Genomic DNA, 250,409 nt, shown 5'->3' on the forward strand with positions numbered 1-250,409 from the left:
AACAATATATTAATTGCCATACTAGTAACGTTGTGTACCTGGTTACTTGTGTGGAGTGCACGGTTCAATATGTGGGGTGTACCACCCGCCCTCTCCGCCAGAGAATTTCTGAGCACTATCATGGTGCAGGGAGATGTCAGAGGAATGCAGCTTATATTTCCCATACTTCGAGTGTTTCTAAGCACTTCTTCCATGTCCATTCAGGCAACATGGCAGGCTTTAGATTTCATGGTATAGAAAAAATATCACACCCACAGAGGGGAGGGGATATCTATGGGAGGCTCCTAAGACGGGAGGCTTTCTGGATCTGGAAATTGGGGACACGATCCCCTACAGGATTAAATTCCAGATTGGATCTAAATACTTTCTATGATTAACAACTATGAATATCATCCAGTGTATGTGCGATATTGCAGTTTATTTCAGACATTGGGTGGATATTTTGGTAGGTTTTTAAGAAGTAATGTCATGCTGTATCTATTGTTTTTAAATGAAGATCTTATATATGCATTATGGTGTCATTAATCACCTTTTAATACTATGTTATGTATACCTTTAAGCACAGGGCTCACACCTCTAGGGGTGTGGCCGACTGCACTATATAACCTGTTAACACACTCATGTTAGTATGCTATGATTAAGGAGCTACTCTATGCTCCGATACGCGTGAGCCTTTTATTGCAATACTGATGATGGATTGAAATATCAATAAAGGATTTTCTATTTTTCACCCGACCAACTGGTGCAGCGGGATTCCTTCCTTCGTCTCATATGGATTTTGGCTACTGATTTCCGTGCTCCCCTTTGGTCATACATGTGAGTGTAGCGGTCTCCTCTTCCTTTTCCTATACCTAGCAGAAATGTTTGCTTGCACACAATACCCACATGCTGCAATCATATGTTTTACATACATTTAACCTATATGTTCATCTGTGTACCTTGAATGGAAGCGTTGCACAGTGAAAGAAAGCATTCCCAGAGGTGAAGTGCAGCTGTTTAGAGCAGTGCAGGAGGATCATATTGCGCTGCAATCACAGTGCTTGCAAAGTTGCTGAACTGAGCCAAAAGTTTCCAATGTATTCACTGTGCACAACTAGGAACAGACAGCCTATAACGAGCAGCACATTTCAGCCAGTATGTGTGCTCTACACATATCTGGCAGTGGCACCCATGTCCCCTCTCTCTCATCTACCTGTCGGCTCCCATCCAACAGAGCGATCCATCTCTGCTCTGCTTCCAGGACCCCACAGCCAGGGAGCGTGTCATTCCTGACCCCGCCCCTTTTGCGATCCAAATCACTTATTTTGATGATTCGACTCACAAAATAGATTCGGATCAAAAATCTGAATCGTTCATGATCCGGACAACACTAATACATAGGCATATGACCATGGTAGAGATAAGAATGTGAGCTCCTCTGAGGGACAGTTAGTGATGAGCCTATATATACACTCTGTAAAGCGCAGTGGAACTAATTATCAGCGTTATATACTAAAAACAATAATAATGAGGAGGGAAGGCTCTTTAGGACCCAGAGCTTTCCCTCTCCTAAGGTAAGCATCTGGCTGATTTTTTAAGGACATTTGCTGCAATAATTCCCTCATGGAAGGCGGGAATTGCAGGAATATGCAGGAGCATGTGGCCCCGACCTGCACGGTGACCTTCTCCTCCCCGTCGACATGACTGTGAATCGATCACGTGACAGACAAAGAGCGGGAAAAGAGAGGCGGCACGAGCAGCGCTGAATCTCCTCACGCAGCACTGAGACTGAGAGGAGTCTAGTAGTCTATTATTCTATATATACGAGTGACCGCCCCTCCATGCGCGAGACATGCTCTAACACCCCGCCCACTCCTCTCAGGGGCGTTCACCAAGTAAGACACAGCGGCCATCTTTTCGGAGACCAGCTACTCGGAGCGCCTGATTCTGTCTCCGGGAAGATGGCGACGCCCCCTGGAGACTGGTGACGTAGTGGTGTGATCCGACATCACACCGGAAACAGTCGTGGTGAGTGTTTCCGCCTTGTTGCCGAGCTTTCCTCGCGCTGCTCCCCGGGCTTCTTTCGTCACGTGACTGATCTTTAGCCAGCCATGGCCGCCGCAGCGAAGCGCACCGAGGCAGAGAAGATGGACGTCCTCGCAGCCGGAGAGGAGGAGGCCGAGAACAACGAGGAGGAGATGGAGGAAGAGGAGGATGAAGAGCTCGAGGAGATCGCCGTGGAGATCGGGGCCACTTACCCCTGCAGGAGGCAGGACGGCTCCTACCGTGAGTATATCTACATCTATTGTAATATAATGTAAATCCTACATAATCAAATCCCTGCATGTGTGTCTGGCCCTGACGGGTTGCTGTCTGTGAGCCTCGTTGCATCGTGGGAAATAACTGCTTTTTCAACTGCCAAGCAAGCAGTACTTCTGTGCATAGACTTCAGACAGTGGTGGGGGACCCACGTGGGCGAGATGCGTTGCATATGGGATGGGGTGAGGGGGGGGGGGGGGTCTTTGGCCTATCGCCCATTTGCCCATTGTTTAATAGGTGGGCCTTATAATCAGTATAATTTAATTGGTCACCGTACCACCAGAGTGGGAGGGGAGAGGTGGTCACCGTGCCACCAGAGTGGGAGGGGAGAGGTGGTCACCGTGCCACCAGAGTGGGAGGGAAGAGGTGGTCACCGTGCCACCAGAGTGGGAGGGGAAAGGTGGTCACCGTGCCACCAGTGTGGGAGGGGAGAGGTGGTCACTGTGCCACCAGGGTGGGAGGGGAGAGGTGGTCACTGTGCCACCAGGGTGGGAGGGGAGAGGTGGTCACTGTGCCACCAGGGTGGGAGGGGAGAGGTGGTCACCGTGCCACCAGGGTGGGAGGGGAGAGGTGGTCACCGTGCCACCAGGGTGGGAGGGGAGAGGTGGTCACCATGCCACCAGAGTGGGAGGGGAGAGGAGGTCACCGTAGGGCTGGTTCAGCATCAGAGTCAGTGGAAAGTTGTAATTGGGCATCTGTAGATGAACTGGTAAGTACACATGAAGTGAAAAACACTTGAAAACAGTTGAAATGTTCTTCAGAAAGCGCCCATGGCTGTGCATGAACACTTTTGGATTGGTTGTGTGCAAGTTCTGAGTAAAAGGAGGATATCGTAGCCACTGCTTTCTTTCACTGGACACGCGTGATTCACTTGTGCATGCTTGGTTCAGCAATGGGGAGGAACCTGGAGCCAGCCAGGGTTTTTAAGGCCAATTTCCAATAGGGGGAAAATGAGTTGAACTTACCCGGGGCTTCTAATGGTCCCCCGCAGACATCCTGTGCCCGCGCAGCCACTCACCGCTGCTCCAGTGCCTGTCTCCAGTTCACTTCCGGAATTTGCAACTTTAAAGTCGGAAAATCACTACGCCTGCGCAGGCGCGCCCTCCCTCCCAGTGACGTCACCAGGAGTGTATTGCGCAGGCCCAGGATGGTCTGTGCCTGCACAGTACACTTCCAGTGACGTCAGTGGGAGCGAGGACACAGCTGCGCAGGCGCAGTGGTTTTCCGACTTTAAAGATGGTAATTCCAGAAGTGAACCGGAGACAGGCACTGGAGCAGCGGCGAGTGGCTGCGCGGGCACAGGATGTCTGCAGGGGCCATTAGAAGCCCTGGATAAGTTCAACTCATTTTCCTCATACCCCCCTACAGTACTCCTTTAAGAAGCCTGTGTAAAAATGACACTTGGGTTTTGTGGTCACCAGTGATCCACTGTCATGGCTGCAAGTCGGCATCTAACAAATTGTCTGCCATGTCTGTAAAGTTATCGCCGTTGCAGGCTAAAATGTGAGTTATTTGTAATTTTCAATAAAGATTTGGCATGCGTAGGTCTTGGCGTAGTGGTTAGCGCTCTCGCCTTGCAGCGCTGGGTCCCTGGTGCGAATCCCAGCCAGAGCAATATCTGCACAGAATTTGTATGTTCTCCCCATGTCTATGCGGGTTTCCTCTGGACACACCAGTTTCCTCCCACATCCCAAAAACATACAGATAAGTCAATTGGCTCCCACTAAATTGGCCCTAGACTACGATACATACACTACATGATATGACTATTAAATGTTAATACATGCTCTTATAATTTATCGTCTGGACTACTGCAACATACTACTTTGTGGACTACCTTCTAACAAACTGCTCCAGTCGGTACTGAACTCAGCTGCTCGTCTCATTCATCTTTCTTCTCGATCTTCCTCTGCTGACCCTCTCTGTCAAGCTCTTCGCTGGCTGCCAATTAACCAGAGGATCCAGTTCAAACTTCTAACCCTAACTTACAAAGCTCTCCACAATCTCTCTCCCCGATACATATCCTAACTAATTTCCAGATACAAACCCAATCGCAATCTCAGATCTGCACATGATCTTCTGTTGTCCTCCTCTAGAATCACCTCCTCACATTCACGCTTACAAGATTTTGCACGCGCTTCACCCCTTCTCTGGAATCCCCTCCCACAACACATCCGTCACTCGCCAACCTTTGTTACTTTTAAACACTCTCTAAAAACTCATTTGTTCCGACAAGCATATGCACTACCTTAACCTTCCTGGCGGTAAGCCCGAGCTGAGCTCGGGCTATGCCGCCGGAAGGCACCGCTCAGGCCCCGCTGGGCCGATTTGCATAATTTTTTTCTTTTTTGCTGCACGCAGCTAGCACCTTGCTAGCTGCGTGCAGTGCCCGATCAGACCCGATCAGTGCCCGATCAGAAAGACAATATACTCTGGTTATCCGTTAGCCGGGTGCATGCGGCAGGTGGCGCTAATTACTATTCCCCCTCCAGGCCGACATGGATAGTAGGGAAAGATGTAACTCTGGTGGAGTTTTGTCGCCACCTAGAGGATGCGCCCGGCTAACGGATAAGTACCATATATACTAATAATAATAATGTTATAATTTGTTCATTTAAAGCAAGGGTCTCAAACTCAATTTACCTGGGGGCCGCAGGCGGCAAAGTCAGGATGAGGCTGGGCCGCATAAGGAATTTCACAATCGCGGCGCATCGCCGCCTCTGCCCGCCCCTCATTCTTCCTATACAGAGAGGGGCGGAGAGAGGCGGCGATCTGTGCGGCGATTGACGTCTGGAGGGGCAGAGCTGAAGCTGAAAGCTCTGCCCCTTCCAGGAAATGCCGGTGGATTGCCCCCCGGGCGATTTGGGTGCTCTGCAGCCCTCGTTTAGTGGCGGGGATGCGGCAGATTACTTGGGAGCACTGAAGCAAACTATAAGGAAGCTTTTGCCGGCAAAGGCCACAAAATATTGTATCGAGGGCCGCAAATGGCCCGCGGGCCGCGAGTTTGAGACCCCTGATTTAAAGTTTAGCCTTCTTTTAGAACAAGCCTTCATTTTAAAACCCTCTGGTTTTTCTAAACTGGTTTAAAGAGAAACTGTAGTGAAAAGGGGGGAAAATGAATACATTGCAAAAGCAGAAGTTAAGAAATAGGAGAGAGATCAAGAAATTATTGATATTCGCCATGTAATTTGTTTTAATCCACAATCAGCCTGCACTTAATCATATTTACTACTGGTAGACATGAAAAAAAAACAGCACCAACTGCCATATTCTATGACCTGTTGGAAGTATCAACAGGATTATTACCGAAACTGCAGTATAGTAAAGAAACCGCAAGAGGTCATTGATGATGATCTCTATGGGCCTGGTTCCACTACATGCAGAGGCCTGGTGCACACCAGAGGAGTTTTTCTGAGCGTTTTGAATTTTTTTTAAATCTGCTGCTAATGTTATCCTATGTGTCTGTGCACACTGGAGCAATGAGGTTTTGTAAAAAAAACCTCAGGTAAAAAACTCCTCTGGTGTGCACCAGGCCAGATTGGATGCAGAAAAACTGACTCCAATGAATGTCTATGGGCCTGTTTCCACTAAACGCAAAATTTCTGATGCAGATTTTCCCATAGGCATTCATTGGAGTCAGTTTTTCTGCATCCAGTCTGCGTGTAGTGGAAACAGGCCCTGTGACATTTCCTGTATACACTCTGTGTTCCTCTTGTAAGGAAGCTGCACTTCCTGACAGTGGTGTATGATTTAATCCCTGCAAGTTTTCTTCAATAAAGAGTTGTAGCTTGTTATGCTGGGTACACACGATGCATTTTTTTTCGGTCGATTTTCCTTTTCGATTCATTTTTCCACTTGATTTCCCGCTTGATTCTCTTATCTGTTTTTATCAGTTTCCATTCATTCCTACGAGAAATTGAGCTGTAAAATGATTGAAAGTAATATTGGACATGACAGGAATGATCAATCGAACGAAAAATGGAATGTGTGTATCTAGCATTATACTGGTTGTCGATCTGTGTGTACAGAACAATCTGCTCCATCATAACCACACCCCCTAATATTGTGATTAGCTAAAAGGTTGCTTTTTGTATAGATTATCTATACATATGCACAGAGGGAGATACTGGTTGCTTGGCAGTTGGAAGCAACTGTTATTTCCCACAATGCAACAAGGCTCACAGACAAACTGTCAGTACCTAGGTGCTCTCAGATCATTGCTGACAGAGAAGATGGAGCCATTGGAAGTGGTTATGTATTAGCTGAGAGCGATTCAGAGGCGCAGAAGGGCAAGAATAAAGGTGGCCATACGCTGGCCCGATTTGCCACCGTTTCGACAGCAGATTCGATCACTGGGATCGAATGTGCTGCTAATCGTTAGCGCTACATGCCGAATTTCGATCCTTTTCGTCCGATCGCTCCGTGCGGAAAATTAGCGTCGATCGCCTGCGGGTAGGGAGCGCGTCGCTAGCGGCGTTCGAGTATCCGACGACCGACGCAATAGAGCCGCATACATTACCTGCTCCGCCGGCACGACTACCCCCGGTCACCGCTGCTCCGTGTCCGCGCTGGTCTCCGGCATGCCTCAGTTCCTCCTGCCCGACAGGAAGTTTAAACAGTAGAGGGCGCTCTACTGTTTAAACTTCCTGCCGGGCAGGAAGAAGTAAAGCATGCCGGGGCCGGAGACTCCGGGGACTGGAGTGGCGCCGGCGGAGCAGGTATTGTATGCGCGGGGGGGGGTATACAGGCGGCAGCACCACCACCACCACAACAGATTGTGATCGGTTTCAGGCTGAAATCGATTTACAATCTGTTTGCAGTAAAGGTAGCCATGCGATCCCTCTCTGATCAGATTCGATCAGATAGGGATCTGTTAGTTGGTCGAATCTGATGGCAAATCGACCAGTGTATGGCTACCTTAAGGTCTAGAACCATTGAAGTCAATTCACAAAACTTCTCATAAATAACTTATTTTCCTCCTGATTAATAAAAAGAACCCTTTAGCACATTTACAAGCAAAATGATCACTAACAGTAAGTTGTTCCTGATGAACTTCATTTCAATATTATTTTTCTTACCTTAAATATTTTATATTTTTGCTCTTTGTGAGCTTAAAAATGTAACATAGATAAGGTGGAAAAGCTTTGTGAGTAATGCCCATTGTTCCTCCTCTCCTGTTGCAGATGACGCTGAGGTCCTGAAAACCAGGATGAACAAGAAGGCCGGGAGAGAGGAGTTCTATGTGCGCTATGTTGGCTGTGAGTAAATATTGTGTCTCTAGTGTTGGGCCTAGAAGCTTGCACTCTATATGGCCACTAGTGCAAGAACAGTCCTTTAAGGTCTTTAAATTGGACCTGAACTCTTGCACAGGACAGAAAAGAAAAACAGAGAAATGCACCTTGTATGTATTTAGAGAGTTTAGCCTGTCTAATCCCACCCCCACTCTGTGACTAATCACAGCTGTAATTTGATCTCTCAGCTGGTTGCCTCAGCAGAGCTGCTAATTTGTAAGCACAGGATGTTAACCCTATGTCTACTTCCATGAAAGCAGGAAGTAGCTATAACAAAGAAATGTTTTTCTGTAAAGGTTATGCTGTTACATAGTTACATAGTTATTTTGGTTGAAAAAAAGACATATACGTCCATCGAGTTCAACCAGAGAACAAAGTACAACTCCAGCCTGCTCCCTCACATATCCCTGTTGATCCAGAGGAAGGCTTATCTTTTCGAGCAGAGAGGAAGTTCAGGTCCGCTTTAAAACATTTCAGTTGTTCTGATTGGAGACTGTGCTATATTGTATGTCTATAGACCTGGTTGAATTGCAGGTGTAAATACAAAACGAACTGATTACATGCAAGTTTCGTGTCTCCCTGCATTATGTGCAAATTGCTATTCCGTTTTCATTTTTGTACTTGTGATGATTGTGACTCTTAACAAGTGTTTTTAGGCATCTTGTGTTGCTGGTTGATTTCTGCTGATCTCTCCTCAGCACAGTTCCTCACTTTTTGCCTTGGTGCTTCAATAGTTTTATATTTGTTTTTAATGTTCCTCTTCAGTTTTTACATTTTTAATAGGAAAAAGAGCCTATATGACCTGTAATTGCATTCTATCACTAATGTTGCTCCTCTGTAGAGCCATGAGCTCCTTCTGGCTGCTTTCTGCTTATGAACTCTCCTCCCCAGCACTCTGCATATTGTGTACAACCAGCTCTGCATTCGCTGCGTGAAACCTTATAATAATTGCATGACTCGTAGGTGTAATGTGATCATTGCTTCGTGCATTCTCTTCTGTTCCTGGGATGCCCCTCTTACTTCCAGGGCACAGACAGGAACAGGAAGTGATGTGGCGAGAACCATGATCAGGCCACAGTACAGATCAGATATGGCAATACAGCTTTCATACAGTAATGAGTAACCATAAACTGATGAGATAAAAATGTGTATTTATAACACCAAAAAGGGCTTTCCTGAAAGTCCATCATTTCATTTTGTATTTAAAGCAAATCGGAAGCAAGCTGTAAAAAAAATAAACGTTAGATTCCGATTTCGAGAAAAGGCTCTGTATCCTACAGGGGTGTTGCTAGCCCCAAATATCAGTGGCACGTGCCCCGGATGTTCCCCAGGCAGTCAGTTGTGGTGCCTCAGAGGCGGGAATGCTGGGAGCTGTGGTGTATCAATGGGGGGAATGCTGAGTGCTGTTGTGCCTCTATGGGGACATTTTGGGTGCTTTGGTGCCTTCATGGGGGTATTCATTCAGCTGTGGTTATTCTATGGGGGCATCCTGGGAGTTGCGGTGCCTCAATGGGAGCTTGGGAGGAGGTCCACTACAAGGTCAGAATGCTGTAGGGGAACTGCCAGAGAACCTAGCAGTAGGGCAGCCTGCCCAGCAGAAAGCCAGACCAGTCAGCACAGAAGCCAGGTAACTCTGCCTGGGTATGTTAAAAGATCATTGTCGCGAAAATCTTAACATTTAAAACATACAAATAAGAAGTACGTGTCTTCCAGAGTAAAATGAGCCATAAATTACGTTTCTCATATGTTGCTGTCACATACAGTAGGTAGTAGAAATCTGACATTCCCAACAGATTTTGGACTAGCCCATCTTCTCATAGGGGGGTTCTCAGGGTTTTCTTTATTTTTAAAAGCACTTAGTGAATGGCAGTTGCTCCGTCCAACTGCCAAAATAGTGTGCAGTGAGCAGGGAGGCTGGCTAGCGTCTATAAAGATTTTTCAGGGAATGTCTTTATAAAGAATAAAGGCCATGCTGAGAATCCCCTATGGAGAGATGGACTAGCCCAAAACCTGTCAGTAATGTCAGATTTCTCCTTCCTACTGTAAGTGACAGCAACATAGGAGAAAAGTAATTTACGGCTCATTTTACTCTGGAAGAAATGTACTTCTTATTTGTATGTGTTTTAAATTTTAAGATTTTCGCGACAGTTTCTCTTTAAGTGAAGCTGCCTATTTGTGATATGCTGGTTTTTTGTGTGTGCGTTAATGGAGGGGGGGGGGGGGGGGGGGCGGGGGCTTCATCCAACATCTTGCTGGGCAGGCCTACATACAAAGCTGTTAAGTTCATGTAAACTTAGCTCTACCCATGACCACACCTACATTTTGTGCATTGCCATACCCATTTTCCGGGCTTGAGTGCCCAAAAGTGCCCCGGATATCTTGGGATCCTAGCAACGCCCCTGGTATTACATGGAGCCCTTCCGCTCCTCCCTCTGTCACCTCGTGTCACTGATATGCCTCATTAAAATATGTGCATTTGGGACTCCTCAGAAGTCTCGTACTTCTGAAGATGAATGCACAGTACGGATCCTCTCATCTTCTGAAGCACTCAGGGATGGGAGTACCTCCAATGCCTGCATGAGGATATCTTCAGCTGGAGGGCATGGGTGGAGCAAGGGCATGGAGAAAGGACCGGGAAGGCTCTGTGGGGTCCAGTGACTGCCTTCTACATAGAGGAGTATCTAGCTTTTTTTATTTTATTACGGCTCTCTTCAGGTTCACTTTTAAGTGTACCTGAGACGGGCAGGAGAGAGAAAATATATACATACCTGAGGCTTCCTCCAGCCCCCTCCAGGCTGATCACCCCCGAGCTGTCCTCGTGAGCAGTCTGAATCTTCGGTGATTACCCCCAGAAAGTCCCCTAGTTGGTGCAGAACGATGGGGGCTGGGCATGCACATTACGCCCCAGAATGGAGGACTTTCCGGGAACAAATTGCCAAAGATCCAGACGGCGCAGGAGGATGGCGAGGGGGCTGGAGGAAGCCCCAGGTATGTATATTTTGTTTCTCTCCTGTCCATCTCAGGTTACTTTTTTTTTTTTTTTTTAAGTGCTGAAATGGAAATGTAAAAAACACATTCATGTATCTGAGACATTCATAACATTAAAGTACATTTAAAGAGTATAAAAAAAAAAAGAAACATACGTGCCAGACACTTCCTGGAAACCTCTTGCAGTCTACTGATCCAGTGTAGGGACCCTCTTTACCACTCAACCCAGGGCAAGTCGGATGGGTTTCTTCTGGCCGTGCTAAAGCACATTCGTTCTACTGGGCATCCATGGTCCGTACTCGCCCAGCAGGGGCATAGCAATAGCCATAGCAACTGCTATGAGGCCTTGAAGAGGGGGTCCAAGTGGTGTTCACTATTAACTAGGCTTTGCTGCTCCACCCTCTGACTTTGTCACAGTGCCCATGGACTATACACAGTGTACTTTGCATGAGAATGGAAATTGACCAATCAACTCATATTCATAGGGTCGGGACAGGTAGCATTGCTCAAGTGTCTAGATATGATGGCCCCATAAAACTTTTGCTAAGGGGCCCTATAATGTTTAGCTAAGCCTCTGTCGCCCTGTATGGATCTGCTAATCCACGTCCGGGTGTATGGGTGGAAAAAATGCATTTGACTTGCATTGAGTTAGGCTAATGGGTCCCTACACTAAATCTTGTGGCTGCAGGATGATCCGGGAACCCTCTGCTCTATTCAGACGCTTCCATGTCTTAGATAAGTATGACTTTAAAAAAAAAAAAAAAATTTCTATTACTTTAGGTGTACATTAGTGTTACTCAGCTCCCATACTGACTGCTGTTGAACTTTTAATCTTATCCTCCCCCCCCCCCCCCCCCCCCCCTTCTCAGCATACCTATTATTCAGCCGCCGGGAGACTTGGGCGCAGGATACAGCTGGTATATAGCTCACCCTGCTCCTGCACAAGCTCCAGCGGCGCTAATTACTATTCCTGTCCCGGCCGCCATGGATAGTGGGGGACAGATGTAATTCGGCTTCCAGCTATTACTGTCGGCCAATTTAAAGTGTTTTTGCAGTAATTTGTGTTCTGTCTTTTGACAGTGCCCAAATTACTCACTGAGCGTTGCTATAGCCGTCATTTCTATTACGGCCTCTGGTGGCGCCAGCTGCGCCCAAATTTCCTGCGCTGCTTTTACAGTGCTCGCTTTTGTGTGTTTCTCAGCCACTTAGAGACAGTAAGGCCCAGTTCACATGGTTGATTACGGGGTGTTTTCCCGCCGGCTGTGGTACTCGTCTGTACCGTAGTTGGCCGTCGTTTGTGGGAATGCCATGTTCCAATCCCATTTTTTTCCCAGTTGTTTTAGCTGAGGGTCACTTACCGCCGCGCCTCCTCCTGCGGGGAGGAAAACCCGCTGAAAGATGTCAAACGCTTTTCTGCACGCTTGCAGAAAATCATTTGGCCGGCAGACGCCTGTGTGAACCTGGCTCTTCAGGACACAGAGCCTTCCCTCTGCTTAGGTAAGTATCTGTTGTTGTTATAAGGGCTGATGCTCCTCTCGTCATGGGAGGTGCTAAATTCTCCACGGACTGACCGTAGCTGTGCCACATTATGGACTTTCCTGGGAATTTGAGTGCGCCCGCTGCAATGCATGCTGGGAGATGTAGTCCATGGATGCAAGAACATTTCGGGAGAGGGGTTGCTAGAGACTAAATGTTAATAATTTGTAATTGCATGTAAATTGTACGCAGCTTTAAACTGGGCCAGTCAGGTGTACCTACTGACAGTTTTATTGGTCCAATTTAATTTTAGAGCTGGCCCTTTCCGCTGATGGTATGTTGCATCTGTGTGAGAGCTCTGCTCCAGTTGGTTAGGGCTGTGTTTCTCAAACCCGTCCCCGTGACTCCCCAACTCTGCATCTCGCCTATGCATAGGTGGGGGAATTGGTGTCTCAGCAAGGTGGATTCCATGCAGCTTAGACAATAATTACCCCACCTGTGCATAGCTGAGGTTGCCTGCAAAACATGCACCGTTGGGGAGCCACAAGGACAGGTTTGAGAAACACTGGGTTAGGGAAAGGGGGATGTGACATCACACATTTGCACAAGCCTGTAAAGGGGGCGTGTCTTAGACATGATTGGAGGACTCGGAAGCCTTACAAAATACAGCAGTCTCTTGATTTGCAGGAACTGTTGTGAGGCATTTTGTGCATATACAGGGAAGAACAAATCTAGGAACCAAAGATTGTCTTGTGCCCCACTTTAGAGTTTTTCTTTGATATAAATGGAGCTGGCTGCTGCTGAAAAAAAATCCTGTTTCCTCATGAATTGGAGAAACTGGTTACTGATTTATATAATTTCTTGTAGATGTTTATAAGTTTACTAAAGTGAAATAGTGTATATTCTCCATAGTTACCTATGCTGTGTATTCGAGTTTGTAAGTAATTGTGAACATTAGTATTAGTCTTCTATAGAAGTCTTCTTGTGGTAAATTTATACTTAGATCCACTTACCCGCACAACTCCGCATATTTTTGTGTTATGAACCCGCCTGTTATGAGCTCACTTTTTCCGCAGTGACCCGCCAGCGACACGAGTGGGTGGACAAACCCCGCTTGGTGCTCACCAAAGCAGAAGAGGAAGAGGAGGAGGATGAGGCCAATGGGGAGGACCCAGAGGCACCTGAGGATGGAAATACACCTCAGAAGCAGGAAGATGAAGATGCTGAGCCTAAGGCGAAGGTAATGCAAGGCTCTCCAGCCAGCTCTGGCATATTAGGATTACCCATTGCCCCACTGGTAGCGCCTCATACTGTCACACTGACTGTGCACTACCAGAGGCCCACCACTAGTTGGCATTATGGTGGATTTTCACTGACAAAAAATGGTGGCTGCTCAGTCTTATTGTAACTAGCCACAGAGGTGCACAATATAAAATACAGCTCCCTCTCTAGCTGGGAAAGAGAACCTGTTATCTAGCCTATAATAAAACAGGTCTTCAATGTATATGTTAGTAAATGGATGCTGCACACAGAGAAGAGAACTGTGTTTTGTGCACTTCTGCAGTAATCATGGAGACCAAACGGCAACGGTTACCACTAGCAGGGATAATGTGTCCAATGGAGACAAAATGGCAGCTAAATAGCTGGGATATCGCTGTCAAGGACAATTTGCATAATGGAGGCAAAATGGCAGCCAGGTTAGCACTAGCAGGCACAAAGTAATAGAGGATATACACAGTAATTCTTCAGCATGTGCCTTGCCACACAGTATAGTTCTATTGCACTGCTTTTCCAAACACATGTGGAACTCCCTCTGACTCAACTGCAGAGTCTGAACAATGGAGATGGACGAATCTGCCCAGTGGCCAGAGCTGCTGCAGTATGGCAGATGGCTTAAGTCCTATCATTTGACATCCATACTCAATTACTACTTTGGTGCTACATCCCATGAAGGGCTGTGGCCTCCTGAACTATTCTTGGCTGCCTTATGCCGCTCACCAGAGCAAATAGGTCGGCAGACTGAACACACACGTATCCAGCAAACTTTTGCTAAATATCAATTGCAGAAGTGATTAGCTGATCAGGCAGCCCAGCCACTTCCTATTGATGCAAATGTTTCCCCTTCTCAATGGACAAAATGTCATCTCCCTTCTGCAAATTCTAAAGTAACAACGCTTCTCTGTGCCTGACAAATACTTCAGATAATTAGGTGGAACCACTGTGTAGAGCGAGTGCGCAGGAATTTGTCAAGCTGCTGTACATAGTGCAGACATTACCAGCACTATAGTAGTATCTATGTAGTATCACTATAGGCAAGGAAATCACCTACTGGAAATAAATGGAAGCATAACATGTCCGTTCTATAACTATGAAGCTGCCTGAACACATTGCAGCCGACCTGATAATATAAACATGAGGTAATAACATGTGGTGACCACCTCCGGCCATAAAGGCGCCCTCAGGAATGGGCTCACTATCTTTTGCTTGGCTAGTTCCTGTCATTCATAGCATTATAGTAATAAACGAGCCAATCAAGAACATTTCTCAGCCACTCATACCAACAATGCCTTGCTTGCTCTGTGTACATGAGGATGCCCAAAAACACAGCAGGCTGATGCTAACATTCATTAGAAGCTCCTTGCTCACATCTACGACTACTTGGCAAAGTTGTTTAAGTTAAACTCCGGGCATACTAAAATCTGCCTGATTGATATCTCTGATTGGACAATCAAAATTGGATGTGTGTACTGGCTCTTAAACGTTCAAGCATGCAAGTGAGTTTCCCTCTAGTCAGGGCCTAGGTGGACTATAGTGTAACCCTCAACATAATTACAGCCATAAAACAAAAAGTCAATAGTTTGTGGCTCTGAGCTGTGTCATTCAGCTGAGATAATAAAAAATTAAACCTACTTTTTTTAACGTTTAGCACAGGGATGTCGAACTCCAGTCCTCAAGGACCGAGGTCCTCGCACATTTTTGGCACAGCTCAAAATAATTGGTGAGTGTGAATCAGGAAAGGTGTTCATCAAATAGAACGTCCTAAACACTGCCAGGGAAATGGTTCTCGAGGACTGGAGTTCGGCTCCTGTGTTTTAAAGGAATACCAAGGAGTAAAACTGGTAGTTCAGTCCCGTATTGACCCCCCCTACCAGAGAAAGTCGGTGACCTTTGAACTGGATCTAGTTGGCTGCGCATGTCACCGCTCTCTCCGCACTCCCGGCCTTATCGCAGTATGATGCCAAGAACACTGAGAGCGAGGTGGCACTCAGCTGATGTGTATGCCCAGCCAACTAGATCCTGTTTCAAAGTTCTCAGACTTTTGGTCGGGTGCTATACCGGACCAAATTACCACTTCACAGAATAAACCGCCAGCGCGATAAGTGATTGCTCAGGTTGTGGGAGCTATTAGTCTTTTTTTTTTTTTGTAGTAAATTGTAATGATTTTTTTTTCTTTCATAAAGGTCATCATGCTGTGGCTAATCTTTTAGATCAGAGAGGAAGTTCTGAGTTTAGTTACACTTTAAGATTGAATACTTAACTTAAGGATGCACTTAACTTAGAGACCCAGATGCACTTAACTTAGAGACCCAGAGACGATTTAACTACCAGTTTTATACATACTTGGGGCTTCCTCCAGCCCCATCAGGCTGGATCGCTCCCTCGCCGCCGTCCTCCGCTGTCTCTGTCCGCTGATACCGGGTCCCGTCTTTATGGCCAGTCGACGCAAGCGCAGTGCACTCTCTCCATACTGTGCATGCGTAAAGAGCCGGAGGGAGCCGCTGCGCATGCGGAAGACTGGTCGCGTCCAGTGGAAGTGACGGGACCCGGTACCGGCGATAGAGGCAGCGCAGGATGGCGGCGTGGCAGCGATCCAGGCTTATGGGACTGGAGGAAGGTATGGATTAAATCTTTTCCTATTATTTTTTTTTTTTTTTTTATAAGCTTCGTCTCTGGTTCCCTTTAAGGACACCCCTAACAACTCCCCCTTGGGGGACATCACTGGGCCGGCATGTCAGCTGTGTAGCGCCACATACGTGATGTCACGCGATGGAGCAGCGTCTTCAGAGAAGATGGCAGTTGCTCGGCCAAGTTGATTCTTCGGGCGGATCACTTGCCAAGCAGCCGTTGCTGATCTTGCAGGTGTACAGAGGCGCCGAGAGGATAAAAAAGGCTAAAACGTTTAAAATGTTTAGGTTGCGGCGGTGGACCGACTAACCACAAACTGACAACAAGGCTGTTGTTTTTTCAAAAATAAATATACATAATTTATTCAATTGCTCCCAATAAAGTCGCAACGCGTTTCATGGGCAAAGGGACCCGCTTCTTCAGGCAATAAAGACAGGAGCAACAACACAGCGTCTGGTCTGGTTGATGCTTGGCACCTCTGTGTTGCTGATCTTGGGCCTCTGTACACATGCCTGACTATTGGCTGAGGCGACGTGTATGGGGCTTTAAGGATTTCAGGAGGTAAATTGCTTAACGTACCCATACGTCTAGCGGCTAGGCGGCCAATCAAGCATTCAATTCAATATTTATTATCAAATCGAATGAAAATCGTTGCTGCCAAGTGCATGCACGATCAACGACAACAAATTTTGGACCATCGCGGTCGGTCAGGTGACGAATAAACTCCTGGATGACCTGGACGAAACCCCCAGCACTGTCACCCGTAATGTTCAAAGTGCCCAGTGCACTATACAGTACCTGTCCGGCTCTGTCCTCTGTCCATACACACGTCCCGCATGGTTGCTGGCGTACACATGGGCGTGTGTGTGATGTCACACCTGGTGGCCACCTTACTCCGGCAACCACGTGGGTGCCTGTATAGATGGAGCCAGCGGCGGACACGGACAGATACTGTATAGTGCACTGGCCACCAGTGGGGCACTTTGAACATTGGGGGAGCAGCATTGGGATGCGCTGTCACAAGGCCAATTCCGAATTGATTTCCGGAGGAAGTTGATCGGGAATCGGCCTGCGGTGTATGGGCAGCCAACAGATCTCTCTCTGACCAGATCGATCTGCTGATACATCATGTGATATATGGGCAGCTTTAGTAAATATTAAAAGATTTCTCACCAAAGTGATAAAAGGAAAAACAGCTCAGAATCCTTATGAAAGACAGGAGGCGAGGTTAGTGAATTGTGGCCAGATACTGCTCCCATCAGAGCCTTCTCATAAACGTAGTTGATCTGCTGTAAAATGGCTCCACTTTCGAAAGTAAAGTAAAAACGATTTCCTTCAGGCCACGCAAAAGGAAAGCATTGTAAAATAATATAACTACTGCAATTGCTCTGCTGCAATTAGCTGGAGCTGAATTAGGCGTGTCTGCACTTGGGGTGTGACATTTGGCATTATCCATTCCCTGTAGCTGTGACTTAGCCTGACGTTCATGAATGAAGTAATCACTGAACACGGAAAGAAGGATGCAAACATTCACAGGCCTCAAATTCCTTTCTTCTAAAGCATATCTCAGAAATTATACCCAGCAGCAGGCTGAAATGGAAGTGCAGTGTTCTCCCCAGAAATTTTTTCCAGCCGGGTGGCATTAAAAAGTAGCCAGGTAGGGCGAGATGAGAGCATACAGGGCTGGTGCTTATCTGCACAATTCTGCTTACAGCAGAGGAGGAAGTAAGCCGATGACAGCCAGGAGCTCACCAAAACTAGCCGGGTGGAGCACCCGGCTGAAAGGGCCTGGGGAGAACACTGAAGAGTCATGTTAAACTAAACCTGAGACAAATGGGAGAAAAGGATTTGTGCCTAACTGGGGCTTCCTTCAGCCTCATGTAGTTCTTCTGCTTCCTCAATGTCCTTTCACTCCCCTTCATTATGTTGCTGTGAAGTGCAGGATCCAGCTGGGTTACAGGCCTTGGTGCATTTGCTGTTTCAGGCCGTGGCCTCCTCCATCGCAAGCATTCTGTGCAAGCACAGTTACTCTTAAAGGGGTTCTGTGAGGGGGGGGGGGGGCTGAGGATAAAAAGACACTTACCTGGGGCTTCTATCAGCCCCCTTTAGCAGTAATGTCCGACGCCGTCCTCCTCCGATTCGCTGTTCCTCGCTGCCGGCACCGGGCAGTTATTAGTCTAACAAGATGAATAATGCGCGCACCCACTCGCGTCATCGGGAGCTTAATGTGCAATACAAAGTAAGCTTCCGATGAGGAGAGAGCGAGCAGGCGCGCAGCCGCAGTTGGATGGCATGCCGCGCTAGACCGGGGCCGGCAGTGGAGAACGGCGGATCTCCCCCCCCACAGAACTCCTTTCATGAAATATACAAAACCCTCCCAGCTACGGGAGCGTGATTGGGTGGTGCGCATGGCCAGGACCGCACATGCACAGTAGTCTGCGGCTGAGCTGGAGACGTTACAGGGCTGATCTGCAAAACAGGGAATTGGTAGAACATCAAGTGAGCAGACAGACTACAGGGGGCAGGAATAAGCCTGGGGTAAGTAAAAATCCTTCTGTTCATTTGTCTACGGTACACTTTATGGGATGTCCGAGATGAGTGTCGGAAATAAAGCTTTATTAACTTGCGGCTTCTTCCAGCCCCTAGAAGTCTGTGTGCTCCCTCGCTGCAGTTATGCAGTGCTCCGCTGTCCAGCTGTTTGTGGCTTCTGCACAAGTGGTGGGAATGTGCAGAAGCCGCCGGGGCGGTGAATGTTACAGAGGACAAAGCCGGACAGTGGAGCATTGCCCCACTGAGGCGAGGGACCACACAAACTTCTAGGGGCTGGAAGAAGCCTTAGGGTACAGTAGTTGCTGCTGTATAAGACGCGTCACAATAAGAAACACCTAGGTTTAGAGGGGATGGGCAGAACACACACACACACACACACACACACACACACACACACACACACACACACACACACACACACACACACACACACACACACACACACACACACACACACACACACACACACACACACACACACACACACACACACACACACACACACACACACACACACACACACACACACACACACACACACACACACACACACACACACACACCCTGGTGTTTCCATGATCCTGGATGGTCTTGTTGATGTGTTCACCTCCCCCCCAATAGGTGTCCCCTTCTGTCCCCAGTGTGTTCCTTTATCCATGTGTAACCTTCCCCCGTTGTCCCCCCCCCCCCCCACACACACACACACAAACACACACCGTCGTATCTCCACTCCCCCATGCAGTTTTCTGCTCCCGGGTCTAAGTGGCAGTGTAGTGGCAGTCTCTCCTAATCCTTGGCTCCCTCAGCGAGTGCAGTCCTGTCCTGCACGTCTCCTTCTTCTAGTGTCTGCTTCTGCTGATTGCGTCATCAGCGTAAGCCGTTACTAGAGGAGGAGTACGGAAGAGAAAAGGTCTGCGATCCCTGCGGGAGACACGGATTACGTGAGAGACTGCTGCTACATTGCTAATTAGAGACAGCGCGGGGGGAGAGGAGACACGGGGTGCCAATGCAGGCCGTCCCCAACGTGGCGGCAGTATGAATCGGCAGGCTTTCCTAAGTTGGGGATTCCCTGCATTCACCATATAAGACGCAGGGACTTTTTCTCAGTTTTTGGGGGAGAAAACAGTCTTATATGCTGGCAAATATGGTAAGTAAAAAGTTCAAATTACAAAATGTTTTAGGTACAAATTAATTATGCGGTATCTTGGTAAATTCAAATATTTATGCTACGATCACTCTGTGCGTGTTGTGTTGCTGTACTGTATGATGCATAATGCTTAGGGCTTATTTCCACTACACGCAGATTGGATGCAGATTGGATGCAGAATAGATGCAGAAAAACTGACTCCAATGAATGCCTACGGGAAAATCTGCATCAGAAAAATCGCGTTTAGTGGAAACAGGCCCATAGACATTCATTGGAGTCAGTTTTCCTGCATCCAATCTGCGTGTAGTGGAAATAGGCCCTTAACCAGGGCTGTGGAGTCGGTACAAAAATCATTCGACTCCGACTCCTCAGTTTACGAAACCACCGACTCCCAACTCCAGGTACCCAACAATTGCTCCGACTCCACAGCCCTGTGCTTAAAGAGAAACTCCGACCAAGAATTAAACTTTATCCCAATCAGTAGCTGATGCCCCCTTTTACATGATAAATCTATTCCTTTTCAGAAACAGACCATCAGGGGGCACTGTATGACTGATATTGTGGTGAAACCCCTCCCACAAGAAACTCTGAAGGACCATGGTACTCCTGGCAGTTTCCTGTCTGTGAACCTTGTTGCATTGTGGGAAAAAAGTTTCCAACTGCCAAAAAATCATGCAGCAGCTACTTCACCTGCCAAAATGTCAGCATGTAATAAATGTCAGAATGTAAATCAGGGATTTAAAAGATTTTACAACGGGCAAACACTGACTAAATCATTTATGTATAATTATTACAAAAATGAAGCACTTTTTTATTACATTATTTTCACTGGAGTTCCTCTTTAACCACATGGGAACGTGCTACAATGATTCCATCATTGACTCATTCCTCCCTAAGAGGAAAATCAATAACAAAAAGAGAGAAGTTCATTTTATATATCTGAGAAAAACGCTGCTAAAGTTGCATAAAGGTACCGTACTCTGTAACTGATTGCCAGAATGGTGATTGACTATAGATTTTAGTTGATAGTTTTGGTAACAGATGCTGTACAGACATGCAGGTAGGCAGCCTACTCTCAAGCGAAGAGGGCAGAGAGGACTTTTGTTATAATTTTCAGAGGTCTAACGTAGTGGGTGGTGGAAGGATGTTGTGGTGGGACACTCGTATTGACATTGTTTTTACCCAGGACTGAAACAAAACATCATTTTGTGGAACAGAAATCTAGTTTTTGTATGTAGCTCCTAGTTTCAGGCTCTTTGGGAGGGGCTGTTCCTTCGATGGCATCCTGCTGTTCAGGCTGCAATGGGTGGGGCTTAGACTGACTCTTTAAAGAGAATCTATACTCTAAAATTCTTACAATAAAAAGCATACCATTCTATTCAGTATGTTCTCCTGGGCCCCGCTGTGCTGTTTCTGCCGCTCCCTGCTGCAATCCTGGCTTGTAATTGCCAGTTTTAGGCAGTGTTTACAAACAAAACATAGCAAGTGATGGGCTGAGATTGGCTCAGTGTGTGAGTCATACAGAGTGTGCAGGGGGCCTGGAGAAGGTGTGTATAGCTTCTATCCAATCACAAGCAGCACAGCACATTCTAGCCTGACTGCCTCAGCCCGACAGAGGAGAGAAGATTAGATCATATAACAGAGATAATACAGACACTGTTCAACTAGGAAAGGCTGCAGTAAGACAGGCCACATTAGAACAGGTATAGGAACTTATAGGTTAGAAGAAATAAGGCTCAACATTTTGTTAGTCTCTTTAAGATTGCAGCCTTCAGCAGCAACAGTCTGTTGTAAAAGAAGTAGCCAGCACCCAGGAGCTTCTACACAGACATGAAATGAGTTTTGCACAGGACTGTTAAAATATTTGTGGCTGGAGTCGAACTTTATGCAATGTGTATTGACTGTTTTCTCGGAAAATAAATCTGGCTTTTTTCAGTTACCTTCAAATGCCTATATTTGTGACATGCCTTATAATAGATTTTGGCACATATACGTTAAGATGGATTATTGGCATACTTTTGTAACTGCCGTCAATTTACACACATGCTCACACTCTCTCTCTCCTACCGATATGCCTAACACTAATTTTTCTCCCGAAAAGCCTAAAACTGGCCATACACTATTCAATCTATTTAATCATCCCTTTTTTTTTTTTTTAAAGGCTACAAAAGATAGGTCTAGAATGTTGGTATTTACTGTATTTTTCAGACTATAAGACACACTTTTTCTCCCCCAAAAGTGGGGAGAAAAAGTTACTGCGTCTTATAGTCCGAATGTTACAATGTACCTGTCCAGGCGATTGTGCCAGCAGCAGGCAGCATGATCTGGCGGTGGTCCTGTGCGTTATAGCAGCTGCCACTGCAATGCTTGAGAGCTCAATTCAATTGTAGTGATTAGTTAGTGGAGCTAGGTTTGGGGGGGGGGGGGGGGGGGGGCAGGGGTTTGTATAGTGTAGCTGGGTGGGGGATATCAGGGGTTAGTGAGGTGTAGTGTAGCTGGAGTGGGGTCATCAGGGGATATTGTAATTGGTGGGGGCAGCAGAGGTTAGTGTAGCTCGGCAGTGCATCTTCGAGACATCTTGGGGGGAGGTTAAAGGTCTATAAGACACTCCTTGACCATGGACGCACCTAGATTTGTTTTTTGTTTTTTTTTCCTGATTTTTGCCCTCTAAACTTAGGTGCGTCTTATAGTCCGAAAAATACGGTAGTCAGATTGTAATATCGATCATCATTTCGATCATATCCATCGAAAACAAAAGAATAGAGTGATAATTAGTGTATGGCCAGCTTTACTCTAACCTTTCTCCAGATACACATGACACTAATCTCTCTACCAATACGCCAAATCCATTGCTTGCCGAGCCCTTACATCGGTTACCCTATCACTCTTTTTTCCGAAGTCCATTTGCCAAACTGCTAACTAGCCAAACCTTTACCAGTGGCCACCACTACTCACTGAAGTCACTGCACCAAAAACTACCTCCCCAGTCACAATTAACATGGAGGTTTATGGGATAGCCAGTAAGTGCCGGTTGCCGTGGTGTCAAAATGAACTGCTGAGATTTCTGGGTCACAGTGGCTGTGACCGTATGTATGAATACTCTTGGCTCTGTTGCTGGTGTTTCAACTTTATCTCCTATATCCCTTCACAATTCATTCTCTCCCTTTAGAAAGCAAAGATTGACATTACAGAAACTCCGACAAGCGACCAACTAGTGGGATCTGGAGATGTTGCTGAGGTCTTGGAAGCACCAGAAAGCAGCAAGTTGGCATCCGGAGATATCACCGAGAGCATTAAAACAGCAACAAGCAAACTGTTAGTGGAATCTGACGATATTGACGAGGACTTGATTTGTCCTTTGTGCAAATCGTTGTTCAAGGGTCCTGTGATGGTCGCATGTGGCCACAACTTCTGCCGTGACTGCCTGGACAAGGCCTGGAAGGATGAGAACACCTTCACCTGTCCTGACTGCAATGAAGTCATGACTAAGAAAGCGTACACCACTAACCGAGCACTAGTCAACCTGGTGAAGAAGACAGCTGGTGCTATCACCATTCTGTCTCCGGAGAAGCCTGTACAGAGAAGAAAGTCCGAAGTCTACCCAATCTGCCCTGAGCACGACGAGAAGATGAAGCTCTTCTGCAAGGATGATGGAGTCCTGAGCTGCATTATCTGTCGGGACTCCCTGAAACACGCCGGTCACAAGTTCCTGCCTGTCTCAGATGCAGTGGAGATGTACAGAGTAAGTCTTCTAGTACTCGTCCAAGGCAGGAAATTATGAAATGAGATTAGTATTCTTGCTGTATGCATCCCTTCATGAAAATGATTAACTACTGGTTTGGGTGATGTTATTTAACTCTTCAATTACTGAATTTTTTAAAAAAATGTGAATCCACATTTTATTTGAATAGATTTAAAGCATTCTGTAAAAAGTACAGCATTTTGCATACTAAAACTACTTTATGTACCAGTCCATAGATACTCTGCAACTGCCTCCTCATAGTCTCTGAAAAACACCCCCATTAGTCACATGGGTTTGTAAAGAGAGAGTGATTGGTCTGTTAGCCGAAGCCACGCCTCCTTGCTGATGGCTACTTATAGAAACCAGGAATCAATACACTCCTTCCTGTAGTGAGATGATGGTCCATACACTAGGAGTAGACAGTTGTGTAACTCATTCCATTTACAATATACTATGTAAAGTGCTGCGGAAGAAGTCGGCGCTATATAAATAACTAGCTGATTGCCCGGCGTTGCCCGGGTATGTATTTGGCTAGTGTCTGCTCCACCCACTTTTTCTAACTCTAACACACAATTACTCAATGACCAAGTTTGTGAGCTTTGTGGTCTTTGGCATCAATGATTTGCATTGAAATGAAAAAATCTGATGGGCTGTTTGTGGCTCCACTCTCTTTTCTGAATTTGAACCCCAGTCACCCAATGACCAACTGTACCAGGTTTGAGGACTGTGCCATTAACAGTGCAAGAATGGTAGCAATTAAATAATCCCTTGAAAAGAAATAGGTGAAGCTTTATTCACTTTTGTAGGCTCCACCCACTTTTCTGAATATGAATCCCATTCACTGAGTGATCAACTGTGCAAAGTTTAATAACCATTCCATTAACAGTGTAAGAATGGCTGCAGTTTACATTTTCCCAATGAAATTTGTATTTGCCTCCACCCACTGATGACCTGGCGTTGCCCGGATATGTATTTGACTGGTTTTGGTTCCGCCCACTTTTTCTAACCCTAACTCTCAAACACTCAATGACCAAGTTTGTTAGCTTTGGGGTCTTTAGCATCAATAATTTGTATATTCCCATAGGAATTAAACAAATCAGATTTGTGGCTGCGCCCCTCTCCAGCATTTGAACCCCGGTCACTCAAAGACCAACTGTAGCAGGTTTGAGGCATCTGCTATTTACAAGTGTAAAAATGGCAGCAATTAAAATATTCCCCTTGAAAATCAACAGGTGAATTTTGATTGGCTATTATAGGCTCCACCCCTTCCCTTAATATTAATCTCAGTCGCCCAGTGACCATCTGGGCAAGGTTTGGGAACCCTGCCATAAACAGTGTAAGGACTGCAGTCTACATTTTCCCAGTGAAATTTGGTTTTGGCTCCGCCCACTTTTTGTAATCTGGACACACAGTCACTCAATGACCAAGTTTGTGAGATTTGGGGTCCTTGGCATCAATACTTTGTATTCTCCCAAAAAAATTAAACTGTTTGTGGCTCTGTCTCCTTTTCTGAATTTGAACCCCAATGACTAACTGTACCAGGTTTGAGGTTTGTGCCATTAACAGTGCAAGAATGGCAGCAATTGTAATATTCCCCTTGAAAATCAACAGGTGATTTTGATTGGCTTTTTTAGGCTCCACCCACTTTTCTGAGTATTAATCCCAGTCACCCAGTAACCAGCTATGCAAAGTTTGAGAACCCTGCCATTAACAGTGAAGAAGGGCTGCAGTTTACAATCTCCCCAGAAAAATCTGTTTTTGACTCCACCCACTTTTTGTACTCTTGACACACTCAATGACCAAGTTTGTGAGCTTTTGTGTTCCTGGCATCAAAATTGTGTGAATGGAAGCAGTTTATCCAGAAAAGTAAATCTGATTGGCTGTTTGTGGCTCCGCCCCTTTAGTGAATTTTAACCACAGTCACTTGATGACCGACTGTAGCAGGTTTGAGGCCTCTGCCATTAACAATGTAAGAATGACAGCAGTTTCAATATTCCCCTTGAAAATCAATAGGTGAATTTTGATTAGCTCTTGTAAGTTCCACCTATTTTTCCGAATAATAATCCTAGTCCCCCAGTGACCAACTGTGTCAAGTTTGAGAACCCTGCCATTAACAGTGTAAAGGTGCCCATACACTCGTCAGATTGGCAGCAGATAGATCATCAGAAGAATAGCTGCAATTTATATTTTCCCATGTAAAAAGTTAGTTGTTTTTGGCTCTGCCCACTATTTCTAACCTTGACATGCAGTCACTCAATGATCAAGTTTATGAGCTGTGCGGTCTTTGGCATCAATAAGTTGCATTTTCCCATTGAAATTAAACAAATCTGATTGGCTGTTTTTGGCCCGCTCTGTTTTCAGAATGTAAACCCCAGTCTCCCAGTGACTGACTGTACCAGATTTGAGGCGTCTGCCATTAAGAATGTATGAATGGCAGCAATGTAAATATTCCCTTTGAAAATCAAAAGGTGAATTTTGATTGGCTGCTGTAGGCTCCACCCACTTTCCTGAATATTAGTCCCAGTGGCCAACTGTGTCAAGTTTGAGAACCCTCCCAATAACAGAATGGCTGAAATCAATCTAAAAAATCTGATTGGCTGTTTTTGGCTCCACCCCCTTTAGTGAATTTGGACCCCAGTCATCCAATAACTGACTGTCTCAGGTTTGAGGCCTCTGCCATTAACAGTGTAAGAATGGTAGCAATGTAAATATTCCCCTTGAAAATCAATAGTTGAATTTTGATTGGCTGTTTTAGGCTCCACCCACATTTCTGAATATTAATCCCAGTCACCCAGTGGCCAATTGTGTCAAGTTTGGGAACCCTGCCATGTAAAAAATTAAGTTGCTGGCGCCGCACACTTTTTTTAACCTTGACATACAGTCACTCAATTATCAAGTTTATCAGCTTTGGGATCCTTGCTTTGCTCGCTCTCTGAATTTGAACCCTAATCACCCAGTGACCAACTGTACCAGGTTTGAGGCATCTGCTATTAACAGTATACGAATGGTAGCAGCTTAAATATTCCCTTTGAAAATCAAAACGTGAATTTTTATTGGCTGTTGTAGGCTCCACCTACCTTCCAAAATCTTAATCTCATTCACCCAGTGACCAACTGTGCAACGTTTGAGAACCCTGCCGTTAACGGTGTAAGAATAGCTACAGTTTATATTTTCCCAGTAAAATTTGTTTTGGCTCCGCCCACTTTTTGTAACCTGGACAAATAGTCACTCAATGACCAAGTTTGTGAGCTTTCAGGTTCCTGGCATTAAAAATGTGTAAATGGAAGCAGTTTATCCACCAAGGAAATCTGATTGGCTGTTGGTGGCCCCACCCCTTTAGTGAATTTGGACCCCAGTCACCCAAAGACAGACTGTAGCAAGTTTGAAGCCTCTGCCATTAACAGTGTAAGAATGGCAGCAGTTTAAATATTCCCCTTAAAAATCAATAGGTTACTTTTGATTGGCTGTTGTAGGCTCCACCCACTTTTCTGAATCTTAATCTAAGTCACCCAGTGACCAAGTGTGCCAAGTTTGAGAACCCTGCGATTAACAGTCTAAGAATGGCTGCAGTTTACATTTTCCCATTTAAAATGAACGGCTGAAATTTGATTGGCTGTTTTATGCCCCGCCCACTTTTCCTGCATTTGTAACCTCGGTCACCAAGTGACCAACTGTGCCAAGTGTGGGGACTCTGGCTTGATTACTGTGAGAATGGCAGCCTTTTCCATTTTTTCCATTGACATGAATGGGTGAAATTTTATTTGCTGTTTGTAGCTCCGCCCAGGTGTGCAGGGGGGCCACGAGACCCCCAGAACATATCATCCCAGGTAGTATTAAAACTCCATCAAAGAGAATACTGCACTCAACACAGCTAACCTTCCCCTGATTATAGACCACACACAAACGTTTCCAGAGAAACCTAGATATGCCTGGTCTTATTACAGGCTATTATGTTAGAGAGAACTGAGCATCATTTTTATATCCCAGACACATTAAAATGCATGCTAAAAATGTCTCACTAAAGGTAATTACGGGCAGTATTCTTCTATTTCCTCCATGGCAATCAGCAGAAAATGGAAGGCCGATAAGGACTTTTCTAATTAGACTTAATTGCCCAGAAGCTGAGATCAAACAAACCCATTCAGCATTAGGGAGGTGGGGGGGGGGGGGACTCTGTGCTTCAAACAGATAAAATAAGTCACACTTTCTGAACTTCCCACCAACCCAGGATAATGGCAGTGAAAAGGGAGGGGATACCTTCTCAATCATGGAAGTCCATTCAGCTGTTTGAAACCACAAGCTGCTAAGATCCCTTTAAAGGTACGTACACACGTCTAACAACTTGTCGTTTGACAAGTTGTCGTTTGACCGACAAGTTGGACGTGTGTACGCGCTGTCGATCGAATAACAGCTGGTTTGCCCGATCTGCTCAGCGGATCGGTTGGGCGATTTGTCGTTCAAACGACTGTCAGGTCCGTACATGTGTACAAATGACTTTTAGTTGTTTGTCCAACTAATATATGTACAAACAACAAGTCGTTCGATCAGTCTTTTAACCACTTCCCTACCACGTTATTTTGTGCTGATTGGTGCTGCGTGGGCTCTCCAGCCCGCAGCACCGATCAGCTAGCAGCCAGGCCGATCAGACTTCCCCCCCCCCCCCCCTTTTTTCCCCACTAGGGGGATGTCCTGCTGGGGGGGTCTGATCGCCGCCGGCTGCTTGCGCTTGCAGGGGGGGGCTCTTCAAAGCCCCCCTCCGCAGCGCTTCCTGGCCTCCTTCCCCTTCCCTCCCTCTCCCTCCCCCTGTGAGCGGCGCAGGACGGATTTCCGTCCTGCACCTGATGGGATAGGCTTTAGCCTATCAGATGCCGGTGATCCCCGGCCAATCAGAGGCCGGGGATCACCGATCTCCTCTACGGCGCTGCTGCGCAGCAGCACCGTATACATGTAAACACCGGGGAAGGTCTTCCCCGTGTGTTTACATTTACCCTGCGAGCCGCCGATCGGCTCGCAGGGTGTTCACGGAGACACCCTCCGTGAGCTGACATGGAACGGCCGCTCATACGAGCGGCCGTTTCCATGGAATACACTTCAGGATTCAGGGGCGTGTATATATGCTCCGAGAATCCGGAAGTGGTTAATCTAGTCCATTGTTCTATCCAGTCCATTGTTCATTATCAAGTTGGTTAAATGACATGTAAATTAGATTAGCATATCGGCCGCTTTAAGGCCCATACACGTCGAATTTTTCCGAACGACGGGTCGTTTGAACATCCCGTCGTTCAGTCGTCCGCACGCCAAATCGGGCGTGTGTACAGACTGTCGTTCGGGTGATAGACTGGTCTTGAGCGATCCGCCCGGCGGCTATAATTGAGTGTGCACGGCAGCCCCCAATCCGCCCGGCGGATCAACTCACCCAACGGATGGACAACTTATTTGAAGATGCCACTCCCCTGCCCACCACGTGAGATCACTCACGCCTCGCTTCCCCCTCCTGGCACTGCAATGTTGCCCAAGGGGATCAGGTCCCAGTCCCCGACGGACAACATAAGTCAAAGGTGTCTACGCAACTTTAGTTTATAGAAGATACCAGGAAAACCTAGCTAGCCCTGGTCTTATCTGAGATCATTGTTTGAATATGTAAACACGGTTATAGACAACTTGGCATGCATCCCCCTGCAGCTATCTGAAGCAGTACCAATACAAGATCTCAATAACAATATGTGCATCCTATATTGAAGAAACCAAGATTTACGTTGCTAGTGTTGTGTTCCCTCCAGACAAAGCTGTCGGCCATAGTGAAGCCACTTGAGGAAGCGCTGAAGGTGACGAAACAGCTGAACAGCACACAGAAGGAGAAGATTGAGCAGCACAAGGTAAGTCATTACCTATAGGCAACCCTCAGTTTTATACACGCACACACACACACTGATTGGAGAGGGAATCTTCCACTGCTGTCCATTTTACTCTTCGCTTATACTTTGTAATCAGTCTGATACTGCTGTAGTGAATTCAGTAGCTGTTCCTTCTTACTGGTATCAGATATCTGACAGTTTAAGGACTGGTAACTTAAAGGGGAACTGAAGTAAGAGGTATACGGAGGCTGACATACTACTTTCCTTTTAATCAATACCAGTTGCCTGGCAGCCCTGCTGATTCTCTGCCTCTAATACTATTAGCCATAGCCCCTGAACAAGCATGCAGCAGATTAGGTGTTTCAGACTTTAAAGTCAGATCTGACAAGACTAGCTGCATGCTTGTTTCTGGTGTTATTCAGATACTACTGCAGAGAAATAGACCAGCAGGGCTGCCAGGCAACTGGTATTGATTAAACGGAAATAAATATGGCAGCCTCCGTATACCTCTTAGTTCAGTTGCCCTTTAATAGAAATCGAGAAAAACCTTAAAGGATTAAACTGCGACATAATATTCAATAAAGACTTGTTTTCCTACTGTATATTTCCCATACACAGTGTTCTCCCCAGAATTTTTTTTCCAGCCGGGTGGCATGAAAAAGAAGCCGGGTGGTGTGCGAGCTGCGAGGGGGGAATGCAGGGCTGATGCAACTCTGCTTACAACCCGCCCAGCCAATCACAGCTCCACTAGGAAGGTGAAGTCACGCAGGCAGAGGAGCGCTCCTGCACTGTACAGCAATGGCTTTTGCTACCGTGCCCCAGCTGAGCTGATTAATAGCAGGCTATGGAGCGCTCCTGCCTGCAGATTACATCAGTGACATTTGCTAGCTACGCAGGTGCATACCAACAGGCGGGCCGGGTTTCAAAACACCCGGGTGGCCCGCCCACCTTATTAAGTCTGGGGAGAACACTGCATATAGTTACCATATTTGCTTTGGTGCACAAGTATTATAGTCAGTTTACAAACTACAAGCTCCCAAAGTACAGTTTATCTGCTCTGAAAGCTGCCGTTGCATTTTACTGCATAGCTGCTGTATTTATATATTATAATGTATTGCCCATTTCCTGTATAAAATAGGTGAAGCAACTGTGGAGAATGCTAAACTCAATGAAGCGTCATTTCTTGTAGGGTCGGTCAGATGGGCTCTTAGCCACATCTATGCCAACAATTTGTATTTGTAATATCTTTAATGAAATAACGAGGAGTCTTAAGGCTCATACACTCATCAGACTATAGTCTTTGGAAAATAAAAGATCACAGACCAATTTTACCCCCTTCCATGTAGTATGAGAGCCATACCTACACAGTCTATTCTATTGAGCTGAACTCCCCATCAGACAGAAATCTTTGCAAGATGCTGCACACAAAGATGCTGCACACACAGATGCTGTAGACATTCAAAAGATCAGCATCTGCAAAAGATCTGTTCCTGCCAAAGATCCGTTCCTGCAAAATGCATTCATAGTCTATGATATCTGCAGATCATCATACACACCTTGTTTAACAGACATTCATCTGCAGATCAGATCCACCAGGATGGATTTTCAGATCTGCAGATGACTGTCTGATCTGCAGATGAATGTCAGTTAAACAAGGTGTGTATGATGATCTGCAGATCTCATAGACTATGAATGCAATTTGCAGATACTGATCTTTTGCAGATACTGATCTTTTGCATGTGTACAGCATCTTTGTGTGCAGCATCTTGCAAAGATTTTTTTCTGATGGGGAGCTCAGCTCCATAGAATAGACTGTGTAGAGTATGGCTCTCATACTACATGGAAGGGGGTAAAATTGGTCTGTGATCTTTCATTTTCAAAAGACTATGGTCTGATGTGTGTATGTGGCCTTAGACCAGACTACTTTTATATAAAAACAAATTCTTGTAATTCTATTCAATAGTTAAAAAGCATTGGTCTTTTGAGTACATAAAGTTCAATGGTAGAGCCATTATGGTATATGATCTTTCTATGTCTTGTGTCCCTTACTGAGCTTTCTGAGCCCACAATTTATACAGATTTTTTTGAATACACGAAATTCATGTGAGTCTCAGGGTCACTGAAAGGCTAGACATGTCTCGCCACGTGATGAGGTTGACCTTGAATCTGAGCCAACTTGGAATACACACACTGCATGTGCACTTCTCTGGATTCTAAAAGTTACTTGCATTCCAAAAAACTGCATTAAAGGTCAACGGTTACTTCAGTTTATACCTAGGAGTCAGGCTGTTATTAACCACATTACGCCCGCCCACAGCCGATGAGCCTAAACGACCGGCTGACCGGCGGGGTGGGGGGGGGGGGGGTGGGTGGTAATGCGGCGATCGCGTCACTGGTGACTCTATCTAGTGCTGCCAATAGGCTCCTCCCACCTGGCACGATAACCCGCTCACAGTCTAGTCCTACCATAGTCAGCCTAATGTCCTACCATTTTATCATTATGTATTTATATAGCACTGAACTCTTCAGCAGCACTGTACAGAGCACATAGTCATGTCACTGACAGTCCTCAGAGGAGCTCACAATCTAAGCCTACCATAGTCATAGCCTAATGTCCTACCATATTATTATGTATTTATACAACACTGACATCTGACGCAGCACATTACAGAGTACATAGTCATGTCACTGATTGTCCTCAGAGAAGCTCACAGTATAATCCTATCAGTCAAAATGTCTTATTATTATTATTACTTTATATTTATATAGCACTGACATCCTCCGCAGCACTTCAGAGTACATAGCTATATAACTGACGGCCCTCAGAGGGGCTCACAATCTAATTCTACCATAGGACATTCGGCAATGACTACCATAATATTATTTACTGTACATAGTACCAATATCTTCTGCAGCACTTTACAGAGTACATAGCCAGGTCACTAAGTGTCCTTAAGAAGAGCTCACATACAATTTGCACACTTTCTAAAAACGTATTCCTCTGTGATTGCTGGGATGTGAGTCCCTTAAAACCTTTAATAAAAACTGGGATGGACGGGCTTCAATTATGTGTTTGGTTTGCAATGATAAAATTATGTATTCAAAGTGCAGTTAAACTCAGCATTTCCTCTTAAAGTTAATTACAGCACAAAGCCTACTACAAAAAGGTAGCAGAACAGCAAGAAGCTACCATGCCCAGCCTTTTTGGTGGAAACCACTCCAAGTTTCCGAACGTAACATTTTTTGGGCCTTCTCCTTAACATTGATCTAGTGAAAAATAATGTATTGCGGTCTTATTGGTCTTCGCACCCAATACATCACATGCCCATGTTCTCTGCTGCCATGTCCAGGTCACGATTTGAGAACATCCTGCGCTTCCTGCACTTCAGTGCCAATACAACCTGTCATCTAAGAGGCTACCCTGCTTATGACCGGTTCCACAAAATTTGGCCCCTCATATACCACCTGTCATCAAAATTTGCAGATGCTTATACCCCTGATCAATCATTCTGAGGCATTTGGTTTCCAGACTACTCCTGGAAACCGCTCTTTCAAAGAGTCAGCACTGTCTTCAATAGATAAACTCTTTTATTAGTATCAAGACATCATAAATTCCAGAAGATCAAGCAGCCAGCGACAGCTCCGCTGTTTCGGGCAGTCTGCCCTTTCTCAAGCTGTTAAAGCATGTCATGCTTTAACAGCTTGAGAAAGGGCAGACTGCCCGAAACAGCGGAGCTGTCGCTGGCTGCTTGATCTTCTGGAATTATGATGTCTTGATACTAATAAAAGAGTTTATCTATTGAAGACGGTGCTGACTCTTCGAAAGAGCGATTTGAGAGGACACCTGGAGTGCACAGGTGACTGGAGTGGAGAGCACGTCTAATTTTCCTCGGTCCACCATAGGTGCTTGCTACATATTGCTTTGAGTACTCCTGGAAACCAAATGGGTGTTTTGGGCCCCTAAAATGCCAGGGCAGTATAGGAACCCCACCAAGTGACCCCATTTTAGAAAGACACCCCAAGGTATTCCGTTAGGAGTATGGTGAGTTCATAGAAGATTTTATTTTTTTGTCACAAGTTAGTGGAAAATGACACTTTGTAAAAAAAAAACAATACAAATCAATTTACGCTAACTTGTGACAAAAAATAAAATCTTCTATGAACTCACCATACTACTAACGGAATACCTTGGGGTGTCTTCTTTCTAAAATGGGGTCACTTCTGGGGTTCCTATACTGCCCTGGCATTTTAGGGGCCCTAAACCGTGAGGAGTAGTCTGGAAACCAAATGCCTCAAAATGACCTGTGAATAGGACGTTGGGCCCCCTTAGCGCACCTAGGCTGCAAAAAAGTGTCACATGTGGTATCGCCGTACGCAGAAGTAGTATAATGTGTTTTGGGGTGTATTTTTACACATACCCATGCTGGGTGGGAGAAATAATTCTGTAAATGACAATTTTTTTCTTTTTTTTACACACAATTGTCCATTTACAGATATTTCTCCCACCCAGCATGGGTATGTGTAAAAATACACCCCAAAACACATTATACTACTTCTCCTGAGTACGGTAATACCACATGTGTGGCACTTTTTTGCAGCTTAACTGCGCTAAGGGGCCCAAAGTCCAATAAGCACCTTTAGGCTTTACAGGGGTGCTTACAATTTAGCACCCCCCAAAATGCCAGGACAGTGAACACACCCCACAAATGACCCCATTTTGGAAAGTAGACACTTCAAGGTATTCAGAGAGGGGCATGGTGAGTCCGTGGCAGTTTTCATTTTTTTTTTTTTTTGGTCACAAGTTAGCATAAATGGAAACTTTTTTTTTGGTCACAGTGTCATTTTCCGCTAACTTGTGCCAAAAAATAAAATCCTCTATGAACTCACCATGCCTCTTAGTGAATACTTTGGGATGTCTTTTTTCCAAAATGGGGTCATTTGGGGGGTATTTATACTAGCCTGGAATTCTAGCACCTCATGAAACATGACAGGTGGTCAGAGAATTCAGAGATGCTTCAAAATGGGAAAATTCACTTTTGGCACCATAGTTTGTAAACGCTATAACTCTTACCCAAACCAATAAATATAACTGAATGGATTTTTTTTTAATGAAAGACATGTAGCACAATAAATTTGGACAAAAATGTATACAGAAATTTTACTTTATTTGACAAATTTTATCACAAAGTTAAAAAAATTTTATTTTTGACAATTCATGTCTTTTTTTTGATGAATATAATAAAAACTAAAAATTGCAGCAGCAATCAAATGGCACCAAAAGAAAGCTGTATTAGTGACAACAAAAGGAGGAAAAATTCATTTAGGTGGTAGGTTGTATGACCGAGCAATAAACCTGTGAAAGCTGCAGTGGTCTAAATGGGGAAAAAAAGGCTCTGGTCCTTAACCCCTTGCCGTTCCAATTCTGACGGCAAGGGGGCGGCGCAGCACTTTTTACATTTTTTTAATTTTTTTTATTTTTTATCATGCAGCGAGCCCAGGGCTTGCTACATGATAGCCGCTGACAAGCGGCAACCCCATACCTACTTCGATCGCCGCCGGCGATCTTTGCAAGCAGGAAATCCCGTTCAGAACGGGATTACCTGCTGGGCGACAGGGCGGGATGACGTCATGGATGTCGGGACATCAGAGGGAATCCCGATCCACCCCTCAGTGCTGCCTGGCACTGATTGGCCAGGCTGCGCAAGGGGTCTGGAGGGGGGGCGACGAATCGGCGGCGATCGGGATATGCACGCAGCTAGCAAAGTGCTAGCTGCGTGCAGTCAAAAAAATTTGTGAAAATCGGCCCAGCGGGGCCGGAGAAATCCTCCTGCACAGGCTACCCCGAGCTAAGCTTTAAGGGGCGAAAAGACTGTGGTCCTTAAGTGGTTAAAGTACACATCTACATCTCTAACTATAATTCTTACAGCTATTTGAGATTACCTACAAAAAAAATGACAACTGCATAATAAAAATAAAATATTTGTGATAGTATCTATTGAGATTTCTCTCCTTTTTTTTTTTTTTTTTTTTTTTTTTTTTTTTTTTTTTTTTTTTACCTTCTGCTAGCCATGCAGGCTGAAACACTGCCAGGAATGTTTACTAATTGTGGGTGATAAAGAAACCTAAACAAGATTATGTAAACACTTGAGTTCTCATATAAGCTTCCAACTTGGATCTAAGCTTCCCACTGAAGAAGAAAGTGCTGTGTTTAACTGTTTGAATGCTGTTCTGCTACCTTTTTTAGTAGGCTTTGTGCTGTAATTAACAGAGGAAATGCTGAGTTTAACTGCACTTTGAATACATAATTTTATCATTGCAAACCAAACACATAATTGAAGCCCCTGTCCATCCCAGTTTTTATTAAAGGTTTTAAGGGACTCACATCCCAGCAATCACAGAGGAATAGGTTTTAGAAAGTGTGCAAATTGTATGTGAGCTCTTCTTAAGGACACTTAGTGACCTGGCTATGTACTCTGTAAAGTGCTGCAGAAGATATTGGTACTATGTACAGTAAATATTATGGTAGTCATTGCCGAATGTCCTATGGTAGAATTAGATTGTGAGCCCCTCTGAGGGCCGTCAGTTATATAGCTATGTACTCTGAAGTGCTGCGGAGGATGTCAGTGCTATATAAATATTAAATAATAATGGTATGACATTTTGACCCTGATAGGATTATACTGTGAGCTTCTCTGAGGACAGTCAGTGACATGACTATGTACTCTGTAATGTGCTGCGTCAGATGTCAGTGTTGTATAAATACATAATAATAATAATAATAATATGGTAGGACATTAGGCTTTGACTATGGTAGGCTTAGATTGTGAGCTCCTCTGAGGACTGTCAGTGACATGACTATGTGCTCTGTACAGTGCTGCTGAAGAGTTCAGTGCTATATAAATACATAATAATATGGTAGGACATTAGGCTATGACTATGGTAGGATTAGATTGTGAGCTCCTCTGAGGACAGTCATTGACACGACTATGTACTCTGTAAAGTGCTGCAGAAGAGGACAGTGCATAATGATGATTTCTTACCTCAGACTACTCTGGAGGGGCGTGAGCATCACACTGTGGAGGAGTTTGAGAAGCTGCACGACTTCCTGCAGGCGCAGGAGGAGAAACAGCTGCAGAACCTGCGGAAACAGGGCAACGATCTGATGGAGGAAATGCAGGCGTCTGCCAGCAAGATGCAGAAGAACAAAGAGTTCCTGACAGAGGCCATTGCAGTGGCCAATGGGAAGATAAATGAGACTGAAGCTTATCCCTTCCTCAATGTAAGGAGCCAGCAGGCTAGATTAGACATTTTCTTTTGTGTGCGACTCGAACCTAATACTATCTACTGTTTGTGTTTCCTCTGCAGGATGTCAAATCCTTCATTGAAAAGTAAGTAATACTGCTCCAGAGCTCTCCATGTGCTCCACTGCTGTGGTTGTGTAACACTATCAGCTGTTCATGAGATGGGAGTGGGAATGTCAGCTGCCTAACGCACATTCTGGCTGATTACAAAAGGGAAAAGATCTGTTTCTCTGTTCAGGATCTGCAGTCAAGCCCTCCACCTCCTGTCCATCTAGTTATCTGAATGCTGTGATTATTATCTGCAGTCCCATGTGCTGCAGCAGATCTGAGGACGGGATGAGAGCTGCAGTGGTGTTTTGCAAGGATATCTTGGCCCATTAATTGGGTATTCTGTCTCAGTGCCTCTAATATAGGTAGCCAGGCGTCCCCTTAGTATTAGTAGCCACATGTAACTTGCGCTCCCCAGTATAGGTAGGCAGATGCCCCCTTAGCAGTCATTTACATACATCACCCCCCTCTGTATAGATGGATGTCCCCCATATAGGTAGCAAAATGCCCCCTTAGAATAGGTAGGTCCATGTAGCCCAGGAGGCTAGTCAGGATGAGGCTGGGCCGCATAAGGAATTTCATAATCGCGGCGCATCGCCACCTCTGCCCGCCCCTCTCACTCTTCCTTCACAGAGAGGGGCGGGGAGAGGCGGCGATCTGTGCGGCAATTGACGTCAGGAGGGGCAGAGCTGAAGCTGAAAGCTCTGCCCTTTCCAGGAAATGCCGGCGGGCGATTTGGGGGCTTTGCAGCCCTTGTTTAGTGGCGGGGATGCGGCGGATTACTTGGGAGCACTGAAGCAAACTATAAGCAAGCTTTTGCTGGCGAGGGCCACAAAATATTGTATCGAGGGCCGCAAATGGCCCGCGAGTTTGAGACCCCTGATGTAGCCCCTTATAACCACCCTTCAGATGTGCCCCCAGGTATGTGGCCGGATGATCCCGGTGTCTAATGGCATTGGGAGGGGGGCCGAGTCTTGCCACCCTCTCTGCACAGCTCAGTTACATTGTGCCCACTGTTTCTCTCCAACAAGCTCTATTTTGTGTTTAATGGTATCGGGAGTTCTTCTCTGAAACGGTAAGTGGGGAGTATTGGGGGTCCAGCTGATTTCTATGGAAACGCTGTCGTTTCCCACACTGAATGGTATGTTGTAGGAATGGTTGTTCTCCTGTCTCCCCCAGGTGTGAGGAGCAGCAGAAAGAGGCCCTGTCCTCCAGAGACACTCTGGTGGATAAGAAGCTTAACCTGAGCACATTCAAAGGACCAATCCAACTCAATGCGTGGAAAGAAATGAGGTCCCTGGTGACCCCAGGTAAGTTGTAAGACCACGTGGAATAATAGACTGGGTGAAGCATATCCGATATTTATTTTCAAGAATAGGCGTACACACCAAATACATTTGTTTTGAAAATAAGAAAAAAAGCAGGATTTAACAGGTCAGACCAGCTTTACTTTGTCCAGCTACTGGGAGGAAATGTCTGGCAATGGATTTATTGCCTGGGTGTTTTGCCTAAGCAAATAGGGTTTTTAACCACTTAACGACCGATAGGCGTCGGCGAGTCGTTAGTGGTATAGCATGGAAACGGCCGCTCGATCGAGCGGCCTTTCCATGCCAGTTCACGGAGACTGTCTCCGTGAACAGTGTGCGAGCCACCGATCGCAGCTCGCACGCATAATGTAAACATCCGGGGAAGCAATCCCCGCTGTTTACATCACACGGCGCTGCTGCGCAGCAGCGCCGTGACGTAGATCGGCGATCCCCGGCCTCTGGCCGGGGATCGCCGGCATCTGATAGGCAGAAGCCTATCCTATCAGGCGCAGGACGGAACTCCGTCCTGCGCCACTCACAGGGTAAGGGGGAGGGAGGGAAAGCCGGGGAGGGCGGAAAGCGCTCCGGAGGGGGGCTTTGAAGAGCCCCCCCCCCCCCCCGGAAAGTGCGGGTAGCCGGCGGCGATCAGACCCCCCAGCAGGACATCCCCCTAGTGGGGAAAAAAGGGGGGGGAAGTCTGATCGCCCTGGCTACTTCCTGATCGGTGCTGCGGGCTGGAGAGTCCACGCAGCACCGATCAGAAGAAAATACCCTGGTCCTTAAGTGGTTAAACCCTCTAACTTTGCTCACCATTCAAAGATGGGAATAAACAAAATTGCTGCAAAACATGTATATAAAACTCAAAGAAATAGTTTATTTAGTCCTACAATCTTGTTACAATATTATCTATCTAAGCCTGCAGAATCATAGTTAGTTTGAGTAATTAGAAGTATGCATCAACACGTTACCAAGCTGTTGTAGACATCACCCAGGGAGAATCGGGGGACCTCAGCGACCTCGAAGGGGAAACAACTGGAACATACACGAACAGCACGTCTGCTGATCATCTGGAAAGATCCCAAAGTCAAAGTGTCTTCCCCCTGCCTTTATCAGACAGAATCGTCATAACCGCGCAAGCGCATAAGCAGCTAATCAGAACATGTTTCTATTCCGCGCAAGCGCAGAAAGAACACATGCTATTGTTGCTGCCTCAGCGTGTGATCCCATGATCTTATTCCGCGCAAGCGCAGAAAGACCACATGTTGCTACTTCAGCGCGTGATCACAACATGCTCTCACTGCGCGCAAGCGCAGAAAGACCATATGTTGCCAATCCAGCGCGTAAACAGAACATGTTTTTCTTCTACCCAAGGGCAAGAAGAACATGTTGCTTTGTGGACAAGGAATGTAAGCAAATGCAAGAAATGTAACTTATTGCACAGCAATTCATTGTTCTTGTTCTTCTGCACAAGGACAGACAAAATACAGCAACGTCTCCAGTTGCTGTGTTGAACCAAATTAAGTCATCCAGCACTAGACAAAGTATAATACACATTTAACATATATACGTGAATAGTAATACATACATTAAAGGATCCATACATAAAGACAGGCAAGTCACTAACGTATCACATTGGGTTACTCTTGCACTAACTCGTAGCATGCTGTTCGTCCCATTGCCGCTGCTCTGAGCCCTTCAGTTTTCTTTTTATTGTATTTTTAAAAATCCAGGACTTCCTTGTTAAAATGGCCGCGACCCCTCTTCTTGTTTCCAGGTCGTTGCTCCAGCCTGGATAATTTATGCTGATGCTATGCCCCTGTCTTGTCCCCCACACCCAATAGCAATCTCTAATTGCACGGCTAAATATTGATTACTATAAATTAGGGAATGTATAATCAGAATTCTACTTAAATATCTAGCATAATTCATTTACAAGAAAGACTCATCCTAATAATGTAGCTGATAGAATTTTTGCAAGCCTTTTCACTCCCCCTGTGTACTTCATACCTTCCTATTGTGTACACAGGAGAGTCCAGCACTGCAAATCCCATATAAATAGTGTACCTAATATTATACATTTTTCCTGCCTTTTCACTCCCCTGTGTACTGCTTACCTTCCTGTTGTGTGAACTGGAGGGTCCAGCGCAGCACATGCCTCAACTTCTTCCTCTCTGCAGCTATGACTCACTTGCTCTGTGGGAGGAGTCTGGCAGGCACGGGGCAAGCATAAGGTTGCAGAATAATTAAGGGAAGAGTGACAGGGGCGGGGAGAGGTGGAGATCGACACACCAAGAGGCAGAGCTGCTGCACACAGCTCCGCCTCTTCCTGCCCCTTCATGGTAGCATAATCTACGACCTGGAAAGTCGTAGAATTTTGACAGTGATTTACAGGGGCAGCTAGTTTTTGAGCAGGAATGCAGTGATTCTGCTTGGCTCATGAAGATAAAGCTGAGCCGAGTGAAGAAAAAAGAGACTTCAGTGTCTCTTTAAAGCAAACTAAAGCATCTTGAAACTTGTGAATTGTATGTTTAGTACGGATAATGAATAGAACATTAGTAGCAAAAATAAGTCTTGTATTTTCTTGTAGTCTTGTATTTTTATTTTGAGTTAAATAGATTTTTTTTTATATATATTTTTTTACTAACACTACATCATTCAGTCTTATTTGTAGTTTACAGACTACACTTTGTATTTTAAACTATAAAACAGAGCAGAAATAAAGACTCCTTGAACTTTCCCCCAGTAAAAATTTATGTCAAGCTGTCTCTCACTTTTTCTTGGTGGTTTTATTGTTTGCTTTAACCCTTCAGCAGCCAATTTATTTAGAGACTTGTAAGTGTTTCCAGGCCAATTTATTTTAGCACATTTTTTGTGCGTTTCTTCTCTTTTACATTTCTTAACTTCTAATTAGTACTGCTGTAATTAAAGAAAGATTGAATTTTTCACCTCATGTGTCCTTTAAAGTGGACCAAATTAAAAATACAAGATTTCAGAAATGAAATCTATTTTCTAAATGATCATAATTAATAGCAGCTTTTTTTCAGCGGCATGATGACAAATATAAAATATTTTACATGTATTGGAGGAACCCCTCCCTTCCTTTCATATTGCCGGGACAGAATCCGGGAGACTGGTGGAGTAGGAGGTGTCCAGCAAAGGAGGAATTGCTAATGGCTGCCCCCAGTACAACCCTAGTTATAAAAAGAGAAGGGTGAAAAGCATGCACTGAAATGCTCATAGGCTTGAAGGAGTGTTTATCTTTGTATGTGTCAGAGTGCTGCAACTAAATATTTTGTAATAAAGAAATGTTTGGGTCCACTTCAAGGTAATCATACACTGGCATATGGGCACTCATTTTACCGACAGATAGATCCCTCTCATATCAAAATCTGATCAGGGATGGGACTATTACTGCCACACACGGCAAATAGATTTCATCTTAAAATCTCTAAAAATCTTTTGAACCACCTCTGCCATAGTAAAGGGTACCCTATGTCCCCCCACATCTAGTGTTCCTCCAGGGAAGCTGCAGAGTATTGGCAGCAGAGCGCACACTCACCAGTCCTCTTCTTCCTGTCTACATTGGAAACTGTTCCCCCATGACCTGGCGGCATCTATGTAGTCTCATAACATACATGTCGCCGGGCAGGGATCGAGACATCGAAATATTACCGTAAGCTTTAACACCTCTATGTACATTTTGGATCAGGAATGGGTCTTGTCTGGCACATAGTGATCTGGACAGCACATGCTATTTTTTTTCTACTTTTATTTCCTCAACCGCCTTGCTATGTACACATTGACTGAGCGTCGGCCATCTTGCTTTACAGGTGTGAAGATTGCTGAACTTGAGCAAGATGATTCCTCTACAGGAGCTGCAGAGACAGGTAAACTGCTCAGCTTATGTGGTGTCTAGCAACAATTAGAGTAGGACTGAAGGAATCATAGGTCTGGGTACCCTATACAACTTCACATATTTCTGGATTTACTTAGCTGAAATGTTCTGACTGACACATCAGTCATTTCATGTTACCAAAAGTTTGCTCATGTTACCAGTCAAAGCACAGGAGCAAGTGTTTGGTAGCGTGACACAGCTGTTGTCAGTCCCTTCTCCCCCACATAACTCCACTTCCTTTCACAAGTCTTCATGTAACACTTGTTTTTGTATACTTGCTTGGATCAACAAAATTAAGCTAGAAACATGGTTGGTGCCCAGCCTGCATCTTCTGTGCCTTATTAATTACCAGTAAGCATTGGGTCTTGGGGTTAGAAATAGGTAGAGGAAGGTCTTAGGGTTAGGCATCATTAGAGGTAGTTTAATGTTAGGCATCGATAGAGGGAGGTCTTAGGGTTAGACATCGGTAGAGGGAGGTCTTAGGGTTAGGCATTGGTAGGGGGAGGTGTTAGGGTTAGGCATCGGTAGAGGGAGGTCTTAAGGTTTGGCCGATGCCAAAGGGTGGTCTTAGGGTTCGGCATCAGTATAGGGTTTTCTTAGGGTTAGGCATCAGTATAGGGTTTTCTTAGGGTTAGGCATCGGTAGAGGGAGGCCTTGGGGTTTGGCATCGATATAGAAAGGTTTTAGGGTTAGGCATTGGTAGAGGAAGGTTTTAGGGTTAGGCATTGGTAGAGGAAGGTTTTAGGGTTAGGCACTGGTAGAGGAAGGTTTTAGGGTTAGGCACTGGTAGAGGAAGGTTTTAGGGTTAGGCATTGGTAGAGGAAGGTTTTAGGGTTAGGCATTGGTAGAGGAAGGTTTTAGGGTTAGGCATTGGTAGAGGAAGGTTTTAGGGTTAGGCACTGGTAGAGGAAGGGTTCTGTGTGAGAGTAGGGTTAGGTTAAGGTCTGGTTCACACGGACGCTTGGTGGGCATTTACTGGAGTTTGCGCGAACACAGCGTTTGGATCCTGATGTTCCCCGTCGTTTGAGGCAATCCTGGACGCTACATGTAGCTTCCAGGGTCGATTACCCCTCCATGTCTAATGTCCCCCTGTTGGGGAAGAAAACCACTGACTGCAATAGCAACTTACCGAAAGCCCGACCACGACGCAGCCTTTTTTAGATGTACACATCTATACTATCTGTGCAGACAAGTTCTTTAAGGGGTATTGTATAGTATTTTAAAAACAAAAACTGACACTTACCTAGGGCTTCTACCGGCCCCCTGCAGCTGTAATGTCCTGCGCCATCCTCTACGATCCTCCGTTCCTTGACACCGGTCGCCATCCAAATATTCATCTAACTAGACAAATGCAACTGCGGCCGCACTCCCACTCATGTCTCCAGGACCTATCTGCGCAGGCCCAGAACAAAGTCTTCACGAACTGCGCCTGCACAAGAAGCTGCCAGAGGCGGGAGCTAGGATGCGCACGGCCGCGCAGGTGTAGTTGCATTCATCTAGCTAGATGAATAATTGGACGGGGACCGGCGGCAGGGGAACGGAGGATCGCAGAGGACGGCGCAGGACATGACAGCTGCAGGGGGCCGGTAGAAGCCTCAGGTAAGTGTCAGTTTTTGTTTTTAATATACCCTACAGGAACCCCTTTAAGGTCACTTGACTTGAAGAGAAAGCTACAAATGTTTCTTTAAGTGACCCTATAATAAAAGATTTATACATACATGAGGCTTCCTCCAGCTCCCTCCGCACGGATCGCTCCCACGCCGTCCTCTGCATTCTCCGTCTCCCATTAGCAGCAACGTCAGTTTGGCCGGTCGAGGCACACTGCACGCCCCATTGTGCTTCCATGGCCAGGACCGAGGGGGAGGTCGGTTCATGGATCGACTGGGCAAACTTTCACTGATCGGTGGGCTAACGGCCAGCAGCGGGGGCGCGCACGGGGGGGGGTGGGGGGGGGGGGCGGGAGCGGGTGCGACCCGTGGGAGTGCGCGCAGTCTAACTGGACGAAAATTTTCGTCCAGTTAGGCTGAAGTGGTTAAGTTCATGAGATACGTGGTGAATGCTAACTATTGCATGAGATTTAAACCACAGTAAATGTATACTTCTAACTATGGTTAGGACTACTAAACACACTAGAAGACATATAAGAATGTAATTATAAATAAAAGTTGAGATTTCTTGATAATAAAGGTGTTTGTGACAGAGATTCTCTTTTGCTAGTTCGGTTCTGATCAAGCAGATATGGTTTTGATTTTTAGATGAGAAGAAGGGGGACCACAAGCAGGAGAATTTGCCTGCGGAAGACTCCGATTCAGGTAAGTAACTGATAATGACTTAAAGTGAAACCGTAACCAAGAATTGAACTTCATCCCAATCAGTATCTGATACCCCTTTTCCCTGAGAAATCTATTCCTTTTCACAAACGGATCATCAGGGGGCTCTGTATGGCTGATATTGTTGTGAAACCCCTCCTACAGTGTGATGTCAGGACCATGGTTCTGACATCACACTGTGGGATCCATGTTGCATTGGGGGAAATAACAGCTGTTGACAGCTGTTTCTAACTGCCAAAAAAGCAAGCAGCATCTCCTTTCACTGACATCACCTACCAGCAGTAAAAGTGTCACCCTTTGCTAAATGTCAGAATGTAAATCGGGAGAGGAAATATTTTACAATGAGCAAACACTGACTAAATCATTTATACATAATTATTGTAAAAATGAAGCACTTTTTTTTACTACCTTTTTTTTTTCCACTGGAGTTCCCCTTTAAAGTGTATCCAGCACCCCTGTAGGACAGTAAAGGTGCCCATACACCACTCGATATTAAGGCCCGATCAACCATACAATTCAATTCTTTTATTGAATTGGTGTTGCACTGTGGCCACCCAATCGATTTTTCAATAGATATCAGGCCAAAATGTGTCTAAAGGATCGATTGGACATGCTGGAACCTTTACAAGATGGCGCCGGACTCGGACGCCGCGGCCACAGGGCTCCGGACTTTTTCACTTTTTAAAAATGTAATCCTGACTCTGCTCTCCTCTCTGAGCTCCTCTTTCACGCTGAGGGAGGACGTGGGCATGCTGGCTCTGCACCAGCCATCGGGTCGCGGTCCGCAAGAACATCAGCTGTTCGGGAACCACTTGCAGGACCCAGAGAGCACCGCAGCAGACATCAGGAAGCAGGATGGAGCTTGCTGATCTACACTGCTGCGGCCAGACCGCCAGCATTGCCACCCGCATAGGTCACACCATGGCCCCGCAGCTCGTCATCTGGGACGGCTCCCTAGAGAGAGGCCCCCCGTCCACCACACATCCCAGCCACAAGGCCTACACAGGACTCCATTGGCCACACTGCCGCCCCTATCAGCTGTTGAGCGGCATGTCACCCTCATTTTGCGGAGCATGCCTGGGTTCAGCTGAAGAGCACGCTCCCCTAGTCAGGGGAGTCCAGACGTGGACCCACTGCTGCCGCTGCCCACGGGATTATTTTGGGAGGCCAGGAGACTTCGGAGTTGGATCGCCGGACAGGTACAGCCTCAGTCACCGTCGAGTGAGCTCTACCGCCGGGTATCTTCCGCCCTCCACCACCGAGTCCCCCGCTCACAGTGCCACTGAGGTGATGCCGCCCTCCTCCACCTGGTCCCCCGTTCTCAGTGCCACTGAGGTGATTGCCACCTGCCAGCGGCTGCGCTCTGAGGCTCCGGCTCCTTTCGCCTCACCGATCAGCCAGGAGACCTGGGGTTGGCCTGTCCACGTGGGCTGCAGCTGTTTCGCCGCCATGTGTCCACTGTCGCTGCCCCGGAATGGCAATTCTACCTGCTGTAGCTAGGCTACCACGCAGCCACAGAGGAGATGATGTTGCCCCCTCTCCCAGCGGAGCTGGATGCTGCATCTGGGCATCTGCTGCCCCCCTCCCAGTGGAGCTGGCTGCTGCATCTGGGCATCAGTGCCCTGCCACCATCCTGCCACCACCAAATGTAAACCCCCCTGGCCTGTCCACCACTGCTGTCCAGCCGGGCCCACATCCACCACCCAAAGGCCCCACAGGGCCCCCACTGTATCTGCACCTTCAGTACCCAGCCGTGCGGACTTGAAATCAGGAGCGCTACTCCTCGGGCAACCTGGTCTGAGTGAACTCTGCTGTCTGCCTCCATCATGATGACCCCCCCCCCCCTCAGCTTTCACAGTTCCTTTCTCTCTACTTTGGCGGACAATCAGTAGCACCTGTCTTGTTGGGAGCGTGTCGCTGTGTAGCGTCCAGTGCCGAAAATGGCAGCGCTCATATCAGCTCGCAGGCTGCTCCTCCAGTCCCACTCTTTTCTGTTCCTGCTATCAGTGTATGCTTTGCTATGCTTGTATTACGTTAACTGTGCGTGTATGCTGTAATGCTCTCTGTTTTTGCTTTTTATTTTTGCTTTTATTGTTTATATGTATGTACCATGCTTAACTGTATGCGATGCTGCACTCTGCGTAATTGTACGCACAAGATGTAATGTCCTATGTATGCTTGTCCCATGTCTATGTATGTGCCATGCTTGACTGTATGCTATTTCTTGTTTTTTTTTCACCAACGACCCTGTATGCGCCAAAACCAATTCCGGGTACAATCCACCATTGTACTTTGTGAATAAATTCTGATTCTGATAATCTGTCGCAAATCATCAACCATGTGCGATGTGGTAATGTTCAGTATCGCAATAACTGATGGACCACCGGCTGTAATCCTTAGGAAATCGGTCTGCAGTGTATGGGCAGGCAACAGATCCCTCTCTGAGCAGTTTCGTTCAGTACGGCATCTGTCTTATGGTCAATCTGCCCGTAAATCTCTCTTCTTAAAGTGAACCTCCAGACTAAAAATCTGCAATACACTCGACTAGGATTTGTAAGATTGGGTATATTGACAACCACACACTGGAACTGAGGCACAGTCCCTAACAGGAGCCCTTCCTAAATGGTATATGTAATACCTAAAATATAGCTTTGAGTAATACTGATTAAAATAACTGGGCCACACCACCACCACCCATATATAACATGAGAATGGGGGGGGGGGGGGTAATGGTTAAGAAATAACAATTCAGATGGGCTATAAGTGGATACTCTGACAAAAATATCAGTGTCATGAGTACATAAATGATAGGGATGTCATAAGTCAGAATAAACATCCACTATCCTCAAAATAAATTGCTTAAAGTCCATATGAAAACGTGCTCATGCTGAAAATCCAATCCAGGCACATGTTTCCAAAATACTGGAGTATGGAGTAGATCAACGTTACAAAGAAAGGAGGCTTCTGCCAAGAGGCACAAAGGTACACTCCCTGCAGATGTCCTGTGCCCACGCCAGGACAAAAACGACCTCCGGTCCCCTGCCACGGCTCACTTTCATTCTCTCTGACTTGCTGTCCTGACAGTTACACAAGTTCTTGTCTGGGAATGTTCCTGAAAAGCATGAAGGGAAACATGAGAACCCCCCACTACCCCCATGAGAAGATATACTAGTCCAAAATCAGCCAGTGATGCGATAGCGCCATATGAAGTGAAAAATGGTTCTTTACTCTGGAAGAAATGTATGTATAAGTTCATATGTATTTTAAATGCCATTTTGTCTTTTAGACACAGATGCCAGTGAATTTGGAGATTTTGCTGCCATCGCCCCAGATGACGGTAAGAAACCGTTTTTTGTTTTGTAACCTTCCAGTAGTAAGCAAGCACAGAAATGCAACACTTAAAATAAGATCCTTCCCGCCTTTTTCCAACTTCCTTTTTCTGTCTCTTGCCTCACTCCCTCCGATGAAATGTAATAAGACTTTTATAAAGCACTATAAGATCTGGGATAACCCATGCAGTCACATGGTACCGGCACCACACCCACTCCTCTGTTGGAGAAGGGGCGGGGGTGTATTATAGCATTTAAAGAGACACTGAAGCAGAAAAAAAAAATTGATTTAATGAATTGGTTGTGTAGTACAGATAATTACTAGAATATTAGTAGCAAAGAAAATATTCTCATATTTTTATTTTCAGTTTTATAGTTTTGTGTGTATGTGTGTATGTACGTACGTACGTACGTACGTACGTACGTACGTACGTACGTACGTACGCACGCACGCACGCACGCACGCACGCACGCACGCACGCACGCACACACACACACACACACACACACACACACACATACACACACACACCTCATTGCATCATTCTGTGCAGTTTATAGTGTGCAGTTTACACACTACTCAGAATTCTACATGATTTTGCAGAACAGCAGTGAACTTTTGAACCCCTTCTCAGCAGAGAAAAAGAATATATAATCACTGACAGTTGAGATAACAAGCTTCTGAACACAGAGCTCTCCGACTCTGAAAGTCTCTGAAAGGCTTTTTTGCATAGATAACTGGCGTTTCTTAGCTCTTCCTGTACTGGAAACATTAGACATTTCTCTGCTCCTAATGTTTTATTTCTTAGTTGTACAACACATACAAATCATATCATAATTTTTTTTTCGCTTCAGTGTCTCTTTAAGCCATAATAAACTGTTAGCGAGGAGGCGTGCAAATGTTCATACATGCAAATGTTCATACAAATGCATTCACAGGAACCAATCATCCAGGAACCACCGCTATCCCTACAGCTAAGGGAAAAGCCGGGGTCTTAGTTCAGAATAATGCATTCCCTTGCATAGTCTCCTACAGAGGTACCCCAGTATACGTAGGTGTCCGAACTCTGGCCCTGTAACATGTATAGGGCAGACATGAAAACATTAATTGCATCAAACCTATCTAAAGATAAGGCACACGTATCCTGACCTCCTCCCCTGGGACAGGTGGTGCATCAGACTAACAATTATCATTATGCACATCGCTTATGCTGGTGTGTGCATGGTGTACTGTCTTTGCTATTGTTCTGGCCACACACCCTTTAGCACCTCCCTAATAACTTATTTAAATGTCCTAACTTGAGGCAGTGTGCCTGGATTTGTGTTGTTTTTCTTATAATTTTGAGTTAGTGACTTTGAACAAGTGCGCAGATCAGTTGCCTGGTGGGATGGTGAACGCCCCTCCTCCCGCTAATTATATATTAATCTCTTGCCGTTTTGTCTTTTAGGTAAGAGCAGGAACCAGCGTTTCACTGCTACAGTCTCCACATCAGGTAAAGAAACTTTGGGTGGCTTGAAATAAAATTAGCTTAAAGTGCACCAGAGACGAGTAAGTATAAAAGATGTATACATACCTGGGGCTTCTTCCAGTCCCTCCGCACTGATCGCCCTCACGCCATCTTCCTCCGCCTTCTTGCTCTCCCGTTTGCAGTCCTGTAAGTTGGGCCGGTCGGCTCATGCGCAGTGTAGCTGCACGCGCCTCCATCTCGCTCCAGCACCTGGAAACTTTCTGCACAGGTGCAGAGCGCTCACGGGAATGGGGCAAGCGGCCGTGGCACCCCAACTCACTGAGCTTGTAGGGCTGCAAGCAGGAGAACGAGAAGGCGGAGGAAGACGGCGTGGGAAGAATCAGTGCGGAGGGGGCTGGAGGACGCCCCATGTATATATAAATCTTTTATACTTACTTGTCTCAGGTACACTTTAAAATAAGAATTGAAATAATTTGGCACTGCAGAAGAGCCACACTGCTCTGTGTAACGGGATTCTGAAGTTATCCCGAGGAATATTATGTAAACCTATAAGAAGAGAAACAAAAAGAAAATGCACAATTAGTTACATACAACAGTAGAGGGAAACCTATGGGGTAGTGCAGAGACTTCCCACATACTCCTCTACTTCACCTCTGCTGGCCGGGACCCACTTCAGTTCCACGATCTCCATGTGCAAGCACAGCTGTACTATGCACGCGTGACTACCATGCAAGAGTACTACAGTGGCGTCCCTCCTGTAACTGGTACTACAGTGGCGTCCCTCCTGTAACTGGTACTACAGTGGCGTCCCTCCTGTAACTGGTACTACAGTGGCGTCCCTTCTGTAACGGGTACTACAGTGGCGTCCCTCCTGTAACGGGTACTACAGTGGCGTCCCTCCTGTAACGGGTACTACAGTGGCGTCCCTCCTGTAACGGGTACTACAGTGGCGTCCCTCCTGTAACGGGTACTACAGTGGCGTCCCTCCTGTAACGGGTACTACAGTGGCGTCCCTCCTGTAACGGGTACTACAGTGGCGTCCCTCCTGTAGCCAGTGTCACCATAGCGTCCCTCCAGTAGCCAGTGCTGCAGTGGTTATAAGAGGGACACCATGGTGGCACTCCTAAAGCCAGTGCCGCCGCGGCGTTCCTCCTGTAGCCAGTGCCGCCGCGGCGTTCCTCCTGTAGCCAGTGCCGCCGCGGCGTTCCTCCTGTAGCCAGTGCCGCCGCGGCGTTCCTCCTGTAGCCAGTGCCGCCGCGGCGTTCCTCCTGTAGCCAGTGCCGCCGCGGCGTTCCTCCTGTAGCCAGTGCCGCCGCGGCGTTCCTCCTGTAGCCAGTGCCGCCGCGGCGTTCCTCCTGTAGCCAGTGCCGCCGCGGCGTTCCTCCTGTAGCCAGTGCCGCCGCGGCGTGCCTCCTGTAGCCAGTGCCGCCGCGGCGTGCCTCCTGTAGCCAGTGCCGCCGCGGCGTGCCTCCTGTAGCCAGTGCCGCCGCGGCGTGCCTCCTGTAGCCAGTGCCGCCGCGGCGTGCCTGATGCAGCCTGAGTGGCTTCTTCCCCGATGCTTAAAGTGTACCTGAGATGAATAAATGAGTTTTATACATGGGGCTTCCTCCAGCCCCCGCAGTCGGGCTACGTGTGTTCCCTTGTTGCGCTGTCCGATTTGTACAATAAAAAATATACCCATTAAGTCACTGATCTCCTGGATACCTATTTGCCGCTCCCCGCCGTGATCCTGGCTCTTAATCGCCAGTTTTAGGCAGTGTTTACAAACAAAAAACATGGCCGCTAGCCAGGAAGTGATGTGTGTGTGTGTGTGTGTGTGTGTGTGTGTGTGTGTGTGTGTGTATATATATATGTATGTATGTGTTTATATACAGTGGTTTGCAAAAGTGTTTGGCCCCCTTGAAGTTTTCAATCAATTTTATTGGAATTCCACATGAAAAACCAATACAAAGTGGTGTGTACACACACGCGCGCCCCCCCCCCCCCCCCCCGGTTTACAAACGCCCGACTTATGAACGACCAGCCGATACGAACTCCGCCCCGTCGCAATTACGTCACGCCGCCGGGGACTACCTCTTCTGCGCCATTTTAACTGCAGAGTAAGCGCAGCAGAAGGTAAATAAGAGGACATCTCGCCTGTCCTCTGGCTGTAGCAGGTCCCATCGTGGTCCCCTGAAGCTGCGCAGCCCGTTGTCTCGCTCCGTCCACTGTTCCCAGCGGCTTCTTATGCGTCACATAATGACGCAATCAGGAAGAGCCCCCTAGTGGCGGCACTTCCTAATTGCGTCATTATGCGACGCATGTGAAGCAGACACCGGGAACAGTGGACCGAGCGAGACGACGGGCTGCGCAGCTTCCGGGGACCACAATGGGACCTTCTACAGCCAGAGGACAGGTGAGATGTCCTCTATTTACCTTCCGCTACACTTACTCTGCATTTAAAACAGGGGCAAAGGTGGCTGTCCCGACTTGAGGACAGATTCAGGTTAAGAACGAGCGGACAGTCCTCATCTCGTTCGTTAACCGAGGACTACCTGTATGTATGTATGTGTGTATATATGTGTATTCTATTGCACAACATACACACACCTCATGTTACAATATACCACAAGTTTTTATTACATAGTGAATTATCTGCATTCCAGTCTGGGATTAGTCACAGTTTACAGGCAACAGCTCCCTCCCCCCTCAGCCTCACAAACTGTCTGTGGAATACATGAAGTACACACACAGAGCGTGCAGGGGGTGTGGATAACTTGCCCCTATCACAGCAGAGGCAGCTCCTTCCTCCCTGGGTCCATAAAGCTTGACAAAGAAAAGATGAGATATATTACAGAGACAGTGCAGCTAGAAAAGGCTGCAGTAATACAGACAACATAAGAACAGGTTTAGGAACTTAGTCTCTTTAAGTTGGCCAGGGTTACTACAAAACCGAGGTGCTGTTATCCGATATTACTGGGCATCTCATATGCCTGAAAAATTGTCTGATTCTGCGTTAATTCTTGACTGTAAAGCGATTACTCTCTATAACCTTGTTTAATTTTCCATCACAGGAAAGAAACAAATATTGCTCCTCGGACATGCTCTCCTATCACAAGCTGAAGAGAATGCCAAGACGGCCTCTTATGGACACGACCTGGGCTTTGGCAAGGACAATTACACTGTTCATTGGGCAGCCAAGAATGGCATGAGCTGGAGAAGCTTGGTACCAGAACTGAAGAGAAAAGTTGATTCTTTGGGCGTTCCAAGCATCCTGGTCATTCACCTAGGAGGGAATGACTTAGGATTTTGGCCCACCCACAGCCTGACCAGTACCATAAGAAAAGTGTTGAAGAATATAGCCTTTAGATATAGAGAAACAAAGGTTTTCTGGTCATCGATAGTCCCCAGAGCTGAATGGCTCTACACAGCAACTGAAAAAGGTCGGAAGAATTGCAACGATCTTGTCGCCTGGGGCGCAGAGGAGGGTGGATACAAAGTCATCTCTCACTTTGAGGTTGAGAAGCTGTTTAAGGAGCGATGTAAGACTCACATCAAAAACCAAAAAGTCCAAGGCCTCTCAGCCATAGAACTGGATACCTTCTGTATGGACATAAGGGATGCCATAAGAAAGGCACTTTCTAAAGCAAAACAGGCTGAAAAGTCCAGTTAGTGTGTTGCCTTTAAGCTGAAGTGTACCGGAGGTGACATGATGAGATAGACAAGTGTATATTCGGTGCCAACCAAACCAGTAACTAGGCTGTGTTCATGTTTGTTTTCTTCTGTCTGAAAAAGTTAAACTTTTAGATATGCAAGTGACTGTTTCTCATCAGTCGGGGGCTAGTCGGACTATATAGGGCAGTGATGTGCAAACGTGGCTCTCCATCTGTTAAGGAACTACAAGTCCCCACAATGCATTGCGGGAGTCTGACAGCCACAGTCATCAGTCATAACGGCAAATGTGTTGTGGGACGTGTAGTTCCTTAACCTCCCTGGCGGTCAATTAAATCCGGCAGGGAGGCAGCACAGCACTATTTTTTAATTTTTAATTTTTTTTTAAATCATGTAGCTAGACTAGCGCTAGAGCTACATGATAGCTGCTGAGCAGCGGCACCCCCCCTCCCCCTCCGGCAATCAGGAAATCCCGTTCTGAACGGCGGTGATGGGTGGTTACACGCAGCTAGCAAAGTGCTAGCTGTGTGAAACAAAAAAAAAAAAATAATGCAAATCAGCCCAGCGGGGCCTGAGCAATCCTTCATGGCGGCTTACCTCGAGCTCAGCTCGGGGTTACCGCTAAGGAGGCTAACAGCTGGATTGCCAAGTTTTGCAGATCACTGATATAGGGTAACCCTCACAGATAATGAATTTCATCCATGAAACACGTAATTGGCAAAGAACATCTTCTAAATGTAGGGGATAGATGAAAAGCGTCAATAGTGCATATATTTAAGCTCCGGAACACTGAAAGACTGTCTCTTTCAGCGGAGACCACTTACTTCATCTTTTTATTAAACTGAAAATATGACTGGAAGGCTAACAGTCATTTTTAGGAGTTGGAGGATAGATACAATTGTTTATCTCATCAGTTTTTCACCTCCGGTTTCTTTTAGTATGTTTTGCTAGTACCTGTGCACATAGTAACTATCATTGATATTGTTCTATTGAGCAGTGCAGATGATTCTGCAGTGTATGCTGCATAAGGTACAAAATATGACCAACTGAGGTAAACTCCACCTCTTCTCCCCCCCCCCCCTCCTTTTTTCATTTCTTTACATTTCTAAACCCAGTCTGTGATGATTGCCATTTACGTGTGTATTTGGGTATTTAACTCAATCCTGCCTGGAGCCTCTGCTGTGGAGATGTTGCCTGAGAGATAGAGGATGAATAGGCCGATACAGAAAGAAAAGGTTGGGTATTTTAGGTGTCATACACTGGCCTGTGCTGTGGATGACTGCCCGCTCTCTACCCAGCATGCTTCCTGGTTTTGTAGGGCAGGTCTCTGCCTCCTACTGTTTGGTGCCTGAGCAGTAGCCATCATTAGGCCCAGGCAAAGTCATGTAGACAGGGTTTCCTATGTAAATACTGTAGCTTTGTGATGTTAGTTTTTCCATAAGCACCTCTGTACCACTAAATAGAAGCAGAATACACAGGTAAATGTCACAGCCAACATTTGGTGGTGAAAGTGGATCCGAGGTGAACTTTTACTCATTGCATAATTGTGTTCCTTTCCTATTGTTTATAGGGCATTCCTCAAGCCAAATACTTTTTTGTTTTTGTTTTAATACTCTCCCTATAAACTAAAAAAAACCACGCCCACAGGTTTTCAGAGAGCCTTGGCAGTAGCAAGGGCTCATGGGAGCTCAGTCTGGGCAGGGGGAGGAGGTGTTACTAGCCATTGATTTCAGAGGCAGAGGGGAGGAGGGAGGATGAGAGGCTCAAGATACAGATAAGCCTGCCTCTGTGTAATGTTTATAAACATGGCTGTTGTCATTGTATCACAGGAATAAATAATCATTTTCTATTAAAGCTGTTTGCAGCTAGATTTGCTGTGTAAACCATCTAAACTTTAGATAAGATATATAGACCAGTTACTTGTTATAGTTAGTTTTTCATCTCGGATCCGCTTTAAGATGTTCTACACTCACTGGCTTGAACCCGGCTGAGGTAAGCTGTACTGTTCCATCTTGGCCCAGAATCTAGCACATGTTCAGGTGTCCCCTGGGTAATCCATGCAGCATATATATCCCATAACAGATCACTTCAGTCCTATATACAACCGTCATTAAACTGATAGCAAGACTGAGAGACCTCGGATGAGGCGTGGCATGATCAGAGCTGGAGAGATCCCAGCCATTTGGTAACCTGGACTCTGTAAAAATTACAACTGCTGTCAAAGTTTTTGAGTTTTTCTGTCAGTGAAGCCGATTGTTAAATAAACAAAAAAATCCTACTGGTCCTGAATTTCATGTCAATTTTGTCCACACTCAGGGTTAAAGAGAATCTGTACTCTAATATTCTTACACTAAAAAGCATACCATTCTATTCCTTATTTTCTCCTGGGCCCCTCTGTGCTGTTTCTGCCACTCCCTGCTGCAAGCCTGGCTTGTAATTAACAGTTTTAGGCAGTGTTTACAAACTAACCAGCTTGTGATAGGCTCACATAAACAGAGTGTGTGAGTCATACAGAGTGTGCAGGTGGCCTGCAGAGGGTGTGTATCACTTCTATCCAATCACAAGCAGCCCTGCACATTCCACACATTCAAGCCTTAGCCCGACAGACGAAAGCAGATAAGATTTATTACAGAGACAGTGCAAGTAGGAAAGGCTGCAGTAAACCAGAGCACATTAGAACAGGCATAGGAACTTATAGGATAGAAGAACTAAGGCTGAAAAATTTGTTAGAGTCTCTTTAAAGGGAACCTTCTGCAACATGAGATAGACGTGTGTATGTACAGTGCCAAGCACACAAATATGCTGTGTTGCTTTTCTTCTGCCTGAAAGAGTTAATATTCAGCTATGCAACTGACAGTTTCTCTCCCATCAGGACCCAGTCAGACTATAGCGATCCTCACTGATAAGGAATTACAGCCATAAAATACTTGGCAGAGAACAGCTTCTGAGAGCAGGAGATTGATTAAAAAAAAGTAAATAGTTAAAGTGGAATATAACCCTGCATTTCAACTTTGCTCTAAAACATTATTTACAGTATATTATATGCAACCAGCATTTTTTTTTTACTAGACCAGCATTAGAAGGGTTACACAGGGCTTTAAAGTTCCTGGAGAGAAATGCAGACGCATCTGAAGCTTACATAGATACATTTAAGTAAACAAAATGTATCTAAGTGTGGAATGTGACTCACTCTCTCTGAGGGCTCGTTTCCACTATCACGAATCTGCATGCGTCCAACGCATGCAGATTCGCACATGTAATGCAAGTGGATGGGCCTGTTTCCACTGTAGCGTTGTTGAGGTGCGTTTTTTTTCAGCGGTGAAAAAACGCACAAAAGAGCCACAGAATTCGCCTGCGAGTGGAATGCATGCGAATCGCCGCTAATATATTTAATAGGGAATTCGCCTGCGGCTATGGTATGCGAATTTTCATGCGAAATCGCATAGGTACCAATGTAACTTCAAACAGGCAGTGACATGGTTAAATTCGCATATACCCTCACCTATGCGAATTCGCGGCAAAAAACGCAAAAATATTCGCATCCGCATGCTATTTCATCAGCGGTGGAATCCAGGCGATTCTGCTCCGCAATAGTGGAAACGAGCCCTGACTGTGCATGAGCTGGAGGACAGCCAAAGAGTGTGTAACATTTCTCACTTGTTACATTCTATTTAGTTAAATGTATCTATCTGAACTTCTGCATATCTCTCCACAACTTTAAACCTCTGTGTGTAACCCTTCCAATGCTGGTCAAGTAAAAAAATAAATGCTGGTTGCATATAATATGCTGTAAATAATGTTTTAGAGCAAAGTTGAAATGCAGGGTTATATTCCGCTTTAATAGATTAGCACTTTGAGACAGTCTTCCATTGAGCTAAATCTACACTTTTACATTTTATTTTTTTAACTGTAACAAAATGGTTGGTTATCATTTTTAGGAGTTGGAGGATGGATAGAATTTTTTCTTCTATTTTCACTTAAGTTTCACTTTAAAGTGGGTGTAAACTCTGACCTTATATTCAATAAAAGTGTTTTCTCCTACTTTTTATTATCCATACAGTTATCAGATTTGCTTTTGTGCACTAGTGTTATTGTTTTACAAATTCCCAAAGTACAGTTTTCTCTGAAAGCTGCCATTGCATTTTTATTGCATAGCTGCTGCATTTATATACTATAATATACCCAGTGAGATTTCTTTGCTTTTTTTTTTTTTTACCTTCTGGTATCCCTGCAAGGTGAAACGCTGCACAATGTTTACCAATAGTGGCTGTATAGAAGCTAAGCGAACAGAAACAAGATGTTGTATTTAATTGTTTGAATTCCATTTTTTTCTGGTAGTAGGTTTAAAGGATACATCCGACGAGTATTACCACTTACCTGGGGCTTCCTCCAGCCCCTGGCAGCCGTCTTGTGCCCTCACCGCAGCTCCGCTCCCCGCCGGTACCGGAGGCCTACATGCGTTCCAACGTGTGTCTCATGTAGTCGTGCTGATGTCATCCGGAATGTACTGCGTAGTAGCTCTGCGCCTGCACATTACAGTCCGGAGGATGTCAGTGCGACTCGGTAAGCCGCATGCTGGAGCGCAGATCGGCTTCTCCACCGGACTGGGAGCCACCGGAGCTGCGACGAGGGCACCGGACGGCTGCCAGGGGCTGGAGGAAGCCCCAGGTAAGTGAATTTTATATTTTAATACACCTCAGACTTTCCCTTTTTTAAAGGGGTTCTGTTGAGTGCTTACCTGGTGCTTCTATCAGCCCCCTGTAGCTGTCATGTCCTGCACCGTCCTCCTCCGATCACCCGTTCCCCTCCGCCGGCACCGGTCAATTATTTGTCTAATTCGAATAGTGCGCACTCGCGGCTCCGGGAGCTTACTGTGCACGCGCAGTACAAGGTTTTCTTGTAGTATGCCTGCGCAATAAGCTCCCGGAGGCGGCAGGGAACTTAGGTAATTAGACCGGCGGTGGGGAACGAGTGATCAGAGGAGGACGGTGCGGGACGTGACGGCTGCAGGGGGCTTCCATCCGCCCCAGGGAAGTGGCAGTTTTTGTTTTTCAGCACTCCACAGAACCCCTTTAAAGAGACTCCGTAACAAAAATTGTATCCTGTTTTTTATCATCCTACAAGTTCCAAAAGCTATTCTAATGTGTTCTGGCTTACTGCAGCACTTTGTACTATCACAGTCTCTGTAATAAATCAACTTATCTCTCTCTTGTCAGACTTGTCAGGCCTGTGTCTGGAAGGCTGCCAAGTTCTTCAGTTTTGTGGTTCTGCTATGAACTCCCCCTTACAGGCCCCTCTATGCACACTGCCTGTGTATTAATTAGATTAGAGCAGCTTCTCTCTTCTCTCTTATCTTTTACAAGCTGGATAAATCCTCCTCTGAGCTGGCTGGGCTTTCACATACAGAGGAATTACATACAGGCAGAGCTGTCTGCACTCTGCAGGAAGAAACAGCCTGACACTTCAGTGGAAGATAGCTGCAGGAGGAAAGAAACACACAAATGATCTCTTGAGATTCAAAAGGAATGCTGTATACAGCCTGCTTGTGTATGGATGTATTTTCTATGTGTGGACATACTGTAAATCAACCTACTTCCTGTTTTGGTGGCCATTTTGTTTGTTTATAAACAAACTTTTTAAAACTGTTTTTAACCACTTTTTAATGCGGCGAGGAGCGGCGAAATTGTGACAGAGGGTAATAGATGTCCCCTAACGCACTGGTATGTTTACTTTTGTGCGATTTTAACAATACAGATTCTCTTTAAGTCTGTAAATAATCTTTAAGGGCCCGTTTCCATAATATGCAGTGCACCGCGGGGGTCCTAATCCCAATGCATGGCAATAGAGCAGTTGTCATACCTGCATTGTGTGCGGAGCAATCGGAGAAGCCGCATCCGCCTGCCGTCTCCTTCATACATTTATGCGTAAGTGACACGGCCAGCAACAGAAGTGATGCGAGGTGGCTAGGTAGCCAAACAAATGGAAAGGGCCCTTGGCGCAAAGAAGAAATACTTTATTTGGCTGTTAAAGTGGTCTGAAAATCAGCAACACTTTATTTGGTTGCAAGGCTGTATTTGTCCTGCTGCTGGCGAAGTGTTCCTCCCCCCCCCCCCCCAGCCTGGCAGGGTATGCAGAGCGGGCGGCAGGGAGCTCCTATAGTTACCTGTCCAGACGGCTGGATCGGCGGCTTCTTCCTCCACCGCGGTGACTATGTAATTCCAACATGTCTTCTCCTGGGTCCTAATCACGTCATATCATGTGATAGGAACCCATAAGACCTGCCAGAAGTTCAGAGCCGCGGCTGGAGGAAGAGATGAAGCTGTCCAGACCCGGTAACTAACTGCTCCCTGCCACCTGCTGGTTTGGTTGCACTAGGCAGCCAGCTTTGCATGAAAAGTTTAGAGGGAACAGTAGTCTTCAAGCAAGAGGGCCATGGAGGCTGTCATATTTATTTCCTTTTAACCTCCTTGCCGGTTATCCCGAGCTCAGCTCGGGGTAACCTGTGCAGGAGGATTTCTCAGGCCCCGCTGGGCCGATCTGCATAATTTTTTTTTTTCCTACACGCAGCTAGCACTTTGCGTGGTACGCGATCGCCGCCGAGCCGCCCCCCCCAGACCCCTGCGCAGCCTGGCCAATCAGTGCCAGGCAGCGCTGAGGGGTGGATCGGGATTCCCTCTGACGTCCATGACGCCATCCCGCCCCATCGCTATGGCGACCGGGGAAGCTGCAGGAAATCCCGTTCTGAACGGGATTTCCTGCTTACTCTGATCGCTGGAGGCGATCGGAGTGGGTGAGGGGATGCCGCCGCTCAGTGGCTATCATGTAGCGAGCCCTGGACTCACTACATGATTTGAAAAAAAAAAAAAAAATGCTGCGCTGCCTCCTTGCCGGCGGGAATTGGACCGGCAAGGAGGTTAAGCAATCCCAGTTGCCTGCCGATCCTCTGCCTCTTCTAGCCATAAACCCTGAACAAGCATGCAGCAGATCAGGTGTTTCTGGCATTATTGTCACATCTGACGGGATTTGCCTCATCTTGTTTCTGGTGTTTTTCAGACACTATTGCAGCCAAATAGATCAGCAGGGCTGCCAGGCAATTGGTATTGTTTAAAAGAAAATATGGCAGCCTCCACATCCCACTCATTACAGTTTTTCTTTAAAGGACATCTGAAGTGAGAGGTATATGGAGGCTGCCATATTTATTTACTTTTAAGCAATACCAGTTGCCTGGCAGCCCTGCTGATCCTCTGCCTCTAATACTTTCAGCCATAGATCCTGAACAAGCATGCAGCAGATCAGGTGTTCCTGACGTTATTGTCAGATCTGACAAGACTAGCTGCATGCTGCAGCAGCCAAATAGATCAGCAGGGCTGCCAGGCAATTGGTATTGTTTAAAAGGAAATAAATATGGCATCCTCCATATACCGCTCACTTCAGTTGTCCTTTAAAGTTTCCACTGAGCATGTGCATTAGGGCAGCTCTAGGGTAGCACGCTCTGACATTGCACTTGCAACAAACGTGTTTTCAGCTCTGGATAAAGTGGGATGATTATACTGTACCAGTCCAGGGTGATCACCCTCAATAAGTCCAGTTAAAGATAATGGGAATTGGGGGGGAAAAAATAAAACATACTTAGAGTATCAGAGATGAGGGACCCTAAAGATTTATACTCACCCGGGGCTTCCTCCAGTCTGCCGTTCAGCGCAGGTAATAGGCTGTCGGGATCAGTCTGGGCTACAGTAGCCAGTTGTCCTACTGATCCTCAGCCTCTAATGCTTTTAGCCATTCGCCCCTGAACAAGCATGCAGCAGATTAGGTGTTTCTGACATTGTCAGATCTGACAATATTACCTGCATGCTTGTTTCTGGTGTTAGGCCCAGTGCACACCAAAAACCTCTAGCAGATCCGCAAAACAATAGAGGTTTTTGAAGCAGATTTTCAGAGCGATTCTGAAACTGCTGGTGTGTACCATCCCATAGAGATACATTAGCCAAGCGTTCTCACAGGCGGCAGCGGTTTTGAAAACGCTACCAATAATGCTTGGAGTGCACCAGGCCTCAGACTGACATTACTGCAGCCAAATAGACCAGCAGGGCTGCCAGGCAACTGGTACTGTTTAAAAAGAATTAAATATGGCATTCTCCATATTCTTCTCACTGCAGTTGTCCTTTAAGAGTTAACTCCATTAGTGGCTGAGAACTGCTTTTAACCAGTTGCCGCCCGTATCACGCCGATGGGCGTGGCCGCGGCGGCAGCCCCAGGACCGCTTGACGCCGATTGGCGTAAAGTCCTGGGGCTCTGTTTTGCAGGAGATCGCGCGCAGGCTGGGCGCGCATCTCTTGCTTGTGGGGGGCGGAGCTCCGCCCCGACTTCAGTCTCCGAGCGGCTATTGGCGCTCGGGAGACTGTTAGACGGCGTCTATTTACATTGTGCAGCGCTGTGATCAGCAGCAACGCTGCACTGGGGACAGCCATGTGACACGGCTGTCCCCCTGGGGGACAAGAGAGCAATCGGCTCTCATAGGCAGAAGCCTATGACAGCCGATTGCAGTAATTGGCTGGCTGTGGGGAGGGAGGGAATGGATTTAAAGAAAAAGTTTTTAAAAAAAACCCCACAAACAATAATATTTATTAAAGAAAAAAATAATCATGGGGGAGCCATCAGACCCCACCAACAGAGAGCTCTGTTGGTGGGGAGAAAAGGGGGGGGGGGGAATCGCTTGTGTGCTGTGTTGTGCGGCCCTGCAGCTTGGCTGCAGTGGCCAATTTCACTAAAAATGCCCTGGTCACTAGGGGGGGTTGAGCCCTGCAGTCCTCGAGGTTAAAACAAACCTTTTATTTGTATTGTCATTAAAAAAAAAAAAAAAAAAAAAAAAAATCGAAAAAATTTGTTTTTGTTTTTTTTAGAACTCTGTGAAAAAAGGTTTTCATACAGGCCTTAAAGAGACACTGAAGCGGAAAAAAATATATGATATAGTGAATTGGTTGTGTACTATGAATAATTACTAGAAGATTAGCAGCAAAGACAATATTCTCATATTTTTATTTTCAGGTATATAGTGTTTTTCTAACATTGCATCACTCTATAATATGTCCAGATTACACAACATTCAGCATTCAAAATGATTCTTTCAGAGCAGTCTGTGAAGTAATGACCTCTCCTCTGGCAGAGGAAAAGTAAATAGTTAAAGAACAGTTGAGATAATAAAAGTCAGAAAACAGACTTTGAAAGTGGTAGAGATTAATGGCTTGTTTGCATAGAGATAACTGGAGTTTCTCAACTCTTCCTGTACTGGAAACAATTAGACTGATGTATCTGATCTTAATGTTTTATTTCTTAGCTGTACTACACATACAAATCATAATATCAGTTTTTTTTTCGCTTCAGTGTCTCTTTAACCACTTGCCGACCGCACACTCATACCGTGCGTCGGCAAAGTGGCAGCTGCAGGACCAGCGACGCAGTACTGCGTCGCCAGCTGCAGCCTAATTAATCAGGAAGCAGCCGCTCGTACGAGCGGCTGCTTCCTGTCAAATCACGGCGGGGGGCTCCGTGAATAGCCTGCGGGCCGCCGATGGCGGCTCGCAGGCTAGATGTAAACACAAGCGGAAATAATCCGCTTTGTTTACATTTGTACGGCGCTGCTGCGCAGCAGCGCCGTAAGGCAGATCGGCTATCCCCGGCCAATCAGCGGCCGGGGATCGCCGCCATGTGACAGACCACATCCTGTCACTGGCTGCACAGGACGGATAGCGTCCTGTGCAGCCCGGAACACCAGGGGGAGGCAGCAGGTAGGAGAGGGAGGGGGAATTTCGCCGCGGAGGGGGGCTTTGAGGTGCCCCCCCCCCGCCACCCACAGCAGGCAGGAGAGATCAGACCCCCCCAGCACATCATCCCCATAGGGGGGAAAAAAGGGGGGCAATCTGATCTCCCTGCCTGCACCCTGATCTGTGCTGGGGGCTGCAGAGCCCACCCAGCACAGATCAATCAAACCAGCGCTGGTCCTTAAGGGGGGGGGGTAAAGGGTGGGTCATCAAGTGGTTAAAGGAAACCTAATCTGACAAGGATATGGATTTTTCCTTTTAAAATAATACCAGTTGCCTGACTCTATTGCATCTCTAATACTTTTAGCCACAGCCCCTGAACAAGCATGCAGATCAGGTGCTCTTACTGAAGTCAGATTGGATTATCTGCTTGCTTGTTCCAAGTGTGTGACTCGGCCACTACTACAGCCAAAGAGATCAGCAGGACTGCCAAGCAACTGGTATTATTTAAAAGGAAACCTCCATATCCCTCTCAGTTTAGGTTCCCTTTAAAGGGAAAAAAAAAAAAAAGTCTGCGGTGGTTACTTACTTTTGGAGGGGGAAGCCTCTGGATCCTAATGAGCTTCCCCTGTCCGCTTCAGCCTCTGGGATCCAGCACTGGCAGCCCCTGAAAAATCCACAGACTAGTAGTGGCTGCAACACGCGGCCATATTTATCATCTGCACTCCTGTGCAGGCGCAGCAGCTGCTTTCCGATGGGCTCCGGCGGTACTTCTGCTGCAGACCATCGGAAAGATGATTAATATTTACGTGTGCCGTTTGGGAGCTGCCAGTGCTGGATCAGCTGGGCTGAGGAGGATGGGGTAAGTCTCATTAAGTTCCAGGGGCTCCCCTCTCCCAAGGTAAGGCCAACCCCTGTGAAGTTTTCTTTAACAAGATACATGAACAGAATAAAAGGGTACATGTTTATGTAAAGGTACACCGATGAGGACGCCTTCCTCCTACTCAGACCCCCCTGCCGGGCTCTGGTTTGCTGTTATTCCTTCCAGACTAGGCCCCGACCCGAGTCATACCTTTGACCCCACAGTATTGCTCCCATAAGCTGTTGCCGGGAGCGTGGTTGCGTCGTCTTATCGGACCATACTGCACAGGCGTGTGATGTAAACAGGCCCCAAATGGCACAGGGAAATGATTTCTCTGGGTGAAAGGTCTGACTGAGGGGTTAGGGCCTAGACGGAGTGAATTACAGCAGTACAGATCCATGCGGGGGAAGGAGGATGCGGTCCTTGTTTGTGTACTATTATATGAACATGTAGGTACCCACCTTGTTTCATTTTGGTTGTTTTACCTCACATATCCTTCTAAGGGTTTTTCTGGAACTTGGAAGACACCTGTATAAGCAGTGCCCAAACTCTGTATTTATGGTGATATACCTGCATGGAAAGCAGACTAATGAGCCTGGTGTGCATTTAGCCAAGCTTTGTATGAGTAGGTGATGGAGAAAAAAAAAAAAGATGGCCCAGCAAAACTCATGGTGAACCAGACCTCCTATGAGTGTGTAAGGGGCTGTAGAGGCCAAAAAGTCTCCTTACTACAATGCTATGCAAAACAGAAGTTATTTGCAATTATTTAGGGTGGAGTGAGCATATGATTTCTCCCATGATATATCACTGCAGATTATGCAAATCATACCTTTGATGTCCCTGAAAGCTAACCACACCTCCAGAACCACTGGAATGCAATGATGTGTCGGCTTGTTAATTGTACAGAGCCACAATGATCCAACATGCATACAGACTGTTTTGGATTGGTTGATCCTCATCAGTACCATGGCATAGATCAATTTGGCTCTATGCAGTAGGGCTTGTAACACCGAGAGGTACAGACTACCCAGCAAGCTCATGGTGAACTAGAACTCATTGGAGTGTGTAAGGAGCTGTAATGGTCCAAAAAAACCCCATTACTAAAATTCTATGGTAAACAAAAGTTTACTTTATTAAAACAGAAGGTATTTGTGATAATTCCAGTAAGAGTGAGTTCTGAGGAAAAAAATACTGAGGGCTGGAACCCACTAGAGCGATTTTATGAGCGTTTAGGGAGCGATTTAAACTGCTAGTGATATCTCTAAACGCTCAGCTAATGTTAATGGATAGGCCAAATTCCACTGGAGCGATTGCGATTACCAAATTGAAAAATGCACGACATGCAGCATTTTTAGCGGTTTTGCAATGTAAAGTATATAAACGCTGCCATAATCGCTCATCAAAACTAACACAGAGCGATTTTGTATCTGTGTGGGTCTTGGGTGCTCCCTTCACAATGGAGAGGGTTAACCTTGACCTATAGGAAAAGTGAGACCGGGAGCCCTTATAGTGCAGTATTGTTAGTATAAATTAAAGGTGTAAATTTGTGAATAAGATATACTCACAAAGGAAGGTTGCAGTCCTGCAACCACCGTAAACGCCTGTGGAAAGATAACCGTCTCCGCTCGGTATCCCGGACCCTCTGGATCTGGGTGGTCGCTCTCCTCCTTTAGTCCTGCTTCCTGGTAGATGATGTCGACCAGGGATAGGGATGACACCTCAAGGAGGTGTGGAGTATACAAGTGAAGCACGTTGGTGGAGGCGCCCAAAAGTATGTTATAGTAACAGCTAGATAATTTTACTCATAAAATTGGATAAAAATAAGTAAATAAAAAAATATATGGTATGAGGAGGAGGTCTCTTTCCTCCAAAGAAGACTCACGTGGGTAGAAAAAGGAGTCTGTAGGTCTACAGTATAACCGTTATTTTAATGAAGACTCCTTTTTCTACCCACGTGAGTCTTCTTTGGAGGTAAGAGACCTCCTCATCATACCATATATATTTTATTTACTTATTTTTATCCAATTTTATGAGTAAAATTATCTAGCTGTTACTATAACATACTTTTGGGCGCCTCCACCAACGTGCTTTACTTTTATACAGAGCAATTTTGCTAGCGTTTTGAAGTTACTGCACACAGTAAAAAAAATTAAAATTGAAAGGACCATTCAGAATGAAAAACGCTAATCGCTACACAACTGCTGGCAAATTGATTACACTTTTTAAAATCTCTCCCTAAAACACTCATGAAATCGCATACAAAACACTAGCGATTGCTATTAGCGATAGCGTTTTGTAGTGGGTTCCAGGACTGATCCGTATTCTGAGCCCATAAGTAATAAAAACACATTGCAACTCTTTGGTGTTAACAGAAAATACATTTTATTAAAATCAACAATGTCACCACAGTCAATTCAGCATTTATACCTAAATTACTAAAAGAAGGGGAAAAAAAAATCACAAAGTATCTCCTTTAAAAAACAAAAACGTATCCTTTCAGAGGAGCCCCACCTATCTCTACCTGAGGGAATGGAGTTGATGTACAGACTGGTATGAGACGTATCTCCCTGGTGCCCTTCTCTGTATCTTCTGCTACAGGATTTCTGTAGACACATCTGATGTCTTGCTGAGGAAGTGTGGTGGCCGGAACTCGGACATGCATGACAGAGTGTGAGATGTTCCAAGGAGGAGATACAGAGAGAGATTTATAGTCACATTATAGCAAACAATTCCACACATGGTGATGGGGGTGGGGCACTTGTCACACACAAAGTAGTTGGACTGCAGGAAGAAAATCAATTGTCTAAGGGGCCAGAGCTAAGCTGAGCGGTTCTTCAAGCGAGTTACTAATAATGAAAATAATGTTCTCTCCTAACAATTATAAATGTTTCTAATGAATGTGGCATCACCAGAGGCAAATCATTCCATACAGTCAGCAGTGTGCAGAAAGGAGGGGCTGTGTGTAAAATGTGAGACCTTCTATCATCTATCTATTCTATAGCTCGCCTTGTGTCTGGGAGGGGCAGGTGGGAGTGTCTAAACAGATAAATGAGGTCAGAGAAGAAGTCTGTGTTCCCAGGACAAGTTAAAGGGAACCTTAACTGAGAGGGATATGGATGTTTCACTTTTAACACCACGCGTGCGTATATCTACGCTCCTTTTAACACCCTTTCCCCACCAGGAGCGTAGATATACGCACTTCTCGAAAAACCGTTCCCGTTCATTGATCTCTGCCCCCCAGCAATGATCGGCTGCTTCTATGAGAAGCAGCGCGATCATTGTGAGAAAAAAAAAAAGTTTCCCAGCCTCATTGCACTTCCTATAAGCGTACTTCCTACTCTTACAGGTCGCATGAACAAAAAAAAAATGACTGCAGCCATCTTGTGGCCAAATAGTAAAACTACATCCAAAACAATAAGATTGAAGGCAAAAGAAGGGGCACCGCTTCTTAAAATTCCTTTATTCCAGTGGGGAAAGTAGCAGGTACACAGCAGTGGGGGTGGAAAGAGCCTGACAGCTGTTTCGCTGGTTTAAACCAGCTTCTTCAGAGGCAGAGTGTAACACAGAGGCAGAGTGGATACAACTAATTCGTGGATGTGCACGCTCCTTGGTTCTATGCCCGGTGTGTCTGCCCTGCTGCATTTTGGTGCCAGGTACTGTGCTTTTTTTCTCTCCGAATCTACATCCAAAACATTTTTTATATACAAATACATACTTTTACACAATAAATTAAACTCATTACCTCCCACACTCCCCAATTTATTTATTTTTTGTAATAAAAAGAAAAAAAATTACAATAAAAAAAAAGTTACCTTAGGGACTGAACTCTTTAACCACTTTACCCCCGCGCGTACGTATTTCTCCGCCCCTTTTTCCATCCTTTAAAAACCAGGGACGGAGAAACACGTACTTTCCGCGTTCCCGACGCTGCCCGCGCTCCCGCTCGTAAACACGCCGCCCGCCGCTAGTAAACACGCCGCCGCCCGCTCGCCCGGAGATCAATGAACGGGAAAATCCATTCCCGTTCGTTGATCTAAGCCCCGCAATGATCAGCTGCTCTCCTATGGGCAGCGCGATCATTGTGAGAAAAAACTCACGTGTCCAGCCTCCTTATTCTTCCTCCAAGCTTCCGGAAGGAAGCTTGGAGGTCGCATTAAAACAAAAAGTTACTGTGGCCATCTTGTGGCCAAATAGTAAACTACACCCTACACATTTTTCACATACAAATAAATGACTTTTACACATAAAATTAACTCATTACCTCCCACACTCCCCATTTTTTTTTTTTTTGTAATTAAAAAAAAATTAAAAAATTTACAATTAAAAAAAATACATAAATAGTTACCTTAGGGACTGAACTTTTTAAATATTTATGTCAAGAGGGTATAACACTGTTACTTTATAAACTATGGGCTTGTAATTAGGGATGGACGCAAAACTGAAAAAAATGCACCTTTATTTCCAAATAAAATATTGGCGCCAAACATTGTGATAGGGACATAATTTAAATGGTTTTATAACCGGGACAAAAGGGCAAATACGTTTCATGGGTTTTAATTACAGTAGCATGCATTATTTAAAAACTATAATGGCCGAAAACTGAAAAATAATTATTTTTTCCCCCACATTTTTCCTATTTTCCCATTAAAACACATTTAGAAAAAAATAATTCTTGGCATAATGTCCCACCTAAAGAAAGCCTAATTGGTGGCGAAAAAAACAAGATATAGTTCATTTCATTGCGATAAGTAATAATAAAGTTATAGACGAATGAATGGAAGGAGCGCTGAAAGGTGAAAATTGCTCTGGTGCTCAGGGGGTAAAACCCCTCAGTGGTGAAGTGGTTAAATATATATGTCAAAAGAGTACAACACTGTTACTTTATAAACTATGGGCTTGTAATTAGAGATGGACGCAAAACTGGAAAAAAAATGCACCTTTATTTCCAAATAAAATATTGGCGCCAAACATTGTGATAGGGACATAATTTAAACGGTGTAATAACCGGGACAAATGGGCAAATAAAATACATGGGTTTTAATTATGGTAGCATGAATTATTTTAAAGCTATAATGGCCGAAGACTGAGAAATAATGATTTTTTTTTTCTATTTTTTCTTAAAAGTCCAGCGGTACACTGTAACGCAACGTGGGCACTGTGAACAGCCCATTAGTTTATTCATTACTGTGAGTTGGGCTGCGTTACAGGCTGCTCTAACGTGCGCCTGTAACGTCCCACTGTGAAAGCAGCCTTAACATTAACTACTTACTGCAGCTTGTGTAGTATATTCACGACCTGGCTAAACTTCACTTGAAGTACCAGGGCCGTGAGTATAAGTCTTCAGCGGCAGGCGGCCGCGGCGCATGCTCCCGTCGTCGCTCATTAGTGGAGAGATTAATGAATGGGACTGCCACCAATTAGGCTTTCTTTGGGTGGTACATTTTGCTAAGAATTATTTTTTTCTAAATGCATTTTAACAGGAATATTAAGAAAAAAAAAATGGAAAAAAATCATTACTTCTCAGTTTTTCGGCCATTATAGCTTTAAAATAATCCATGCTACCATAGTTAAAACCCATGTATTTTATTTGCCCATTTTCCCGGTTATGACACCGTTTAAATTATGTCCCTATCACAATGTATGGTGCCAATATTTTATTTGGAAATAAAGGTGTATTTTTTCAATTTTGCGTCCATCACGATTTACAAGCTTATAATTAAAAAAAATGTTCGTAATCTACCCTCTTCACGTGCATATTAAAAAAGTTCAGACCCTTAGGTAACTATTTAAGTTTTTTTTTTAATTGTAATTTTTTTTTTAATTAAAAATTTTATTTGTGTAATTTTTGGTGTGGGAGGTAAACCGTTAATTTTAAATGTAGTAATGTGTGTTTATTTAATTGAAAAATGTATGTAGATGTAGTTTTACTATTTGGCCACAAGATGGCCACAGTCAAAAAAATTTTTTTAATCCTGGAAGCTAACTCTCTCGCTTCCAGGAAGCATAAGGAGGACGGGAAACTTTTTTCAGAAAGACAGCTGTCGGTCTTTCTACTGGAGACTTAGATCAATGAATGGGAACTATGTTCCCATTCATTGATCTCTGGGCTAACGGGAGACAACGTTCGCACGCGGGAGCGAGCAGTAGCACTACAGCAGCCACCTGGACATGACAATCACGACCAGGTGGCATAAATGGTTAATTACGTTTATGCCACTGGACTGGGCATAACATTTTTCTTCATTGTCTTTCAAAAAATATCAGAAATCAAAATATTAAACCCTCTCTATACTCCATTGGCTGATCCTTTCTCTCCAAGTGAATATGGATATAACAGATTAATTAGAGGGGTTATCTTGACACATAAAGGTATTGGAAAATGGTGCCCAGTAAACCTACTACTAATATCCTCATGGAGGGCAACAGCTGACCAATGGGAGCCGCTTAGTGAAAGAGAAAGTGGTGGGGACAATTTATGAATCAATACTTAAAGGGAACCTAAACTGAGAGGGATATGGATGTTTCCTTTTAAACAATACCAGTTGCCTGGCAGTCCTGCTGATCTATTTGCTGCAGTAGTATCTAGATCTCACACCTGAAACAAGCATGCAGCTAATCCAGTCTGACGTCAGTCAGAGCACCTGATCTGCATGCTTGTTGAGGGGCTGTGGCTAAAAGTATTAGAGACACGGGATCAGCGGGAGAGTCAGGCAACTGGTATTATTTTAAAAGGAAAAAGCCATATCCTTCTCAGTTTAGGTTCCCTTTAAAGGACAACTGAAGTGAGAGGGATATGGAGGCTGCCATATTTATTTCCTTTTAAGCAATACCAGTTTCCTGGCTATCCTGTTGGTTCTCTGTCTCTAATACCTTTAGCCATAAGGTCCGTACACACGCCAGACTGGAGGCAACGACGGGTCCGTCGTCACCTACCGCTGGGTGGGCGTTCCAGCGACAGTCCGGCGTGTGTACAGTCTGTCTGCAGACTGATACGGCTGTTTCTGAGCAATCCGCCCAGCGGATCGCTCAGAAACAGCCGTATCAGTCCGCCGACAGACTGTACACACGCCGGACTGTCGCTGGAACGCCCACCCAGCAGGAGGTGACGACGGACCTGTCGTTGCCTCCAGTCCGGCGTGTGTACGGACCTATAGACCCTGAACAAGCATGTAGTAGATCAGATGTGTCTGCCATTATTGTCAAATCTGACAAGATTAGCTGCATGCTTGTTTCTGGTGTAATTCAGACACTACTGCAGCTAAACAGACCAGCAGGGCAGCCAGGGAACTAGTATGGTTTAAAAGGAAATAAATATGGCAGCCTCCATATTCGCCTCACTTCAGTTGTCCTTTAAAGAGACACTGAAGCGAAAAAAAAATTATGATATTATGATTTGTATGTGTAGTACAGCTAAGAAATAAAACATTAAGATCAGATACATCAGTCTAATTGTTTCCAGTACAGGAAGAGTTAAGAAACTCCAGTTGTTATCTCTATGCAAACAAGCCATTAATCTCTACGACTAAGTTAAGCAGCCCATACACTCAGCCGATTTTCTGGCCGATCGATCGATCGCGGTCGATCGATCGATCGATCGATCGCAAATCGGTTGGCCGATCGACCGATCGACGGCCGATTTCGATCGATTTCGATGGATTTCCATCGAACTAGCAGGGTGGAAAATTTAGGTCGATCTGATGAGATTGCTTATCAGTTTGCATTGGCCTTAATGGAAATCTGATGGCAAAAAAATGCCATCAGATCGAATTTCAACAGATTTCAAACTGAAATCTGTTGGAATTCTATCCTGGTAAAAAATGTTCTAAAAACGCATCAGATAGATCATCAGATGCATTTCTTATCTGTCTGCTGCCAATCTGACGAGTGTATGGGCATCTTTAGTCATGGAGAGGGCTGTTATCTGACTTTTATTATCTCAACTGTAAGTAAACTGTTTTCTTTTTATCTGCTAGAGGAGAAGTCATTACTTCACAGACTGCTCCAGTTGTTATCTCTATGCAAACAAGCCATTAATCTCTACCACTTTCAAAGTCTGTTTTCTGACTTTTATTATCTCAACTGTTCTTTAACTATTTACTTTTTCTCTGCCAGAGGAGAGGTCATTACTTCACAGACTGCTCTAAAAGAATCATTTTGAATGCTGAGTGTTGTGTAATCTGCACATATTAGAGAATGAGGCAATGTTAGAAAAAACACTATATACCTGAAAATAAAAGTATGAGAATATTTTCTTTGCTGCTAATCTTCTAGTAATTATTCATAGTACACAACCAATTCATTATATCATATATTTTTTTCGCTTCAGTGTCTCTTTAAAGCAGACCTGAATATAGGAGACACAGAGAAATCCACCCTGTGTGTGTTTATAGAGAACAGCCTGTCTAATTCTCCCTTCTCAGCAAGTAATGAGCAACCATGCGTAATAAGAGTGGAGGAAACATTTTTAGCCCATCTGGTGTAAGTTCTTGACCTGCAGAGAAGACGGAGGACCACGGCTGTTGTCCCCCGAAATCCAAACAACTGTTTGGTGGAATGTTTACCTGGTGTACAAGGGTTAACTCAAACCCAAGATGCCAACAGGTCAACCACTAAGACTCCATAGCCATCTAAATAATTGGCAATACTTTCAATATGGCAGCATTGAAGTCCATATTGATTATGTCTAGCTCGGCATCCACAGGCCCGTTGGTCCCTGGCCCCAAACCTTGTTGCTTTAGCATTTTCCAACGGTGATACATCATGCCTTCCACGCGGGTGTGGGGAATCACGCGAAACCGGCCTGATGTGCCATTCTGGGTAACAGAATTGTTGACTTTCTGGCTCAGATTTCTAAGTTTTTTGTTGCCCCAATCCCATCTGGGGAGCATCCATGACCAAAAGACTGCGGTGTCACTGTATAGAGAGCTGACCTCACGCAGGGTACTAACGGCTATTCTTTTCAGGTATTCACGACCTCGCCATTCCAATTCATCTTCCCCGATATGGATGATGAGGACATCTGGAGGCTTCATCTGGCGCGCCATGTTCTTCAGGTCTGGAACTAAGTGATGCCACATCATGTCCACCCTGCACTTCCAATGAACAGTGATGTTTTTCTGCTGTAACTCCAAGTGAAGGCCATAAGGCGCCCGATAGGCGCGTTCTTTAGCTTGTGCTAGCAAGGCGTTTCCAAAAAGCCAAACGTGTTTAGCGTCTGTAATGCAGAATAAAACAAGTTTATGATAGGGTGACATAAATCTGAAACGTCAAGTCCATACCACACCTTGAACATTAAAGAGGAACTGTGCTGACATTAACCTGATTGATAAAATTGCTTATTTTTTTACATTTCTTATAAATTATTTAACCCCCCTGGTGGCATGATTATTTCCAGATTTTAGGGTCTAAAAGCGGTGAAATGGTTTTGCCGGCTTTTAGACCATAATACCGGGAAAAAAAATCATGCTGCTAAAGAGCCTGCAGCAGCCCTAGCACTTTCTCATCTCCCTGGGAGCCAGTGCTGCAGTTCTCCCTCCGTCCTCCGGGTGGAGCTGTATCTCTGTAGTGAGGTCGCCATCTGTCATCATGGCGATCTCACCCGAGGGATGCAGAGCCTCTGAGGACAGGAAGGAGAATGGCTGCCGGTGTCTGGATCCCAGGGGAGGTGAGTTAAAACGCCTGCTGCCCATAGCACTCTGCACAGACCTCCCAGCGGCTACCACGAGTCAGGCTTGGGATAATCGCTCCTGGCTTGTTTTTTCCACCCCGAACCTGACTCAGGATAACCGCCAAGGAGATTAAAAATGAAAGGAGGACAAGGCCCACAGAAAGTTGGAGCTCTCTAACTGCTGTGTCTTTAGTTTTACCCTCTTTCCCCGAAATTAAGACATCCCCTGAAAGTAAGCCCTAGTAGGAATTTTGAGCATACTCAAAATATAAGCCCTACCCTGAAAGTAAGTCCTAGCGGCACTAAGGGGGAACAATATGGAAACTTGTGTTATTACTGGAGCCCATAGTCTTGCGGGCAAGTAGAGACGGGACACAGGAGGACAGGGGATAGAGGAGGACACAGGTTTAGAGAGGGACACCAGGGGACACTAAAGGTACAAAGGGGAAAAAAGTGGCACATCAAGAGGTGGATCCCGCAGAGGAAAAGGTGTCAGTGTCACAGTGGGGATGTCAGGAGGACACACAGCACAGGAACTTGTGTTCACAGAAATATAAGACATCCCCTGAAAATAAGCCCCAGCACATCTTTTGGTGCAAAAATTAATATAAGACACTGTCTTATTTTCGGGGAAAGTAGTCCAGTTAACTTTAGTTTTAACTTCAGAAATTGTGGGGGGAGCAATATTTTTCCATGACGTAGCAATACAGAGTCTAGAGGCTGTCAAAATGTGAGTGATAAGGCCCATTTTATGTGAGGGAACACCAGATATGGTTTTGCCTAGCAACATAGCTAAAGGATAGAATGGCATCTCATAAATCAGCAATCCGTAATCGTGATATGACACAGGCTGTGTCTTCTCATTTTTCAACAGCACGACATAGTATAGCGCAGATGAAGGTGCAGGTTATTGACAATGTACCTAACGGCTGGCGGGGCAGACTAAATAGGAAGGCTGAGTTGGCACGTAGGGAAGCATGGTGGGTTCGAAAGCTTAATGTTATGGGGCGAGGTGGGTTAAACCGAGAATATGACCTCAGTTTCTGTATGAGTTGTCTCTGTGATGGTTTGTTTCTGTTCGCTGTTCTCTTACTGGTTGGCCTATGTGAGGATTTTGGGACGGCTGTGTTCCTTTGATATTTTTCTAATTGTCTTTAACTTTTATTTTCTTCTTTTTTTCCTTAGGAAAACTCCCAGGTGCCATGCTGAATGCACAGCGATGTGTCGTATTTTGTCACTTTTGCATTTTGTGGTCGTAAGTATAGGCGGTCATTGACTGCACTGAGGACACCTTTTTTTGCTATAGCACTATGTCACCCATGGTTGGAGTGACTTTTTTGAATCTTGTGATGACCTCTTAGGTGGTCCTCAGGTGTTTTGCCGCTGTTATACTTCTAAATCTCACCCACAGCTACTTTTGCGGCTGTATTTCCGCATGTGAGTGTGATTTTCCGCGTTAGATGCGTACGGTTTTACGTATACGGATTATTCTATGCGCATGCATTATTTCGACGCCGGTATGATTTTCCGCATATAATGCGTACTTTTTTCCGCATCCGGACGGCCGTATACGCATGCGCTGGGCGGAAGCAAGGCTGGGAGGTGCATTTTTGGTGATGTCACTTTTTTGGGCGGAAAAAACAAGATATAGACCAATTCATTGTGATGAGTAGTGATAAAGTTATTGGAAAATGAATGGGAGGTAAAAGTTGCTCAGATGCAAAAAATAAACAACCCTTCGGGCTTAAGTGGTTAATTCTGATTGGTCCTTTCAAGTTATTATAATTTATTTTACAGTTTGCAGTAATTTAAAATCGCACACAAATCGCTATGTGCAGCGATTCATGAGCGATCACGCCAGCGTTTATATACTTTACATTGCAGAAACGCTAACGCCGCCAAAATGCTGCATGTCCTGCGATAGTGATTTTGGTAATCGCAATCGCTCTAGTGGAATTTGGCCCATGCGTTAAAGAGACTCCGTAACAAAAATTGCATCCTGTTTTTTATCATCCTACATGTTCCAAAAGCTATTCTAATGTGTTCTGGCTAACTGCAGCACTTTCTACTATGACAGTCTCTGTAATAAATCAATGTATCTTTCCCCTGTCAGACTTGTCGGCCTGTGTCTGGAAGGCTGCCAAGTTCCTCAGTGTTGTGGTTCTGCTATGAACTCCCCTTCCAGGCCCCTCTATGCACACTGCCTGTGTATTATTTAGATTAGAGCAGCTTCTCTCTTCTCTCATCTTTTACAAGCTGGATAAATAGTCCTCTGAGCTGGCTGGGCTTTCACATACTGAAGAATTACAAACAAGGGCAAAGCTGTTTGCAGGAAGAAAAGAGCAGCCTGAAACTTCAGCGCATGGGGGAAAGAAACACACAAATGATCTCTTGAGATTCAAAAGGAATGCTGTATACAGCCTGCTTGTGTATGGATGTATTTTCTATGTGTGGACATACTGTACATCAACCTACTTCCTGTTTTGGTGGCCATTTTGTTTGTTTACAAACAAACTTTTTAAAACTGTTTTTAACCACTTTTAATGCGGCGAGGAGCGGCGAAATTGTGACAGAGGGTAATAGGAGATGTCCCCTAACGCACTGGTATGTTTACTTTTGAGCAATTTTAACAATACAGATTCTCTTTAACATTAGCTAAACGTTTAGAGAAATATCTAGCGTTTTGAATCGCTCCCTAAACGCTCAAAAACTAGCTCTAGTTGGTTTCAGCCCTTACTTCCCTTTTTCACCCGCTTCTTTCATATGTAATAACCTCTCTTTTATATCCAGGTGCCCCTTGGTCTGCAGCCGCCCAAAGCCCAGAAAACCATATGAGAACGTGCGCTTCTGCACTGAAGCTGCGCAGTGGCATGGACCAGCTCAGGCTTTGGTGGAAGAAGCCAACCCAGACCGGGACTGTGCTGCTGTGCATGAGCGAGCCGTCAGCCAGGGCTTGTCGAGGATTTTTGCAGGGCTGTGGAGTCGGAGTTGGAGTCAAGGAGTCGGAGTCTGAGCAATTATGGGTACCCTGAGTCGGAGTCTGTGATTTTATAAACTGAGGAGTCGGAAGTCGGATGATTTTTGTACAAAATCCACTGCCCTGGTAAGTATTAGACTAAGGAGTGGAGGAGTCTGAGCCATTTTGGGTACTCGGAGGTTTCATAACCTGAGGAGTCGGAGTTGGAGTCTTAAGATTTTGTACCGACTCCACAGCTTTGGTTTTCAGGAGGACACAGCGCTGAAAAGGCCCAGTGCAGGACGATGGGGGAAGCCTCTGGACTATCCAGAGGCTTCCTGCTACTGAGGGGACTACACACTTGGGGCACTTATTTCTCTACAGGTACACTTTAAGAGCTCTCCATTAGTGGATGAGAACTGCTTATAAAACAAAGTTATTAGCATTTCCATCATTAAAAAAATGTTTTTAGCACCCTAAGTAAAAAAAAAACTAGGTTTTCATACATGACCTTTAAAGCACACACATGCAGACCGCCTCCACACTGTAGTGCTCTGTTCTGCTGTTATTCATTCCGGACTAGGCCCCAGCCCCCTGACCTAGAAATACTATTCGAGTGATTGTTTTGTGCACAAAGGAGGCCGTCTGGAGCACGGTCACAGCGTCTTATCAGACCATATTGCGCATACATGTGACATAAACAGGCCCCAACTACGCATGCGCTGGCAATACTCTTTATGAGTCAAAGGTCCAACCCATTCCATGACCATGTACATTTTTTCTCTACAAACTTTTTCGCTGATACTTTTCGGTTGCGCCAGTACTTGGTGTCTAGAGATATCTTTTCTATATATTTTATGCACGGTGAGATTAAGATTGCATGTCAAAAACCCAAATTTGCGCCATTACATGAACACGTACCCTGTTCCATTCCGTTTTTTTTTTTAATCTCCTGTATGATTACCAGAGACGTTAAGTTCTAAAGATTTGATAATTACCCGGGGCTTCCTTCAGCCCCATAAGCCTCCCGCGGTCTGCCGTTCAGCCGCGATCAGCCCCTGTAATATGCTCGGTCGAGTCCTGTCTGGGTCTTCTGTGCATGCGCGGACCTCCCACGCATGTGCAGTAGACCGGGACTGACGCGACTAAGCCTATTTCCACGGCTAAACGGCAGACGCCGAGGGACAAGCTTATGGGGCTGGAGGAAGCCCCGGGTAACTATCAAATCTTTAGAACTTAACGTCTCTGGGTTCCTTTAAGGGTTTTTCTGGGACCTGGAAGATACCTGTATAAGCAGCACCCAAACTCTGTATTTATGATGATAAACCTGCATGGAAAGCAGACTAATCAGCCAATTGGGCATTTAGCCAGGCCTTGTATGAGTTATAGGTGATGGGAAAAAATACTGGTTCATATTCTGAGCCATAAGTAACAAAAACACATTGCAACCCTTTGGTGTTAAAAGAAAATACATTTTATTAAAATCAACAATGTCGCCACAGTCAATTCAGCGTTTATACCTAAAATACTAAAAGAATCACAAAAGTAGGGGGGAAAAAATCACAGAAAGTATCTTTATAAAAAAAATAAAAAAAAATAAAAAATCAGTATCCTTTCAGAGGAGCCCCACCCATCTCTATCTGAGGGAACGGAGTTGATGTTCAGACAGGCATGAGACGTACCTCCCTGGTGCCCTTCTCTGTATCTTCTATGTGTTTTCTGTACACATCTGATGTCTTGCTGAGGAAGTGCGGTGGCCGGAACTCAGACATGCATCACACAATGTGTGGGATGTTCCAAAGAGATACAGAGAAGGATTTATAGTGACATTACTACACACAATTCCACACATGGTGATGGGTGGGGCACAAAGAACACAATGTCACATAGAAGCTGGACTGTGGAACGACGATTGTATGTGATGAGAGTAATGTCCTCTCCTAACAATTATAAATGTTTCTAATGAATGTGGCATCACCAGAGGCAAATCATTCCATACAGTCAGCAGAGTGCAGAGAGGAGGGGCTGTGTGTAAAATGTGGGAACTTCTACAGTATGTCCTATAGCTGGGCTTGTGTCAGGGAGGGGCAGGTGGGGGCATCTGAACAGATAAATGAGGTCAGAGAAGAAGACAGTGTTCCCGGGACAAGTTAAGAAGAAGCTGTCTGGTAGGAGATTCTACAGCCTTTCACTGGTTTCACCTTCACATGGTCTACTGGTAGCTGCAGGCAGCACTACAGGAATCCCCTCTCTCATTATTTGTTCTGTGTCCAGTGTCACTTTATAAGAGTTCCTGTTTCTTCCGACCCCCCAAATTCAGCCATGCAAACTTCAGTCTCTTCCCTTTCCCTAATCCCAACCTCCACTAACCTCCACTGCCTACCTCTAGACTTCGCATCCAGAACTTGTTTCCCCTCATGGACTAGAGTAGTTTTGACATTTTAGACATGTCCCTATTTAATCAACAATAACTTTATCCCTACTTATGACAACAAATCCAAAGAGAGCTGTCCATGCTCGGAAACCATCAAACCTGAATGAACTAGAGATGTTTTGTAAAGAGGAATGGTCTAAAACACCTTCAACCAGAATCGACTCTCATTGGAACCTACAGGAAGCGTTTAGAGGCTGTAATTTCTGCAAAAGGAGGATCTACTAAATATTGATTTCATTTCTTTTTTGTGGTGCCTAAATGTATGCACCTGCCTAATTTTGTTTAAACAATTACTGCACACTTTCTGTAAATCCAATAAACTTAATTTCACTTCTCAAATATCACTGTGCGTGTCTCCTATGTAATATATTTAACTGACATTTTTTATCGTAACGACCAACGATTTATACAGGAAAATCATAACAATTAACAAGGTTGCCCAAACTTTTGCATCCCACTGTATCATGTAGGACCACAGCTGTTGTCTCCAGAAATACAACCAACTGCACCCACTGGCCCATCCCACATCCCCTCCATATTATGCACGATAAGTATTATCTTGAATGTCATAATTTTTACACAAGATTAACTTTTTTTGACAAAGAATTGAATGCAAGTGCATCAGCAATAAACCAACAATAGTAGTGCCGAGCTTTTCACTGTGTCTTCTTGTTGCTGCAATATACTGCCTTAGCTCAGAGCATGCCGACAGACTGCACACCGAGTCGCTCTCTCCACATGTGTTTGTTTCCATGTCCCAACCCACTACTCTTGTTGTTACAACCGTTGGGTGGAATATTTACCTGGTGTACAAGGGTTAACTCAAGCCCACCATGCCAATAGGTCAACCACTGGTGCTGGGCATACACAGACAGTTTTTCCTTATCAATCGAGCCGCTGATGGCTCGATTGATAATTTCCGACAGGTCCGATCAACACTCGGATCGATTCGCCGCTCGATCCCTGCGGGCGGACAATGGACAGAATCAAGCGGAAGATAAAGAAGTGCCCGCGGGGATGAGTGGAAATCGATCCGGGCGAATGCGGGGACGCGCTGACATCGAGCCAGAGGCTCGATCCCGCGCGGAATTGCATCCGTGTATGCCCAGCATAAGACTCCACAGCCTTCTAAATTATTGCCAATACTCTCATTATGGCAGCTTTGAAGTCCATATTGATCATGTCCAGCTCGGCGTCCACAGGCTTCATATCGTCTCGGGAAAAAACTTGTTGGTTGAGGATTTTCCAACGTTGCTGCAACTCGCCTACCACATGGTGGTGCGGAATTATGTCAAACTGGCTCCCAAACTGTTTAAAAACCTTGTTGGCTTTATTGCTCACATTTCTAATTTTTCTCATGTCCCAATACCATCTGGTCAGCATCCATGACCACAGAACCACTGTGTCACTGTACAGAGAGTTGATCTTATTGCCTGTGATTCTCAGGGACTGACGGCTTTCGAATGCCAGTTCATCTTCCCCGAGATGGATGATAAGGACATCTGGAGGCTTCATATGGAGCTCCATCTTCTGCAGTTCTGGAAGCAACTGATCCCACATCTTGTCCTCCCAGCTCTTCCAATGAACAGTGATGTTTTTCTCCTGTAACCCAAAGTGAAGGCCATAAGGCGCCCGATAGGCACGTTCTTTAGCTTCCGCTAGCAAGGCGCTTCCAAAAAGCCAAACATGTTTAGCGTCTGTAATGCAGAATAAAACAAGTTTATGACAGGGAGACATAAATCTGAAATGTTAAGTCCATACCACACCTTGAACATGAACTGCTTGCCGACTGCTCCACGCCAATTGGCGTGAGCATCGCGGCAGCCTCAGGACCGCTCCACGCCCGCATCTCCTGCTTGGGGTTGGAGCTCCGCCCCCCTTTCAGTCTCCATGCGGCGATCGTGAAATCGCCGTTTATTAGGGCAGTACAGCGTTGCGATTAAGGCAGCACTGTACTGGGGACAGCCATGTGACACGGCTGTCCCCTCCAGAGTGTCAGCGGTGATCCGCTGTCATAGGCTGAAGCCTACTACAGCCGATCACAGTGATTGGCCAGCGGGGGTAGGGTGGGCAGGGTATTCAAAAAGAAAAAAATATATATATACACATTTTTATTTAAAAAAAATAATAAATATTTATTAAAAAAAAACAAAAAAAAAAAACACTGGAGGGGATGATCAGACCCCACCAACAAGAAGCTCTGTTGGTGGGGGGAAAAGGGGGGGGGGGGGGGGGTCACTTGTATGCTGTGCGGCCCTGCAGCTTGGCCTCAGAGCTGCAGTGGCCTTATTGACAAAAAATGTCATGGTCACTAGGGGGGTTTAACACTGCGGTCCTCAAGAGGTCAAAGAGGAACTGTACTGAATATAAAAAAATTGATAAAATTGCTTATTTTTCACATTACTTATAAATTATTTAAAAAAGTAAAAGGAGGACATGGCCCTCAGAAAGCTGGAGTTCCTGCTGGACTTTGGGCCCCAGCTGGCCGAGCTATTGCCGGTCTACCAAAGGCTATATCGTAATCTGATAATTATTCAGTGTATGCCCAATGTAAAATCGTTCCTCATCCTGTTTTACATTCTGAAAATGTATCACGGGAGGCGACATCTTTAGTGGTGTCAGGTGCAACTGTGCTAAATGTATGTATATATATATATATATATATATATATATATATATATATATATATATACATACACATACATACATACATATACACATACATAGTGTTCCAAAGCCATTCGAAAAATACCTGGTCTCCCAGAATGCTGTGGGAGGAGAATTCCACATAGCTAAACAGCCTAGACTGTGAGATCACTGGGAGGGCGGAGCTACATACCAATATACAGAAATATATAGATATAGGAAGAGTCTCTTATGCTGACACCAGGATATTTAATGTAAATGTGGGTATCCTGAATTTTTTCGTTTAGGTAACACTATTTTTTATTAAAGATAAAGAGAAAGCGTACAAAACAGTCAAGATACCGCGTAACATCGTGAATGCAGTGGGTAAGGTACAGTAGAAACAGTAATACCTTAAAAGAAAAGTGGAGAAACAATCTTCAGCCAGTCTTCTTTTTTGGCTTGTACATCAATTCACTCTATTCAGGGGTTGAGACCAGGAGAGTACTGACCATAGGAAGACTTTAGTAGAAGTCCATGTAAGTGAGGTGAGCAGAGGAAAGAGAAGAATATGAAGGAAAATCGTATAGAAGAAAAAAGAAAAAAAAAAGGAAGAGAAGAAGTAGAGAAGTAGAGAGTAGGAGGATCAGTCTTAATATGAACTGAACTACAACAGGAGTGAGTCATGATGGCCTAAAACCTTGTAGAGCAATTTTTTGTTGAGACTATGAGATAGTAGGGAAAAGGGCCTGAATGAGGGAGGTGAAGGATTAATATGAGAGTTATAGGAAGGGAGCGAAGGGGAATAGGGAGGGTAGAGATGTAAAAGAGAAGTATCTATGTTCCCCTGGATCACCATAAGCAGTCATATAAGCCTTAGGAGTACAGTTAATCTATTGAGGGATCATATAGTCAAAGGAGGTCGAAGGCCAAGAGTCCCAAATCTTGTGGAATCTAGTTTCAGTGTCCCTCAGAGAGGCTGTCATCTGCTCCATAGTTTTACCCTCTTTCCCCGAAATTAAGACATCCCCTGAAAGTAAGCCCTAGCAGGAATTTTGAGCATACTCAAAATATAAGCCCTACCCTGAAAGTAAGTCCTAGCGGCACTAAGGGGGAACAATATGGAAACTTGTGTTATTACTGGAGCCCATAGTCTTGCGGGCAAGTAGACACGGGACATAGGTGGACGGGATAGAGGAGGACACAGTTTCAGAGAGGGGCACCAGGGGATACTAAAGGTACAAAGGGGAAAAAGTGGCACACAAGAGGTGGATCCAGCAGAGAAAAAGGTGTCAGTGTCACAGTGGGGATGTCAGGAGGACACACAGCACAGGAACTTGTGTTCACAGAAATATAAGACATACCCTGAAAATAAGCCCCAGCACATCTTTTGGTGCAAAAATTAATATAAGACACTGTCTTATTTTCGGGGAAAGTAGTCCAGTTAACTTTAGTTTTAACTTCAGAAATTGTGGGGGGAGCAATATTTTTCCATGACGTAGCAATACAGAGTCTAGAGGCTGTGAAAATGTGAGTGATAAGGCCCATTTTATGTGAGGGAACACCTGATATGGTTTTGCCTAGCAACATAATTAAAAGATCCAGGGGAATTGGGGCACCAGTGACGGATGTTATTAGAGATTGGGTTTCTTGCCAGAAGAGATATCAAAGGACAGTGCCTGAAAATGTGTTGAGGTGCCCTTTTCGTTACAACCCCTCCAACAAAGATCTGAAGCACCTGGATAAATTCTAGATAGTCTTTCAGGAGTCATATACCAATGGGGTATCCAGAATAATTTACTGCATTCTACTATACATCACTACAGGGTCTCTTGAATTAATACATTTCTTTTTCACAATATTCATTTATAAATCAGTAAACATGTTTGTCCATTGTAAAACTTTACTTCACTTTAATTTACAAGTTAAACTAATCCGAGAGACACCAGCATCTTTACTGGTTTCTCCTGGGTGATATTTTTAAACTTGTCGATAAAATGCATTTTAAAGTGAACCAGAGACGAAGCACCCTCATGCATTTTACCATATATATCAATTGGAACATTAGAGAAAACACCTACCCTGCTCTCTGTTTCATTATTTACTGTTCAGATTGCTTCTCATCAGCCCTGATAAAATCCCCGACTGAGTATTCAGTCTGGCTTTGTTCAGGAATCTTAATAGCTGGGTCTGTCTTCTGTGCTGTTTTTTTCAAGCCCAAGCCTGCCCCCTTGTGGCTCTGCTCAGGAATCATTATAGCTGAGTCATTCTAATGAAGCCAGACAATGCTCAGTCGGGGATTTTATCAGGGCTGCTAAGAAGCAATCTGAACAGTAAATAATGAAACATAGAGCAGGGTAGGTGTTTTCTCTAATGTTCCCACTGATATATATGGTAAAATACATAAGGATGCTTCGTCTCTGGTTCACTTTAAGCCACAAGAAAGCAAGAAAATGTTCAAAATAATTTTGATAGTACTTTTTCATTTACTTTTTGGTACTTTTTAGTTGAAAAGTGTTTTAAAAGTTATTTTAAATAGAAGATTAAAAATTATCTCCTAGGTGAAAACTCAGGTGAAAAAGTGAATTGCAAATGGGCCAGAATGCTCTGGGGGACAAGGATGTATGACATCATAGCTTAAACATCACTGGGAGGGCGGGGTCACATGCCAATATACAGATATATGAAGCCTTTCTGTCACTGAAACCAGGATAATAATAAAATCCTGACCAATTTATTACATGCTGCTAGGAGTCTTGATGGGTCCTCTTTAAAGTGTACCTGTGAGAGGCTGGATTTATACTTTTTGTGCTCCTAGGCCCAGTATGCTGTGGCTTCCCTTTTTTGTGCAGCAGCTCCTCTCCCATACCATGTGCAGCCCCCTCTTTCATGTGTATTTTCCATGTACAGCACCCCTCCCATACCATGTGCAGCCCCCTCCTCCATGTGTATCATCCATGTACAGCAGCCCCCCTCCCATTCCCTGTGCAGCCCCCTCTTCCATGTGTATCATCCATGTACAGCACCCCTCCCATTCCCTGTGCAGCCCCCTCTTCCATGTGTATCATCCATGTACTGTAGCCCCTCCCATTCCCTGTGCAGCCCCCTCTTCCATGTGTATCATCCATGTACTGTAGCCCCTCCCATTCCATGTACAGCCCCCTCTTCCATGTGTATCATCCATGTACAGCAACCCCTCCCATTCCCTGTGCAGCCCCCTCTTCCATGTGTATCATCCATGTACTGTAGCCTCTCCCATTCCATGTGCAGCCCCCTCTTCCATGTGTATTATCCATGTACAGCATCCCCTCCCATTCCCTGTGCAGCCCCCCTCTTCCATGTGTATCATCCATGTACTGTAGCCCCTCCCATTCCATGTGCAGCCCCCTCTTCCATGTGTATCATCCATGTACAGCACCCCTCCCATTCCCTGTGCAGCCTCCTCTTCCATGTGTATCATCCATGTACAGCAACCCCTCCCATTCCCTGTGCAGCCTCCTCTTCCATGTGTATCATCCATGTACAGCACCCCCCCCCCCCCCCCCATTCCCTGTGCAGCTTCCTCTTCCATGTGTATCATCCATGTACAGCACCCCTCCCATACCATGTGCAGCACCCTCTTCCATGTGTATTATCCATGTACAGCAACCCCTCCTATTCCCTGTGCAGCCCCCTCTTCCATGTGTATCATCCATGTACTGCAGCCCCTCCCATTCCATGTGCAGCCCCCTCTTTCATGTGTATCATCCATGTAAAGCCCCCTCTTCCATGTGTAGCATCCATGTACAGCAGCCCCTCCCATTCCATTAGCATTCTCGTCCAGTTGGGCTACGCGCACCGCCACCGGCAGTTAGCCCAGCGATCAATGAAAGGGATTATAGATCCCTTTCATTGATCAAAGCCCCCCGCAGAATAGCTGACAGCGTCTTATCAGACGCTGCAGTTTTTCTGAGTTTCAAAAAGTTCCCCGTCTTTATTCTTTTTCCTGGAAGCGTACGATCACGCTTCCAGGACTTTTTTTTACTGTGGCCATCTTGGGGCCAAATAGTAAAACTACACCCACATTTATTTTTTAATAAATAAATTTTTCTACATTTATAATTAGCCGTTTACCTCCCACACCAAAAATGACCCACATACAATTTTTTACTAAAAAAATTACAATAAAAAAAAAACAAAAGAAACAAATAGTTAAGGGTCTGAACTTTTTAAATATGCACATCAAAGGAGTATATTAATATATATTTTTTTTAATTATGGGCTTGTAAATAGTGATGGAAGCAAATTGAAAAAATGCTCCTTTATTTCCAAATAAAATATTGGCGCCATACATTGTGATAGGGACATTATTTAAATGGTGTAATAAGCGGGACAAATGGGCAAATAAAATACATGGGTTTTAATTACGGTAGCATATATTAATTTCAAACTATAAATGGCAAAAAACTTTCTTAATATTCCTGTTAAAATGGATTTAGAATAAAATAATTCTTAGCAAAATGTATCACCCAAAGAAAGCTTTAAGGGAAGATCCAGTTGCTGCTAAAAAAAAAAAAAAAAAAAACCTGCACTCACCTGGGGCTTCTTCCAGCTCCTGGCAGTCGATCGGTGCCCTCGGCGCAGCTCCTTTCCCTGCGGGCGTCCAGCGCTGAAGAAGCCGACCTCGCCAGGTCGGCTTCCGGGTCAGAGTCATGTGCGTTCCACGGCACGGGTCACTTGATGTACTTGACGTCATCGGGTCTCTACTGCGCAGGCCCGATGACGTCTCTACACCACGTGACCCCCCGCCGTGGAGTGCACGGAAGCGACTTGGCGAGGACGGCTTCTTCACCGCTGGACGCCCGCAGGGAGAGGAGCTGCGCCGAGGGCACCTATCGACTGCCAGGAGCTGGAAGAAGCCCCAGGTGAGTCCGTTTTTTTTTTTTTTTAGAACCGTGAACCTTCCCTTTAATTGGTGGCGGAAAAAACAAGATATAGACCAATTCATTGTGATGAGTAGTGATAAAGTTATTGGAAAATGAATGGGAGGTGAAACTTGCTCAGATGCAAAAAATAAAGAACCCTTAAGGCTTAAAGGGGAACTTCAGCCTAAACAAACATACTGTCACTAAGTTATATTAGTTATGTTAATTAAAATAAATAGGTAATATAATCTCTTACCCACCCTGTTTTATAAGAACAAGCAAATGTTTGTGATTCATGGGGGCAGCCATCTTTTTGGTTGAAAGGAGGTGACAAGGAGCACGGGACACAGTTCCAACTGTCCTGTGTCCTGATTATCCCTCCCAGCTGCACACGCAAATTCAAAATGTAAAACAAAACAAAAAATTCACAAAAACAGCAGAACGAGAACAACATCGTCAGAAATCCCATCATGCTTTGCACAGCATCAGGGGAAAAAAGCCCGGGAAGTTTTCTTCTGTGCAGCTAAAAATGAGGCTTGTATAAGAGAAACAAATTTCTGATGCTGTGAAACTGTTAAAGAAACACCAAACCTTTTCAGTGCTGCTGAGTCGATTTTTAGTCCGGAGGTTCACTTTAAGTGGTTAATTCTGGTTGGTTCTTTCAATATATTATAATTTATTTTACAGTTTGCAGTAATTTAAAGTCGCACACAAATCGCTATGTGCAGCAATTCATGAGCGATCACGCCAGCGTTTATATACTTTACATTGCAAAAACGCTAACGCCGCCAAAATGCTGCATGTCCTGCGATAGCGATTTTGGTAATCGCAAACGCTCCAGTGGAATTTGGCCCATGCGTTAACATTATCTAAACGTTTAGAGAAATATCTAGCGTTTTGAATCGCTCAAAAACTAGCTCTAGTTGGTTTCAGCCCTTCCTTCCCTCTTTCACCAGCTTCTTTCATATGTAATAACCTCTCTTTCATATCCAGGTGCCCCTTGGTCTGCAGCCGCCCAAAGCCCAGAAAACCATATGAGAACGTGCGCTTCTGCACTGAAGCTGCGCAGTGGCATGGACCAGCTCAGGCTTTGGTGGAAAAAGCCAACCCAGACCTGGACTGTGCTGCTGTGCATGAGCGAGCCGTCAGCCAGGGCTTGTCGAGGGTTTTGCAGGGCTGTGGAGTCGGAGTTGGAGTCTGAGCAATTATGGGTACCCGGAGTCTGTGATTTTATAAACTGAGGAGTCAGAGTCGGTAGTCGGATGATTTTTGTACAAAATCCACTGCCCTGGTAAGTATTAGACTAAGGAGTGGAGGAGTCTGAGCCATTTTGGGTACCTGGAGTCAGAGGTTTCATAACCTGAGGAGTCGAAGTCGGAGTCTGAAGATTTTTGTACCGACTCCACAGCCCTGGTTTTCAGGAGGACACAGCGCTGGAAAGGCCTGGTGCAGGACGATGGGGGAAGCCTCTGGACTATCCAGAGTCCTGCTACTGAGGGGACTACACACTTGGGGCACTTATTTCTCTACAGGTACACGTTAAGAGCTCTCCATTTAGATTGTAAGCTTGCAAGGGCAGGACTCTCACCCTTTTGTGTCATGGAATGTTATTAATTTAATTGCTTGCACTCTGTTAGACATTTATACATTTTAGTCATCATGATAAATCAAATTGTAATCAGCAGTGCTGTATCTTGTATCAGTGCTCATATTTGATGTATATCATTGTCTGTATAATTATGTATCCCTTGTTTGTTTTCTTACATTGTACAGCGCCATGGAATATGTTGGCGCTTTATAAATAAATAATAATAATTATTAGTGGATGAGAACTGCTTATAAAACAAACAGTTATTAGCATTTCCATCATTAAAAAAAATGTTTTTAGCACCCTACGTAAAAAAACTAGGTTTTCATACATGACCTTTAAAGCACACACATGCAGACCGCCTCCACCCCGTAGTGCTCCGTTCTGCTGTTATTCATTCCGGACTAGGCCCCAGCCCCTGGGGTCGGACTTTTGACCTAGAAATACTATTCAAGTGATTGTTTTGTGCACAAAGGAGGTCGTCCGGAGCAAGGTCACAGCGTCTTATCAGGCCATATTGCGCATACATGTGACATAAACAGGCCCCAACTGCGCATGTGCTGGCAATATTCTTTATGAGTCAAAGGTCCAACCCATTCCATGACCATGTACATTTTTTTTTCTTCAAACTTTTTCGCTGATACTTTTTGGTTGTGCCAGTACTTGGTGTCTAGAGATATCTTGTATATAATATATTTTAGGCACGGAGATTAGGAATGCATGTCAAAAACCCAAATTTGCGCCATTACATGAACACGTACCCTGTTCCATTCCGGTATTTTTTACCTCCTGTATGCTTACCAGAGACGTTAAGCTCTAAAGATTTGATACTTACCCGGGGCTTTCTTCAGCCCCATAAGCCTACCGCAGTCAACTGTTCAGCCGTGATTAGCCTCTTTAATATGCTCGGTCGAGTCCCGTCTGGGTCTTATGTGCATGCACGGACCTCCCACGCATGTGCAGTAGACCCAGACTGACGCGACTAAGCCTATTACCGCTGTTTTTTATAGATTCAGGTGTCAATAACGTTCTCCAACGTTTTGATAATGGCTAATCTTCGGATAATTTCATGGAATGTCAGAGGCTTTAACGATGCTATCAAACGTAGACTGGTTTTTGCCCATCTGAAAAAATTGAATCCCCATATTATCTGTCTGCAAGAGACTCACCTTACTGGTGGGAGGGTGCCGTCTCTCAATAAACCCTGGGTGTCCAGCTACCACATATCTCATTTTTCATCCTTCTCTAGAGGTACGGCGGTGTTGATTGCTAAATCATTTTCGGGTACGGTGCAGGGTGTTCAGGTGGATGCAAATGGCCGCTTCACAATTGTGACTATTAATATTGAGGGTAGGACACTTACGATTGTTTCATTGTATGTCCCTTCTCCCTTCAATGTTTCAGTACTGGAAGCCCTTGCTATCATACTTCACAGCTGCCTGGACAACCCTGTCCTTATCACTGGGGACTTTAATGCGGTCATTGACCCAATCAAAGACAAACTAAGCAAAAGTACTCGGTCATTTCCTTATCTAATAGAATGGCTGGACAGATTTGAACTTATAGACATTTGGCAATGGCACTTTCCTGACAGCAGAGACTACTCCTGTTTCTCGGACCAATTTAAATCAAAGTCACGCATAGACATGTGCCTGGGGACTCATGACTTACTCCCTTTGATTGAGGAAATTAAATACTTACCCCATGGTATACCCGACCATTCCCCCATGTTTTGTGAAATTCGTTGGCTCAATTAACAACAAAACGGTTGCTGGAGAATGGGTCCGTGGTGGCTGAAGGATCAAACCGTTCTAAACCCTTCTATAGAGGCTATGGATCACTTCTGGATAGAAAATATAGGCTCCACAGATTTTGGGATATGCTGGGATGCAGGCAAAGCCGTACTACGTGGGGCCTTCAGGGCCTCATTATCAATCCTTAGACAGAATGATCAGGCCTCACATAATATTACTTAATCTAAACTTCTGGAGGCTAAACAGCGCCTGGTGATGAATCATATAATGAATGGGCTACAGCACGTAGAACACATGAACTGGCACTTTTGAGGAGGGCGAGGCGCAGGGATAGAACTTTTTAAATTTGAAAATGTTCAATTTTGGCTTAAATATGGAATTAAATATATTAATCAAATTTTTGAGGCAGGGGACCTTAAAACTTTTGCACGTCTCAGAAGTGAATATAGTCTTCCACGTCATTCAGTCTTCCAATATTTTCAACTTCGTGACGCGATAAGGGTCCAGATTGGAACCTCGGGTGTTAGGGTCGAACCCTCGGAACTTGAGCTCCTTATGCTGAACAAAGATACATCTAAGCAGATATCCAGATATTACTCCATTCTTTGCACAAAAGGTGGTTACCAGAGATATGAGAGTACTAAACTCAAATGGCAATCATATATATATATAGTTTTACTGAAACTGATTGGGTGGAATTTGAAATGCACTATATGTCGTCTGTCATTAGCGCGCAAGACAAGCAAATTCAAATTAAATGGTTTTGCCAGGCATATTATACACCGGTCAGGTTAGCTAGGATAGGCCCACATATCAGTTCAAGGTATTTTAAATGTGGACGCCTGGATGCTAATTTTATTCATTGTATTTGGGAATGTACGGATGTAGTAGCTAACCTTTTAACAACGGTCCTGGGTCGCCCTGTTGAGATCTCTTACAAAGCTATGCTACTTGGCATTATTGACAATGCTACTTGCAACAAATACAAGAGGTTGTTCCTGCTCACTGTGTTCTTTTATGCCAGAAAATGTATACTGCTTAAATGGAAACAAAAATTTCTTCCATTGGTGTTTTTAAAAACTTAGTTAACTTAAACCTGCCACTATATAATCTGACGTATCAGGTGAGGGGACACCCTGGGAAATTTGCTAAGGTGTGGGGTACATGGGTAGAGAACTCAGAGACGGTAATACCAGACTTGGACATTAATGTTAGTGTCTCAGATATATACCTGTGAATTCTGGTAAATGGATAAAGCTACAATATGTATATGTCTCAGTGTTTGATATATTTGATTATATATATATATGGATCACACTGTATTGGAATACAATATGTTGAAACATACGTTAACAATGCATAAAATGTACTTTGTCATTGTATATTTGAGCCCTCCAGGGTTGGGGTTTTTGAGGGTTGGGGGTGGGGTTAATAATTGTTTGTTTGTATGTATGCATAAAATCCAATAAAAAATCTCTATTACCGCGGCTAAACGGCAGACTGCGGACGCCAAGGGACAAGCTTATGGGGCTGGAGGAAGCCCCGGGTAACTATCAAATCTTTAGAACTTAACATCTCTGGGTTCCTTTAAGGGTTTTTCTGGGACCTGGAAGATACCTGTATAAGCAGCACCCAAACTCTGTATTTATGATGATAAACCTGCATGGAAAGCAGACTAATCAGCCAATTGGGCATTTAGCCAGGCCTTGTATGAGTTATGGGTGGTGGGAAAAAATACTGGTTCATATTCTGAGCCATAAGTAACAAAAACACATTGCAACTCTTTGGTGTTAAAAGAAAATACAACATTTTATTAAAATCAACAATGTCGCCACAGTCAATTCAACGTTTATACCTAAAATACTAAAAGAATCACAAAAGTAGGGGGGAAAAAAATCACAGAAAGTATCTTTAAAAAAAAAAAAAATCAGTATCCTTTCAGAGGAGCCCCACCCATCTCTATCTGAGGGAACGGAGTTGCTGTTCAGACATGTTTACTACACACAATTCCACACATGGTGATGGGTGTGGCACAAAGAACACAATGTCACATAGAAGCTGGACTGTGGAACGACGATTGTATGTGATGAGAGTAATGTCCTCTCCTAACAATTATAAATGTTTCTAATGAATGTGGCATCACCAGAGGCAAATCATTCCATACAGTCAGCAGAGTGCAGAGAGGAGGGGCTGTGTGTAAAATGTGGGAACTTCTACAGTATGTCCTATAGCTGGGCTTGTGTCAGGGAGGGGCAGGTGGGGGCATCTGAACAGATAAATGAGGTCAGAGAAGAAGACAGTGTTCCCGGGACAAGTTAAGAAGAAGCTGTCTGGTAGGAGATTCTACAGCCTTTCACTGGTTTCACCTTCACATGGTCTACTGGTAGCTGCAGGCAGCACTACAGGAATCACCTCTCTCATTATTTGTTCTGTGTCCAGGGTCACTTTAAGAGTTCCTGTTTCTTCCGACTCCCCAAATTCAGCCATGCAAACTTCAGTCTCTTCCCTTTCCCTAATCCAAACCTCCCCTAACCTCCACTGCCTACCTCTAGACTACGCATCCAGAACTTGTTTCCCCTTATGAACTAGATCAGTTTTGACATTTTAGGCATGTCCCTATTTAATCAACAATAACTTTATCCCTACTTATGACAACTAATCCAAAGAGAGCTGTCCATGCTCGGAAACCATCAAACCTGAATGAACTAGAGATGTTTGGTAAAGAGGAATGGTGTAAAATACCTTCAACCAGAATCCAGACTCTCATTGGAACCTACAGGAAGCGTTAAGAGGCTGCAATTTCTGCAAAAGGAGGATCTACTAAATCTTGATTTCATTTCTTTTTTGTGGTGCCCAAATTTATGCACCTGGCTAATTTTGTTTAAACAATTATTGCAGACTTTCTGTAAATCCAGTAAACTTCATTTCACTTCTCAAATATAATGTGTGCGTCTCCTATATGATATATTTAACTGACATTTTTTATTGTAACAACCAACGATTTATACAGGAAAATCATAACAATTAACAAGGTTGCCCAAACTTTCGCATCCCACTGTATCATGTAGGACCACAGCTGTTGTCTCCAGAAATACAACCAACTGCACCCACTGGCCCATCCCACATCCCCTTCATATTATGCACAATAAGTATTATCTTGAATGTCATAATTTTTACACAAGATTAACTTTTTTTGACAAAGAATTGAATGCAAGTGCATCAGCAATAAACCAACAATAGTAGTGCCGAGCTTTTCACTGTGTCTTCTTGTTGCTGCAATATACTGCCTTAGCTCAGAGCACGCCGACAGACTGCACGCCGAGTCGCTCTCTCCACGTGTGTTTGTTTCCATGTCCCAACCCACTACTCTTGTTGTTACAACCGTTGGGTGGAATATTTACTTGGTGTACAAGGGTTAACGCAAGCCCACCATGCCAATAGGTCAACCACTGGTGCTGGGCATACATGGACAGTTTTGTCCTTATCAATAGAGCCGCTGATGGCGCGATTGATAATTTCCGACAGGTCCGATCAACGCGCGGATCGATTCGCTGCTCGATCCCTGCGGGCGGACAATGGACAGAATCGAGCGGAAGATAAGGCAGTGCCCGCGGGGACGAGTGGGAATCGATCCGGACGCACGCGGGGACATCGAGCCAGTGGCTCGATTCCGCGCGGAATTGCATCCGTGTATGCCCAGCATAAGACTCCACTGCCTTCTAAATTATTGCTAATACTCTCATAATGGCAGCTTTGAAGTTCATATTGATCATGTCCAGCTCGGCGTCCACAAGCTTCATATCGTCTGGGGAAAAAAATTGTTGCTTGAGGATTTTCCAACGATGCTGCAACGCGTTTACCACATGATTGTGCGTAATTATGTTAAACCTGAGCCCAAATCGTTTAAAAGTCCTGCTGACTTTATTGCTCACATTTCTAATTTTTCTCATGTCCCAATACCATCTGGTGAGCATCCATGACCACAGAACCACTGTGTCACTGTACAGAGAGTTGATCTTATTGCCTGTGATTATCAGGGACTGACGGCCTTCGGATGCCAGTTCATCTTCCCCGAGATGGATGATAAGGACATCTGGAGGCTTCATATGGAGCTCCAACCTCTTCAGTTCTGGAAGCAACTGATCCCACATCATGTCCTCCCAGCTCTTCCAATGAACAGTGATGTTTTTCTCCTGTAACCCAAAGTGAAGGCCATAAGGCGCCCGATAGGCACGTTCTTTAGCTTCCGCTAGCAAGGCGCTTCCAAAAAGCCAAACGTGTTTAGCGTCTGTAATGCAGAATAAAACAAGTTTATGACAGGGAGACATAAATCTGAAATGTTAAGTCCATACCACACCTTGAACATTAACTACTTGCTGACTGCTCCACGCCAATTGGCGTGAGCATCGCGGCAGCCCCAGGACCGCTCCACGCCCATTGGCCTGAACGGTCTTCTATGGGGCTAGCAGGAGATGGTGCACGCGCACGCTGAGCGCGCATCTCCTGCTCAGGGTCGGAGCTACGCCCCCCTTTCAGTCTCCATGCGGTGATCGCAAAACGGCCATCTATTAGGGCAGTACAGCGCTGCGATCTAAGGCAGCGCTGTACTGGGGACAGCCATGTGACACGGCTGTCCCCTCCAGAGTGGCAGCGGTGATTCGCTGTCATAGGCTGAAGCCTATTACAGCCGATCACAATGATTGGCCAGCAGGGGGGGGAGGGGGGAAGGTTGGATAGGGTATTCAAAAAGAAAAAAAATATATACACATTTTTATTTAAAAAATAATATTTATAAGAAAAAAAATAAACACTGGAGGGGATGATCAGACTCCACCAACAGGAAGCTCTGTTGGTGGGGGAAAAGGGGGGGTGGGGGGTGGATCACTTGTGTGCTGTGCGGCTCTGCAGCTTGGCCTCAGAGCTGCAGTGGCCTTATTAACAAAAAATGGCCTAGTCACTAGGGGGGTTTAACACTGCGGTCCGCAAGAGGTTAAAGAGGAACTGTACTGAATATAACAAAATTGATAAAATTGCTTATTTTTCACATCACTTATAAATTATTTAAAAAGTAAAAGGTGGACATGGCCCTCAGAAAGCTGGAGTTCCTGCTGGACTTTGGACCCCAGCTGGCTGAGCTATTGCCGGTCTACCAAAGGCAGAGATATATCGTAATCTGATTATAAATTATTTAGTCAGTTTTTGCCTATTGTAAAATCGTTCCTCAACCTGTTTTACAATCTGTAAAAAAAACATCTTTAGTGCTGTCAGGTGCAACTGTGCTAAATGTATGTATATACAGTGGGATGCGAAAGTTTGGGCAACCTTGTTAATCGTCATGAATTTGTTGTATAAATTGTTGGTTGTTACGATAAAAAAATGTCAGTTAAATATATCATATAGTTGACACACACAGTGATATTTGAGAAGTGAAATGAAGTTTATTGGATTTACAGAAAGTGCGCAATAACTGTTTAAATAAAATTAGGCAGGTGCATAAATGTGGGCACTGTTGTCATTTTATTGATTCCAAAACCTTTAGAACTAATTATTGCAACTTAAATTGGCTTGGTAAGGGCCGGTTTCCACTACAAAGTGATGTGAATGTGGCTACCTAGCAGCATCGCATCGCGAAAGTGTATTGGAGGAGATGGGACGCGGCTGCGGGCGGATACGGCCGTGTGAGAATCTGTAGCATGCTGCAGATTCTCGGATCGCTCCGCACAACATGCACGCAGTGGAAACTCTTCCATTGCTGTCCATGTGTGTCAGGACACCTGCGGTGCGATGCGGCTATGTAGCCGCATCGCACCGCTCCTAGTGGAAACGGGCCCTAAGCTCAGTGACCCCTGACCTACATTCACAGGTGAATCCAATTATGAGAAAGAGTATTTAAGGGGGTCAATTTTAAGTGTCTCTCCTCTTAACTCTTCTCTGAAGAGTATCAACATGGTTTAGAGGAAAGATACAGAAAGCTGTTTCAGAGATTTCAGCTGTCTGTTTCCACAGGAACATATTGAAGAAATGAAAGACCACCAGCTCAGTTCAAGTTAGGGCTTGAAGTGGCAGACAAAGAAAAATCTCGGATAGACAGAAGCGACGAATGGTGAGAAGTCAGAGTCAACCCACAGACCAGCACCAAAGACCTACAAAATCATTTTGCTGCAGATGGAGTCACTGTGCATCGTTCAACCATTCAGCACACTTTACACAAGGAGATGCTGTATGCGAGAGTGATGCAGAGGAAGCCTTTTCTCCGCCCACAGCACAAATAGAGCCGCTTGAGGTATGCTAAAGCACATTTGAACAAGCCAGCTTCATTTTGGAATAAGGTGCTGTGGACTGATGAAACTAAAATTGAGTTATTTGCGCATAACATGGGGTGTTATGCATGGAGGAAAAACAACACGGCATTCCAAGAAAAACACCTGCTACCTTCAGTAAAATATGGTGGTGGTTCCATCATGCTGTGTGTCCAGTGCAGGGACTGGGAATCTTGTCAAAGTTGAGGGACACATGGATTCTACTCAGTATCAGCAGATTCTGGGAACCAATGTCCAGGAATCAGTGGCAAAGCTGAAGCTGCGCCGGGGATAGATCTTTCAACAAGACAACGACCCTAAACACTGCTCAAAAAAGGCATTCATGCAGAGGAACAAGTACAACGTTCTGGAATGGCCATCTCAGTCTCCAGACCTGAATATTTTTTTTCCATTGACGTGAATGGATGAAATCTGATTGGCTGTTTGTGGTTCTGCCCAGGTGTGCAGGGGGGAACACAAGACCCCCAGAACATATCATCCCAGGTAGTAAGGAATCTGTATACCAAGTTTCAAAGAAATCGGTCAATGCTTTTTTGAGTGATGGCAGCAGATACTGGTACAATGCTCAAAGAAATACAGGAAACACTTATGGCTTGTTCACACAAGAGCTTTTTTTCTCCCCTGAGCGCTTTGTGATTTTAAAAGCTCTTGCTAATGTTATTCTACTTGTGTGTTCACACTGGATGGATGTGATTTTGAAAAAATCCCCCATATCATTGCATTAGCAAGAGCTTTTCGAAATCACTTGCGCTCAAAAAGCTCTTGTAGTGTGACCAAACACAACACAATGTAACTCCAAGTCTATCACACTTCTGTGAAATCAAACTACCACTTAGGTAACAACACTGATTGACAATCAATTTCACATGCGGCTATGCAAATGGAATAGACAATAGTTTGAAATAATAGGCATTTAGCAAGACATCCCCAATAAAGGAGTGGCTCTGCAGGTGATGACCACAGACCACTTCTCAGTTCCTATGCTTTTGAATGCTGGTGGTGCTTTCACTCTAGTGGTAGCATGAGACGGAGTCTACAACCCACACAAGTGGCTCAGATGGTGCAGCTCATCCAGGATGGCACATCAATGTGAGCAGTGGCAAGAAGGTTTGTTGTGTCTGTCAGCGTAGTGTCCACAGCATGGAGGCGCTACCAGGAGACAGACCAGTATATCAGGAGATGTGGAAGAGGCTGTAGGAGGGCAACAACCCAGCAGCAGGACTGCTACCTCTGCTTTTGTGCAAGGAGGAACAGGAGGAGCACTGCCAGAGCCCTTCAAAATGACCTCCAGTGGTCCACAAACATGCATGTGTCTGCTCAAACGGTCAGAAACACACCCCATGAGCGTGGAGTGAGGGCCCGACATCCACAGGTGGGGGTTGTGCTTACAGCCCAAAACCGTGCAGGACATTTGCCAGAGAACACCAAGATTGGCAAATTCTCCACTGGCATCCTGAGCTCTTTGCAGATGAAAGCAGGTTCACACTGAGCACGTGACAGGGGTGACAGAGCTTCGAGATGCCGTGGAGAACGTTCTGCTGCCTAAAACATACTCCAGCATGACTGGTTTGCCAGTGGGTCAGTAATGGTGTGGGGTTGCATTTCTTTGGGGGGGCCGCACAGTCCTCCATTTGCTCCTACTAGGTTCCGAGATGAGATCCTCAGACCCCTTGTGAGACCATATGCTGGTGTGAGTTGCCCTGGGTTCCTCCTAATGCAAGACAATGCTAGACCTCATGTGGCTGGAGTGGGTCAGCAGTTCCCGCAAGACAAAGGCATTGATGCTATGGACTGGCCCACTCGTTCCCCAGACCTGAATCCAATTGAGCACGTCTGGGACATCATGTCTCACTCCATCCACCAACGTTGCACCACAGACTGTCCAGGAGTTGGTGGATGCTCTAGTCCAGGTCTGGGAGGAGATTCCTCAGGAGAGTATCTGCAATCTCATCAGGAGCATGACCAAGCATTGTAGGGAGGTCATACAGGCATGTGGAGGCCACACACACTACTGAGCCTCATTTTGTCTTGTATTAAGTACATTACAACAAAGATCAGCCTGTAGTGTTTTTTTTCCATTTTAATTTTAAGTTTGACTCCAAATCCAGACCTCCTTGGATTGATACATTTGATTTCCATTGATAATTTTTGTGCGATTTTGTTGTGAGCATATTCAACTATGTAAAGAACGAAGTATTCAGTAAGAAAATTTCATTCATTCAGATCTAGGATGTCTTAATTTTTGTGTTCCCTTTATTTTTTTGATCAGTGTAAAGGTGGCCACACACCATACAATTTTTTTTAAAGAGGAGCTGTTAGGTACAGGGTCTCAGAGAAAAACACACATATATCAGTAGCTAAATATTGGCTGTACTTACATTACATATGCATTTCACTGTCCACGTTTGGATTTCACAGAATTTTTATATAGTTTTTGCAGAAAATGATGCTCCTGACAGCTCATGGCAGGTTCCATGTTTGTCTGTCTTCTAGGAAGCCAATTGTGATGTCATATCCTCCCTTACCCTGCTTCCTGATGATTCCACTCACAAAAAAGATCAAGATCAAAGAGCCTAATGGTTCAACTGTGCAGTGAATATTAATTAGCCATGTGGCTAGGAACAATAGCGGACTCCTGCAGTATACTCTAACGGAACATATGCCCTGTGAACAGCACATAGATTTTTCAGTGTTGTGAGCTTGGCTGCAAATTACAAGTTGCTGTAACATGAGCCTGTAACTTCTCACTGTGAAAGCAGCCTTAGGGCGGGATAGGGAAGGACCAAGGGAATGCAGTGGGGAGAAGAAGCAGCCCCAGAATGCTTTGCAGTATCTGTTATGCATCCTGCCAGCCTCCTTAGGAGCTTGGGAATAACGAGCCTTGCTGTTCAGCAAGCATCAAAGTAAGAGAGATTTTTAACTTCAGTATTGCCTTTTTGGCTTCCTTCTAAACTGTTTAACACAGGAGAATAGAGGTTTCAATTAGCTTTTGCAGCCTGACAGTTACTCTTTAAATATCTGTTCAATTTAAGAATTGCAATACATTTTTCTGACTGATTGTAACATTTCAAAAATATAACCAATGTACCACATACCTACATTCAATTTTTCCCCAATTATGATAAAAATGATTGGAAACTGACAAAATTGCTAGGGTGTGTATATTAATAAATTGACAATCTAACACACACCATACAATCTTTAGAAAGATTGAAGAAAAATAGCACAGGCCCCCCGACTGCTATCTTCAACTGCCCTGGTGCCCGATCCTCATTCCTCCATAGCAACAGAACACATCGCTAGCCTCAAGGCTAGGCACATGTCCGTACAGCATCAATCCCTAATGGGTGACGTAAAATGTAAAACGCAAGTGTCTGCATATGTATAAAAAGTACAATATAAGCCTGGAGTAAGATGCACTATAGATAACTAATTTCCTATGTTTCTGTCACTTACAATAGGATGTAAAGACAGGTCTGACAGGTTGTGGAATAATGCAAATCGGGAATGTAGACAGTTCCCTGTTGGTGCGATCTGGCAATCCTCCTTAGGCAGCTGTCAGTATCCACTAGAGAAAGTAAAAACATGCAAAAGAGAGAGCGCTCTGAGTGACAAATAAATAGGAGCATCCACCCTGCCAAGGACAGGTCTAACCTGTTCAGAAATGGCTGCTCGTAGGACACAGCCTCTGATAGCGTTTGTCCCTTTAGGGGCCAGGGACCAGGCTCACGATCCAGCTCCAGGCGGAGGATCCAGAGGGCCACCAGGGAGTCCAGTTCTCACTTAGGACACTTCCAGGGAGGCTGTAGGCAGGCCAAACGTTAGATCCTGGCGCACGCTCACCTTGCGGGACCGAACGAGAGTGAGCGGCGTCTATGCGATGTCAGTAGCGTACTGAGTAGTATTGTGCGGCTAGCAGATATAATCGCTGTGACTTGCCGCAAATAAAATAGAGAGTGGTGAGGTAGTAAGGTATAAAAAGGGGCTTATTTATTAGTAAACAACGCGTTTCTCAGAGAAAACATTCTCTGTTTCATCAGGTTGTGGAATAGTCATTCTCCTCATCGGGATGCTAAGGGTGTTGGACTAGTCAATCTTCGCAATGGGGATGCTTATGGTTTTCTTCATTTTCAAAAGCAATTCCTGGGGAACGGTTGCTCAGTCCAGCTGTCACAATAGTGTACAAGCAAGTAGGCCGGCCTGCAACTTTGTATAAACACTTTCCATGGAATACTTTTAAAAAGAATACACTGCATTCCAAATTATTATGCAAATTGTATTTAAAGCGGGCCCAAACCAAACTTTTTTTTTTTAAATTCAAAATATTTAGTTGCACCACTCTGACACATACAAAGATAAATAAACACTCCTTCAAGCCTATGAGCATTTCAGTGCATGCTTTTCACCCTTCTCTTTCCTCAAAGTGAACCTCCAGACTAAAAATCGACTCAGCAGCACTGAAAAGGCTTGCTGCTTCTTTAACAGTTTCACAGCATGAGAACTTTGTTTCTCTTATACAAGCCTCATTTTTAGCTGCACAGAAGAAAACTGCCCGGGCAGTTTTCCCCTTATGCTGTGCAAAGCATGATGGGATTTCTGATCTTGTTCTTGTTCTGCTGTTTTGGTGCATTTTTTTTTTTTACATTTTGAATTTGACATTTGAAGCCTAGTGTGTGCAGCTGGGAGGGGTTATCAGGACACAGGATAGTTGGAACTGTGTCTCATGCTCCCTGTCGCCTCCTTTCAACCAAAAAGATGGCTGCCCCCATGACAAAGATGGCAACCCCCATGAATCACAAACATTTGCCTGTTCTTTTAAAACAAGGTGGGTAAGAGATTATATTACCTATCTATTCTAATTAACATAACTAATGTAACTTAATAACAGTATGTTTGTTTAGGCTGAAGTTCCCCTTTAACTAGGGTTATACAGGTGGCATCCATTAGCAATTCCTCCTTTGCTGGACACCTTCTACTCCACCAGTCTGCCGGATTCTGTCCCGGCAATATGAAAGGAAGTGAGGGGTTCCTCCAATAAATGTAAAATATTTTATATTTGTCATCATGCAGCTCAAAAAAAAGGCTGCCATTTTATTATTATAATTTAGAAAATAGATTTTATTTCTAAAATCTTGTATTTTTAATTTGGGTCCACTTTAAGTGTCAAAGATTAAATTATTTATTTTTCAATTAAAATCATGGATGGTGTTGCGTCTCAGGGCTCTTTTGATCACTGAAATTAATCTCTAAAACCTGTTTAAAGTAGTTTCCAAGGTGAGCCCAATAAAGGAAAAAGAATAAAGAAAAAGAATAAAGGAAAAACTACTAAAGAAGGATGTTCCACAGTATTAAACAGACCCCATTTTCAAGAAATATGAGAAAGACAAAAGGGTCTCTCTGCTGCCGAAAAGCATGAAATAGGTGAATGCCTCGGACAAGGTATGAAAACCTTAAGATATTTCACAAAAACTTAAGTGGGATCATCGTACTGGTAAAAGATTTTTGGCTGACACACGGGTCTGCGCAGATAAAAGCAAAATGAGGCAGGTCTCTTCCACACAATACATCAGATTAAGAGAGCAGGATGATTGCAGTTATGCATAAACCTTCTATTCAGCCTCCCCTAACTAATGCTCACAAGAAGAAATGGCTGCAGTGGGCCCAGAACAACAACAATAATTTTCAAACAGTCTTGTTTACTGATGAGTGCCGTGCAACCCTGGATGGTCAAAAGGAATGGAGTGGTGGATGCCCACCATGTCCCAACGAGCCTGTGACTTCAGCAAGGAGATGGGGGAGTCATTGTTTGGGTTGGAATCATGGGGGGGGGGGGGGGAGAGCTGGTCGGCCCCTGAAGGTGTGAAAAGTATGTGGACCGCTTTCTTCCATGGAATTTAGAGAAGAACCATGCTTTCTATGAGAAATATCATCTTCATGCATGACAATGCACAGACTCATACTGCAAGGAATACCTCTGCATCACAGGCTGCTATCAGCATAAAAGGAGAGAAACTCATAGTGTGGCCCCCATCCTCCTCTGACCTCAATCATAGTGAAAAACTTGGAGCATCCTGATGCAAAAGATATATGAGGGTGGGAGGCAGTTTACATCCAAACAGCAGCTCTGAGAGGCTATTCTGACACCCTGAAAAGAGATTCAAGCAAAAACTCAAAAAACTCACAAGATCAATGGATGCAAGAATTCTGAAGCTGCTATCAAATATGGGTCCTATGTTAATAAATAACTTGGTTTGTTAAGGTGTTTTTGATGGAAATATATTTTGATTATAGTAAATATGGCCTCCTAATGCTGCAACTTCAACAAATGACCATTTTCAGATCTTTACAGCATAAAAAGTGTTTCAAAATTCTGTTGTGCGTAGTCATTTGGAATAGAGCATTTTAACTGCCTAACGACTGCTCCATGCCGATTGGTGTGAGCAGCCCCAGGGACCGCTCCACACCAGTTGTCGTGAACGGCTGGGTTTGGGCTTTGCATGAGATCGTGCCGATTGCTGTGATAGGCTGACTGGGGGAGGGAGAGAAAATTAATAAAAAAAAAATAAGTACATTTATTTAAAAAATAAAACTATTTTGAAAAAAAAAAAAAAAACATTGGGGGAGCCATCAGACCCCACTAAGAGAGAGCTCTGTTGGTGGGGAGAAAAGGGGTGGGGATCACTTGTGTGCTGAGTTGTGCGGCCCTGCAGCGAGGCCTTAAAGTTGCAGTGGCCCAATTAGGGAAAAATGGCCTGGTCACTAAGGGTTTAACACCGTGGTTAAGTATATTTTTTAAAAAACATCCTGTTATCATGCAGAGGTTTGTATAGTAACATTTGAATTATGCGCTAATGGTTGATGACTAAAAGATGATGCTGACTGCCACTTGCATCCACTCTTTAAGAAAATCAGAGGGAAATATAATTTGCCTAATAATTTGGAATGGTTTTAATGTAAAAATAAATAAATAAATAAACCATCATTTGGAATGTGGTGTAAAGGAAATACTGCGAGTCCCCCATGAGAAGATAGACTAGCCCAAAAACTGTCAGATTTTTACAGCCTACTGCGAGCGACAGCAACATAGGAGAAAAGTAGTTCATTTTACTCTGCAAGAAATGTACTTTGAATAAATGTGAATTTTAAATTTTACAGGTTTTTTTTGTGATAGTGGTCCTTTAACCATTTATGCCGACTAGACGTGATCCTCACGTCCAGGCGGCTACTGTGCTGCTGATGCCTACTTCGGCGCGCTCCCGCGCCACCCCCGGTAGCCCGGAGATCAATGAATGGGAACATGGTTCCCGTTCATTGATCTAAGATCCCAGCAGAAAAACCAAAGACCTCTTAACAGAGGCCACGGTCTTTGTGAAAAACAAACAAACGAGCTTTCTGTCCTCTTCTCGCTTCCTGGAAGCGAGAAGGACAAAAAAAAGATAAATCTCAATGTGGCCATCTTGTGGTCAAATAGTTAAACTACATCTACATGCTGTACATTTTTCAATACAATAAACACACATTATCATATTTAAAATTAACTATTTCTGACACCAAAAATTACCCAAATAAAATTTTTAATAAAAAACTAAAAATTACAATAAAAAAAAAACGTAAACAGTTACCTCAGGGCTAAACGGTTTAAATATGCATATTACAAACATTTTTTAAATTGTAAGCTTGTAAATAGTGATGACGCAAAACTGAAAAAATGCACCTTTATTTCCAAATAAAATATTGGCGCCATACATTGTGATAGGGACAAAATTTAAATGGTGTACTAACCGGGACAAATGGGGAAATAAATTACATAGGTTTTAATTATGGTAGCATGTATTATTTTAAAGCTATAATGGCTGAAAACTGAGAAATAATGATTTTTTTCAATTTTTTTCTTAATATTCCTGTTAAAATGCATAGAAAAAAATAATTCTTAGCAAAATGTACCACCCAAAGAAAGCCCAATTGGTGGCGGAAAACATTGTGATAATTAGTGATAAAGTTATTAGCGAATGAATGGGAGGTGAAAATTGCTCTGTTGCATAAGGTGAAAAATTCTCGCGGGCTGAAATGGTTAAGCTGGCCATACAATACTCAATGTGGCCAACAGATAGATCCCTCTCCGACCATCATATATCGAATCCCTCCACACACTACACACACACACACTTTCAGCAGATTTTAGCAAGAAATGTATTGAAAGTCTATGCGCACCTGCCGGGTCTCCCATTCTGGACTATGACTAGGTTAGCGTGGTTTGACTGTTAGCTTATCTAAGGGGCAGCTAGTGGCATAAACTGTTTAATGTACTAAGTATAGAATAATAGTATCTGTGGGAATTCAGTACTTTTATTTACCGAGTCCTCCTTTAGGACAAATAAGAGTGGAGAAAACATTTTAGCTCATCTGGTGGATGTTCCTGACCTGCAGATATGATGTAGGACCACGCCAAGCCCACCAAGCCAGCAGGTTAACCACCAAAACGCCACAACCGTCTAAGTTATTGCTAATGCTCTCATTATGGAGGCCTTGAAGTTCATATTGATCATGTCAAGCTCGGCATCCACAGGCCCGTTGGTCTCTGGCACCAAACCTTGTTCATTTAAGGTTTTCCAACGGTGGTGCATCATGACATCTACCTGGCCATGGTAAATCACGTAAAACTGGCCAGCTTTGGACTTCTTTGTAACACCCTTGTTGACTTTCTTGCACTGATTTCTAAGATTTTTGGGACCCCATTCCCATCTGGAGAGCATTCGTGACCACATAACCACTGTGTCACTGTACAGAGAGCGGACCTCAAGCATGTTATTTAGGACAGTTTCTCTCAGGGATTCATAGACTCCCCGTTCCAGTTCGTTTTCCCCGAGATGGATGATGATGACATCCGGAGACTTCATGTGGCGCTTCATCTTCTTCAGGTCTGGAAGCAAGTGATGCCACATCATGTCCACACTGCACGTCCAATGAACAGTGATCTTTTTCTCCTGTAACCCCAAGTCAAGGCCATAAGGCGCCCGATAGGCACGTCCTTTAGCTTCCACTATCACAGCGTTTCCAAAAAGCCAAACGTGTTTAGCTTCTGTAATGCAGAATAAAACAAGTTTACGATTTATGATTGACGGTTTACCAAAGGCAGAGGTATACCGTAAATTGATCATAGATTATTTAGTCAGTGTATGCCCATTGTAAAATCTTTCCTCACCCTGTTTTACAGTCTAAAATTTTATCACAGGTGGTGGCATCTTTAGCGCTGTGAGGTGCAACTTTGCCAAATGTTTGTATAGGCAATGTTCTGAAGCCATTCGAAAAATACCTGGTCTCCCAGAATGCTTTGGGAGGAGAATTCCACATACCTTATTTTTCACCATATAAGACGCACCCAGATTTAGAGGGCAAAAATCAGGATAAAAATAAAAAACTAAACCTAGGTGAGTCTACGATGCAGGGGCGTCTTAAGGACTTTTCACCCCCACCAGTTCCACTACATACTTTTACACTGACCACATAAGGGGACAGTGTAATGATTGGCTGTTGTCTCACTATGTTCCCCTATGTGGTCAGTGAAGTGATTGGCTGTTCCTGTGTCTGCTGTTTCCTCCTGTGCCAGCCATGTCCCCCTGTGCATGTCCCCCTGTCCCGGCAGCATGAAGAGTATATACAGTACACACCATATAATTTTTTTTTAAATATCTGTTCAATTTAAGAATTGCAATACATTTTTCTGACTGATTGTAACATTTCAAAAATATAACCAATGTACCACATACCTACATTCAATTTTTCCCCAATTATGATAAAACTGATTGGAAACTGACAAAATTGCTAGGGTGTGTATATTAATAAATTGACAATCTAACACACACCATACAATCTTTAGAAAGATTGAACAAAAATAGCACAGGCCCCCCCCCCCCCCGACTGCTATCTTCAACTGCCCTGGTGCCCGATCCTCATCCCTCCATAGCAACATAACACATCGCTAGCCTCAAGGCTAGGCACATGTCCGTACAGCATCAATCCCTAATGGGTGACGTAAAATGTAAAACGCAAGTGTCTGCATATGTATAAAAAGTACATTATAAGCCTGGAGCAAGATGCACTATAGATAACTTATTTCCTATGTTTCTGTCACTTACAATAGGATGTAAAGACAGGTCTGACAGGTTGTGGAATAGTCAATCTCCTCATCGGGGATGCTAAGGGTGTTGGACTAGTCAATCTTCACAATGGGGATGCTAAGGGTTTTCTTCATTTTCAAAAGCAAATCCTGGGGACCAGTTGCTCAGTCCAGCTGTCACAATAGTGTACAAGCAAGTAGGCCGGCCTGCAACTTTGTATAAATACTTTCCAGGGAATAATTTTAAAAAGAATACACTGCATTCCAAATTATTATGCAAATTGTATTTAAAGCGGACCCAAACCAAACATTTTTTTTTTTTTTAATTCAAAATATTTAGTTGCACCACTCTGACATACAAAGATAAATAAATACTCCTTCAAGCCTATGAGCATTTCAGTGCAGTTTTCACCCTCCTCTTTTCATTACTCGGGTTATACAGGTGGCAGCCATTAGCAATTCCTCCTTTGCCGGACACTACCTACTCCAGCAGACTGCCGGATTCTGTCCCGGCAATATGAAAGGAAGGGAGGGATTCCTCCAATAAATGTAAAATATTTTATATTTGTCATCATGCAGCTGAAAAAAGGCTGCTATTTTATTATTATAATTTAGAAAATAGATTTCATTTCTGAAATCTTGTATTTTTAATTTGGGTCCACTGTCAAAGATTAAATTATTTATTTTTTAATTAAAATCATGGATGGTGTTGCGTCTCAGGGCTCTTTTGATCACTGAAATTAATCTCTAAAACCTGTTTAAAGTAGTTTCCAAGGTGAGCCCAATAAAGGAAAAACTACTAAAGAAGGATGTTCCACATTATTAAAACAGACCCCATTTTCAAGAAATATGAGAAAGACAAAAGGATCTCTCTGCTGCCGAAAAGCATGAAATAGGTGAAATGATATTTCACAAAAACTTAAGTGGGATCATCGTACTGGTAAAAGATTTTTGGCTGACACGCGGGTCTGTGCAGATATGAGTAAGGTCTCTTCCAGACAATACATCAGATTAAAGAGGAACTCCAGCCTAAACAAACATACTGTCATCAAGTGACATTAGTTATGTTAATTAGAATAGATAGATATAATCTCTTACCCACCTTGTTTTAAAAGAACAGGCAAATGTTTGTGATTCATGGGGGCTGCCATCTTTGTCATGGGGGCAGCCATCTTTTTAGTTGAAAGGAGGCGACAGGGAGCATAAGACACAGTTCCAACTGCCCTGTGTCCTGATCACCCCTCCCAGCTGCACACGCTAGGCTTCAAATGTCAAATTCAAAATGTAAAAAAAAATAAAAATAAACAGCAGAAAGAACAACAACATCAGAAATCCCATCATGCTTTGCACAGCATCAGGGGAAAAAAGCCCGGGCAGTTTTCTTCTGTGCAGCTAAAAATGAGGCTTCTATAAGAGAAACAAAGTTCTGATGCTGTGAAACTGTTAAAGAAACACCAAGCCTTTTTAGTGCTGCTGAGTCGATTTTTAGTCCGGAGGTTTACTTTAAGAGAGCAGCTGCTAAAATGCCATAACAAAGCAGCAAACGGGTATTTGAAGCAGATGGTGCCCCTGGAGTTCTGTGAACATCAAGGTGCAGGAGGATTGCAGTTATGCATAAACCTTCTATTCAGCCGTCCCTAACCAATGCTCACAAGAAGAAGTGGCTGCAGTGGGCCCAGAACTACAACAATCATTTTCAAACAGTCTTGTTTACTGATGAGTGCCGTGCAACCCTGGATGGTCAAAAGGAATGGAGTGATGGATGCCCACCATGTCCCAACAAGCCTGTGACTTCAGCAAGGAGATGGGGGAGTTATCGTTTGTGTCGGAATCATGGGGGGGAGGGGGGGGGAGCTGGTCAGCCCCTGAAGGTGTAAAAAGTTCTGAAAAGTATGTGGCGTTTCTGACTGACCGATTTCTTCCATGGTATTTAGAGAAGAACCGTGCTTTCTATGACAAAATCATCTTCATGCATGACAATGCACAGACTCATACTGCAAGGAATACCTCTGCATCACAGGCTGCTATCAGCATAAAAGGAGAGAGACTCATAGTGTGGCCCCATCCTCCCCTGACCTCGATCATAGTGAGAAACTTGCAGCATCCTGAAGCAAAAGATATATGAGGGTGGGAGGCAGTTTACATCCAAACAGCAGCTCTGAGAGGCTATTCTGACATCCTGCAAAGAAATTCAAGCAAAAACTCAAAAACCCACAAGTTCAATGGATGCAAAAATTCGGAAGCAGCTATCAAATATGGGTCCTATGTTAAAAAATAACTTGATCTGTTAAGGTTTTTTTGATCGAAATAGATTTTGATTATAGTAAATATGGCCTCCTAATGCTGCAATTTCAACAAATGACCGTTCTCAGATCTTTACAGCATAAAAAGGGTTTTAAAACTCTTGTGTGTAGTAATTTGGAATAGAGCATTTTAACTGCCTAACGACTGCTCCACGCCGATTGGTGTGAGCAGCCCCAGGGACCGCTCCACGCCAGTTGTGAACGGCTGTGAATGGGCTTTGCAGGAGATCATGCGCATCTCCGCATGGATGACGGAGCTCCGCCCCACCATCAGTCACACAGCGGCGATCGCCGCTCGGAGACTGTTAGCCAACGAAAGTGCCGTCTAATAACTCAGTACAGTGCTGCGATCTAAGGCAGCGATGTACTAGGGACAGCCGTGTGACACGGCTGTCCCCCGGGGAAGACATAGGAGTGATCCCCTGTGATAGGCTGAAGCCTATTGCAGCTGATTGCTGTGATAAGCTGACTGGGGGAGGGAGAGAAAATTAATAAAAAAAAAATAAGTACATTTATTTAAAAAATTGTAAATATTTTGAAAAAACAAAATAAACATTGGGGGAGCCATCAGACCCCACTAAGAGAGAGCTCTGTTGGTGGGGAGAGAAGGGGTGGGGATCACTTGTGTGCTGAGTTTTACGGCCCTGCAGCGAACCCTTAAAGCTGCAGTGGCCCAATTAGGGAAAAATGGCCTGGTCACTAAGCGGGGTTTAACACGGTTAAGTTTATTTTAAAAAAAAACAAAAAACCATCCAGTTATGTGGAGGCTCTAATGGTTGATAACTAAAAGATGATGCTGACCGCCACTTGCATCCACTATTTAACCTTCCTGGCGGTAAGCCCGAGCTGAGCTTGGGCTATGCCGTGCAGGAGTATTTCTCAGGCCCTGCTGGGCTGATTTGCGTAATTTTTTTTTATTACATGCAGCTAGCACTTTGCTAGTTGCATGTATACCGCGATCGCCGCCGCGTTAAAGGCCCCCCCCAGACCTCGTGCGCAGTCTGGCCAATCAGTGCCAAGCAGCGCTGAGGGGTGGATCGAACGGGATTTCCTTATGGGCAAGCGCGCCGGCGATCGGAGGGGTAGGAGGGACGCCGCAGCGAGGGGGGCATCATGTAGCTAGCGCTAGGCTAGCTACATGATAGAAATTTTTGTTTGCAAAAAACAAAACAAAAACCTTCCCGTAGCCACAGGGCCGCGGGAATCAGACTGCCAGGGAGGTTAAGAAAATCAGAGGGAAATATAATTTGCATAATAATTTGGAATGGTTTTAATGTAAAAATAAATAAATCATCATTTGGAATGTGGTGTAAAGGAAATACTGAGAGTCCCCCATTAGAAGATGGACTAGCCCAAAAACTTTCCGATTTTTACAGCCTACTGCGAGCGACCGCAACATAGGAGAAAAGTAGTTCATTTTACTCTGGAAGAAATGTACTTTGAATAAATGTGAATTTTAAATCTTACAATTTTTTTGTGATAGTGGTCCTTTAACCATTTATGTAGGCGGCTACTGTGCTGCTGATGCCTACTTCGGTGCGCTCCCGCGCCACCCCCGGTAGCCCGGAGATCAATGAATGGGAACATGGTTCCCGTTCATTGATCTAAGATCCCAGCAGAAAAACCAACGACCTCTTAACAGAGGCCACGGTCTTTGTGGAAAAAAAAAAAAGCTTCCCGTCCTCTTCTCGCTTCCTGGAAGCGAGAATAAAAAAAAAAATCTCAATGTGGCTATCTTGTGGCCAAATAGTTAAACTACATCTACATACTGTACATTTTTCAATACAATAAACACACATTATCACATTTAAAATTAACTGTTTATTTCTGACACCAAAAATTACCCAAATAAAATTTTTAATAAAAAAAATTACAATGATAAAAAAAACCGTAAACAGTTACCTCAAGGCTAAACGTTTTAAATGTGCATATTACGAACATTTTTTAAATTGTAAGCTTGTAAATAGTGATGGACGCAAAACTGAAAAAATGCACCTTTATTTCCAAATAAAATATTGGTGCCATACATTGTGATAGGGACAAAATTTAAATGGTGTACTAACCGGGACAAATGGGCAAATAAATTACATAGGTTTTAATTATAGTAGCATGTATTATCTTAAAGCTTTAATGCCCAAAAACTGAGAAATAATTATTTTTTTCCATTTCTTTCTTAATATTCCTGTTAAAATGCATTTAGAAAAAAATAATTCTTAGTAAAATTTACCACCCAAAGAAAGCCCAATTGGTGGCGGAAAACATTGTGATAATTAGAGATAAAGTTATTAGCGAATGAATGGGAGGTGAAAATTGCTCTGTTGCATAAGGTGAAAAATTCCCGCGGGCTGAAATGGTTAAGCTGGCCATGCAATACTCAATGTGGCCAACAGATAGATCCCTCTCAGACCATCATCTATCGAAACCCTCCACACACTACACACACACACACACACTTTCAGCAGATTTTAGCAAGAAATGTATTGAAAGTCTATGCGCACCTACCGGGTATCCCATTCTAGACTAGGACTAGGTTAGCATGGTTTGACCGTTAGCTTATCTAAGGGGCAGCTAGTGGCATAAACTGTTGAATGTACTAATTATAGAATAATAGTACCGGTGGGAATTCAGAACTTTTATTTACTGAGTCCTCCTTTAGGACAAATAAGAGTGGAGAAAACATTTTAGCTCATCTGGTGGATGTTCCTGACCTGCAGATATGATGTTGGACCACGCCAAGCCCACCAAGCCAGCAGGTTAACCGCCAAAAAGCCACAGCCGTCTAAGTTATTGCTAATGCTCTCATTACGGAGGCCTTGAAGTTCATATTGATCATGTCAAGCTCGGCATCCACAGGCCCGTTGGTCTCTGGCACCAAACCTTGTTCATTTAAGGTTTTCCAACGGTGGTGCATCTTGCCATCTACCTGGCCATGGTAAATCACGTGAAACTGGCCCGCTGTGGACCTCTTTGCAACACCCTGGTTGACTCTTTTGCACTGATTTCTAAGATTTTTTGGACCCCATTCCCATCTGGAGAGCATTCGTGACCACATAACCACTGTGTCACTGTACAGAGAGCGGACCTCAAGCATGTTATTTGCGACAGTTTCTTTTAGGGATTCATAGACTCCCCGTTCCAGTTCGTTTTCCCCGAGATGGATGATGATGACATCCGGAGACTTCATGTGGCGCTTCATCTTCTTCAGGTCTGGAAGTAAGTGATGCCACATCATGCCCACCCTGCACGTCCAATGAACAGTGATGTTTTTCTCCTGTAACCCCAAGTCAAGGCCATAAGGCGCCCGATAGGCGCGTCCTTTTGCTTCCACTATCACGGCGTTTCCAAAAAGCCAAACGTGTTTAGCTTCTGTAATGCAGAATAAAACAAGTTTATGATTTATGATTGACGGTTTACCAAAGGCAGAGGTATACCGTAAATTGATCATAGATTATTTAGTCAGTGTTTGCCCATTGTAAAATCTTTCCTCACCCTGTTTTACAGTCTAAAATTTTATCACAGGTGGTGGCATCTTTAGCGCTGTGAGGTGCAACTCTGCCAAATGTTTGTATAGGCAATGTTCTGAAGCCATTCGAAAAATACCTGTTCTCCCAGAATGCTTTGGGAGGAGAATTCCACGTACCGTATTTTTCACCATATAAGACGCACCCAGATTTAGAGGGCAAAAATCAGGATAAAAATAAAAAACTAAACCTAGGTGAGTCTACGATGCAGGGGCGTCTTAAGGACTTTTCACCCCCACCCAGTTCCACTACATACTATTACACTGACCACATAAGGGGACAGTGTAATGATTGGCTGTTGTCTCACTATGTTCCCCTATGTGGTCAGTGTAGTGATTGGCTTTTCCTGTGTCCCCCTGTGCCTGCTGTTTCCTCCTGTGCCAGCCATGTCCCCCTGTGCGTGTCCCCCTGTCCCGGCAGCATGACGAGTATATACAGTACATTACCTGCTCCTGCCGCCGGAATGCTGGCTCCAGTCCTACTTTGCGCGATCCTCTTCTCCCATCCACCACTGCTGCTGCAGAACATCTCTAGCCAGTCCTAATTAGCTGCGCAGGGATACGCTAGCAACACACGTGCGCCAGGGTCATGCATGCACATACGAATACGTGTCCCCGGCGCACGTGTGCTGATTGCGTAATCCCTGCGCGGCTAATTAGGACCGGCAAGCGATGTTCGTGGCTGCAGCAGCGGGCATCGGTGGATGGGAGAAATGGATCGGGAAGCAGGACTGGAGCCAGGAGCGCGGTGGCTGTAGCAGCAGGCATCGGTGGATGGGAGAAATGGATCGGGAAGCAGGACTGGAGCCAGGAGCGCGGCGGCTGTAGCAGCAGGCATCGGTGGATGGGAGAAATGGATCGGGAAGCAGGACTGGAGCCAGGAGCGCGGGGGCAGGAGCAGGTAATGTATATACCGCTTCCCTGTGCACCTCTGCATCCCGAAATCCATACCTTCGCTGCATAAGACGCGCCCACTTTTTCCCCAAAATGTTGTGGAACAAAAAGTGCGTCTTATAGGGCATAAAATACGGTAGTTCAACAGCTTAGGCTGTGACATCACCAGGAGGGCAGGGCTGCATACCACTATACAGAAATATATAGATATAGGAAGAGTCTGTTATGCTGACAACAGGATATTGAAAAGGAACCAAAACTGAGAAGGATATGGATTTTTCCTTTAAAAATAATACCAGTTGCCTGACTCTCCTGCTGATCCTGTGTCTCTAATACTTTTAGCCACAGCCCCTCAACAAGCATGCAGATCAGGTGCTCTGACTGAAGTCAGACTGGATTAGCTGCATGCTTGTTTCAGGTCTGTGATTCAGCCACTACTGCAGCCGAAGAGATCAGCAGGACTGCCAGGCAACTAGTATTGTTTAAAAGGAAACATCCATATCCCTCTCAGTTTAGGTTCCCTTTAATGTAGATGTGGGTATCCAGGGTGCTCGATTAGTGCATCTCTTGTGGAAACGCAATATAAAGTTTTTCTCAGGTGGTACTTAACACCAGACCGCTTTGCGAATGTCCATGCAAGTTGCTTCAGGGGTTGTCGCCAACCGGGTACTTACATGTTTGGTGGCAGTGCCCAAAAGGTACGCAGATTTTGGATAAGAATATACCAGGTAATCTACACCAGATTTTTTTTAAAAAAAGTTCCCAAATTACCACAGATAGCCCTGCTCGGCATGAAGCCCCAAGACCTGTCCATTCATTCCTCAATATAAACTTCTTCAACATGTGCTCTTGGCGGCGAAGAGGGTAATAGCCCGCTCATGGAGATCCCCAACTTTAGCTTTTGACATTTTTAAGTCAAATTTGAGTTCCGCGCTATGCTTCGACAGGATGAAGGCCATTCTGGACGACGCTCTCCCTAAGTTTGAGACAATCTGGAAACCCTACTTCCTCAATTATTCCCAATGGATTCCACAATATATCACTGAGGTCTAATTCAGAGGCTCCTAACGACTTTCCCCCTTTTACACCGACGGCAAGCCGGCCGTGACCTTTCTCTCTTACCTTCTTTCTTTTTCTCTCCTTTTCCTTCTACCTTTTACTTCCTACTCTTTCCCCTTCTACTTCACCTCATTCTCCATTTTCACTTGCTCCTTCTCTATCTTAACCCCTCCCCCCATCCTGATCTTACTTCAGGCAATTTGTAGTCCTTGAGCTATTGACCCATCAGCTCTTAAAGAGACTCTGTAACATTCAAAAGATCCCCTGGGGGGTACTCACCTCGGGTGGGGGAAGCCTCCGGATCCTAATGAGGCTTCCCACGCCGTCCTCTGTCCCACGGGGGTCTCGCCGCAGCCCTCCGAACAGCCGGCGACTGTGCTGACTGTCATTTCAATATTTACCTTTGCTGGCTCCAGCGGGGGCGCTGTGGCGGCTTTCCATTCCGAAGTACACGGAAATACCCGATCTCATTCGGGTCCGCTCTACTGCGCAGGCGCAGGAAACTTGCGCCTGCGCAGTAGAGCGGACCCGACGGCGATCGGGTATTTCCGTATAGTTCGGAGCCGACAGCCGTCAGAGCGCCTGCGCAGGAGCCAGGAAGGTAAATATTGACGTCACCGCTGCCCGGACTCCACGGAGGGCTGCAGCGAGACCCCTGACGGATGGAGGACGGCGTGGGAAGCCTCATTAGGATCCGGAGGCTTCCTCCACCCGAGGTGAGTACCCCCCAGGGGATCTTTTCATGTTACAGTTCCTCTTTAAGATGGTTCCCCGCAAAATGTGCCCTTTGCAATAAGTTTGGACAATGTAGGGTGCTGGTACATGTTGCCTCGTTGCTGCCAGCATCCGTTTGAATTTTATGTGTGAATTAGCCGCTCCGGTGGCCATTATCAATGCCGGTTGTACCTTTCCCAATGTTATCCCCAGGAGATCCAGTTGAGTATGTACAAAATCTTATAACACGTGTTGTTAACAGATATTCAGACATGATGCAAACCTCCTGTACCCTGGTTTTGTCTTTTATTGAAAAAAAATTTGAAAGCAAAAAAAAAAAAAAAAAAGGGCTCTAGGTAGTTATATTTCGCCACTGCCTCCAGTCAGTGCGCACGCACAAGGCCGCTCTGCTCCCTGGCCCGGCCCAACGGTTGACAATAAAAACACGGACAGGGAAAGTGGATGACGCAGGGACAGTTAGGTTTTATTGTATAGGATAAAAGTGTATTTTTTTCTGTTTTGCTTCCGTTACAAATTTCAAGCCCATATTTGCAAAAATATCAGTAATATACCATCATGACATATATACAATATATCAAAAAAAGTTGAGTTCCTAAGGTAACCATGTATTTTTATTTTATAGGTCACTTTTTTATACGTTTTTTATTTTGGTAATATGGGAGGGGAGGTAAGAGCTTAATTAATGGGTATGTTTTATGTATGTAGGTGTAATTTTACTATTTAGCCACTAGATGTCCCCCCACTTTTATTTCACCTGTGTACTGGGCATCAGTGGGGTAGTTAGGCATCAGTGGGGGGGGGGGGGGGGGGGATTATATTAGTGGGGGTAGCTTGGTATAAGGCATCAGTAGGGGGTGGTTAGGCGTGGACATCAGTGGGGGCAGACTATTATTAGGCATCAGTAGGTGGGAACTTAGGCTTCGGCATCAGTGGTGGTAGGTTAGTATTAGGCATAAGCAGGGGGTCGTTAGGGTTAGGCATCGGTTGAGGAGGGGGTCAGTTAAGGTTTGGTATCTGTGTCTGAGGAGGAACACAGTCGGTTAAGTATCGGGGGTTGTTTAGGCTTAGGCAGTGCTAGAGGGAGGGCTCGTGTGAGGACAGGGGGTTAGTTTACTATTGGAATTACCACTGCCCAATAGTATAATATCTGTAATTTTACCAATATGCACACAATGGCCTCAATTCTGAGAGAGATGTTCGGTAAACATTTATTGTGCAAGAAAATACCGCATGCTGTATTTTAACCACTCTGCGACCACCTAACACAGTATGGCGGGCGCAGAGTGGCTTCCTTATTCCTCCACCACGCATGGGTACGTAATCTTACGATGCGCGAGATTTGCAGGGAGTTCACTCTAGCGCGAGCGTCCGTAAATAAACAGTGCTGGGATCAGTGATCAGCCTGCCAGCCCGCGATCGTGACTGCCAGGCTGTTAGAGACAAAAAACAGCCCATTTGCACAGCAGTGCGATCTAGCCCAGGTCAGTACTGGGGACAGCCCTGTCACTTGGCTGTGCGTTGGAGTGACTCAGAACGCAAACCCTCTCATAGGCTAATGCCTATGAGAGGTGATCTTTGTGCTGGATCTCAGAGGGAGGGAGGGATGGAGATGTTAAAAAAAAGGAGGCAAGATTCATTTGTGTGCTAAGTTGAATGGCTGTGCAGCAAACTGTTAAGGCTGCAGAGTGCTAAACTGCAAAAAATGGCCTGGTCACTAAGGGGTTGTAAGCCTGTGATCCGCAAGAGGTTAAAAAAACGTTTTGTATTCTAATAGATTTTATCACATGCGGGTTGTTTCTCTGATTCTCTGTGTATTATTTATTTCTCTGCACCTCTAAAGGTTGCCATACAGCTAGCGATGATGGGCAGATTCGACCAAGAGAAATCCTCTCTCTAATCGAATCTGAGTAGAGAGAGCTGTCCCCTGCCCATACACCGCAGCCCGATTCCCGATCAATCGCTCAGGAGTCGGCACTGTGGTGCAGCTTCCACAACCTCCCTGCCCTCCCCCCAGTGCTTTATACATTACCTGTCTTCTGTTTGCCACTGCCTGCTGGCGAACTCCATACACATGTCCCACGTGGCTGCCTGCGTACACATGGGTATGTGGCATCACACGTGCCCCCGTTACTCTGGCAGTGGCGAACAGGTAATGTGTAGTGCACTGGGCACAGCATCTGGGTTATCATCGCTTGTGCCGATACCGCTGCGCACAACATCAAGCAATTTGGCCCTACATCTTACAGCATTGTCCATTCGACCAATTTCAGCCTGCACTTGGCGGCACCGATTTTCATTCAATTATTATAATCGAATTGGATGGTCGATCGGCCACCATGTCCCCTGATGTATGGGCCACCTTAAAGGGATACAGGGAAGTGTCTGAGGGAAAAAAAAAAAGGAGTTTGGAATTGCTGCTAGTAGAATATCACTAAAATTGCTACTAGAATATCGCTAAAATTAGCGATATTCTACTTCTGGATTCCGATAGTAAAATATCAGCAATGTTTAACCTAACTCTACGCTCACATAACCTTCCCTCTACCGGTGCCTAACCGTAAGACCTCTCCCCCTGGTGATGCCTAACCCCAAGGCCCCCCCCCAGTGGTGCCTTAAACCTAAGACCCCCCCCCCCCCCCCAATTAACGTCAAGCAGGGTAAATTTCGGCACCCGCAGGGACTTCTTGCGGCAAAGTAGGTGCATTCTGGAGCCTGCAAGCGCTTGATAGTAGCCACCACCGTGCACCTAAATATCCCGTTTGCTGCTAATCGCGGGTTTTATAATAGGGGCCTATGGCGGTGCTGTTTTTCCCAGAAGGACTCCTGCGCCATTTTTACCTGATTTGTACAAGAAAACCTCTCTCAATGTAGTCTTTCCCTGCATCTGTAATTTGCTACATGTGAAGTCCCACTGGGCAGTGTATCATGTATACACAAAAGGAGAAAAGAAATCCCTGGTCTAAAGATTGCTGTACCATTAATCATACAAAAGATTTTATTGAATGCTTGAAACATTAAAGCCAGTGTTACCAGACCTATAAAAACAAAAAAGTCAGATACTCACCTAAGGAGAGGGAAGGCTCTAAGTCCTAATGAGCCTTCCCTCTCCTCTCCCAGTGCCCTCAGGATCCTTCGTGCAAATCCTCCACCGCGGGGTACTTCGGAAGTCTTTCTGGAGCCAAGCCCTCCCGAAGACAGACGGCTCCATACTGCGCATGCGTGAGTGCGTCATAGAGGGCGTTCGCACATGTGCAGTATGGAGACGCCCATTTTCGGGAGCCCGAGTGCTCCCGAACACTTCCGAAACCTTCCGTCGGCGGTGGAAGTGGCAGTATTTGACCGAACTGGTCGAATACTGCTACGGGGCATCCTGCGCGGGACCGGGCACCGGGAGAAAAGAGGGTAGTCTCATTAGGACTCAGAGCCTTCCCTCTCCTCAGGCGAGTATCTGACTTTTGTTTTTTTAGGAGGGGTAACATTGACTTTAAAAACCAAAGAATCCACAACACAATCATGTGGGAATCATGCATATGAAAAAGTCTCAAGTGCCTCACCTCCAAAATTAGATAATGAGCCCTAAATGCTGCTATAAACGCCCATCTTGGTTCGTGTGAACCCAGAGGTGACTAGTGGGACCCGGATCCTGGTATTATCATGGAATAGCTGCCCATAAATGAATAAAGTACTAATAGTTCCATCAAGTGCCAAGAAATAAGAATAGGTATGTGCTATCAAAGACAATCTGCTCATGAGCAGGTCTGCCAAATATAAAGTGCATAAGATATGGACAAGCTACTATAAACCAGGCAATGTCAGTGTGGTTATATATACACGAACCTGGACAGGGTCTCCTAATAGCGAAGTCAGGCAGCCAGAGTGATGAGGGTGGAGGGAGGCACTGCTAACACCGGGCAGTGTATCGGCACCAGTGGAGTGAGTAGCAGGACGTTGGAGGCTCTTCTTATTGGCTGTCTTCTACTGTCTGTCATTTTCAACACAATCGAAGGAGTTCTTGTTTATTGTGAGTTTCCTGGGCGACCAGTTTCTCCACATGTTTGATGCAAGTTACTGACAGCTCAGAGCGGGTCTTAACCACCCTGGCGTTCTATTAAGATCGCCAGGGCAGCTACGGGAGGGTTTTTTTTTAATAAAAAAAAACCGATTTCATGCAGCCAACTGAAAGTTGGCTGCATGAAAGCCCACTAGAGGGCGCTCCTGAATGCAATGAGCAGCCTTCCTTGTTTGGCTTTCTTCGTCGCCATGGAGTGTCGTCATGGACGTCAGCCGACGTCCTGACGTCAGCCGCCTCCGATCCAGCCCTTAGTGCCGGCCGGAACTATTTGTTCCGGCTGCGCAGGGCTCGGGCGGCTGGGGGGACCCTCTTTTGCCGCTGCACGCGGCGGATCGCAGCAGAGCGGCGGCGATCAGGTAGCACACGCGGCTGGCAAAGTGCCGGTTGCGTGCGCTCCTCTTTATTTCATCAAAATCGTCCCAGCAGGGCCTGAGCGGCAGCCATTGGCGGTGATGGACAAGCTGAGCTCGTCCATACCGCTAAGATGGTTAAAGAGAAACTCCGACCAAAAATGTAACTTTATCCCAATCAGTAGCCGATACCACCTTTTACATAAGAAATCTATTCCTTTTCACAAACAGAGCATCAGGGGGCGCTGTATGACTGATATTGTGGTGAAACCCCTCCCACAAGAAACAAGAAAAGTACGTACTCTTGCCAGTTTCCTGTCTGTGAACCTTGCGGCATTGTGGGAAATAGCTGTTTACAACTGCCAAAAACCATGCATCAGCTTCATCACCTACCAGCAGTAAAAATGTTCACTGGAGTTCCTCTTTAAAAACTGACCATTTTTACCGTTTTATCACTGCTGTAGTATTTGAGAATTGACATTTAGCCTTTGTTCACATAATAAAACTTCAGCGCTATCGCAAGCACTGAGCGATTTATTGAGCTTGTTAAAAGAGCTTTTCCCTGCACTTTGGGCTTTAAAAAAAAACGCTTTTATCGAGCGATTCGTTTTTTCACTTCCTGATGTCAGTCAGGAAGTGAACGGTTTGACCAGGGAATTAATAAATACAATGCATTTATTCATAAAATCTCTCAGGAAATTTCAATACAAAATGCTTTTTCCAACTGCTTTGCGATTTCCCTATACCTTCTACTGAGCCAAAACGCTAAAAAAAAAATGGTACATGCAGCGTGTTTGCAATTTAAAAGAAATCAAAACGCTCACATGTGAACACTCATAGGAAAACATTGTATGAGCGCTTTTAGGGCGATTTCTAAAATCGCCAGCACTTAAAAAAAAATGGAAACGCTTATAGTGTGCAAAGTAAAAAAATCTCCCGGTGTTTGCGGCGCGATCGCGTTTCAGTAAAAAACAAATCACGCAGGACCATACTGGGCCTGCGCAGTATGCGCCTGCTGACATCAGTGGGAGCGAGGACACGGCAATGCAGCCGCAGTGGTTTTCAGACTTTAAAGTCGGAAATTCCAGAAGGGAACTGGAGGCGGGGCCGGAGCATCGGTGAGTGGCTGCGCGGGCACAGGATGTCTGCGAGGGACCATTAGAAGCCCCGGGTAAGTTCAACTCATTTTCTCCCGACCCCCTACAGTATTCCTTTAAAGAAGAACCATGGTTTCTGTGACAAAATCATCTTCATGCATGACAATGCTGCAAGGAATACCTCTGCATCACAGGCTGCTATCAGTATAAAAAAAAAAACAGGAACTCCTACTGTAGCCCCTATCCTCCCCTGACCTCTATCATACCGAGAAACAAGATATATGAGGGTGAGAGGCAGTTTACATCCAAACAGCAGCTCTGAGAGGCTAGTCTGACACCCTGCAAAGAAATTAAAGCAGAAACTCTCAAACTCACGCTCAATGGATGCAAGAATTCTGAAGCTGCTATCAAATAAAGGGTCCCATGTTAACACAGGACTTGTTAAGATGTTTTTGATTGAAATAGATTTTGATTACAGCATTATGACCTCCAAATGCTGCAAATTCAACATATGACCATTTTCAGATCTTTACAGCCTATAAAATGTTTTAACCACTTGAGAACCACAGGTTGATACCCCCTAGTGACCAGGCCATTTATTTCAATTCAGCACTTCGCCATTTTAATGGTTAATTGCTTGATCATACAATTTGGCACCTAAATTAATTTTTACCTCCTTTTCTTGCCACTAATAGAGCATTTGTTTGGTGGTCTCTGATTACTGCTGCAATTTTTGCTTTTATTAATTTAAAAAAAAATTTTTAATAAAAAAAAAAAATCCTATTTTTTTCCCCCTCCCTTTCTCCCTCGTAAATTTAACCTGACTGCGATCCATACACTACATGATGCATACACAGGCATCAGCCTATGTATGGGATAAGATTGTGAGCCACTCCAGGGGACAGTTAAGTAACAGGGCTTTCCTCTGTACAGCGTTGCGCTAGACCACAGCGCTGTACACATGTAAATTGCTTTACTTTTTTTTCGAACAGCCTGCCAGCTCTGATCACGGCTGGCAGGCCGATGACGGATCCCCGCTCTGTGTCTTGCCAGGGAACGCGAGCAGGCGTGCTTTAACTGCTAATCCCCTCCTCCGGGACTTGATGCCAATCGGCATTAGGCGGCGCCACTCTCCCACCGCTGATCGGTGGTCGGGAAGTGGTTAAAAAAACTTTGTTGTGCATAATAATTTGGAACAGTGCAATTTAATTTTTTTTTTTTTTTTTTTTTTAAACATTCCGTTATCATGAAGTGGTTTGTTCAGTAACATTTAAATTATGCTCTAATGGTTGATGACTAAAAGATGATGCTGACTGCCACTTACATCCACTATTTAGGAAAATTAGAGGGAAATATTGTTTGCATAATCATCTGGAATGGTTTTAATGTAAAAAAAAAAAAAAAAAAAAAAGAAGAATTTGGAATGTAGTGTAAAGGAAATACTGAAAGTCCCCAATGAGAAGATGGACTAGTCCAAAACCTGTCAGATTTTTACAGCCTACTGTGAGCGACAGCAACATAGGAGAAAAGTATATACTGTATATCTTCGGCTATAAGTCGAGAAATTTAGGGCTGACTCAAAGTTTAAAAGTGGGGGGGTGGACTTATACGCCAGTAGTCCTAAATTTCCCAACTTATAGCCAATATGTCAGTGTGCCCCCTCCCACCCACCATCACCCAATGAGAGGAGTCTGCATCAATGTCCTACTTGCACTTCGTAATCCTGTGACAAAGTGATTCCCGCGGCAGAAGGCACCACCCCCCCATCAGCGTGCGCTGCTTTCTCTCTTTTCCCTTCGCTCGCGCTGACCTCCGTGCTTTAGCGTAGCCCCGCCTCCTGATGTCAGAAGGCGGAGCTACGCTAAAGCACGGAGGTCAGCGCGGGTGAAGGGAGAAGAGAAAGCAGTGCACGCTGATGAGGGGTGATGCCTTCTGCCGCGGTAATCACTTTGCCACAGGATTACAAAGCGCAAGTAGGACATTTATACAGAGGCTCCCATTGGGTGATGGTGGGTGGCAGAGGGTAATTATAAGCATCAAATGCTTGGGTGACGGTGGGAAGGAGGGGTGCAATGGAGACAGGGTCAGGGGCCCCCTATGGGTGATGGTGGGAGGGAGGGGTGATTTAGAGGCAGCAAGCATTTGGGTGATGGTGGGTGGGTGGGAGGGACGGTAGGTGGTAATTAAAGGCATCAAGTGTTTGGGTGATGGTGGGAGGAAGGGGGGGAATTACAGGCAGCATGGGTAGGGGGAAGATGCAGGCTGCATGCATTTGGATGGTGGTGGGAGGGAGTTACAGGCAGAGGGTTAATGGTTTAACGTGTGTCCTAGAGGAGTTATTGGCTGTACTTGGGGGCCAGGAGGGGTTAAGGACTACAATATTTTATGCAATGCATCCAGTTACTCCTCCTGATCCCCAAGTGCAGCCATTAACTTTGCTGGGTAGACTTATACATGGGTGATTGAAAAATTACAGCTTATGAGGGTCAAATATTGGGGTCCACTTATACACGGGGTCTACCTGTATCCGAGTATATACAGTATATAGTAATTAATGCGAGCAGACCTGTAACTGTAGCGCTACTCCTAGGAGGAGTGCCCACCCGGGGTAGTAGTACTGTGGAAAAAATGTGAAACCGAGTGGGGCACTACATGCGCTTATACAAAACTTTATTGATACTAAACCAGGCCCGTTCAGCAGCTGGTTCACACCATCTATCTATAAGTTTGTGGCAACACCACACAGAGGGCTATCAAGGCCACACAAGTCAGTGCAAGGACTTTTTTTGCTGTGGACATGATTGCACCAGACATAAGTCCATTACAGATGATAGTGCTTCAGAACATGGACATTTGAGGTTTTTTTGATTGATTCATCACAAGTGTCTGCAGTTAATATTTGTGGTGGGCCCACATACAATCTTACCATATCGGTGGCAGACACGGTTGGCATAGGCTACGGCTGGGAGACCGTTGTCTGCAATAACCCAATGGTGATTGGTGGAAACATAATGTGAAGGAGCGCTCCCTCCAGTTCTATTGTGGTTTTCAAATTTTTTATAAGAGGTTACCCAGCTGCTGAACGGGCCTGGTTTTGTATCAATAAAGTTTTGTATAAGCGCATGTAGTGCCACTCTGTTTCACATTTTTTCCATAGGAGAAAAGTAGTTTATAGTTCATTTTATTCTGGAAGAAATGTGCTTTTTATAAACGTGAATCTTAAATTTTACATTTTTTTGTGATAGTGGTCCTTTAACCACTTGAGGACCGTGGGCTTTACCCCCCCTTAAGGACCAGGCACTTTTTTTCCATTCAGACCACTGCAGCTTTCACGGTTTATTGCTCGCTCATACAACCTACCACCTAAATGAATTTTACCTCCTTTTCTTGTCACTAATAAAGCTTTCTTTTGGTGCTATTTGATTGCTGCTGCGATTTTTACTTTTTATTATATTCATCAAAAAAGACATGAATTTTGTCAAAAAAATGATTTTTTTTAACTTTCTGTGCTGACATTTTTCAAATAAAGTAAAATTTCTGTATACATGCAGCGCGAAAAATGTGGACAAACATGTTTTGGATAAAAAAAAAAACCATTCAGCCTATATTGATTGGTTTGGGTAAAAGTTATAGCGTTTACAAACTATGGTGCAAAAAGTGAATTTTCCCATTTTCAAGCATCTCTGCCTTTTCTGACCACCTGACATGATTCATGAGGGGCTAGAATTCCAGGATAGTATAAATACCCCCCAAATGACCCCATTTTGGAAAGAAGACATCCCAAAGTATTCACTGAGAGGCATAGTGAGTTCATAGAAGATATTATTTTTTTTGTTAAAAGTAAGCGGAAAATGACACTTTGTGACCAAAAAAAAAAAAAAAAAAAAAAAAAGGTTCCATTTCTTCTAACTTGCGACAAAAAAAAAAAAATGAAATCTGCCACGGACTCACCATGCCCCTCTCTGAATACCTTGAAGTGTCTACTTTCCAAAATGGGGTCATTTGTGGGGTTTGTTTACTGTCCTGACATTTTGGGGGGTGCTACATTGTAAGCACCCCTGTAAAGACTAAAGGTGCTCATTGGACTTTGGGCCCCTTAGCGCAGTTAGGCTGCAAAAAAGTGCCACACATGTGGTATTGCCGTACTCAGGAGAATTAGTATAATGTGTTTTGGGGTGTATTTTTACACATACCCATGTTGGGTGGAAGAAATATCTCTATAAATGACAATTGTTTGATTTTTTTTTTTTACACACAATTGTCCATTTACAGAGAGATTTCTCCCACTCAGCATGGGTATGTGTAAAAATACACCCCAAAACACATTATACTACTTCTCCTGAGGACGGCGATACCACGTGTGGCACTTTTTTGCACCCAAACTGCGCTAAGGGGCCCAAAGTCCAATGAGTACCATTAGGATTTCACAGGTCATTTTCGTTTCAAGACTACTCCTCACGGTTTAGGGCCCCTAAAATGCCAGGGCAGTATAGGAACCCCTCTAATGACCCCATTTTAGAAAGAAGACACCCCAAGGTATTCCTTTAGGAGTATGATGAGTTCATAGAAGACTTTATTTTTTTGTCACAAGTTAGCGGAAATTGATTTTAATTGTTTTTTTTTTCACAAAGTGCCATTTTCTACTAACTTGTGACAAAAAATAAAATCTTCTATGAACTCACCATATTCCTAACGGAATACCTTGGGGTGTCTTCTTTCTAAAATAGGGTCATTAGTGGGGTTCCTATACTGCCCTGGCATTTTAGGGGCCCTAAACCGTGAGGAGTAATCTTGAAACGAAAATGACCTGTGAAATCCTAAAGGTACTCATTGGACTTTGGGCCCCTTAGCGTACTTAGGGTGTAAAAAAGTGCCACACATGTGGTACCGCCGTACTCAGGAGAAGTAGTATAATGTGTTTTGGGGTGTATTTTTACACATACCCATGCTGGGTGGGAGAAATATCTCTGTAAATGACAATGGTTTGATTTTTTTTTACACACAATTGTCCATTTACAGAGAGATTTCTCCCACCCAGCATGGGTATGTGTAAAAATACACCCCAAAACACATTATACTACTTTTCCTGAGTACGGCGGTACCACATGTGTGACACTTTTTTTGCAGCCTAGGTGCGCTAAGGGGCCCAACGGCCTATTCACAGGTCATTTTGAGGCATTTGTTTTCTAGACTACTCCTCACGGTTTAGGGCCCCTAAAATGCCAGGGCAGTATAGGAACCCCACAAGTGACCCCATTTTAGAAAGAAGACACCCCAAGGTATTCCGTTAGGTGTATGGCGAGTTCATAGAAGATTTTATTTTTTGTCACAAGTTAGTGAAAAATTACACTTTGTAAAAAAACAATAAAAATCAATTTCCGCTAACTTTTGACAAAAAATAAAATCTTCTATGAACTCGTCATATACCTAACAGAATACATTGGGGTGTCTTTTTTCTAAAATGGGGTCACTTTGTGGGGTTCCTATACCGCCCTGGCATTTTACAGGCCCAAAACCGTTAGTAGTCTGGAAACCAAATGTCTCAAAATGACTGTTCAGGGGTATAAGCATCTGCAAATTTTGATGACAGGTAGTCTATGAGGGGGCGAATTTTGTGGAACCAGTCATAAGCAGGGTGGCCTTTTAGATGACAGGTTGTATTGGGCCTGATCTGATGGATAGGAGTGCTAGGGGGGTGACAGGAGGTGATTTATGGGTGTCTCAGGGGGTGGTTAGAGGGGAAAATAGATGCAATCAATGCACTGGGGAGGTGATCGGAAGGGGGTTTAAGGGGGATCTGAGGGTTTGGCCGAGTGATCAGGAGCCCACACGGGGCAAATTAGGGCCTGATCTGATGGGTAGGTGTGCTAGGGGGTGACAGGAGGTGATTGATGGGTGTCTCAAGGTGTAATTAGAGGGGGGAATAGATGCAAGCAATGCACTGGCTATGTGATCAGGGCTGGGGTCTGAGGGCGTTCTGAGGGTGTGGGCGGGTGAATGAGTGCCCTAGGGGCAGATAGGGGTCTAATCTGATAGGTAGCAGTGACGGGGTGATTGATGGGTAATTAGTGGGTGTTTAGGGTAGAGAACAGATGTAAACACTGCACTTGGGAGGTGATCTGACGTCGGATCTGCGGGCGATCTATTGATGTGGTTGGGTGATCAGATTGCCCGCAAGGGGCAGGTTAGGGGCTGATTGATGGGTGGCGGTGACAGGGGGTGATTGATGGGTGATTGACAGGTGATCAGGGGGATAGATGCATACAGTACACAGGGGGGGGGGGGGGGGGGTCTGGGGAGAATCTGAGGGGTGGGGGGGTGATCAGGAGGGGGCAGGGGGGGGGATAAAAAAAAATAGCGTTGACAGTGACAGGGAGTGATTGATGGGTGATTAGGGGGGTGATTGGGTGCAAACAGGGGTCTGGGGGTGGTCTGAGGGGGGCTGTGGGCGATCTGGGGCAGGGGAAATCAGTGTGCTTGGGTGCGACATAGGGTGGCTGCAGCCTGCCCTGGTGGTCCCTCGGACACTGGGACCACCAGGGCAGGAGGTAGCCTGTATAATACACTTTGTAAACATTGCAAAGTGTATTATACAGTTTGTATGCGGCGATCCGGGTGCTAGTAACCCGCCGGCGCTTCCGAACGGCCGGCGGGTTACAGCGTGAGGTGGGCGGAGCCAGTCCGCGGCGGCCGTTCGCCTCACGAATGACGCGATCGGGCTGCCCATGCCCCTACAAGGACCGCCGCCATTTGTCAATACGGCGGTCCTTGCGGGGTCCACTTCCCGGCCGCCAATTGTCTATACGGCGGTCGGGAAGTGGTTAAAGTGAACCTCCAGACTAAAAATCTACTCCGCAGCACTGAAAAGGCTTGGTGTTTACAGATTCACAGCATCAGAACTTTGTTTTTCTTACCCAAGCTCATTTTTAGCTGCACAGAAGCTAAGCTCTGCCCCATCAAAGAAATCTGCCTGGGCATTTTTCCCCTAATGCTGTGCAAAGCATGATGGGATTTCTGATGATGTTCTCATTGCCTAGTGCACGCAGCTGGAATCAGGACACAGGACAGTTGGAACTGTGCCTCATGCTCCTCTTCCAATATGGCGGAAGCGCTATTTTGCACTACTGGCGCATCAACGTGTGTGCGCACAAAACTTTAAAGGAAACCTGAGATGAACAGGTACCTTTAAAATAAACATACCCCCCGAAAGTGTATGCCAAATACAGGTTATTCCTGTAATTTTTGTTGCTCTCCTGTGCTCATTTCATTCTCAATTTTTCATTTTTATCCTATCTAAAATCCAAGATGACCGCCATCTGCTTCCGGATCAGTGTCACTGTGTGTAAAGTTCTCCATCAAATAATCTATGCAGAGACATATATATTAGGGGGAAAAAACCTGCAGACATACTGTAACACACGCAGGCACAATTACTTTACTTATTCCTGGAAAACCAAAGACAAGCACAGCTGCTGCTGCCAGTGATCTGTACAGTCATCAGAGCAGTAGAGCCGTGTCCCTGTATGTTCCTGGCTCAGATGGGGAGAGAGAAGTGTGTAAATCAAGCCGGAACACTAATTAGCTGGGTAGATAAATAAATCTGTGCTTACTGCGCTGCTTCTCCCATCACAGGCACTGCTCTCTGTGATGCCGTTCTGTGTACAGATATGGAGAACACAGGCAGAGAGGGGGGGAGGGCTTGAGCAAAACACAGGCAGAGAGGGGAGCCGGCTTGAGCAGAACACAGGCAGAGAGGGGGGTGGGCTTGAGCAGAACACAGGCAGAGAGGGGGGTGGGCTTGAGCAGACTGCTCTCACAGATAGGGAGAACAAAGAGAGAGAGAGGAGGCGGAGTTGAGCAAGCTGCTCTCACACATAGGGAGAACACAGGTAGAGAAAGGGCGGGCTTGAGCAGACTGCTCTCACAGCTAGGGAGAACCCAGGCAGAGAGGGGGCGGGCTTGAACAGACTGCTCTCACACATACGGAGAACACAGGCAGAGAGGGGGGCGGGCTTGAGCAGACTGCTCTCACACATAGGGAGAACACAGGCAGAGAGGGGGGCGGGCTTGAGCAGACTGCTCTCACTGCTATAGAGCTTCCTGATAAAGCAGCCGACTAAGAGCGCAGCGTGTGGTTTTTACAGAAGGAATTACATGCTCACAGGGCAGATCAGAATAAAACAAGACAGCAGGGTAAGTGTCTGTTCTCATGTCCCTACCAGTATTAATTAAAGCAGGTAGCTTAGTCTCTGCTACACTTTAAGCCACTTAGTTACCGAGACAGTAGCCACTTAGTTACCGTGACGAGAGAGTGTATGCGCGCACTCTGTTCTAACTTCCTTTACCGGCCATGACGACTTCCCCTCCTTGTGCACGCCCATTTCAAACTTGTTAGACATATCAGCGTATAGACACTCTTGCAGGCAAGTTTCATTCTCCTATTCTTCCCTCTATAAACGGCTTTTTATTTAATGGTGACTATAATTGTGAATTAAAATAACTCTCAAAGCATTAAGAGAACAGCTTATTTTTTATAATCCTAACCAAATGAATGTTTAGCATTGAGTGCAACTGATTGGAATCTCTGACTGTATATGTATTTGTTTGAGTATAGCTAAAGGTGGCATTAGCTTTCATGGACTGTGGGTTTTAAAGTTTTAAGGTATAGATACGATAGGATATTATTATTATTGAGATGCTTATATGGATGTCTTTGTGAATATTTCTGTGAATGCTATGCTAAGTATTACCTATATGGATGTTTATATGAACACTTATTGCTACGTTTTTGGAACGAAGGGGCATCCCAATATTAAATGAGAATGAGGCTGAGATGTTTGATGAAAGCAGGATTTTTAATCCTGCAAGGTATATATTTTTAGTAAAATAAATTCCTTTTTATGTTTTTTATTCTAGCTGCTCCTGCTTGTATTTTTGCCTGAGGAAGCGAGTGTCAGACCCACGAAACACGTTGCAGATAGGAGTAAGAAATAAATTTATTTTGGTGTGATACATTTTACGTGTCTGTTGTTGGGAGGTGGGTCCACCAGTACCCCCCATTTTTAAACTGTTCTCAATTATTTTATGCTTTACTGGCTCCTCTAACTCCAAAGTGATTTGAATATCCACCCGGTGGATGGGTGTAACTACCCTCTTTTTTTAATCTACGGAGAGCGACATCTTAGCCCGGGTGGAGACAGAGGAAATTCCCCATTTGTGCACATAGTGGTTGCCTGGAGCGGCAACCCATAATATGTGAGTATATTATTTTTCCTTACTTCCTCCACTTAAGTACCTATGACAACACTATTCGGGCTCCCAAATCTTCTATTGTCTCTAAACTATGGCTAGGCTAGGGTCATTTAATCGTTAGCTTCAGTGGCATAACCTGTTCAATGTAATCTGAAAAGTGCTGTAGGAAATGTCAGTGTTATGCAAGTATAGAATAATAATATCTCCAGTCCCTCCTCCTAAACTCTGCTGCCCGTCACATCCACCTCTCTTCCAGATCCTCTGAGGCAGCCCCTCTCTGCCAATCCCTCCGTTGGTTTCCAGTTTAACCTTCGAGGACCGCAGTGTTAAAACCCCCTAAAGAAGATGCCATTTTTCATAAACTGGCCACTGCAGCTTTAAGGCCTCGCTGGAGGGCCGCACAACTCAGCACACAAGTGGTGATTCCCCCCCCGTTCTCCCCACCAACAGAGCTTTCTGTTGGTGGTGTCTGATTGCTCGATCACAGCAGCCTATCACAGCGGATCACTTTTGTGCCTCTGGAGGGGACAGCTGAGTGACACAGCTGTCCCCTGTACAGCGCTGCCTTAGATCGACGCTATGTACCTAGTAAATAGACGGTCTCCTAGCTGTGAGATTGAAGCCATCCAAGCAAGGATGCGCGTGCATCGGCGCGCGCAATCTCCTGCAAACCACGCCCCAAGGACCTTCCACCCATCGGCGTGACACGGTCGGCAAGTGGTTAAACTTCTCATGCTTGCATACAAAGCTCTGCACAAGCTATCACCTCCATACATTAATCTCCAGATACCTCCCGGCCCGCATGGATCCTCCGTTCCTCACAGGAGACCCTTTTGTCCTCTAGCCTGGTCACCTCCTCTCACTCTCCCATCCAGGACTTCTCATGGGCTGTCCCTTTCCTTTGGAACTCTCTCCCTCAGCCGGTTCATCATGCTACGAGTCTGGAAACCTTCAAACGTACCCTGAAAACACACCTGTTCAGACAAGCCTATAATTTGCTGTAGGCAGCACTGACGGTTCTCTGCCTCACCCAAACCCCTGTGCTTCCCTCCCTATTGTTTCCTCTCCACTACCCTCTAGATTGTAAGCTCGCAAGGGCAGGGACCTCCTCCTAGTGTTTCTCATAATGCTGTAAAACATGCACATGTACCAACTACACATCAACTATGTATGTATTTCTATTTTGACTATTCAATAACGACTGTACAGTGTCTTGTATTTCTTATGTATGTTTGTTCCCCATTATTTGTTTTCCACTATGTACAGCGTTACGGAAGATGTTGGCGCTATATAAATAAAAAGTAATATCTGCAGGAATACAATACTTTTTATTTACTGCATCCTTGAGTTCTCCTTTAAAGAGGGATTGTCAGCCACAAAATCAAATTCAATTTACCCACCGCTCTGTGTTTAATATGAGCCAGCAGCCTTACCCTGCATTGCAAGCATTCCAATCTGTTCAGAAATGTTTCTGCTGCAATAAATCTCATCTCAGTCAGCCTGGCTCTATTTTTGCCATTGCCAATGACAAGGAAGCTTGTTATCACCACTCCCACATTCATGCTCATCACTGATTGGCTGAGGGCAGTTCAGGACTGAGGGATTAGCCAAGAACAGAAAAAAGTAATGGAGGAAATGACATCCGGATTGGCTTCAGTGAGAGGGAATCAAGATGGCAAATGGCAGGAACAGAATTTCCTTTATTTACTATATAAAATCCAATGAAATCAAAACAAATCCACTGAAACAATACATTTGTTATGCAAGTAGAACAAGTAGTTATGTACTTATGTGGTTTTTTTCCCCCAGGGATAGCATGGTTGACCCTGCTGCTTTAACCACTTGAGGACCCACCCTTTACCCCCCCCTTAAGGACCAGCGCTGTTTGTTGGGATCTGTGCTGGGTGGGCTCTGCAGCCCCCAGCACAGATCAGCGGGCACGCAGAGCGATCAGATCGCCCCCCTTTTTTCCCCCCTATGGGGATGATGTGCAGGGGGGGTCTGATCGCTCTGGTGGGCAGGCTTGTTGCGGGGGGGCACCTCAAAGCCCCCCTCCGCGGCGAAATTCCCCCCTCCCTCTGCTACCTGCTCATCCCCGGTGATCGGGGCTGCACAGGACACTATCCGTCCTGTGCAGCCAGTGACAGGACGTCCCCTGTCACATGACGGCGATCCCCGGCCGCTGATTGGCCGGGGATCGCCGATCTGCCTTACGGCGCTGCTGCAGCAGCGCCGTACTATGTAAACAAAGCGGATTATTTCCGCTTGTGTTTACATTTAGCCTGCGAGCCGCCATCGGCGGCCCGCAGGCTATTCACGGAGCCCCCCGCCGTGAATTGACAGGAAGCAGCCGCTCGCGCGAGCGGCTGCTTACTGATTAATCAGCCTGCAGCCGGCTGCAGCTGCCACTTTGCCGACGCACGGTATAAGCGTGCGGTCGGCAAGTGGTTAAAGGGAAGGTCCAAGCAAACAAAAAAAAAAGTTTCACTTACCGGTGGCTTCTACCAGCCCCATGCAGCCATCCTGCGCCCTTGTAGTCACTCACTGCTGCTCCAGTCCCCCGCTGGCAGCTTGCCGACCTCGGAGGTCGGCGGGATGCATTGCGTACATTTTTACGCATTCCCGCTAGTGCAGGAACATTAACACATACATTTTAACACGTTAGTGGTGCAACGTAATAATGTACGCAATGCGGCACCGCCGACCACCGAGGTCGGCAAGCTGCCAGCGGTGGACTGGAGCAGCAGTGAGTGACTACGAGGGCACAGGATGGCTGCAGGGGGCTGGTAGAAGCCTTAGGGAAGTGAAACTTTTTTTTTTTTTTTTACTTGGAACTTCCCTTTAAGACAAAATAGGGTAAACATTTTTAGGGCAAACATTTTTAGGGCAAACATTTTTAGGGCAAACATTTTTAGGGCAAACATTTTTAGCCCATCTGGAGAAAGTTCTTGACCTGCAGAGATGATGTAGGACCACGGCTGTTCTCCCTTGAAATCCAACGTTGGGTGGAACATTTTCCTGGTGTACAAGGGTTAACTTAAACCCACCATGCCAACAGGTCAACCACTAAGACTCCATAGCCGTCTAAGTTTTTTTTAGTACTCTCATTATGGCAGCTTGGAAGTCAAAATTTAACATGTCCAGCTCGGCATCCACAGGCCTGGTGGTCTGTGGCACCAAACCTTGCTGCTCTAGAGTTTCCCAACGCTGCTCGATCCTTTCTTCCACAGAGTCGTGAGGAATCACGTACAAATGGCCTCTTGTGGCTTGCTCGGCAATAGCACGGTTGAATTTCTTAATCTTAAATACATGTAGTTTTTTGCCCCATTCCCATCTGGAGAGTATCCGTGACCACATAAGCACGGTGCCCCTATACTGACAGCCGACCTCACGCAGGATATTTATGATTTCTTTTTGCAGGGCTTGATGGATTCCCCATTGAAGTTCATTTTCCCCGAGATGGATAATGATGGCATCCGGACGCTTCATATGGAGCTCCATCTTCTTCAATTCTGGAAGCAAGTGCTGCCACTTCATGTTCTCACTGCACACCCAATGGACAGTGACGTTTTTATGCCGTAACCCCAAGTGAAGGCCATAACGCGTCCGACATGCCCGTTCTTTAGCTTGCTCTATCACACCGTTTCCAAAAAACCAAACGTGTTTAGCTTCTGTAATGCAGAATAAAACAAGTTTACGATTTATCATTGCCGGTTTACCAAAGGCAGATGTATACCATCATTTGATTATAAATCATTTAGTCAGTGTATGCCCGTTGTAAAATCTTTCCTTACCCCGTTGTATAATTCTGAAATGTATCTCGGGTGGCGACCTCTTTAGTGCTGTCAGGTGCAACTGTGCCAAAATGTTTGTATATATAGTGTTCCAAAGCCATTCGAAAAATACTTTGTCTCCCAGAATGCTCTAGGAGGAGAATTCCACATAGCTAAACAGCCTAGGCTGTGACATCACTGGAAGGGCGGTGCTACATTTGGTATACAGAAAGTGCCGGCTGCTTACCTGGTAGCAGTGTTCCGGCGAGTCCTTCTGGATGGCCCCTCCTGAGAGAGATTGTGTCTGCCCCCTTCCCAAATCGGAAACGCCTACAAAAATAATTCAATTAACCCTTTCCACACGCATGTCCCACATAGCGGGACATTGTTGTTTTCCCATTCCGGTCGTATGTCCCGCAGAGCGGGACAATATGGCGGCGATTCGCATTCTCATCTGTCCCCCTGCAATGCCAGATTCTGTTGCACAGCTATTCCCCGGCATCTAGACTCCCTGCCCACACGGGAAGTACCCGTCCAGCCTGAACCGGAAATGCGTGATCGACCATAGCAGGAAGTGTGTTACACGCAAAGAGAAGCAATGTTATGCAATGCAGCAGGGAGGAAAACCATTTCGGCATCAAATGTGGCAAAGCTGCTTATGGAGGAGCAGCACTGGATCGGACAACCCTGGATTCTGCAGACGAAAGTGATTTTATTGATGTGGATGATGATGATGCATGTAGCAGTGAGTACATTGATATTGATGAAGCTGCGGAAAGTAGGAAGCTTTGTCAAAATAGAGAGGTTGCTCAAAGTTTGGAGGTTGCTCTTTGTTAAAGTGATAACAAAAAATGGGCAAGTTATTCTCCTTCCAGTGACCGAGAGAGATAATCTTGTTCATAGCACTACTGTAAAAAAATAAACAACAGAGCAGAAACTACTTCCTTTAGGAAAAGGCTCCGAGTGGAAATGGTTAAAGATAGTATAAGTCCCATCTACTCACTACCTTTTCTAGTTTCATTAAGAAGTTACCACAACCCCAGTCCCTCTTACATAACGACGACACAGAAAAGGGTAGGGAACTAAGGCGGCCGTCCTGGAGGACTCGCCGGAACACTGCTACCAGGTAATCAGCCGACACTTCCTCCCTACGTCCTCCAGGACGGCCCCTCCTGAGATTTAGCGAGAAATTACCTTAGGTTGGGATGACTGCTTGAGGAACCTCTCTACTTAAAACGGACAGCACCTAGGTGTTCCGTGGTGAATCTGGGAAACAAACAAAAAACTAGGGAAGGTAGTGAGCAGGTGTCTTGAATTGAATTATTCTCTCATTGTTAAACTTTACCTCACCTTGATTTACAAGTTTAATGAATCAGAGACAACAGCATCTTTACTGCTGGCAAAGTGAATCATTGTGGAATGATTTTGTTTTCTCCGTGAACAGGGACATGACATCTTCTCACAAGAGTGTTCTGGGGCACAAGGATGTATGACATCATAGCTTAACCCTTTGGGGATCGGCTGCCTACCCCCCCCCCCCCCCCCTTAGGACCAGGCCATTTTACATGCGGGGGGTGCATGGGGGGGGGTGAGGTCAGACAGCCGGATCCCTGGTAGGGATAGCAGTGCATGGTGTCCCCAGTGTGGCCCCCGTATTGCCTGCAGCCTTTACTCACCTCCCAGGTTCCAGAGATGAGCAGCTCTAGCCCCCTCCGGCATCCTCCCACACACTGCTGTTAAGTTCCGGGTCGTGGCTTGATGAGGTCATCAAGCTGGCACCCGACACATCAGAGCGAGCAGGGATGCCAGACAGAGCAGAGGGGAGCGATGATCGCCGGAGGAATGTCAGGAAGGTGAGTGGATCCTACTTCCCCTCAGACCACCGCTGCTCTGTTAGTGATCACTACAATCCGCCGGCGATCGTATTGATCACATGATCAGGAGCCAATTGCGACAGCTTCTGATCACTGAGGGGAAATGTCAGCTGTCATATGACAGCTTAATCTCCCCTCTCGGATGCGCACGATTGCGTCGGGAGTGAAAATGGCTTAGACAACCACAAGTGTGGCGTAGGATTTACGCTCAGTGGTCCCCAAAAGGTTAAACATCACTGGGAGGGCGGGCTTACATGCCAATATACAGATATAAGAAACAAACTTTTGAGATAGAATATAAGAGGGGTGTAAACTAAATGAGCAAAAACGTATTCGATATAGAAAAATACAAAACTTTATTTAGCACTTACAGCAAAATCTATATTAAAAAAAACATGCCAGCAATCCCCCCCACTCCCACCTCCCTCCAAACCCACAAATACCCTACTGGAAACCCACTAAACCCTCAAGATCATGTGCACATAGATCTTGCGCAGCCAAAAAGTGGAGGACAGTCTAGACTATTATATGGCAGAAAAAATCAGTCAAAAAGACTCTGAATCGTAGAGAGGTTGATGTGGGAAAGTCGGGTGCTCTGTAACCTCAGCTCTCAGCCAAACAGTAACTCCTTGATATCTTAATAGGGGAATAAAGCAACCGCCATAGAGTTCCAGTATTGGCGACTGCAACATATAGGCCTGATATAGTTGAATGGTGATACTTGACAAAAATCTTGCGAATTAACAAATCACCGCCTTATAGGTATACTCAGCAATCTTCAAGTATTGGTTCATGGCACCATAAATCAACATCCAGCAAACATCATATGACCAGTGACTTGTATGTGCAGTAATCAGTCCTTATTCCATGAAGCACAGTTAGTAGCACTAGGTAGACAGCAGCTTTTATATTCAATAAGCAGACTTCACCCCATGAAGCAGAGTTAGCAGCATGAATAAGAATGCAGCATAGTCCATATGGCATTAGCTTGCACAGCAGAGAATATTAGCAAAACCGGTTCTATGTATGCAGCAAAGAAGCAAAGCTTTACAGTATGATGACCGGCATGGCAAACAAGTGTATGCCGTCACAAAATGTCCAGATGATCTGGTGATTTACTGTATCGAAGTAGCTGGGAGGAGGATGGGGGATCCAGGGATTCAAGAGAGGCAGAGCGAGGGAACAGACGTCGCCATGGAGGAGGACAGGCGTCCTTGATCGATTTCGCCGGCTCTTCCGGCTTCTTCAGGAGGAGTGCCTAAGCATACATGACACGCCGCCTAAGTGCCAACCGCCGCCCAATCAGGTCACGCAGAGAGGCCACTCCCGCCCCCACCCACGGGCAAATGTGGGCAGGGGGGCAGGTAGACACGACGGGCACGCCAATCAATACCACGCCCGGTGTGTTCGCCAAACACCCCCCCACCCCCCGCATGCAGGCCTGAGGGAAGGGGCAGGAGAGGCCAATCAAAACGCCGAGAGGCTGGGTCGGGCAGCGGAGACACCAAGCAGCCACGCCAGGCATCTCAAGCATGATAAAACAATGCAAATGTTGTGTATATATATCACACAAGTAATCTGCCTAAAAGACATATACAGGTCCTTTTCAAAAAATTAGCATATTGTGATAAAGTTCATTATTTTCTGTAATGTACTAATAAACAGACTTTTTATATATTTTGGATTCAATACACACAACTGAAGTAGTTCAAGCCTTTTATTGTTTTAATATTGATGATTTTGGCATACAGCTCATGAAAACCCAAAATTCCTATCTCAAAAAATTAGCATATTTCATCTGACCAATAAAAGAAAAGTGTTTTTAAAACAAAAAAGTCAACCTTCAAATAATTATGGTTAGTTATGCACTCAATACTTGGTCAGGAATCCTTTTGCAGAAATGACTGCATCAACGCGGCGTGGCATGGAGGCAATCAGCCTGTGGCACTGCTCAGGTGTTATGGAGGCCCAGGATGCTTCGGCCTTAAAGAGACTCCGTAACAAAAATTGCATCCTGTTTTTTATCATCCTACAAGTTCCAAAAGCTATTCTAATGTGTTCTGGCTTACTGCAGCACGTTCTACTATCACCATCTCTGTAATAAATCAACTTATCTCTCTCTTGTCAGACTTGTCAGCCTGTGTCTGGAAGGCTGCCAAGTTCTTCAGTGTTGTGGTTCTGTGATGCATTTCCCCCCTCCAGGCTCCTCTCTGCACACTGCCTGTGTATTATTTAGATTAGGGCAGCTTCTCTCTTATCTTTTACAAGCTGGATAAATCCTCCTCCGAGCTGGCTGGTCTTTCACATACTGAGGAATTACATACAGGCAGAGCTGTCTGCACTCTGCAGGAAGAAACAGCCTGACACTTCAGTGGAAGATAGCTGCAGGGGGAAAGAAACACACAAATGATCTCTTGAGATTAAAAAGGAAGGCTGTATACAGCCTGCTTGTGTATGGATGTATTTTCTATGTGTGGACATACTGTACATCAACCTACTTCCTGTTTTGGTGGCCATTTTGTTTGTTTGTAAACAAACTTTTTAAAACTGTTTTTAACCACTTTCAATGCGGCGAGGAGCGGCGAAATTGTGACAGAGGGTAATAGGAGATGTCCCCTAACGCACTGGTATGTTTACTTTTGTGCGATTTTAACAATACAGATTCTCTTTAAGCTCATCCAGAGTGTTGGGTCTTGCGTTTCTCAACGTTCTTTTCACAATATCTCACAGATTCTCTATGGGGTTCAGGTCAGGAGAGTTGGCAGGCCAATTGAGCACAGTAATACCATGGTAAGTAAACCATTTACCAGTGGTTTTAGGACGTATTGTGCCAAAAAATTCCGGGCATGACCCAGTCATGCTTGGCGAAATAAAGTTTTTCTGATTTCTTCTTTCTACTACCCCTTCTTTCCGAGCTCATCTAGCTCCCAGCCTCAGGCTTAACCTGAACCTACCATATAGGCACAGCAATTGACCCGAGGAAGCAGCTTACGCCGTGAAACGCGCTGTCTCAAAAGTGCTCAATAAAGTTAAACTTTTTTCCGAACTACCATACACGTGAGATGTCCTCATTTAAAGGACAACTGAAGTGAGAGGGATATGGAGGTTGCCATATTTATTTCCTTTTAAGCAATACCAGTTGCCTGGCTGTCCTGCTGATCCTCTGCCTGTTAAATTACCCAGAAGTCTGTAGGATAGTGTGCGCTCCATTCCGCATCATAGCCGAACTGTGAGCCGCGTTCCACGACTCATTACAGAGCTTCCTCTTTCCGGCCTGAAGGAGGACGCGCGGTAGGGAGTCATGCAAAGCGGCTCACTGTTCTATGATCCGGAGTAGAGCGCACATTATCCTACAGACTTGTGGGTAATTTTAACCCATCACCTGCAGTCACACCCGTTTAACCCTTTGGGGACTGGCTACCTAACCCCCCTTAAGGACCAGACCATTTATTATGCGGGGGGAGGCGAATTTGCAGGGGTCAGGCAGCCGGATTGCCAGTATAGCTAGCTAGGCATGGTGTCCCCCCGTATTCCAGGCAGCCTTTACTAACCTCCCAGGCTCCAATGATGAGCAGCTGTAGCCCACTCTGCACTGGCCGGCATCCACACTCGCACAGCCGCTAAGTTCTGGGTCGTGGCTTGATGGCGTCACGAAGCCGGGACCCGACACTTAACGCAGAGCGAGCGGAGATGCCAGCCAGAGTGGAGGAGAGCAACAACGCCTGGGGAACGTCAGGAAGGTGAGTTCCCGTCCTCTTCTTCCCCTCAGACCGCTGCTGCCAATAGTGATCACTACGAACCGCTGGCGATCGTAGTGATCACATGATCAGGAGCCAATCGCGATGGCTCCTGATCACTGAGGGGAGCTTGCTACTCGGAATTACTCGAAAGCCCATCCCTGCCTGTTTACACTATACCCCCAAACAGCAATAATGCACCAGATCGGGCTCCTGGCGTCCCTGTGCTCCTTTTCTGCTAGCCCTTATCAGCTAGCTTCCAGGCAGAAATGGTTTAGGATGTAACGGGCCCCTAGGCAAGGTGGGAGATTTTGGGCCCTCTCCTTGTGGTCCTTTTGGTAGGCTGAAGTGGAGAGAGATCAGAGAAGGTAGCAGGTGGGCTCCTTGACACCCACTAGGCCCCAAGCACCTGCCTAGGTTGCCTGCCGGATGATCCTGCTCTGCTCCCAGGACTCCTTGTACACTGTGTCTATAATTGGCTGATCAGTCTCAAATTATGCTGGGAATACACAATGAGATTTTTCAGCAGATTTACTGTCTGATCGATTTACCAATCGTATTTCTAATCGATTTTCATTCACTTCTATCAGGAATCTATCTGAAAAACAATTGAAAATAAGATCGGACCTGTCGGAAATTGTCTATCGAACCAACTATCTGCCACAAAATCTCATGGTGTATTCCCAGCATTAAAGGGTCACTATGGTGAAACATTGTAAATTTTAAAATATGTGCAAACAAACAAATAAGTACGCTTTTTCCAGAGTAAAATGAGCCATAAATTACTTTTCTCCTATAATGCAATCAATCACTTACAGTAGGTAGTAGAAATCTGACAGAAGCGACAGGTTTTGGACTAGTCCATTTCTTCATGGGGAATTCTCGGGGATTTATTTTCAAAGGCACTTAGGCCTAGTGCACACCAAAAACCGCTAGCAGATCCGCAAAATGCGTTTCAGCTAGCATTTTGCGGTTTTGTGAAGCATTTTTGGTGTAGTAGATTTCATGTATTGTTACAGTAAAGCTGTTACTGAACAGCTACTGTAACAAAAACGCCTGGCAAACCGCTCGGAAGTGCCGTTTTTCAGAGCGGTTTGCGTTTTTCCTATACTTTACATTGGAGGTAGAAACGCCTCCGCAATCCAAAATCTGCAGCAGCCCGGGAGTATGCGTTTCTGCAAAACGCCTCCCGCTCTGGTGTGCACCAGCCCATTGAAATACATTACCCAAGCGTATCCGCAGCCACAAGCGGATCGCCAAACGCAGCAGAACCGCTCTGGTGTGCACTAGGCCAATGTGAATGGCAGTTGCTCTGTCCAACTGCCAAAAAACTGTGTAGCGAGCAGGGAAGCAGCAGCATCATTGTTTAAATCCTTTTTAGGGAATATCTTTATAAAGAATGAAAGCCTTGCTGAGAATCCCTTATGAAGAGATGGACTAGCCCAAAACCTGTCACTTCTGTCAGATTTTTACTACCTACTGTGACAGCAACATAGGAGAAAAGTAATTTATGGCTCATTTTACTCTGGAAAAAAATGTATTTCTTATTTGTCTATGTTTGCACATATTTTAAAATTTTACATTTTTTTTGCCATAGTTCCCCTTTAAGCACGCACAGCCTGGTTTCACAGCACTTCCATTTCAGGGCTTGTTTCCACTGTTGCGACGCGATTTCGGCCGCATTCCGACGCTTGTAAAAACGCATGCGGATGCGTTTCCACATGCGTTTTTACCCGCGATTTCGCATGCGATTTCGCATGGCAGGGTGCCATGCGAAATTAACCATGACACTGCCAGGGCTAAATAAAATTGAAAAAGGTGCGAAATCGCACGCGAAATCGCGGGTAAAAACGCATGTAACAAACGCATGCGTTTTTACTATTAAATACATTAGCGGCGATTCGCACGGATTCCCGACGCAGGCGAAATCGTTGGCTCTTTTGTGCGTTTTTTTCACGCTGAAAAAAACGCACCTCAACAACGCTACAGTGGAAACAGGCCCATCCACTTGTATTACATGTGCGGCTCTGCATGCGTTGGACGCATGCAGATTCGCGATAGTGGAAACGAGCCCTCACTCTTCACGCAATGATGTCTGTAAAATGTATGGCTGATAAATGGAACCTATATGGCCCACAAGTCATGAAATCAGATCACAACTCTTTGGTGTTAAAAGTAACTACCACATTTTATTGAAATCAACATTGTTATCACAGTCAAACAGCACTGTAACACAGGAATCACCAGTCTAATCATGCCAAGACTTACTACAATAACTAATAGAATCACAAAAGGAGAAAAGTAACTGCTTACAAGTGAGCTTTGCCCATACCTAAATAATAGCATGACTGTGTGCAGACAGATATGAGAGCCACCTGCCCTGAGACCTTCTCTGTAGCTTCTCTTATGGAATTTTTATAGACACACCTCCTGTCTTGGCAAGGAACAGCGGAGCTCAACAGCCCAGACATGCATGGCTTTAAAAGGAAATACTGGATACTATTCTGGAAAATAGTGACATCACTGCACACACCTATACGCATGGCAATGGGTGGAGTTCATTTTTAAATCAACACAGAATACACTGTCACAAAGTAGCTGGACTGCAGGACAACAATTACAGTTTTGTTTGCGGTGAAAAGAATATCTATTCTCACCAGTTATACATATTTATAATAGCTGTGATATCACCAGAGGTAAATCATTCCCTACAGCCAGCTGAGTGCAGAGAGTAGAGCTGTGCATGTCCAGGGAGGCCTAAGTGGCAAGGTCTTCATTTCACGTACTGGTTGCATTCAGAGTGTTGCCTATTGCAGACACTACATAACCTGTTATTTAGCTTTATCATTCAAGTAGCTTAACCCAGTGACCAGTGGTGTAACTATAAAATCTGCCACCATTGTTCAAACCCTTTCCCTTGCCAACCCCTTGAGACCTGCAAAGCCTGGGGCCCATCTCACAAGGGTCGTAAAACAAGTGTGGACATCGCGCTACCCCAAAACGAACAGCTGCTCCAATTGTGCCACTCTGGGCCCCGTCAGGTCCAGTGACTTTGTAGAACGAGATCTCTGCGCTTTGATTGGCCCAATAGGCTACCTGTCACTTAACAGGCAGCCTATTGGGCCAAAGTGCGGGGATCTCGTCCTACAAATTGAATCAACCCTCAAGTCAGCTAGCTAATTGTACAAGCTGTTAGTATCTCTCCTGTCTGGCTCGGTGGGAAATTAATGTTGCAGAAACCCAAGAGAAGCTGAAGACGTGTCTGACACTTCCACTGCCCGGCGGATCAAATGTATACACATCACCATGGCGACAGGGACGTGAGCCCTACTGTCCCAGTTTGAAACATTGTATGGCTCTCACGGAATTACATTTTAAAATATGTAGCGTTTATGGCTGTCTCAGACAAAGGTTCCTGGCTTCTGGTGTAAAATGTTTAGGCTTTTGGGGTGGGGGGGGGGGGGGGGGGTGGAGTGGCAGCCCAAGGACATGTGACATCACAGCCACAACTTTGAGCTGCAGTGCTGCAGCACGGGGAAAGAAAAGCTTGCGGAGCACATATGGACCATTTATGAACATTCCTTAGGGGGAGGTTCGTTTGGTATATTTGTTAAATACTGATGGCCACATCCCTTTAAAGCATACCGTGGTTAGGAGCGCTCTGCGCATTCATCAAGACTCATGACCGCATATGAACACTTCCGGCCACAGAAGCGCAATTAAGGAGGTGCGCCACCAGCTCAGCGCATGATTCAGCTGAGTTGCGCACTTTACCAGGCAGCACAGCACATCAATGAAGGGGACTGGGAGGACAGCGAGGGACCTACAAGACTACAGGGACTGGAAGATGCTCCAGCTAAGTGCAAGCAAACTGTCAGTTTACAGCTCAGGTACTGTATCCTTTAAACACACACACACACACACACACACACACACACACACACACACACACACACACACACACACACACACACACACACACCTGAAAGTGGTGCTCAGTAAACCTGATACCTGTTATATCACATGACTATGGAGGGTGGCAGCTGGCCAATAAGGGAAGATCAGTGGAGGAAGGGACAGGGACAATTTATGACACAGCGACAGGCTGAACTCTCTCTCTATACACTTATAAAGGGCAGTTTGGAGACAAAGTAAAAAATAACTGAAGCCAGACACAGAGCAATCATAACAGCAGCATTTTGCTTAAATCTCTTACTAAACGCTACCTCTCCCTATAGCTCTATCCCTAAAACTGGGCAAAAGCCCAACTGTGGCCCTGAACTTCCCCTAGGCCCGAAGCACCAACGTTTAACCTCAGATCTAACTGTACCATCTAACAGCCTGGTATTCAGAGGGTTGAAAATGTTACCTTTTTTCTATGAAATGAGGCTTCTGCACCCCAAAATACCTGACTGACACAGCTGACCAAGTGGCCAGAATCAGCAAATTTGAGACAGTAGCAGGCTGTGTATGTAAAGAGGGGGGTGTTGTTGCCTTGATTGCATTATCCTGCTCCAATAGCAAAATACCAGTAGATTTACCAAGATTCTACTCTTGACGACAGTAAAATATTGTTAACCGATAGCGAAATTTTACTTCCTCTAACCCTAACTATTCTCACACTGAACCCTCCCCTCTCTCCATCAATGTCTAACCCAAACCACTATCCCCCCATGCCTAAGACATCATGAAGGTGTATGGGGAGGGGAGCCATTAGACACTAGGGAACTGTATAAAGGAGGGAGGTGGTCACTAGACATTGAGTGTGGTCCCCAGCTTGGTCCCAGTTTTCGATTTCGGACCACTGTGTTTTTGAGGTTGACACCCCTGGCCTAAAGAAAGCTCTGTCTGATCACTTCTCCACAGTTCTAGAAGTATATGTAGTTTACAGAATTTAATGTTTTATTGATTAGTTGTCCTTTAGAAATTTAGAGGGTAGAAGAAACTTTTTCAGCTCATTTGGTAGAACCATTTGCAGATGTGATGTAGATGTGGGGTTGTTCCATGAAATCCAACCAACTGTTGGGTGCGCAAGAGCTTATTTACGCCCACCATGCCGACAGGTCAACCACTAAAACGCCACAGCTGTTTAAACCCTGGTTATTGCTTTCCATATGGCACTCTTAAAATCCTTATTAAGAATGTCCATTTCAACGTCGCAAGGCCTGGAGTCGTGTGGCGGTGTCCCATTTCTGTACAGCATCTTCCAACGTTTTTGCATCTCGAACTCCAGAAGAGGGTGGGCGATGACCGTGTACCGGCCCACGGTGGCAGAGTCCGCAAGAGCCTTGTTCAATTTCTGACGCTGCAAATCTTTTTTTTCAGTGATAGAGGGGAGAATAGATGACCACATGACCGCCGTGTTGCTATATCGGGTGCTGATCGCAGTCAGGTCAGATTGAAAAACTTTAATCAGATTTTCGTGTACGAATTTTGTTCGATTCACATTATATGCCAAATGGATGAGAAGGACGTCCGGAGGCTTCATATGGAGATCCATTTTCTTCAGTTTTGGCAGCAGGTCAAGCCACTGCATCCCTGCATCGCTAAACCAATGAATGGTAACGTTTTCCTGCTGTAGCCCCAGGTTAGGGCCATAAGGCATCTGAAGGGCACGTTTTTTAGCTTCATCTATCAAACCATGTCCAATGAGCCAAACGTGTTTGGCTGCTGCAATGTAGAAATAAAATGAGTTTACGATGGGACACCTAAAAACGCAGTGGACATAAATCTAAAATTAGAAGTCTTTAATGTTTTGAGGTACTTCTATAAAACAATCTAACCCTATATGTAGGCATACACTGTAAAAAAATAGGGAACACCACAAAGTCCAGGCTCATCGCACCCCTGATGACGGCTGGTTGCCGAAACCGGTCGGGCTGAGAGCAGGCATATACGAACTAGGACCATTTGATTTATGCTTTAGTACCACAAGGGTGGAAAGTGATCTTTGCCAGTGGGTCCCAAGTGGTTTAGGACCCATAGAAGCAAGTATTTTACTGCTGTTTTTATCTGAAAACATTTGATTTAAGTCTTTATACTTTTTACTTCACACTGAGGGAGCCCCTGTGTATCTTTTGTCTCCTACATGCTCTGTGGATCTTGGATCCGGATATCTTGTATACAAGAGACAAAAGAGGACGTCCTGAGGACACCGGGTGGATATTGGTAGCCACAGTAGCACAACAGAGTGTTTTGGGGTCAACTTATATTCGGTACGTAGTTTTCTACCTCACTGAGCATCACAAAGTCAGCAACTGTAGTGCTATGACCAATAGTAGGCAAGCGTGCTTCTGAATATTGTCTGATATTGTAGTGGTGTTAGGTGGTAGACCAGTAATCTCCCTAGAGAATACATGTCAAACTCCGGCCCATGGGCCAAATCTGGCCCTCAGAGCCATTCAATTTTGCCCTCTAGTGATTTCCCCACTTTGCATTACAGTATGTTTGGCCCACTCTAGACCACCAGGGAAGCTATATTTTAGGTGAAGCCCTAGAATAGCAGGAAAACCATATAGGGAGGTAGGGGGAATGCACTAAACACTAAGGAACTGTATAGGGGTGGGTGGGGGCCTCTAGACACCAGGGAACTGTATAGGGGTTGGAGGGGGGCCATTTAGACATTTAGTAACTTTATAATGGAGGATGGTGGCCACTAGACATTGAGGTTGGCCTGCGACTTGGTCCCAGTGCACAATTTCGGTCCACTTTGTATTTGAGTTTGACACCCCTGCCCTAGAGCCTATCAGGGGGGCGCTCTGCCCGGCTATCATCACTAGCCTTGCCCACAAATCTTTTCTCTGCAAATTATTCGGTATAATCTGCAGTGGCTGTGTCATTGCAGTTGGCCCACTGTCGACCAGAAGCACCAGCTCCGCCCTACTCCTCAGCTCCTTCCAATCAGAGTGCAGGGGTGGGGAAAGTTGGTAACAGAGAGCATAGAGATGAGCCTGACCGCGAGAGTTGGAGGCCGGGTCGTTCACAGATGGAGCAGAAAGTATGTGTGGCTGTGGGCCAGGTTTATCAAGAGTGTCAAACAAAATATTGGTACATTTTTAGAAATTCATGCAGAACTGTCTCAGGCATCTTAAGAAATCATTAGATAGTGCAGATTACTTCTAAAACTGTTGTAAAATAGGAGGAGCTAGAAAGGTCTCAGGCAGTGCAGTGTGTGAGGGGAATTGCTGTTGCTGAGGTAACCAACACCTGCTGTATTGAGAGCAGCAGGCTCTGAGGAGGAATTCAGCAGGCGGGAGGAGCACATCACAAATCATGTCTAGCCTGCACTCTGCATTTATGTCCAGCCTGCAGTTTTACATCTGTAGAACTGCCATCAAGCACTTAATCTGCAGCAGTTTAGGGATGGATTTGCACTTTTCTTAACTTCAGTGCAGCTCTAGAAATTCATGCTAAATTGCCACTATTACCTAGGATTTAAAGAGAGTCTGAAGCGAGAATAAATCTCGCTTCAGACCTCCTAAATAGCAGGGGCATTTGTGCCCCTGCTAAAACGCCGCTATCCCGCGGCTGCACGAGGGTCCCTGTCCCCCCAAATCCCCTCCGTAATGTGGGGGAGCGCTTCCGCATTGGGGCAGGGCTAACCGCCGCAGCCCTGACCCACATGCGTCTGTCAGCGCGTATCTCCGCCTCTCCCCCGCCCCTCTCAGTCTTCCTTCACTGAGAGGGGCGGGGGAGAAGCGGCGATGCGCCGCTGACAGACGCGACTGGAGGCAGGGCTGCAGCCGTTAGCCCTGCCTCCAGGAGCGAGCAAATGCATGACCAAGTCATGCTGGGGTGGGTTTGGGGGTGAAGGGACCCCCTTTGTGCGGCACGATAGCGGCGTTTTAGCAGAGTCTCTTTAAGAAGGTTCTCATCATGCAGAACTGTTCTCCCTGCTGGTTAGAACCGATTAAGAAGAAAAAAACTGTTGGTAATGCGTTGATAAATCTCCCCGTGTTCCTTCTGAGTCACCCGATCTCCCCAGCTACTGCAGAGGATGGATGCTCTCCTACTCCTCTCGCTTTAATGGATCAAAAGGTTTATTCCAAAGGTTTACTTCAAAGCACTTAAAACACTTTATTCCCCATGAGAAAACTTCAAGAGATGTGACAAGCAGTTTACAGCCTGCTGTAACATGAACCTTTGTGTAGCATTCACTCTGCCTCCTGCCTCACTACATACACACTTGCTATGTAATCTAATGGTGGCCAAACAACATACAGTACATACCATTTTCTAAATATCTTTGCAATCCAAGAATTGCAATCAAGTTTTCTGACTGATTGTAACATTTCAAAAATCAGCCCAATGTACCACACACGTGTGTTAAATTTCTCCCCAATTATGAAAAAAATGAATGAAAGCTTCAAAATGATCTTTTATTAAATAAAAATGGGAAATTCAATCAGATTTCTCGAACAAATGGAAAAAAAAAGCTTTTGATTTTTCGTGACAACCTATCGTTTTAATCGAATTGCTGAAAAAATTGGATAATTTTATTGTACGGTGTGTGGCCACCTTTAGGTTGCTCTCCCTGCACTCAATCACAAACTGCCAAATGTCTTTCGCTAGTTCAAAGAGGAACTCCAGTGAAAAAACTTAGTAAAAGAAGTGCTTCATTTTTACAATAATTTATTTAGTCAGTGTTTTCCCATTGTAAAATATTTTCTCTCCCTGATTTACATTCTGACATTTATCACATGGTGACATTTTTACTGCTGGCAGGTGATGTCAGTGGAAGGAGATGCTGCTTGCTTTTTTGGCAGTTGGAAAAAGCTGTTATTTCCCACAATGCAACAAGGCTCCGACAGTCCTGACATCACTCTGTGGGAAGGGTTTCACCATAATATTAGCCATACAGAGCCCCCTGATGATCTGTTTGAGAAAAGGAAAAAATTTCTCATGGGAAAGGGGGCATCAGCTACTGATTGGGATGAAGTTCAATTTTTGGTTACGGTTTCTCTTTAACCACTTAAGGACCGGGCTATGTTTTGGAGATATGTGCTGCGTTGGCTCTCCAGCCCACAGCGCAGATCGTGTGCAAGGCAGGGCGATCAGACTTCCCCTCTTTATCCCCAAGTAGGGGGATGACCTGCTGGGGGGGGTGATCACTGCCACTCCCTGTGGCCGAGCGTGGGGGGGGGTTGAGTGTTCAAGATGCAGATAAGCTTGCCTGTGTGTAATGTTTACAAACAACATGGCTGCTGTCATTGTATCACAGTAAGAAATAATCATTCTATTGAAGCTGTTTGCAGCTAGATGGGCTGTGTACACTATCTAAACTTTAGATAAGATATACAAACAAGTTACTTGTTTTAGTTAGTTTTTCATCTCGGATCCGCTTTAAGGTGGCCATACATCGGGGGACTTGGCGCCCAATCTATCATCCAATTTTTGGTTACAGTTTGTCTTTAAATGAATCCCCGTTCTTTCGGTTAAGTCTGTGCAAGCTAGTCGACACTGTTCTCCTGCTCCTAGTGTATATCAAGCAGAAGTCACATACATTGCATGCAGGGAGTGGTGAATGAGGTCTGGTCATATGTGATAATGGGGCTATGGCACTAAGGCCCCATTCACTCTGGGGTGCTTTTCAGGCACAAGGTCTCACCCATCCCCATACAAGTAGCATGGAGCCAGGAGTAGGGATCCAAATCTCTCAACCCCCCCATGTGGCTGGTAAAACACACACACACAGTGTGCAGTAGAGTAGTGTACTATTTTCCTGCTCCAGCGATGTATTGTGTCTCTTCTGTTCTTCCTGGAAATCACACATCCTAAGCTGCATACCCCCCTTTCCCGATCATGTGACATGCCTTAGGAGCCAGAGGTATGCAGCATAGCACATGTGGCTGTCAGGAGGAGACCCAAAGCAATGCTGGAGCAGGCAAGTACTACACTGTTCCACTTTGCAGAAGGGGAGGAGCGGCCCCCTATGGTCGCTATAGTTACGCCACTTCGTTTGAGGCTGTTCAATACTGAATCCTGCCGGGAAAAAAAATTGGCCCGCGACCTAGACTTAGATTTTTGCCCTCTTACATAATTGAGTGCCACCCCGGCTGTAGAGGATGAAAATAATCACTATCAGGAAGACGAGGACTGTTTACCTGATCTGCCAGAAACTGTATAGCCTATAACTAGTAAGTCTATCTAGGTTGGAGTACAGGACATGACTTGTTTTAAAGAGAATCTGAAGTGAAAATAAACTTATGAGATAAAGATCTGTATGTGTAGTAGAGCTAAGAAATAGAGCATTAGTAGCAAAGAAGAGTCTCGTATTGTTTCCAGTACAGGAAGAGTTAAGACACCTAACTTATCTATGCAAAAGAGCTTCTCTGAGCTCTCAGACCCAAGTTTGGTTGGCTACAGTGCTGTTTTTTGAAGCACTTATACATCGAAGAAACAATGAAGGGCAACGTTGGATAAGGTTTTACTGCAGAAAGTTCAGCGGGTCATTAGTTCTGCTCTGTTTCATAGTTTAACCACTTCCCCTCCCCCGGGACGAGTAAATACGTCCGTGCAAAATGACATAGCTATGTGCAGGTAAATGTGAAGAGGAGGCACACCTTCCTGTAGATCAATAGGATGTGCCTAGGCCGTCCGGGTACCACTCGGATAAGACTGTAGAAGAAGATAGGCCGGCACCATCCAGAGTGTATTATAGCGCTTTATTAAAGTTTCATCAGAATAGCCAGTCACAAAGATGCGACATTTCGAAAAGCATTTCTTTATCAAGCATGTGACAGACTCAATAGATACACACAGTACACCGGTTTATATACCCCACCTATACATACACCACTCCCATATTGACAATCACCAACCAATCATAGGTCCCCTATGCTTAGGCGGACCTGATGGGAAACTTTGCTGGTTTGAATGGACCAATGGTCATATGCGAGCTCACCTGAACTGGTCTCTCCAGCCCCCTCAGCCCCCTCTCCAGCCCCCTCCAGCATGGAGGACAGGCGCCGCCAGAGGCCTGACCATGCCCAACGTGAGCGGACGCGGCCACCATGAGGCAACTGCCCTGCAGGCCCACAGAGATCAATCAGAGACTTTCACCGGCTTATGCAAATCCCCTGCAGCTTTGTTTGTTGACACTGAGTCATCAGAAGGCGCCTGTGAGGCCTGACAGCAGCTGAGGGACTGGAGAAACTAACTTGTTGTAAGGCAATTGGAAACACTGGGCTAGCTGATAAAAGTGCAATTAGAAGGCAACATGATGCAGAGCTGTGCATGGAGGGTCCGTTGGCAAAAATCTGTCTGGTCTTTCTTCATTGTTATAATGACTGGATGTGCCGATAAGGGGTTAAACAAGTTGAAAAGTTTTTGACAGTCCCTAGACTCCAGGAAGGCTGCTTTCTGACTTGTGTGAGAGACTGGCAGGGACAGGAGTCCTATTACAGGCAAGTAGCCTCTGTGTGATGTGGGACTGCAATACAGATTAGCTCTCTGCTCCATCTCAGGCCATTCTCAATTTCTCCCTATACCTCTTCTTTCTGGACTAGTGCACGCCAAAATCACAATAGCAATCACTAGCAATTTGTGAGTGCGATTTTGTGAAGCGATTTTCAGAGCAATTTTTGAATGAATCGCTCCAAAAAAAAGCTACATGCAGTATGTTTGCGTGTTTGAAAAAAATCACAACGCTACTGTGAGAACACTGTCATAGGGTAACATCAGCCAAGCGCTTTTCAAATCACTGTTGATTTGAAAAACGCTCAGAAACCCTCTTGGTGGGCACCAGCCCTCCCTCATTCACCTTTATTTCCCTCTTCCCCTAGTGCTGGCTGGCTGTGTCTTGTCATACAGGAAAGTTAAATAAAAGTGCAATCCTGGTGAGGCAAATTAATATTTATTATTTAGTACTAGCGGTCCTAAGCCCATTTAAAAACTGTCTCTAGGTCTGTTTTTCGCGGCACGCGCGCCCGCCACCCACCGCTCACCTGGCCGCCCGCTACACATCCGGCCGTCCGCTCACACGCCGCCCGCTCGGCTCCCTGGACCCGTGTGTGTGAGGCTGGGTCCGTGCTGCGCACATGCGCTGTACGCAGGGACAGTTGCGTATTATATAGGATTTATATAGCGCCATCTTTCGAAGTGCTGTACAGAGCATATTGTCTCGTCACTTAACTATCTTCTTCCTTCTCTTTCAGCTTTTATCTCCTCACCATTTCCCCCCTTCTCTGCATAAGGTCTCAGACACGCTATAAGCGCTTTTCTGAGCGATCGCGATTTTAATGTATGTCAATGGGAGCCCTTTTTAAAAAGCTCTCAGAAAGTTCTGATGGCTAAAAAGTGCTCATAAAAGCGCTTATATTGCTTCACAGTGTGAAAAGGACTGAACAAGTTTTTCCCAGGAAAAATATGAATACATATATATATACTTTACTGTTAATGCTTCACTCTATATAAAACTAAACAAATGTCCACTAAAAACATATCCTCTTTACACTGTAAAGCGTCAAACCTCTATTAGTGTGTATGTGAACTGATAACGAGAGGGGGGAGATTTTTTTTTTTGCCAAAAAGCAACCCACAAAGTTTTTCCTTAACCACTTTACCCCCGCGCGTACGTATTTCTCCGCCCCTTTTTCCATCCTTTAAAAACCAGGGACGGAGAAACACGTACTTTCCGCGTTCCTGACGCTGTCCGCGCTCCCACTCGTAAACACGCCGCCCGCCGCTAGTAAACACGCCGCCGCCCGCTCGCCCGGAGATCAATGAACGGGAAAATCCATTCCCGTTCGTTGATCTAAGCCCCACAATGACCCGCTGCTCTCCTATGGGCAGCGCGATCATTGTGAGAAGAAACTCACGTATCCAGCCTCCTTATTCTTCCTCCAAGCTTCCGGAAGGAGGCTTGGAGGTCGCAATAAAGCAAAAAGTTACTGTGGCCATCTTGTGGCCAAATAGTAAACTACACCCTACACATTTTTCACATACAAATAAATGACTTTTACACAAAAAATTAACTCATTACCTCCCACACTCCCCTTTTTTTTTTTTTTTTTTTTTTTTTGTAATTAAAAAAAAATTCAAAAATTTACAATTAAAAAAAATACATAATTAGTTACCTTAGGGACTGAACTTTTTAAATATTTAAGTCAAGAGGGTATAACACTGTTACTTTATAAACTATGGGCTTGTAATTAGGGATGGACGCAAAACTGAAAAAAATGCACCTTTATTTCCAAATGAAATATTGGCGCCAAACATTGTGATAGGGACATAATTTAAACGGTTTTATAACCGGGACAAAAGGGCACATAAAATTCATGGGTTTTAATTACAGTAGCATGCATTATTTAAAAACTATAATGGCCGAAAACTGAAAAATAATTTTTTTTTTCCCCACATTTTTCCTATTTTCCCATTAAAACACATTTAGAAAAAAATAATTCTTGGCATAATGTCCCACCTAAAGAAAGCCTAATTGGTGGCGGAAAAAACAAGATATAGTTCATTTCATTGCGATAAGTAATGATAAAGTTATAGACGAATGAATGGAAGGAGCGCTGAAAGGTGAAAATTGCTCTGGTGGTCAGGGGGTAAAACCCCTCAGTGGTGAAGTGGTTAAATTAGCAAGAGTCAAGTAATATCAGTGAAGCATATGCGTGCTGTCATGTTTTTTTAGTGGACATTTGGTCAGTTTTATAAAGAGTGAAGCATATATATTTATGATTTTTGGAAAAAACCTGTTCAGTCTTTTTTTACACTGTGACGTGCCAAACCTCTCTTAAAGCCCGTTCAGACTATGTGCGTTCCTAGCCGTTGTTACAGAACGCATACAGAAAGATTTTACGCATAGAAACGGCTACTAATGTTTTCTAATGGCCTCGCTCACATGTATGCGTATGAGACGCATACGTTTCTCATCCGCATTGCTGCCCGCAGTTCTGTGCGTCACGCACAGAAACGGACGCAATAAAAGTCTATGGCCGTGTATCAAAAACACCTACTATTGCGTTTTAGCGTACGTTTCCCTCTGCGACTCCGATAATTCTTTTCTGTTTCCCAGGTCACGTGTGTGTGTGCAAAACGCAATAGAAAACGCATTCAAAACCAAGAAAACGCATGCGTTTTTCAACTTGCGTTTCTTTGAACTTATACACGTTCTACAAACGCTGACAGTCTGAACAGTGCCTTAGTGTGTATGTGAATTGATAACGAGAGGAGGCGATTGTGTATCTAAAAGGGTTTTTTTGGGGCAAAAAATTGTTTTTCCTGAAATTAGCAAGAGTGAAGTAATATCAGTGAAGCATATGCGTGCGTGTCATGTTTTTTTTAGTGGACATTTGGTCAGTTTTATAAAGAGTGAAGCATATATATATCATTTTTTGGGGGAAAAAACCTGTTCACTCTTTTTTACACTGTGAAGCGCCTAACCTCTCTTACTTAGTGTGTATGAGAGCTGGGATGATCACTGACCTGAATCACGAGTAATAACGAGTGATTCAAATGAGGCTTACATGCCCTATGTACTGGTAGGAGAAGGGGGGCTTGCAGGGGGTGGTGACATAAGAGGGGATTCCCTCTGTCAAGCTACCTACAGGGGAGGACAAGGGCGGCCGGATGATGAAGGGGATTCCCCCTGCGTGACATCTACGAGAAAGAGAAGGCAGGGGTTCCCTCTGCAGTGTTACCCCCCTACCTCTGCCGGACAGGATACGAAAGGGGAGAGCTGCATGACTACAGGACATGATACGGGATCTGGCACAACACGAATGGGGAGAGCTGCAAGACTACAGGATGACAGCACAAGATCTCATACGGCAGGAGGCATAGTTAGAGAAAAAATAATACTTTATCAAGGCGTGTGCCAGTACAGTGCAGGCGTGTGCCAGTACAGCAGAAGCCACAGCTGTCAGTTTCCTGTAACAGGGCGACTGATGATGACCTCATGACACTGGGCTGCAAATCTCATTCTGTGGGCGTGAATGGGTATGTCTAACGCCAACTGTAACACCGCCCACAGAATCAGACTCTGCACCTCCCATGGAGTGAGAGCTGCAAGATGGGATGGACGGAGAAAGCTGCAAGATGGAGCCTGCCATTCTCCTTTATTCATAGTTGTATTGCACAAATATATCTACTTTTATATTGCCCTTCACAAGTGTTTTGTGTCTAATCATTCATTTCAAAGGGATAAGGAGGCTCGATTTAGTGACTTTTTTTGGTTAAGTTCCCCTTTAAGCACGTACAGCCTGGTTTCAGAGCGCTTCCATTTTACTCTTCACGCAATGATGTCTGTAAAATGTATGGCTGATAAATGGAACCTATATGGCCCACAAGTCATGAAATCAGATCACAACTCTTTGGTGTTAAAAGTAACTACCACATTTTATTTAAATCAACATTGTTATCACAGTCAAACAGCACTGTAACACAGGAATCACCAGTCTAATCATGCCAAGACTTACTACAATAACTAATAGAATCACAAAAGGAGAAAAGTAACTGCTTACAAGTGAGCTTTGCCCATCCCTAAATAATGGCATGACTGTGTGCAGACAGATATGAGAGCCACCTGCCCTGAGACCTTCTCTGTAGCTTCTCTTATGGAATTTTTATAGACACACCTGTCTTGGCAAGGAACAGCGGGGCTCAACAGCCCAGACATGCATGACTTTAAAAGGAAATACAGAGGAGGATTCTGGGAAATATTAGTGACATCACTGCACACACCTACACGCATGGCAACGGGTGGAATTCATTTTTAAATCAACAAAGAATACACTGTCACAAAGTAGCTGGACTGCAGGAAAAAAATTACAGTTTTGTTTGCGGTGAAATGAATATCTATTCTCACCAGTTATACATATTTATAATGGCTGTGATATCACCAGAGGTAAATCATTCCCTACAGCCAGCTGAGTGCAGAGAGTAGAGCTGTGCATGTACAGGGAGGCCTGAGTGGCAAGGTCTTCATTTCACGTACTGGTTGCATTCAGAGTGTTGTCTATTGCAGACACTACATAACCTGTTATTTAGCCTTACCATTTAAGTAACTTAACCCAGTGACCAGTGGTGTAACTATAAATTCTGCCACCATTGTTCACACCCTTTCCCTTGCCAACCCCTTGTAACCTTCAAAGCCTGGGACACATCTCACAAGGGTCATAAGACAAGTGTGGACATTGTAATCTTCAAACCCATACCAAGTGTAGCCACAAAAACACCTGATCTGAAGGATTGACCCCTGTATCGGAGGCAGTGAAATAGTAGCTGGGGCCCCCCTTACAGCTCTGGGTCCCCTGCAGTCACAGGGGCTGCTCCTGTGTAGCTGCTAGTGACAGACGGTGGACATCCACATGAAACTTCACATGTCCCTTCTGGACGGCAACTCAGGTGTAAATGAACATCCAGGCATCTGGCGATCTGGGCACAGGACATCAGGTTTAGAAGATGGGAACCACTTCCCTGAAACTTCCTGTTACTTCTGACTAGTGACTACCCTCCACTTCAGCAATGCCAGTGCCAGCCCCATCCTAACCTTTCCTTCTCTACCCTCCACTGCCAAACTCTAACCTAAAGTTAACCGAGCACCCGGTTGCTCTTAGGTTATCAAAATACATCAAAACGAACCTCCCCCCCCCCAAAGAGAGGTTCATAAACGGTAGTTTGGGCATGGGGGGGGGGGGGCATTTACTTATCATAGGGGTGCTGGCATGCATTATGGCAGCCCAAGGACATGTGACATCACAGCCACAACTTTGAGCTGCAGCACGGGGAAAGGAAAGCTTGCAGAGCACATATGGACGGGGGAATTGGGACAAACCCCCCCCCCCTCCAATGGTAAGTAAATGCTCACTGCCAAAGCCCACACCATTTATGAACATTCCTTAGGGGGAGGTTCGTTTGATATATTTGTTAAATACTGGTGGTCGCATCCCTTTAAAGTTTACTATGGTTAGGAGCATTTTGCGCATTCATCAAGACTCATGACTGCATGTGCGAAGAACACTTCCGGCCACAGAAGCGCAGTCAAGGAGGTGCGCCACCAGCTCAGCGCATGATTCAGCTGAGTTGCGCACTTTACCAGGCAGCACAGCACATCAACGAAGGGGACTGGGAGGACAGCGAGGGACCTACAAGACTACAGGGACTGGAAGATGCTCCAGGTAAGTAAAAGCTGTCAGTTTACAGCTCGGGTACTGTATCCTTTAACACACAACAAGAACAAAATAGCACGAACAACTGAAAGTGGTGCCCAGTAAACCAGATACCTGTTATGTCAGCACTAAGCTCTGCCTCTTTCAGGAAGAGCTGCCTGAATTTTCCCCTGGAGATTTGGGGGGTAATAAAACCTTGTTCTGCCGCAGCAATGCAGCATTTCAGCTCTACCTATACTGCTTAAGCCAATTAGAAGGTAAAAAGAAGATTTGATTTTGGCTTCAGACTTTTTAAAGTGAACCTCCAGACTAAAAATCTACTCAGCAGCACTGAAAAGGCTTGGTGTTAAACAGTTTCACAGCATCAGAACTTTGTTTTTCTTACCCAAGCCTAATTTTTAGCTGCACAAAAACTAAGCTCCGCCCCATCAAACAAATCTGCCCGGGCATTTTTCCCGATGCTGTGCAAAGCATGATGGGGTTTCTGATGTTGTTCTCATTACCTAGCGTACGCAGCTGGGAGGAGTGATCAGGACACAGGAGAGATGGAACGGTGTCTCATACGCCCAATCATCTCCTTTCAACCAAAAAGATGGCTGCCCAGATGAAATCAAACATTTGCCTGTTCTTTTTAAGCGGGGTGAGCAAGAGATTATATTACCTATCTATTTTAATTAACATAACTAATGTAACTTTTAATGACAGTATGTTTGTTTAGGCTGAAGTTCCTCTTTAACCTCTACCCTTTGGATGGCTAACCTTAACCACTATACCCCACGCCTAAGATATCACGAAACTGTATAGGGGAGGGGAGCTATTAGACACTAGGGAACTGTATAAAGGAAAGAGGTGGTCACTAGACATTGAGTGTGGTCCCCAGCTTGGTCCCAGTTTTCAATGTCGGACCACTGTGTTTTTGAGGTTGACACCCCTAGCCTAAAGAAAGCTCTGTCTGATCACTTCTCAATAGTTCTAGAAGTATATGTAGTTTACAGAATTTTATATTTTATTGATTAGTTGTCCTTTAGAAAATTAGAGGGTAGAAGAAACATTTTTTTTTCAGCTCATTTGGTAGAACATTTGCAGATGTGATGTAGATGTGGGGTTGTTCCATGAAATCCAACCAACTGTTGGGTGCGCAAGAGATTTACACCCACCATGCCGACAGGTCAACCACTAAAACGCCACAGCTGTTTAAACTCTGGTTATTGCTTTCCGTATGGCATTCTTAAAATCCTTATTAAGAATGTCCATTTCAGTGTCGCAAGGCCTGGAGTCATGTGGCGGTGTCGCATTTCTGTATAGCATCTTCCAACGTTTTTGCATCTCGAACTCCAGCAGAGGGTGGGATATCACGGTGTACCGGCCCACGGTGGCAGAGTCCGCAAGAGCCTTGTTCAATTTCTGACGCTGCAAATCCTTTTTTTCAGTGATGGAGGGGAGCATAGATGACCACATGACCGCCGTGTTGCTATATCGGGTGCTGATCGCAGTCAGATCAGATTGAAAAACTTTAATCAGGGTTTCGTGTACGAATTTTGTACGTTTCACATTATATCCCAATTGGATGAGAAGGACGTCTGGAGGCTTCATATGGAGATCCATTTTCTTCAGCTCTGGCAGTAGGTCAAGCCACTGCATCCCTGGATCGCCAAACCAATGAACGGTAACGTTTTCCTGCTGTAGCCCCAGGTTAGGGCCATAAGGCATCTGATGAGCACGTTTTTTAGCTTCATCTATCAAACCATGTCCAATGAGCCAAACGTGTTTGGCTGCTGCAATGTAGAAATAAAATGAGTTTACGATGGGACACCTAAAACGCAGTGGACATAAATCTAAACAACTCCAAACTCCACCTTGCAATTAGAAGTCTTTAATGTTTTGAGGTACTTCTATAAAACAATCTAACCCTATATGTACGCATACACTGTAAAACATAGGGAACACCACAAAAGTCCAGGCTCATCGCACCCCTGAGGACGGCAGGTTGCCGAAACCGGTCGGGCTGAGAGCAGGCATAAACTAATGAGGACCATTTGATTGATGCTTTAGTACCACAAGGGTGGAAAGTGATCTTTGCCAGTGGGTCCCAAGTGGTTTAGGACCCATAGAAGCGAGTATTTTACTGCTGTTTTTATCTGAAAACATTTGATTTAAGTCTTTATACTATTTACTTCCCACTGAGGGAGTCCCTGGGTATCTTTTGTCTCCTACATACTCTGTGGATATTGGAGCCGGCTATCTTGTATACAAGAGACAAAAGAGGACGTCCTGAGGACACCGGGTGGATATTGGTAGCCACAGTAGCGCAACAGAGTGTTTTGGATGGTCAATTTTCAGGGTCGACTTATACATTGGGTTGACTTATATTCGGTACGTAGTTTTCTACCGCACTGAGCGTCACAAAGCCAGTAACTGTAGTGCTATGACCAATAGCAGGCAAGTTTGAGAAAAGGAAAAGATTTCTCATGGGAAAGGGGGTATCAGCTGCTGATTGGGATGAAGTTCAATTCTTGGTTACAGTTTCTCATTAACCACTTTGAATCCCTTGCTACGCTTATCTACTCCCCACAAAACTTCATCTGAAGCTCAGGGGGGTAGATAGGCGTACTTGTGGTAAACAGTGTGCTGTATGCCCAATAAGCTATCTGATTATGTATATAGGGTATCATTTTAACCGTGACAAGTGAGAGAATAGATTTTGTGTTGTTTGACAACTGAGGGATAAGTCATGTGATTTTTTTTTTACCAGAAAACTGAATGAAAAGCAATAAAACTGTTATTTTCATGTACTCTATACCCCTAAATAAATACTTGTAAAAAAAACAAAACAAAAGTGACAGCATTGAGAATACATAAATAGTTACCCTAGGGACTTAGCTTTTAAAATATGTATGCCATGAGAGTGTATTACTGTTAATCATGAAGATAAGGGCTTTTAATTACTGATAGAGTACAATGAGAAAACAAAAAACACAAACCAGAAATTAATATATTATCACCATACATTGTACTAGGAACATTATTTAAATGTTGAGATAACCAGGACAAATTAGCAAATACAATGTGTGGGTTTTACCTATGGTAACATTGTTTATTTGAAACCTATAGTGGAAGGAAATGGAGAAATAGTGTTTTTTCTTTTTTTTTCTCATTTTTCCCTTTAAAATGCACAGATAACAACATAATTACTAAAAGCAAATATCACCCTTACAAAAGCATAATTTGTGGCAAAAAAACAAGATATAGATCATTTACATCTGATGAGTAGCAATAAAGTTATTGGTGAATGAATGGGAGGAGCGCTGAAATGTGAAAATTGCTCTGGTTTTTAAGCAAAAAACCCTGTGGTGCTGAAGTGGTTAAATGAATCCCCGATTGTTCAGTTAAGTCTGTGCAAGCTAGTCGACACTCTTCTCCTGCACCTTGTGTATATCAAGCAGAAGTCACAAACAGCGGGATGCAAACGTTTGGACAACCTTGTTAACCGTCATGATTTTCCTGTATAACTGGTTGGTTGTTACGTTAAAAAATGTCAGTTAAATATATCATATAGGAGAGACACAGTGATGTATGAAGATAATTGGATTTACAGAAAGTGTACAATAAAGGTGTACACAAAATTAGGCAGGTGTATAAAAAAAAGAAATTAAATCAATATTTAGTAGATCCTCCTTTTGCAGAAATTACAGCCTCTAAACACTTCCTGTAGGTTCCAATGAGAGTCTGGATTTTGGTTGAAGGTATTTTGGACCATTCATCTTTACAAAACATCTCTAGTTCATTCATGTTTGATGGCTTCCGAGCATGGACAGCTCTCTTACTCACACCACAGATTTTCAATTATATTCAGGTCTGGGGACTTAAATGGCCATTCCAGAACGTTGTACTTGTTCCTTTGCATGAATGCCTTAGTGGATTTTGAGCAGTGTCTATGGTTGCTGTCTTGTTGAAAGATCCAGCCCCGGCGCAGCTTCAGTTTTGATACGGATTCCTGGACATTGGTCTCCAGAATCAGCTGATACTGAGTGGAATCCATGGGTCTCTAAACTTTGACAAGACAGTGACTCCATCTGCAGCAAGATGATGTAGGTCTTTGGTGCTGGTCTGTGCGTTGACTGACTGTTCTCACCATTGGTTCCTTCTGTCAGGTGCAGGTGCATAAATTTGGGCACTGTTGTCATTTTATTGATTCCAAAATCTTTATAACTAATTATTGGAACTCACATTGGCTTGGTAAGCTCAGTGACCCCTCACCTACATACACAGGAGAATCCAATTTTGAAAAGAGTATTTAAGGTGGTCAATTGTAAGTTTCCCTCTTAATTTTCTCTGACGAGCAGCAAAATGGGGGTCTCAAGACAACTCTCGAATGACCTGAAGACAAAGATTGTTCACCATCATGGTTTAAAGGAAAGATACAGAAAGCTGTCTCAGAGATTTCAGCTGTCTGTTTCCACAATTAGGAACATATTGATGAAATGGAAGACCACAGGCTCAGTTCAAGGTAAGGCTCGAAGTGGCAGACCAAGAAAAATCTCGGATAGACAGAAGCGACGAATGGTGAGAACAGTCAGAGTCAACCCACAGACCAGCACCAAAGACCTATAACATCATCTTGCTGCAGACGGAGTCAATGTGCATCGTTCAACTATTCGGCGCATTTTACACAAGGAGATGCTGTATGCAGAGGAAGCCTTTTCTCCGCCCACAGCACAAAGGTATGCTAAAGCACATTTGGATAAGCCAGTTTCATTTTGGAATAAGGTGCTGTGTGGACTGATGAAACTAAAATAGAGTCATTTGGTCATAACAAGAGGCGTTATGCATGGAGGAAAAACAACACACCATTCCAAGAAAACCACCTGCTACCTACAGTAAAATATGGTGGTGGTTCCATGCTGTGGGGCTGTGTGGCCAGTGCAGGAAATGGGAATCTTGCCAATGTTGAGGGACGCATGGATTCCACTCATTATCAGCAGATTCCAAAGACCAATGTCCAGGAATCAGTGAAAAAGCTAAAGCTGTGCCGGGGCTGGATCTTTCAACAAGACAATGACCCTAAACACTGCTGAAAACCCACTAAGGCATTCCTGCAGAGGAACAAGTACAATGTTCTGGAATGGCCATCTCAGTCGCCAGACCTGAATAGAATTGAAAATATGTGGTGTGCTTTAAAGAGAGCTGTCCATGCTCGGAAGCCATCAAACCTAAATAAATTAGAGATGTTTTGTAAAGAGGAATGGTCCAAAATACCTTCAACCAGAATCCAGACTCTCATTGGAACCTACAGGAAGCGTTAGAGGCTGTAATTTCTGCAAAAGGAGGATCTACTAAATATTGATTTCATTTCTTTTTTGTGGTGTCCAAATTTATGCACCTGCCTAATGTTTAACCATTTCAGCCACACGGACGTGAGCTTCACGTCCGCTGCGGCAGGTGCTAGAGCCGCAGAGACGCGCTAGTCACGTCCCTGCAGTTTGGGGTGTCTGCAAGCGATCCTGCGCTGCTGCTGCTAGCAGGGGGGGGGGGGGATTGGCAGCAGGGGACAAAAGCCCCTGTGCCAATCCAGGCATGTCCGCCGAGAAAAAACACTGTTTTTGTTCAAAGACAGTGTTTATTCTGTAAATGGAGCTCATTTCCGCCGTCATTTCCGCCGCCCGATCGTTACATTTATTTTCCATTCATAATCTCCCCGCCGCCGCTGTGATCGGAGGCTTCCAACGGAAGCCTACGTCGCTTCCCCTTGTTTCAATGTAACAACACATTGTATCCTATGTAGCGTAATTGTACGCTACATAGAATTTTGCTCAGCGGGGACAACTTGTGGCCAAATAGTAAAATACACCTACTGACTATAGGGGAAAAAAAATGTCTATGTCAAGAGGGCATCTTATTAAATAACGGGGTCACAATTAGTGATGGATGGAAAACTGAAAAAATGCACCTTTATTTCTAGATAAAATATTGTCACCATACATTATACTAGGGACATAATTTTAACGTTGCAATAACCGGGACAAATGGGCAAATAAAATGTGTGAATGTTAATTACGGTACATGTATTTTTAAACTATAATGGTCGAAAACTGAGAAATAATGATTTTTTTTCACTGTTTTTGTATTCCTGTCAAAATGCATTTGCAATAAAATAATTTTTAACATAATGTACCACCCAAAGAAAGCCTAAATGGTGGCGTAAAAAACAAGGTATAGATCATTTATTTGTGAGAAGTAGTGATAAAGTTATTGGGGAATGAAAGGGAGGAGCGCTGAAAGGGGAAAATTACTCTCGTCCATAAGATTAAAAATACCCGCAGGCTGAAATGGTTAAACAATTATTGCACACTTTCTGTAAATTCAATAAACTTCATTTCAATTCTTAAATATCACTGTGTGTGCCGCCTATATGATATACTTAACTTACATTTTTCATTGTAACATCCAACGATTTATTCAGGAAAATCATGACGATTAACAAGGTTGCCCAAACTTTTGCATCCCACTGTACATTGCATGCAAGGAGTGGTGAATGAGGTCTGGTCATATGTGATGATGGGGCTATTGCACTAAGGCCCCATTCACTCTGGGATGCTTTTCAGGCACAAGACCCCCCACCCACCCCCCAAATACAAGTAGCATGGAGACAGTTCTGGGGGTCCAAATCTCTCAACCCTCCATGTGGCTGGTAAAACACACACACACACACACACACACACCTTCCCCCAACACCATCTCCCCACACAGCAGAGTAGTGCAGTAGAGTAGTTTACTATTTCCCTGCTCCAGCGACGCGCTGTGTCTCTTCTGTTCTTCCTAGAAGTCACATATCCCAAGCTGCATACCTCCCTTTCCCGATCATGTGACATGTCTTAGGAGCCAGAGGTATGCAGCATAGCACGTGTGGATGTCAGGAAGAGACCCAAAGCAATGCTGGAGCAGGTAAGTACTACACTGCTCCACTTTGCAGAAGGGGAGGAGCTATAGTTATGCCACTTCGTTTGAGGCTGTTTAATATTAAAGAGACTCTAACAAAATGTTGAGCCTTATTTCTTCTATCCTATAAGTTCCTATAGCTGTTCTAATGTGGTCTGTCTTACTGCAGCCTTTCCTATTTGCACAGGGTCTGTATTATCTCTATTATATGATCTAATCTTCTCTCCTCTGTCGGGCTGAGGCAGTCAGGCTAGAATGTGCTGTGCTGCTTGTGATTGGATAGAAGCTATACACACCCTTCTCCAGGCCCCCTGCACACTCTATGACTCGCACACTGAGCTACTCTCAGCCTATCACTTGCTATGTCTTTTGTTTGTAAACACTGCATAAAACTGGCAATTACAAGCCAGGATTGCAGCAGGGAGTGGCAGAAACAGCACAGAGGGGCCCAGGAGAACATAATGAATAAAATGGTATGCTTTTTATTGTAAGAATTTTACAGTACAGATTCTCTTTAAATCCTGAAGGAAATAAAAAATTGGCCCACGACCTAGACTTAGATTTTTGCCCTCTTACATAATTGAGTGCCACCCCTGCTGTAGACGATGAAAATAATCACTATCAGGAAGACAAGGACTGCTTACCTGATCTGCCAGAAACTGTATAGCCTATAACTAGTAAGTCTATCTAGGTTGGAGTACACGACATGACTTGTTTTAAAGAGAATCTGAAGTGAAAATAAACTTTTGAGATAAAGATCTGTAGGTGTAGTAGAGCTAAGAAATAGAGCATTAGTAGCAAAGAGGGGTCTCATTTTGTTTCCAGTACAGGAAGAGTTAAGACACTTAACTATTATCTATGCAAAAGAGCTTCTCTGAGCTCTTCACAAGGCTGTGGAGTCGGTACAAAAATCCACCGACTCCGACTCCTCAGTTTAGGATTCCACCGACTCCTCGACTCCGACTCCTCTAATTTGCATATTACAATCTTGTTGATTGAAAGTATGTAACATCAAATTCATCTCTTAACTGCCAACACTTAGAAATTTTAAAAGACAACTGAAGTGAGAAGGATATATATGTAGACACACATATGCCATATTTATTCCCTTTAGTCATAGACTAAAACTAGTACTTGGTAAGAGTACTAGTAAAAGGTACAAACCGGAACAAAGAACATCTATCAGGCCCTAGGCAATGTAAGTGTGGGTACATGTAAGAGTGATGTGCAGGTACTCTGCAGGGGGATGAGGAGATTCTTCCTCTATTACACATTCTTCATGCACAATCTGAACCAGGGTTATGGGTGACAGACAACACCTCTGTGTTCAATGTGCACAGCATTCTCAGTGGATTCCCTGCAGCTCTGTAGGGCGAGCATATGTAGAGTATAGTACTACTGTGTAAAAGAGTAAACCTGAGACAGATGAAATTAAAGTTTTATACATACCTGGGGCTTCCTCCAGCCGCCTTCAGGATAATCAGTCCTTCGCTGTCCTCCTCCGCCACCTGGATCTTCTGCTATGAGTCCAGGTACTTGAGCCAGTCTTGCTTAGTTTGCATGCACACACTCCGCCGCCGGGAGCATACTACACCTGCGCAGCACTATTGCAAAGGTGCAGAATGCTCCTGGCTGTAGGAACGGCACGTGGCTTGACAGCATTGACTGGCTGAATTACCGGGACTCATAGCAGAAGATCCAGGTGGCGTAGGAGGACAGCGAGGGACTGATTGGCCTGAGGGGGGCTGGAGGAAGCTCCAGGTATGCATAACACTTTTATTTTAATCTGTCTCAGGTACCCTTTAATTTGTAGTCACCAAACCAAATTTTAACATATCAAATTATTTGATTTTATGAGCAAAGAGTGTGCATTCATTTGCATAAATCAGCATCAATGCAGAATTATTTCCATCTCATTGCCCATCTCTATTAGTGACACGGCTACACATCAGGCTTTATACTTACAGCATGCACCTCCTTCAACACCTTCAAGAAGGCCCTCAAAACTCACCTTTTCACTCTGGCCTACCACCCCTCACAATTGCTCTAAACCCGCAGCTGAACTCTGGTCCCCTACCTCCCGTGTCCCTACCTCTCCCTCTAGAGTGTAAGCCTTTGGGCAGAGTCCTCCTCCTTTTGTGTCCTACCTGATCATGCACCTCCATTACTGTGCACCCATGCTATGCATCTGAGTGAACCTAACTTGCCTAATCTCCATGCTCCATCCAGTGACTGACTAAGCATTACCTTGTACTCATACTGTGCTGCATGATCTGGTCTTTCTTGTATTCCTGTATTGTCATATTGCTGAATGTCACCCCTAAATATTGTCTGTAACCTAAATTAATATCCAGCGCTGCGTAATATGTTGGCGCTTTATAAATACAATAAATAATAATAAATGTTATTTAGTATATATAAGATATTCCTGTGTAGACATATATACAGTACTGTACAGTCACAATCAGATGTGTATATCTGACTTTAAAAATATGGGGACTGCTTTATTGAAGCCGCACAAGTAATTCATTTTGATTAGTTTATTTCATGTTTGTGGACTAAGCACAGCTATTACTGTATATATAAATTATTTATGATGACTATTATCTGAGAAATAAAACATTTTATCATATTTTCTATTTTAATTACAGTTTAAATTCATTAGGAGTCGGTGCATTTTTTCCCCGACTCCAGGCACCCAAAATTGCTCAGACTCCACAGCCCTGGTCTTCGACCCAAGTTTGGTTGGCTACAGTGCTGTTTTCTGAAGCACTTATAAATCAAAGAAACAGTGAAGGACAACTTCAGATAAGGTTTTACTGCAGGAAAGTTCAAAGGGTCATTAGTTCTGCTCTGTTTCATAGATTAACCACCTACCCTCCCCCAGGACTAGTAAATACGTCACTGCAAAATGCCATAGCCATGTGAAGGGACGTTGCTACTACGTCCCTCCCTGCTGCGCATTCCCACTCGCCCACCCACGCTCGTTACTGTTAGCCGCTAGATCATGGTCTAAGTCCCCGTGTGAATAACTGCAGCCATCTATGAGACGGCGCCGCCATTTACAAAGACCGTCCGCGCAGTGCCTCCTGTTTGTGTAGTAATACTACACATATGGAAGTCAGCTGCAAGGACATCTTGTGGCCAAATAGTAAAATTACATCTACATTTTTTTTCAATTAAGGACCTATTTTTACATTTTAAAATTAACCCCTGACCTCCCTCACTCCCCAATAGTTAAAGGGATACTGTAGAGGGGTCGGGGGAAAAGGAGTTAACTTGCATGGGGCTTCTAATGGTCCCCCGCAGACATCCTGCGCCCGCGCAGCCACTCACCGATGCTCCGGCCCCGCCTCCGGTTCACTTCTGGAATTTCAGACTTTTAAGTCTGAAAACCACTGCGACTGCGTTGCCGTGTTCTCGCTCCTGCTGAGGTCACCAGGAGCGCACGGCGGAGGCACAGACCATACTGGGCCTGCGCAGTACGCTCCTGATGACCTCAGCAGGAGCGAGGGCATGGCAATGCAGGCGCAGTGGTTTTCCGACTTTAAAGTCTGAAATTCCAGAAGTGAACCGGAGGCGGGGCCGGAGCATCGGTGAGTGGCTGCGCGGGCGCAGGATGTCTGCGGGGGACCATTAGAAGCCCTGGGTAAGTTCAACTCATTTTCCCCCGACCCCCCTACAGTATTCCTTTAACTTTTTTTTTTTCTTTAAATTTACAAATAAAAACAAAACAAAACATAAAATAGTTACCTTAGGGACTGAACTTTTTTAATAAGTATGTAAAGAGGTATTCTATATAATAATCCCTAAGTGTCCCTGCGTCACCCTGTCCCTGTGTCCGTGCGTTTGCAATACTGCACATGGGCAGCACGGACAGCCGTTGGGATAGGAGGACGGACGTGTTCGTGGGTGGGCGCGCGCGCATGCGCACTGACATGCAGCAGTGTGACAGAGACCTAGAGCCCGTTTTTTAAACAGGCTTAGGTCTACTAGTGTTTCTATCTATATACATAACATCGGATGTAGCATGTGCCGTGATCACGCAAAAACGCCTTGACAGATTTGAACGAAACTTGGTATACAGATCCCTTACTACCTGGGATGATATGTTCTGGGGGTCTCGCGTCCCCCCTGCACACCTGGGCGGAGCTACAAACAGCCAATCAGATTTCACCCATTCATGTCAATGGGAAAAATATAAAAGGCTGCCATTCTCACAGTAATCAAGCCAGAGTCCCCACACTTGGCACAGTTTGTCACTTGGTGACCGAGGTAACAAATCCAGGAAAAGTGGGCGGAGCATAAAACAGCCAATTAAATTTCAGCCATTCATTTTGAATGGGAAATGTAAACTGCAGCCATTCTTACACTGCTAATAGCAGGGCTCTCAAACTTGCCACACTTGGTCACTGGGTGAATGGGCTTAATATTCAGGAAAGTGGGTGGAGACTACAACAGCCAATCCATATTCACCTCTTGATTTTCAAGGGGAATATTTACATTGCTGAGATTCTTACACTGTTAATGGCAGAGGCTTCAAACTTGCTAGTCGGTCATTGGGTGACTGGGGTCCAAAGTTACTAAAGGGGCGGGACCACTAACAGCCAATCGGATTTCCTTGGTGGGTAAACTGCTTCCATTCACACATTTTTGATGCCGGGAACCTGAAAGCTCACACACTTGGTCATTGAGTGATTGTGTGTCAAGGTTACAAAAAGTGGGTGGAGCCAAAAACAAATATAATAGGGTCAAATATAAACTGCAGACATTTTTACACGGTTAATGGCAGGGTTCTCAAACGTTGCCCAGTTGGTCACTGGGTGACTGGGATTAATATTCAGGAAAATGGGTGGAGCCTACAACAGCCAATCAAAATTCACCTGTTGATTTTCAAGGGGAATATTCAAACTGCTGCCATTCTTACACTGTTAAGAGCTGAGGCCTCAAACCTGGTACAGTTAGTCACTGGGTGACTGGGGTTCAAATTCAGAAAGGGGCGGAGCCACAAAAAGCCAATCAGATTTGTTTAATTTCAATGAGAATATGCAGTACAAATTATTGATACCAAGGACGCCAAAGCTCATAAACTTGGTAATTGAGTGACTGTATGTCAAAGTTAGAAAAAGCGAGCAGTGCCAACAACTACATTTTTTACATGGCAGGGTTCCCAAACTTGGCACAGTTGGTCACTGGGTGACTAAACTTAATATTCAGAAATGTGGGTGGAGCCAACAGCCAATCAAAATTCCCCTATTGATTTTCAAGGGGAATATTTACATTGCTAGCATTCTTACACTGTTAATGGCAGAGGCCTCAAGCCTGACACAGTCAGACATTGGGTGACTTGCGTCCAAATTCACTGAAGGGGCTGGAGCCACAAGCAGCCAATCAGATTTGTTAGATTGATTTTAGCCATAATGTTATTGACAGGGTTTTCAAACTTGACACAGTTGGTCAGTGGATGACAAGGAATAATATTCAGGAAAGTAGGTGGAGCCTAAAGCAGCCAATCAAACTTGGTAATTGAGTGACTGTCAAGGTTAGATTGGTGGGCGGTGCCAACAACTAAATTTTTTTACATGGCAGGGTTCCCAAACTTGACACAGTTGGCCACTGGGTGACGAATTAATATTCAGAAATGTAGTTGGAGCCTAGAACAGCAAATCAAAATTAACCTATTGATTTTCAAGGGGAATATTGAAACTTCTGCCATTCTTATGCTACGTACACACATGCGACAACGATCGTTCGTTGTCAACGACGAACGTTCTTTTAATTGACGAAAGAACGACCGAAGTAAAGTTAGTTGTAAAAAGTGTGTAACGATCACATCGTTAGAACGAACGTTACACCACGTAAAAGCACTTAATGCGCCTGCGCATAAAATTGTAAAGTTCCTTGGAGAAAAAGTGAAATGCGCATGTCCAGCCTGGTACGAACGATCGTTTCCAACGATGTACCACTTTTGCGAACGATCGTCGGTGGTAAAAATCCGCCAAGACAGAACTTTGTTTTGTAGCGATTTGCCTCGTTCGTAGTTTGCCTTAATAGTCGGTGGTTCGTTTTTTGTAACGATCGTCGTTGGTAAAGATCGGGGAACGATCGTTACAAACGACTATAGTCGCATGTGTGTACGCACCTTTACACTGTTAATGGCAGAGGCCTCAAATCTACTACAGTCAGTCATTGAGTGACTAGGGTTCAAATTCACTAAATTGCTTTTAAATTGCTGCCATTCTTACACTGTTAATAGCAGATGCCTCAAACCTGGTACAGTTGGTCACTGGGTGACTGGATTGATATTCAGAAGTATGGGTGGAGCTTACAACAACCAATCAAAATTCACCTATTGATTTTCAAGGAGAATATTTACATTGCTACTATTCTTACACTGTTAATGACAGAGGCCTCAAACCTGACACAGTCAGTCATTAGGTGACTGGGGTCCAAATTCACTAAAGGGGGTGGAGCCACAGACCACCAATCAGATTTGTTAGATTGATTTCAGCCATTCTTTGATTGGCAGGTTTCTCAAACTTGACACATTTGGTCACTGGATGACTAGAATCATTATTCAGGAAAGTGGGTGGAGCCTACCATAGCCAAGCAAAATTAACCTATTGATTTTCAAGGGGAATATTTACATTGCTGCCATTCTTACACTCTTAATGGCAGAGGCCTCAAATCTGGTAAGTCAGTCACTGGGAAACTGGGGTACATTCTGAAAAGGGGGCAGGCCACAAACAGCCAATCAGATTTGTTTAAATTCAAAGGGAAAATGCAACTTATAGATGCCAAGGACCCCAAAGCTCATAAACTTAGTCATTGAGTGACTGCATGTCAAGGTTAGAAAAAGTGGGCAGAGCCAAAACAACTTTTTACATCGGAAAATATAAACTGCAGCCATTCTTACACGGTTAATGGCATGGTTGTCAATTTGACACAGTTGGTCACTGGGTGATCGGGATTAATATCCAGAAAAGACGGTGGAGCCTACAACAGCCAATCAAAATTCACCTATTGATTTTCAAAGAGAATATTGAAACTGCTGCCATTCTTACACTGTTAATGGCAGAGGCCTCAAACCTGCTACAGTAGCTCATTAAAGGGAAGGTTCAGGGAAACCTGTAAAAAAATAAAAATCCCTATCCACCTCCCTGGGGCTTCCTCCAGCCCGTGGCAGGCAGGAGGTGCCCTCGCCGCCGCTCCAGAGGCTTCCGGTCGTCTTCGGTGGCCGACCCGACCTGGCCAGGCCGGGCTCTTCTGCGCTCCAAGGACGGGCTCTTCTGCGTCCCACGCAGGCGCGCTGACGTCATCGGACATCCTCCGGGCTGTACTGCGCAGGCGCAGTAGTTCTGCGTATGCGCAGTACAGCCCGGAGGACGTCCGATGACGTCAGCGCGCCCGCGTGGGACGCAGAAGAGCCCGACCTGGCAGCCGGCCTGGCCAGGTCGGGTCGGCCACCGAAGACGACCGGAAGCCTCTGGAGCGGCGGCGAGGGCACCTCCTGCCTGCCACGGGCTGGAGGAAGCCCCAGGTAAGTGGATAGGGATTTTTATTTTTTTACAGGTTTCCCTGAACCTTTCCTTTAAGTGAATGGGGTTCAAATTCACTAAAGGGGTGGAGCCTCAAACAGCCAATCAGATTTCTTTGCTGGATAAACTGCTTCCATTCACATAATTCTGGTGCCAGGAACCCGAAAGCTCACAAACTTGGCCATTGAGTGACTGTGTGTCAAGGTTACAAAACTGGGTGGAGTGAAAAACAGATTTCTTGGGAAAATGTAAACTGCAGCCCTTCTTAACTGTTAATGGCAGGGTTCTCAAACTTTGCACAGATGGTCACTGGGTGACTGAGAATAATATTCAGGGAAGTGGGTGGACCCTATAATAGCCAATCAAAATTCATCGGTTGATTTTCAAGGGGAATATTTAAATTGCTGCCATTTTTACACTGTTAATAGCAGATGCCTCAAACCTGCTACAGTTGGTCATTGGGTGACTGGGGTTCAAATGCTAGAGAGGGGCATAGCCCCACATAGCTAATCTGATTTGTTTAATTTCTATGGGAATATACAAATTATTGATGCCAAAGACCCCAATGCTTACAAACTTGGTCATTGAGTGTTTGTGTGTTAGAAAAAGTGGGCAGTCAGCACCAGCCAAATACATACCCGGGCAACGCCAGATCATCAGCTAGTTACTTCATAAATTATGGGCTTGTAATGGACGCATAACTGAAAAAAATGCACATTTCCAAATAAAATATTGGTGCCATAGGATGAAATAACGCTTGGATCTCCTCTGAGACGTGAGAAATAGATGCATCAGGGCGAATTTACACCCCAGGTATAAAAAAGTGAGGGGACCAAGCAAGCCGATTCCTTTTTAATCATTGTAGAATTATATATATAGTGTAACGTAATGGGCGATTATGGAATTAGGTGTTTTTGTAATAATTTTGTATGGGAAACAATTTTTGGGGAAAAAAAAAAAAAGGATTATAAAAAAAAAAATATTGGTGCCATACACTGTATTAGGGAAATTTTTTAAACGTTTCAATAACGGGACAAATGGGCAAATAAAATGTGTGGGTTTTAATTACATATTTTACATTACATTTTAATTAGCATGTATTATTTTAAATCTATAATGCCCGAAAACTGAGAAATAACTATTTTTTTCCGTATTCTTCCTGTTAAAACACTTATAGAAAAAAAAATTCATAGCAAAAAGTACCCCTCAAAGAAAACAACAAGATATAGATTGTTTTGTTGTGATAAGTAATAATAAAGTTACAGGCGAATGAATGGGAGGAGCGCTGACAGGTGAAAATTGTTCTGTTTTTTTTTTAGGGGGAAAAACCCTTGGTGGTGAAAGTTAAAGCTATGTGTAAAGGTTTAGCTATTTAACTAACAATGTTATATAGTGAATACTATATGTAATGTTCTACTTTATTTGTATTTTTCATCGAATGTTTCAGGTTAAGGAAATTATACCGGTACACTATAACGCATATGTTGTAATGGTCTTCTGACAAGTACCAATAAAAAGTTACATTTGAAAAAATACATAGTTTAAATTGTAAACTACAAATATTAGACAATGATGCAATGTTATTAAAAAAAAACACACAAAAAACTATATAACTGAAAAATAAAAATATGATATTCTTTTCTTTGCTACTAATGTTCTATTCATTATCCCTACTACACATACAATCCATTAGATCATACGTTTTTTTTCCGCTTCCATGTCACATTAAAGCAGGCCTGTAGTGGGCCAAATCTATCAGTTGAAAGAGGAACTTTATTGAAATATAGTAGCAGAGGGAAAAATAACTCAATATATTGCCAAGTGGGAATTAAAAAAAAAAAAAAAGAAGAGATCAAGAAATGATTGATATTCAGCATGTAATTTGTTCATGTTGTCTGCTCCACAATGAGCCTGCACGTCATCTTTACTAGTGGCAGACATGAAAAACACTAGACAGCACCAACTGCCATCATCTATAACTGAACCCTCTAACAATGCGATAGGCTACAAAATTGTGTTTTTTTTTCTTTCAAAGATATACATATGCACAGAGGGAGATACTGGTTGGGTGGCAGCTGGAAATGGGTGTTATTTCCCACAATGCAACAAGGTTTACAGGAAGGAAACTCATGACGACTCCACGCAACTCCATACTTCCTCCTTCCAAAGCCAGAAGGAGGAAGCATTAGTCCTTGTTCACATTGGTTGACTCAAACATATTTAAGCACATGATATGAAACTCGCATCAACGCATGCGTTTTTTTAACGCGTTTCAGTGCACTTTTTAAGCGAACCTATGCGTTTTACACATGATTAACCGCGTTCAGCATGTTTTGCTTATTTGATGAAGCAGTTGTCAAAGATTTGTTTTCATTTGAATTTTGTTTTTAATTAGGGGTAAAAAAAAAACCCAGCAGCTCCAAACCGCATTGCTATGTGCTTCTATGCGCTACAAAATTGCACCCATTCACTTGCATTGCTGTGCGCTTCACAGCACAACGCACAGAAATGCCTGCAACACTACGTTTCTCAAACAGACAGTAACAAAGCGTGTGCGTGTGTACTTGGTACATAAACGATGGAAAAATGTGTACCAATGCAAGCGCACAGCACTATGAAAAGAAAACAGCAACATCCCTAGTGTGAACAAGACCTTAGAATCCCATTAACAGTGAAGTAGTGACCTCCCTCTGACCCCATCTGCTCGTTTGGTGCTGATCTGCGGCGTTCGGCAGTATTCAGATGAACACAAACACTACTTGACATTACACTATGACTATGGCTTGGTTCACACTTGCATTGAGTGGCAAATAGATATGTGAAAACAGATCTGATTACTGGTCAAGTGGGTCCGTTTTCACTCCTCTTCCGTTCCCCTGTATCCGACCCCCCCCGACGCCTATCAGCAAAGTGAATTTTGCTGGATAGAATGGTCTGTTTCTTCACTAGTGTGATAAAAAAAACGTTAATTTTCCTCAAAGCCCCCAATGCAGCGCTTCAGCTTCCATTTCCGTTCCGTTGGTCTCAGTGGTCCGGAAAAATTGCTGCAGCAGGAAACTTGCGCTCCGTTTAGCGGATTGTGCGGATCGGATCCATAGGTGAACATTGGATCCATCTGCATCCATTCCCTTCTGATCCGGGATTGGACCATTTTTTTGCGCTAGTTTGAACCAGACCTTAGGGACTTTAGATGAGAATCTTGCAGAGGGACAAAGGGCTCTATTCACAAAACTTCTTATAAACGACTTATTTATCACCTACTTGATAAAAATACCCCTTCAGCACATTTACAAGCAAAATAATCACTCACAGTAAGTTGCTCCTGATTAACTCCATTTCAGTATTGCTTTTCTTGCCTTAATTATATTTTTGCTCTTATGGAGCTCAAAAAAGTAACAAAGATAAGGTGAAAAACAGGCAATCAGGTAAAAACGCTTTGTGACTCATACCCAATAAGTCACTCGAATTCTTCATTGTAACTGATAAAGTGCTGTGGACAGTATATATGGGTGCTAAATACATGTGCAATAACATACTGTATACAATGGTGTAGCAATACGGGTTGCAGTGGTTGCGACAGCATCGGGCCCTCCCTCAACCACAGTATTGGTTCTTTATTGGTCCTGTGCTTGTAATCATCACTTCTATAAATGCTTTGAAAGATAATCATTAACTGCTTGGGCGTGGCCGCGGCAGCAGCCCCAGGAACGCTTAACGCTGATCGGTGTAAAGTCCTGGGGCTTGCATTTGCAGGAGATCATGCGTAGGCTACGTGCTGATCGCCGCTCGGAGACTGTTAAGACTGCGAAACCGCCATCTAATTAGCATGCACAGCGCTGCGATCGACAGCAGCGAAGTACTGGGGACAGCCGTGTGACACTGCTGTATCCCTGGGGGACACAGGAGCGATCTGCTGTGATAGGCTGAAGCCTATCACAGCCGATCACTAGGATTGGCTGACTGGTAGAGTGAGGGAGGGACTAATAAAAAAAGAAACAAAAATAGAAAATGTATTATAAAAAGAAACAAATATTGACAAAAAAATTAAACATTGGGGGAGCGATCAGACCCCACCAACAGAGAGCTTGGGAGAAGAGGGGGGGGGGGGGGGGGAAATCACAAGTGTGCAGTGTTGTGCGGTCCTGCAGCTAGGCCTTAAAGCTGCAGTGGCCTATGTTACAAAAAATGGTGTGGTCTTTAGGGGAAGGTGGGGGGTAAAGCCTGTGGTCCTGAAGTGGTTTACAAGCTGTTCCCCGTCCCCTTCTTACACTGTTGTCCTTGGCAGGTTTTGGTGCGCCGTCTCAATTGTGATGTATAGAGTGCTTGGGGGGCCCCATGTCAAATTCGCACCGGTGGCCCACAGCTCCTTAGCTACGCCACTGACTGTATATACACTTGTAAGCGCATCTTGCCTTTAAACCACCCCATGACTGCTTACCTGAGCTGGGAACTGCGGCCGGGAGACCTTGGAACGCCTGCCCGCTTTTCTGCACACCTGTAAAATAAAATGATAAAAAATAGATTGCGTTTTGCACAGAATAAAGGCTTCTTTGTGTAACTTGGCCTTTCAGAATGGTTTGTATAATGAAGTTTGGGTTGTATTCCTGTACAATACATGTGGTGGCCGCAATTCTATGTATATGCACATCCCCGTTCCTCCTGTGTGACCTGCATCTCGGCTGGTACATAGATTGTGGTCTTGGATGCAGTGTGTGAGGTCATAAAGGACGGCAGAAATATTGTGACAGTGTCCCTACCGCAGTACAGGTAGCTGATGATACTTACCTCAGGAGGGGGAAGCCTCTGGATCCTAATGATGCTTCCCCGTCCTCCTGGGCCTTCGTGTTCCAACGCTGGCATCCGCTAACTGTTCAATAACGGTGGCCTGCCAGCACTGGAGGCTTTCCCATGTGATGGAAATAGCGGAGTCCAATTGGGCCGCTCAACTGTGCAGGGGGGGGGGGGGGGGGGGGCGCACGTGCGCAGTGGCTCAGACCCCAACTGGTCCAGCTATTTCCATGAGAACAGGGTGCAAGAGAACTTTCATGGGAGCCAGTGCTGGATACCCTATGCCAGTGATGGTTAACCTTGGCACTCCAGCTGTGACAAAACTACAAATCCCATCATGCCTCTATCTCCCCGAGTTATGTTTCGAGCTGTCAGAGTATTGCAAGGCCTCATGGGACTTGTAGTTCCACCACAGCAGTCTTTGGCGCACAACCTCAGCTCGTCCTGTCCGCAGCACCTTTATTTGACCTGAGGAAGCGGTTTGAGCTGCGAAACGCGTTGTCTGAAGTGCTTATGCTATCTGAAGTGCCTATGCTAATAAAACTACCCAATTCTTCAACAAAGTGAAATCTCCTTATATAAGGGTACTTGTGAATATACTACAAAGGCGCCTCCTATCCTTTTCGGACCACTACCACAGCTGGAGTGCCAAGGCTAACCACCACTGCCCTATGCTGAACGGAGCGGTTGGAGAGGACAGCAAGCACCTCATGGGGCTGGAGGAAGCCCCAAGTAAGTACAGTATATATACACCCAATTATCCCATCTCTGGTACACTTTAAAGTGAACCTGAAGTGAGAGGAACATGGAGGCTGCCATTTATTTCCTTCGTAAGCAATACCACTTGCCTGGCCGTCCCCCTGATCCTCTGCCTCTAATACTTCTAGCTATAGCCCATGAACAAGCATGCAGCAGATCAGATGTTTCTGACATTATTGTCGGATCTGACAAGATTAGCTGCATGCTTGTTTCTGGTGTGATTCACACACTTCTGCAGCCAAATAGATCAGCAGGGCTGCCAGACAACCGGTATTGTTTAGAAGGAAATAAATATGGCAGCCTCCGTATACCTCTCTTACTTCAGATTCCCTTTAAAGGACAACTATCATGAGAAGAATATGAAGGCTGTCATACAGCGCATTGGAGGAGGACGGCGCGGGACATTACCAACTGCAGGGGGCTGATAGAAGCCCCAGTTAAATCTCAGCTCATTTGAATTTTTCAATACCACAGAACACACACACACAGAACACACACACACACACACACACCACTGCTACACACACACACACACACACACACACCACTGCTACACACACACACACACACACACACACCACTGCTACACACACACACACACACACACACCACTGCTACACACACACACACACACACCACTGCTACACACACACACACACACCACTGCTACACACACACACACACACACACACCACTGCTACACACACACACACACGCCACTGCTATACACACACACACACACACACACACACACGCCTATGCTACACACACACACACACACCACTGCTACACACACACACACACACCACTGCTACACACACACACACACACCACTGCTACACACACACACACACACACAGAACACACACAGAACACACACCACTGCTACACACACACACACACACACACACCACTGCTACACACACACACCACTGCTACACACACACACACACACACACCACTGCTACACACACACACACAGAACACACACCACTGCTACACACACACCACTGCTACACACACACACACACACACACACACACACACACACACACACACACACACACACACACACACCACTGCTACACACACACACACAGAACACACACACAGACAGAACACACACAGACAGAACACACACAGACAGAACACACACCACTGCTACACACACACACACACACACACACACACAGAGAACACACACACAGAACACACACCACTGCTACACACACACACACACACACAGAACACACACAGAACACACACACACACACAGAACACACACCACTGCTACACACACACACACACACACACACAGACAGAACACACACCACTGCTACACACACACACACACACACACACACACACACACACACACACACACAGAACACACACACAGAACACACACCACTGCTACACACACCACTGCTACACACACACACACACACACACAGAACACACACACAGACAGAACACACACAGACAGAACACACACAGACAGAACACACACCACTGCTACACACACACACACACACACACACACAGAGAACACACACACAGAACACACACCACTGCTACACACACACACACACACACACACATAACACACACAGAACACACACACACACACACACAGAACACACACCACTGCTACACACACACACACACACACAGAACACACACACAGACAGAACACACACCACTGCTACACACACACACACACACACAGAACACACACACAGAACACACACCACTGCTACACACACACACACACACACACAGAACACACACACACACACACACAGAACACACACCACTGCTACACACACACACACACACACACACACACACACACACACACACAGACAGAACACACACCACTGCTACACACACACACACACACACACACACACACCACTGCTACACACACACACCACTGCTACACACACACACCACTGCTACACACACACACACACACACACCACTGCTACACACACAAACACACACACACACACCACTGCTACACACACACACACACACACACCACTGCTACACACACACACACACACACACCACTGCTACACACACACACACACACACACACACACACAGAGAACACACACACAGAACACACACACACACAGTAGGATTATTCAAGATGGCGGAATATCATTTTTCCCAATTAATTGAACTATGTATGATCAAATAAAAATAAACCCCAATATTTTCCTTCCTTTAGGTACACAAGACAAGAACTTGTTGATGTATGATTTAATATTATGATTATAGTAGTGTAATTTAGGTATAAATTATAGGTATTTGATTACATTTTATAGTAAAAGTGTGATGATTCATGCAGTCCACTTCACAAGCTACAAACACACAGCTTGTTAGCTGTGTTGTGCTCAATAGCTAATCTAATTCACCTTGTCTTACAAACAATTGCCAAACAAGGGGAGTCTGAGTAAAGGCCCATACACACGTCTGATTTTTGTGAACAACGAGTCGTTTGAACGTTCCGTCGTTCAGTCGTCCGCACGCCAAATGAGGCGTGTATACAGACTGTCGTTCGCGTGATAAGACTGAGTTTGAGCGACCCCATTCAGTGGGTATATTTTTCTTTAGATAAACACAATCAATAGTTCTATGATCGCTGGCTGTGAATTCCATAACTTGTTTTGTATAAAAGCTAAAGCTGCCTCCTATAAGCCTTTATATTTAGGTATTTTGCCGTAGCATGTGCAGACCACGCCTAGCAAAGTTTAGGATGACTCAATAGATATTTCATTCAAAAATGTTATATATATATATATATATATATATATATATATATATATATATATATATATATATATATATATATATATATATATATATATATATATATATATATATATATAGTCACTTCGGGTTCTGGCCGGCCAATGTGCAAAGTGGCTGCTGCACTGCGGCCAATGTGAGGAATGGAATGAATCATGTAACATTCATGTATCTTCTGACCGCAGCGCAGCGGCCAAACGTATCGCAACTTAGTTATTTTAATGAAATTACGCCGGCGGCAATGAAACAGATGAAGCCGCCGGCTTTTTCTCTGCCTCTCTCTCCTCCCCCCCGCCTCTCTCTCTATCTCTTATTATGGGCAGCACTCGTGTCCCCCTCCAGAGTCGTTCGTCCAACCAATTCTGTACCGCCTCAGTAAGTAGACACAGAATTGGTTGATTTAATGAACAATGAAATAAATGTATACACTCCATAATGCAGTGCATTTCGCAGGATCAAACTCACTTCATCAGGCAATAACGGGAGTAATAACTAGTACTGGTCAGTATGGCAGCCAAGCGTCTGGTGTATTCTAGTAAAGCTCAGTGTAAAATAAATCAATGCTAATAAAATGTACAGTAAAATGTAAACGTGCGTCTAGCCATTAAACCACCCAATGGTTCCTCACCTGGTTTGGAGACTGTTGTAGCCGAGAAACCTTGGGAGTTTTGCCCAGTCTTCTGAATAGCTAAAAATAAAATAAAAAATTAACATATGTTCAACTCATCATTACATTTGCAACCAACATGGGGTGTAGAGTTTCCTCTCACATGCCAAGAAGGTCTAAATTCTCTATGTGAAACATTTTATTTGCACTAATAGTAATTTCTTGAAGGACCATTACCACATTTTTCAGACTATAGGATGCACTTTTTCTCCCCCCCAAAATTTTGGGAGAAAAGTCATGCTCTAAAGCAGAGAGGTAAGGAACCTTTTTGGCTGAGAGAGCCATAAACAACACATTTTAAAATGCAATTCCGTGAGAGCCATACAATATGTTTTCAACTGGGACAGTAGGGCTCATGTCCCTGTTTCCATGGTGATGTGTATACAGTTGATCCTCCGGGCAACAGAAGTGTCAGACATGTCTTCAGCTTCTCTTGGTATTCAGCAACATCTGCAATTTCCCCAAGAGCCAGACAGGAGAAATACCGACTAACAGTTTGTACAATTATCTAGCTGACTTGGGGGTTGATTAACTTTGTTGGACGAGATCCCCACACTTTAGCCCATTAGGCTGCCTGTCAAGGGACAGGCAGCCTATTGGGCCAATCAAAGTGTGGGGATCTCGTCCTACATTACTGGACCTGACAGGGCCAGGAGTGGGACAATTGTAGTAGCCTTCAGTTTTGGGGGGATTGTAAGTTATTAGTGCATGCTACAGCAGTAGTGTGCCTACTTTGACAATTTTACTTGCGCTGCCACACTAAGGGCCTGAACCCACTAACGTAATTGTGCACAGTTGTGTCTGCTTTTCAGCAACACATCAATGTTACAGATGCTGAAAAGCGGACACAACCGCGCACAACTGCATTAGTGGGCTCAGGCCCTAAGCTGCACTGCTTGAGCAGTGTAGCTTAGTGAATCAAACCCTACTGATTTGTCTGTGAGCCATCTGGCTCCCGAGCCATAGGTTCCCTACCCCTGCTCTAAAGATACAGAAAATGAATGCAGAGAGCGCAGAGAAGCTACCGCTATAATTTACCTGTTCCTGCTGCCACAATCTTCTCCCCCTGGCTCCGTCAGTGATCTTCTTCATCGTCCTCTGTGCTGGCTCACGGCAGCACGCTCTTCAGTGGCAGCGGTGGACAGGGACACTGGCCGCCTACCGTTATGCTGAACAGCCGGGTCCTCCATACCGCTGCCAGCATCCGTGCCGTCTCTGTACACTAGCGGCACATTGTGTGCCAGGGGTCACGTATGACATCATGTATGACCTCCCTCACATGTGCACAGCATAGCGGTAAGCATCCAATGTCCCTGTCTACTCCTGCCACTGAAGAACAGCGCGCTGCCGGGAGAGGAGGAAAGGATGATGAAGAAGAGGATTGCTGATGGAGCCAGCGGGAGAGGATTGCAGGGCTAACGGCTGGGCTAACGGCTGCAGCCCTACCTCACAGCGCGTCTATCAGCGGCGCATCGCCGCCTCTCCCCCGCCCCTCTCAGTGAAGGAAGACTGTGGCGGGGAAAGGCGGAGATACGCGCTGACAGACGCGCGTGGGGCAGGGCTGCGGCGGTTAGTCCTGCCTCAATCTGCAACACATCACCCGCTGCTCGGAGGGGATTGGGGGGGGGGGGTCAGGGACCCTCGTTTAGCCGCGGTTTAGCAGGGGCACACATGCTCATGCTAACTATGAGCTCTGAAGCGAGATTTATTCTCACTTCAGAGTCTCTTTAAAGAGGAACTGTAACGGCAAAACGTCCCCTGGGGGGTACTCACCTCGGGTGGGGGAAGCCTCAGGATCCTAATGAGGCTTCCCCCGCCGTCCTCCGTACCTCAGGGGTCTCACGGCAGCCCTCCGTACAGCCGTGACGTAATATTTACCTTCCTGGCTCCTGCGCAGGCGCTCTGACGGCTGTCGGCTCCGAAGTAGGCGGAAATACTTGATCGCCGTCGGGTCCGCTGTACTGCGCAGGCGCAAGTCTCCGGCGCCTGCGCAGTAGAGCGGACCCGACGGAGATCGGGTATTTCCGTCTATTTCCGAGTCGAAAGCAGCCACAGCGCCCCCGCTGGAGCCAGCAAAGGTAAATATTGAAATTACAGTCGGGCCTGTCGCCGGCTGTTCAGAGGGCTGCAGCGAGACCCTTCCCCCACCCGAGGTGAGTACCCCCCAGGGGATCTTTTTGAAGTTGCAGAGTCTCTTTAAAGCAAAACTGAAGCTAGAAAAAAAAAAAAAAAAAAAAAAAGCTGAATACTAACCTATGGAGATGGAAGGATCTGGATCCTACTGAGCCTTCCCTTCCCGTTTGATTATGTCAAGGTCTCTACAGCCATACATCTAGCGATGATGGGCAGATTTGACCAAGAGATCAATAAGATTCTGGGGAGAACACTGCTCTCTAATAATCTGATTAGAGAGATCTGTCGGCTGCCCATACACTGTAGGCCGATTCCCAACAAATTTCATGCTGAAATAGATCTGGAATCTGCCTTGTGACGCCACATCGACGCTGTTCCCCAACTATACATCACCGGTCCGTAGCTGCCGCTTATCCTCCGCTGGCTCCGGGCGCAGTGCTTTGTCCATACACACGCCCCACGTGGTTGCTGGCATACGTGTGGAGGTGTCTGATGTCACACAGGCGCCCTCGTTACTCTGGCAACCACGTGGCCCATATGTATGGATGGAGGACGGCGCCCGGTGCCTGCGGAGGATAAGCGGCAGACATGCACAGGTAATGTAAAGTGCACCAGGCACCACATTACACATTAATCCCTTCAGATTGTAAACTCACAAAGGCAGGGCCATCCTCCTAATGTTTACTGTTTTTGTTGCAATACTTGTGCTGCTTGAGACTCTTTGTAACGGTTGCTTTGTAAACGCTTTATTTGTAAAGCGCTATGGAATATGCTGGCGCAGTATAGTTAAAAAATAATCCTCTATAACCGGGGTGTCAAAATCAAATACAAAGTGGGCCGAGATTGAACACTGGGACCTAGTCACAGGCCAACCTCAATGTCTACTGGCCACTCTTCCTCCGTTATAAAGTTCCCTGGTGTCTAGTGGCTCCTCTCCAACCCCTATACAGGTCCTCGGTGTCTAGTGGTCCTCCTCCCTCCACTATACAGTTCCCTGGTGTCTAGTGGCCCCCACCCTCCCCTATTTAGTTCCCTGGTGTCTAGTGGCCCCCACCCTCCCCTATACAGTTTCCTAGTGTTAGTGCTTTTCCCCTACCTCCCCAACATGGCTTCTCTGGACTTCTAGGGCTTCACCTACAGTATAACGTCACTGGGCCAAACATAATGCAAAGTGGGGAAACCACTTGGGGGCCAAATTTAATGGCTCTGAGGGCCAGATTTGGCCCGCGGGCCGGAGATGACATGTATGCTCTATAATAAAAGCCCTGTGTCCCTGCGCCCTCACCCATCCCTGTGTCCGTGCGTTTGCATTACTGCGCATGTGTGGCACGCGGGCGGACGTTGGAGAGCAGGACGACCGGTGCAGGGGGAGAGCAGCCGTACGCGCACGGCTTGTATGCCGGGCAAGGTGGTGGTGAGAGGGATTGCAGTTGAGCCCTAGCGCCAGTTTTAAACAGGCGGGCTTAATGCCTAGTAATATTAATTAGGGGAGACAGCGTTGAGGGTTTGGTCTCGTTGGTTGCTCGTCCAGATACCACTCGCCGTTACCACTGCGCACCTGATTGAGTAAGTCGACTCTACATCTTGCGGCATGTCCAACCGATTATTGCAACCAATTTCTGCCCGGAATTGGTTGCATAGTCGATCGAGCATGCTCTTGTCGGCACTGATTTTCATTCGATTCAGATTATAATAATCAAATTAGATGGTAGATTGGCCCGCCAAGTCTCCTGATGTATGGCCACCTTAAAGGGACACTATCGATTAACGTTTTTTTTAACTGGAGTTTGAGAGAGTTCCTGAAGTGCTGGTAAATAATGGATGTATACATTTCATTTGCTTATCTCTCGTTTACTGTAACAAATTATTTTCACTCTGAACTGACAGCAGTCTGCTCATTTTGTGACAGCGAACTATGAGGGGAGGGGGATTTCCCTCACTGTTATCTCCAGGGCTGTGGAGTCGGAGTCGAGGAGTCAGAGTTGGGGTAATTTTGGGCACCCGGAGTCGGAGTCGTTGATTTCATAAACTGAGGAGTTGGAGTCGGATGCTTTTTGTACAAAATCCACAGCCCTGTTAAGTATTAGACTAAGGAGTCGGAGAGTCGGAGCCATTTTGGGTACCCTGAGTCGGAGTTTCATAAACTGAGGAGTTGGAGTCGGAAGATTTTTGTACCGACTCCGCAGCTCTGGTTATCTGTGTGTAACTCTGTATGTGAGAGAGCTCGCAGAAGCTGCCTGTGTTTCTGAGCTGTCTGCAGAGAGCAGAGGAAATGTAACTTGTTTTAAAGGAGTTATCAGGCAAATTGTGTACAATACAAATGGCCTACCTGCCGCTGTTCAGTAGGTCAATCTCTAATGGGTCGCATGTTTTTTTTTTCCCCCCTCCGGGCTTCACCGGCTCCGCAATTCGGGCTGTTTGTATTTCGTGCCCCGGAAGTATATTGTGAAGATTATTGTTAAACTTATGTGCTCCTGTCCTTGGAACGCAGGGGGAAGTTGCTTTGAATTGCGTGCAGCCGTACAGTTCGGTACGGCTGCGCACGCGTAGTAGAGCGCAGGAGGAGGGTTTGAGCTTGTCTTCGTCACTCGCAAGCCAAACCCTCCGCTGCTGCCACCGCCCGTCAGGCCCGCTCACGCCTCCCAGCCCACTCCGACAGCTGCCGCCTTGCCTGTATGCACGCTCCCTGCACAGACCATTCGTGCATGAGAGGCGCAGGCAAGCGGAGGCTGGCTGATATTTGGCAGAAAATTATACTTAATATAAAATAGAGAATAAAATTTGCTCCGGACAAAACTCTCAGCCAGCCTCCGCTTGCCTGTGCCTCTCATGCACGGATGGTCTGTGCAGGGAGCGCACATAGAGGCAAGGCGGCGGCTGTCGGAGTGGGCTGGGAGGAGGAGTGGGCTGGGAGGAGTGGGTGGGCCTGACGGGCAGTGGCAGAAGCGGAGGGTTTGGCTTGTGAGTGACGTAGCAAGCTCAAACCCTCCTCCAGCAGTTCCAGTGCGCGTGCGCAGCCGTAAGGGAACGTACGGCTGCACGCTTTACAAGTCAATGTGCCAGCGTCCAGCAGCATATTGCGCCTGCATTCCCACAGTAGTTCCGGGTCGCTGGGGAGCCCGTCCCCGACCGGGGCTTACCGAAGGAAACTGCTACATTTGTACGGGGAATGGAGGGCGCGATCCGGCCACAAAAAAGTTTAGTTACATGCAGGTATGCGTGTTTTTAATTTGTGAGATTGCTTGATGACTCCTTTAAACATTTATTGTCAATGACAACAGCATTTCATACTTTTTTTGCTTTCAGGGAAAAATACTATGTCTGATATGCAAAAAAACACCACTGGCTGTGCATTGAAGCAGACACCCCTTTGCAAATGATTTGTCCCAATAGAGCTAAATCCTATACACAATGAATTACAGCTTTTGCCTCTGATATTCAACCTTCTGATCCTCTGCCTCTAATACTATTAGCCATAGCCCCTGAACAAGCATGCAGCAGATCAGGTGTTTCAGACTTTAAAGTCAGATCTGACAAGACTAGCTGCATGCTTGTTTCTGGTTTTATTCAGATACTACTGCAGAGAAATAGACCAGCAGGGCTGCCAGGCAACTGGTATTGATTAAAAGGAAATAAACATGACAGTCTCCATATACCTCTCTCTTCAGTTCCCCTTTAAGTCACCAGAAATAGTTCTACTCTGTGGATTGATGACTTTCTTCAACGACATCAGTGGACACCTGTAGTGGGGCTATTGCCTGAGAAAGTCAACTCGAACGATAAAACTGTCGACGGACAAACAGCAGGGCCCATAAACGGCCTAAGAAGCTGATCTCCACCACTGAGTAATGCCGGCGATTGTTTGCTGGTTTTATTACAAATTATAGGTTTTCCTCAGAATTCTCTACACAACACTCCATAGAGAAAAAGTTCATCTATAAATAGCTTCGGCCAACCACTAACCATGAGTGAAAGAAAAGTATTTTTTTTACAGGATTTTTTTTGTTTTTCAGTGATGCTTAGCCTAGGCTGTTTAGCTACGCTTTCAGAAAAGAAGTTTATGGAGAAAAAAAACGAATGAGGCTTCCAAGTGACACCAACCTTTCTGTGATAGTTGATAAGATGTGGAGGGTGTTGAATTCGCAGGACGTCCAAGTGCACCAGCAACTGAAGAAAACATGGAAAGGATTAGGGGAGTCATGCAAAAAGGACAAACGGATGAGTGTAAGAAACATAGCTGAAATCATTCACATTAATAAAAACAGCGCTCATCAGTAAATGAACACTCCTACAAAGACAATTAAAGAAAGCATGTGACATAAATGAAAGTGGATCCGAGATGAACTTTTACTCATTGCATAATTGTGTTCCTTTCCTATAGTTTATAGGGCATTCCTCAAGCCAAATACTTTTTTTGTTTTAATACTCTAATTCTCTATAAACTTAACAAGCCTCGCCCACAGCTTTTTCAAAGAGCCTTGGCACTGTAGCATGGGCTTGTGGGAGTTCAGTCTGGGCAGGAGAAAGAGGAGGAGGTTACTAGCCAGAGATTTCAGAAACAGGAGGGAGGAGGGAAGAGGAGAGCAGAGTGAATTTGTCACAGACAGAGAGCCGGAGATGCTATCAGCTTTGCTTGTGTGTAATGTTTACAAACAACATGGCTGCTGTCATTGTATCACAGGTAGAAATAATCATATTCTATTGAAGCGGTTTGCAGCTAGATTTGCTGTGTAAACTAAACTTTAGATAAGATATATAGACAAGTTACTTGTTACAGTTAGTTTTTTTTTTTATCTCAGATCCGCTTGAAGTAAAAAAACAGATACTTAAAGGGTACCAGAGTAGAAATAAATAAAACGTTCTATACATACCTGGGGCTTCCCTCAGCCTCATCCGCTCAGATCGCTCCCACGCCGCCGTCCTCCGCTGTCTGCAGCTTCGGGAACCGGGTCCCGTCACTTCAGCCAGTCGGGGCCAGTCTACACAGAAGAAGTGCGCCCTCTATGTATCTCTCCAGCAGCTGCTGGTGAGATTTGCAAACAGCGCACTACTCTTATGTCAGACTGGCTCCGACTGACGGAAGTGACGGAACCCGGGACCAAAGCTGCAGGAAGGTGGAGGACGGCGGCGTGGGAGCGATCTGAGCGGATGAGGCTGAGGGAAGCCCCAGGTATGTATAAAGCTATTTATTTCAGCTCTGAGTCACTTTAAGTAGTGGAAGCCCCCATATGCTCCAGGGGCTCCCCAGATTATCCTGGACCCCACTGCTCCTGCCCGGGACCCTCTTCCTGTTTGTGGCCAGGCTCCCATCTGTGTGCAGGCGCCACCATACTGTACAAGTACGGTCTAAGCATGTACAGTGGCAGGAAGCTGCTCGTGTATTGAAAAAGCCAGGCAAGGAGGAGATTGGATGTTCTGCCTGAGTTTGTGTGGGTTTCCTCTGGAAACTCTGGTTCCCTCCCCAATCTACAAAACATACTGGTAAGTTACATGGCTTCCCTGCACACACAAAAAAAAAAAAAAAAAGGTCTTTAGACTCTGTTAGGGTCAGTTCAGATGGATGGTGGCTGGCATCCATGAACTTCGTTTACTGCCGGGATCCCCCCCATCCTATATTGAGATGAATGGGAGCGTTCATCTAAATTAGTTCGCCGTTGATTACACACACGCTGCGGTCAATTACATTTTCGTAGATTATGCATGGAGCTCCTATCATCTGCTGTGTTTGCAGTTTTGTATCCCCCTAGGCAGGGCTGTGGAGTCGGTAAAAAAATTATCCGACTCAAGACTCCTCACTTTATGAAGCCAACTCCAGGTACAAAAAATTGCTCCCGACTCCTCGACTGCTACTCCACAGCCCTGGCATGGCTATGGAGTGGGTACAAAAATCATCCAACTCAGACTCCTCAGTTTATGAAGCCACCGACTCCAACAGGTATATAAAATAGATTTAATCTTTAGTATTAAGGAGATCCAGGTAACTGGTATTGTTTCAAAGGTAATAAATATGGCAGCCTCCATATCACTCTCAGCTTGGTTTCCCTTTGAAGGGGCACTACAGCGAAAAACTGTAAAATTTAAAATATGTGCAAACATATACAAATAAGAAGTACATTTTTTCCAGAGTAAAATGAGCCATAAATTACTTTTCTCCTATGTTGCTGTCACTTACAGTAGGTAGTAGAAATCTGACAGAAGCGACAGGTTTTGGACTAGTCTATCTATAGGGGATTCTCAGGGATATATTTGTTTTCAATAGCACTTAGTGAATGGCAGTTGCTCTGTCCAACTGCCAAAAACCTGTGTAGTGAGCAGGGAAGCTGGCCAGCATCATGGTTTAAATCCTTTTTAGGGAATATCTTTATAAAGAATAAAAGCCTTGCTGAGAATTCCCTATGAAGAGATGGGCTAGTCCAAAACCTGTCGCTTCTGTCAGATTTCTACTACCTACTGTAAGTGACAACAACGTAGGAGAAAAGTAATTTATGGCTCATTTTACTCTGGAAGAAATGTACTTCTTATTTGTATATGTTTGCACATATTTTAAATTTTACAGTTTTTCGCTGTAGTGCCCCTTTAAGAACTCATTTGACCAATCTGAGGAGAACTGACGCTCCACGGAGTTAAATATTCTCTATAGTTGGTTGACCCATTTTATACAGGAGCTGAAAGGTATCCAAAAATTGCTCAAATTCCTCGACTCCAACTCCACAGCAGTGCCCATAGGTGCTCAAAATACGATGAGGAGCTGCCAAGACAGTGTCAAATGTTTAGTACAGAAAAGCCGTGCGTATGAAGCGGCCTTAAGGCTCATCAGATCATCATCACTGCTGAGGGGCGATCAGTGATAATAGCTGGACAAAGCACTGTGGGACTGTGTCAGCGCTATATACTGTAAATACAAAGTAATATTCAGCAGGAAGGCAGCAGCTCATTCACCCCTCATGTCCTTTCAAATTGCCCTAGAAATGGTTCAGGGTACTTTCTCATATATGCACTTGCCAAAGTGTATGAATTTGCCCACATAGTACAAAACTTTGGATTTTTTTTCCCTCCTGGATGTGGAGGTGGGCTCCAAGTTTTCTCATCTGGAGAGACTTTCATCATACATTTTATATGGCCATGCTCCCTTTTAACTTTAAAGCAGTATTACTTTAAAGTTAAACCAGAGCATGGCCATTTAAAATGTATATGGCCATGCACCGGCCATATAGCGGAGCATGGCCATATACATGTCCAGTCCACCGGCAGGACTGGACTCCTGAAAAAGTGAGCCTTGTTCACGAAACGCATAGTAAATTAACAGTGAATATTCAGTGTCGCTGATGGAGAGGTCTTTATATAAATAACTAACTAGACCCACACTATGCATCATTGCCTGCAGTATTTCATTGTGGACCTGATCATTCTAAGTATTCCAGAGACAGGCATTGGCCAGCTGACTGGAAATGATGGCAGTAGACAAAGACTAGGTGCTAGTGGAGATGATAGATGTAGAAGTAACAAGTGATGGCCAACATCAGGAAGGAGGAGTATGAGAAGCAGGAGGAGCACCAGGACCTGAAGGAGGAGTTAGCGAGGAGGTGGGACATGAGGGCCAAAGTGGCTCCAGCAGTGGTCGGAGCACAGGGGGCGGATGCCTAAATTACAGGACCTTTAACTTAGTAGCACCAGAACAAGAATGAGGAGTTAGTGAGGAGGTGGGACATGAAGGCCAAAGTGGCTCCAGCAGTGGTTGGAACAAAGGGTGGCAGAAGCCTAAGTTAGAGGATTGGCCCCAAAACATCCCAGGAACATCATCAGAGAAATCTTTCCAGAAGGTTAAAGCGCTGGGAGAAGCTAAGTTACTGTACAGAACCCCTCCAGCTCCTACATCTCTGGCAGAGGACCCCGGGATGAGCAGGACAATCACCCATAGAGGGCGAGATAACATTCCGCTAGGTCAGTTGCTTCCTTTTTTGAGAGCTGACCTTAGGTTTTGAGAGCCCCTAAGTGGAGGGGAGGGGTTATCATAGACCCCAATTTATAGATATACAGAAAACGGCCAGCACCATTTGCGTCAAATTAATAGGAGATCACACAGTAATATTTTGCCATTAAACCACATAATTGTTTCTCACCTGTTTTTGGAGCTGTGCCGGGGGTAACAGGTTTGGTCTGTTGGTTAGCCTGTGCTCCTAAAACACAAAATGGCAACAGTTTAATTCATCAATTTATGATGAGCAAGGAAAGGGCTCAGCTGATACTACTCCTAAAATAAATCTGCAGTGTTTCTACATCCAGATTCATTGAAGAAGACATATTGTTAACATAATGTGCTTTCAAGTGATCTTATCTGGCTTATCCGCCGTGGCAGTCATGTGACACAGGGGAGAGATCAAATTACAGCTTGTGATTAGACACAAATGAGGGGGAATTAAACAGGCTTAACTCTCTAAACGCCCATTCATACTAGGGTGATTAGAGTTTTCTTAAAGCACAATGTTAAACCTCTGCCGCAGTTGCCTCCGATTGCGGGTGATTCGCGATTAGCGGCAATCGCTAAAATCCGTCGCCTGCAGCATTTTACAGTGCTTAAAGTGCGGATCGTAAAAATCACCCAAGCAAGGTTTTGCTTTTTTAAATGTGAATGGACCCTCAATACACACAGGTACATTTCTCTATGTTTTCCTTCTATCCTGTGCAAGAGTTTAGAGAGTTTTAGGGTTGAGGCCCATGTCTTGTGCAGTCTTTTTAGTCACAAACTGAATCAAAAGCAATTACATTCAGGGCTGTGGAGTCGGTACAAAAATCTTCCGACTCCTCAGTTTATGAAACCACGACTCCAACTCAGACTCCGGGTACCTAAAATGGCTCCAACTCCTCACTCTAATACTTAACAGGGCTGTGGATTTTGTACAAAAATCCTCCGACTCCAACTCCCCAAAATTGCCCTAACTCAGTGTTCTCCCCAGGATCAATCAGCCGGGCGGAGCGCCCGGGTAAGTTTCATTACCGCCCGGCTGATGAGACTGCATGTCCCGTTGTCTCTGAGCCCAAGTAAAATAAGTTACTGCCCGGCTGATAAATCTGCGCGTCCCTGTCATCGCGAGTCGCAAGTGTCCGGCTGTCAGAGATGCGGAGATGCGCTGCTTCCCCTCTACACTCGAGATCTCGCGCTTCCCGGCGAGCTCGTGCTTTGATAGGCGTAGCAAACCGGCATGACGTTAGAGCTAGCCGCCTTCTGCAGAGCCGTGTGCCGCGTGCAATCCGTGCATGTCTGTGAGCTGTGCAGGGACGTTTGTGGAGAGAGAGGCATGTGCGCAGCTCACTGACAGATGAATATCCATCTTGCTCCATATGCAGGCTATGAGATTATATATATATACCCGGCCCGCAGTGGTTGGCAGCGCGGCGCTGGCTGGCAGAGGTGGATGGTGTGCTCCGGGTGATCAGCAGGGCTGTGCCCTGTCTCGCAGCACGGAGCAGGTACTGAAGCTCGGGGAGACCTTTGGGGAACAGCCGAGGATGAATGTGAGGAGTGATCTGCTGCCATGGTATCTAAGAGGGGGGGCCTACCTACCCACCCCACTAGTCTGACCTACCTACCCACCCCACTAGCCACTAGTCTGACCTACCTACCCACCCCACTAGCCACTAGTCTGACCTACCTACCCACCCCACTAGCCACTAGTCTGACCTAACTACCCACCCCACTAGTCTGACCTACCTACCCACCCCACTAGTCTGACCTACCTACCCACCCCACTAGTCTGACCTACCTACCCACCCCACTAGCCACCAGCCTGAACTACTTACCCACCCACTAGCCACCAGCCTGAACTACTTACCCACCCACCTCACTAGCCACCAGCCTGAACTACTTACCCACCCACTAGCCACCAGCCTGAACTACTTACCCACCCACCCCACTAGCCACCAGCCTGAACTACTTACCCACCCACTCACCCCACTAGCCTGAACTACTTACCCACCCACTTACCCCACTAGCCACTAGCCTGACCTGCTTACCCACCCACCCACCCCACTACTAGCCTGACCTACCTACCCACCCACCCCACTAGCCTCCAGCCTGACCTAATAACCCTCCCACCCCACTAGCCACCAGCCTGACCTACACCCCACTAGCCTGACCTACTTACCCACCCACCTCACTAGCCACAGCTTGACCTACTTACCCACGACACCGTTACATTACAGTTGGCTACGCCCATGTAATGGTTCCACCCATTTTCCAGCACACGTCATGGCCACGCCCATTTTACCCCACCCGGCTACTTTTTCATGCCACCCGGCTGAAAAAAATTTCTGGGGAGAACACTGCTAACTCTAAAACTAAAAAACTTGTAAAATGAAAAAGTGACAGAATATAAAAAGGAAAAAACATATTGTTACCTTAGGAACCGTGTTTTTTTTTTATATGGATGCCATGAGGGTGTATTACTATTTTTGCAAATAAGGTCTTCTAATCATCGATGGTGTACAATGAGGAAGTAAAACAAGCAAATGAGGAAAAAGTGAAGTGTGGTCCGGTGTTAGTCGAGGAGCAGAAATGCAGACCTCAAACCAACAAACGTAGATTCCGGTGTTACCTTTTACGACTAACTGTACATGGTGTATTGCAAGCTTTCAAAACGTTGAAGAGACACTAACTAGGAAAACTTCCCCTGGGGGTTACTCACCTCGGGAGGGGGAAGCCTCGGGATCATAATGAGGCTTCCCCGTCCTCTGTCCCACGGGGGTCTCGCTGTGGCCCTTCAAAGCCGGCGCGACAGATCCGATGGCCTGTACAATATTTACCTTTCCAGGCTCCAGCGGGGGCGCCATTTCGGTTTTCGAAGTAGACAGAAATACCCGATCACAGCCGGGTCCGTTCTACTGCGCAGGCGCCGGAGACTTGCGCCTGCGCAGTAGAGCAGACCCGACTGAGGTCGGGTATTTCCACCTATTTCGGAGCCGAGAGCCGCCACAGCGCCTGTGCAGGAGCCGGGAAGGTAAATATTTATATTTACATCACCGACGTTCAGAGGGGTACAGCGAGACCCCTGTGGGACACAGGACGAGGGAAGCCTCGATGGGATTCGGAGGCTTCCCCCTCCTGTGGTAAGTACCTCCCAGGGGCCGTTTTTCAGATTTTTTTTAAGTTTCTTCTTCAGGCATTATACAGAACTGGATCAGAACTGTACACACACGTTTGTAAGGTTCTGGTACAATCCTGCATCAGTGCCATAAGAGCCATATTTAACCACTTCTGGACGAGCAATTTTCACCAGTCAGCGCTCCTTCCATTCATTTGCCTGTAAATGTATTACTACTTTTCACAAAACAATCTATATCTTGGGGTTTTTTCTAGGCTTTCTTTGGGGGGTACTTTTTGCTAAGAATTATTTTATTCTAACTGCATTTTAAAAGGAAAATAAAAAAAAAAAAGTGAAAAAATTCATTATTGCTCAGTTTTCGGCCATTATAGTTTTAAAATAATACATGCTATCGTAATTAAAACCCACACATTTTATTTGCTCATTTGTCCTGGTTATTGCAAGGTTTAAAGAAAACCTGTTACAAAAAAGTTCTCCTGGGGGGTACTCACCTCGGTAGGGGGAAGCCTCCGGATCCTATCGAAGCTTCCCCCTTCCTCCTGTGTCCCGTGTCAGTCTCGCTCTGGCCCTCCAAACAGCGGGGGATGTAAATATTTACCTTCCCTGGCTGCAGCGCAATATCGGCTCTTAGCACGGAGATAGGCGGAAATAGCCGATCGCTGTCGGCCTGCTCTACTGCGCAGGCGCAAGTGTACTGCGCCTGCGTAGTAGAGCGGACCAGACGGAAATTGGCTATTTTCGCCTATCTCAGTGCTGAGAGCCGCAACAGCGCCCCCGCTGGAGCCAGGGAAGGTAAATATAGCAAGCCTTGTCAGGCTTGTTGAGCGTGGATTGCAGGAGACTTCGGGGGAGCCAGAGGTGGATTGACTGCAGCTACAGCGGAGGGGGAAGCCTCATTGGGACCCTGGGGCTTCCTCCTACCGAGGTGAATACCCCCAGGGGAACTTTTTTTTTGTTACAGAGTCTCTTTAAAACATTTCCCTAGTACAATGTATGTCACCAATATTTTTGGGAAAATAGAGGTGCATTTTTTCAGTTTTGCGTTAGTCACTATTTACAAGCCCATAGTTTCAAAATGAACAGTAATATACCCTCTTGACATACATATTAAAAAGTTCAGTCCCTAAGGTAACTATTTATGTAATTTTTTTTAATCTTCTTTTAAAACAAATTTTTTTTTTTAAATGGGGCAATTATGGGATAGTGTGGGAGGTAATGAACTGCGTTCCCATTGATTCATCTAACGATCAGTGGCGATAACAAGCGCGGTAGAACATGGGGGAGCGAGCAGGAGTGTCCAGTGGCAAGAGATGTAGTAGCTACGTCCCTGCGAGGTAAAGTGGGAAATTGCAGGGATGTAGTTACTCGTCCCGGGGGCAGGGGAAGAGGTTCATATGTTTTGCACTGTACATACATATGTTTATCTAATCATGTCACATATCGCCTCGGTACTCTTAAAACAATTATAAACAGACTTCATGTGGGTGGCCTGAGAGCCCGACACCTCTAGTGTGCCCTGTGCTCCCCTCCTGGTACCATGGAGCTCAAAATGGCATTTGCCAGAGCAAACCAAAATCGGCTGGTCCACCACTAGCATCCTGTGCTTTTCCCAGATGAGAGCAGATTCACCCCGAGAACATGTGACAGACCTGGAAGAGTATGGAGAAGCCATTATCCTTGTTAGGCTGCCTGTAACATTGTTTATCATGATTGGTTTGGTGGTGGGTCAGTGATGGCCTGGGCAGCAAGTCCATGGAAGGACACAAAGACCTCTACAGTCTCTAGACAAGGGCACTTTGAGTGCCATTAGGCATTGGACACATTTTCAGATCCTACACTGGTACACTTGGGTGTAAGACAATTGAGGGTGAAGGCAATGAGAGCATTGACTGGTCCCCAATGCTCACCTGGCCTCAATTCAATAGAATACCTCTCAGGCATTATGTTTTGGTCTATCTTATGGCACCCAGAAGGCCGTAAGCAACGCAAGCTTCAGACTCAGAACCAGACATCACATTGTGATAAATAGAGGTCTCCTTTAAATAGGCATAAACACAAACCTTAGTTGGCACAAATGACTGCTCTCATTTGGCCATCAGTCTAATGTCTGAAAAGGCCCCCTCGATTTCCATGCCTGCCAAAAATCCCAACAACCAATCGGACGTAGTGAAGTTTTCTAGCAAGTCGCTTTATCCATGAATGCTGTATGAAGCCTCCATCTCCTCCCACTTTCCTACCCATAGGACAATACATGACTTCACTGAGCCCAGCCTGCCTGCCAGCAGAGTGTCAGACAAAACTTTCTTTATGGTCGGCTAAAATTTGTACTGGGCTTTGCACCCCCTTGTGATTGGGTTGTCCTACCTGTCTCTGGTTTCTCCGGTGCCTGGGCAGCAAGATTGTCTTGGTCACCGGACTCTGTATCTGAAAGACAAATTTGTAAGCAGGTCACCGGACTCTGTATCTGAAAGACAAATTTATAAGCAGGACAGCAGAGCGAGCAGGCTGCAGTGTCATAATATAGGCACAAACAACTTAAAAGGCAGGAGCGCAATTAATGCAGAAGTTGAAATCTACGCCCTGGCAGGAATGAGCGTCCACAAACAGGGTGTAGATTTAAACTACAGCTGTCTGGAATGGGTTAAAGCAATTTGGGAGGAACGTTTTAACGTCTGTTCTGAGGGTATGATGTACCAAATGAAGACACATTATGCGGCAAATCGGTTATTACAAATAAGAAATTAGAAGAGATTCTGGCGAAGCTGGTTCCTGCTAAATAAAATCTTCTGTTTATAACAAAAATAAATAAAAAATGAGAAGACTGCAAAATTCATAAAAAAAAAAAAAACCACAACTTAACCACCCTGGCGTTCTATTAAGATCGCCAGGGCGGCTGCGGGAGGGTTTTTTTTAAATTAAAAAAACAAAACTATTCCATGCAGCCAAATGAAAGTTGGCTGCATGAAAGCCCACTAGAGGGCGCTCCCGATCCGTAATTCTGATCGCCTCCGGCGGTCAAAATTAACAAGGAAGGCCGCAATGAGCGGCCTTCCTTGTTTCGCTTACCTCGTCGCCATAGCGACGAGCGGAGTGACGTCATGGACGTCAGCTGACGTCCTGACGTCAGCCGCCTCCGATCCAGCCCTTAGCGCTGGCCGGAACTGTTTGTGCTGCTTTTTATTTCATTAAAATCGGCCCAGCAGGGCCTGAGCGTCACCCTCTGGCGGTAATGGACGATCTGAGCTCGTCCATACCCCTAAGGTGGTTAATGAAACTTGTTTCTTGAATTTGAGCACTTAAAGGGATACTGTAGGGGGGGTCGGGGGAAAATGAGTTGAACTTACCCGGGGCTTCTAACGGTCTTTTTTGAGCACTTAAAGGTTCAACTCATTTTTCCCTGACCCCCCTACAGTATCCCTTTAAATTTTATTAGCCTATTTCAGCAGGCCTGCGGTCCAGGCCGCCCGCAAAAATTTCAGGCAGCTAATTGTTTTATTGTACTCATCAGCAAGAAGTAAACAATACCTTTTCATCAACAGAGGGGGTGGGTAATTAGGTCAATTTCTTCAAAGGGCTTATTTAGAGGGAATGTGTAACTATAGCATCTGTGACTTCTGTAAATAAAGCTTAGAAGGGGTGGGGGGGGGGGGGGGAACTTGGCAGCTTCTATAGCTATTACAAGCCAGGAGAAATTCCAGTTAAAGAAAGGGTCCTTATTCCCCTTTTTAAAGAGAACCTAAACATAGGGATATGGAAGTTTTCTTTTAAACAATACCAGTTGCCTGACTCTCCTGCTGACCAATTTGCTGCAGTAGTATCTGAAGCTCACACCTGAAACAGGCTTGCAGCTAATCCAGTCTGACTTCAATCAGAGTCCTCATCTGCATACTTGTTGAGGGGCTGTGGCTAAATGTATTAGAGACACAGGCTCAGCAGGAAAGTCAGGTAACCGGTATTATTTTAATAGGAAAACCCCATATCCTCAGTTTAGGTTCACTTTAAAGGATAAACAATAGGCATAGCCAGGTTTTTTTTTTATCACATACAGCATAACAGCCACCAAAGTACCTCCATCAGGAACAGGTTTCCGGGGAATCAAAAATCCCCCACGGGTTCTGGCAGCTGTAGAGGATGGTGATTCATGTGGCACTCCAATCGTTGAGAATAAACCTAAAAAAAAATTAAAAAAAAGAGAGGAGACCTAACATCAAGAATGAAATACGTGAGAATAATTCCCCAGATGATTTGGGGGAAGGAGGAGCAGGAGGAGCAGTGAGAGATTTTCAATCTCAAGCTCTTACATCTGTCATCCTTTGTCCCTCCCTTCCTCGAAGATTTGGCAACCCTCCTACACGTTCTACCTGTAACTGTATTTTTAAGCACTCGCATTCATGACCAAAAGTTCTACAGGCACTTGTAAACAAACAAACAAACACAGAACACTTATATCGTGCTTTTCTCCTGGCGGACTCAAAGCCACTAGGACGCGCTCTATAGGCAGTAGCAGTGTTAGGGAGACTTGCCTAAGGTCTCCTACTGAATAGGTGCTGGCTTAGACAACTGTGTGCTGGCTTGTATTGACCTGAGGAAGCGGGCTAGGACCCGTGAAACGCGTCGTCTACCATTTACATTACTTACAGTGGGTTCAAAAGTATTCGGCCCCTTGAAGTTTTCCACATTTTGTCATATTACTGCCACAAACATGAATCAATTTTATTGGAATTCCACATGAAAGACCAACACAAAGTGGTGTACACATGAGAAGTGGAACGAAAATCATACAGGATTCCAAACATTTTTTACAAATAAATAACTGCAAAGTGGTGTGTTCATAATTATTCGGCCCCCCTTTGATCGGAGTGCAGTCAGTTGCCTATAGACATTGCCTGATGAGTGCTAATGACTAAATAGAGTGCACCTGTGTGTAATCTAATGTTAGTACAAATACAGCTGCTCTGTGAGGGCCTCAGAGGTTGTCTAAGAGAATATTGGGAGCAACAACACCGTGAAGTCCAAAGAACACACAAGACAGGTCCAAGACAGGTCAGGGATCAAGTTATTGAGAAATTTAAAGCAGGCTTAAGCTACAAAAAGATTTCCAAAGCCTTGAACATCCCACGGAGCACTGTTCAAGCGATCATTCAGAAATGGGAGTATGGCACAACTGTAAACCTACCAAGACAAGACCATCCACCTAAACTCACAGGCCGAACAAGGAGAGCGCTGATCAGAAATGCAGTCAAGAGGCCCATGGTGACTCTGGACGAGCTGCAGAGATCTACACCTCAGGTAGGGGAATCTGTCCATAGGACAACTATTAGTCATGCACTGTACAAAGTTGGCCTTTATGGAAGAGTGGCAAGAAGAAAGGCATTGTTAACAGAATGCATACGAAGTCCCGTTTGCAGTTTGCCACGAGCCATGTGGGGGACACAGCAACCATGTGGAAGAAGGTGCTCTGGTCAGATGAGACCAAAATTGAACTCTGGGGGTGCGTCTCTTCAGCAGGGACAGGGAAGCTGGTCAGAGTTGATGGGAAGATGGATGGAGCCAAATACAGGGCAAACTTGGAAGAAAACCTCTTGGAGACTGCAAAAGACTTGAGACTGGGGCGGAGGTTCACCTTCCAGCAGGACAACGACCCTAAACATAAAGCCAGGGCAACAATGGAATGGTTTAAAACAAAACATATATATGTGTTAGAATGGCCCAGTCAAAGTCCAGATCTAAATCCAATCGAGAATCTGTGGCAAGATCTGAAAACTGCTGTTCACAAACGCTGTCCATCTAACCTGACTGAGCTGGAGCTGTTTTGCAAAGAAGAATGGGCAAGGATTTCAGTCTCTAGATGTGCAAAGCTGGTAGAGACATACCCTAAAAGACTGGCAGCTGTAATTGCAGCAAAAGGTGGTTCTACAAAGTATTGACTCAGGGGGCCGAATAATTATGCACACCCCACTTTGCAGTTATTGATTTGTAAAAAATGTTTGGAATCATGTATGATTTTCAATCCACTTCTCACGTGTACACCACTTTGTATTGGTCTTTCACGTGGAATGCCAATAAAATTGATGCATGTTTGTGGCAGTAAGGTGACAAAACGTGGAAAACTTCAAGGGGGCCGAATACTTTTGCAACCCACTGTATGTTGTCTACCATCAACATCACTTTTTCCATTAGAGAATGGTTTGTCCTGAGAAGATAAGAAATTACGCTTCTCATATTTTCAACATCTAGTAGTTTCATATCATCAAGGGTGGCTCCACCAGTGTTTTTTTTAGTATACTCCTACACCTTTCGGCCATCTGCCAAAAAACTGAATGTCGGGGGAAGGCAGATGTTTGATTCCCAAATCCTCCAACCTGGAAATGTAACTATTGTTGTGTTTTCTGGAGCAATACATCCTACACCTGAAATCCCTTTGTTGAGTTTCTGGATGCTTGCTTGGCTTAACAAGGGCGAAAAGGGATAATTTGCATATTTAGTGGTAGTGCATTGTGGGTAACCACAAATGTTCATTTATAACTGAATTATTGCAAATTTCCTTCTGTTTTAAGAAGGAAAATTACACCAAGCTTTGCTTTTTTAGTAGGAGGGCTTTTTGGTCCCTTTTATCCCTCTATACATTCCTAGTAGTTTGGGTCACCCTGAGCTGCTTGGTTACTCTGTTGAGTTATCTACCAAGTGTAAAATTGGAGCAATCTCCCCCTGGTGGTGGTGGTGGGTGGGGTTAACCTACTCAAAAATCTTGGGCGATTATATAATTTTAAGTTATGCATTGTTCTCTCCAAGCCCCATCTCAGCTGCTGTGACTAGTCTAGCTGCTCCCGGGCCCATCTGCAGATTCCCCATTCCTCGTATAGCACGTGGCGCATATGTGGTGATGTCACACACACGTGCCTTGCGGAAGCAAATGAGACCACATAGACGATCATTGCAGCTGGAGCAGGTGAGGGGCATTTAGAGGGACAGTGGCATGGGGTTCTTGCTCTTCATAAGTTGTCGCGATATCGCACGCAGTTACTATGCACCCCCCATGAATTTTACACATACAACAATCCAATCAACGGAAGTTTCAATGGGCGCAATATCTGTAGAAATTACATAAACATATTTCGTAAAGATACTTTTACTTTCTTTGCTGCTGTCAGCCCCAGTAAAGTCTGCAGCCCGGCTAAGTCGAAACTATAGCACATGTGCGTCCCTGCGCTCGCGCCTCCTCTATCACATTCCTGTTGCCGGAAGCATTTTGCGCCTGCGCAGTTACAACGCTTAACTTAAAGAGCAGTCTTACCTCTGAGGGACCCTCCTGGCTCAGCTTCACTGACGTCCCCATCTAAATGACAAAATGGCAGCGCTCAGTTAGTTGCACAATAAGACATGGCCCTCACCATGTCTGTCGCCAACCCTGGATGACCAAAACCACTAAACAGTTAAAAAGATGCTCTAGAGCAGCTGAACGGCGCTGGAGGAAAAGTAACACAAGTGAGGACTTCATCTTATATAAAATTGCCTTGAACAACTTCAGAAACACACTCTCTGTGGCAAAAAAGTCCTATTTTTCTTCCCTAATATCCGCCCATTTACACAATCCAAAACGCTTGTTCAGCACCTTCAACTCCATTCTCCATCCCCCTCCTCCTCCTCCCTCATCTTGCTTATCAGCTGAAGAATTTGCAACATACTTCACTGATAAAATTGACAAAATCAGAAGTGAATTCTCCATGCGGCCCTCAAATCCCACCTCCACACCTCTCATTGACTGTTCTCTAACTGCCTTCTCTCCACTCTCTGAACACTCTCTTTCCTCTAAAATTGCCAAAGCTAATCTAACCACCTGTTCTTTGGATCCTATTCCCTCCCATTTCATTCCGCAGCTATCCTCATCTCTCTTGCCTGCACTAACAACGCTATCTAACCTCTCCCTCTCTACTGGCATCTTTCCGTCCCCACTCAAAAAAGCTGTTGTGACACCACTACTTAAAAAACCCTCTCTAGATCCTACCACACTTGCCAACTACCGCCCAGTGTCACTTCTCCCATTTGCATCCAAACTACTTGAACGCCATATACATGCAGAATTAAGCCATTATTTATCTGCTAACTCCCTACTTGATCAGTTCCAGTCTGGCTTTCGCTCTAACCACTCCACGGAAACAGCCCTTACCAAAGTGGCCAATGACCTTCTTACAGCCAAATCCAAAGGTCAATTTTCCATACTCATCCTTCTTGACCTGTCATCAGCATTTGATACTGTCGACCACACCTTACTCCTACACATACTTTCAAATGTCGGAATAAAGGGCCTTGCTCTCACATGGTTATCTTCCTACCTCTCTGGAAGGTCCTTCACAGTCTCCTACTCAGATCAGATCTCTTCTCCTCATGCTTTGTCTGTCGGGGTTCCCCAAGGCTCTGTCCTTGGTCCCCTCCTCTTTTCCATCTACATGCATGGTCTTGGTGATTTAATCAACTCATTCGGGTTTCAATACCACCTCTATGCAGACGATACACAACTGTACCTCTCTGCCCCAGACCTTAACTCCCTCCTTAAACGTGTTCCTGACTGCTTGTCTGCTATATCCTCCTTCATGTCCTCTCGCTTCCTAAAACTTAACATGAGTAAAACGGAACTAATAATTTTTCCACCGTCTCTGTCCACCTCCCTGCCTGAAGTAACAATAAATGTTAATAACACTCCCATAACTTCAGTTCCCAAAGCTCGGTGCTTGGGGGTGATATTCGATTCATCTCTCTCTTTTATTCCTCATGTTCACTCCATAACCAGCTCCTGCCATCTCCAACTCAAAAACATATCTCGCATCCGTCCCTTTCTCACTCAAGACACAACTAAAATGTTAATACATGCTCTCATAATTTCTCGTCTGGACTACTGCAACGTACTACTTTGTGGACTACCGTCTAACAAACTGGCCCCGCTCCAGTCAGTACTGAACTCAGCTGCTCGTCTCATTCATCTCTCTTCTCGATCTTCCTCTGCCGACCCTCTTTGTCAAGCTCTTCACTGGCTGCCAATTAAACCAGAGGATTCAGTTCAAACTCCTAACCCTAACCTACAAAGCTCTCCACGATCTCTCCCCCCGGTACATATCCTCATTAATCTCCAGATACAAACCCAATCGCAATCTCAGATCGGCACATGATCTTCTGTTGTCCTCCTCTAGAATCAACTCCTCACATTCACAAGACTTCGCACGCGCTTCACCCCTCCTCTGGAATGCCCTCCCACAACACATCCGTCACTCGCCAACCTTTGCTACCTTTAAACGCTCTCTAAAAACACACTTGTTCCGACAAGCATATGCTCTACCTTAGGCCACTTCCCTTTGTACTAAGACCAAATTGCACTCCTACTAGGTATCCTAAAACACAAAGCCTCTATATATTTGCTGCATACTACCCCTCCTCTTGTTTCCCCCCATTCCCTTTAGATTGTAAGCTCGCAAGGGCAGGGCTCTCTCCCCCTTTTGTGTCTTGGTAACCATTATACATTTTATTCATCATGTTAATTTTATCACTGTCATTACCAATTCTATAATTTGTATTTTGTATCATTCTTTGTATTTTGTCACTAATTATGTATCTTGTATATTGGTGTACACCATTGTCTGTATTATTATGTACCCCATGTTTGTTTCTTACTTTGTACAGCGCCACGGAATATGTTGGCGCTTTATAAATCAATAATATTAATAATAATAAGAGGGGTAACCCATAAGTGTGTATATCCAGCCCAGAAAAAGGTGTATGAAGTATTACCATGCTCCAGCCACAAGAACTGCACCCAGTCTGCCATGGTGGCTCCAAGCTTGCCAAATCGTTCCTGCAAGTACCGCCCCCCTATATTTCAGTTTACTGCCACAGGTGGCGCCCACCACCTTACACAAGCACCAGCCCAGTCTGTCATATCCTTCCACTACCTTCTCCACAGGTATAGACCCTCGCCAACAATAGTGATGGGAATTCCGGCTCTTTTAAGAGAATTGGCTCTTTTGGCTCGGCTCCCATTAAAGAGCCGGCTCGTATGGCTCTCAAACGGCTCCTCATCTAATATCATTAGAAGCCACTGATACGGAAGAAAAGCCCCACCCTGTCTCCATGACAACTCCAGGCTGCTTCTCTGAGTGGGGCAATCCCTCCTGCTGCTGCTCCGCCCCATACACCCCTACAAGCTACAGGAGGAGGACTACATCTCCCGGCATGCCTCAGCGCCCTTTATTACAGAGCAGAGCGCACTGGTGAGTGACTCACAGGCATCGGCTCTTTTTAAACTGAGCACCGGCTCTTGTCGTTCGCAGCAAAGAGCCTAGAGCCGGCTCGTTCGCGAACGACCCATCACTAGCCAACAACATACCCCCCAACAGAGATGGTCAGTGTGATGCTAACAATTCTGACTTGCATGCAGATTTAATGCAGTTGTATGTAGCTTGAGACTGGGTTAGTCAAATGCAATTCTTTAAGAAAATTGAGCTTCAGTGAGGCCTGAACCCCACTAGAAACCGCAAACCGCGATCGCAATCGCTAGCAATTTAGGATGGTGTTTTTCAAGCGATTTTGGGAGTGTTTTCTCTGCTCCTAAACAATGCATTAGAATCAGAACGCTCCCAAAATGCTGCATGTCCTGCATTTGTGATTTGCTTCATCGCAATCGCTCTAGTGGAATCTGACCCATCCATTTACATTGGCAGAGCATTTAGGGAAATCGCTAGCGATTGAAATCGCTCCCGCAACGCTAACCCCCCCCCCAAAAAAAAAATTCACTTAAATGGGAACCTGAAGCATGAGAGATATGAAGCCCAACATATCTACCGCATTTCCTTACAATACCAGTTGCCTGGCTGTCCTGCTGATTTCAATGTCACACGCCTGAAACAAGCATGCAGCTCATCCAGGCAGACTTTAATCCGAGCACCTGATCTGCATATGCTTGTTCAGGGTCTGCAGCTCAGAGTATTGGAGACAAAGGATCTGTAGGACTGTAGCCAGGCAATCTGCATTGTTTAAAAGGAAACAAATATGGCAGCCTTCATAGCCCTCTAACTTCAGGTGTCTTTAACTTTATTCAGGGTATGTATGGTCACCTGACTCCGATCAGAGGACTTTTACCTTTCAGAGCACTTCCTGTCTCTATACAAGTGATGCGACTTACCCTTGGAGACCAGTGACCTCATTTCCTTCCACACAGAGTACATGATTGGTCCCTTATAGGTGTTCTCGTTCAGCTGCTTGTCCACAAGAATGGTGCTGGAGGACTGAGCCTGCTGATCCTGACATCTGGAGGAACAGGAGGAGAATAAATCAGCACTGACCCCATCCACCTAATCCCATTACTCAAAGGAGTAAAGCGATGTATGGGCAGATCTACCAAGAGACAGAACTCTCTCTGATCGAATCTAACCAGGGAGAGATGTAGTGGCTGCTCACACGCCACAGGCGATTCCTGATCGATTTCAGGAATACAGAACAGCAGTCCGTCATGGCGGATGGCTACAGGGAGCGCACTCGTACAGAAAGTTGTGGATCAAAATTCCAAGACTGTGATGAAAGTTTCTAATATTACAGTGAAAATCAAATCCATACCTTAATAGAAGGAAGCCTCAGGATCCTACTGAGGCGTCCTTCCCTGATCTAAAGCCCCCCATTGCTGAGCACGGCCCCACTTCACGTCGGGCCGCACCTGTTCTTCCTGATGCAGGCCACGCAGTAGCCGCGCGAGCACGCCTGTGCAGTACTGGCTTACTGCGCATGCGCGGGCAGGCTGGGTCGGCTATTGCATGGCCACGCATCAAGGAGAAAAGGGGCAGAGAGGCCCTCATGACCCACTCAGTGACGGGGGACAACACAGCAGGGAGGGAAGACTCAATAGGATCCTGAGGCTTCCCTCTCTTTAGGCAAGTATGTAATGTTGTGTACCAGAGCTATTTATGCTATGCCATTTATGTAAATTTTGAAAACCCAATACCTTTTTAATGTATCTATTTATTTGAATGCTGATTATAAGCGTTATATAATTTTTGTATATTCTATGTATAAATATTACAAGAATATATTTTTACATAAAAAGATTCTGGTCTAAGTGTTCTATTCATTTACAAATCTATATTGCGGCTAACAGTGATCTTGTAATCTGCACAACTGACTGTGGGAGAAATAACACTTTGAGTTAAGCTCCATAATAAGTTAGGTATCCTGAATATAAAGTTACATGATTGGGTGTTGACTTGGGTCAGAGCTCCGGAGCTGCATACTTGTTTAGGGTCTGTGGCGTCAAGTATCAGAGGCAGGGGATCAGCAAGACAGCCAGGAAATGTGAATTGTTTACAAGGTAATAATTACCGTATTTTTCGGACTATAAGATGCACTTTTTCTCCCCCCAAAAAGGGGAGAAAAAAATGGGTGCGTCTTATAGTCCAAATGTGCCTTCCCTTACAAATCCGGCACTTGTATCCTGTGCTGTAATTAATGCAAATGACATCCGCGCTGGGGAGGCAGCAGCAGTAACATTATGCAAAGTGTCTCTGAGGTTCATCATGAGAGGATGCCAGTAAACAATGAAGTACGGAAGCCTCTGAGGACTCTGCCACTATAGCGGCTGAAGATTTACCATACTTCTCAGCGCGATCACGCTTCTGCACAGCGAGGATCCAGGAACAGCATTCGCTGTCATTACAGCGGCTGCTGTTATGCCGCTTTGAAAACAAATAGGATCGCGCTGAATCAGCTGCCTCCCCGCCGCAAACAGGATCCCAGCCAGGACGAGTATCCATTCATTAAGCAGCTGCTGCTTTGAGCCTCAGAGACCCTTTGCATAATGTTACTGCTGCTGCCTCCCCAGCGCGGATGTCATTTGCATTAATGACAGCCTGGAAACCCACAACAGACCTGGGTACTTTATGAAGAAGAAGCTGCTGGTAATTTTTTCAATGTATTTGTAGTTGTTAGTGTAGCTATGGTGGGGGCGAAGCAGTGGTTTGCGTAAAATAGTGCAGTGTAGCTGGAGGGGGGCATCATGGGTTAGTGAAGTGTAGTATAGTTGGTGGGAACAGCATGTTTTATTGTAGCTGGGCAGTGTAACTTAGAGACATCTTGGGGGGGGGGGGGGGGGGGAGGTCTAGAAGACACTCTTGGACAGTGAATGCACCTAGGTTTAGTTCCCCCCCCCCCCCCCTGGTATTTGCCCTATAAACCTTGGTGCATCTTATAGTCCAAAAATACGGTATGTCTCCATTTTCCTCTTACTTCAGGTGTGCTTTAAAGTGGGATTGTCGCCATAAAAATCAAATTTCAAGAGCAACTGGTCTGAGTGTATTAAGTGATAAAGATGCTAATCCTGCATTCAAAACTTTTTTCTGCTGTTATGATTTGGAGTTATCACATACTTAAGGAGCACTGGCCCTTTAGTAGTCAGTGCCAAACAGTTGCATGCTGGGGGTTATATTTATCTATAACATATTCCTCTTCTTCCATTTATTTCCTTGCCTAGCTGCTTATTTGAAACACGATCCCCTGCTCACTTGTGTTTCCAAGCAAGGCGGAGGTGACTCAGCGATTGGAGAAGAAAAGAAAAAAAAAGTAAAGGGCAAAAATTACATCAGGATTTAGCCTAAACTGTGGGCAAAACACATGGTTCCCACCAGGAAAAGATTTCTCTTCATTTACTATATAAAATTTACAAAAATCAAAATGTGGACAGTATAATACATCTGTTAAGTAAGTAGAGCGAGTATTTATCTACTTATATATGCATTTTTTTCCCTGGCATGGTATGGCTGATCCTACTACTTTAAAGTGGACCTGAACTCTAGCACAGCTCACAATGAAAAGTCTTTACTCCGCTTACAATTGCTGAAGAAATTCACTGCTGTTTTTTGTTTAGCCAGATCCAAGTATCTAATTAGTAATTTATCAGGAACTGTGAATAGACTGCCGCTCTCCCCATAGTAAATACTAAGGCTTAACCCTTTCAGTGCTCCCTGCAAAAGTGAAACCACATTTAAACTTCAGGCTTTATTTCTAGGATTTACATAAATTGTGATTAGGACTTTTTTCCATAAAGGTTATTAAAGCTGTAACTGTTTTAGAGCAAAGAGGAAGATCTGAGTTTAGTTGAACTTTAAGTGCCAGGTTGCTCCCAGTCTCCACAGCCACTTGACTGGGCTTCAGAAGATTATGAAAAATGAGCTGATAAACCATTACAGGTTCTGTTTTTGTGAACTGGGAACTTGATGGCACGGCTAATTTATTGGTGCAAAGGGGAACGTCTCACTGTTATTTTGCTTTAGAATGGAACCAGAAAATTCAAATTACTTTTACAGACAACTTCAGTTAAAAAACAGTTAAATAAAAATCACTTACTTATCAATGATTGACTTTGTGTCCTGCAGAGAAACAATAAAGATGTCGGTAAGTAAGGTGATGGCCAAGTCTAGGTAGAACATAAGACCCTCTTTCAGGCCTGGCGCTACCACTTACAGTCAGGAAAGACGTAGCTTCGGTTTCACTCATCTTCTCATCGGCTAGAGAAATGGCCTGCTCAAGGTTCTTCTCATTCTCCTGAACCTTGGTGAGGTTGTTCTCCATTTGTGTCACCACATCCTTGCCCTGTTCCTGCAGCTTTTTCAGCAGCGTCTCCTTCTGTTGATGTATGAAGTCCTTAAGCTTCTTGAACTCCGTCCCAACATGTTGCTCACACTCCTCCATGTTAGTCTGGTGGGGGAAGGAAATAAGAAAATCGGTAAAGAGAAGCCAACATAAGCAAGCAATACATCACAAAATGTCCACTGGTTGTGTCACATGATTATGCCTACCGGAGGCTGCTTGATGGATGCAACAGTCAGCAGCTTCCTGTAGGCACAATCATGTGACCAAATACCAAAGAAAATGAAATTAGGGTTATTGTACACAGACCGTTGACTTCAGGCTGTGTTCAGTTTTGTCCTAAAGTGAAAGTGGAACCAGAACTGGGAGAGTCGCACAAAACTAGGCAGGTGGTTGTAATGTTTTGGTTTATCAGTGCATTGATGTTCTCTTACTTTGGCTTGCTGGATCTTCTCCCTCTGCTTGCTGGTCAGCTGCCTGGTCGCCTTCAGAGCTTCTTGTAGAGGTGCCGTCACTGCCGATAGCTGAGTCTAAAGAAAGCACACCACTAATTACATTAACACAAGATACCCCCAGCATAATCTCCCGACCTGCAGTAATGTTACATAACTTACTCTGTACATCTCTACTGCATCCATGATGGGCAGGAAGTTGTGGCCGGAATGTTTTAGGGAGTCCCGACAGATAAGACAGGTCAGGGCCCCATCTTCCTTGCAGAAGAGCTTTAGCCTCTCATCGTGCTCAGCGCAATTTGCGGGGATCATGGTCGTTTCTATTGACTTGGGTGTCACCGAAGTCTTGACAGTTGCGGTACTAATCGACTTCTTCACCAGGTTATCTAGAGCCCGGTTAGCGATGTACATCTTCTCAGTCATGACGGTTTCACAATCGGGACAGACGAATGACTCCTGACCGCTCCAGGCCTCCTCTATGCAGCTGCGGCAGAAGTTGTGGCTACAGCTGATAATAACAGGGTCTTTGTAGTGACTCTTGCACAACGGACATGTCAATTCCTTTGCAAGGTCCTCAGGCTCCGAATCAAGGCTGTCCTCCAAATCTTCAGCAGCCTCAACTTTTGCTCTCTGTAGAGAAAGAGAGAAATGTGTGAGAAAAGGTAGGCGACAAGCATTATCTTGACACAAGAGACTATCATTCCTGTCAAAAGGCTCTGGCAATGCCTTCAACAAACATAGCCTGGACTACCAGAGTCCCTCTCCAATAATGAAATACTATTGGAGGATGGGCACACCCCAAGTGGTCAAGCCACTAGCAGCTGCTTACATAAGAAGGAAGCCTCTGATGGGATGATCAATTCTATGCTAATTTATTATGAGTTGATGCAAATTTATGCAAATCTTAATGCAAATATATGAAGTTTGAAAATGGACCAATCAATTTAAACCCAGGTTTAAATTGATTGGTCTATTTTTAAGCTGCATAATTTTGCATAAAAAAAGTTCAGAGCAGGGGTGTCAAACTCAACCCCGTAAGGGGTCAAAATCTAAAACAGAGTAAGTTGCTGGCCAAATTGTTTATGATCTAACATTTCTTGAACAGTCTCAAAAAGTGGGGTAACGATAGCCAACACAGGGGGCTAGTTCCTCCCCCTTCTGCAGAGTAGCGCAGTGGAGCAGTTTAAAGAGAATCTGTAATAAAAAACAACCTTTGGGGGATGCTTACCTCGGGAGGGGGAAGCCTCTGGATCCTAACGAGGCTTCCACCCACATCGAGTGTCCCAGGAATCCAGCGTTGCAGCCTCCCGAAGTGCGACGAGGTTGATATTTACCTACTGCGATCCTGTGCAGGTGCACTAGTGGCGGAAATAGCCAAACCCAATCATATCCTCTCTACTGCGCTGGCGCAGGACCTTTGCGCCTGCACAGTAGAGCGGATACGATCGGGATGGGCCATTTCCGCCTAGCCCGAACAAAGAGCTGCTAATGCTCTTGTGCAGGATCGCAGAGAGGTAAATATATCAAGCTTATCGGGGAGGATTCGGGGGAGCCAGCGCTGGATTCCCTGCAGCTACAGGGGAGGGGGAAGCCTCATTGGGACCCTGAGGCTTCCCCCTCTCGAGGTAAGTATACCCCAGATTTTTTTTTTTTTTTTTTTTTTTTTTTAATTACAGATCCTCTTTAATATTTAGTTGCCCTAGTGCTGCCCTGACAGAAAAGCATCAATATGAAAATGTGGCCCAAGGCCTGATGCTAGTTTTCCCTTCCCCATAGTCTTTTTGGTAAGCGGAGGTGTCCGGGGGAAGGGGGGTACCAGCTACACAAGGGGGTTTGGATGCCAAGTGGAGGTCCTATGGTAACTTTGCTGAGGGGTCCCGTGGATTGTTGCTGCACCCCACCTCAAACTGACAGTGTTTCAACCAGACGCACCATCACAGGTGTGCCCTTCTGGTTGAGAAGGCAGTGTGCTGTCGCATAGATGAAAAAAAAGGCGCCTGGAAAACAGAGCACAGGGATTGCCGCTAGTGACATATAGCTAAAATGAACGATATTCTACTACTGAGCCACATAAAATGGCAAGGAGGGCCGCATTCGGCCCACGGGCCTTGTATGGGAGACCTGTGTTCGAGAGACTTTCCAGAAGTCCACCGCTGATGCCCAGAGCCCTCCTCTTCTTTGTGGTGGCCATCTCGTCCGTTTACAAGCCCATCTTGAAGTAAGCATGTGCAAGTAAGATCCACACATGCCCAGGAGAGGGAAGCAGCTCATGCACAAAGGAAAAAGCAGTGCATGAGTGCCCACAAAAAAAGATGTTCTAAAAGTTGGAATGAGCCTGTGTTCCCTTTCATATAGAAGGTAGAGGGTTAAGCCGCCAGGGAACTTTGACTGCATAACTATCACTTATCCAAAGTAGGTGAAGTGAGGAGCACCTTAGCATAAGGAGGTGTGCCCCGATCCCGTGCTCAATTCAATAAAAGAGCTTTGATTATACCTTGGTGGTGCCGATCCATCTACCCTTTTAACTATCACTTATAACTAATTAGAGGTCATAAAATGACTGTGAGGCTAACAAAAACACTTGACTGCAAGGAGCTGATTAGTTCAAAAGCTCAAGATTTGTCTAATGCTAGGTACACGCAATGTAAATTTCTGACAGATTTACTGTCAGATCGATTATTTCCAATATGTCGATCTGATTTCCGATCAATTTTCCATTCACCTGGAAAATCGATTGAAAATCCAGTGGCATACCTAGGGAATTTGACACCCAGTGCTGATTATTTGCAGACAAACCATCCCCCAAAAAAACAACCAATTTTTTTGATGGGTTGCTGCAAATTTTGGGCGACTTTTGGAGAAAAGGTCATCAGGATGTGGACAGAGCTAACCATTATGAAACACTGTACTCTATACAGTGCTACAGAAGAGGTCAGCGCTATATAAATACACAATAATAATATGGGAGGACATTAGACTTTGGTACAATTAGATTGTGAGCTCCTCTGTGGACAGTCATAAAAGGGGGACATACAAAAGAGGTGGATGCATAGGGGGGGTTAAGAGGTAGAGGCACAAGACAGGGAGCCTGGGGGGAGAGGAGAAATGGCAGGAAGACCTCTCACCAGGACTGCAGACATCACTAGTGCTGTTTGGCAGGGACAAACTGGTAAAAGAAGCTACTGAAATCTGAAAAGAGGAAAGGGTCATGGGGGAAGACCAGAAAAAAAACAGGGTGGGAGGGGGAGCTGGGAAATGAGATAAGATTACCTGCAATCAAGGTAATCTAAATTGCCTGGAGTTTGCTTCGCTGTTCACTGCAGAAGTCCGCTGTCAGCACCAGTATCACTGGCTTCTGCAACAGCAGACTGCCCTGTGTTGTTTACTGTGGTTAGGGTAAATAATAGTCCAGTGCACTCTGGTATTACAGCAGGCTACTTATGACAGGCCACCTCTGAAGCACTGAACACATCCTGCAGCCTCTCCGCGCTAATGTCCCAGCTGCAGCACAGCAATTGTTCTCTCTACTCACCCTGCTGCTCTGCACCTTAACTCACTGCAGGCTGTGTGTAGAAAGCAAGGAGACATTGCCCGCGGGACAGGAAGTGGGACTGGGGTTCTATCTAGTACAGGAAGTAGTAAAGTCCCCTGCACTGCCTGCTGCTATTTTCCCGAAAGTTGCCAAAACTATGAAAAAAGGTCCCAGGTGGAAAAACACAGTCGGTGAACACCACAGCGGCACCCCTAGCCATGGCTACTCCCGGTGCTGTGAGAACCTGCAGCCTTGTGGTAGGTACGCCACTGCGGAAATCAGAACGAACATGTTGGAGATAATTAACCTGACAGTAAATCTGTCAGAAAATTGTGTAACTAGCATCAGTGGGAGCTGAAAAAACAAAAAACAAAAATTGTACCAGAGACAATCAAAAGTTTAAACCTAGATTTATTAACCTTTAAAATACAAACAAAAAAGTCCATGACATTCCAGGAAAATCATTTTCAGGATTCAAGCTATAAAACACAATTGTTCATCTCATCAGCTTACTTTCACTTAAAGAGAATCTGTATTGTTAAAATCGCACAAAAGAAAACATACCCGTGCGTTAGGGGACATCTCCTATTCTTAAACAGAAAGACACGCACACCAAGCCAATTCAAATGCTTAGGAAGCAATTCCGAAACGCCGATGTCTGGGTAAATTAGTTGAGGGTGCCAGCACCTCATCTTACACTGTTTGTTAAACTGACTTGTGCTCACTATCGAATTGGGACTCTGTTCCTGGACTTTTCATCATAGGGGGATCTTGTTCTCCTAGAGACCCATTCTGGTTAAGATGCAATATTGGCTTATCTACAAGTAGCCCTTATTTCTTGGACTGTGTCCTTACGAGCTGATGTTACTATTCAACCATCTTTCCAGTTAATTGTGGGCATTTTAATGCATTGTAGTTTATGTACTGTATTGTAATTTTGTATGTCATTTTTGTATGCTATCTTTTACTGGTACTGAGAGCTCAGACCAGCATATGTCATTACTATTGTAAATACACTTTTCTAAGCATTTGAATTGGCTTGGTGTGCGCGTCTTTCTGTTTAAGAATTGGTGATTATTTTTTGACACAGCACCCGGATTGTATTGCGATATATATGCATGTTTTGTGACTAGAGGTGTGCAATACCTAATCTATTTTATATGGACATCTCCTATTCCCCTCTGTCACAATTTATAAACAAACAAAATGGCCACCAAAACAGGAAGTAGGTTGATGTACAGTATGTCCACACATAGAAAATACATCCATACACAAGCAGGCTGTATACAGCCTTCATTTTGAATCTCAAGAGATCATTTGTGTGTTTACCTTCTGTCCCCTGCAGCTCTCATGCACTGAATAGTGACAGCCAGGCTGATCGTTTCTTCCTGCAGACAGCTCTGCCCTGTCTGTAATTCCTCAGTATGTGTCAGCCCAGCTCCTTTCACAGCCTAACAGAGGAGGATTTTTATCCTGCTCTCTTCTCTCACTGATAGAGAGCAGAGACGCTGCTGGCTTCTGTAACTAACACACACTGGAGTGTGCATAAAGGGGGCCTGGAGGGGGGAGTGCATAACAGATCAGCACGGAAGAGTTGGCAGCCTTCCAGACACAGGGCAACAAGTCCGACAGGGCAAAAGATACATTGATTTATTACAGAGACGGTGATAGTAGAAAGTGCTGCAGTAAACCAGAGCACATTAGAATAGGTTTAGGAACTTGTAGGATGGCAGAAAAAAGGATGACATTTTTGTTACAGAGTCTCTTTAAGGCAGGGGTGCCCAATGCGTTGCGAAGGACTCCTGGGTAGATCGCGGCCGGGTGTTTCAGTAGTGCGCCGGACACTGCCGCCGCACCAGCGTACTATCTAATTGTGCTGCTCTGCTACGCAGAGCAGCACGTGGCCAGTCAGAGGAGGAGAGGAAAAGCCAGTGAGAGTCAGCGTCTGTGGCCCCTCCCCTCCAGGACGCACAGAGGAAACAGCGGGGAAGAGTGAATGCAGGAGACAGCCTGTTTCACGGATCTCCAGGAGGGGATGAAGGGAGACTGACAGCGGGGAAGAGTGAATGCAGGAGACAGCCTGTTTCACGGAGCTCCAGGAGGGGATGAAGGGAGACTGGGAAGGCTGTCAAAAGAAGCTTAGAGCTTCCTGCAGAGAAGGGTGAGTCCTCATGCAAATATCTCACCCTGGCTGACAGGGGTCTGCAGCTGCTGGCTGATCACACTGTAATTAGTCTTTAACACCAGCCAGCAGCACACTGAGATGGGAGCTCAAATGTGGTGTTTGTAGGACTGCTTTGAGGTCTCACTGGGTAAATGAGTAGTTAATGGATCCTCATTGATAAGGATCTCTGATAACACTGTAAAAAGTTCAAAGGATTCCAAATACTGCATACCAGCCAGCTTGTAGATTGAACCCCTGTCTATACTGGACATACAAGGACAGTTTCAATCCTGTTTACACTTACTGACTTGCTTTTTAGAAATCAGGATGGGGGATTCTGCACTTGCCCACTTAAGCTGCAATTTTTTTTTGGGGGGGGGGGGGGGGAAGGTCTGTGTGGAAGTTGGTAGATCTCTCAGGCTCGATAATTTTCAAAGTAGCTCACGAGCCGAAAAAGTGTGGGTACCCCTGCTTTAAGGCATAATATCGTAAGCCCTACAGGCCTAGTCTGAGACCTGAGACCCACTGCCATTCTGCAATCGATTTTGCAGCAATTCCCTGAGCAATTTGCAGAGAGTTTAGTGAGCGTTTGGTAGCGCTGTAGAATAAACTATACATTGCACATGTATCAGGGATCGCCTGACACATGTGCTTGACTGTTGCTTGAGCCAAAAAAGCATAAACCTCCTTCTCCCCCCCAGCATAAAATCAGGGCTGTGCAGTGTTCTCCCCAGAGCCTTTCAGCTGGGCAGAGAACCCGGCCGCCATTTGCCTCATCCCCCCCCCCCCCATTTGTCCTGGTCTGCGGTGCGGCAAAATCACTTTCCTCTCGATTTATTAGAGTGAGCAGCGGCTGTGTCTGTGCAGCCGCCCACTTTCATGCAGGGACGGTCTGTGCAGCCGCCCACTTTCATGCAGGGACGGTCTGTGCAGCCGCCCACTTTCATGCAGGGACGGTCTGTGCAGCCGCCCACTTTCATGCAGGGACGGTCTGTGCAGCCGCCCACTTTCATGCAGGGACGCTATCTCCGTCCTCATCCCTAGCTCCTGTCAGTAGTGTGGAGGGGTGGGGAATGTTCATTACAAGCAGGGGAGGTGGGGAGATGAAGTTTGGAGAACGGAGAGAAAACGCACTGCTGTGTTCAGAAGAATGTCTGTCTGCTCTCCCCGTGAAGAAGTAGGTGTGAAGCGTTATAGCCACTTCGCCAGCACGGGGCAAGGAGCTGAAGTTTGCTTTGCTCTGTTCATCCAGGCATGTCTGCCTCTCCTCCCCCGCCATCAAGTGCCTGTAACTTAGAACAATTAACTCGCCCTGCTGCCTGGCTGCTGTGTATCTATCTTAAAGGAACACTGTCAATGCCCAGGTGTTCTAAAATGACAACGTACAAATAAAGTAGCTGTGTAAACATTTTCCTACTATTCATGTTAAATATCAGAGGCAAAAGCTGTAATTCATTGTGTGTAGATTTTAGCTACATTTGGAATGTCTCATTTGCAAAGGTGAACCTCTGCAGTCTGACATGCTGAGAACAGTGTAATATTGAAGCAGATTATTTAAAAACAGGTATCAGGTTTCACACACTACAGTATTACAAATGTTTATGTTGCACATAAGATACATTTCCTCTGCTCTCTGTGATAGAAAGCTTTGCCTGTCTCTGAGCTCTCTGCACACACAGAGTTAACGATGCACTGTGAAAGGAATCCCCCTCCCCTCATTGCTGAGTCTGCCGTCAGAATTTTAGCAGACTGCTGTCAGAAAAATGTGAAAGGAATTAGATAACAGTAATCAAATAGATAAGCAGTAAAATGTATACACCAGTACTTAGCAGCACTTCCGAAACATCTATCTCAATTGGAAAAAAAACATGTTAATCGATAGTGTCCCTTTAACTCATGTCCCTCTAGATGGGTGGAGCTGTTAGCCTCTGATGTCTCCTGCTTAATTAAGAATAGCTCCGAGGTCAGGTACAACTAGAGCCGGATGTCCCACAAGGCTACAGAGGCAGTTGCTTGCTCCCACTTTTTCTCCTCTTAGAAGTCCCTCTGCTAAATTAGGTGTCTAATAGCAGCTGCAGAAGCGTTCAGCTTCCATGCCTGTGAGCTGTACTCTGCACTATCAACACTGTGTAGTACAGGGATCAGGAAGCGGTGATGAAGAAAATGCAGCTGCTACAAAGTAAGTTTGCTCATAGATGCAATGCTGTTGGAGAGGGACATTCTCAGAGTGCTGCTAGTGGATAGGAGCAAAGAGGTCTTCAAATCCACCAGCAGCACCCTGACTGAGAATTCCCCTCCCCAACAGCATCACTGTGTGAGCCCCCCCCCCCCCTGCTCTATTGGTAGCAGCCAGTGTTAACCCCTTTTCTTGTACCCAGCGTGATTTCCCCCCAGCAGTACCCAGCGTGATCAACACACACACACACACACACACACACACACACACACACACACACACACACACACACACACACACACACACACACACACACACACACACACACACACTATGACCCTTTTAGCACCCAGTGTGACCTCCTACTGAGTAGCACCCAGCGTGACCTTCCCCACCCGGATACTTTTTCATGCTACCCAACTTGAAAAAAATTCTGGGGAGAACACTGCTGTGGAATCGGTACAAAAATCATCCCACTCTGACTCCTCAGTTTATGAAACCTCCGACTCCAGGTACCCAAAACTGCTGACTCCTTAGTCTAATTTTTACAAAGGTTATGGATTTGGTTCAAAAATCATTCAACTCCGTCGTTTACTGAACCCACCGACTCCAGGTACCCAAAATTGCTCCGACTCCACAGTCCTGCATAAAATACTCACCAAGTGTCCAGCGCTGTCCTAAAACCTTCCTGTGGCTCGTAGCAGCTTTCTGGTGTCCTCCAAGTATGGCTCCCAGCATGTCACCTGACACACCGGGAGCCGTGTATGGATGCTGAAAAGCCACTAGGAGCTACAGGACAGCTTGACACTTGGTGAGCAGTTTTTGTCCTTCAAAATACACAAATTATGGTTCCCATAATCCTCTCTGGCATGCTGAAGTCAAGACTTCCAGTTGCCCGCGTTCCGGCTAATGGGGACTTTGCGATAGACAGACACACACTGCTCAAAAAAAATAAAGGGAACACAAAAATAAGACATCCTACATTGTAATGAATGAAATGTTCTCATTAAATACTTTGTTCTTTACATAGTTGAATGTGCCAACAACAAAATCCCACAAATAATAATAACTGGAAATCAAATGCATGAACCTGTGGAGGTCTGGATTTGGAGTCGCTCTACAGGCTGATCCCACATTGATGAAATGTCCTTAAAGAGGCACTTAAGTGAGGAAAAAAAATTGAGTTTTACTCACCTGGGGCTTACCTCAGCCCCCTGCAGCTGTCCGATGCCCACGACGAGTCGCTCTGATGCTCCGGGTCCCGCTGGCGGCCACTTCCGGTTTCGCCATCAGGACCCGTCAGGCTGGGGCACGCGGCTGATTCTACGTGTTCCCAGCCTAAATAGCACCCCTATGCGGCCATATGTCCGCATAGGCACCCCTATGCGGACATATGGCCGCATAGGGGTGCTATTTAGGCTGGGAACACGTAGAATCAGCCGCGTGCCCCAGCCTGACGGGTCCTGACGGCGAAACCGGAAGTGGCCGCCAGCGGGACCCGGAGCATCAGAGCGACTCGTCGTGGGCATCGGACAGCTGCAGGGGGCTGAGGTAAGCCCCAGGTGAGTAAAACTCAATTTTTTTTTCTCACTTAAGGTTCACTTTAAAGGGAACCTAAACTGAGGATATGGATTTTTCCTTGTAAAATAATACCAGTTGCCTGAATCGCCTGCTGATCCTGTGTCTCTAATACTTTTAGCCACAGCCCCTGAACAAGCATGCAGATCAGGTGCTCTGACTGAAGTCAGACTGGATTAGCTGCATGCTTGTTCAGGGGTTGTGGCGAAAAGTATTAGAGACACAGGATCAGCAGGAGAGTCAGGCAACTGGTATTTAACCTCCCTGGCGGTTAAATTTTTTTTTCAAATGATGAAAAAAAACTTTTTTTTTAAAAAAAAATTTTTGTTTCATGTAAAGCTACCAGAGTGGTAGCTACATGAAACACCACTAGAGGGCGCATGTGGCCCTCTAGTCCGATCGCCGCCGGCAACAATAGCAAACAGGGGAACGCGTATATAACGCGTTCGTTTGGCTTCTCCTGTCGCCATGGCGACGATCGGCATGACGTCGGCCGACGTCCTAACGTCAGGCGCACTCGATCCAGCCCATAGCGCTGCCCAGAACTCATTGGTCCGGGCAGCGCAGGGCTCTGGCGGGGGGGGGGGCCTCTTCTGCCGCTGCGTGCGGGCGCTCGCCGCAGAGCGGCGGCGATCAAGCTGTGCGCGCAGCTAGCAAAGTGCTAGCTGCGCGCACAGCACTTTACATGATGAAAATCGCCCCACCAGGGGCTGAGATATCTCCCTGTGCGGCATAGCCCGAGCTCAGCTCGGGCTTACCGCCAGGGAGGTTAAAAAAAGGAAAAATCCATATCCCTCTCAGTTTAGGTTCATTTTAAAACAAGACAAAATGAAGCTCAGTAGTGTGTGTGTGTCCTCCATGTGCCTGTATGACCTCCCTACAAACACCTGGCCATGCTCCTGATGAGGTTGCAGATGGTCTCCTGAGGGATCTCCTCCCAGACCTGAACTAAAGCATCCACCAACTCCTGTACAGTCTGTTGGTGGATGGAGCGAGACATTAGGCCTGAAAGATAAATCGAATTTAAACCAAAATCGTGATCACCAAGATCACAATTTCGGAATCGTCAAAGCGGCGATTATCGTGATTACGTCATTTCCACATGGGGAAGTTTGAAGAAGCGGCTTCAAACTTACCCAAAGTCCCGGTGCTTGCGGCCCGCAGCATTGGACATACCTTCCGCTCGAGTCCAATGCTGTCCGTCCTCCAGCTCTTGTGCTTGTCAAAGCTGTAGGTCACATGACATACAGGAAGTATTCCGTGCATTAGAGCCTGCAGGAGGCGAAGTGGTTAGACGGGCATCGCTGGACTCGTGTTGGAAGAGAGACGGGGACAGAGGAGCAACAAACAGGCACAAAGCTTGATTTAAAATCGTGAATCTAATCGAAATTTCAGACAGAAATCGCTCAATTCATTTTTTTCCTAAAATCGTTCAGGCCTACGAGACATGATGTCCCAGATCTGCTAAATTAGATTCAGGTTTGGGGAACAGGCAGACCAGCCTATAGTATCAATGCCTTCATCTTGCAGGAACTGCTGACACACTCCAGCCACGTCATGAGGTCTAAAATTGTCTTGCATTAGGAGAAACCCAGTGCCAACTGCACCAGCATATGATCTCACAAAGGGTCTGAAGATCTCATCTACATAATGGCAGTTAGAATACCTCTGGCGAGCACATGCATGGCTCTGCAGCCCCCCAAAGAAATGCCAACACACACCATTAATGACGTTGGGCCCTCATACCACCCTCATGGACCGCTTGGACAGACAGATGCACATGTGTGGCCCACTGGAGCTCATTTTGCAGGGCTCTGGCAGAGCTACTCCTGTTCCTGCTTGCACAGAGGCGGACCAAAACATCAGCCAGAAAGCACAGAAAATGAGAAGTGGTCTGAGATCACCACCTACAAAACCACTCCTTTAACCTCCTTGCCGGTCTAAAAAATCCGGCAAGGAGGCAGCGCCACACTTTTTTTTTAAAATCATGTAGCTACATGATAGCCGCTGAGCGGCGGCATCCCCCCACCCACTCCGATCGCATTTGGCGATCAGAGTATGCAGGAAATCCCGTTGAGAACGGGATTTCCTGCAGGGCTTCCCCGGTCGCCATGGCGACCAGGCGGGATGACGTCACCGACGTCATGACGTCAGAGGGAATCCCGATCCGCCCCTTAGCGCTACCTGGCACGGATTGGCCAGGCTGCGCAGGGGTCTGGGGCGGCTCGGCCCGGGGGGTAGCGGCGAATCGGCGGCGATCGCGTACTACACGCAGCTAGCAAAGTGCTAGCTGCGTGTAGGGAAAAAAATTATGCAAATCGGCCCAGCGGGGCCTGAGAAATTCTCCTGCGCAGGTTACCCCGAACTGAGTTCGGGATAACCGGCAAGGAGGTTAATGGGGAAGTCTTGCAAATTGCTTATCCACCTGTTGTCTGTTCCATTTGCACAATAGCATGTGGAATGGACTGGCAATCAGTGTTGCTACCTAAGCGGACAGTTTGATTTCACAGAAGTGTGATAGACTTGGAGTTACATTTCATTGTATAAGTGTTATATATATTCATTCCAAGGTACAGTGATGTCGCTATCAGTGGATGAACGGCAATGTCCCAGCATGCAGAGAGTGCAGGAGGGATGGTTGAGTTACCTTCATTTCAGGCTCGCCACCCTCATCCTCTGGTGTCTGATCAGTCGTCCCATTTTCAGGCATATCTTGGTCCTCTGTGTCCTCTTCCATTACTGGTGTGGACAGAACAAGGCGGGACTTGTCCACCCACTCGTTTTTCTGGTTGGCCACTGTGGAAAAAGCAATCTTGTTGAAGACAGCTTCATAGCAACAAAAGTCTGGGAGAGCACCTGGGGCAAGTGTCAGATATCACTGAAGCCTGGCGAACACGTATGAGGACCGTCAGCTGACATGGATCGGGAATCAATCGATATCGCTAGGCCTAGGCTGCACAGACATGTTGCTAGTGTCCAGGCTAGCAACACATTTTGTAGCTACGTTGGCGCAGGGGCCAATGGAAAGGCTCACGAAAAGCCTCACAGAGCAGATGAGACAAGTAAAGAGAGCAATACCCTCGGCCAGCTCTTGGTCAAGTCAATCCACTGAGCTGTTAATGTGCTGTAAAGGGGGTTGTAACATAACATCCAAAAATAAAAGATTGCCAAACAATAGTTAGCAGTGCCCCCAAAATATATGCGCACCCGGTTTCTTATCCACTTATAAAAAACTGACAGTATATCTACGCCCCACGGGAGCACTGCTCCCATTCCAGGGGTGAAGATATACGTCTACCGCCACGATCATCGCCAGTATCTGCACTCCTGTCGCCGCCCGTTAGACACATCAGTGAATGGGAAAGCAGTTTGGCGAACTGCGCAGGCGCTGTATTTCTGCACCTGCGCAGTTCACCGCAGCCCACATGGCTGTGATTGACAGCGGCGGTTCGCGCAGCCGCTGTAAGGCCGACCTGAATAACGAGCGGTGAGACCGGGACAGCAGCGGGGAGCAGAGCGGTCGGCGTGGGACAGTCGGCTGCAGGAGGCTGGAGGAAGCCACAGGTGAGTAAAGCCCATTTGGGCTAGTTTGCCTGATAACTCCTTTATCCTTTAAGGAGAAAAAAAACCCTTAGAGGTGACCTGATTAAATAGGTCCCAATATGTCTCCCAATTTTTTCTTCTTACTTGGTCTGGGTGCGGTTGCCTAACTGCAGGAACTGTGAAGTTCCAGTGGGATTGTGGGAAGTGCTTTTTTTCCCCACTTATCTGGGGCTTCTGCCAGCCCCCTGCAGCCGACCTGTGCCCGCGCTGTCCTGGAACGATCCTCCGCTGTGGCTAAGTTTCGTTATCATATACAATACACATGCAATATAACGGGGTTTTAAATGAACAATCAACGTTTATTCTTCAGTGTTCAAATTTCTTCTAGATTACGGACAGGTACCACAAGAACCACATACAGGACTCCACATCAAACCAAAGGACTGCCTGACACGTGTTTCACGGCCAAAGACCGCTTCCTCCGGAGGCACTCAGTACATAAACATATCAATTGTTGATTCATAGGTGAAGTCAAAACGCAATCTGTAAGGAACAGTAAATCTGTTCTCCTAAACGTGACCCTGGACGCTGAAGCGCATCCATGGAAGATAGGAAGATAGGCCCTGGCCACAAGTCCCTGTTTGCACTAACGTTGCTGGGAGCGGCCTGCCCAGGCGCATTACAAGAAAACCTTGTAATGTGCAGATCACTCCTAGCGACTGGAGCAAGAACGAGAATGCGCACAGCCAGGGCTGCGCAGGTGCAGTTGCCGTCCACTTAGCCGCCACAGGGGGCCCGGAGGATCATACCAGGACAGCGCGGGCACAGGGCGGATGCAGGGGGCAGGCAGAAGCCTCAGGTCAGTGTTTTTATGTAACTTCGTTTCCTTTAAAGGGAACCTTAACTGTAAAAAAAAAAAGTTTAACTTACCCGAGGCATCTACCAGCCCCCTGCAGCCATCCTGTGCCGTCGCAGTCACTCATGGCTCCTCTGGTCCCCTGCTGCCACCTAGTTTCGTTTTTGCCGACTGGGAGTCGGCCGGCCACCATGCGTATGTTTTTACACATCCCTGCTGGTGCAAGAAGCTATTGCAGACATCAACAAGTACATTTTTACGTGTTACGGGTGTAATGCGTAAAATTGGCTGTGTGCTTGCTCATTCGCGCTCCAGTCGCCAGGAGTGACCTGCACGGTACGAGGTTTTCTTGTAATGCGCCTGGGCAGGCCGCTCCCAGCAACGGAGCTAAACGTTAAGAACGAGCCTACAGTCCCTAGCTCGTTCGTTAACCGGGGACTACCTGTATTCTTAAAAGCGCTGGGGAAATCGCTATACCAAGCAATTTTTCAAGTGCTTAGCGATTTCTCTATACCTTCCATTAAGCAAAAATGTTCAGAAAATGGTACAGGCAACGCTTTGCTGAGCGGATCGGAAACGAACCACTCAGATGTGATCTCTCTCATAGGGAATCAGTGCACAAGCGCTTTCAGGGCAATTTTGAAAATCGCCAGTGCTTAAACATTCATTAACACCCGCCACAGCCAAGTTTAGCCCAGCGTGTATACGAGGCTTTAGAACAGTGCTGGTAAAACGACGGCCCGGTGCCGTATCCGGCCATTGTGCACTGTAACTACAGATTCCTCTCCTCCCCCCTGCAGAGTCACGAGCGGGCGATAACGAGGTTAAAACTCACCTGATCGCCGGCAGCATGTAATAGGCTGGCACATCCTGATGGCGTGTCATGTGACGCCCTGTTGCCATGGAGACGCGATGCTGGAATCGACAATCAGGTGAGTTTTAACCTAGTTATTGCCCACAGTTTTGCCAGCCCTGCTTTAGAATCATCAGCTCTGCTGCTAAAGGCCTGGTGCACACCAGAGGGGTTTTTCTGAGCGGTTTGAGTTTTTAAATCTGCTGCTAATGTTATCCTATGTGTCTGTGCACACTGGAGCAATGAGGTTTTGTAAAAAACCCATAGCATTACATTGGGAAGAGCTTTTAGAGGTTTCAAAAGCTCTTCCCAATGTAATGCTATGGGTTTTTTTTACAAAACCTCATTGCTCCAGTGTGCACAGACACATAGGATAACATTAGCAGCAGATTTAAAACTCAAAACGCTCAGAAAAACTCCTCTGGTGTGCACCAGGCCAAAGTCAACATTCTAAATGTGCAAAAAGCAAGATGGTGCCCACCATGAGGGAAAGAGCGAACCGATTCTGCACCTGTGGCCGCACAGTGATATGACAGTGACAGCAGTTTCAAGTATGGAGAACATGGCAGACAGGAAATGAAGTGGATAAAAATTTAGTGCAAGATCGTTTTAACAGTGCCCAAACATGGTACAATTTTTTTTTTCGACTTGATAATTTAGTTTGATTATTCCGTTAGATCGAATATAAAGATTTTTCCAAAATGTCTGATCAGATTTTTATAGAAAAAAATAGGATAATCATTCCTTTTTCTTATTAAAAAAAAAAGTATTTTTCAACTTTTATTCGTTTGTTTTGGTGGGAAAAAAAAAAATGGGAAAAATCGAACGTTTTTTATTGTACCGTGTATGGGTACCATAAGAGAAACAACATTTACTTACAGTCAGTATAGCGCACAAGGAACTCCTCTTTCCCCGCCCGCTTGTTCATCCTGCTTTCTATAACTTCAGCATCGTCTGGAATAAGAGGACAGAAACACGACCATTATTGCAAAATGCATAAAAAAAAAAAAAGAAAGTATAAGAGAAAAAAGTAGTAGGAATAAAGTAAGTATTTACCCATACACTTGCGCGCCTTTCCATCAGTATACAGCAGATCACTGTAATTAAATCTGCTGTAAAATCATTAACGCAAATGTTGACCGATCGACCGATTTCCAAAGACTGGCGTGCTCATGCATGTGCACTACAGAGCGGCCCTTCTTTGGAAGCACTTAAGGTGGCCATACACTGGCCCGATTCGCGGCCGTTTCGACAGCAGATTCGAGCCTGGGATCGAATCTGCTGCCAATCGTTCGCGCTAAACGCACCCACTGATCCGATTTCCTCCCGAAATCGGATCTGTCTGTCGATAGCGCCGTGCGGGAAATTACCCTTGATCGCCCACGGGTAGGGTGCGCGTCGCTAGCGGCGGCCGATCAGGTATACATTACCTGACGCTGGCTCCCGGGCGTCTTCTCCGCGCTGCACCGCTCTGTTCTGGCTCCATCCCGGCGCTTCCTGTGTCACTGCAGTGACCAGGAAGTTCAAATAGAGGGCGCTCTATTGGTCACGGAGTGACACAGGAAGCGCCGGGATGGAGCAAGAACAGAGCGGTGCGGTGCAGCGCGGAGAAGACGCCCGGGAGCCAGCTTCAGGTAATGTATATGGGGGGGGGGGGGGGGGGCACAGGCGGCAGGAGCAGCTCAACAGATTGTGATCGGTTTCATGCTGAAATCGATTCACAATCTGTTTGCAGTAAAGGCAGCCATACGATCCCTCTCTGATCAGATTCGATCAGATAGGGATCTGTCAGCTGGTCGATCTAATGGCAAATCGACCAGTGTATGGCTAACTTTAGGGACGCGAGTGCTTCTGAGGACCCCTGGAGGAGATTTCAATCAGTTGGTTGAAAACAAACAATGGGGGACAGCGCAGGAACAAACACCTGACACATTAAAAGCTCCGGTTTTCAGCTACAGAATAATGCCTGGTACACAATACACCCAGGGGACTAGTAGGGAAGAGACCATAGGGGCACCAGGAGCCCCATCTAGAGTATTATAGCTAGCTTGTTTGGTAATGTATAAACAGGTAGATGGGTATACTAACAAAGCTGTGATGCAAAGGAAGCAACCACTTATATGAGCAGATGAGGAAGTGCCGCCCCAACTCGGCCTTGTGATCGTAGTTCATTGGTCAGAGCTCAAAAAAAAAAAAATCCTCCTCCTCTTAGAGTGGGTTCCCCTATCTAGAAGCGACCGGATCAGGGTAAAGCCAAGGTAGGAGGTGCCCAGAAAAAGTATATATATTAAGCTTACAAATGGATAGGTAGAAAATGGAGGTCCTACCTTAAAGAGAACCCGAGGTGGGTTTGAAGACTATTATCTGCATACAGAGGCTGGATCTGCCTATACAGCCCAGCCTCTGTTGCTATCCCAAACCCCCCTAAGGTCCTCCTGCACTCTGCAATCCCTCATAAATCACAGCCACGCTGCTGACAAACAGCTTGTCAGAGCTGGCTGTGTTTATCTCTATAGTGTCAGTCTGCTGCTCTCCCCGCCTCCTGCAAAAGCCTTCAGTCCCCGCCTGCATCCCTTCCCTCCCTGCTGATTGGAGGGAAGGGACGAGGGCAGGGACCGGAGCTATGCAGGAGGTGGGGGAGCAGCTGAGACTGACACTACAGATGTAAACACAGCCTCACAGCACGGCTGTGATTTATGAGGGATTGCAAAGTGCAGGAGGGCCTTAGTGGGGTTTGGGATAGCAACAGAGGCTGGGCTGTATAGGCAGATCCAGCCTCTGTATGCAGATAACATTATTTAAACACACCTCGGGTTCTCTTTAAATGAGAACCTCTCACGTGTATGGTAGTACAAAAATGTCTCACTTTATTGAACACTAAGACTGCGCATTTCACAGCATAAGCCGCTTCCTCAGGTGGATTTTTTGTGCTGCGCTTTACAGTATATCCTTCCAGTGCGACGCACTAAGTCCAATAGGCCCCATTGCCTTGCATTGCCATTGCGTTACCAGTGGTAAAAAAGGGTAACACAATGCAGGTTTACAAGGCAAGTGTAGTCTCTGCCTGGTACACACCATGCAATTTCACTTCAGGTGGCCAGGTCTATTTGATTATTTCCATGAGGCCCAATATGATTTCCCAATCTTTTTCTGATCGACTGTGTGATCACTTCTATACAGAACCGATCAGAAAAAAAAGATTGAAAATTGGATCGGACCTGACGGAAATAATCAATTCAACCCATCCGATGAGAAATTAAAAAGCGTGTACCAAGCAGAGGCTCAGGCACCTTATTACACTTGCCTTGCATTACCCTGTTTTACTGCAAGGAGGGTGGCTGGATAGTGTACTGGTTAAGGGCTCTGCCTTTGACATGGGAGACCAGGGTTCGAATCCTGGCTAGGTCAAGTACCTATTCAGTAAGGAGTTCAAGGCAAGACTCCCTTACACTGCAGGGTGGCCTCTTGAGCGCGTCCCAGTGGCTGCAGCTCTTGAGCGCTTTGAGTCCAATAGGAGAAAAGCGCTATACAAATGTTCGGATTATTATTATAAATGCAAAGGCAATGCAAGGAAATGGGGCCTAGCAGACTTACCACGTCAGAAGTGCCCAATCCGCCGCAAGGTCCACAGCTTACCACTGTCGAACTTCTGTGGCCGCGGAAGTAATGCAAGCCAAATGGCAGCGTAAGAAATTTAAACATGTTGGCGTTACAGCGCGCACGCTCGAATGACGGAAATAAGGCGGGGAAACCCGGGGATCCCAGTGACGTACTTTCTGTTCAGCTGGAAATATGTCACTGGGCGAGGGGCATATGACCCTGTTGGCGCACTCTGCCGCGGGGTCATATGATTGACATTTCATGCGTTGCGGTGAGACAGGGGCAGGGCACTATACTGTAAGGTGCAAAACCAGCCTGAGGCCTCTTGCACACTACATACGATTCAGATTTGCAATTTTTAATCTATTTTTACATGCGATTCCGATTTCCGAGTTTTAATCGGTACTGCATGCTGTGTTTTTCTTTTGATAGCATCAGCGGAAAATTGGAATTAAAAATCGGATTTGCAGTAAGCAGGGGGCTCCAAACAGGAGGCTTTAGGCTGCTTTCACAGTGGGACGTTGCAGGCGCATGTTAGAGCAGCCTGTAACGCACGCCACCGCACAGTAATGAAAAGTCAATGGGCTGTTTACAGTGCCCACGTTGCGTTACATTGTAACGCAGCACGTCACGTTAAAATGCTGCACGTTATAAGCGGCTAAGCCGCGTTAAGACTGTTTGCACATGCTCAGTAGTGTTGGAGAAGGAGGTCTCCACTCCTCCTCCTCCGCCAGCCACATGGCTAATTAATATTCACTGCACGGTGTGACGTGCAGTGTTTACTTCCTGGAGCGGCCGCTCTGTGCGGCGATTGGCCGGGAGGGACCACGTGATGCCGCATGCGTCCAAGAGTACGCATCATGGACGCCAGAGTGAGCTGCACAATGTGTCTCGCTCTGACGTCCACATCCAACACCACCAGGCGTTGTGTCAGGGGCAAGTTATGCGACCATAACGTCCACCAAAACGCAACGTCCTGGTGGGAAAGTAGCCTTAAAGAGTAACTGTCAGGCTGCAGAAGCTAATTTAAACCTCTATTCTCCTGTGTTAAACAGTTTAGAAGGAAGCTCAAAAGCCATTAGTGAAGATAAAAATCTCAGTTACCTTTGATGTGTGCTTATCAGCAAGTCTGTTATAGACCCATAAAGACGCAAGCCGCATACTAAACTGCAAAGCATTCTGGGGCCCTCCCCTCGGCTGCTAATGAGACGTTACAGAAGCTTGTAATCAGTCCAGCGTGTAGCACTGATAAATCTCGGGGCAGAGTACTCTGCAGGAGTCAGCTATTGTTCCTAGCCACATGGCTCATTAATATTCACTGCACACTGTGTTGTTCAAGTAGGAGCTTATCTGTGATCAGGAAGCAGGCAGGACATGACAACACATTTGACAGAAAAACATGGAGCCTGCCATGAGCTGTCAGGAGCATCTATCTCTGCATATACTATATACAAATTCTGTGAAATCCAAACGTGGACAGTGAAATGCATATGTAATGTAAGTACAGCCAATCTTTAGCTACTTTAATTACCACACTATAGCCGCGCCAGTATTCTGTAACAGAATACTGGCGCGGCTATAGTGTGGTAATTAACGTGACTGGGACTTGTTTCCGTGTATAGTCAGCAGCCCAATAGGGAAGTGAGGACTGAGCGCAACATCACGGTGAAAATAATCTTTAGCTACTGATATATGTGTCTGAGACCTTATACCTAACAGCTCCTCTTTAAAGGAGTCATCAAAATTTCAAATTCGAGTAGCTGCATACTCGAAAGCCCATCCCTGTTCGGGAGCACTTCAGCTCCCGAAGCCTCCTTCGGTGGCAGAAAGTAGTATTTGAACGATCGATGGAAGAATGCTACCAGGGGGAGCCAGCGCTGGAACGAAGGGACCGTGGAGAGGCCAACCCTGTCCTCAAGGCTCACCAACAGTGCATGTTTTGGGGAAATCCATAGAGGAGGATAATCAGCTCTGCTGAGACACTAATTACCCCACCTGTGCATGTTTGTGGTTTTCTGCAAACCATGTACTGTTGGTGGGCCTTGAGGACAGGGTTGGGGAACTCTGCGAATAGGACCCCAGAGCCTCTCCTTAGGTGAGTATCTTCGTTCATTGTATTTTTTCAATTCCCATTGACTTTCATGCGTCCACATTGCAGGAAGTGAATCAGCCAACAAAAGGATGAAGGTAGGCAGCAGAGACAGGAGCTAGAGACAGGTCTGCCGGACAGCAGCATAACAAACCAAGCCATTACAGTATAAGGTACAGATACATTCATTGCACGCATTATCATTCTATTGTCCTCCTCGGTGTACACGTCTGTCGCGCCTCATCGGCCCGCGCTGTGCAGAGGCCACGCCCACAGAATATAGCGCTACTCACAGTAGATGCCGTCCGGCCCGCGGCAGGGATACGTCTCCCCGACCGTCACCTCCTCCATATCCGCACTCTGCTCTGCCGACACCGGCAGAAGATCCTCAGCGACCTGTTCAGCCATGCTGGGGGAGGGGAACACACAGACAGCGCCCCCTACTGCTCACCCGGAAGCCGTACATGGAAGCCACACCTCACGTCACCCGCTCCATAACGAGGCATAACCTTGTCCCCAGCGCAGGGAGCCGCCATCTTCCCAGAGATTCGGCCGCTGTGGCCATAGCCCATAGCCTCGGGAGGATATATGTGTGAGCAGCAGGGGGCGCTGTGTGTTCTCCTCCAGCACGGCTGCGCAGAGCGCTAAGGAGCTTCCCAGGCGGCGGGAGAGCAGAGAGAGAGGAGCTGTATTCATTCTGTGTGAGCAGCAGAGGGCGCTGTGTGTTCTCCTCCAGCACGGCTGCGCAGAGCGCGAAGGAGCTTCCCCGGCGGCGGGAAAGCAGAGTGAGGAGGAGCTGGATTTATTCTGTGCGAGGCTGAGGAAGAGGATGTGGCGCTATATAAATCAATACTATACTACTGCATGCATGTATTTATGACTATGGTTATAATTGTAAGCCTAATCACATTTCTTCCATGGAAACAGCCTAATTAACACTTCACCACTCAGGCTAGGTTCACATATTACAGCGTTTTTTTTCTGCCATTTTCCGCAGGTGTGTTTGCGTTAGGGCCCTTTTCCACTTGCAGTCGCTAGCGTTCATGCTGAACGCTAGCGATTGCGGAATCGCAATTACCGGCGATTCCCCAACGTTCGCGGCCGCGATTTTGCTATGCTATGCACTGCATAGCAAAATCGCGGCAAATATCGCTCCGCCGCGCGTTCCCGTAAAAAGCGAATCACAGTGGAAATGACCTACCGCGATTCCTATGTTAAAAAGCAAACCGTAGCGATTGTAAAATCGCTAGCGGTTTGCGATTCAGCTGGTGGAAAAGGGCCCTTAGGGTAATCTTTTTGGTGTGTTTGCGTTTTTTTGTCAGATGCATTTTTTCATGCATTTGTACACGTTTACAGTTCGCTAATAGAAAACGCCTATGTGTTTTCTATGCTTTTTTTAATTAAATATATGCAAATGATTAGAAAGACAACAGGAAGCAGAAACACATCAGTAGAGATGGCCCGAACGGTTCGAATGCGAACAACACGAGTTTGCGTTAACCTTGAAATGCGAACATTTAGCCAGCTTGACCTGCCCTCTATACTACATCATTGGGCTAAACTTTGACCCTCTACATCATGGTCAGCCAATCAGGCTGCACTCCCTTCTAGACCCCCCCCCCCCTTATAAAAGGTAGCAGAGTTGGCCATTTTCTCACCCTGCATTAGTGAGGAGAGACATTGGAGAGATAGGGAAAGCGATAGTTAGGAGGTCTGTTAGCTTGCTCCTTGCTGATATTTGTTACTGAAAAGCACCACGAAAAAGCTCTTTTGAGAGCTAATGTTCTTGAGATGTTTTTTTTTCTACATGGCCCACTGACACTGCATACACAGCCTTGTCTGTCGCACCTGACCCTTGCCAATTGCTATACTGTACCAGGCCCAGCACATTCAGTGCATACCTTTTCTTGACTGCATATTGTATTATAATACCAGTCCTTGCATATCTTTCACTGCATCTGTGTGACAGCACGCTGTTTTATATACCAGTCAGTGCATACCTTTTCACTGCACCTGTGTGAATGCACATTGTATAATATCACCAGTCACTGCATACCTTTCACTGCATCTGTGTGACCGCACATTGTATTATACCAGCAGTCAGTGTATACCTTTCACTGCATCTGTGTGATTGCACATTGTATTATACCAGCAGTCAGTGTATACCTTTCACTGCATCTGTGTGATTGCACATTGTATTATACCAGCAGTCAGTGTACAGGGAGTGCAGAATTATTAGGCAAGTGGTATTTTTGAGGAATAATTTTATTATTGAACAACAACCATGTTCTCAATTAACCCAAAAAACCCATTAGTATCAAAGCTGAATATTTTTGAATGTAGTCTTTAGTTTTAGCTATTTTAGGGGGATATCTGTGTGTGCAGGTGACGATTACTGTGCATAATTATTAGGAAACTTAACAAAAAACAAATATATACACATTTCAATCATTTATTTTTACCAGTGAAACCAATATAACATCTCAACATTCACAAATATACATTTCTGACATTCAAAAACAAAAACAAATCAGTGACCAATATAGCCACCTTTCTTTGCAAGGACACTCAAAAGCCTGCCATCCATGGATTCTCTCAGTGTTTTGATCTGTTCACCATCAACATTGCATGCAGCAGCAACCACAGCCTTCCAGACACTGTTCAGAGAGGTGTACTGTTTTCCCTCCTTGTAAATCTCACATTTTATGATGGACCACAGGTTCTCAATGGGGTTCAGATCAGGTGAACAAGGAGGCCATGTCATTAGTTTTTCTTCTTTTATATCATTTCTTGCCAGCCACGCTGTGGAGTACTTGGACGCGTGTGATGGAGCATTGTCCTGTATGAAAATCATGTTTTTCTTGAAGGATGCAGACTTCTTCCTGTACCACTGCTTGAAGAAGGTGTCTTCCAGAAACTGGCAGTAGGACTGGGAGTTGAGCTTGACTCCATCCTAAACCCGAAAAGGCCCCACAAGCTCATCTTTGATGATAACAGCCCAAACCAGTACTCCACCTCCACCTTGCTGGCGTCTGAGTCGGACTGGAGCTCTCTGCCCTTTTCCAATCCAGCCACGGGCCCATCCATCTGGCCCATCAAGACTCACTCTCATTTCATCAGTCCATAAAACCTTAGAAAAAACAGTCTTGAAATATTTCTTGGCCCAGTCTTGACGTTTCAGCATGTGTGTCTTGTTCAGTGGCGGTCGTCTTTCAGCCTTTCTTACCTTGGCCATGTCTCTGAGTATTGCACACCTTGTGCTTTTGGGCACTCCAGTGATGTTGCAGCTCTGAAATATGGCCAAACTGGTGGCAAGTGGCATCTTGGCAGCTGCACGCTTAACTTTTCTCAGTTCATGGGCAGTTATTTTGCGTCTTGGTTTTTCCACACGCTTCTTGCAACCCTGTTGACTATTTTGAATGAAATGCTTGATTGTTCGATGATCACGCTTCAGAAGCTTTGCAATTTTAAGAGTGCTGCATCCCTCTGCAAGATATCTCACTATTTTTGACTTTTCTGAGCCTGTCAAGTCCTTCTTTTGAGCCATTTTGCCAAAGGAAAGGAAGTTGCCTAATAATTATAACTACAATCAGAGAAAGAACATGTGTGCATCAACCAAGTGAACCTGACAAATCTGGCTTTGCAAATTTGGCCTATTGGCTAATCACGAGACATTGCTCATGCAAATAAGCATTTGCTTTCGCATGCCTAAATATGCAGGGTCAAAACCAAAAACCGCAAAACAATCGCCCTGCGGGAATTAGTTCATGCTATACAGCACTATCCAGGGGCGCCACGAGGAGGCTTCCCATTGCCCCCATACAACCGGGGGGCTGCGGGGGTCCCAGGCACTCTCACCGCCTGGAACCCACACAGCGGCACCCCGGAGGCGGAGGCTGGGGGGTGCAGGCGATCTCCCCAGCGTGGCCAGCGCCGGGAAGAGCCGCCCGCACACACCTCCCAAGATTAAAAACAGGCACTTACCTCAACGTCCATTGCGTTCTGCTGTATGCGCATAACCTGGGCGCGACACATAAGGGGCGGACAGGCGCAAATAGCCTGCTCCAGGGCTCTCACCTCCTAAAACAAGCCACTCACTACCTGCCCTCAGAAAAAAGAAATGCAATGCTAACTACAATCAGAGAAAGAACATGTGTGCATCAACCAAGTGAACCTGACAAATCTGGCTTTGCAAATTTGGCCTATTGGCTAATCACGAGACATTGCTCATGCAAATAAGCATTTGCTTTCGCATGCCTAAATATGCAGGGTCAAAACCAAAAACCGCAAAACAATCGCCCTGCGGGAATTAGTTCATGCTATACAGCACTATCCAGGGGCGCCACGAGGAGGCTTCCCATTGCCCCCATACAACCGGGGGGCTGCGGGGGTCCCAGGCACTCTCACCGCCTGGAACCCACACAGCGGCACCCCGGAGGCGGAGGCTGGGGGGTGCAGGCGATCTCCCCAGCGTGGCCAGCGCCGGGAAGAGCCGCCCGCACACACCTCCCAAGATTAAAAACAGGCACTTACCTCAACGTCCATTGCGTTCTGCTGTATGCGCATAACCTGGGCGCGACACATAAGGGGCGGACAGGCGCAAATAGCCTGCTCCAGGGCTCTCACCTCCTAAAACAAGCCACTCACTACCTGCCCTCAGAAAAAAGAAATGCAATGCTAACTACAATCAGAGAAAGAACATGTGTGCATCAACCAAGTGAACCTGACAAATCTGGCTTTGCAAATTTGGCCTATTGGCTAATCACGAGACATTGCTCATGCAAATAAGCATTTGCTTTCGCATGCCTAAATATGCAGGGTCAAAACCAAAAACCGCAAAACAATCGCCCTGCGGGAATTAGTTCATGCTATACAGCACTATCCAGGGGCGCCACGAGGAGGCTTCCCATTGCCCCCATACAACCGGGGGGCTGCGGGGGTCCCAGGCACTCTCACCGCCTGGAACCCACACAGCGGCACCCCGGAGGCGGAGGCTGGGGGGTGCAGGCGATCTCCCCAGCGTGGCCAGCGCCGGGAAGAGCCGCCCGCACACACCTCCCAAGATTAAAAACAGGCACTTACCTCAACGTCCATTGCGTTCTGCTGTATGCGCATAACCTGGGCGCGACACATAAGGGGCGGACAGGCGCAAATAGCCTGCTCCAGGGCTCTCACCTCCTAAAACAAGCCACTCACTACCTGCCCTCAGAAAAAAGAAATGCAATGCTAACTACAATCAGAGAAAGAACATGTGTGCATCAACCAAGTGAACCTGACAAATCTGGCTTTGCAAATTTGGCCTATTGGCTAATCACGAGACATTGCTCATGCAAATAAGCATTTGCTTTCGCATGCCTAAATATGCAGGGTCAAAACCAAAAACCGCAAAACAATCGCCCTGCGGGAATTAGTTCATGCTATACAGCACTATCCAGGGGCGCCACGAGGAGGCTTCCCATTGCCCCCATACAACCGGGGGGCTGCGGGGGTCCCAGGCACTCTCACCGCCTGGAACCCACACAGCGGCACCCCGGAGGCGGAGGCTGGGGGGTGCAGGCGATCTCCCCAGCGTGGCCAGCGCCGGGAAGAGCCGCCCGCACACACCTCCCAAGATTAAAAACAGGCACTTACCTCAACGTCCATTGCGTTCTGCTGTATGCGCATAACCTGGGCGCGACACATAAGGGGCGGACAGGCGCAAATAGCCTGCTCCAGGGCTCTCACCTCCTAAAACAAGCCACTCACTACCTGCCCTCAGAAAAAAGAAATGCAATGCTAACTACAATCAGAGAAAGAACATGTGTGCATCAACCAAGTGAACCTGACAAATCTGGCTTTGCAAATTTGGCCTATTGGCTAATCACGAGACATTGCTCATGCAAATAAGCATTTGCTTTCGCATGCCTAAATATGCAGGGTCAAAACCAAAAACCGCAAAACAATCGCCCTGCGGGAATTAGTTCATGCTATACAGCACTATCCAGGGGCGCCACGAGGAGGCTTCCCATTGCCCCCATACAACCGGGGGGCTGCGGGGGTCCCAGGCACTCTCACCGCCTGGAACCCACACAGCGGCACCCCGGAGGCGGAGGCTGGGGGGTGCAGGCGATCTCCCCAGCGTGGCCAGCGCCGGGAAGAGCCGCCCGCACACACCTCCCAAGATTAAAAACAGGCACTTACCTCAACGTCCATTGCGTTCTGCTGTATGCGCATAACCTGGGCGCGACACATAAGGGGCGGACAGGCGCAAATAGCCTGCTCCAGGGCTCTCACCTCCTAAAACAAGCCACTCACTACCTGCCCTCAGAAAAAAGAAATGCAATGCTAACTACAATCAGAGAAAGAACATGTGTGCATCAACCAAGTGAACCTGACAAATCTGGCTTTGCAAATTTGGCCTATTGGCTAATCACGAGACATTGCTCATGCAAATAAGCATTTGCTTTCGCATGCCTAAATATGCAGGGTCAAAACCAAAAACCGCAAAACAATCGCCCTGCGGGAATTAGTTCATGCTATACAGCACTATCCAGGGGCGCCACGAGGAGGCTTCCCATTGCCCCCATACAACCGGGGGGCTGCGGGGGTCCCAGGCACTCTCACCGCCTGGAACCCACACAGCGGCACCCCGGAGGCGGAGGCTGGGGGGTGCAGGCGATCTCCCCAGCGTGGCCAGCGCCGGGAAGAGCCGCCCGCACACACCTCCCAAGATTAAAAACAGGCACTTACCTCAACGTCCATTGCGTTCTGCTGTATGCGCATAACCTGGGCGCGACACATAAGGGGCGGACAGGCGCAAATAGCCTGCTCCAGGGCTCTCACCTCCTAAAACAAGCCACTCACTACCTGCCCTCAGAAAAAAGAAATGCAATGCTAACTACAATCAGAGAAAGAACATGTGTGCATCAACCAAGTGAACCTGACAAATCTGGCTTTGCAAATTTGGCCTATTGGCTAATCACGAGACATTGCTCATGCAAATAAGCATTTGCTTTCGCATGCCTAAATATGCAGGGTCAAAACCAAAAACCGCAAAACAATCGCCCTGCGGGAATTAGTTCATGCTATACAGCACTATCCAGGGGCGCCACGAGGAGGCTTCCCATTGCCCCCATACAACCGGGGGGCTGCGGGGGTCCCAGGCACTCTCACCGCCTGGAACCCACACAGCGGCACCCCGGAGGCGGAGGCTGGGGGGTGCAGGCGATCTCCCCAGCGTGGCCAGCGCCGGGAAGAGCCGCCCGCACACACCTCCCAAGATTAAAAACAGGCACTTACCTCAACGTCCATTGCGTTCTGCTGTATGCGCATAACCTGGGCGCGACACATAAGGGGCGGACAGGCGCAAATAGCCTGCTCCAGGGCTCTCACCTCCTAAAACAAGCCACTCACTACCTGCCCTCAGAAAAAAGAAATGCAATGCTAACTACAATCAGAGAAAGAACATGTGTGCATCAACCAAGTGAACCTGACAAATCTGGCTTTGCAAATTTGGCCTATTGGCTAATCACGAGACATTGCTCATGCAAATAAGCATTTGCTTTCGCATGCCTAAATATGCAGGGTCAAAACCAAAAACCGCAAAACAATCGCCCTGCGGGAATTAGTTCATGCTATACAGCACTATCCAGGGGCGCCACGAGGAGGCTTCCCATTGCCCCCATACAACCGGGGGGCTGCGGGGGTCCCAGGCACTCTCACCGCCTGGAACCCACACAGCGGCACCCCGGAGGCGGAGGCTGGGGGGTGCAGGCGATCTCCCCAGCGTGGCCAGCGCCGGGAAGAGCCGCCCGCACACACCTCCCAAGATTAAAAACAGGCACTTACCTCAACGTCCATTGCGTTCTGCTGTATGCGCATAACCTGGGCGCGACACATAAGGGGCGGACAGGCGCAAATAGCCTGCTCCAGGGCTCTCACCTCCTAAAACAAGCCACTCACTACCTGCCCTCAGAAAAAAGAAATGCAATGCTAACTACAATCAGAGAAAGAACATGTGTGCATCAACCAAGTGAACCTGACAAATCTGGCTTTGCAAATTTGGCCTATTGGCTAATCACGAGACATTGCTCATGCAAATAAGCATTTGCTTTCGCATGCCTAAATATGCAGGGTCAAAACCAAAAACCGCAAAACAATCGCCCTGCGGGAATTAGTTCATGCTATACAGCACTATCCAGGGGCGCCACGAGGAGGCTTCCCATTGCCCCCATACAACCGGGGGGCTGCGGGGGTCCCAGGCACTCTCACCGCCTGGAACCCACACAGCGGCACCCCGGAGGCGGAGGCTGGGGGGTGCAGGCGATCTCCCCAGCGTGGCCAGCGCCGGGAAGAGCCGCCCGCACACACCTCCCAAGATTAAAAACAGGCACTTACCTCAACGTCCATTGCGTTCTGCTGTATGCGCATAACCTGGGCGCGACACATAAGGGGCGGACAGGCGCAAATAGCCTGCTCCAGGGCTCTCACCTCCTAAAACAAGCCACTCACTACCTGCCCTCAGAAAAAAGAAATGCAATGCTAACTACAATCAGAGAAAGAACATGTGTGCATCAACCAAGTGAACCTGACAAATCTGGCTTTGCAAATTTGGCCTATTGGCTAATCACGAGACATTGCTCATGCAAATAAGCATTTGCTTTCGCATGCCTAAATATGCAGGGTCAAAACCAAAAACCGCAAAACAATCGCCCTGCGGGAATTAGTTCATGCTATACAGCACTATCCAGGGGCGCCACGAGGAGGCTTCCCATTGCCCCCATACAACCGGGGGGCTGCGGGGGTCCCAGGCACTCTCACCGCCTGGAACCCACACAGCGGCACCCCGGAGGCGGAGGCTGGGGGGTGCAGGCGATCTCCCCAGCGTGGCCAGCGCCGGGAAGAGCCGCCCGCACACACCTCCCAAGATTAAAAACAGGCACTTACCTCAACGTCCATTGCGTTCTGCTGTATGCGCATAACCTGGGCGCGACACATAAGGGGCGGACAGGCGCAAATAGCCTGCTCCAGGGCTCTCACCTCCTAAAACAAGCCACTCACTACCTGCCCTCAGAAAAAAGAAATGCAATGCTAACTACAATCAGAGAAAGAACATGTGTGCATCAACCAAGTGAACCTGACAAATCTGGCTTTGCAAATTTGGCCTATTGGCTAATCACGAGACATTGCTCATGCAAATAAGCATTTGCTTTCGCATGCCTAAATATGCAGGGTCAAAACCAAAAACCGCAAAACAATCGCCCTGCGGGAATTAGTTCATGCTATACAGCACTATCCAGGGGCGCCACGAGGAGGCTTCCCATTGCCCCCATACAACCGGGGGGCTGCGGGGGTCCCAGGCACTCTCACCGCCTGGAACCCACACAGCGGCACCCCGGAGGCGGAGGCTGGGGGGTGCAGGCGATCTCCCCAGCGTGGCCAGCGCCGGGAAGAGCCGCCCGCACACACCTCCCAAGATTAAAAACAGGCACTTACCTCAACGTCCATTGCGTTCTGCTGTATGCGCATAACCTGGGCGCGACACATAAGGGGCGGACAGGCGCAAATAGCCTGCTCCAGGGCTCTCACCTCCTAAAACAAGCCACTCACTACCTGCCCTCAGAAAAAAGAAATGCAATGCTAACTACAATCAGAGAAAGAACATGTGTGCATCAACCAAGTGAACCTGACAAATCTGGCTTTGCAAATTTGGCCTATTGGCTAATCACGAGACATTGCTCATGCAAATAAGCATTTGCTTTCGCATGCCTAAATATGCAGGGTCAAAACCAAAAACCGCAAAACAATCGCCCTGCGGGAATTAGTTCATGCTATACAGCACTATCCAGGGGCGCCACGAGGAGGCTTCCCATTGCCCCCATACAACCGGGGGGCTGCGGGGGTCCCAGGCACTCTCACCGCCTGGAACCCACACAGCGGCACCCCGGAGGCGGAGGCTGGGGGGTGCAGGCGATCTCCCCAGCGTGGCCAGCGCCGGGAAGAGCCGCCCGCACACACCTCCCAAGATTAAAAACAGGCACTTACCTCAACGTCCATTGCGTTCTGCTGTATGCGCATAACCTGGGCGCGACACATAAGGGGCGGACAGGCGCAAATAGCCTGCTCCAGGGCTCTCACCTCCTAAAACAAGCCACTCACTACCTGCCCTCAGAAAAAAGAAATGCAATGCTAACTACAATCAGAGAAAGAACATGTGTGCATCAACCAAGTGAACCTGACAAATCTGGCTTTGCAAATTTGGCCTATTGGCTAATCACGAGACATTGCTCATGCAAATAAGCATTTGCTTTCGCATGCCTAAATATGCAGGGTCAAAACCAAAAACCGCAAAACAATCGCCCTGCGGGAATTAGTTCATGCTATACAGCACTATCCAGGGGCGCCACGAGGAGGCTTCCCATTGCCCCCATACAACCGGGGGGCTGCGGGGGTCCCAGGCACTCTCACCGCCTGGAACCCACACAGCGGCACCCCGGAGGCGGAGGCTGGGGGGTGCAGGCGATCTCCCCAGCGTGGCCAGCGCCGGGAAGAGCCGCCCGCACACACCTCCCAAGATTAAAAACAGGCACTTACCTCAACGTCCATTGCGTTCTGCTGTATGCGCATAACCTGGGCGCGACACATAAGGGGCGGACAGGCGCAAATAGCCTGCTCCAGGGCTCTCACCTCCTAAAACAAGCCACTCACTACCTGCCCTCAGAAAAAAGAAATGCAATGCTAACTACAATCAGAGAAAGAACATGTGTGCATCAACCAAGTGAACCTGACAAATCTGGCTTTGCAAATTTGGCCTATTGGCTAATCACGAGACATTGCTCATGCAAATAAGCATTTGCTTTCGCATGCCTAAATATGCAGGGTCAAAACCAAAAACCGCAAAACAATCGCCCTGCGGGAATTAGTTCATGCTATACAGCACTATCCAGGGGCGCCACGAGGAGGCTTCCCATTGCCCCCATACAACCGGGGGGCTGCGGGGGTCCCAGGCACTCTCACCGCCTGGAACCCACACAGCGGCACCCCGGAGGCGGAGGCTGGGGGGTGCAGGCGATCTCCCCAGCGTGGCCAGCGCCGGGAAGAGCCGCCCGCACACACCTCCCAAGATTAAAAACAGGCACTTACCTCAACGTCCATTGCGTTCTGCTGTATGCGCATAACCTGGGCGCGACACATAAGGGGCGGACAGGCGCAAATAGCCTGCTCCAGGGCTCTCACCTCCTAAAACAAGCCACTCACTACCTGCCCTCAGAAAAAAGAAATGCAATGCTAACTACAATCAGAGAAAGAACATGTGTGCATCAACCAAGTGAACCTGACAAATCTGGCTTTGCAAATTTGGCCTATTGGCTAATCACGAGACATTGCTCATGCAAATAAGCATTTGCTTTCGCATGCCTAAATATGCAGGGTCAAAACCAAAAACCGCAAAACAATCGCCCTGCGGGAATTAGTTCATGCTATACAGCACTATCCAGGGGCGCCACGAGGAGGCTTCCCATTGCCCCCATACAACCGGGGGGCTGCGGGGGTCCCAGGCACTCTCACCGCCTGGAACCCACACAGCCCGCAGGGCAACCGCTTCGCGGTATTGGTTTTTGACCCTGCAAAGTTTGGCATGCGAAAGCAGATGCATTTCTGCATGAGCATGTCTCATGATAAGCCATTTTAGCCAGATTTGCACAGCTAGACTTGAAAGGGTTTAGCTTGGCGTAGAGCACGCATACATTTTCTTGTGATTGAGCATATTTGCATTCTGTCCTTTGGAGGCAGGTGGTGGATGGCTTGCTCTATAAGTGGGCTGTCTGTGCCTGTCCTCCCCCCCCTTCTGGAGTGATGTGTGTGAGCCAGCCCTGAGCCCCACAGCTCGGGGTGACCCATGCGTCACTCCTTTCCCATGCAGTGCCCCGAGTCGATGCGCAGCAGCAGAACGCAATGGACGTTCAGGTAAGTGCCTGTTTTTAAATTTTTGGGAGATGGGTGCGGATGGCCCCCCCCGGCGCCGGCCACGCTTTGGGGGGGTCGTCTGCGCTACCCAGCCTCCACCTCCGGGGTGTTGCTGTGGTCCCTAGGCAGTGAGAGAGCCTGGGGCCCCACAGCCCCCCCCGGTTGTATGGGGGCAATGGGAAGCCTCCCCGAGGCGCTCCTGGATAGTGCTGTATAGCATGAACTAATTCCCGCAGGGCAACCGCTTCGCGGTATTGGTTTTTGACCCTGCAAAGTTTGGCATGCGAAAGCAGATGCATTTCTGCATGAGCATGTCTCATGATAAGCCATTTTAGCCAGATTTGCACAGCTAGACTTGAAAGGGTTAAGCTTGGCGTAGAGCACGCATACATTTTCTTGTGATTGAGCCTAATAATTATGCACACCTGATATAGGGTGTTGATGTCATTAGACCACACCCCTTCTCATTACAGAGATGCACATCAGCTAATATGCTTAATTGGTAGTAGGCTTTCGAGCCTATACAGCTTGGAGTAAGACAACATGCATAAAGAGGATGATGTGGTCAAAATACTCATTTGCCTAATAATTCTGCACTCCCTGTATACCTTTCACTGCATCTGTGTGACTGCATATTGTATTAGTCAAGTCAGTGCATACCTTTCACTTCATCCCCCCCAATATGGACAAAACAACAGGCAGAGGCAGGCCACCCAGCAGGTCTGTTCGAGGTCGTGCTGACGTGATTTCGTGTGGCCCTGGACCAAAATACAGGGTTCAGAAGGCACGTGCCATCAACTTCCAAAAATTGTCAGGACGTAGTTGACTATTTAACACAGAACACCTCATCTTCTGCACGGAACCGTGACATATCTTCCTCCTCCTGCTCTGATTCTGGCACCCCACTTAACACTCAGTCGGCAGCCACCAGGGCTACTACTAGCAACACATTCGCTCCATTTGACAGTTCACAGGAGTTATTTGGTGGGGAATTAACTGATTCACAGCCATTATTGTTACAACTATAAGCATGTTACACCACCTCATATGTCTGAGTTAGGCGTCAGTATGGGCTGCAGGTGTAAGGATGATGAAGTACCTGTTGTTGGTGCAGTTTTGGAGGTGTCTGATACAAGCGAAGCTGTGGAGGATGGTTATGATGATGATACTGCCATGGCTGTCACGTGGGTTCCCAATAGACCAGATGAACAGGGGGACAGTTCGGAGGGGGAGTCAGAGAGGAGTAGGAGGAGACGAGTTGCTGAAAGAAGCAGGGGGAGCTCGTCGTCAGAAACAGCTTGTGGCAGTGTCCGGCGGCATGTATCGCCACCTATGGACAGCCAGCCAACATGCCCTTCAAGGTCAGCTTCCGCCAACCACCACAATGCCATCATCCCAAGGTTCAGCGGTGTGGACATTTTTTTGTGTGTCTGCCTCAGATGAGAGCAATGCCATCTGTACTCTCCGCCACCAAAAATTGAGCCATGGAAAGACCAAGACCCGCGTAGGGACAACTGCCATACGAAGGCACATGATGAAAAAGCACAAACTGTAATGGGATGACCACCTGAGGAAAAGCAGCACCCAAACGCAAAGCCACCCTCCTTCTCCTCTTCCTCCTTCAGGTGCAGCATCTTCAGCCACTTTCTCCCTTGCACCTTCACAGCCACCCCCCTCCACTCCGCCTCTCACTTTGAGCGGTTCCTCCTCCTCTGCCCACAGCAGCCAGGCGTCCGTTAATAAAATCTTTGAGCGGAAGAAGCCAATGTCTGCCAGTCACCCCCTTGCCCAGCGTCTGACAGCTGGCTTGGCGGAACTGTTAGCTCACCAGCTGTTACCATACCAGCTGGTGGACCCTGAGGCCTTCCGAAAATGGTCCCTGGTGTAAAAGGAGTTTTCTCTTGGATAATGCTAGAGCAGGTACTCCTAGCCTAACCTCATCAGATATTGGGGAGTGATATACCGGGCTCTCAGCATTTATTTGCTTAAATATGTGGATCTAGCTAGTGAATGTGTATCTGTATTAATTTTCAATTGCCATGATTGATTTCTATACAATATAAGTGACATGTATGTTTCAGTACATTCCGTCTTGTGGTTTCCTGACTCCCCACCTGCGTGTGCCGGAGGGTCAGGCAGTTCTGTTAAGGTTTGTTAACTTTGTTTAATTGAAAATCTAAATAAAAAGAATTTTCAAAAAAAGAAAGGCAAGTTGTGTCATCTCTGGCACACAGCGTTGGGTCAAGGGTCCATCTGACCACGGATGCCTGGTCTGCAAAACACAGTCAGGGCAGGTACATTACTTATACAGCCCATTGGGTCAACCTAGTGACTGTGGCTGTGCAGCGGACCTAGTTGTGACACCTCTACGGCTTGCAGGCAGGCCTGCTGTCACCTCCTCTCCTCCTGCTACATCCTCTTCGCTGTCGTCCTCCTCCTCGGCTGAATGGCAGTGCCACTCTACTGGTGCTGCAATCTCCTCTCCAACTACACACCCCCAGCTCACCAGGGCCTATGCTGCATGCCAGGTACGATGGTGTCATTCCATCTTGGACATGTCTTGCCTCAAAGCGGAGAGTTACACTAGAGCAGCTCTCCTGGCTGCTCTGAGCAATCTCATTTTGGCTTTGAGTTTGGGAAAGTTGACACGTGCCCTGCATGGCACGTGCTGAATCTAATAATCCAAAGATTTGTGTGTAAATTCCCAGGCTTACAGGAGGTCCTGAAGCAGTCCAGGAAGGTGTGTGGGCATTTCAGGCATTCCTACACGGCCATGGCATGCTTGGCCGATATTCAGCAGAGAAACAACTTGCCGGTGAGGTGCTTGATTTGCGATAGCCCAACTCGCTAGAATTCAATGCTCCTCATGTTTGACCGCCTGCTACAACAGGAGAAAGTAGTAAATGAGTATCTATACAACTATGGTGAAAGGTCAGGCTCTGGGAATTTTCTTGCCGAGGTACTGGACACTCATGCGTAATGCCTGCAGGTTCATGCGGCTGTTTGAGGAGATGACAAACATGGTGAGTCGCAGTGAAGGCGCCATCAGTGACTTGATCCCATATGCTTTCTCCCTGGAGCGTGCCGTGCATAGAGTGGTGGATCAAGCTGTAGCGCAGCGTGAACAGGAAAAGTGGAACCATCATCAGCAGAACCAGATGTTTCGTCAACACCTGCGGCAGCACAGAGGAGGGGGGGGGGGAGCAGGAGGAGGAGTCATCTGGGGAAGAGGAGTCAGATGAGGAAAGTGTTTTTTTTTTTTTTTTTTTTAGGAGGAGGCGGTAGAACAACCGCAGCAGGCTTCGCAGGGGGCTTGTGCTGCTCACCTTTCACGTGGTATTGTTCATGGCTGGGAGGAGGAGGAGAACTTACTTGACATCACTGAGGAAGTGCAAGAGGAGATGGCTAGTAGGTCAGCATCCAACTTTGTGCAGATGGGGTCTTTCATGCTGTCCAGCCTGTTGAGGGACCACCATATAAAAAAAAACCTCAATGGGAATGACCTGTACTGGCTGGCAACACTACTAGACCCTCGGTATAGGCACTAAGTGGCGGAGATGTTACCAAATCAACAGAAGGCAGAAAGGATGCAGCACTTGCACAACTAGCTGGCAAGTATGCTTTACAGTGCATTTAAGGGTGATGTCACAGCACAACGGAATAAAGGTGCCACTGCCAGTAATTTAGATTGTAAGCCTCTGGCAGGGCTCTCCTCCCTAATGTATCCATCTTGATTATGCAATCTTACTCACAACCACCCTTCTTGTAGACTCGAACAGTCTCTATCTTGACCTATGACACTGTATTGTTATCAAATCATTTGCATGATCTTGTTTTGTTGAGTTTCCGTATGTTCTACCTGTATGTTAACCCATTTATCTATTGTGCAGCGCTGCGTAATATGTTGGCGCTTTATAAATACAATAAATAATAATAATAATAATCCTCCTCCTCCTTTTCCCATGTCCATGCAGGCAAGGACAGGACGCTCTAGCGATCTCATGGACATTCTTCAGTCCAACGCCTCGCCTTAGCCCTTCCGGATCAACTCTCCACCGATGCCTCGACCAGCAGGTAGCAGACTACCTGGCCTTAATTGTGGATATAGACACTCTGAGCACTACTGGGTGCACAGGCTTGACCTGTGGCCAGAGCTGTAACAATTTGCCATCCAACTTCTGGCTTGCCCTGCCTCAAGCATCCTGCCTAGGTCAAAAAAGTGTACAGTACCTTACCTTTATCAAAATAAATGAGGCATAGATCCCGGAGGGCTACTGCCTGCCCGAAGACTAAGTCAGTCCCCACACACAGCATCTCTGCCTGCACACGGTGTGACTGCCTGCCCCAAGACTAAGTCGGTCTCCACACAGCATCTCTGCCTGCAGGCGCTTGACTGCCTTCTCCGCCACCACCAACAGGATCCAGGATTCCAGGTGGATTGCTGAATTTTTAAGGCCTAGCAGCGGCCGCTAACAAAATTTTTCTGGCTGCACTACGGCTGCAAAAACAAAAGGCAGAGGCGCTTAACTTGAATCCTTGTGCAGATTGTTTGATACTCCTCCCTATATTGCCTGATGAAGTGGGGTTGAACCTGCGAAACGCTTTGCATTTCTTTTTGGAGTTCCTAATACATGTGTTTGACTGTCTGAATCGCAGTTGTTGTCGTGTCTGCTTGAGGGAGGTAAGACCACCACTTCCTCCTTCAATTTTGCCATTTAAGTTGTTTTTTAAGCTCATTTAGTCTAATTTTATAGTTTTGGCGCCTCTGTTTTAAAGGGGGCTTAGATGCTTTCCTTGCATTGAAAGACATCCATGGCTACAATTACTAGTTAACCACTTCAGCCTACAGCTTCGAAAATCTTGTGCATCCGAGCAATGTTCACCTCCCATTCATTCGCTAATAACTTTATCGCTACTTATCAAAATTAATTGATCTATATCTCGTTTTTTCCGCCACTAATTAGGCTTTCTTTAGGTAGTACATTTTGCTAAGAGCCACTTTACTGTAAATACATTTTAACAGGAAGATTAAGATAGAAATGGAAAAAAAACATTATTTCTCAGTTTTTGGCCATTATAGTTTAAAATTAATACATGCTACAGTAATTAAAACCCATGCATTTTATGTGCCCATTTGTCCCACTTATTACACCATTTAAATTACATCCCTATCACAATTTATGGCGCCGATATTTTATTTAGAAATAAAGGTGCATTTTTTCAATTTGCGTCCATCACTATTTACAAGCTTATAATTTTAAAAAATTTAATAAGATACTCTCTTGACATGTATATTTAAAAAGTTCAGACCCTTAGGTAACTATTTATGTAGTTTTTTTTTTTTTAATTGTAATTTTTTTTTATTTTTTTTTTTAATAGAAAAATGTATTTGGGTAATTTTAGTTTGGGAGGTAAATAGCCAATTTTAGATGTAATATAATGTTTTTTTTTTATTCAATACAGGTATGTGGGTGCAGTTTACTATTTGGCCACAAGATGGCCACATTCAAAAAATTCCTAGATGCGAACGATGTCGCATCTAGGAACTAAAATGAAGAGAAGAAGTTTCCTGGGGGCAGAAATACCACGCTCTCTGATGAGAAAGCGTCGGTATTTCTGCCGGGGACTTAGATCGGTGAATGGGAATTATATTCCCATTCACTGATCGGGGGGGCAGCGGGAGCGCGCGCGGGTGCGCGCCCGATCGCGCGCACCACACGGCTGCAGCACCACTGCCTATCTGGACGGATATATGCGTCCAGATATGGCGAAGTGGTTAATGCCTAATGATGTTGATCCAGGGATTTTATCTGATTGCCATCTGGAGTCGGGAAGGAATTTTTCCCTTTTGGGGCTAATTGGACCATGCCTTGTAAGGGTTTTTTCGCCTTCCTCTGGATCAACAGGGATATGTGAGGGAGCAGGCAGGAGTTTGTACTGGTTGAACTCGATGGACGTATGTCTTTTTTCAACCAAAATAACTGTAACTATGTTCATTGTATACAAAACAAAAGACAGGTACATGTGTCAATTCCCCTTCGTGATCGTTACCTTGCCACGGTGAAGGGGCTTACATATCGCAATGAAGCAATGACCGGTTATATGAGTGTGTTGGGGGGCACACCTGACCCAAGATAATAAGGTAGTTGCTTCATTGCGGACAGACCAAATTCGATCAGCTGGACAGTCACTGTTCAGTCATTTAGCTACCTCAGCCCGACCATATGGGCTTGAAAACCGCTATCACCTGCACTCTCACCATCGTGCGCACCAGTCCAGCATGGCCGTCACTACACAAACAGCTGTTTGCGGTGCGTTACACAGTGATTTTGGTCTGTCAGTTTGAAGCAGTACACTACTTACACTACCTGATCAATGTATACACACACGCAAGATGTTTTCAAGCACTTTATGCCTCCAATTATGGAATGCAATGTGATTTCTGCCCCTTAGGGATTATAACCCTGATGTGCGTCAAATCTGTAATTCTCCCAGTGACTTTTTGCATGTATCCCACTCCGCCATGCCACCCTCCAGGTGTTAGACCCCTTGAAACATATTTTCAATCACTTTTGTGGCCAGAAACAGTGTTTGTATTTTTTTAAAGTTCGCCTGCTCATTGAAGTCTTTTTGTGGTAGTTTGCGTTTGAGGTTCGCAAACCAAAAATCAGAGGTTTGAGCCATCTCTACACATCAGAGATTTTTACTTTTTAATTAAAAACACAGCTTAAAACACATGGAAAACAGACTTTCATTATGTGCGTTTTGGCAGCCAGCCTGCATATTATGTAACACTGCAAGCGTCTGCAGAACGCTTACTGTAAATTGCAGGTGAAACGCTGGCCCTTTTTGCGCCCCATAGACTAACATTGCTGCATAAAATGCAGCATTTCCCGCTCAGCAAGCGTTTCTGCAATGTGTGCACTTGGCCTCAAAGGTTGTTATGCTGTTGCGCGTGTTTTAGAGCAGAGAGAAAGTTCAGAGTTCAGGTTTGCTTTAAATCACTACACAAACTACCCAAATTACCCAGATCAAAAGTTTGCATACCCTGGTGATTAGGCCTGATAACATGCATACGACTTGACACAAACAGATTTTAATGGCTATTAAAGATTACCATCTTCACCTGTGATCTGTTTTCTTGTAATTAGTGGGAGTGTATTGGGGGGTCAGTGAGTTTCTGGACTCCTGGCAGACCCTTGCATTTTTCATCCAGCAAATCTAAGTCATGGGTAAACCAAAAGACATGTCAAAGGATCTCTGGGAAAAGGTAGTTGAACTCTAGAACACAGGAAAGGGATATAAAAAAAAATATATCCAAAGGAATTAAGAATGCCAATCAGCAGTGTCCAAACTCCTATTATGAGTTCTGCTGAAACCAAACCACGGTCAGGTAGACCAACTAGGGTTTCAGCCTCAACTGTTTGAAATATTCTCCGGGATGCAAGACAGAACCCACAATTAACTTCAGATGAATACAGACCTAGCTGAAAAAAATGTGATGTGGCAATTGTAAAGTGAGCCTAAAGCCCCCCCTCCCCCCCAAGTCTTATTTACCTGGGACTTCTAGCAGCCCCCAGGGATGGGAGCGTGATGGAGGACGCACACTGCCAGGGCCGCGCAGGCGAAGTGGCCATCAACTGGCCCAGTCGCTGAAATCGAAAGTCAGCCGCTGCAGGGGACTGGAGGATCGGTTTGTCCCGGCGCGGGCACAGGGGGCCGGTAGAAGCCCCCAGTAAGTTAAACCAACTGAAAGAGATCAGGGACAGCACTCAGGCTGCATTCACACTAGGACGTTGCGGAGCTGCGTTATGTTTTATAACGCAGCTTACCGCACTGCAATGCTGAGCCTTTGGGCTCTATTCATACAGCATTCCCGCATGCAATAATGCTCAAAACAGCTGACTTTACCGAACACTTAGCAAAATGTCAATTCATAAAAGCTGTTACCGCATGAAAAGCTACAATTACCGAGCAGTGAGGTGTAAATTACCGCCTTGTGCAGTGATTATCTCAACACATGTCACTAAATGTCAATTCATAAAGATTAGAGCAGGCGGTATTGGGACGGAGAATACCATCTGTTTAGAAAAGATGATACCGTAAGAGAGCGATAAACAGCAAAGTTAATGGGGACAGATCTCCCAGGCAGCAGCGGAGAGGACAGAACAAAAAAGGCTTCCCGGAATACCCAGGCTGTGTTTTTTTAACCTCTTGGGTACCTGTTTTCAGATATATTTCACATCAGAAAGCCTGCATGTGTAACATTTCTTGAAGTTCTTCTAAGCTGTGGCAATTAAATAGATTGTTTAGAAAGACTAATAGACAAATTCAGAGCAAGGAGAGGCAGTTAAAAAAAAATGCACATCTAAAGGGAAGTTGGGATGCCTCTTTTATTGTAACGCTGTCTCTGCACTCAGGCGGCTACTCGTGTTGCCGCCAGCCTAGTTCAGAAAATCCCCGAACTATCGCAACTGTAAACATTTTTATGAATTAGCACACAAAAGTCTAAAATACCGATGCAGTATTTTCCCTCCCAAGATTTTTTTTTACCGCAAAGCCTTTTATGAATAGAGTCCTTTGTGTCGTTCACAGTGTGACGTTGACGTTGCATGGTAACGCGTAGCGTTATGGTAACACACTGCTGCAGTGCGTTACCTCTAAATGCACACGTTACCAGGTACAGGAAAGCATACTTTTCATTGCCTGTATGCGTTACTATATCTACTGTATACAACGGTAACACAGTGTTCATGTGCGTTACCACCTTTTTTTGCATTGCGTTGTAACTTTAACATCGTAGTACAATGCAACGTCCCACTGTGAATAAGCCCTCAAAGCGATGCAGGGTACTGAAGCTTGCAACGGATTCACCCGGGTACCAGCCAATTCAACTTCTCCAAAAGAATCCAGCACAGTTTATTTTTACAAATCTGCTTTATTTAGACCTTCATAGGTACAAAAATGAAAGCTGCATTGTGGCTACTGTGATGTCCACCGTTTTAAACCTCTACGGTTCTTGCTCACGCCACACAGCCAATAAGACCAATGCAAGCACAGAGCTTATATAACCCCCACACTTACCTATTGCAACCAAACAGAATCAACATGCAAATAAGCAGACCTGATGGGAGACTGCAAGAGCTGGCCACAATGAGCCACTCCCCCTCACCTGATAGGTCGACTCAAAAATGATGTCACAACACCACTGTTAACAGTATAAAACCTTAAAGGGAACCTGAAGCGAGTAAAATTATTTAAAATAAAAACATGATGTAGCTGCAAATGAATATTACATACTAAACTCACCGTCAGTTCTTCTCAGAGGCTCACTATTTTCTTCTTACAGTGACCCCTTCCAGTTTGACAATATTTTGTCAGAACTGAAAGATACCAGTTGCTGTCAGTTAGATATCAGTAGTTGTCAGTTACAACTGAATGTGCAAGGTAATGTACATGTTTCCCTATGGCTCAAGTGGGTGATGCTACAGTTTAACATGTGCTGACCAGGAAGCTGTTATGGGGTAATGGACATTTTTAAAATGAAGGACGGAGAATTCCATTGATCATAGTGTACAAACTGAACACAGGAGAGGAGAAAGAGATTGAGGAGTAGACTACAAGGGAGGTAAGTATGACCTGTGTATTTTTTTGACTTTTTATTTTCAGTTCAGGTTCTCTTTAAATAAGTCGCATCTGAGTGGACCAAGTCTTACCTAAAAGTTCCAGGGGAGAAGGTGCTGCCACCCTCAATCTGAATTGAAGTTCAAAAAGCATCCATTTATATTCTGATCTGCGCTACCTCAAAGCAGCACTACTTCATACACAGTTGCCCGCCGTCGCCAAGGCGATGGAGCCTGGAACCACTTGTGACTGCCGCGGACCAAGGCCAAAAGACAGAATGACGTGTCCGCAATCCAGGCTAGATGCTCCGTCGCCATAGCGACACGTAAACAAAAACCGCAACACATGTAAATTAATAAAAAAAAAAACTAACTCGTATAACTAGACACACTCCATCAGACCAGGCAGGTGACAGGGTCATTCTCCCTAAAGCAAACCCCTGGTTCTTAAAGAGAATCTGTATTGTTAAAAATCGCACAAAAGTAAACATACCAGTGTGTTAGGGGACATCTCCTATTCCCCTCTGTCACAATTTTGCCGCTCCCCGCCGCATTAAAAATAGTCAAAAACAGTTTTCAAAAGTTTGTTTATAAACAAACAAAATGGCCACCAAAACAGGAAGTAGTACAGTATGTCCACACATATAAGATACATCCATACACAAGCAGGCTGTATACAGCCTTCATTTTGAATCTCAAGAGATCACTTGTGTGTTTACCTTTTGTCCCCCTGCAGCTCTCATCCACTGAATACTAGTGACCGGCTGTTTCTTCCTGCAGACAGCTCTGCCCTGTCTGTAATTCCTCAGTATGTGTCAGCCAGCTCCTTTCACAGCCAGAGGAGGATTTTTATCCAGCTTTCTTTTACTGATGCTGCTGGCTTATGTAAATAACACACACACTGGAGTGTGCATAGAGGGGCCTGGAGGGGGGCGTGCATAACAGATCAGCACGGAAGAGTTGGCAGCTTTCCAGACACAGGGCGACAAGTCCGACAGGGGAAAGATACATTGATTTATTACAGAGACAGTGATAGTAGAAAGTGCTGCAGTAAGCCAGAGCACATTAGAATAGCTTTAGGAACTTGTAGGATGGTACAAAAAAGAATGACATTTTTGTTACAGAGTCTCTTTAACAGCAATATAAACATTGCTAGGAAACAAGATAAACAGGTATCAAAGAGGACTCCTCTCAGAAACAGAACATATTTACTAGATGAAATGAAGATCATATTCCCTATTTAACCTCCCCCATTACCAATTGTACCCAATTCCTGAATCCAGTGAACTC

At 45.7% G+C, this 250,409-nt stretch overlaps 2 protein-coding genes across 10 annotated transcripts; one reads left to right on the forward strand and one right to left on the reverse strand.

The window, feature by feature from the left end:
- Positions 1 to 1,749: 1,749 nt before the first annotated feature.
- Positions 1,750 to 54,866, forward strand: LOC137524252 (nuclear factor 7, ovary-like). 3 transcript variants are annotated; one of them, XM_068243896.1, is made up of 13 exons: positions 1,750 to 2,265; positions 7,482 to 7,556; positions 13,130 to 13,293; positions 22,826 to 23,398; positions 29,179 to 29,274; positions 36,299 to 36,532; positions 36,619 to 36,641; positions 37,782 to 37,912; positions 41,740 to 41,796; positions 44,060 to 44,116; positions 47,421 to 47,471; positions 48,912 to 48,956; positions 51,986 to 54,866. In XM_068243896.1, exons 1-13 carry the CDS (start codon positions 2,091 to 2,093, stop codon positions 52,582 to 52,584), a joined length of 2,280 nt encoding a protein of 759 aa, XP_068099997.1. In that variant the 5' UTR covers positions 1,750 to 2,090; the 3' UTR covers positions 52,585 to 54,866. The 3 variants fall into 3 exon arrangements, with proteins under 3 accessions (XP_068099997.1, XP_068099998.1, XP_068099999.1); XM_068243897.1 differs by lacking the exon at positions 1,750 to 2,265 and adding an exon at positions 2,936 to 3,007; XM_068243898.1 differs by lacking the exons at positions 1,750 to 2,265; positions 13,130 to 13,293.
- Positions 54,867 to 70,377: 15,511 nt separating this feature from the next.
- LOC137524253 (nuclear factor 7, brain-like) lies at positions 70,378 to 228,208 on the reverse strand. 7 transcript variants are annotated; one of them, XM_068243901.1, is made up of 16 exons: positions 227,847 to 228,207; positions 222,744 to 222,818; positions 219,260 to 219,408; positions 207,325 to 207,792; positions 207,145 to 207,240; positions 206,585 to 206,818; positions 206,468 to 206,490; positions 203,262 to 203,386; positions 199,386 to 199,427; positions 196,160 to 196,261; positions 194,456 to 194,515; positions 189,113 to 189,169; positions 185,094 to 185,159; positions 178,821 to 178,880; positions 174,264 to 174,320; positions 70,378 to 72,420 (listed from the first exon to the last, which is right to left on the reverse strand). In XM_068243901.1, the coding sequence occupies exons 1-16, from the start codon at positions 227,959 to 227,961 to the stop codon at positions 71,834 to 71,836; spliced, it is 2,316 nt and encodes a 771-aa protein (XP_068100002.1). In that variant the 5' UTR covers positions 227,962 to 228,207; the 3' UTR covers positions 70,378 to 71,833. The 7 variants fall into 7 exon arrangements, with proteins under 7 accessions (XP_068100002.1, XP_068100005.1, XP_068100003.1 ...); XM_068243904.1 differs by lacking the exon at positions 70,378 to 72,420 and adding an exon at positions 90,918 to 93,422 and having other exon boundaries at positions 227,847 to 228,203; XM_068243902.1 differs by lacking the exon at positions 70,378 to 72,420 and adding an exon at positions 103,190 to 104,533 and having other exon boundaries at positions 227,847 to 228,208.
- Positions 228,209 to 250,409: the final 22,201 nt, after the last annotated feature.

Source organism: Hyperolius riggenbachi, chromosome 7 (assembly GCF_040937935.1).
Source record: "Hyperolius riggenbachi isolate aHypRig1 chromosome 7, aHypRig1.pri, whole genome shotgun sequence".
NCBI classification, from domain to species: domain Eukaryota; kingdom Metazoa; phylum Chordata; class Amphibia; order Anura; family Hyperoliidae; genus Hyperolius; species Hyperolius riggenbachi.

Bases quoted from the DNA above. Each gene is read 5' to 3' on its own strand.
- LOC137524252 (XM_068243896.1), top strand. From the start codon at position 2,091: ATGGCCGCCGCAGCGAAGCGCACCGAGGCAGAGAAGATGGACGTCCTC. The intron at 13,294-22,825 runs GTAATGCAAGGC...CTCTCCCTTTAG, and splicing joins ATGCTGAGCCTAAGGCGAAG to AAAGCAAAGATTGACATTAC. The intron at 36,533-36,618 runs GTAAGGAGCCAG...TTTCCTCTGCAG, and splicing joins AAGCTTATCCCTTCCTCAAT to GATGTCAAATCCTTCATTGA.
- LOC137524253 (XM_068243901.1), bottom strand. From the start codon at position 227,961: ATGGCTGAACAGGTCGCTGAGGATCTTCTGCCGGTGTCGGCAGAGCAG. The intron at 196,262-199,385 runs GTAAGACTGCTC...ATTTTTTTTTAG, and splicing joins GCCAGGAGGGTCCCTCAGAG to GTTTATTCTCAACGATTGGA. The intron at 178,881-185,093 runs GTTGGTGTCACT...TTTTATTTTTAG, and splicing joins TTATCAACTATCACAGAAAG to CTATTCAGAAGACTGGGCAA.